The sequence below is a fragment of the Saccoglossus kowalevskii genome, chromosome 2 (genome assembly GCF_978046115.1).
Source record: "Saccoglossus kowalevskii chromosome 2, keSacKowa6.1, whole genome shotgun sequence".
Lineage (NCBI taxonomy): Eukaryota > Metazoa > Hemichordata > Enteropneusta > Harrimaniidae > Saccoglossus > Saccoglossus kowalevskii.
The window spans coordinates 14,868,401-15,156,758 of NC_140642.1; the positions used below are offsets into that span (position 1 = coordinate 14,868,401).

General features: G+C 35.4%; 6 protein-coding genes across 16 annotated transcripts in view; 4 read left to right on the forward strand and 2 right to left on the reverse strand.

The window, feature by feature from the left end:
• LOC100313754 (thyrostimulin beta subunit-like protein 1) overlaps positions 1–7,214 on the forward strand; it is a 10,315-nt gene extending 3,101 nt beyond the window's left edge. The window contains exons 2-3 of the mRNA NM_001168199.1: positions 3,174–3,394; positions 4,918–7,214. Coding sequence (NP_001161671.1) covers positions 3,182–3,394; positions 4,918–5,109 — 405 coding nt within the window. The 5' untranslated portion in view covers positions 3,174–3,181 and the 3' untranslated portion in view covers positions 5,110–7,214. The remainder of the gene's footprint in view (positions 1–3,173; positions 3,395–4,917) is intronic.
• Positions 7,215–22,339: 15,125 nt separating this feature from the next.
• LOC144357813 (thyrostimulin alpha-2 subunit-like) lies at positions 22,340–39,173 on the reverse strand. Of its 3 annotated transcripts, XM_085491957.1 has the most exons (5): positions 38,983–39,173; positions 38,612–38,800; positions 30,269–30,440; positions 29,173–29,351; positions 22,340–23,351 (listed from the first exon to the last, which is right to left on the reverse strand). In XM_085491957.1, the coding sequence occupies exons 3-5, from the start codon at positions 30,381–30,383 to the stop codon at positions 23,256–23,258; spliced, it is 390 nt and encodes a 129-aa protein (XP_085348083.1). In that variant the 5' UTR covers positions 30,384–30,440; positions 38,612–38,800; positions 38,983–39,173; the 3' UTR covers positions 22,340–23,255. The 3 variants fall into 3 exon arrangements, with proteins under 3 accessions (XP_085348083.1, XP_085348090.1, XP_085348087.1); XM_085491964.1 differs by lacking the exons at positions 38,612–38,800; positions 38,983–39,173 and adding an exon at positions 31,005–31,061; XM_085491961.1 differs by lacking the exons at positions 38,612–38,800; positions 38,983–39,173 and adding an exon at positions 30,958–31,026.
• A 1,131-nt stretch (positions 39,174–40,304) lies between these two features.
• Positions 40,305–105,051, forward strand: LOC100370420 (serine/threonine-protein phosphatase 4 regulatory subunit 4). Of its 5 annotated transcripts, XM_078011837.2 has the most exons (26): positions 40,305–40,611; positions 40,708–40,781; positions 71,800–71,902; positions 72,991–73,138; positions 75,743–75,816; positions 84,403–84,509; positions 85,603–85,710; positions 86,039–86,160; positions 88,315–88,437; positions 89,114–89,214; positions 89,779–89,856; positions 90,540–90,659; positions 90,998–91,075; positions 94,003–94,086; positions 95,157–95,198; positions 97,130–97,312; positions 97,442–97,547; positions 97,815–98,107; positions 98,428–98,469; positions 99,005–99,179; positions 99,467–99,574; positions 99,838–99,922; positions 100,151–100,210; positions 100,925–100,986; positions 102,883–102,955; positions 103,125–105,051. In XM_078011837.2, the coding sequence occupies exons 1-26, from the start codon at positions 40,522–40,524 to the stop codon at positions 103,144–103,146; spliced, it is 2,661 nt and encodes an 886-aa protein (XP_077867963.1). In that variant the 5' UTR covers positions 40,305–40,521; the 3' UTR covers positions 103,147–105,051. The 5 variants fall into 5 exon arrangements, with proteins under 5 accessions (XP_077867963.1, XP_085348072.1, XP_085348075.1 ...); XM_085491946.1 differs by lacking the exon at positions 100,151–100,210; XM_085491949.1 differs by lacking the exon at positions 99,467–99,574.
• Positions 105,052–108,464: 3,413 nt separating this feature from the next.
• LOC100370567 (uncharacterized) lies at positions 108,465–130,956 on the reverse strand. Of its 2 annotated transcripts, XM_078011840.2 has the most exons (7): positions 130,652–130,956; positions 122,662–122,846; positions 119,659–119,947; positions 115,807–115,890; positions 114,459–115,300; positions 112,609–112,756; positions 108,465–110,942 (listed from the first exon to the last, which is right to left on the reverse strand). In XM_078011840.2, exons 1-7 carry the CDS (start codon positions 130,713–130,715, stop codon positions 110,380–110,382), a joined length of 2,175 nt encoding a protein of 724 aa, XP_077867966.1. In that variant the 5' UTR covers positions 130,716–130,956; the 3' UTR covers positions 108,465–110,379. The 2 variants fall into 2 exon arrangements, with proteins under 2 accessions (XP_077867966.1, XP_085348101.1); XM_085491975.1 differs by lacking the exon at positions 115,807–115,890 and having other exon boundaries at positions 130,652–130,955.
• A 74-nt stretch (positions 130,957–131,030) lies between these two features.
• LOC100370721 (EH domain-binding protein 1-like) lies at positions 131,031–210,055 on the forward strand. 4 transcript variants are annotated; one of them, XM_085491985.1, is made up of 26 exons: positions 131,031–131,377; positions 138,680–138,731; positions 139,356–139,489; positions 169,133–169,190; positions 169,531–169,626; positions 173,417–173,473; positions 174,879–175,060; positions 177,709–177,914; positions 178,262–178,559; positions 181,734–181,751; positions 182,307–182,484; positions 183,008–183,229; positions 183,435–183,613; positions 183,902–183,950; positions 185,501–186,355; positions 187,596–187,727; positions 188,012–188,159; positions 189,560–189,586; positions 192,553–192,671; positions 193,762–193,846; positions 195,670–195,788; positions 197,589–197,709; positions 204,467–204,560; positions 205,147–205,220; positions 209,224–209,338; positions 209,753–210,055. In XM_085491985.1, exons 3-26 carry the CDS (start codon positions 139,389–139,391, stop codon positions 209,832–209,834), a joined length of 3,615 nt encoding a protein of 1,204 aa, XP_085348111.1. In that variant the 5' UTR covers positions 131,031–131,377; positions 138,680–138,731; positions 139,356–139,388; the 3' UTR covers positions 209,835–210,055. The 4 variants fall into 4 exon arrangements, with proteins under 4 accessions (XP_085348111.1, XP_085348117.1, XP_085348114.1 ...); XM_085491991.1 differs by lacking the exon at positions 189,560–189,586; XM_085491988.1 differs by lacking the exon at positions 181,734–181,751.
• A 26,797-nt stretch (positions 210,056–236,852) lies between these two features.
• On the forward strand, positions 236,853–261,565 carry otx (orthodenticle; the record flags this gene model as incomplete). Its single annotated transcript, NM_001164888.1, is given in 4 exon segments — positions 236,853–236,960; positions 252,253–252,604; positions 255,688–255,839; positions 260,616–261,565. Coding segments are annotated over 3 exon segments (924 nt in total). The 3' UTR covers positions 261,228–261,565.
• Positions 261,566–288,358: the final 26,793 nt, after the last annotated feature.

Below are 288,358 nucleotides of genomic sequence, written 5' to 3' on the forward strand. Positions count from 1 at the left end.
CCCTATATATATCGGCTCTTGGGCACTAGTGCATTATCTAGATGCAATCGTAAAGATAATATCCCCGTGTATGGCTGTTCTCTACCAGCACAGTGAACTAGTTCATGACAGTGATATTTGCACAGTGTACGTCACGACACGTCACGCCAACGTATATACGTCACGGTTTTAAAACCTAGTGACGTCTTCTCTACACAGTGATCAAGTTACACAGTGTTTCACTAACTCAACCAGTTCAAGATCGTAATATTTGCACTGTAGACGTCACAACACGTCACGCCATCGCATACACGTCATGGCGTTAAAACGCGCGCGACGTCTTTTCCGCACAGTGATAAATCCACGCAATGACACACTTATATATACATAATCCGTATATGTGTTATAGTCCCGGGTTGAAGCTGACAGACATGTCTGCTAGATGTCTATTTTATTCACACCTTAGTCGGCTTGCTGCAATCCATCACGATCACACAACATCGAATACTCCCAACAATGCGGCGTCCGTTTGCAGCATAACCTCTTACACACGTAGTTTACCTGTGTTTCAGACGAGCATATCAGAAGAAAACAACGAAATTAAATTCTGGCGTTTTCTTGTTCAAAATTATTCTAAATGCTACAAGCGAAGAGCTTTCTATTCATTGCATCGTATATAATTTTAAATCCAATAATAACAACCATAAATAACCGTAATATAACTAAGTAATCGTCTATTTTAAACTCAACTCCCACTGGTTTATATGGCTTGAAGCAATTTGATTTAAAATTTAAAGTTGCCAATGGTATTGCACATCACACAAGAGATGACTGAAGACAATTCCGTCGAACCACACAATGATTGGATATAACAGTCAGTTTAAAATAATGTCTAGTTTAGTAGAGTGTACAATCATGTAATAAAACTCAGTAAAATAAAAGAGGTCGGTGTAGCATCTGTACAAGATACTATAAAATCACGTAATATAAATGAGATGATTACCCACTGATTTTTAAAATATTTGTTTCCAGAATGTCCTGCTCCTTTCAGCTCCATTTCATACTTAACATAAATAAGCGTTGGCGCCACGAAGAATAACAAAAAAACATAACATCTGGGGGTCGAGTCAGCAAAATAAAAATTGTTTTATTATTATTACATGACTTAATTTTTTGATTAGCGCCACCATTGTAGTATTCAACATGGAATTGTGTTTGTACGATGTGATTTCAGGCTTTTCCTTCTGTCTTTGCCTGGGACATTATAATTATTGTATGTAAATATAAGTACATTTGTGAAATAATTGCTCTTTCCCACTCATCTTTTTTTACGCACGAGTACGTCTTAGTTAATGTAATGAATCGACTATATTTACTTCATATCATTTCTTTCATTATCTTTCGACTTGTAAATAAATGAAATAAAATTAACTTAGCTCTTCAAAACACGTACAACTTGTGGGCATTTACGTGTTTATAATCTTCAAATATATAATTGGTCTAATCTTGCAATAATTTCAGTCAATGAAATGCTAATCTTTTTTTTTCATATTTGCACACATAACATATACAATGTAAGTCAATAATAATAAGCAAAGCTGGATTATGTGCGGTTACAATAATCTTCGTGTCATTGACTGGTTTGCAAGTAATGCAATGCTGCAATGATAGATATGTAAATTAGTTTTGCTTTCGGGCTCTCAGTATCCTTACACCTCGTATGCCGGAAAGCTGATTTCATCCATGATGTGATTTCGTTCTAGTGTCATCGGCTTCTGGGGACGAAAGCAAATCCATCCCAATCCGTTGCGCAACACGCTTCTGCAATTTCATTACAACAAAATGAAATATCTCTGTGATTTACATGAATTCAACTGTATCGAAGCACTGCTTGCCATTCTTTTGTTTAGCGGCACCAATGGCAATGTTAACTACAAAGCAGATTATCGGCACATACTAGTAATTCTATAGCCTCTTTTTTTAATAATATTTATTCACAAACTGAACGCCCACTGTCATTATTGAGACGGGCAAGAAGGCACGCTCCTTATTGTTTGTCGAATAGCCCGACTGAACAGTTATACTCGAGTAAGTCTCCGTGGCGCCTTGTTATCACAGCCGAAATCACGGGGACGGGAAGTCTTATAGGTGCGCGCATCACTGCTTAATACGATGTGCACGACGGATGTTACGGACGTTGGCGTAAGCTAAAAAGCTTTACACAAAATGCATAATGTAATTTTGTTAAGTTTTACGTATGGAATACTTTATGCTGACGTTCATAGCTAAATGCTTTTATCTCTAATGTCATCGTCTAATTTCACATCACGTTATGTTCATGTTATTGATTAGGACTGCAACGTACCCTGTAACGTATTCATCCGTCCTCGTGGGAGAGCTTTTGGTATAACCTTTAAATGTTAGTATTGTTGACCTAGCGTCAGTTTGCGGTTGAAGAATACTTGACTCACGCTTTTCAATTATACGTATTAACGATCCCCTGTTCTGATATATGGTGACGATCCCCGCTCTGCTACGTTTGTACTAACGCGACGTGTGGGTCGCACGTGGTTATGAAGCGACGAACTAAATAAGAAGAAGACCAAACTGTGTCAAAGATACCGTGCAAGAGCACGTGATGACATGTGTATGAAATACGGTTGCTTCATTAACTTGTCACCAAAGGCAGTGTAAAATGTTATACCCAAAAGCGAACGCGTTGTCATGAAATGTCGCAGTTATAGTGACTGAATGACGCAAGTTACCTCGGGTCCTATGGTGAAAGCTAAGGGGAGTGGGCTGAACATGATTGCTACTCTGTGGAGAGGGTAATTATACTGTCGACGGAATATTAACAGGGGAGGATTTTCCAAACACACTAATAAATATAGGGATTGATAGAAGCAACGGAAATTAAATACGCCCAGGGACAATTGTACTAGAGCTTAGAGCGTGTATATACATTAGATGGAATTCAGAAAAAAGAATTTCTCGATATAATAAGGTTACAGTAATGAAATGAGTCTACTTTGAAATATTAGCTTCATCTTATATGTATGTCGCAGTAACTATGGTATTATAGTTGTTGCTTACAGGTTAGGGGACATCCTAGTGTATAATTCTCGCTCATAGTAGCAGGGTATCAGAACGTAAACGAAATAGTATTTTCACGATTCTTTCTACATTTTTTTCAGATTTTAGAATGAGTCAGCAAAAGTCAGCCACGAACCACATGTCTGCAGTTGTACTAGTAGTGGGATTGGCGGTGGTTGTGCAGGCGACGTTGAATGTCAACCCATCCACGACGACCAGGTGTCTTGTTAGAGAGTACAACAAATACATTGCTGTGAAATCAGGTTGTGAGCCCCAACGCATCACGATAGACGCATGCTGGGGGAGATGTCAGACATTTGAGGTACGTAGCACATCGGTTATGTTCTCCCATGCCTTTCACCTCGACTACTCGCTCACACGTGGGCATACGATTTATTAAATGTCATTGGTGTATTACAGACGTCACGGTCCTGTAAACACACCATAAAAAATGCGTAAACAGATTTTTTACTGGCGACAGAAATTAATGGATAGTTTTAATTTGGATCGCAAGTACTACTACATTCAATTTTCTTTTTTGTTTAAAGTTGCTTTTTTTATTTTTAAATTTTCATAGCTCTCTAGAGTTAGATCAATACTACAACATGTGTGTTTGTTTTCCACAAACCGATATGCCAACAATTCCAGAATAGAAATATTGACACGTTTATCAACTCACCAAATAACCTATCATGAAAATCATCACCATTTGTGTAGGTACTATAATTTCATTGACTGAAAATTTAGTATTTTTGGAATGTTTTAATGTTGCACCCAGTTCTAAATAGAATTTCATCGTCTGTAAATATTGTATTTTTTGGAATGTTTTAATTTGCACCCAATTCTATATAGAATTTCATCGACTGGAAATATTGTATTTTTTGGAATGTTTTAATTTGCACCCAGTTCTATATAGAATTTCATTGACTGAAAATATTTCATTTTTTGGAATGTTTTTACGAGCAACAATTGCAACCAGCTTTACATTGAATTTGATTGACGGGAAATATTGTATACTTTGTAATGTTTTAATATGCTACAATATCTATGTTGTCATCCAAAGAAACATGTATCCATAATTCCATCAACAAATTAAATTGCCACGATTCATATTTTATCAACAAACTATTTCGACGACTGCATAGCACAAATCAGTAGACGTTATTGCATTTGATTTTAAATTAGCGCAATCAGACAAATTAGCGAAAATTGGTGAATAATTAAACCTGTTACAACGTACAAATTGACCAACAGACAAATCAATCCGCATTGTACATTTACCACATTGATCTCTATATATCATCCACCCTCACTAAAAAAAAGATGTGTGCCCGAAAAACAAAAATGAAATATAATAGCGATTTAATTTCCGAGAATGCTCACGTGGCGTGTCTTCAGGAAGCTGTACACTATTCTATATCCCCGTATGACGTCACGTCGTGAATTGCAGCTAACAATTAAAACGACTTTTTCGAAACGTGATAGGCCATTTGTTAATGCACGAGAAATTGTACGGATGACTGACATGCAATAAAAATAAATAAAAAAAGAGACCAATAAATTGATGAGTAATACTTTGTAGAAATTCGAAAATTGCAATGTGTCGACTAATGGATCGTGTACAATGATAAAGTTTAGTAGGACGTAAGACATGCGTATATTTTATCCCCTCAGATACGCATGGTTGCTCCTATAATCAAACCAATTTATTATAAGTAAAATTTCCCAATTGAAAGGAAATTACTGTAACGGTTAATGAACTCAATCAGGCTGTCTACAAATTGCGTTTAATGGCGCCCAGTAACACTTGTTAACGTCCATGTTTTGTTGTTCTTTTGTTTACAGGTACCGGATTTGCTGCCACCGTACACAGCAGCCAATCACACCATGTGCCAATATGACGTCACGGAATGGCGTACAGTTGAACTCAGTGATTGTAACCCGGGCGTCAATAGAACGTTTGTGTATTTAAACGCATTAAGTTGTTCCTGTACGAAATGTTCGACCAAACAATCAGATTGTGGATATGGAGGCTAAGTCGGGAACACGTTGCAGACAATTTAATGAGATTTATGTGGAAGATATGATGACATTGCCTCTGAACAATCCAATCCAATACTACACTAGACATCGACTGGTGTTCAAAATTAATATTTTGCCCCATCAATGACATCCCCAAACAATGGTTAATTGAAACATAATACTGAAGTATGGTTTTATCGGCCATCATGTCAAATTGTGCTCAGTATTAAAGCGGAGTGGTCGTAACCTGCGCAAGCGCGGGAATTGAGTCCCAAGCGACGATAACAACACACGCTAAAACGCAAAGGCTTATTGGTAAACGCGTGTTTGTAACAATGATACGCTGTGCCCGTCTGCCGCATGCGCAGGTGATGACTCCCCCGCTTGAAGGGTTTAGTATACAGTCTTTATGGTCATTTGTATGAAATCGTAGATGGTCGTTTTCACAACTAAGCTCAGTCGAATCGACAAGCATTCCCTTTTAACACCTGATGGGTGGCAAAATTAGACTGTCAAACATAACACTCGATTGACCATCTATGTTTGCCACTCGGCTTGTACAAACTATGCTGTATATATCTCAAATTCTGCACATATTATATTTTGAAATTTAGTATTGTGCTTAAACCATCTTGAATTAATCAATGGACGTTCTCGAATTTCCGTGCTCATATGCTGCCTCGACATGGTAGCCTGGTGTACCAGCCTGAGTATTGCAACAATTAATTAAGCTACGCATACACACAGCTTCAATTTGATTGGACAAAATCCCCCAATTTGAAAGGCTGTGGCACAAATTAGTTAAATCATGCTCACTTCATGGTTACGGTATATAAACCACGTTGTTTATATGCAGTAACTGTCACAAGTGACCATGAATTATTTAGTGTATAAGCAGGGGTTCGCCGCCACTGGTGAGCTATTCGTGGACACATTAAGCACATGTATTGTTACACATACGTACTTTCGATTTCGAACACACTGTTATAAACGAGATTAGCTGTCAATATTCATTATAATCCCCTGTGACCGTCCGTCATTGTTTGTAAATATTTAATACACTTTTTGGAAATGATACAATCCCAATTTTAAATGCCTAACTCGTTGATTTTGTCACAGAAATGAATAAAAATCATACCTAATCAAACCAAACGCTGCATGTACAAGGGAACGTCACAGAGATTCTCGTGCATTCCCCGCACCGGTGACGGTGAGCACAACCTTATTTTGAACCAGCAATGGATTTGACCTAACATTTAATGCTTTAATAAGAAATGTCAACTGTTTCATGTACAGTCACCTTGAGCTTTGCTAACTCTCTTCTTCTTACAAATGTATTTATTCAAATGTTATTTTTGTACCTGTATTAATACGTGTTGTTATTTCACTAAAACATTCAAATTCACCAATGTGTTATTGTGGCTGCTTGGTTAAACTATCGATACTCATAATCTAGTTCAGTAGATCAATATATGAGCTAGGGAACACGTTGAAACTAAATGGATTACGTGCTTGCTCTGGGCAAACTTGACCCTGTCATTTGCACTAGTTATTTATTATAGTTTGTGGGACTTTAACCAGTATATTAAATATTGACCTCAAGTTTACTTCGTTATATCCTCGTACAAGGACATAACCTCTCTACAGAGTCTTTCATACTTGCAATTTACCTAGTCATGTGATTTTAGCTTGGCGTTGATTGTGGGATAGGTGTGTAATTTACATTTTCGAAGCAGATCGTGGAATGATTCACGATTCAGCACACATACCTCTATGGCGTGGTTGTTTCGTAGGATAGTTATTCCACTCGCGACACTAACTCACTAAAGCCACGCGTGCACTCAACATGTTTGATGATGAAGGAGGGATATACACTGAAAGCTTCTGAGCTTTTTGATTTAGTGTCACGTGGTGTGAAGTGTAGAGGATTATGGGAGCCAAAACGAACACATTAGCGTAGAGTAGGTACGTGAGGAATACAGCGTAATAATTAGTATGATTTGTGGAGTTATAATAACAATAAGGTCAAGCTCTTTACTTTATGTATAACTACTTGATAGAAATGTGAATGTCGCTAAAAATCCACTATATTGCAATAAAAAGTGTAATATTGTACTTCATATTTGATAGTTGTTTACTGACAGTTTTCATTTGCCCTCATGTAAAACCTATACAAATGGCAACGTGATGTCAGAAGGGATTGGAGTGTTTGATGGATTGCTACTGTTAGGCTATTCAGCCCAGCTCACGATCGATGTGCAAACGAACATCGTCTGATTCTTCGAAGCTGCACTCCGAGAAAGGACAGCTTTCTTAAAGCTTTCTCACCTGCACCTGACATATAAAATACGTGTTACAATGGAGTTGGTGGGGTTTCCGAACCCCGTCGTGGAAAGTGAGCTAACCAACGTGTATTGGTTTCCACTTGGCATTGCTATGAGGGAATCGTGTGTTTTTTTCTATTTTTTTCATGTCAGGTATAGATGAACTGTTAAAAAGGTAGTACACAACACAGCAAGATACGGCATACGTTTTGAGGCTTTGCCACATGTAAATTCCGGATCGGTCACTTTTTGCAGAGTACATTTGAACTGAGCCACTGCTCACATCTCGATGATGATGGCACGTTTTACCCCCGCACTACAGGAAACTAGCAGATGTTATACCTGTCACTTACATGCGTTGTATAGAATATCGATTTCAAATTACCCCAACTAAATCGCGTTATATGAGAAACGTCCGGTTAATTTAAATTTTATAAAACAGGATCGTATTTATTTTTATTAATGTACAGGCCACCTGCCTATGGTTTTAAATCCAAATTGCCGATAAAAACCCACAAGAAGGTTTTTTGCCTTGTCGCTTTATAATAAATCGATAAAGGATTTCTTCATATTTTGGCACGGTGCAAACAGTATGAACATATTTACATTGCCGGAAACCATTTAAATAACCAATATTGTTACCGAAGATGTCTGGATATGATGTTACAAAGTCGGTTCATATTTCCGCGAAAACAGTGACGAGATTACGGTTTTACAACTTCCAAGATATTGATATATTAGAAAAGCCGCAAATCAATCTTTTTCTGTCAGTATAGCCATGTATCACCGCTCTTTCTTGAACACGCATAAATTTAGCTGTCTTTCTGAGAGATAATCACACTCTATACAACAGAAGATTTTGCACATCTGTCTTATAGTATCAGGTCACATAATTACGACAGATTGCAACACCATATAAACTACATAGATGTATATGAAGAGAGAAAGACAATGCGTGATATGGTAACATGACTTAGACATGACAGTCAGTTCATTGCTCACATATTACACATCTGATCATCAATATACTGTCACTATCACTGAATATTGACGCAATCATACATGACAGGGAGATGATTTAAGAATACTTTTCGACTGGGTCCATGAAATGAAAATCTAATGTATCCTGTTTCACTGTCTCATCCAATGAATGTACAGTATTCACGTTCTTCCGCTGTCGTATTTCCATAAAACTGTCGTTTCTATACCAAGATGAAGATGGATTTCTGTTTTTGTTCGCCGCCTTGGAATGTGTTTTCGTCTCATTCCTAAACGCGCGATTTACTTTTGGGGGCTCTAGAAATGTATTAAAGAAAAAAAGGCATGAAGAATAAGTTAATATCATCGAGAGTTACTACTTAGGAGGTATGAAGTGCTTGTATTGAAATAGATAAAAAAAAGCATGACCAATAGTTTTGGTTTTTGCTTTGATTTGTGTTTGTAAAATGAGTAAGGCCCCCCCCCCCAGGAGACAACTTTTTACATACAATAAACCCGTAGTCTCAGTTTACAAGTTCAAGTCACGGCACAAACTGTATAAATACACTGCAGACAATCTATTCCATGTTGAACACCTTTAATACTACACTTCTCCAATATAGATTCGTCAGAGAGCAAATTCTCAGCCAGTGGCGATATGCGTCGATTCCCTACTGACCAACCAGGAGACTAGATTTGCAGACACGTCGCTATTTTATGAACGAAAATTGTCATGTTGATTTTTTTTAATTAAGAGTACCAAGGTTAGAATGATTAATATCTCCTAGCCAGAGTTCAAAGTTAATTGTCATTGTTATGCGTTTTGTATAGGATCTCTCATTATATTATTGTAAGAGCGAATGACAAATCGTTCTGTTTTCGAGTTAATTCACTAGTACAGTGTAAAAATGAGAAGAGGATTCAGTGCGTTCATTCATCGACTGCTCACCGTAAAGTTTCTAACTGATCCGCTATATCACACTAACGTGTTAAAAATTAAAAAGGAAAAGATATCCTACTCACTAGTAATTAATTTAACGCCTACGTAGGAATGAATGGGCGCATATCCATAGAATTGTGATGTCAATATTATTATATCCATGTTACCCGCATTTGGACAGGAAGTGTTCACACTCCGGGGGAGTCGCGCAATATACTTTCTGAATAAAGACATATAAAGACAAATTGCATCTTTTGATGTGAGATATGAATTCTCTTGTCATACATAATACCCCTTTGCGTACCAGTATTTAGGCGTCGATAGCACGTCGTCAATGAATGTCCCATCGTGGAACAGTAAAATAGTCGATCCCCGGCTATTGACGCAAGCAGCATAATTTAAGATGACCCCCGGCCCAGTGGGTATCTAATAATTGGTTCGGAGAGAGAAGTAACACTTGTTCTCCCACCAATTATCATTATCTAATGTACATAATTTTGATTATTATCGTTTCCTAGGATATACTGAAGATTAAATATTCTGGAAATTGTTTTTTGTCTTCCTATCATACTTTATATTTAATTGTCGCGCGAATACAATGACGATTTACATATTACTCTATAATACTCCATAATGCTCTTCATTGTGACGATGTTAAATATAACAAAACAGTGTCATCAGTGCCTACTATTAATAGAACAATCACTTCCATCTGTTTTCCAGTAGTGACAAATCTGTTAGGACAATTTCTAACTCATTGGGACTACAAACGTTAGAATGTACATTTCGCCTATAGAGATCGTTACAAATCAAGTGGGCGTATCCGATGTCCTTGTGAATATCATCCACAAAAATACAAGCACGCTTTCAAATTGTGCTAATTTTCTATAAAAAATCAAAGTAGTTTGAATAGAAAAAAGGAAAGGGTCCAGTGATACACTGTTTTTACGCGTATCACTCTCGGACAATGTACTAATATACCCACACACATCGATGATAGAACCCCCAGTTGTACTATTAGTATGTGGTACAATAAGCCATTCATTTAATAATTATGATTTAGATGATTAGTACGCTCAGTCAAATATGCACAAACTAATATGCACATTAACGCCTCCATGCTGATAATTTAATTAAATCAGCGCAAATTATAGATACAATATTGGAGATCAAATATTAAAAGAAGAGTGGCCTTGATGCAGCGACAAATTAAATGTCCGATTTGCACGCTGGCGGTGGTTAAATCCGGACCAATGCAATCATCAATAGCAATCGGAACACGTACGCTAGTTTAATGTTAAAGTACACTAGTTGTAATGAATACCTCGAACCCGATAACATTGAACTTTAAAGGTAAAAATCCACTATTCACACTGCTTCTACTATTGTCACCGCAATGTGCTTTGAATAGACTGCGAAAGTAGCAAATAACCATTTGTAGCAGACTACAACATCAAGAAAATCCTGGAACTACCGCGTGTTCTCAGATACTACACGTAGGTCAATAATAGGATCTAAACTCACTTTCACTCTTCAAACAATCGCGTCACTACCAACCGTTTGTCTGACCCATTATCCCAGGGATTCCCTGAAGGCAAGAAAACGTACTTAATCGTTTACCCGGAAAGTAGGGAAATGCAATTAGACTTCGTCAAAAATTAATGCTAATGTGTTTTTCTCAGCCAACAAGAGATATACGACAGAGGCATGATATTTCATGAACGAACTTTAAATGTGCGTTTGTGACATTACGTTGTGCTTTGCACATGGGAATAGGTTATTTCCAGTCCACAAGGTGACACGTAATATTCATATCATGTATCGCGAAGTACTGACTTTCGGAGACGCAGAAGGTCATAATTTCTGAAATATGCATAGCGTAGCATGACATAACATAACACATCATGGTGTAGCATAGCAGCCCGGGAGCACATCGCCTTTTATAATTGCATAATTCAACTGTGTACAATTTCATAAATGTCATGAACAATTCATCAATGGTCAGTAATAATACATCAAATAGGTTCACTATCATCATATATGCACGTTAACGACTAAAACTCAAACCTCGACTTGGCGTATACATGTCACATTACATCTTACGACTTTATCAACTGAGTTTACATTGAAATCTACAACGCAAATAACGAAGGGCGATGTATTGCGATTATATTCTCCTCTGCCACACAAAGTGTCGCTGAAACATCGATAAACACAAGTCACGACTAAAAGTATGTTTTACTGAGACAACACATACATTTACATGTCAAATGACTAATACCCCATGGAATTACACTAATACTCAGCACTAGCGCCACTTCACATCGCCGCAAAGAATGTATTACCCCGGATATCAGATATTTAGTTGTTGGGGGTGATATTAACAGTAACCGTTAATGATAATAGTTAAAACTGTCGCATTAGATTGAATGTGCTCTATTATCGAACGTGCAATAATGCTTAATGTAATTTGAATAATTATTTTTATCATTATTAAAAATTACGAACAGCTCACCAATTATTTGCGAGTCGTCGTCGCCGACAAGTAACAGATAAGTGCCAGGCGCGATAGCCATAGTTTCAGTTGACCTAAGATGACTGTTCAAGTCTCCATCGCACCACTCTCTCTTTTTCATTTCGGTTGTACAATCTATTTGAGTGTCGAGTCGTCTTAGTGTTTAGTAATCAATTATTCAGGTTCTGTAGAAAAGCTGAGTAACACGTGCAATATTTGATGTGTGAGAGAGAGAGTGTGTATATTATTGTAGTTTAGTTATAGTAGTGTTTTATATTTAGACGAAGTGTATTAATTTATTTACAAAAAATATTTATTAACAAAAATTGGACTGCCATTTCTCGAATTGTGCTAAACATTTACGTCAAACCAGAGTAGAGCAGAGTAGTGAATACATGTATTATTCGAGAAAAACGAGAAATGGATATCATGTAATCTAGTGTATAACTTCATATGCCCACAAGATACTGCGCTACATGAAGCAGACATGGCGTAATGACATGTTTTTTGTTTGTTTTCAAAATGTATTCATCATTTGCTCTCTTCTTAGAAATATAATCGCAGCAACCTTGACAGTCGTGTTTGCCCGACGGGTGTCAATACTTGTTGCTATGAACATTATATGCCATTTAATCCAATTAATACGGCCGAGTGGTGGCCATTTGCCTTCCTTTCATCTGTTCGTCCTCATTGTTGTAACCGAATCCTTTTAACGCTTTATAAAGATTTTTAACTCACTATGTTTTTCTACATTAATTTCATTTTGTTCACCGGAAACCATTACTTGAATATGTTTGCCATAACTTGTCAAACTTAACTAACCAAACGCGGCGTGCAGATGTAAAACAGATTGTTACAAAAAGACGTGTAGTGTAGTGTAGTTTAGCTAGTTTATAGCAATATATATCCCAAAACTTTCAAATTGTATTTAGTGATAGGGAATGATACTAGTTGTGGAATTGGCATTATATAGTGAGGTTTTAATGGAAGGATGTGCTTACATTAAATTGTAAATTCTTTGAGATACATAATACACAATACCAATGATCTTCTAACTATTTATCGTTTCTGACCAGACCTAATCAAGTTCTTTCAACGCACGGGTTTCCGTACTGAAGGCGACATTTAGAAAACATTTGACTGTGTCTTTGGAGTTGTTTTATTTCTTAAATTACTAATATATAACGTAACTGCAATTTTATAAAGTACTGAAGTCAATGCGTGCGAATCAAAGCAAAGCAAAGTAAAATAACAAGATTGTTTTTAAAAAGAAACCCATACAACAAGTGGGTTTGAAGCAAAGGTTTATTGTTTCACCAATCTGTGTTAATACATTCTTGAATGATCTCGCTGAAACACATGGTGATATTGACAAACCAATCAGGTTTAGCAATAACAAAATCTTAACTGTATTCAATACATGGATGAGTTAGTACTTTTTTAGGAATTCACAATATTACTATCAATAGAATATTTAAACTTCACGATGTCTTAAAATATTTTTTTCAGTTATCATCAGTTTTGGTGTGCAGAGCGTAAATATTGGACCATGAAAAACTAATCTGTTCTATCACTTTATATGTGAGATCAAAGTAACTCCAAACTTTAGTGTGAAATGTGAAATTGATATAACCCAAACGAAGCTCAAAAAAAGCTCAAATTAAATATTTTGACAGATCACACATACCAGAAAAAAAAACATGTATTACAAAGTGCAACAAAATTTAAAAAATACTACACACAATAAAAACAAATATTAATCTACACTTTCAAAAATCATTTACAGTAAGTTAAATTAATATTAAGTAAACACGTGCATATAAACAGTCCTAGAAGGAACAAATAAATATTTGACGAAACGCTCAAAATAGAAATAAAATATACTGGAAACAAACCTAAATTAAATAAAGGACTACAGCAATAGAAGAATTGTTATCAAATTTAAAATAAGTGACTATAATTTGGAGATCGATCTAGAATAAATGAAAAGAAAAGATTTTGTATAAAAATTCAATAAAAAAGTAGTTGGAAATGGACTCTATCTATCTAATTTTCACCGATTATTGTCTGTTTCTCCATTGAAAGATGCCGATAAATATTGTACACATATAATCTTTGCGCGAAGGACAATAACAGTTATATGTCGAATAATACTGCCATTTAAACAATGTCAACAATACGCAGAGTGATTCCATGACAACATACGTGTGTTAGATAATACATAGCCAATAAACAATATATCGATCTAATATTCAGTTCTACCTTGCCTTATATTAAAACATCCGGTTAGATTTAGTAAGATTCTATTTTTTCACTTATATTATTTAAGGGTGCTGAGTGGTTACGCAATTTTAATATATTATCTGACATCATATAACTAATAAAAATGCGCGGTATTCATACATCAAAGTGACTGGCACTGAATATACGCTATTCAATGACGTTTTTGTTACCAAATTGATTCTCGCATTCTTCTTTTAAACAGATTGCAATTACTCAATTTCCAATTTTGACATCTCCGTATTGTTATCATGAACCGTAGACTCGTCTCTTTAGGCAGTTTAACAATGTCGTCTTTAAAACATTTCATATAAAAGAAATGTCATAAATTACGTGGTTAAATACACTATTTTTCTTTGACGTTTCCAGTTCACATAGCAAATCCATAATCTAAGTAGACAGGATGTAACATTATTATTAAATTAATTTGGGTCAAATGTTAACGATATAAATTTATTCCGTGATGTTATAACGCAAATTCGTATACGAAGTGCTTCTGTACAAAGTTGTGTGATTTATTTTGCAGAGCAATAGCTGTGATATTGTGAAGTGAAAAATGTATCTGGGAAACTATTAGAGAGAATAAGAGTAACAATCGAACATCTATAATCCCATTACAAGATTGGGTCATGTACTTTGAAAAACTGTATAACCAGGATTCATGTAACAATAACATACATCGAGAACATCTTACTGAAATTAAAAACTTTCAGTATAATTTTGATCCGCATTCTCCAGAATTTGGTGAAACTGACACGACATTGAATGTGCCAATAACGAATGAAGAAATTATTCAGTCAATACATAAACTTAGAAATAGCAAATCTGCAGGTTCTGACCTTTTAATCGCTGATTTTTTAAAATTTTCATGTGATGTGTCGATAACATTTTTGAATGCCCTTTTAAACTTAATTGTTAATACTGGTATTTTTCTAGAAGGTTGGTCAAAAGGTATTATTATTTCTATCCACAAGAAAAACAGTCGAAATGATCCCGGTAACTATAGAGCTATATCACTCATGAGTATATTTGGAAAACTCTTCACCAGTATCATTGAAGCACGACTATCAAAACGGGCAAGGGTTTTTGATATAATCCCAGAGACACAGGCTGGATTTAGGGAGGGCTATTCAACTATTGATCAAATATTTACATTATATGCCATAATTCAGAAACAGTTAGCCAGGAAAGGGGGGAAATTGTATTGCCTCTATATAGATTTCCAGAAGGCATTCGACTCGGTTAACAGGGCTTTTTTATTGTTTAGACTGGCCAATAATGGTATCAACGGGAAAATGTATGTAATTTTACAAAGTATTTATAAAGATGTTAAATCATGTGTTCGTGGAGGAGGGGTCACTTCGAGATTCTTTGAATTGAAGAATGAGGTTCGACAAGGGTGCATGATCAGCCCTATTTTATTCTCATTTTACATTAATGAGCTACAAAGCATGTTGGGTGACTCTGGGTATAGAAGAGTACAATTGATCCTGAACGACATGTTAGAGTTGTTTTCATTATTGTATGCTGACGACATTGCTTTATTTTCAAATTCTGTTTTGGGCTTGAAAAGACTAATAAGTGTATTGTATGAGTTTACAAACAAGTGGGATCTAAATATCAACTTAAATAAAACTAAAATTGTAGTATACAGAAATGGGGGATATCTCAGTAAATATGAAAAGTGGTACTTCGAGAACAAGCAACTTAGTACTGTTAGTTCATATGAATACTTGGGATTGGTAATGTCATGTAAATGCTCTTTTAATATTACCACAGAAAATTTAGCTATAAAAGGCAAAAAGAAATTGATTGCAATCAAAAGATACTTAGGAAATATGCAATGTTTTAAAGCAGACTTGTATTTTAAGATTGTTGACACCTTAATTCAACCTGTACTTACATATGGGTCTGAAATTTGGGGATATGGTCAATATCAACATTTAGAAAGTGTACATACATCTCATTGTAGGCAATACCTCGGTGTAGGTAAAAATGCTCCAACTTGTACAGTATTAGGGGATTGTGTGAGGCTACACTTATTTTGTTACCATGTTAAAAGATGTGTGAAATATTGGTTAAAAATTACTAGCATGGATGAAAACAGATTACCCTAAAAAGCTTACCGGATGCTACTTTCACTGGACAAAAAAGGACAAAGGTCATGGGCCACAGAAATTAAAGAATTGCTATTTAAATATGGATTTGGTTATGTCTGGTTTAATCAAGGGGTAGGGGACTCAGATATGTTCTTGTACAAATTTTGTGAACGGGTCAAATATCCTGGAATTACAGATTGGTGTATGGACGTTTGTTCTGGCGAAAAAACGCAGTATTATAGGCAATACAAAACAAATTTTGGGATTGAAAACTATGTGTCATTGTCACAATTAAAATTGCGCAGAGCAATAGCAAGATTAAGATGTGCGTGCCATCCCTTAAAAATAGAAAGAGGCAGACGTGATAATATCCCTAGGGAGGGCCGTATTTGTCATTTGTGCCTGCAAGAAATTGACGATGAATATAATTTTTTACTAAAATGTACTGCATGAGACACAATCAGGAAAAAAAGTATCTCCCAGACACAACCCCCAAATTTGAATACTATAGTACAACTATTAAGTTCCTCTAAAAGCCAAATTATTAACACGTTAGCTCTATTTATTTATAAGTGTTTTTTAATCAATGATCAAATGAGAATAACCTAATAAGCTTGTATGTATATATATATATAAATATCCCCATCACATTATTATATAGTGCTTATATTATCTATTGACATCCTCTTCATCTATATTTTCATACATATTTTGTAATATAAATTTATTTCTTGTCAATAATTAATTTGTATGATTGTAATGGGCCGGAGGCCATTATACAATTAATAAAATTATTATTATTATAGCTGTGATATTGTACCATTAAAGAGTGTTATTACAAAACGCCTGAAAAACAACATCAAATTGCAATTAAATATTCTTGATGCATTCTGGGACTCCACCACTTTAGATACATTCTTCCGTAACATTTAGGCTGGAAACAAACCAAGAGCTTGCTTTTTGTTTTATCCAGTTTATTATGTTAACAACACGCAAAGTGTGTGTGTGTGTGTGTGTGAGTGCTTTAGCCAGATTACTGGATTTGCGTGTTGTTTTTAATCCGATTAATTTATTTTTTTCGAGATTATTTTTTTTCCTATTCTTCTTTTGTTTTCTCCCTTTCATAAAAAAGTAGCACTTACTTACGTGAATCGTACATATTGGTATATATAGATATATCGATGGAAGTTGAATGTTCAAATCATAATTACTCAATTATTCATTTTTGACATCACCGTAGTATAAGCATGATGTGCCCGAATACGTTGCCAAGTTTATGTACTTGGTAATACAGGCACTACATTAGATTACAACTACTTTCATCACTTCCAATAAGAAGGAGGCTCGCATTAATATAACAGTAATGATTGACCCGCATTGCCATATTGGACAAAAAGTCAATTCTATGTGAAATAGCACTATCAAGCATATAAATCTCTCTGATTAGTGGGGAGATCATAGTCAGTGGAAGGCAGTGGGATATCCTGTCTAATTTCTCAATTATAACATATCATATCACATGCATATAGCATATCATATCACATAGATAAATATTATATTTGCGTATTTTTAACGCAATGCGGAAATGAATTAACGCGATGTTAAAAATACGATCTCACATGCATATAACATATCACATGCATATAGCATAACATATCACATGAATAAATATCATATTTGCGTATTTTTAACGCAATGCGGAAATGAATTAGCGCGATGTTAAGGATACGATCTGATTTGGACGAAAAAAGGGCCATATACTATTGAAAAACTGGTGATTTGAGTGTGGAGGAAGTATTAAACACCTTCACAGCGTCAAAAATTCATGTCGAAGCAAATTTACCCTTCCACATCCCCATTCATTGTAGTATCAATGAACACTGATTATTCAGTGTGTATGACTAGGTTTATTGACTTGACGGTCACATTATTGGCGTTTCAGAAGCATCCTTCGTCCAATGGATTACTCCAGTATTACAACATTGGGTTCATCGTGAGTGATAACATAACAGAAAGAGTGCCAACCGTGCTGTCCTCGACACAGTCCAAAAAACTACCGTACCAATAACGATATCCATGAAATGAAACGCTTTTTTACACCCATAAACAACGTTCATTATTAGGAGATTAAATCCATTCTCGGTGCAATGTAAAATACCCTTGGCGTATGAACGAAGATTCCCCTGACTTGTTAAATGTCTAAAAATAACCAGGGAAGTACGATACGATTGTTTTAATAAATGGGGAAACAATCACAAACAAAGGTGGATATTCAGGGCAAAACTGAGCTATAAAAGACCCACTTGTTGAATCATGACATTTATGAAACGAAATCAAGCAGTTTCATGCATGCACATACTGCTTTCAAGCTCATGTCATTCTGTAAATCTAGGTATTTAAACATTAGTTAAATAGTCAAATGGATTTTGCAATAGTAATGGTTATGCAACCATGTGGATATGAACAACAATGATGGTTAAATTTGTTAAATAAATTGTTTGACTGCATGCCGAGAATTACTGACTGCAGTTTATATATTGCTGGTTGTTTTAGATTCTATGTTCTTTCTACATATATACAGATTTACCACCATAGAAAGAACTGTTCTTTAGAAAGATGACATGGTTAATGAGCTGGGAAATGTATGCGACTGGAGCTCAGAATGTCGTAGTTTTATTTAGGAAAATTAGTCATAAATAAACTATTTCTGCATTTCTGTCTTGTAGGAAGGTGATCCTTCAAATAAAAATGCCAACTGCAGAAATAGTTTGTCATTCAGCCCTGTAAAGTATGTTGAGATAACTCTATTTATTCGAGGCCAAGCTGCGTTTTCCCCGAACAAATGAATGAATGTTCAGTAATCGTAGGGTTTATACTTTTCAAACTAGTATTTATTCCCTCTATATCAATGCCGTTCATTACTGAATGATGTATGTAATTCGTTTCGCTTGACCTTCTATAACATTTATTTTAGTGCACTCATATGACGGGAGAGATTGTTACGATGTTGCATTTGAATGCCTCTCTTTGTCTGTTATGGAAGTTGATGTTCGGACAGTTAGTATCATTTTACTGTACGTAGGATGTCTTAGTAATATTCAGTGGGATTTGATGTGCTGTGCTGCGGTTTGGAGGTAAATTGATATTGCGGGTGACGTCCCAATCTGTGAGTGATATAGTGGTGTATATCACGCAAACATTGAAAACATTGCTATATCCAGCAAAATGAAAGAAAATGTAAAACATAAACGAACAAACATCATCACACAATAAAAAATCGACCAATGAAGCATAAAATGGACGTGGTGTAGTGTCTGATCTAGTGAGCTTATCTTGCTCGAATACCAGTTATCCATCTGAAAAAAATCTTTATATGGACTAATATCTGAAAAAACAAATTTAATGACACATAATGTGTCAGAAATGACTAAAATACCATCACAAAAACTAAAAAGCTATGAACCCGGAGCTAACGAACAAACACGGTGATGTTTGTCTACAGAAACTTACGGCAAAACAAATCATGGAGATCTTCATTCTAGACGACAATTTAACAACGCACATGCCTCTCAGAATATGGGTACACATACTTATACATGTATTCCAATTATATTATGTTCCACTAAGACCACGTTTAATACATTTTGGTCAATAGTAACAAGCTTTACAAGATCAAATATAGAGCCGTCATAAGCTTCGAGAGTTATAATGGAACACAATTATTCAAAAATAATATATTAATATAATTACATATAAGGAATATCTAATTGTGCATGCTGCTACGTTAAGTGCAATACTTTTACCTAAATGCGCGGCATAAATTGTTTATGAGAATCCCAGCACTTTCCCAGCACATTTCTGTACCCAACATTGCTATATAATTTATCAATGCATTAGTGCATATTATCCGAAAGAATACCCAGCTGTACAGTCTAAGAGAGCAATGAAAGTTGAGTGAATTGGCCTGCTAAAAGATAAATAATTAGTTATGTTTCATGGTTGAATAATATGCAATTAAAATATTTGATGTAAGTTTTTTTTAGATTCTAGATTCTAGAGGCTGGTGGAATTCGTGATTATTTCTTTTCACTCATATTTGATGTAAGAGGTTTTCAAATTAGATTCTAGAAGCTGATGGAATTTGTGAATTTTGAATTTTTTATTTCTTTTCACTCATATATTTTCACCGAAATCTTCTAGCCTCTCAACTCTATTTTGAATGATATACAACTATGTATTCATAATTGAAAAAAATGTAATGGAAACATGACACCATAAATGCAGCTCATGGCTGATATCATGTGATCTTTGCATATGCTGGTAAGTAGTTTTTCTGTTGTCTTTGTGGTTATCGGGGACACATAAATAATTGATCTACTGACGGAACGATGCTTCCATTCAGATAACACGAAGTGTTAATATCTCCATGGAGATTGCATTTTTTTCATTGCGATTGTAAACGTTCACATAAACATAAAGGGGAAATGCATGTTATAATAAATTATGTCTGCCATATAATCTCTGCAATGAGTTTACTGCCCAGCGCTGAATGAACTTTGCTTAAGTGCATTATGTGTTAAATTAAATGAAATAATTGTATATGTCCGTATGATCTCTATTCAAACAATGTGATTTTCCTGTTAATTCTAAAATCAAATTATGATACCCTAATGATATAATAAATATATGAGTTATTATTTAATTACAATCAATTTAACAGTATAACAGATCAATTTCAATACTCTTAATGCATAATGAACGAACAATCTAGTTATACAGTTTTTATTTTGCATACTTTTTTAACATTAATTTCATAAATGATAAATTTCCAAAAAAACGTTTGATGACAACAATTACTAACTTTCACATAAAAATAATTGCCGTTTTCATTTGTTGCCAAATGGTTTTGTTGAATCTCTTCAAACATTTATAACATTCTATAGATTGTAATCACACAACCTATCGATTAACGAAACAGATTTTTTATTAATTAATTCAGATTATGATACTTATTGGTGAAACGATTTCTACAAAGCACGAGTTCGTATTTGCTGTACAGATCGCTCATTGTCTCCTTCAAAAGCCAACCAATCTCTGCTGTTACTATTATCATCTTTGCATCTTTCGCCATTGTTTCTGTTTAACAATTTCCATAATCGTTACTTTAAACAATATATGTTGTTTTTTCTTCAATCACTTTGTGTTTGATATCCTTATTTGGAAAATATTATAAACCGTTACTATATTTTGCTGAAATCTCAAAACATTACTATATCATGGTGAAATGCTGAGCTAATTCGTGTGATATAATTACTACGTAATTGCAAATCATTCCTACGAGGCCACCATTTTCCCTCACACAACTTTGAACTGTTGAATTTGACTTCTAGAGAAATACGTCACGCCGTTGTCGTTAAGTCATAAATAAATAGATGTGAAGTTCAACGACAAAAATAGAACAGGGATAATGGTTCACGAATGCGTAGTTAGTCATTAAATATCTAATGTATATATTAATATGTCAAATTGTCATATAAATCACGAAGTCATTGAATTAATGTTCTGTCAACCGTTATTTAAGAGGACGATATGTTCTAATATTTGAAAATTAGTTGCTGGGATGAATCAGTACAAAAACAAATTTGCAATTGAAATGACAAACACTTGCAAACCGCGTTACTGTATTATGTTCACGCATACACTGTAGGTGAAACATAACACTGCATGTGTCTATTTCCATCCCTTAGTTTTGGGGTATGTTCGTTTCAAACAGTTAATAAAATATTTTCCAAAAACGAAACTCTCTGATAAACTGCAAAATTGATGAAATTCCATCCCAATAGTTTAAAGTAAGACACGTGTAAGCACGTGTTATGTGAACACGTATGTATGAAAGAGAAGTGTAAGGAATAAACAAAAGTAGTGTCGTATCTTTCTTTTTAGTGATTTTTTGCTCTCATGACATTTTCTTTCTTCAAAATGTGCGTATGGGAATTGGTATAATTGTATTATAATAATATTAAAATATCCAACCATTATTAATACATATCTTAACGTGATTAAAAAATCAATATAATATTCAAGTCCCGACAAAAATAAGAGGGCAAGATTACGAGAAAATGTTTTGAATTTTATTACAACAATAATCATATAAACTGGCCATCATTCCAGTATCACAAAACCGAGCATATGAAGAAATAAATTATTCATTGAGCATATGGCGACTCTATGGTCAGGACGAGTAAAAATAAACGGACTCCACTCTGGTTACATTGGAGTTGCAAAAATGTTTCAACATAATTTAATGAGTAAAACAGTACATTGTTCTCTGGGTGTGACACTCATATTGAAAGCTTCGACTAAAAGTATAAATTCTATTAATAGGTATGACGCATGATCGCAGATGTTCTTTAGAAACAGCTCCAACAGCTAATCTGTAAAGACTTGTCTTACGTAAAGAAGCTGAACAATATGGATCCCTAGTGGACTTAATCAATAATAAGAAACGAAACGATAATAAATATCCCAACAGTTGTTTGTGTATTACAATAGTGAAACACATAAGCATATTACATTCTAAAGTTAAACACTTCTTTGAAAATTAATCCATTCATTTGCTTAAAACCTCTTTAAGTAGTAGTAAGACAAAAATATAATGTTTTTTGTGCTTCGCGAGTGCCGTGTCGCTATATTTCTATTTCAACACGTGCTGGCAGTAATGTGGGTTAGCTCTAAATCATTTATCACGTAACTGAGATATTTGTGTCAGCTCAGATTCACGGGTACAGGTTTTGCATAAGTTCTACGTAAACATGTCCATATAAGGTAAAATCTTAACCTTATATGGACATATCAAATGTCTACTACATTGTATTTGTGGGTGTTATGTACACTCATTCCACGCATGTGACTACTAGTATTCAACTATATTCACATTGCACACATATGTAATGCTATGCGCATTATTAAGACCTGGGGCGCGAGTATATACAATGCAGTTAGACAAATTATTATACTAGTGTCTGCTAATCTCGATCACAAATACCGCAAACACAGGATTTTGCAGACTTGAACACGTCTCGGTAAACTTTTCCATTCTGACATTGTAGCGTGACGGCAACCTACAAAAAAAACACAAATAAAATTAATGTTAGTATATCAAATATACATTTTCCCGTCTGGATGACGTGATTTCCTTGAAACTATAGCGACGTGTTTGAGATAAATTGGCTGAACTCCGGCAAACCCGGAGCTGGTAATCTGCTGCGAATGAAACGAATCCGTTTGGAGGTTACTGTGAAAGGCTTAGCATTTCTAGAAGGAAGTTCCAATTTGTTGCCAAACAATTATGGGTTTAGAAATGGAATGAGAGTTCAGTAATTGTTATAAGCTATTTTATATAGATATAGAAAAACATCGGGGGAGGCTTTTTAATAGAAGAAATAAAAGGTCGGCGCTATAAGGCAATATACTGAATTTGTTGCGCATCAGGTGGTGTTTTGATTTTCAATATTATACCCCGAGTTGTTATCGTGACTAGGTAGTCGATGATGGTTTTTCACATTTTGATTATGAACACAATATTGTTATATTTCACGAATATGTATAACATATAAATATATGTATATATTGAATAATTTAATTTTAGTTTTTGATATCTATTAAAATGTGTGAAAACAATCATTATTATCGACATGTAACCCTGTTTCTACCAGAATTGAACAGAACAAACTGTCCCAGAACGAGACTGCTTTCACATGAAGAATCATGACGTAATTTTGGTATACAAAATGACATAGCTCTCTGTTTCAGGACGCGACTGTTTTCATATGTAGAACAATGGCATGGTTCTGACATACAAAACTACACAGCACTGTGTTTCAGAACGAGACTGTTTTCATATGTAGAACAATGGCATGGTTCTGACATACAAAATGACACAGCACTGTGTTTCAGAACGAGACTGTTTTCATATGTAGAACAACGGCATGGTTCTGACATACAAAATGACACAGCACTGTGTTTCAGAACGAGACTGTTTTCACATGTAGAACAATAACATACAAAATAACACAGCATTGTGTTTCAGAACGAGACTGTTTTCACATGTAGAACAATAACATACAAAATGACACAGCATTGTGTTTCAGAATGAAATTGTTTTCATATGTAGAATAATGGCATGGTTCTGACATACAAAATGACACAGCACTGTGTTTCAGAACGAGACTGTTTTCACATGTAGAACAATAACATATAAAATAACACAGCATTGTGTTTCAGAACGAGACTGTTTTCACATGTAGAACAATGACATACAAAATGACACAGCCTTGTGTTTCAGAATGAAACTGTTTTCATATGTAGAATAATGGCATGGTTCTGACATACAAAATGACACAGCACTGTGTTTCAGAACGAGACTGTTTTCATATGTAGAGCAATGATATACAAAATGACACAGCACTGTTTCAGAACGATACTGTTTTCATATGTAGAACAATGACATACAAAATGACACAGCACTGTGTTTCAGAACGAGACTGTTTTCACATGTAGAACAATAACATACAAAATGACACAGCACTGTCTTTCAGAATGAAACTGTTTTCATATGTAGAATAATGGCATGGTTCTGACATACAAAATGACACAGCACTGTGTTTCAGAACGAGACTGTTTTCATATGTAGAGCAATGACATACAAAATGACACAGCACTGTTTCAGAACGACACTGTTTTTATATGTAGAACAATGACATACAAAATGACACAGCACTGTGTTTCAGAACGACACTGTTTTCATATGTAGAACAATGACATACAAAATGACACAGCGCTGTGTTTCAGAACGACACTGTTTTCATATGTAGAACAATGACATACAAAATGAAACAGCACTGTGTTTCAGAACGACACTGTTTTCATATGTAGAACAATGACATACAAAATGACACAGCACTGTGTTTCAGAACGACACTGTTTTCATATGTAGAACAATGACATAAAAAATGACACAGCACTGTGTTTCAGAACGACACTGTTTTTATATGTAGAACAATGACATACAAAATGACACAGCACTGTGTTTCAGAACGACACTGTTTTCATATGTAGAACAATGACATACAAAATGACACAGCGCTGTGTTTCAGAACGACACTGTTTTCATATGTAGAACAATGACATACAAAATGAAACAGCACTGTGTTTCAGAACGACACTGTTTTCATATGTAGAACAATGACATACAAAATGACACAGCACTGTGTTTCAGAACGACACTGTTTTCATATGTAGAACAATGACATACAAAATGACACAGCACTGTTTCAGAACGACACTGTTTTCATATGTAGAACAATGTCATACAAAATGACACAGCACTGTGTTTCAGAACGAGACTGTTTTCATATGTAGTGCAATGACATACAAAATGACACAGCACTGTTTCAGAACGACACTGTTTTCATATGTAGAACAATGACATACACAATGACACAGTACTGTGTTTCAGAACGAGACTTTTTTCATATGTAGAGCAATGACATACACAATGACAGCCTTGTGTTTTAGAACGAGACTGTTTTCATATGTAGAACAATGGCATGGTTCTGGCATACAAAATGACACAGTATTGTGTTTCAGAACGAGACTGTTTTCATATGCAGAACAATGACATACAAAATGACACAGCACTGTGTTTCAGAACGACACTGTTTTCATATGTAGAACAATGACATACAAAATGACACAGCCTTGTGTTTCAGAACGAGACGGTTTCATATGTAGAACATTGGCATGATTCTGACATACAAAATGACACAGCACTGTGTTTCAGAACGAGACTGTTTTCATATGTAGAACAATGGCATGATTCTGACATACAAAATGACACAGAACTGTGTTTCAGAACGAGACTGTTTTCATATGTAGAACAATGGCATGGTTCTGGCATACAAAATGACATAGCACTGTGTTTCAGAACGAGACTGTTTTCATATGTTGAACAATGACATACAAAATGACATAGCCTTGTGTTTCAGAACGAGACCTTTTTATATGTAGAACTTTGAGTATGTGAGCTCCGGAAACCCAGTTTTCTGACATACAAAATGATACAGCACTGTGACAAAAATGACTACAACCAACATGAAGAATAAAATTGAAAGAAAGTCAAAAAATAATAAGTCCATGGCACAACGCACCGGAAATGTTCCGACTTTGTACTGTCTTGGCATGCATGATGCCTCTTTTTGCAATGAGCCATACACAATTTTGACAAGACAAACAACAATGAGGTAAGATTCAGCGCGACCTTACTTTGACATGATATAATACCACCAAGGCAAGAAGAAATAGGATGCCTTGTAATTCGGAATGTCTCTGTCCGTTAATTTGGAATTACATCGGTGTGATATGCAGAACAATGCCATCGTGACACAATTGTGGCTATTATTAGCTATAAAGAATGACACAAGTAGGAAGAAGGAATATGTCATATGACAAGGACTGAATTACACTGATTTAAAAAGAAAGAACAAACCATATTTGTAGGCAGAATGGCATGGACTTGGAATACAGCACGACACTAAATTGAAGGGACATACCATATTTGTAGACAAAATTGCCTGAACAGGCATTCTACTTCCCAGGAGAATGAACAGAATATATTTGTAATACAGAATTAACAGACCATATTTGTAATACAGAATGGACAGACCATATTTGTAATAGAGAATGGCGTGGAATCTGTGTACATTACGACCCTGTTTCCTTGACAAAAAAGGACAGACTATATTTGTAATACAGAATGGACAGACTATATTTATAATACAGAATGGACAGACTATATTGTAATACAGAATGGACAGACTATATTTGTAATACAGAATGGCGTGGAATTGGTGTTCATTATAACACTGTTTCCTTGACATAAAAAGACAGACTATATTTGTAATACAGAATGGCGTGGAATTGGTGTACATTATGACACTGTTTCCTTGGCATAAAAGGACAGACTATATTTATAATACAGAATGGACAGACTATATTTGTAATACAGAATGGCGTGGAATTGGTGTTCATTATGACACTGTTTCCTTGGCATAAAGGACAGACTATATTTGTAATACATAATGGACAGACTATATTTGTAATACAGAATGGACAGACTATATTTGTAATACAGAATGGACAGACTATATTTGTAATACAGAATGGACAGACTATATTTGTAATACAGAATGGCGTGGAATTGGTGTACATTATGACACTGTTTCCTTGGCATAAAAGGACAGACTATATTTGTAATACATAATGGACAGACTATATTTGTAATACAGAATGGACATACTATATTTGTAATACAGAATGGACAGACTATATTTGTAATACAGAATGGCGTGGAATTGGTGTTCATTATGACACTGTTTCCTTGACATAAAAGGACAGACTATATTTATAATACAGAATGGACAGACTATATTTGTAATACAGAATGGCGTGGAATTGGTGTTCATTATGACACTGTTTCCTTGGCATAAAAGGACAGACTATATTTGTAATACATAATGGACAGACTATATTTGTAATACAGAATGGACAGACTATATTTGTAATACAGAATGGAAGACTATATTTGTAATACAGAATGGCGTGGAATTGATGTACATTATGACACTGTTTCCTTGGCATAAAATGGACAGACTATATTTGTAATACATAATGGACAGACTATATTTGTAATACAGAATGGACATACTATATTTGTAATACATAATGGACAGACTATATTTGTAATACAGAATGGACAGACTATATTTGTAATACAGAATGGCGTGGAATTGGTGTTCATTATGACACTGTTTCCTTGACATAAAAGGACAGACTATATTTATAATACAGAATGGACATACTATATTTGTAATACAGAATGGACAGACTATATTTGTAATACAGAATGGACATACTATATTTGTAATACAGAATGGACAGACTATATTTGTAATACATAATGGACAGACTATATTTGTAATACAGAATGGACAGACTATATTTGTAATACAGAATGGACAGACTATATTTGTAATACAGAATGGCGTGGAATTGGTGTTCATTATGACACTGTTTCCTTGACATAAAAGGACAAACTATATTTGTAATACATAATGGACAGACTATATTTGTAATACAGAATGGACAGACTATATTTGTAATACAGAATGGCGTGGAATTGGTGTTCATTATGACACTGTTTCCTTGACATAAAAGGACAAACTATATTTGTAATACATAATGGACAGACTATATTTGTAATACAGAATGGCGTGGAATTGGTGTTCATTATGACACTGTTTCCTTGACATAAAAGGACAGACTATATTTGTAATACATAATGGACAGACTATATTTGTAATACAGAATGGACAGACTATATTTGTAATACAGAATGGCGTGGAATCTGTGTACATTATGACACTGTTTCCTTGGCATAAAAGGACAGACTATATTTGTAATACAGAATGGACAGACTATATTTGTAATACAGAAAGGACAGACTATATTTGTAATACAGAATGGCGTGGAATCTGTGTACATTATGACACTGTTTCCTTGGCATAAAAGGACAGACTATATTTGTAATACAGAATGGACAGACTATATTTGTAATACAGAATGGACAGACTATATTTGTAATACAGAATGGCGTGGAATTGGTGTTCATTATAACACTGTTTCCTTGACATAAAAGAACAGAGTATATTTGTACACAGAGTGGCCGTGGGCATGTTATAAAGAATAACACTGCCTTGACATAAAGGGACAGAGATAATACGCTGATATTAAACTAGAGTAATATTTACTACATACCACAGTACAAGACGGCTAAGCACGTGTTGCTTTCTACAAAGTAACATATAATAACCTCTTCATACTTACGTTATGTGTTTCATCAATAGTACAACATGAGCCTTTGGCTGTGAAAATATGAGTTCCTCCCGATGCTTCTAAGGTAGCTGGAGATGATAGGTATGAGTATGAAGTACAATAACCACGACACGCATTCATCCTTACTTCTTCTTCATGGCAGCCTGGAACTCGAACTGTTTTAACATATCCTATAAAAAACATTGCATAATTAATTAATATTATTAATGCAATTACCCAAACTAATATATCATGGTATATTGCCCTATGAGTATATATTGATAATAATGTGATTATAAATATTACAGTCGAATGGCGGCCTTTAATTCGACCTACAGAACCAATTTGCTAATAACCCTATCAACAATCAATGAAGAGAGCTATACAAAGGGGGATCGTTGTTTTATTCTTCACGTGAGCTCCGGAAAGCCAGTTTTAAGGATTCTCAATGGCTGCTCCAACTATCAATTGATTTTCTGTGATGATTTGCGGTTAGCCTATCATATTTTTGAACTTGCTCTTAATGAAATTTTGCCCAATGACAACGAGATTGAACAAATTAAAATTAAAATCTCCCCTACAAAGAAAGATCCATATAATCCATTTATATCCATATAATGACCGGAAAACCAGCGAGCATTAGGGTGTCTACACTATAGAGTCAATATACTCAACAAAACAAATATGTTCAACCTATGGTTAGTAGACAATATTGTAGCGCAGAAGATTAAGTGCGACTAATTATCATTAGTCCAAGTACATATTTCCACAACTGACAAAGAGAGCGCGGTATTTTCTGACAACGATAAGAGAAACAACGTGAATCGCAAAGGCTATCAATTCCCATGGTTCTGTGGGTACATGAAGATAAAAGATACGGCTTTAGGGAGATTTAAAACGCCGTGGGTCATGATCCCGCACTTTAAATTAAATGTTATTTATGAAGTGCCCCGAGTCACTTTAAAATCCGCGCTTGGTCTCTTGGTATATACATGTATATACAATTCGGGAGGGTGTCACGTGATATGAGTCCTGTCACATGGTGACAGCGCCGAGATTCGTTTAGGGATGATGCGCACTAATAAAATCTGACGCTCACATTACTCACCTACTAAATGGCAGCCTGGCCGCTGCCAATAGGGAACATTGTTAGCTTCTGCACTCCATATCATTACCGATAAAGTTAATATAACCAGTAATCCAATAATATCTTGGACTTTCATCCTAATTGTATCCAACCAATTATTCACGACGCCAAAATGCACCGTATTCCCCTTGACCTGTGATAGATAAATAAGAAGAAGAAAAAACGGTTTTTGAGAGATAAAATATATGTATGTAATGAAGCAATACTTCAAAACACAAAATAGTTGAATGATTATCGCCTGTTTTCTCACTGCTTAAAGTTCCGTCTAGAGATGTTCTGATTGACAGTGATTATGTTTAAAGTACCAATAAAAACAGACGAAGTTATTTGCAGAAAATCCCATAGAAAAGTTGTAATTAGGCAGCCATTCACAAGATATAGTATTGTCCAAGTTACTTTGAGTTTAAATGCCAAAGGTTTGCGTCATTGGTGGCCAACTATTAACGGCTACCCAGACATGACGCATGCATTCTCATCATCGATTAGCCAATCGGCATCACTGTTTCCTGGAAGCGAAAAAAATGCCCACAGTGAAACGGACCATGGTTAATCAGCATTAACGTAATTGGTAGGGTTGCTGACGTCATCAATCACGTGACATGTGGCGAAGGAGATGAATGACTATGACGTAACATAAGTGTGTCGCGTACTGATGAAATACACTAAGATCCCGTGAACACGTCTCTGTTATCCCCACCTCCAGATGAGTAATATTTCCAACTCTAATACTTTCACGATCCTCAGCCGTCCGTAATCACCGCTATATACTTACAAGTGATACCGACAGCCGAAATGTAGTTCGTGATACTGTCGCATTTGCATATGCTTTGGTTATAAATAGAGACGCCTACACACGTTTCAAATTCATCTTTACCGTATATTGGACAAGATACGATATAACATGACGTGAATGGATTAATACGTGATTAGTTGAAACGACATTTTTTTTTATTGAAATGTTGTATAAAAAACTGCTATATTTAGTTATAATAAACTGAGCGGATATGTCAGTTACATTGTAAAATCAACAAAATGAATGTTTGTGGGCATTTGGTAAGTATAGTATTAAAGCAAAGTCAGATTATATTTAAATGGAATTTTCGTTAATAACGGCAATTTGAATCTCGGATTATAGTTAGGTGTTGCGCCAGAGAATTCTAACAGTATTCACAGCACTCGGTATTTACCCATGATTGCAAAATGAAAGCTCTCTAGTTTTAAAAAAAAAAGTTGTAAGAAACTACCAAAAATAAATAAATATAAATAAATATCTGCGGAATAACATGTACATAATGATCAACAACAAAAAACACGTGTTATCAACTTTTATTTCAGAAACCGGAAAAGTGTCCTTCATGCAAACGAGTTCTGAGTGGCCGAAGATTGCTGAATGCTCGTGTATTGAGTAAAGCAATAAATCCATAAATATATGCTACATTCCGATTTGTACATCTCGGTAATTTCGGAATATTTCATTCAGTCGCATAGAACGGGTTAAATTTAAGAAGTGTCACGTTACTTAAAGAAGTCTATCACGGTAGGGGAATTGGGGCTATCTTATAAAACAATATGACCGGACTGTACGTGAAGGTAGATAATCAAACACGAAGGTTGAGCTTCTTATTGTGTAGCTGATCGTATGAACCCCATTTATACAGAAAACGTCAAAAGCTGTAATCATGGTTCACAATACAAGCACTAATCATTGTGGAGATCTGTAATCGAAATAGAGAATGCAAGCAAATCATGGAATCCGATAGTTTAATACCATAGCAAATTTGCGCTTTGGATTATTGCTCGTCATTATAGCATAATTTCTTATGAGTCATTTAGTATTGGAATGGTATGAATGCGTTCATCAAGTTAGTGTACAGCATTGGCAAGAGACTCTTGCAAACCGTGTGTTACACGAATCAATGGCACTTACCGAAACCATGCGCAAAATGTATAATGTACATTTCGAATCGGATGGGAGGGCGAAACACAATGCTAGCACAGGTGATTAAAACTGGCTTACAAATTGTGCTCTATTTTTCTAGAAGCAAAAGGAGGATTTGAAAACCTCTCAGCAGGGGGAAACGCATAATGCTACTATGATGTGATTATATATGGTAATTAAAATTAATTAACCTTCACGGCGGAAATGCTTTCCTGACATAGAGACGCGCCGTCCAAATTAAAGATTTCCTTTCATCAATAATAATTTAACATGCATCAATCAATTTTTCTAAAACCTATTAGGTGGAACAGTTTGGCAAAATAAAGTTTACCTCCATGGGAAAAGGTAACTAGCGCATTTTTGTTTCAAACAATTCTGGGCACTTTTTACGTGTTCACGTCTTTTGCCCAAATCTTCACAAGTTTTGCGACGTATTGTGCATCCATGCAAATATTTGTATAAACCACTGATGAGAAAAATGAAATGATTTGAGTATTGTAATCACATTGTATCGGATGAAGAAGTGTCTTATATATAAGAAGCGTGCGGATTAGTATTCTAGATCATAGCTAGTAAGATTGTATCTACGATTTCAACAGCTACGCTATGATAGATGTTCTCGTTTCAACTGAGTACTTTCACACGTAATTTACAGTATAAACATTCGTCAAGTCACACTTGCTTGACGCACAGTTGTCCGTGTCCTAAATTGGGGGTGGGGTAGGGAGGACACACTGATTGGTGAGTTTGACGCGACGAGTGCCACATGCACGATGAAACAGTGAGGAAATCAAAGTGTTTCCCAGGAAACGCTGTCATCCAAGGACAGTCATTGCCGACCATCTAATTAATGAATGGTTGCTTTGGCGTGGGTTCTATTTCGAACATTTAGACGTTAAATGCGACTTGAATAATGCGTTCCGAATTACCATGAACGACTAACTTTTCATTGCTCTTACAATGTATCCATACGTTATCATTGCCTTTCGGTTATTTTTGCTGTAAACGAAAATAGACTGCATAGATATTCGTCAGGTTGGGGATATTTGATTTTTTACTTTGACTTTCTCGTACACTCAACTCTGGGTATGTCAGCAGATGACATTTGGAAGTACGGTCATAGCTGAAGGGCACTGACTCACGTGGTATTACGTGAGTTTACCTAACATTAAGGAACATATGTAGATGCGTGGATGCATGGTGTAGACTCAAAGATACAACGTGCTCCCAGCATGGTGATTGGCCATTGAAACAAGGATGTACGAGTATATTTTTTGGCCCCAGAACACTATAACTTCAATCTCAGTCGACAATACTGTGCACTAATTACAGTTTGGGTTATTTATGTATACATGAATATATTATGGGTGTGAGGTCAATGCAGATGAATGTTTAATGTGAGATGCAATCGACATGTAATTGTCGCAAGCAGATCGGCACATAGGTTTATGTTACATTTCTTATACTACCTAACACATGTACGCGTCAATGCGTAGTACTATATCTACACGAGTTACAGTCACATTACATTGGTACGGTGATGCCGCTACCAATTATAACGAGACTAGGTGAGAGTTTAGAATTTTAAAATTCAGTAAACACGTGAGGAGTGTCGAGGATAAAGTGCCGACGCCGAAGTCTCCTTCCGAACGCATCGAAGATGAAGATGAACAACAGTTACATATGAGTAGTAATTTGGGAGTTGTAGAGTAACGTTGCGCGCAATAGCTTAACGTATAAAGTATCGGCATATATACATGTTAAATAAGTCACTGAGACATAGAAAGACATAAAGGTGTAGACATTTTGTTTGTCAAATATTGATGAAAAAAGGTCTGCTCTTTAATTGATCGCCTTGTTTGTTGACCAGATCAACGTTGAAATATAGTCTTGTATTTTTAATATTAACATACGGATCTCTTCTCGCATTTAAATTGATTCTATCTGAGCGTGACGAGGAAACCTTAGATCCCACCTATAAAGCTAAAAGGTTAATTTACCTTGCCGGGTAGATTTTAAAGTTAAAGACACGAAAATTGATGCGCACATTATGTATACACACATGTATAGATTGGATGCTATGCCCTGTGGATTCCAGATATTATATCACCTTTTTGTTAATTTATAGACCTCGCTAGCGGCATTAAAATAGAACAAAACACTGAACAAATTATCTTCAGGGTGAAATCAATTTCAATTCTAATAACCCAATTTCTTAAAGGGGATGAGTAAACTTCTACAGCAAAACTCTAGTTGCTAGCAAGAAAGTGATGAAATGTTCAAATATTCTTGACATGAGTCGATTCTAGCAATAAGTCTTCAGTAAGCATTAATTAACCTCTCTAAAAATACAATTTTCCACTGACACTTGCATTTATTTATCGATAGCAATTTCCCAGTGGGATGCGGCGTGGGTAGAAGCACGATTGCGGTTTTATCTCATCTCCGTTGAATTGCTGGTGACAAATATATGAGTTGGCATCTTTGCGAAACTAGAGCGATCACAATACACAGTAATGTACCTGTCATTTTCACTTTGGACGGCACTGGCGATTGACGTGTCCTATGTTTATTCAGCAAGTGCGTAAAGTGGCTCAGACGCGCTCTAATTGTTATATGAAAACCCCTAACCACTGGGGTTATTAATACATTTTAAACCCACAAGTCTTGACTATTTACGAACATAACTGAACCTTTTTTTAGTGTTGCCTTGCGTGCCAACTCGGGGCAAGTCGTGCATAAATATATAATAATTATACAATCACCAACTTGGAATAAATTGGATTTTGTCCTGACCTTTTTTTCTGTTAATTTATTTTCATATTTCAAGATTAATGTTGTTATCAATAAATAATTTCCTACAGTTCACATGAAAAAAAATTGTCCACAAACTTGACAAAGGTTTCCACCTACGCGTGGGCGACCATTTCATCGCAGTCTTGAGCGTTAACTCGGCGTTAACTGTCTCTATTGGAAAACGAAGTAGACGCGCACATAGATAGAAAAAAATGACGTACGGTGACCCACACCTGCAATGACATCACCGAGCACAATTCATATTGCCGGTTATACAAATCATAGTAGTAAGCAACGTGATCTGAGCTCTGCTAAAATTAACTCATAATAAATGAATGGATGCCACTCAGGTGGTAACAACACAGCGGGTTTCCCCAGTGTATTCTCTGCCTAATACAGAATTCATATCCTTTTCCATGGAACATATTACACTCACTTTGTCGACGTATAAGATACGAGAATTGCCCTGGGCAGTACAGGCAGGCAAAACACATTTACCTGTTAACTTCCAACAGTCATCACCGACTTCGCGAGCGCCGCAAACTGTGCCTCTATAATTCATTTATTTTCAATTTTCTAGCTAATTTTCTGCCGTTAAAAAACCCGCACGTGGAATCCTACTATATAAGCTGCACCTTAGACGATTTCTAAACGACGCCGGCCTTAAAATAAACCACACATTGATCTAGTAGATTTTCTATATCTTTTAAATATAGACTAATACGACAAAACTACCGACTGATTACAACAGCTCTAGCAGATTTTAATACGACAGGACGTACAGAAGATTTGTCCCAAATAACAGTCACCATTAAATTATTAATACTCGTCGATGGTAATAACGCACACCATAATGATCACGTCTAATAATAAATCTTTTTTTTCTTTTCGTCGACGGATTTCATATTAAGTCCCCCGAGTATTATATCTATTTCAGTGTCATTAAAAGAAACATTATAGACTCTCAGCAGATTTTAGAACCATCGAGCCAATCTTGCATATGGGACTTTCGTTAATGAGTTTCCCGTTCTCTGTTACGTATACGCGACATTGATTAATTAGCAATCGCTTTGTCACTATGTGTGATAGTCGAATATACCACAATTTATAAACATGCGGTTTAGGAAAAGATTATTTGGTGGCACGTCCACAACACACGCGGGAAAAATATATCTACTAATGCTAGTTGAACAGTTTTAATAATTAATCTACTGGAATGCCGTTATATCTACACAAAAAGTGTCTCGTATCGAAAAGATAACTGTACTGGTTGAATGAAATTCCATTTAAATCACTGAAAGGTCTTTAGAAATGAGAGTAAACGTTTTTTTTTTTGTTTTTTTTTACAGCGCAACAGTGGTCGAAGACGTTACAAGAACAACCACAGTGTCATGTTTGCATCATGCTGGCATTTTAACACCACACTGCGAAAACGGAAGCAGGCGCGAGTAATCCCCGAAATTCCCCTTTGAGCCACATCACAACAGCACCCACAACACCACGCATTAATGTTTTATATACAGCTGACTCGTCATCGGGCATTTATTATTTTGTGTATGTATGTACAGCTTAACAGCTATGAGGAAAAGAATTCTGGTAATAGACTTGATAACGGGGGGGGGGGGTATTTGACACCATCGGCAGTGGTAAGACTAACAATTATGTACGTTATCCACACAAAAATAACACGTCTGGAATTCTGTCACCAAAACTAGGCAGGTCATGCATGATACGAGACAACCAATTGATCAAGGGGAAAATGGGCTTTCATTGTAGTAGTTTAGTGCTAATGTGTGCGTCGATACCGCGAAATTACAAACACATATGTACAGCACTGCTTCTAATATAAAACGCCAACTTGAAATAGAGAAAAATCAAGTGGCTGTATTCGATTATTACAAAAGCTACCGAGCATTTACAGACTCTCGTTCACCCTGTACAAATTACCAGTACTCGTCATAAGCTATTAACTCTGCGTACAGTCATACGCGCAACTGATGAAGAATGGTAAATATGGATGTCTTTATTCATGGTATGTTAATGCATTTTGGTTGAATTAGTGATTATCTCATACTCCGACATTCTTCCATGCAACCCCCTCCCTCCCTTCCTCCCGTAGGTCCACATTTTCTCAATTTCAATTGCATCGTTTATCATAAACGCGTAAACAATGTGACTATAAAAAACGGACTAAACTGTCAATGATGGAGCGAATGTGAGAAGATAATCTATTTTGACCCTATCATCTGTCAGTTGAGTGTTAGTTATTTTGTATGTGACTATTAATCTTAAATGTGTATGTTTTTTACAGACTAGTATTCAAATTTGAGTGACACGTTCGTGTCCGAACTGTGGCATACATGGCACCTTGTAAAGCGATAAATTACTATTGATGATTTAGGAAATAAACAATACTGATGGTTTGGTATTGGAATTCGGAAGCTCTGGCGACAGGGAATGTCAAACATATAAAATCTCGACATCAACTTTGGAAGATAGTTTAAACGCAATAAAAGTCTAGTTTAATGATGATGATGACGGGAATTGACTGCGGAAGACAGACAATAAATAACCTGACATGACTCAAGTTTTGGTCCTCCGTGAGATAAGGCCATGACTGGAAAAACAACTTCGACGATTAGATGGACACATTAAGTCAGTGTTAACACAGTGATTCTTTAAACACGCGTCATAACTCACATGGTATCATCAGTCAACTGTCTAACACTGTGGCACGCCGTGCTTTAGCGTTTATATATTCTGTAGATAATGCATTGCCTACAACTGGATGTAGCGGCAACAGTTTTACAGTTACCGGTGCCATACAACACCAGCGAGTAGCTACTAGTATGTAAACCAAGTGTAAACGTGCCCATCGCATCGAAAACAACTCAATTGTGACACTGGGTAATCAGTCCAATTGCGATGTGTTAGATCGCCCGATGAAATATGGGGGAAATATCTTATTCCAAACGAAGGAATAATAATTCGAAGAAAGTCATTAGAAGGAACGCCTGAAGTACATAAGAAATATTATTGCAATCAGATTCTTATTACCCCTACATGGTTATGGAAATTGCAGATTTGACTCCCTGTTATAGTAAGTATGTTTACAGCATCGTAAAAAAAAATACGACGTTGTCGAAGCCAAACTCACGAGGCTTACGGTGTGTACGTGAGTTGACGACACATGTTTACACACGCACTCTCACATTCATTCAAATACTCTCGAAACATTGATGTATGCCAGACTCCATCAGTTATGTCGAGCTTCTTGTACTAGGATGCTCGAGCTCGAATCGACAGCACGTCGTACACACACAGGTCGCAAGTTGAACAATGATGGAAGTAATATTTTGATTACTGGAGAACTATTTCACGACCACATTACAAGGTGTTACATATGCTGAGATGAGCCCGGTGTCACGGACAAGCTGGCCCCACCTGTGTATTGCGTTTATGCAAGGCTGAACTGAAGCGTATGGGGTTAACATGGCTTATTAAGTGAACTATAATGAATGGACTCGGTTCCCATAAATAATGCAAGCCCAAACAGAATGCAGCCTTACCTGTTTATTGCTCTTACAGTCCGGTTCTGATCAGGTTGTTCGTCGTCGTTGTCTTATAAATAAACTGTGTGTTGGCTATACCTCCCACAGTATACAGGAAGCTTGTTTAGGCCACGGAAACGAACGGCTTTCTTGTGAATGGGGGAAACGAGACCTGCTTGGACGTCATTGAATGATGAATGGCTACCACTGCAAACGTCACAGTCACCACGTTCAGAGCGTGCATAAAGGAAAACATCAAGTAAATAACAGTGTCAAATATTAACTTAAAAGCGTAAGTTATTGAATTATTGAACCACGCCCACATCAACAATTAAACAAACAACGTCAGAGAAAAATAGTTAAATTGTGACTCATTAAAATGAACGTACCTGTTTTTTTTCTGTGTGCTGTTTGATTGTTCCGACGTGTTGTGATAACAAGAAACAAGTGGTGCTGGAAAACGTGAATTTTCAACAGTCAATGAGATATCGATGAGCAATTTTCTATTGCCTTCTTTAATTTCTGTGCCTATATATTATATGTGATTCCAATATTCAAGGTGTCTAATTGTCGTCGGTGGTGGCGCTATCGTGACGCGATATCATCACATGCACTAAAAACTTCGCCGAACTCTGCAACTAATCTTGATTTCGATGACCATGAACAGTAATATTTATATTATTTATTTAACTATTCTATTTTGATTTATTTAGTTATCCAGTTATTTATTTATTTTTTTAGTTAGTTAGTTATTTAGTTTTGACATAGTAATGTTTTAAAACGCTGCTAAATCATCCTATGTGTCTGGACATTTTAGTGTCTGAAGCATTTTTTTTTTTTTTTCAAAATTACGAACCTCAATACAAATGTCTAGTGACTAACTACTTGTGCGACGTCAACATGACGTACATCGATGAAATCATTGTCGTTCAAATTAAACTGTATGTGGTTGTGTATTTGTTCGTCACTTAGAATACAGTAAAACTCTCCAAAACAATATTTTTTTAAAATGACAAACGACTACACATCACCCCTGACGTCATAGATTTGTTTGTCCCTAAAGGGCGAAATATAAGTTGTAGTATTTTGACCGATTTGCATTAGAAATTGTCACCAGAACATAGATCCACGTTAACACTATGGGATTCACAAATTAATTGTTTCCTTGAAAATCAATTTAGGTTAACCAGAATTTGTATATATCAAGTTTGAACAAAATCCATCTGTAAACAGCCGAGAAATGCTTGATTTTTATTATATATTTAATGAAACCTTTCAAATATGTAAACAAGTTTATGCATTTTAAAATATAATATAAAATAGGAAACACGCTCACTATTTTATTAAATAAATACAGTGTAATAACAAAATACGCATCGAATCGGAGTATTGTCGTTCACCTCAATTCTTAAAAAGCGTGAAGCCTTACGTGACTGATGCGGCTGTCAATCTGATGAGTCGATGTTACAGCGGTTCAAAACTATCCTTTAGGCGTAATTTCTAGAAATACTGTAATTACGTTATCTTCTGTATAACTAAAATATATTATGACTACAATGTAGACAACATTTGTTTCTGTTGGTGACCTTTAATTCCGCAACTTTCTTTTTATTTTATGTAAGTGGTACCGGGAGGGGTATGGTCGGTTTAAAAGTTGAACTCTCGTTCGAATCTCGCTGTGAAGTCTCATCGTTTTCTTGATCGCGATGCATGACGGGAGTCCGTGACGTAACTAAATTTAGGAATGGCGGCGTGTTGTTTGTGTATTGCTGTTCGCTGTTAAATCGGAAAATGTAATCGATTGTCTGTGGATCCAGCTTGTTTACCATGACACCGAAATATATTTAGACAAAATAATTATTCCGCTTTTACCTTTTGTACTGATCGACCACATATCACATATGTGGGAGGCTAGAGACTAGTGCACGATGACGATGGACTGGTCAGAAGGGGCTGACCAACTTGCTGAGAATTTTGCAGAACTCAGTTTGGAAAGAACTATTACGAAAGGGTTCAAGGTTTGCAGCCTGTTGTTTTTTTCAGTTTGGCTTTGTATTTCTGTCAGTCTTTATAATGCAAATGTGGTCCTATGACGAGTATCTTTTTATTTACAGTCCGCAGAGGAGATCGATCGACTGACAGTTGACGAAAAACTAAGTGACATCGAACGTGCTGTTTACCTACTCAGGTAAGATGTCGAAAATATAGTACCTCTCGCATTTTCATATAGCGGTAACAAGACATTACTTCATTGTTTTAATCAACCAATCTACATACCAAATACTTGTTTTACGTATTTACCAACCAGCCTCAATGTCACAATACATAATTTAGCAATTTTACGAATAACTGGCAGTAATCCGTTGTTGCTAGTACTGATCGCCATTCGATATGTACTGATTTTGTCACATTAGTGTTTGTGTATGTATATTCACTGCCCCCCCCCCCCCGTCACAGGACACTAATATTATTATCACTCATAGTACAAGTTCTGATTTTATATCCAAGCTTTTACAGGGTTAGTGCATTGTGTGAGTGAAATATTATCTCATTGTCTTTAAACAATTTTCTTTGATTGATAATAATTCACATTGTTAGCAATATACAACCTTTTCATCCCATGTTACCAGGCAAAATTTGTAAATATGTGACTTGTCTTCACCTTAGAAACCAGTGCAAAAACTAAGATGACAACTTCAAAAATGTGTATTTGTCTCTCAGGAAATTGGGGGATATAGGGGACAATGAACTACTACAGCCATTTTTGTTTTTGCTGAGTAAGCAGAAATAAAATTATCTCTCCCTCCTATATTTGTGACCAATCAGGAGAAAAACAAAGTAATATGGTACATTAAAAAATAAATCCATAATATAGGCTGGTACCGTAAATACCACTAGTACAAACAATTTATTTTATGAGAAGAAAAATACATCTCCTAAAAATGCCAATGTCTGAATGGTGCTTGAGATTTACACTAAAGCAGCTGCTGTGATTCTATGCTCTGTTCCAATGTGTAAACTACACCATAAACTTTTTTTTTCTTCACGTTAGAAACTTGATAAACATAATTGATCTGTGATTAATTGGATACTCATTTTACATACAAGTTACACAAAAATATACCTGCCTGAATGTTAAATTGCCTTCTTTAAAAAAGGTGTGTAGTTTTCTCTATTCTATTTGCTCTATCAGAAGTCCATTTCTAACGGAAGCGTACTGTAAAAAATTTTTGCTCAGAATTTATTTTTGCTGAATGGATGTTTTAGTAAAAATAAAATCCAGCAAATGTGCCTTTTTCCTTTTACATTCAACTCATCAAAAAATCAGTGAAAATAAACTCCATACAAAACACCCAAACAATATATTCAGCAAAAATTAATTGCAGCCAATATAAAGTATTTTACAGTATATAAACCAAAAATTGCATTGATTGTATACTGCGTCATTAAAATATAAATTATTTTGACCATATGTAATTTACGTAAATGCATGTTCTGCTAATAGAGCAAATATGGTAGATGATGATAAATGACCTGGGAGAGCTGAAGTGAACTTTTTTGGTTACACAATGCACTTCAAATATAGTAAACATGTACTGTAGAATACTTTATTTTTGCTTGGAATTGATTTTCGCTATTTTCGCTGAAGGAATGATTCAGTGATTAAAATCCAGCGAATATACCATTTTCCTATATTTTACATTCAACTTGTCAAAATTCAAATTCATTTTACAAGAAAAATGCAGCTATTGAATGTTTACTATAAAGTACAAAATAAATATATCGATAGAATTCTTTAACACAATAAAGCTAGTGTGAATTTGTTTTTTGATTTTACATAATTGTTTTTGCTGTAAAAAAACCAGACACGCATATCTAAAGACTTTGTCACTTCTCAATGTACATTATGGTTTTTTTTTATTATTGTAATGTTTGGTTGCTCCTTATATCTTTGAATCCTTCTATATAGGTTTTGATTGTTGTGTATATAGTTTCTCTTTCGTTTGCGTTATAAGGTGCAGTTGGTTGTAAAATGTTGTTTGTCTTTAATTTTTGACAAACTTTAAGTATTTGATGTCATGCTGTTTCAATTTGGCGACCAACCATGAATTTACGAAATATATTGTTGTCATGACCCATTTTTACACCTGCACACTAATGTAGCATGCATACATGTTACTGCATGTGTGTTGTATTTCACCGTTAATCCTGTTTGCCATACAAACTCATTCAGTTTGCATGTGTACCCTGTTCATTTTCAAAAGATATTTATTGAGTGTGTCTTTTTTTTTAGCCTTCGCAGACGAAGTCTGCCGAAGGCTTATAGATTGGGTTCTGTCCGTCCATCCGTTCGTCCGTCTTTTACCTCGTATAACTTTAATATGCTCTGTCCAATTTTTTTCCAAATTGGTGCAAATGTATATCTCAATGCCATACATATGCACGCCAAGTATTTTTTTGATTCGCTAAAGTTTCATTGTGTTTTTCTGTGATTTTCAACATTTTACTAGTACAAATGCCGAAATTTGCCGGAAAAATCCGAGTACTAACGACATCTCGCAAGAGAACTGGCATACTGTATTGCGAATGCACCAGTCCAACCGCTGAGGAAATCGGCGGCGATTTCGTCTGAGGATATTGTGTTTTGGGACTGTATCTTTCTTTGCACAAGGCTTTCGCAGGTCCTCTTTTTTTACTTTGAGAAATTCTGTCAACCAAAGCATAAATATGTGTTTTCTCTGTACATAAAATTTCACACGATTTGTTACCTTGCCCGTACCATCAAAGATGGAAGGGAAAGGTATATTAAGGGACAAATTTTGTCCGGCGTTGTCGTCGTCATCGTCGTCGTCGTTGTCGTCGTCGTTAATAATTGTTATTGTGTGCATAATAACTTTACTAATTCTATTCCAAACTTTATCAAACTTGGTCACCTTATTCATCAGTATAAAGTCTTCCCTGAGTTTGAACAACAGATGTCCTGTATGAAAATATCATGCAAAAATTGAGAAAATCTGATAAAATATTTTGACTGTTTCTACTTGACTGATCACTCGTGATACACATCAAAGGTCACTGATCTCAGTGGAAATATGCATTGTTGTATGTGTTCAATGAAGCAAATGATTCATCTTGTAATAATATCCTTGGTATTAATGTATCTCAGAATTCCATACTGGGTTTCAAAACCAACTCATGGAGAGATTGCACAGTCTGATACACATTTGCAAACCTACCAATAAAATCTTTACAGAAAACAAGATGTCAGAAAATCAATATAAGCACTGCTATGAACTGGGTGCCAAACTTTGATCAAGATCTGAAGCTGATAGAAAATCTGTTTAGTCAAAAGTTATCAAATCAAAAACAATACATAAAAAATACATTAAAAGCAAAACATTTCATCCACATTTTAAAAAGAAAATTATTCTAAATTATATGTATTCTGTATTTGACAAACAGTTCATTCGACAAATGAAAACTCACAGGAATTTGTTTCAGCTATTAGAACAGAATGATAGTTTTTATAATACTAGTTTAAAAACGCACTTCAGTGATTGCAGTGTTTGAAGATGTAGTTTCTCAGGAGGCAACAGTACTGTTGACTTCTCCCTCCACTGGACACCAACTATTTAAGTTGATTTGCATACAAAGCAGAGCTTGCAACAAGATAGCTATTCATAAAGGGTGTTTTTTTACTTTTCATATAATACAGTAGTCACACAATGAGGCAGTTCATATTTGTCTCAGTGAATCATTCATTTTTGACAGACACCTCTACAAAATACTTGAACTAAAGCCAGCTAAATTTTTCTGTTATCTTGCATGTTTTATGAATCTATTCACATCTAAATGCAGCACTTTTTTTTGCAATGAGACATTTGTTTTTATTCTAAAATATCTCAATTACTTTCAATAAAGCTGGAAATTATGTTCCTTAAAATAATTAAACAAATAAGGCACCAATGTTTTTGTAAGATATTTACATCTTTTAAGGACATTCGGTAGACTGATTCCCCACTGTTGGTTCAACCCCAAAACTCGTTTGTATTCAAAATTAATTATGACAATGCATATTTACATTGAAACAAACTATGATAAAGGGAATTATATCATATAACAAAGGGCAAGGTCATCAGAGTTCAACTATGTTTAATATTAATGTATGATAATAAAAACTTGATAATATTCTTCTGGATTTTTGCACTTTATTTGTATCATTGTCGTATGAGAAGTAATCTTGTCCTTATTAGAGATATTGAAACTAATCCAGGGCCACAAACTAGTTTATCCAAACAGACACAACACTGACTCTACATATTTGCAGATCTGATTTGTATACTGCCTTGTCATTTTACCTCTTGTACTGGTTTGGTGCTATCTGGTTTCCTTGCTGAGAATAATGCTGACCTGAATGGAGAGTGCTATAAACTTGAAAATGCCATAGAAATCACGTTTGCCTATTTATGTCCATGCAACTTTAGAATGACAACTAGTGAAGGCAGTGTCATTCATGACTTGTTAATTTGTGAATTTCCAAAAATGTAGTTAAAATTGTATCCTTTTTGTTCATGCTCTAACTTTTCTGCACAACACAAATAGAAATTATTAGTCCCTGTTCGAATGAAGTCCGAAAACAGGGACTTATGTTTTGACCTCTGTGTGTCCGTGCGTCTGTGCGTGCGTCCAGACCTGTATCTTAGAAATGCCAGGACCAATCACAATCAAACTTCACACATACATCATACATGATATCATACATATGCACGTCCATTTGTTTCATGATCTGATTCAAGATGTCCGAATGTCGCCCATTTTTGTACTAAAAATCATCAAAATCAAGCATTTCCCTGGCTGTTTACAGATGGATTTTGTTCAAACCTTGTATATACGTTGGATTTTATCGGACCTTGATGAACATCATTTTGTTTTACGATCTGATTCAAGATGGCCGAATGGCAGCCATTTTTGTGCTAAAAAATCTCAAAAAAATCAAGCATTTCTCAGCTGTTTACAGATGGATTTTGTTCAAACTTGATATATACATTAGACATTATGCGACCTTTATGCAAATAATTTTGTTTTTCAGATAACATTCAAAATGAATGGGCTTCTAGACCCATATTTCCAACTTGTTTTGACTGATTATGTTCAAATTTTAAATATTCATTATACATCATGTCATAGATAGACAGATGTTTTGGTTTGACGATCCTATTCAAAATGGCCGAATGGTTGTCATTTTTGTGCTAAAAAATCATCAAATATCAAGCATTTCTGGCATTTATGGATGGATTTCGTTCAAACTTGGTACATACATTAGACATTACGGGCTCCTGATGCACGTCATTTTATTTTTCAGATCAGACTCAAAATGGCTGTCCGGTGGCCATTTTATTTTAATGAATGGGTTTCCAGACCCATATGTCTGACTTGTTTTGACTGATTATGTTCAAATTTTTAATATTCATTATACATCATGTCACAGATATACGGATATATTGGTTTGACGTTCCTTTTCAAAGTGGCCTAATGGTGGCTATTTTTGTGCTAAAAAATTTGTTTTATTTTTTAGATCGGATTCTGAATGGCTGACTCGTGGTCATTTTGTTTTAATGAATGGGCTTTTAGAGCCATATCTCTGACATGCTTTGACTGACTATGTTCAAATTTCATATATTCATTATACATATATTCATAATGGCTGATTTTGTTTTAATTAAGGTAGAGATGCAGTTTATTTGTGAATTTCAATCAAAAATATCTTTTTTCGTTTTTTATATAGATTTTTATCTAAAGAACATTCTGTGAAAATTTGACCAATGAATTCTTATTAGAACACCGTTAAAATTGCTGGTTATTTTCTGATTAAAAATAAAAAACACTCACACGTGGCAATGTTTATGTCCAATTGCCTAATTTGCATGAGTAATCAAATAACAGGACCTTTGATTGACAATATGCAAATCGAGATTGTACGGGTCATAGTTCATTCAATTCACGCGCATGTGCAATTATTCTCAAATCAGTTATCGCTCGCTAGCAAACCAAACATTATATTTCCTCAGCGTTTTTTCCTAATTTTTATCATTACATTATGCGTGGTGTGAAAAGAAAGAGAGGTAGAAAGAAGATTCAGATGATTTCTATGTCGGAAGAGGCAAAAGCTACACTGAAGGCATCAGCCCGCCGAACGAAAAACAAAATCGATGTGAGCGTCCAAACGTGACTTTCCCTGAAGGCGTGAATCCGAGTTTCTGATTGACTGAGAGATTTTATTTTTAAATAATTGTTCTCAAAAAATAAACTGAGCATGTGAAGAATAATTTAACATTGTTTACAGTGATAACAGCTCATTGTCGAAACGAAGCTTACCCATTCACGCTAGTCATAATAAACATCATACTCTTGAATAGGCGTCATTCATGACTACGGTAAAACTTAGACTCTATTTTAGGCATCAGGAATGATTAAAATGTCCGAAAATGACGCCAAAATACACCTCAAAAGTCCTATTTTATTTTTTTCTAAATCCCATCCCGAATTTACGGCAGAATCTGGTCCCTAAAATAAGGGACACGTGAGCTTTGATTCTAACCGGATATATTGCACTGGGTCGGGAAGATACAAACTTTCCGATCATTCGCAAGTTTTGCTAGGTGGTGCGAGACAGCTTTGTTTGCAACCGGACGAACTCCGTTTAATTCAATGAAGCAAACAACTGACAATGCTAAATTAAATTGCAGAGGTACGCTAAAATTAATTGAAAACAAGCAAATAATTTCAATGAAAAATAAATCACAGAGAGAGGTAACTTGATACATTAACAACTCTTTTGACGCGCTGACCGCTTCTCCGCGTCTGATGTTTTGTTTTCCTTGTCATAATACTTACTGATTGATGATTTTGTTTTGATTTTTGAGTTTTTTAGCCTGCAACTCGGCCACGACCTTTGCTTTTTCCGTGAAAAATGGGGAAGTTTACGTCAATTTGACGGACATTCCATTTTTTTTTAAACTAACGAACACACTGATTAGCACTCCTATTTTTTTCATTTGCTGATTTCTATTCAGAAAAATTCGACCGCTCGAAAATGCACCTTAATTTTGCACTCTTAAAACATGTCAAATTTCCAACACAAATTATTTAAAACTGGTCGAAATTTTAAAACTTTTACGTTAGGAGCTGGAGCTCTCTTCTTGCAGGCGACCGTCGCCGGTAGTACAAAAGCATGTTTTGTACGTACATCCGTGCGCTGATTGTATGCGACTGTCTTAGAAAATCCCTGAATAAGGCGTTACCAAAATGGAAAAAATAAAAAAATTGCCTTCTTAAAAAACGAACAGAATTCAAATATTTCTTTTAACAAATATGTTGCAGTGGGAAAAATGGGATTGGAAACGCTGAACAAAACTTCTGTGCCTCGCGTTTCGATTCTAGGATTACGCGATTATTCATTATTGTGCGTTCGCTTCCTGGAGTTGGTTCTCAATACTACATAAAAATCATCGAGGATAAATAATTTAATATCCCACTTTGTACTCTTCATGGTAAACCACAGGCTCTCGTAGATTTTTTATTGAAAATACATCGAAGAGAAGCCATGATGTTTTGATCGTGATAAAAGGTCACCTTCCTAGGACCGCCCCCTGTTTAATAATTCATGAGATGACGTAATGTTTACTGGGCATTGACACGTGTTTTTACCGACCCCACCAAAACACTGGTATGAATGACGTGTTTCTGATTTATATATTCAAGAGCAGTTGTTCTGGTCCAACGATTTTACATAAAATGTCTATGTCTATACATTAACTTTCAATTTCAATAGTCTAGAAAGTATGACAAAGTATGACAAAGCAGTAATTCCCGGTTTAACGCGCAAATATGCAAATTAGCCTTTTTCTCGTCTTCTATTTTTGGTGAATTCTCGGGTTTTAATTTAAAATAGCTGATAGACGCTTTGGTCAATTGCCTCGAAAATTTCACACATTATTGACAAGGTGTTCCCCCTTCAAAATGCGTCCGGACAGTTTATTACGGCGAGTGGAACAAAAATAACAAGTCCGCAATTAACATGGATATATAAATTATGCAAAAATAGAAAAGAGTGAACTTTGAGGTCATGCTGTGCGACTTTGAAAGCAGTTAGAGAGATGAGTGGACGCATTTGAATTAGTAGTATACCAAGGTATCCAGTGATGTAATTTTACCCACAAACGGACTTGAAGTTTTTAAGCTAATTTTTTTTAAACCACTTTTGTCCAAAAAAGCATATTTTTGACCCAAAATCAAAAACGCATTCTGGATATTTAAAATAAAGACAAGTTTTACAAAGTTTGTATAATAAGCTTTCAGAAAATATATAACATGTTGGATATATAATACCATCTTCATTGTCTAATTACTCAATTAAAAAGCAAGCCAAATAAACTGCATCTCTACCTTAATGCTGTTCCAGAGCAATATCTGTCAATACTCGTTTGACGATCAGATACAAATGTCAATCATTTAAATGTTAAACAATCATCATAATATATTCCTGACATGTTTATATTCCAGCTATATTACTATAAACAAAACTTTATGTCTTAAATTTGATAACTAACAGGGACTGTGCCATGCATGGCTTGTTTATATTAAGGGAATTAAGTAAAGAAAAAATAAAGCGTGCTGCAAAACTAGATGTTTGCATCATATTTATTGAATTAAGCTCACCATCATCTTGCTGTGTACTTCTGGTGATCACAACCCAAGATCATACATGATTGCTATGTTCACAGGGCAACATTCTATCGGAGCCGAACTACTGCTCCTCCCACGGATTAACAGGAGATTATCTCCAATGCGTTCATACGGTCGGGGGCCGAATGAGAGCCGAGATCTGCCAGAGTTTGACTCAGTTCGATCACAGCCGAACTGAACGGTGCCCTCGAATAATTAGTGACTGAAAACGATTTTAGTGTCGTGCTTGTGTTTTTTCTTTACATGGTACGATGCTGTTGAGCTAGGAGAAAAAAGAGCCTGAGCATGGAGGGAGAAAAGACAATGACTGGTATTATGATTTAGGTACTAGTATCTCGAATAAACAGGAAATACGGCAGCTAAAATGCGTTTAATACAGCCTATTCGCTCAAGTTATTGTATTACAAAATTACCATTTTGTAACTATTCAACTGTAGTGATAACTAATCTACTAGGAAGAATCACAGATTCTCTCTATCTATCATAGAGAGATTATCTAAACCTACCAGGAACACGTCACCGTACCACGATCACTTCTACGATTTTTATCTTTAGTTTCTTTAAACGGTTTCCATTCAGTCATTCTTTCAAGTTTTTGTTGCATAATTTCGTACGCCATTTTTTTGTTTCCCGTTGAGCTATCAATCTATCACAATAATTTGTTACTGTATATTAGGACCCATACCTCTTCGTCAAGCCGGAAATTGCGTGAAATTACAAAAGATGTTGTCTCCGCCATTATTGAAATTAGAGGTTACTTGAAGATGATGATTGAGGGCGTGATTTCGATTGGAGCCATGTTGGGACTCAACCCTATCGGAGTTCAACCCCGAGGGTTTAGTGGAGCCGAACTTGGCTCGAGCCGAACGTGTTCACACGGCCATTTTTGCTGGCTCGAGCTGGCTCGAGCCGTTGGGCTCTGATAAAATGCTGTCGTGTGAACGTAGCAATAGTTTCTGAACTTAATCTCATACTCATAACCTAAAGGTAGTATGAAAATAATGCCTTATGTCAATGCATATGGATAATAAAATTTGTTTAGTAAACTTAGATGAAAAGCATCATCAGTATGTCACAAACAACACATCAATATTGCATAATAATGACCAACATTTGCATATTAATTAACCATATCACTTTATTTTCTATTCGTTATTACATTATGAATTTGGATAACTGATTGTTTACATGATTTAACCGTACGGCTTCTTAATCTGTCAAATGTGAGACAGTACAGTGGAAATGTGTAAACAAGTTTGCTACTCAGTCATAATTTCAGTCTTAGCTTTAGAATCATTCAGACCAAAATAGTCCATTTACTTGTATAATAATGTTTAGTTTAGTAACACTAACAGTAATATAAGGGTCGGAATTGTTGTACCCTCCTTAGTTTGTCATTGAGAGAGGCTAGAAGACAGTCCACACCTTTTTAACACAGCTCACTCTATCAATAACATTGCTCAGTAAAGTAAATAGATTGCAAAGTGTGTCATGCAGGGTCATCACTTGAATACTCTGAAATAAAATCTGTGAAGAAAAATAATGAAAATAATTATTGTACACCACAAAGGAAAAAATACTTTGATTTTTTCACGGTTTTGGGTGATAAATAATGCAGCAGACAGATGTCTGCAAATGAACAGGCTCAAGTGTTTTCATTATAATGTCTACTTGAACTTATCATCCTTCCCTGAGCAGTGGAGGTATACACTTAAATTTTATTTTGAACTTTACTACTTTGGCTACTATAGTTGATCCAATCATGCACAGTTACTCATCCATATAATTGTCAATGTGTACATGCTGGTACCACTGTTCTCCTGTCCACATCAAGCAAGATCCATTTATACATGTCCCACAAACAAAAAAAATAGCCATGTCAGGACTTGAACTTCACAGAGGCATCAAATGCTTGATGTCTAATGAGTTTGCCCATCAAAACATACTATATTCCCCAATATTATTCTTTCATGGAAAGGCAGTTTTATAAATTTTGAAATTGGGTGCCCACATAACTTTGAAATTCAAGGTAGATGGAATAGTGACTGTTTTATTTAGGATATACATGTACAACTAATACAACTTTCTTGTTGTCCAGTTAACATACAAGAAATACTATATGCTGCTTGATTTGAAAAGTATGAAATAAATAAGTGCAAGGGATAATGTTTTTATTTTTCCCTCTTTAAAAAAAAGTACATGTACTAGCACTCTAGAGTCACAAAGTGTAATCATAGACCCTGAGGTCTAATATTGTACAATGTATTTTTTGAGGGGAGGTAAGGCATTTTATGGTTTTCAATTTAGTGGCTTTTACGCTATATTTGACAAACACCATGGTGGTCAACAGGGGAGTGTATATGACTTTGGTTGACATGGAGTTTTGCATTTACACATTTGTATGCGTTCTTTTACATATTGCAGCCTGTTGCTAACCCTTGTATGTTTGTACAGATGCTTTCAACTGGGCAACCAAGAATGTGATGAACAATTTCTTATTCAGTCTCCACTGTCATTGTCCTCAGTTAGTTAGCCGCGACATTAAAATATACCAAACCATTTACAGTTGCGCCTTGAAATTATACCCTCCCATACTTATTCGTATCAATTGTGTTGGCAAAGGGCAAAGGTGCCTCTTGCAGAGAGTTAGAGATTTATTTACACCTTTACTGTTTTTATGTAATTCACACAAAGAAAAAAACATAGGCTTGTATAATTTTCAAAATTAATGAAGGCCCACATTGTTTATGAGAATAATTAGGTACATAGAAATGTAGGTAATATAAACAATAGCAATCAAGTCTCACAAGGAGTACAGACACTGCCCTTAATTTTGACACAGTTCTTCGCCAGTATTGAGTGTTTTTATATAATGTCATAATCCAGGTTTGCTTTCTTGGGAGCTTTTTTTTGAATTAAAATTGTGTGCTTGGTGACCAATGTTTAATTGCCTCCACTGTTACTACTGCTGCAGAGGTGAGTCCTATTACCTGATGTATTTACAAGTGCTGTGTTTTGTACCATGGTCACTAGATAATCACCCTTGTCTATGTTGGGTACACCCTGAATTTGTCTTTTGTTTCTTAACCTAAATGTCTATTTATTCTCTATGTAATCGGGGAAATTACATGGATGCTTAATATTGTGCTGGAATATAGAAATACATTTAGTATGCTAGAAACTTTTGTTATGTAAATATGTGAACTGAGAATGTATTTATAGAGCAAAAAAAATGGTTAATAGGTTAAATCATATTGTCCTCTATTGTAACTGGTTCTAAATTCAATTCCTGCTTCGACTACTTTCTGTATGCTGACCTGTACACCTCCATGGTTTTATAAATAACAGTCGCTTAGTGGCACATTGTGGCTCTATTTTTATCCCCTGAATAGCAGGCATGCCACTGATAGTGTAAGAAAAGATATAAAACCTGTTGGAATCTAACCAGATATTTCACAGTTGACTTGCTTGCTATTGTCTCAGTGTCTGCTTTGTGTTGGTCTCTCAAATTAATTTAGCGGTCTAAAATCTACAATGTTCTAAATTAATTGATAACTGTGGGATGTCTTTCTTATCCTATCAAAGATGACAGATTGACAGCCATTTTCTCAGTAATTGTTTGACTAAGATAAAAACAGTTGGTACATGTATGTATGGTACCATGCACATCATTTTGTTATCTGTCTGATTTTATTGTATGTACAGTTCAAAGTCGGCATTGAATTGTACTATTTGTTTCAGTCTTGACACATAAGTTTAAGTTCAAGATCATGGTGATCATTGATGGTCATTTTGAGTTTCTCTACAGAGCCATTCATTGCATGTTTGTCATTTCTGAATAGAATGTTGGTGCGCGAGTCCACATTGTCAATCACTGATCATTTTCAAGATGCTCATCAGGTGAAAACACTGAGGTCATTAAATATGTTACACTAATAGTGCTTGTCAATCAGCTGTCATCTTACTTAGCATACATAGCACATAATAATTATCTTTTCCCTAAAAAACAATGTATGCTTTGTCGCAGCACTCTAACTACTGTAGACATGTTTGGCTATTAAATCTTAAAGTGATTTACATTGCTACAACATTTTAAAATAAAAAATGCATCACTTTTTGAGCTCTGCTGTCGTCTTTAGGTACCTAGGATGGACCACTGTCAAAATGATTTGATTTCTCTATAAGATTGATGAGTTTCTGTTAGAACATAGTCTGATCTCATTCAACACAAAAACACACAAATAAATTGCATCCAGTACGTTGTATCATGTCTGTAAAATTTGTGTTTTGTATCGGTCGCTATCCCACCAGCCAGAACTGTAACACTACTATTGTCACCTACCACCATACTAACCATACTTTCTTCTGCTACTCATTAATCAATCTATTTATTGTGCATGTCTGGTGTTTAGCTCATAAAAGGTCACTTTGAAAAATTATTAACAGAGACTGTGTCATTTTCAATGACTTGTCCATTTACTGTACTCAATCTTCTCATTTCAGTGAATATTATTGTTATTTTGAAAATGGCTAGACTGATTGAGCTACATGTATATGCTGACAGGCTGCTAGTTTTGTTTTCAAAATAAATAACAAAATTTTGTTCATTACTGTGCTAATTAAAATCTGAAACAAATTTTCTGGTAGAAAATATTTAGCAGTGTACAATATCTTGTGTTTAACGCAGACATTAGACCGTGAGCGCAAAACATCGGCTTTTATCGATTTCATTCTCTCATCATCAAAATTAGAACCCCTACGATAATGAGTAATAAATTGAAGTGAAAATTTAACTTTTAATGAACAATTATAACTGTGAACAATAAATATAAATATCCAAAATTCTTTACTGTTACTTGTGGTTTGTTTGTGGAAGTGTTTAACTTCCCAAACATTCAAACAAAACAACACTTTATTTGAATCATTTAATTGCATCAAACGATTTACATCAAACAATCAAATCTTTTGTTAAACATTCCTGCTGCGAATTGGCTGAACTAAATAGCATCAATGTGTACCATATTTGCTCTATTAAAAGTGCTTATAAGCCAAAAATTACTTTTTTGTGTGTTGGATCATATGTGTATAGGCTCATGTTCATACTGATCACACCGATCTTTATTTATGGTAGAGTAACTTTGATAGTTCATGGGCAAAGTCTTCACACAATTTATTATACTAATTGTGCTGTATTATTCATTAGTTTCCTATCGTAAGAACTCTAAAATTTCGCCTAATTATTTGGCATGTTTTGGTAATTAATTGGCTTCTGTTCTAAAATTTGGGACAATCACAAAATTGTGCTGTTTTTAGTTCTCTCAATATGGACAAGTACTCATTTGACGATCAGATACAAGATATATTTTAATGTTAAAAAATCATCATAATCAAGCATCATCTTTTGGATCCATACTTCTGACATGTTTATGTTCCAACTATACTACTATAAACAAAACATTATATCTTGAATTTGATTACTAATGGGGACTGTGCCATGCATGGCTTGTTTAGTTATGGTTTGATAGGTTTTTCTTGGTTTGCTATGAAATATATGTATACCTCAGATTTGTTTTTATCATGAAAGAATGTTACAGAACACTCAGTCATGAGTTGACCTACCAGAGTGCCCTTTGACCTGATAGGTTAAGAATGCCATTAACCAATCAGAATACCACAGGGTATTACCAACAGTTTCTGATACTAGTATCTTCCAAATATTGAAAGCAATCCGGAAGTACAGTAAATTTTGTTATATAAAGGTTGATGTCCTATCAATTTGTTTTTAGGCCATGACACATCACAAGTAATTATGTTTTAACAGGAAGTTTGTTTCCTGACAATAAATGGTACACCAGTTACGCCATCTAATGTTTCTGTAATTGCTAATTTTTATTCTAAGAAGCAGTTCAACTTTTGTTTTTTGAAAACTCTACAGTTTTTTAAACTATAATTATTCAAAAGCTTAGAACATTTTGACCAGAACTTTATAGGAAGCTGTTTACAACACTCAATGGATGTCCATTCATTATAAACCTACATGTTCCTCCAAATATATACGGATATGTAACTAAGAAAGTACTGGAAACATATATGTATATTTTCAGCTCACCTTTCTGTGGTGTTACAAATATTTTACACAGTAAAAAGGTTTGTTTGTTGATTTGATGCCAAAGGTAGCAGAGATCAACAGAGTCAACAAACCTGGGTCTCACCCTAAAGTAAACTATTCAATGATAAGGAGCACATACATGACCCAGATTTTCTTTGAAGGAAGATGGTTGTGGTTGGATGAGGGTTGGCTTTCTGTGAAGTCAGAGGAAAAGTAACTGAAAAAAAACATCCTCTGTTTTAGTTGTCACAATTAAAAAAAAGTTATGTCTATGTTCCAAGTGAAAGTAAAATATATTGCCGCTTAGATTTTACATTTTCTGACTTCTGATTTGTTTTTCTGAACATGCGGGGGAGAGGGGCGATCACCCCTCCCCCCAACATTAGGAAGTATTCTATTGCAGCAATCTTCACATGGACCTTTAATCATGAAATTTCAAGAGACAGTCACCATGCTAAGACATCTTTGTGGAGAGAATACTGGTATTTGGAATCATAATATGCTTCTGACAAACCAGTGGGGACACCCAGGTAACATAACTCAGGAACTCGAGTAGAGGTTACTGTCCTTGAAAACTCACCAACCTTCTTAATATTGGAATTCTGTTACTCTGTAGGCTGTATTAGTAGTGGTCAGAATAAGCAATGCTGTGTTTTCTCTGCAAACGATTTTGTAAAAACTATTTTTAATATCTTAAGTCAGGCTTTACTTATTTGAGCCTTTTTTTTTATTATTTATCTATCACAGTATTTTAAAGCAGGGGAGTCATCACCTGCGCATACGTCAGATGGTCATAGCGTGTCATTGTTTACAAATAAGCGTCTATCCAAGAGTTTTTAGCGTGTGTTGTTATCGTCGTTTGGGACTCAATTCCTGTGTGTGTGCAGGTGACAACCCTCTCGCTTTAATAATCATATCATAAAATTATATTTTCTCTTGTGAACTTGAGTGACTGAAGTTGATTACAAGTTTACCTCGAATTATGAAGGGCACTATATTTTTTGAGCCTTTGTCTGCTTGCGGCATAGGTCGATTGTTCCAATGTCATTGACAATGTGACATTGACATCAATGCTCGGCTAAGGTGTAATTACAACGTATTGGCAATACATGCTAGTTCTAATAAAAGTTCACTTAAGGATGCTGTACACCTTTTTTTGCTTTGAAACCCAAAATTCTACTTTTTTGTATTTTTCAATGCTGGACTACAAGGAGCAAACACTCAGTAAGAAAAAAAGTGAATTGAGTGTTTTTATAGGGTGTAAAAATCAATTTTTGACTCCCATGTGCAAAGCACAAAATGGGAGTCTTTGCGGTTAGTGTGTCTGTGTGTCTGTGTGTGTGTGTATGTGTGTCCGACTGTTCCACTGCTATCTCAAGAACCATACATCAGTTTTTGATGAAACTTGGTGCATAGATGCTCTGGGCCAATGCGCAGATTTGATTAGGTTTTGGTAAAAATCCATGTTCGTTAATTACCTAATTTGCATGATAATTAGCTAATTTTTAGCTGTTCTATGACTGTTCCACTGATATCTAAAGAACCACTCATTGGATTTTGATGAAACTTGGTACATAGATGCTCTGAACATATGCACAGATTTGATTAGTTTTTGGTAAAAATCTGTGCATATTAATTACCTAATTTGCATGATAATTAGCTATTTTTTAGTGGTTCCATGACTGTTCCACTGATATCTAAACAACCACTCATTGGATTTTGATGAAACTTGGTACATAGATGCTCTGAACTAATGCTAGGTTTTGATTAGTTTTTGGTAATAATCCGTGGATACTAATTACCTAATTTGCATAATGATTAGTCAATTTTCGGTTTTTCCACTGATATCTCAAGTACTAATCATCACATCTCAATGAAACTTGGTACATATATGTCATATGACACTGCACAGACCTGATAGTTTTTATGGTAATATCAGTACATATAATTACCTAATTTGCATAATTAATTAATTTTCAGCTTTTGATATAAGTAGTGAGCATTACATTTCAATGAAACTTGGTACTTACATACTCAAGGACTATGCAGAGATTGATTGTTTCGGATAAATATTTGTGTATATTAATCACCTAATTTGCACAATTAGTTAATTTTCAGCTTTTCCACGGGTATCTGAAGTACTAATCATCGCATTTCAATGAAACTTGGTACATAGATCCTTTAGGACTATGCAGAGACCTGATTAGTTTCAGGGTAAATAATTGTGCATATTAATTACCTAATTTGCATAATTAATTTTCAGCTTTTCTACTGATATCTAAAGTACTAATCATCACATTTCAATGAATCTAGAATTATGCAGAGACCCAATTAGTTTTTGGTAAATATTTGTGTATATTAATCACCTAATTTGCATAATTAACCAATTTACAATTTTCACACTGATATCTCGGGTACTAATCATCACATATCAATGAATGTTTATACATGGATGCTGTAGGACAATAGACAGAGTGGATAATTGTGGGTTAAAATCTGTACATATTAATTACCCAATTTGCATAATTAACCAATTTTAAGCTTTCACACTGATATCTAAAGTACTAATTTCCATTTTAATGAAACTTAGTACAAAGATGCTCTAAGACAATGTACAAACCTAATTAGTTTGGGGTAAAACTCTGTTCATATTATTTCCCTAATTAGCATAATAATTCATAATTTGTTGGTTCTAATCACATTTCAATTAAACTTGGTACATAGAGTTTTTGTTACATTGCGCAGACCTCATTAGTTTTACAATCAAATCTGTTCATGTTAATTTTCTGATTTGCATAATTAGTTTTCAGCTAAGTAATTTCAAATTATATTTAATGTGTCTCCAATACTCTCAGCACATGGGAGTTCTTTCTAAGCTTTCTTTGATTGTTAATTAAAAACAAAAGCACATGTCATTGTTTTGAAAGCTATGTTTTAATTAATCAGCCAAAGACATAATATACAGATAATTTGCATAATAGTCACCACCCATAGCAAATATAAACAGTCTCTTGCATTCAGTACAAGCTCAGACTAGTACATTTTTGTATTAGTAGTCCGAGGTACAAGTTACACGCACTCCATTTACGATCGTCCACAAATTTAATTTCGTTGAATTTCTCGCTCTTCAAGCAGTCGACTATGAAACAGTCTTGGGGTCGACTATGACAGTGACGAAAGAAAACGAATGCAAGGAAATTTTGAGAAGAACATCGACAGTATGTAAAGCGATTATTGTGAAAATTTAATCATGGAAGGTACCTTTCACGATTTAATTGATCAGACCATGGAGGTATAAACAGAAGGTAGAAAATTTGAGCACATGGCAGACTTAGTTTTTGTGACCAAATTACGTGTCATGGACTCCGACCACAATGAGTCGGAAGTGAAACACTTTGGCCCGGACTTGGCTACACCATGGCTACACGTAAAGCCCGAGACAAGCAGCTGTAAAAGCGTGTGTGTGAGCATCCTTGTTTTACCTGTTTTATTTTTCTTTATCTTCACATTCTCAATAAATAATTTGACGGATTCAATGAAGTTAGATTTGTTATACATGATATAGAAAGTGAACTGAATGTAAGATACCGGCAGTAGTCCCCGCCAGCAGTTGTTCCGGTACTATGTATTACGCATTGAAGATGGAAAAAGAATCATCACACTAATTTTGTCAACAGTTTTGGGAACTAAAAAAACGGAAAACACGATTTATGGTGAACAGGTTATTTTACAAATCAACAAAATAATAACGGAGCAAACAAACTGAAAATTCACCGCCCGATCGACAGACAACTTTAAACCTAAGCGATCGCATCTCCCGATTCAGTTCAGCACTCGCTGTGACTTCTATCCCCTCTAATTTCTGAATACCGGAAAGAACCAGATCGCATTGTTTTTTCAAGATAGCTAAATTATTATTTCTTCTCCAACTATCATGTCGATATATATCTCAATTAACGCGGAATGGTGGTGAGTGTCGTCTGAAAAACTGTTTTGTTGCCAATGTTCCACTAAATTTGTTTATTCATTGGTTCAATTATTTTTTTACCGAAAATGGCTTTCTGTGTTTACACAGAGATCAGGTGACTATACACGTCCATACACACACTATCTTGTCGATTTCATATCCAGTGTGAAATAAGCTTTCCATCAATATATAGCTTTGTGTGGTTCAGTAAATATTTTAAGTGAAAATATCAGTTTAGAAAATCATTACCAAAAACGTGTACAGCATCCTTAACTTTTTTTTTCTGTTGAGGTTCATTTTCAAGGCTTTGTTTTCTGTTTGGTGCAAAATATTTTGATTATAACAGTCCATAATAGGGTAGAGTACATATTGATGGGTGATCATTCATAGATGTATTTGCTTTTCTCATTGATATGATGCATCTGATTGGCTCTGCATGTGTTTGCACCCCTTTCTCAGACCCATACTTTAACTGTGATCATAATAAATGGAGGCAGCCATGTGTAAAGGACTGTATAAATTGCATGACATACCATGCTAGGTGTATTTCTAGCACGTTGAGACAATTGCTATTGTGGCAACAGTTAAACTTAACGAGTGTCTTCATTCTGACAATAAAATGCAAAATGTTTTTTTTTCTACAACTTTTTTTACCCTAGTTCCCCCTCTCCTCTCCTCTTCCCTCATTCTCAGTTGTGCAACGTGTAACTGTGTAGTGTTTAGGAATTCTGTTGTCACAATAAGTACACACACAATAACACAGGTGACAATAGAAATCCAGTTTGCCATTGTTATTGTCAATTCACCTTGAGCGTTAACACTACTAACCAGTAAAACTTACTAGATTAATTGTGATTTTGAAAAACGCATGAGTCGATAAAATAGGCCAAACCTGTTAGCTTGTCTTTTTGACTATTATGGCTATTAAATAGTGTTGTTTGCTGCTCCTACATTATCCAACTAATCTATGTCCATGAGCGGTGGACTCTTGACAGTGAATTTTAGTTTTAGAATGCGAAAAAAAACAAAACTTGCATACGTTATCGTCCTTGGCAATGGACAGTCTTTCATGTTCTTGTTCTATTTTAAAGTTGTACCTTGAGATCCTATGCTTTATTTGGTTCATTCCACTATTATATGAAGTATGGGAAATGTGTACAAAAATTTTAATTATTTTCAGTGTGTCCAAATGTTGGTAATCATTTTGGCTTATTAATTGATTGTGTGAATATTTCCTGCAATTTGCACCTATCCACACTATCCAATATGTCTCATTAGTACTTAAGAATTCAATTAAGTTTTATGAATGATCTTAGAGTGTAACTTCTATAGAATTTGTTAGTTCTCACTCAAACAAGTTCAACATTTTTAGATCATTAATTGACATCATAATTGAAGTGAACTAATTTCGTTCTTCATACTTGGTTGGTACAAAGTCATGAGATACATGTATACACAATTTTATTTGTAGTAATAATGACAGATATTGAAATCCTGATGGTCAAGCAGTTCTTGTCATTCTTGATAATGTGGATTGTTTCTGTAGTTATTTGACACACATATAACTCAAATTAACTGAACCATTTGTAATTACACCAGTGTATGTCTGAGAAGTTTGTCATGCATGAGGCTGTGTTGTGCAATTACTTGTTTGTAACCTGGTTTATAGTTCTAAAATGTAGTAGTGCTCTCTAAGCATATTTAGTACTGAGCAACTTTACTATTTCCTCCAGGAAAAGGAAAAGTATTAATGTTCATGTATATGACACTAAGCATAACATTTTGCAAATGACAAAGTTTTAACTATTTTGCAGTTAGCTTTACCACATGCACAGTTGAGTTAGTGTTTCCATCGTTTGATATTAGTATAATTGTTTGGAACATTGCTGACATTGTATTACATAGCTGTATGTTATTTATGTGTCTTGGCATTTGTTTCTTTGAATCCCTGCCAAATTAGTTGTGTTTGCACACAGTTCCTTTGCATGGGATAAGAGGTCAAAAACGTTAGCCTGTGCTATATAAATGTGTGCAAACGCTTAGTACAGGCTAATATGTGCTAAATATGACCCGTTTTTATGACCCCGTCTAGTCCCCTAGCACAGACTAACAAATGTTAAGCTCTTGCTAGTTGTCCAAAACATAATTATATATTCAATGTCCATTTGGAGTCTATAACAAGTGATCAAACCTGTACATAAGGGAATGCTGAGATTAATTCGGTTATAAGTGTGGCAATTTTATTGTTTTATACAATAATTCCTCTAGAACAAATTTGTTGAGGCGAATTACATCTGGTCTGTTCTTCCTCGCCCTCTATAGTTGTAACCATGTTTTTTAGTGATAAATATGCTAATGAGTAGCACGAATTGTAAGTGCAACCAATGAGAAAGGCAGTTTTTAGTCTGATCTGTTCTACCATAGAAAGTATACTGTAAAATCTGTATTAGAAACCGCGGCTTCTATTAAAATGGTACAATGCAACAGGTGGGATGCGGCTTTTATTAGAGCATCTACACATATGGAAAATGATGAATTTTTGGTTCTCAATTATTCAAAAAGAATGGGTGCGACTTCTATTAGGGATGCGGCTTATAATACAGATTTTACGGTAGTAGGAAGGACAAGTAGCCCCAGTGATTTTATTGTAACACGGTGGGCTGGAAAAAAGTTTAGCTGTTTTAAACTAACCGCTTACATAAACGATTTCTTGTAAAATTTGATTTCTTGTAAAATGCATGATTCTAGGCGGTGAAAGTCGTGAACTCTCGTGAAATGTGTGATTTCTTTGACAAGAGTCGCCTAAGATAGTGTAGAAGTCTTTGCAAATATATTACAAAATGGCGGTTGTTGTTCACGCGTATGTAGATGATTTGTTTGATGTTTTTTCATGTTTTTGGTGACAGTGGAAATGATAGTGTTGAAGATCGAAACGCAGTAGACACAGTCATTCATGTTAACCTTGTGTGTGATTCAAAGCCCGATCAGCAACCTGGAAAGTAGTAGAGATTTGTGTTTTCTTGATTGTCAACAAACCCTTCGAAACAATTTGAAACAAAATAACATAATAAAGAGAATTGTGCCACATTTAAACACAAGTTTTTGAGTTATTTTGTTCAAATTATTAATGAAAACGGGGTACTCCGGTTGAAAGACTGAACATGTAGTCAAGATGGCGAAAGAAGTGAAAACGGACAACGGACTCAAAGTCTATTTTAAAAAGTGCGAGACAGAGAACAATAAAAAAAACGAGCATAGTCGGTGAAAAATAACATATTAAGGATGTAGTAGACTTAACAGTCACTATTTTATACATTTTTTGTTTATTGTCTATTTTGGTGGCATTTGTCTATCTGCATGTAATGGATTTGTTTCCCACTCAAAATAGTAACCAGTACACCAAAAAAAAAGCATTTTTAACAAAAAAGTTAGGATATGTGTTTATAACAGCAGACCCGCTCACTTTGATTTCAGGATAATTGGCTTTGAATGCAAACAATAAATATTGACCTAATTTGCATAAGTTGGCCTACTTAGCAACGGAAACAGCGCACGCACTGCAATCATTCCAAAAGGGACCAAAAATGAAGAATATGACTCCAATGTCTGAAGAAGCAAAACTTCGTCTAAAAAAAACCATCGATCTTGGTATGAGCCCAGTAAAAGTTTGGACTCCGACAATACTGTTGTGACGGTGCAACATTTATCTACATGTAGCTCAGACATTGAAAAACTAGAAGAAGCGCCAAGAAGTGCATAAGCAAGGAAATTATCGTCACGTGGTGACGATGATGAGATGGCTGACGCAAAAGGATCGCTGAGACTGATCGATGTCTACATTTTAAATAGCAAACTTTTTCAGCGATCGCGGTGCCCAAGCTGCAGCGAAGGGATTTGACATTAGAGGAAGACATACAGCATGGCTGTGGATCCCACTTCCAAATTTAAATGTTCAAACGACAAATTATTTATCACAACTAAATTTTACTATCCAGTAAGAAACTGAGATATAAATACAATTGAATAATCATTACGCCAGACCCGAGTGCCGCTCAACCGAACAGTGAAGCACATGCTCTGTCTGATCGAGCTGTTTCTATCTCTCATCTCCAGCTAGCACGCCTGCATCTACAATGCACATTGTGTAGAAAACGTGCGGCGATTCAAACTTATCACAGTTGGCCTACATTAAAAATTGCAAAGGATTACGTAATTTATCTTTTGTAACTGTACAGCGCTATCTAGGCAAACTAGTCTCGTCAGTGCTTTGGAGTCTGTTTTACGTTGAATATCGACGATACGCTTGATCACTTTGTAATTTGAACCACACAATCTATAAAATAGAAGTATAGCCTTCGCCCGAGTGTAAAATTTTTCTCAAACGACGTCCCAAACTGAAAATATTGGCCAGTTTGTTCAGTAGAAAGGTTATTTGCCATTTCTGCCAAATGAAAACAGACTAATTAGTGAACTACATTATCGAGTACGCTGCGTGCCCTGGGTATCGCATTCGCTTGAATTTTGCACAGGATGTTCTCCAGAAAGTGTCAAACATGCGAGTGAGAGCGTTTTATCTTTAACAATGGCCGTTGGCGAATAATAATGTTTTAAACTCAAAATAAATTAGGTGTAATTCGGTGACTGTGGTCCAACAGTTCAAGCTAGTGTCATGAAAATAACTCTTGTTACCCAATTGGATGGGACACTGTATGGTTAACATTACGATGTTTGTTACTCATCTAACTAGTTTCAGTTTCGCGCAGTACTCATTTTTTTAAATAATATTTTTTGTTTATTTACTTAGTAGTCACGTGACCACCATTGAATTAGTTCGAAAATGTCCCAGAATTTCAGGAAGTGTGAAACAAGGGCTTTAATAAAATATATAGTTTACTATAGTTCAGGACAATTCTTATATGAAAATATCAAGCCTAATTATAACATTCCTGTTAAGTCTACTACATCTTTAAGAAGATTCATGCATCATCAAAACAAAAATATTCAAATATTTTGTCGAAAACGGGCGACAAACTGAATATAACATTTAGCTACAACCAGACTTATTGAACATGTACGGAAACATCACTGCCATTTGAAACTAACTTTCAGTTTTATTCAATTACACAGTACCGGTAACATATATATTAAAAGTAATATTTACTAGTGAACCACAGTCACGAGAACAACTGATAACTATTGTGTGTTTGAAAGATGCGTATTCCAGAATAAAAACAACTTGTTTATGGAGAGATACTTGTAGTTTGATACGAAAGTAGTTACATCGCATCAAAGTAAATATGACGTCATTGTTTACTTGCTCATTAGAATATTCCAGCTCAGCTTGCGTTGGGCATCCAGAGTCTGACTTTGATGTTAGCCTCAGTTGTGCGTGCGTCCTTCCTACTATACTGTCTATGGTTCCACGCATACATGATCTGAAGCATAGAATCTAATGCACGCCTTCTTTTCACCTGATTCCATAATGTCATTGCATATCATGAATAAGCAATAGCAATGGATATGCTGCAGAGTCGACCAGTTGTGGTTGCGTCGGACAACGATCGAAGAAAAACAATTATAAAATTGCCACAGCTAGGCCAGTCTATATTTACATGTACAAAGTCTTTCAAGACGTGCCTTTCCATACATAAAAAAAATTATTTATTCTGTCTGCATTACAAGTGCAACCACATGTGAAACATTTGTTTCTGGCTATTGTCTGAACCTTTATGTCTCAACAATTCCAATAAGAGCAAATATGGTAATGGGAATATAAGCAGGGAACATATATTAAGATGTCAACTCATTAGCATGGTTTGCCTGTTCTCTGTATGCATGTTTCAGCGGGATAAAAACATTATCACAGTTCAGCCATAACAACCAGCTATAAATGTGAATCCATGCTGGTGTTTGTACATGACAAACAGCTTCAATAATCACACTACTTGGCCTTACATCTAATATGTATGTAACTATTGACAGTGTTATTTTTGTTAATTTGCTTTGTGTCAAGGCCAAGGATAGAATGGATAAAATTGTTTGGTTACTATGGAAACAACTTCTCAACTATTGATAGGCGGAAATGGGATTTAATGAATGGACATGGATTTACGAATTTCGCAACTAGACACTAAGTTGCATTTTACAATTGCCATAGCAACTGTAGCTTTCTAAGAGTCTCTGTAAAGTGATCAGGAAAGACATTGATACTGGTGTCCGAATAGAAGCTATGCTCAGGCATGTTGCTAGGGGATTTAGTGCAGTGAACACTGGTTTGAATCACATCAGTGATACCCCATAAAGTATTTTACTTTTTCCCCTGTATTATTAGAATGATATCAGTTTCCGCATGCTCTGTATTATTATTTTTTTTTACATAAGTAGTTTTTAATTATGAATCTCACATCATAATATTTGTCAATGTAATCTAAAGCTGTAACAGTCTGAGGATATTGACCTGGTCAGTATTTGATGTAATATTAAAAGAAATGTGTATATTTTTGGTTTTTGGAGTTTTATTATGGAGAAAATTGTGAAAAAAGTTACTAGGTATGTCTAGTTTTACAATTGCTTTTTTTTATAGTAGTTGGCTGCCATTAATAGAGGATCAGATTTCCTTGACTTGTAATTTACAGTATGATTTTATGCTATTGTTCACTAACCACAAATAATGAAAATATATCACCAAGTCTCAGTCCATTCTTTCGTCTGTCTGTTATGGAGATAAAATTTGTTGTGCAGATAAAATAAAGAACACAGCTCTATTTTAGGATGGAATGATTTTCTTATGTTATTGAATTGTTCTTGTCAATATCTCAGTCATGCTTTCATGCGACTTTTTTCACTCATCTAAGCCTTGTATACTATTGTAATCTATCAAACTATTGATTTTTTTTCTCTCATTTTTATTTTTAATAAAAAATTTCTTACATCATTATTGGTCATTTGTAATGGCCATCACTGAAATATTGACTCTGAAAGCATAGCATATACACTATATACTGATGTAGTACATTAAATCACTTGCAAGGAAGAAAGAGGGCGGCATCTATTAAAATCCAGTTTTGTCAAGTGAACCCTGAGACTTTATGATACAGGATGAAAACTTACCATGGGGAAAATGTCAAATAAGTCTCCAGCTTGAGAGGCTAAATCCCTTCCTGTTGGCTTTTTAATGGTGATTTTATGTGACAATTCCAAGTGTGCTTTATGTGTTATAATTTTCTAGGATTCATAACTCGTGACCGATCTCAAATGGTGACTGCTCGACCATCAGTTTTGACATTGCATTTTATTTCATTTGAAATTAGCATTGTAACATTAGTAATGACTTTGTCAATGTAATTGTGTCGGAAACAATATTTGATCATCATTATGTAGTTACATTTTTAAAAAAAACATGTTCAAAATTGCAGCTATTGCCACTTTAATATCAACCTTAAAACGCCACAGTCTGTGCTTCATGCTGTGTTTAATATAGTTGTCTCTGTCATATATGTACATTTGTTTATTTACGCAAAATTTGCACATGGGATGACTGTGGCTTGCCTTTTACAATTTATACATGTGTATAATATCAAGTATTTTTTTGGTGGTTATTCTTTTACATTCTTAACTGTTAGCCTGGAATCTTATTCCATTTATAACCAGCCCTAAGACGGTCTCTTGTCCAATAATGGCATGCTTGCCACAGCTTTCAACAATGAGTGATAATCCGTGAAACAGATTTGACGAAATATTCTTATTAGTTATATTGTAACAATCTTATATAGTCGAGAACCCCCCAGAGGGTTTAATTATTCCTTTATTTGTGTGACATTAGGAACTCATCCAATTTAGTAATGAAATATTCAATAAGATATCATCTTTTGTCACCTCACATAGGAAAACTTGAGGTACAGTGAAGGATTGATTATGTTTGAAGGATTTGCTTTGATTTAATTTCTATAAAAGGTAGAATGTCAGTTGGGATATAGATGGCGAGTGTAACCTTTAATGACCTACTCCAGAGACACCAAGCTATTCATTATGTTGCCTATATTAGATATTACCAACAATACTATGTGCATTACCAATGTGGCAATTTAATTTTGCTTTTGTTAGTGTGGGTGTCAATCATATTATAGAAATATACACCCCCCCTCAATTGAAATTACTTTTACTTTGATTTTATTTATAAACACCCTATCTCAAAAAGGTTAGAGGGTGGATTTAAATAGATCTTTTTGCAATCACTGTTTGAAAGCTTTTTAACACTGTAGCTTCTTATAGTCACTATATGTTTTCCTGTTCTTTGGGTGCATGAACTAATTGATGATTACAAAGCTGTCTTCATGGGGAGGTGGTGTGTTGTATTCCCATTGGGAAGAAACAAACAAGTCTTAATAATACTATGGTAGTGAGAAAAACATTTTAGAAATACTAGTATATTACCTTTGACTGTGTCCAAATTTATTATAGAGGAAGTATACGTGAAATGGATAAATCATAGCAAGTCATTTTGTTTGAAAACTATAAGACATGTGCATGACTACACTTTGCCGAGGGCAGTGCAGCATTTTGTATGTCTCGTCTCCAATCTGGTAAAAAGAAAAGAAATATAACAATTGAGTACATTACTCTGCTTCAACCAAATTTCATCACTTCATTCACCCTGCCCCTCTCGTTTCATGAAAATTCTTTCATTAACTTACAATACTAGATTTTATATATTAACTCTATTTATACAAGTATGTATTACGTAACACAAAATACTTTAACCCCCTTCCTCAATCCCCTATGTATGTTTCCATTGTTTTGAGATTTGCAAATTACGTACAAAACTGAAAGTGATTTAATAGACGACATGTGTGAGCAATTATGTCATTATTCATTTTGTGTGTAACATATATTTTGCCTGGAGTAATAAAAGAATTAATCTCATATTTCATGGTGTTAAAAGTCTTCACATTCAATTTAGTTTTTGAAGTGAGGATTATTGAGTAGTGGCTTGTCAGGCAAGATTTGCTATTATGTTGTATACGTTTCCTTAGAAGATTAGATAACTCATTGACAGCCCTAGACAACATATGGAGTCAAATTTGTAAGTTAATTTGAGATCTAAAATTGCAGAAAATAGTTTTCAAAATGCTTTGTTTCCGTAAAAACATTCCTTTTGAATAGTTAGAAATTATATTTAACGCATTCAGTGGTAAATTGCAAATGTTGCATCTGTATTTGCAAAAATTAATTTAGAGTCTTTTCTTTCCACAGTATTTGAACTAACTTTGTCTTATGGCCTGATAAAATTTGCAATTTGGAGTTTATTTTCACTCATAGTAGCCCGAACCATGATGTGTGGATATAGTAAGCTGCTGGTGGAGAGGTTGACTCATTTGAATATGTATTCTTGTCTGTACTGAATCATTGCCTAGCATTACGCCAAATGTTCAACCTGTGTGAGGGCACAGACATCAATTCATATCCAGGCTCTATTATTTTTATTACATGTATCAGCATGTACATGTTTGTAGTCCCAAGCATGCAATGTTTTATTGGCAAAATGCAATATGAATGATTAACTGATAAAAAAAGTAAGCTAAGACATGCATGTACCATAATGTGCTACAATAGCACCTCCATTAAAAGTGGCATGTAAGCTAACAAAATTATTTATTTCCATTACAAGTACAGCCCGATGTGAAACAATTCCTTTTTGCTTCTGTTCCGTCCACACCTCTACAATGTCTGTAAAAAATTATGGATATAGCATATTTGATAAGTACAAAAAGGAAATGGACTAAAAAAAGCGCAAATATTATCATATTCATAATATTGACATTAGTGCATGCACTTTTAATAAGAGCAAACACATTAATGGCAGTGTAATCATAGATTATAATACACGTTTTTAGATGCCATCTCATTAGTGGGGTTTAACTGTAGTAGCAGGATATATTTTGGCTTACTCTTAAAATTCACTCTACCACAAAATATCTTGGATGTTTCAATCCTGAACCCATCAGTGTCTTATTCAGGTACCTGTCAACATTTTTTTTTGTGTTTTTTTTTTGACAGGCAACATGTTAGTAATTTTTTTCTGATTTTTTCTTTTTTTTCTTCGACATTTTTGTCAAATATAATTATAATGCCCAAATCATCCTTTAGTATATTGTTGTCAGGTACTTACCCTGGAACTCATTCAAATCAAGAATGAAGTAACAGCTTATTTCTGCAGTCATGTAGAATGTGTTTAATTAGCATATTTTATACCATAATCAAATTAACTGTCTTAGTATATTGTGTTCTCAGATCTCAGCACATGTCAAGTAATCTCATTTGCAATGGTATTAACACGTTGTTCCCTGTTTGGACAAATTCCATAACAAGGACTTATGGATTGGCTTCTGTGTATGTGTTCGTCTTTCCTCACTCAGACATCATGCATTTTGAATACACATTCATGTTCATTTGTTTCACGTGATGATTCAAGTAGGCCAAATGGCACCCATTTTGGTGCTACAAATTTATCAAAATAGTTTTGTCAATTGCATTTTTGACTCCCATGTGCGAAGCACAAAATGGGAGTCTTTGCGGTTAGTGTGTGTGTGTGTGTGTGTGTGTGTGTATGTATGTGTGTGTGTATGTATGTGTGTGTGTATGTGTGTCCGTCTGTTCCACTGATATCTCAAGAACCGTACATCGGTTTTTAATGAAACTTGGTGCATAGATGCTCTGGGCCAATGCGCAGATTTGATTAGGTTTTGGTAAAATTCCATGCATATTAATTACCTAATTTGCATGATAATTAGCTGATTTTTAGCTGTTCCATGACTGTTCCACGGATATCTAAAGAACCACTCATTGGATTTTGATGAAACTTGGTATATAGATGCTCTGAACTTGTGCGCAGATTTGATTAGATTTTGATAAAAATCCATACTTATTAATTGCCTAATTTGCATGATAATTAGCTGATTTTTAGCTGTTTTATGACTGTTCTACTGATATCTAAACAACCACTCATTGGATTTTAATGAAACTTGGTACATAGATGCTCTAAACTAATGCTAGGTTTTGATCAGTTTTTGTAAGAATTGCCTAATTACTAATTACCTAATTTGCATAATGATTACTAGTAGTCAATTTTTGTTTTAACCACTGATATCTCAAGTACTAATCATCACATTTCAATGAAACTTTGTACATGGATGTTGTAGGACAATAGACAGACCTGATAGTTTTTAGGGTAATATCAGTGCATATTAATAACCTAATTTGCATAATTAATTAATTTTCAGCTTTTGATGTTTCAAGTAGTAAGCATTACATTTCAATGAAACTTGGTACATAGATCCTTTAGGACTATCTAGAGACCTGATTAGTTTTAGGGTAAATAATTGTGCATATTAATTACCTAATTTGCATAATTAATTTTCAGCTTTCACACTGATTTCTCAAGTACTAATCATCACATTTCAATGAAACTTTGTACATGGATGCTGTAGGACAATAGACAGACCTGGAAAATTGTGGGTTAAAATCTGTACATATTAATTAATAATTTGCATAATTAACCACTTTTAAGCTATCACACTGATATCTAAAGTACTAATTATTCCATTTCAATGAAACTTAATACAAAGATGCTCTAGGACAATGTACAAACCTGATTAGTTTGGGGTTAAAATCTGTTTATATTAATTCCCTAATTAGCATAATACGTAATTTTTTTTGGTTCCAATCACATTTAATAAAACTTGGTACATAGATGGTCTGTTACATTGCGCAGGCCTCATTAATTTTACATTCAAATCTGTGCATATTTATTTTCTGATTTGCATTATTAGTTTTCAGCTTTTCCATCACTATCTCAAGCACAAGTAATTATTTTTAATGTGTCTCCAATACTCTCAGCACATGGGAGTTCTTTCTAAGCTTTCTTTGATTTTGTCTTGGTCATACATTGACAGTCGTCATTCAAACTTGATTCATACAATGTACATATTGGGATCTTTGTTGGTCATCATTTTGTTTCCTTGTTCAGATTCAAAAAGGTTGACTGACTGACATAACAAATACTGTTTCAGAGCCATGTCTCTGACATTCCTTGGTGGTGGCAAAGAACTGAAAACCTTGTCTTGATTGGCGTTTGATGCTTCACGAAGTTCTTCATTGACATGTTAATCTTGACACATACTGATTTAGACCTGCCTTCTGCTGGGACGGAACTCTCCATGTAGTTATTTTTACCACATGTTGACTTGACCATTCATACACACATTTGGGCTCATGCAGACTTGGTCCTAATGCTCATCACATGTCGAGATCTGTAACATGAATGCATATGTTGAGAGAGTCTACACCTACAAATTTGATTAATTTTTCTGTTCATTGCTCTCCCAGCTCTGGTCAGGAAGTACAGAGAATAAGTGTTATTAAGAGTCTTCCACAACTGCTTACAGATCATAATGCTGAATGTATGAAAAGGGTTGTTCCCAAAGTGAAGGTAAGTGACCAACCTCAAGCGATTAGTTAATTTCACTTTCAAAAAGTTACTGTAAACCACAAATAAAAAAAAAAAAATTGACAGGTGTTTTTTCACATTTGGAAAATCTTTGGGCTTTTTCTTGTGGCTTAATTAATTGCAAAACTGTGTGATTGATGTTCTACCATAGTGATTATTGGATGCAATACAAGACTTGTGTCTAAATATTATGACAGAAGATTTTTGGAGTATTGTTTCGCATAAAAAAATTCTATGTACTGGTAATTAAAAAGTGTACAAATTCTGCATACTAAAAGAATGCTTCTTTACTTTCAAGAAGATATTTAACATGATCAAATGTTATCTGAACCATATTTGTACTTTGATTCCTTTTATATGTTTAGAAAATCTTAGGTAATTGCCATAATTGCCTCACTTGTGCTGAATGGGAATGGAGGGTAGAGATTTTGCCTAGAACCATGTTTGATTTTTGAAATCTAAGTGACAGGTCGCATGGCCTGCAGAGATATATATTGTGTGTGTGTAGATTTTGTAGTGGGAAGCCTAGCATTGTCTTAATATAGTTAAAGATTTCCGGATGACCAGCCATCCTGATAACTTCACTCATGTGGAAACAAGTAATAGAACTAAAGTGTGATATCGGTTGATTGATTTAGGAATTAGGAATAAACGTTTACACAAGTGTCACATCACTTAGCACAACATTCTGTGTTGTTGCATTAAAAGTCGCCATCTGATTTCTTTATGCACTGATATTTTAATATCATGATCATGAGGATTGAGTATTTATTAAATTCATAATTGTGTTATCGATTTACAAAATAATTTGATTCATGCAAACACTTGACAATTTTTTTTGTGGTGTGATTTATTTCTATCTTGCTTAAGATTTAAGTAATGATTTATTTACTATCGTGAATGAAAAATACCGCTCACTGGAACAACTCTTTTTGTTATTTTTTAGTTCTCGTAGTACAGTGTTTTATTGTGCATTTAGTATAAATGTTTGCTTTTGGAGAACTGCTATTTTTTAATTCACCCAACATAAATGTAACTTGGTTCACATGACAACTATCATCTCTTTGTAGGAAGTTCTCCATGTAGCGGGCACTGACGTCCAAATAGCAGCAACGCAATCTTTTCTCATTATCATAGAAAACCAAATAGTATCGTATCAGCAGTTTGCACAGACGTTTCTACAGAGTATGTTACAGAGCATCGACAATCGCGATCCAGGTGTGTAAATAAACAAAAACATTACGTTTGTTCGATTTTTAAATCTGCATTACTGTGCTATTTCATGACTTGGCAGCAAATATTTAATAGTCACTGATATAATTCATGGTGTCATTACAATGCAATTTTTCTTTACAAGTTTGAGGCATATGATTATTCAGCTGTATTAAGTACTGATTTATGGTAAATCATCTGAATAGCATTTGATTTGACTTCATCCAATTGTGCTATCCAAATGAAAAATGTTGCCATACTCTAGATCAACATCATCAATCTATGCTTTTTTTTTTAAATACAAGGTGCCTAATGTTACTCATAAACATAAATAATCCTAGCATTTTAAAGTCACTTTGTTTTCTCTTTAAAATCAATACATAATCTGTTATTCATACTAACCATGGAATATTTTACCTCTGCTTAAATGGCACCTGGAAATAAGGAGTTTTTTGAATGCCCACCTCAATCCAGTAACAGGAAATTACATATCTTAAGTTTACATTAGTAGACATCTCTTTGTGATATATGTTTGTGCATGATTGATGTCTTGCCTGCATTTAGTATTATTTCCTGTCTTGTGCTGCAACAATTTTGTCATCACTAATTATGAATGCCCTGTCTGACGTGAACAATATCTCGCTAAAAGCAAGGAGTGCCCAGACACAATACACTTGTGTATTAAATACTATGCATTATGTTAACAATCACTGTTATGCCATGAAATGGGAGTCTTCCCTAATTAAAATGATTCAAGTTTGTTAAATTAATGATACTAAATTAATAATAATGATAATATATATATTATAATGAATAATAATAAATGGATAATTATTTTCCTGATAATAAACTGATAAGAATTATAAAAATAGTGATAAAAACTATGATAAAATCTGGTGATTGTTGATAATAATTAATATTTAACTGACAGCTATGGTGGTAATTACTAATAAAATAAACCTGATAATGAAGTAAATTAATGAGTGACTGATGCTTTTATATTTGTCATCTAAACTATGTTCACCCCCACCCCAAATATCATAGCTGTATTTCACTTTTTCTAAATTACCAAGCTTGTAGACAGAAAGGAAAAGAAAAGGAAGTAGAAGGTGGGATTTCAAGCAAACATGTTTTGGTAAAAAAAAAAATGTGATTTTCGCCCCTATATTTTTCCATCATTTCATATTGCATGTAAAACCTGTTGTGTGTAAATGTCTTGGGTTGTGTAGTACATAATGTGTTTACTCTGCATGTTACTTGACATTGTGTTTGCATTGCTTCTAACATTGTTTTTTGACTGACTGTGGCAGTGCCACTATTCATCTATAGTTGCCAGAATACTGCTTCACCCTGATGTTTGTGGGGTATGGAAGTTATTTTCATGAGTGGTGTGGTGTATCCTGCGGCCCCATTTGCGTGAGCGAAGCAAGTGCAAATACTGCATAGATACATCACAAGCAGAAATATCTTCCCTATCCCACAAACTTTGCGGCTTGGTTATGGCATTTTGTTATTATTAAATATGTTCCTAGACGAAAATTTCCAGGAGTCGTAAGCACTTCATCCAAAACTTTGGTATGAGTACATTCCAGGGCAGTGACCTTTTCTAAAATCTGTCCAATGATTGGTTAATCTGGCGGCCCATTCTATTCTTATACAAATGTAGCAGACATGCTTAGGTTGCTGAGTTTGCTGCGGAGTTGACAATGCTGACTAAACAACTGAGCTAATTGCTTTTGGTTGGGTATTAAAAAAGTCATGTCAATATCAAGTCTTGTGCATTAATTATTCATCAGCAAATGACAAAGCATATAATACATCTTTTGGATTTATGTAAATTACATACGTTCAGCACTGTCCACTGACAGTGCAACTTATTGCTAAAACCACACTTTCTCATTGTGTTTCCAATACATATTGAACAATGCTCAGGTATGATAAATAATAATAAATTGAGTTACACATGTTACCACTACTAAAGCACAAAAACAAAATCAAGGGTACTGGATTATCATTGACTCATAGTCAATAATGAGTTTTATTGACTGCCACATGACCATGTTAGGGCCAATCAACATGACAATCTTGCACGCGTGGAATAATAATTGTGTTTATCAGTATCAGACCTGTACATATATGTGATAGTTAACTGACGACTATGACTGGCTGTTGCATCCATTTTCAACACTTCTGAACTCTCCTATTGGTTTTGCACACGTGTTTGCTTTCACAGTTTTTGAATATAGTTTGAATAACTTTAGACTGAATTTTCTTTGCCGCACAAACTGATTCCATAAATGGCTTTTTAAATCTTAGATAGCTGAGTTGTGTTTAAATATTTTGCCAAACACAATCTACATTAGAATTAATTTCATCTTGCATACATACATACACAATGTTTGTCACCCATTGACTCAAATGTCACATTAAATTGCACGTGTTGACACTTTAATTTGTTTGAGTAATAAATTGGAGAGTCATATTATCTTCCAGCATTTCAATTAGTCTTCAGCAATCATGCATACTGGAATTGTCTAAAATTATAAGATAGATGACTGTCTTGGCATTTGCAAAGTGTAACATAATATACATGTTTTTTCTCCATTGCAGCCATTGCATATTCTTGGTTGGAGACATTATTACAAGTGATATCTCTTCTTCCAAAGGACATCACCAAAAATGAAGTAAGTCTTGACAAATATTGCGCAACGAAGTTGAAGTTATTGTATCTGAATACAAAAATGTATATTGAAATCATACACAACAAAGTTGTGAACCACACCTTAGATCCTTGAAATAAATAAATAAAATTTACTACCAAACCCTGAACCCTAACCTACGAGCCAGTCTGTTACCCTATTGCTTCCTTGCTAGGTTGAATCAACTAAGCTGGTATAAATAACACTTGATAGCTGCATGAATGGAATACCCTTTCCTCCATTTGTATGCCAAAGTCATTTGCCGTAATCAGTGCAAGTAAATGAACTTGGTTATATGCCATAATTAGAGCAAGTGAACTGGGTTATATCACATATCTCGTATTGCCCGGCCTCGTAACGCTATGGGAAGTGTGCCCTCATATCAGGGCATTAATTTCCCATGTTATGCCCGGCCCACAGTGCCCAACTTTCATCTATCTAAACAAAATGCGTCATTCTAAATTACTTTGTGCGTTTGAAGTCATGCCGTGGTAAAACTGTAATTACATTACAATTAGGTACATGTATATGATAAAACCTTTATGGACTAGATACAGATTTTACTGCCCTTAGTCGTACGGCTTACGCACCCTCGCAAGCTCAGACAATTCCGCCGCACGACTTTGGGCTGCAAAAGCCATATCCAATTCATAAAGATTAATATGTCATATTCAGTGCAAGTGAATGAACTGGGTTATGTCATCAGGACAAGTGAATGAACTGGGTTATATATCATAAGTGCAAGTGAATGAACTGGGTTATGTCATCAGTGCAAGTGAATGAACTGGGTTATGTCATCAGTGCAAGTGAATGAACTGGGTTATATGTTATAGTCAATGCAAGTGAATGAACTGGGTTATATGACATAGTCAGTGCAAGTGAATGAACTGGGTTATATGACATAGTCAGTGCAAGTGAATTAACTGGGTTAAATGTCATAATCAGTGCAAGTGAATGAAATGGGTTATGTCATCAGGCAAGTGAATGAACTGGGTTATATGTCATAATCAGTGCAAGTGAATGAACTGGGTTATGTCATCAGTGCAAGTGAATGAAATGGGTTATATGTTATAGTCATTTGCAAGTGAATGAGCTGGGTTATATGCCATAATCAGTGCAAGTGAATGAACTGGGTTATATGTCATAATCAATGCAAGTGAATGAACTGGGTTATATGTCATAATCAGTGCAAGTGAATGAACTGGGTTATATGTCATAATCAGTGCAAGTGAACGAGCTGGGTTATATGTCATAATCAGTGCAAATGAACGAGCTGGGTTATATGTCATAATCAGTGCAAATGAATGAAATGGGTTATATGTCGTAATCAGTGCAAGTGAATGAACTAATTATATGTCATAATCAATGCAAGTGAATGAACTGGGTTATATGTCATAATCAGTGCAAGTGAATGAAATGGGTTATATGTCATAATCAGTGCAAGTGAATGAACTAATTATATGTCATAATCAATGCAAGTGAATGAACTGGGTTATATGTCATAATCAGTGCAAGTGAATGAACTAATTATATGTCATAATCAATGCAAGTGAATGAGCTGGGTTATATGTCATAATCAATGCAAGTGAATGAAATGGGTTATATGTCATAATCAGTGCAAGTGAATGAACTGGGTTATATGTCATAATCAGTGCAAGTGAATGAACTGGGTTATATGTCATAATCAGTGCAAGTGAATGAACTGGGTTATATGTCATAATCAGTGCAAGTGAATGAACTGATTATATGTCATAATCAGTGCAAGTGAATGAACTAATTATATGTCATAATCAATGCAAGTGAATGAGCTGGGTTATATGCCATAATCAGTGCAAGTGAATGAACTGGGTTATATGTCATAATCAGTGCAAGTGAATGAGCTAATTATATGTCATAATCAATGCAAGTGAATGAACTGGGTTATATGTCATAATCAGTGCAAGTGAATGAACTAATTATGTCATAATCAATGCAAGTGAATGAGCTGGGTTATATGTCATAATCAATGCAAGTGAATGAAATGGGTTATATGTCATAATCAGTGCAAGTGAATGAAATGGGTTATATGTCATAATCAGTGCAAGTGAATGAACTGGGTTATATGTCATAATCAGTGCAAGTGAATGAACTGGGTTATATGTCATAATCAGTGCAAGTGAATGAACTGGGTTATATGTCATAATCAGTGCAAGTGAATGAACTGATTATATGTCATAATCAGTGCAAGTGAATGAACTAATTATATGTCATAATCAATGCAAGTGAATGAGCTGGGTTATATGCCATAATCAGTGCAAGTGAATGAACTGGGTTATATGTCATAATCAGTGCAAGTGAATGAGCTGGGTTATATGTCATAATCAGTGCAAGTGAATGAAATGGGTTATATGTCATAAACAATGCAAGTGAATGAACTGGGTTATATGTCATAATCAGTGCAAGTGAATGAACTGGGTTATATGTCATAATCAGTGCAAGTGAATGAGCTGGGTTATATGTCATAATCAGTGCAAGTGAATGAACTGATTATATGTCATAATCAGTGCAAGTGAATGAACTAATTATATGTCATAATCAATGCAAGTGAATGAGCTGGGTTATATGCCATAATCAGTGCAAGTGAATGAACTGGGTTATATGTCATAATCAGTGCAAGTGAATGAGCTGGGTTATATGTCATAATCAGTGCAAGTGAATGAACTGGGTTATATGTCATAATCAGTGCAAGTGAATGAGCTAATTATATGTCATAATCAATGCAAGTGAATGAACTGGGTTATATGTCATAATCAGTGCAAGTGAATGAACTAATTATGTCATAATCAATGCAAGTGAATGAGCTGGGTTATATGTCATAATCAATGCAAGTGAATGAAATGGGTTATATGTCATAATCAGTGCAAGTGAATGAAATGGGTTATATGTCATAATCAGTGCAAGTGAATGAACTGGGTTATATGTCATAATCAGTGCAAGTGAATGAACTGGGTTATATGTCATAATCAGTGCAAGTGAATGAACTGGGTTATATGTCATAATCAGTGCAAGTGAATGAACTGATTATATGTCATAATCAGTGCAAGTGAATGAACTAATTATATGTCATAATCAATGCAAGTGAATGAGCTGGGTTATATGCCATAATCAGTGCAAGTGAATGAACTGGGTTATATGTCATAATCAGTGCAAGTGAATGAGCTGGGTTATATGTCATAATCAGTGCAAGTGAATGAAATGGGTTATATGTCATAAACAATGCAAGTGAATGAACTGGGTTATATGTCATAATCAGTGCAAGTGAATGAACTGGGTTATATGTCATAATCAGTGCAAGTGAATGAGCTGGGTTATATGTCATAATCAGTGCAAGTGAATGAACTGATTATATGTCATAATCAGTGCAAGTGAATGAACTAATTATATGTCATAATCAATGCAAGTGAATGAGCTGGGTTATATGCCATAATCAGTGCAAGTGAATGAACTGGGTTATATGTCATAATCAGTGCAAGTGAATGAGCTGGGTTATATGTCATAATCAGTGCAAGTGAATGAAATGGGTTATATGTCATAATCAATGCAAGTGAATGAACTGGGTTATATGTCGTAATCAGTGCAAGTGAATGAACTGGGTTATATGTCATAATCAGTGCAAGTGAATGAGCTGGGTTATATGTCATAATCAGTGCAAGTGAATGAGCTGGGTTATATGTCATAATCAGTGCAAGTGAATGAAATGGGTTATATGTCATAATCAGTGCAAGTGAATGAACTGGGTTATATGTCATAATCAGTGCAAGTGAATGAGCTGGGTTATATGTCATAATCAGTGCAAGTGAATGAACTAATTATATGTCATAATCAATGCAAGTGAATGAGCTGGGTTATATGTCATAATCAATGCAAGTGAATGAAATGGGTTATATGTCATAATCAGTCAAGTGAATGAAATGGGTTATATGTCATAATCAGTGCAAGTGAATGAACTGGGTTATATGTCATAATCAGTGCAAGTGAATGAACTTGGTTATATGTCATAATCAGTGCAAGTGAATGAACTGATTATATGTCATAATCAGTGCAAGTGAATGAACTAATTATATGTCATAATCAATGCAAGTGAATGAGCTGGGTTATATGCCATAATCAGTGCAAGTGAATGAACTGGGTTATATGTCATAATCAGTGCAAGTGAATGAACTGATTATATGTCATAATCAGTGCAAGTGAATGAACTGGGTTATATGTCATAATCAGTGCAAGTGAATGAGCTGGGTTATATGTCATAATCAGTGCAAGTGAATGAACTGATTATATGTCATAATCAGTGCAAGTGAATGAACTAATTATATGTCATAATCAGTGCAAGTGAATGAGCTGGGTTATATGTCATAATCAGTGCAAGTGAATGAACTGGGTTATATGTCATAATCAGTGCAAGTGAATGAACTAATTATATGTCATAATCAATGCAAGTGAATGAGCTGGGTTATATGTCATAATCAATGCAAGTGAATGAAATGGGTTATATGTCATAATCAGTCAAGTGAATGAAATGGGTTATATGTCATAATCAGTGCAAGTGAATGAACTGGGTTATATGTCATAATCAGTGCAAGTGAATGAACTTGGTTATATGTCATAATCAGTGCAAGTGAATGAACTGATTATATGTCATAATCAGTGCAAGTGAATGAACTAATTATATGTCATAATCAATGCAAGTGAATGAGCTGGGTTATATGTCATAATCAGTGCAAGTGAATGAACTGGGTTATATGTCATAATCAGTGCAAGTGAATGAACTAATTATATGTCATAATCAATGCAAGTGAATGAGCTGGGTTATATGTCATAATCAATGCAAGTGAATGAACTTGGTTATATGTCATAATCAGTGCAAGTGAATGAACTGATTATATGTCATAATCAGTGCAAGTGAATGAACTAATTATATGTCATAATCAATGCAAGTGAATGAGCTGGGTTATATGCCATAATCAGTGCAAGTGAATGAACTGGGTTATATGTCATAATCAGTGCAAGTGAATGAACTGGGTTATATGTCATAATCAGTGCAAGTGAATGAACTGGGTTATATGTCATAATCAGTGCAAGTGAATGAACTGGGTTATATGTCATAATCAATGCAAATGAATGAACTGGGTTATATGTCATAATCAATGCAAGTGAATGAACTGGGTTATATGTCATAATCAGTGCAAGTGAATGAAATGGGTTATATGTCATAATCAATGCAAGTGAATGAGCTGATTATATGTCATAATCAGTGCAAGTGAATGAAATGGGTTATATGTCATAATCAGTGCAAGTGAATGAACTAATTATATGTCATAATCAATGCAAGTGAATGAACTGGGTTATATGTCATAATCAGTGCAAGTGAATGAACTGATTATATGTCATAATCAGTGCAAGTGAATGAACTGGGTTATATGTCATAATCAGTGCAAGTGAATGAACTAATTATGTCATAATCAGTGCAAGTGAATGAGCTGGGTTATATGTCATAATCAGTGCCAGTGAATGAACTGATTATATGTCATAATCAGTGCAAGTGAATGAACTAATTATATGTCATAATCAGTGCAAGTGAATGAAATGGGTTATATGTCATAATCAGTGCAAGTGAATGAGCTGGGTTATATGTCATAATCAGTGCAAGTGAATGAAATGGGTTATATGTCATAATCAGTGCAAGTGAATGAACTAATTATATGTCATAATCAATGCAAGTGAATGAACTGGGTTATATGTCATAATCAGTGCAAGTGAATGAACTAATTATATGTCATAATCAATGCAAGTGAATGAGCTGGGTTATATGTCATAATCAATGCAAGTGAATGAAATGGGTTATATGTCATAATCAGTGCAAGTGAATGAAATGGGTTATATGTCATAATCAGTGCAAGTGAGTGAATTGGGATATATGTCATAATCAGTGCAAGTGACCGAACTGGGTTATATGTCATAATCAGTGCAAGTGAATGAACTGATTATATGTCATAATCAGTGCAATCAGTGCAAGTGAATGAACTAATTATATGTCATAATCAATGCAAGTGAATGAGCTGGGTTATATGTCATAATCACTGCAAGTGAATGAACTGGGTTATATGTCATAATCAATGCAAGTGAATGAACTAATTATATGTCATAATCAGTGCAAGTGAATGAGCTGGGTTATATGCCATAATCAGTGCAAGTGAATGAACTGGGTTATATGTCATAATCAGTGCAAGTGAATGAACTGATTATATGTCATAATCAGTGCAAGTGAATGAACTGGGTTATATGTCATAATCAGTGCAAGTGAATGAGCTGGGTTATATGTCATAATCAGTGCAAGTGAATGAACTGATTATATGTCATAATCAGTGCAAGTGAATGAACTAATTATATGTCATAATCAGTGCAAGTGAATGAGCTGGGTTATATGTCATAATCAGTGCAAGTGAATGAACTGGGTTATATGTCATAATCAGTGCAAGTGAATGAACTAATTATATGTCATAATCAATGCAAGTGAATGAGCTGGGTTATATGTCATAATCAATGCAAGTGAATGAAATGGGTTATATGTCATAATCAGTCAAGTGAATGAAATGGGTTATATGTCATAATCAGTGCAAGTGAATGAACTGGGTTATATGTCATAATCAGTGCAAGTGAATGAACTTGGTTATATGTCATAATCAGTGCAAGTGAATGAACTGATTATATGTCATAATCAGTGCAAGTGAATGAACTAATTATATGTCATAATCAATGCAAGTGAATGAGCTGGGTTATATGTCATAATCAGTGCAAGTGAATGAACTGGGTTATATGTCATAATCAGTGCAAGTGAATGAACTAATTATATGTCATAATCAATGCAAGTGAATGAGCTGGGTTATATGTCATAATCAATGCAAGTGAATGAACTGGGTTATATGTCATAATCAGTGCAAGTGAATGAACTGGGTTACGTGACAAAATGCAAATGAATGAAATTATTATTATGAGAAGGTGGAGGTAGGAATAGAGAAAGAAGTTAATTTTTGGCACTTCAGAGTAGAAGCAGGTGAGGCTTTTTTGGGAAATCACAAGATGTTTATATTTTTTGAGTGTTTTTTGAATTGCTGTAATTGTGAGCTTTGATTGTGTCTTTATAAGTGTTTGTCAGTGTTGATCACCACTGATGTGTTGGTATACTAGGTATTGATGAATATTGGAATAGACATAGTGTCTCTTCATTTCAGTATTAATTTGCAATGTCTAGACTTGCCAGTGGCTCACCAACATAAATATATAAATAAACTTCTACTTGTTTAATGGTTTCTACAGTGATGCAGTGTTTTTAAAAACCTGTCTGCGCTTCTTGTTATTTATGTCCTGTTTTTTAAACTTTTAAACTACTGATGTTTATTACTACATTGTATCAGAGTAGTTTTGGCTGAAAGAGTACAGTAATCTGTATAGTGTATGCGAAGATTTGGTTTAATGAGAGACTGTCTGTAGTTCACCAAAGAGCAATCACACATACATAGTCTGGGAAACGGTGATCCACATACCGGTACCTACTTATTCCTGGTGTGATTTATGGCAACACACCAAATACATAATTATGGAAGAACAAAGCAGAATACATGTTATGATGTATCTGTCCTGGTCTCAGCGAAGTGTATGCTGCTCCCGTAACTTGTTTTGAATTGGTCGTTAAACCCGATTGAATTAAGTACCTGGGCCTATTTGCAGTGAAAGTTGCAACTGAGGAATGTGAACAACTTGTTTCCTGTGAAGCCAGTCAAATTAAGACTTGATTGATTTGTATACTTATGATATATATATATTAATAATATGTTTTAGCCGTTTATTTTTTTATTCAGCAATAATATGGCAGCCTAGATTGACGTTGATGTGAATTCTGCTTTGGGACTATCATGTGACATAGTTAGTGTGAACTGTATGAAATGTGTCTTGAATGATCAAATATAAATTATTTTCAGTACATTGTTGCAGTTTTGATTTGATTTGTTATACATGTGGATAGATGAATGCTGCAAATTACTGTGTAGTCATTCAGTGCAAGGGTGAATCCTCTAATATATCCTGTAATATGTCTTATAATAATTATAAGAAAAAAATACCTATACACTTAAAAGTACTTGACATCTCAGATTGGAGATGCTTTCTATAATTTAATGCACTATGTTCCGATTTAATGAACTAGATTTGAATTTAGTACTACAACTAATTTGTCATAAGTAACATAGTGGTTGTTGCCTTGGGTCAGTATTAACACACAAAAAGATCAAACTTTGAAATTCAAGAAATACAATTGGTTCATTGATACCATTACTCTAGAAGTCACTCATGAAAAAAAAGATTTTTAGAGATTGACACAGGAATTTGAGTTTGACTATACAGAACCACTTTGATTTCATGCAGAATAACCTAGTTCTTCTAAAATGGGAATTATTGTAAACTGCCAGCAGGAATGATTATTATCGCTACATTTTTCTCATGTTATTGTCTTTCATAGTTATTTGCTTTTGCTTTCAGATCCTTACAGTTGCAATTGCCAAGGGACAGCTTTCACAGTCAGTCCAGTCACGGCTATCTAGTTGTAAAATCCTGGGCAGAATTGCTACCAAATTTGATTCCTTTATGTGAGTCTGAGGTTTTGTTATTCACCTTAAGATGTATCCCTAATAGAGGATTGCCAATTTCCTCTGGCTCTTCTTGCTTCGCAAGATCTGATAACATAATGAGAGTGTAAAAACGTCAGTATACAGAGACAATTTAATTTCAGAATAAAACGCATCCTGTGTTAAATTGCACTTAGCTATAACATGGTTGGAAATGTTAGAACCTAATAAAGCTTTTGGTATTATTAGGGATGCTAACCAGTGATGTGAATTTAATTGGGTAAAGTTACTACCTTCCGGGTTTATTGTTCAATTACCGCATCAACCTTGCTAAAGATCAGAGTCTTCTGACTCTTTCCACCTAATAACATCAACCTACTTTCATGTAAATTAGTATACAATTTTTTTACATCAATATTTGACACAAAAAGCATGTACATGTATTAGTTTATCTGCTAAAATTGTTCCTTCTGATAATTTGTCTTTTAATTATTGCGGGCATTGTTCTACTTTGCTGTAGAAATTCGTCTCTTTGTGGTTGCTGTCTTACTAATGTTTATGTGCATTAGGGATATAACAAATTTATGATGAAAATGAACATTTTACTTTTCAGAACAATTATTTCTTTAGACTTAATTAGCAATGTATTTGCCATGGATAATCATATTTGCTATAAATACTAATTTATAAATACTTGTTTGTTTTTTAAAATGTATAATGACTGAAATTGCATAGAAAGACAAATGAAAATAAAAATGAAAATCTACTTTCAAGCGACAATAACAAATTGACAGATTTTCATCTGGACCTGTTCCAATATTTTTATTGAGCTTGTGAAGAAGAAAAAAAAAAAGGTTTTGCATAAAGACAACTTGTGACAGTGATAAGTGACTATCTACTGTTAGCTTGTATCTCATATAAAGTGGGAGTGTAATCATTGAATGTAACCTCAGTCTGTCAGATTAACCTTACAGATTAATGTGAAAAATGTCTTTTCCATGGACAGTGTGCAGTAAATTATTACCCAATTGGTCAATTTGGCCCGATTCTATTACAGCTACGTGTATCTGTATTCGTTTAATAATTCCATAAGCATTCTTGTTTCTCTGCATAGGATAAAAAAGGAAATCTTACCCCTAGTTACGTCTTTATGTCAAGATGTTGATTATGATGTAAGGGGATGCATGTGTCGGCAGTTAGATGCAGTAGCCAGGGGTTTAGGGTAAGTCATTAACACTATACATATACACATTTCTTTTTTGTGTCACTCACAGCTTGTCAATATTATTTTTTAGATGAATAATCAATCTTTTTTTTTTTTTTTGCTGACTTATAGTAGTAGTCCTAGGTATTATAAGTACATTCATCAATGAACGGAATGCACTACACAGACATAGAATAATAGCCAGTATATCAACAAAATCAACTTGAATGAATACTAATTTTGTTACATAATGCATTTAATTTAGTGAACTTGGGAGCATCAATATATTTATAAAACCCCTGCAGTTGATGCATGTTTATGTTGTTTGTTTATTTTCTAATTGCAGTCTAGAATCTACTAAAAGTGCAATATTACCTGAATTAGTAGAACTTAGTAATGATGAAGAAAGCTTTGTCAGGCAGGTAGCTCTGGAAACTGTGGTCAGTCTGCTTAGTCTTCTAGACGATGGTAAGTGAATATAAGTGTTTCCCACATGCCAGTCAAGAACCAATACAGTAAACCAAATTGTCTTGCATATTCCAGAATAGTAGTGATGCAATCTTTTCATTCACATCTACCCTAATGCGTCTTCTTCCTTTACCTCATCATGATTATAGACGGCTAATGGGAATTCTTTTTTCCCCCAATATTCTGAATGAAAATCACCACTTCATTTATATGCGAAGTTAAAGAGTTCAGCTCACAGTATTTTTTTTTTTACTATAATGACTAATTTTCCAAATGTGTGAGAGGCTGTGTGAAACTCTACCTATGTGGAATGACATGATTGAATTAAGGCAACTATTGTAAACATTATTTCCCATCTCAGACACTGTCTGAATACTATTCATGAGTCTTCAGTAGGTCACTTCAACATAACCTTTTAGACATACAATTTGCTAAAGACACTTTTGAGATTGGAATTCACTGAATTTTTTGTGGTAGGTAATTTCTTCCAAGCATGATTTTTCTGGTAATTTGAAAAAAAAGAGTATCCCGTTAAAATTACCGGTATGTGTTTTGAATTAAAGCACCACAATCTTTGTAACGTCGAAATGTCACATTTGACATAAACGAACTTGGTATGAACCTCACACATGACCGCTACGGCACATTGTGTTGTTTTAAAATTAATGATCAATTTTCTGCTTCTTGTGATATTTTTCATGATTTTTGGTCAATATGGGATTGTGAATACATACAACTTTGTTCACAGTGAATAGATTTTAGTAACTAATTTGCATATTGGTCACATGCTTGGTTGAACAGCATTTTCTTGGAAAAGCTTGGACTTATGTTAGTCAAACTCTATCATACACGATGTAAAGATTTGTGTATGACATCAATATGGTTGGCAGTTTAAGTATGATAAATGAATTTACATACTACTGTAAGTTCTCATGGCATTCTAATGACCCAACCATAGTAAAGTTCAAAGCATGATATTACCATTTTTTGACATGTTAAGGTCTTACTTGGTCAGTCCATCCATTTACTCAAATAGCAACCACATACATCAATAACCCAGAAAATAGGTGTTTCCACAGAATTTCTACATGCTTGATGGTAGTTCAAGTATGAAAAGATCTTTCTGTTGCCTAGAAACCATAACCAAGCCCATAGCAACAAATCCAACGCTCCACTGTTGCTCAACCACTTCACCAACAATCATGAATTTCACATACTAGAACACGTATTCATTTTCATTGAATGCTTTATTGTGGCCATATTCCTACTTAGTAAAAGAAAATAAAGTGAACCCTCGCTAAGTCGCACCTCAGTAAGTCATGGTTTTGGCTATGTCACAGGTGGTTGGACGGCTCCAAAAAATTCTATTGTGTTCTGCTGGCAGTTTTTAAGTTAAAAAGAACAAATGTTTCATCTCATCGTGTATTGCCGTTAAAGGGCTGGAGGAGACATCTTAACACCTACTGGTCGTCAATTACTGAGATGCAAAGGGTGATGCTGCCTGACTCGAGGTGTTGACAGGGGTACCAGATGTACTTCTTGGCTGGTCCCTTTGATAAAGCTTTATAAAACTCTCTGCAATGTGATGAATCTATGCGGACATGGGCGCTGTGATGTTGTCCAATAAAAAAACATACTATAAATAAACCTGTGTTTGTGGATTCTCAGTAAGTTGTGACCCTCGACAAGTCATAGTTTTTACTTGGATCCCAACACCCACGACTTAGCGAGGGGTCACTGTACATGATTCATTGGTATTAGCAGAAGTATTATTACTTACTTCCTATACAGGTGGTCAGGAAAAAATGAGCTCAGGCTCCTTGTGTGGTTTGCGATTGACGAGAACTGCATTATGCATTTACTTGTTATAACTTTACTAATGTCATTGCACTCATTTTAATTCAATATGGTCACATTTTGGAAAACTGACTGACAAAACAAGTTACTGCCAAGAAATCTTGATTGACCAAATCATGACTGATGAAATCTAAGAAATTGCAACTAGCATGAACTTGTAACTCTATTAATTTCCATGGAAACAACCATGGGTGGCTTTTTATTTATATTTGTTGTCCCATTTCACTCTGGTAGTTTGAAGTCTTCAAAGTTGTGTGTAAAGAGAGTTTGAACTAATCCTGTATTACCTATTCACAGACACGTGTGTACACACTATAATCCCACTTATGTGTAGGTTTTGTGAGAGTGCCTTGCAAACAGAAGACCCTACTCTACCCAGTGTTGCTCATCAGTTTGGAAGGCTATGTCACGGTTTATCAGGTAAGATGTAAGAACAGGTTTCTATAAACTGTAAGTTATCTGTTGTCAGAAATGTTCATGCTAGCAGGAACAAAGTTTTGCTTAAAGTTTGATGGGTTGGTGACAAGAGTGGTCACCCCCAGAGGGCGCTATCCTGCTGCTTCAGTGTAAAATATGTGTAAAAGGATCTAGCATTCTGAACACAGTAGTGTTCTTAATTTAGTATCAAGCAGAGCAGAAGACCTGCTTTTAAGGCACTGTTGTATAATGCATGATATCATGCAGTCTAAGCTGCTTGGGTCTGTCACACCCTTCTCATTTTACAGAATCTCTACAGTAATTAATGTTTAAGTAGAAACTAAAGTGAGGCCAATCTTGGAGGCATAAATAAATTATATGTATAGGAGTGTGTCCAGAATAATATCAAAACAAACGATGAATGTTTTTTTAAACCAGTCACTTGTAGCATAATAGTTGTTGCTTTAGACTCATGATCGGTAAACCAGAGTTCAAATTCATCTTAGACTGAATGTCAAAGGGTCGACCCCTACCCTGGGTGAGTGTGTCACAGACTCAATGGGAAGGCCAATTCCACTGGCTGAGATATATTCACTAAAAAAAAAAAAATAATATATCTCAAAAGCTTGAGTTCTCAGGCTTTATCTTGTCAATTTAATTGCTTTGTTGTCTATTTCAGTTAACCTCATTGAGGATCAAAAGATATGGTTTTTAAATTTTTATAGAAAGTTATGTGTAATAGGTTTATCAGATGGTAAATCAAGAAGTTTTGAAAGACAGGTGAGTGCATTTTGAACATTTAATCGCATGAATCTTTGTGTGTGCTTGTCTACCAGTGGTTATATATATCATGCCATAGAACAAACCAGCTTATAATACAGCAGTGTAGCTTTTGGCCATATTTAGTGTGACCGCAATGGGTCAAATTGTAAGGTATGTGCACCTCTCATAAACAGGCAGATTTTAGTTAAAGAAGGCATTGTTAAAGTTGTGCATTGCGAAAGTAATAAAAAAAGGAAATTGCAGTTTTCAAAAAAATTAAATATGATGAGCCTAAAATGATATTTTCTGATTGTGAAAGTTCATCTTGATAAGGGCAGATTTTTTATTCTCCAACCTGTCCTGTAAAGTTGTTTTTTTAAATTTCAATTTTAAGTATGGTATGTTGATGTCAGTGAAACTACTCAGTAAATAAATGGGAATTATGTGGCCTTTTGAAATCTTAGATCTGATTACACTGCTAATTGAGGTGAATTGAATGTGTTTTATTGGATGGTGTTTGCAAAGCAGGAAATGGGATACTTGTAGTTAATGTAATTGGACACTGTTTTGTTTTATCTTCAGACTCCTAATGTACTTAATATCTTTGAGGAAGATGATAGGTATGCCGAATGCAGACAAGATGCTGCCTACAACTTTCCTGTAAGTAACTATGTGTTCATGATGTAAGGAGAAACTTGGAATTTTGATTAGTTAGAAGTAGATTATTATTACAGTTTGGAGGGGAGGGGGCAGGAATGGAAGCCATCCCAACAAAAAATATGCGTTGATCTCTTACATCCCACCTTTGCTCACCTGCTTTTGGTAGCCACCCCAACAAAAATTAATCTCTTTTTATTCAACCTTGATGCACTCTTTCTGAAGTATTAATGTGGTCGTATTGTCTTTACACATGTGCATTTGTTTACTATTCTGCACATGTATGTATCCTAAGGAAGTTAGAGCTATGTTGCACATACTGAGCAAATGACAATGCAGCATGTGATAACAATTCCCATTGACTGTAATGAAAAAATGATGTTGCATTGAACTAAATCAAATCAAAATCAAAACAGTATTATTCATTCCTCCCTCCCACAATAATAATCACAATACATGAATTGATCAGCCCCTGTCCCAATGCAAGGTTTGTAAACATGACATACATAGAAATCAACAAAGATGAGATAAAAATTTATCATTTTATTCTGATTCTTATTTTTTGTGTGTGTGTGTGTGTGTAAATGATGCTTGTTTTGAAGTAAATTTTTCACTTGATGTTGAGTAGTAGGAGTCAGTTGCAGGTTGATTGTTCTTCTAGTACATTACCGTTTTATTACTTTCAGTGTATGGTCTTGTTTGCTGGGCCCCGTAACTTTAAAACTGAACTTTATAGTACGTTTTCCAGTTTGTGTGATGATCCTAGTAAGCTTGTACGTAGAACAATGTCCTGTGGATTTCATGAGGTAAGTTCCTGACGCTTGTAGAAAGGTCGACCTAAAGATATACGAGGCAATTGACCTTTTGTTAATGAATTGTATTTGAGAGTAAGACGTTGTTAACATGGAATCTATGATTGTCCATGGTGTACATTAATGTGTGTGGGCTGATACAAGCTTATGTAGAGGCAATCTAAAAAATTACTTTTGAAAAATTATAACAAAATTATAAAACATTTGTGAGTGTGAGTACTTTAGCAATGTCATTCCCAAATGACACAGAACTTGAAAGTACATGACCTTATATATTCTCACTTTAATGTTTGTTGTTGATTTTTATTTAAATTAACAGTATTATTTTTCAGGTTGCCAAAATGTTAGGTTCTAATGTTGCCGTTATTCAGCAGGAATTAATGTGTTTACTTAAAGATGATTGTACAGAGGTAAGTCATTTATTGTTTAGTCTTTCACTGTTGTTAACGCCAAATTCAACTTATAAAACTTGTTTCTGAGAAATTATTTATTTCTCTTTAAATTAGTTATGTTGATTTATTTTTTCTAATGTAGTGAATAATTAGTACTTATGAAAACTATTTAGATGCCATTTTTCACGTCTGTAGTGAAACTTTGATCACCTGGTATGTTTCTAGCAATAAAGTGAGAATACAGCTCATTGGAAAAAGTAAAATACATGTAATATAAAACCCTACCTACCCAATTTTATTTTAGCCCGTTACTAGAAACATTTAGCCTAATGAAAAAGTATTATATTTCATCCAAGACACCTGTATAAGAGGATCTACTGATACATCAGCTCACTTAGAATTCTATAACTGACTCATAATCAAGACAAATACCTTGATTATTTAACTATAATGGAAATGAATTCTTCAGTGGTTAACATGCTAAGATGCAGCAATTTCCTGCAGTCTACCTACACTGAATATTAACACAATACATTGTGTAACTTGTAGGAAAGACTAGATAAGTGGGTCTAGTCAGGCGAAAGTTTTTTTTTTGTGTCAGTGTTGTAGTATAAATGAGTTTTGCTGTTAGAATTTGAAGATTCTTTATCCGAGGTCACTCTCTGCAACTCTTTGTTAGGTTTAACCAATTCACATTACATCTTACTACTCACAATGCTATGTTAGGCTTACCCCATTCACATTATGTCCTACCCACAATCCTATATTATTAGACTCATTGTCCTACACAAGGTTTTTTATATAGGTCACTTTACATATTTCTCCACATTTCTAGGAACTAATTGTATTCATTTTGTAAGCTAAATATTGAGGCTGTAGGCTCCCCTGGTGTTTTTGTAATATCTCCTCCTATAAATCTCATTGCGTGTTTAATGAATGATTTACTGTCATGCAATATTGGATGAACACCAAATCAGCAATACTTTCTTCTGATTGGCTAACCATTCAGCTGATTATTGGAATGCACAATTTGTGTTGGGGGTCACAACATCCTCAAGTAGAGACGTGCTACATTTAGAAGAACAAAATTATAGATGTAACGGCTGGATCCTCATTGACAAGATGTCACAGCTCGATACTCATTGACAAGATGTCACAGCTCGATACTCATTGACAAGATGTCACAGCTCGATACTCATTGAACAAGATGTCACAGCTCGATACTCATTGAACAAGATGTCACAGCTCGATACTCATTGACAAGATGTCACAGCTCGATACTCATTGAACAAGATGTCACAGCTCGATACTCATTGACAAGATGTCACAGCTCGATACTCATTGAACAAGATGTCACAGCTCGATACTAATTGACAAGATGTCACAGCTCGATACTCATTGAACAAGATGTCACAGCTCGATACTCATTGACAAGATGTCACAGCTCGATACTCATTGACAAGATGTCACAGCTCGATACTCATTGACAAGATGTCACAGCTCGATACTCATTGAACAAGATGTCACAGCTCGATACTCATTGACAAGATGTCACAGCTCGATACTCATTGACAAGATGTCACAGCTCGATACTCATTGACAAGATGTCACAGCTCGATACTCATTGAACAAGATGTCACAGCTCGATACTCATTGACAAGATGTCACAGCTCGATACTCATTGAACAAGATGTCACAGCTCGATACTCATTGACAAGATGTCACAGCTCGATACTCATTGACAAGATGTCACAGCTCGATACTCATTGACAAGATGTCACAGCTCGATACTCATTGAACAAGATGTCACAGCTCGATACTCATTGACAAGATGTCACAGCTCGATACTCATTGAACAAGATGTCACAGCTCGATACTCATTGAACAAGATGTCACAGCTCGATACTCATTGACAAGATGTCACAGCTCGATACTCATTGACAAGATGTCACAGCTCGATACTCATTGAACAAGATGTCACAGCTCGATACTCATTGACAAGATGTCACAGCTCGATACTCATTGACAAGATGTCACAGCTCGATACTCATTGACAAGATGTCACAGCTCGATACTCATTGACAAGATGTCACAGCTCGATACTCATTGACAAGATGTCACAGCTCGATACTCATTGACAAGATGTCACAGCTCGATACTCATTGACAAGATGTCACAGCTCGATACTCATTGACAAGATGTCACAGCTCGATACTCATTGACAAGATGTCACAGCTCGATACTCATTGACAAGATGTCACAGCTCGATACTCATTGACAAGATGTCACAGCTTAATCCTCTGATATTCTGTTGACTGGTTTAGCTGGCAATATTGCTGATTTGGTGTTGCATCCATTATTGCGATGACAGTAAACTGATGATTTTTATAGTAAAGCTGATAAACACATTCATTATCTGCTGTCACTATCCCCCTCCCCATTCATTTCGGTTAGTTATTCTTGGTGGCTTTCAGCATGCTATGTTTCAAATGTGATGGGATGTAGTTGGTGAAAATGAATTGCCCTAATTCCATGACTGAAATATTTTTTGGGATTCTTGTTGACCATAGTTGTGGATGTTTCCATGTTCATTGCACAGTTAGGGCTGAACTATCATTGGGAAGGCTCACAAAATTCAAGAAAATCAGGTGACTGACATTCCTGAAATAACAATTTAACCATGATGAATTACCAAATTGTCACTTCATAATATGCAACATGAAAATATGTTTGTCCAATAAACATAAAAAAAACAAACATTCACACTGCAACAGACCCCAAATTTGTATTTCTTGTGCTAGTAATAATCTTAAGTTTGGACAATTTACAACATTCTAAGACAAAAGTTACTGTTTGCTAGTAAACTTTTTACTTGTGTCAGTATTTTTATAAGTTTAACACTTACACACAGACTCCTAAGATACATGTTTTATCTGTTTTTACAGGTGTTGGAAGGTTTAATACCTCATTTACCAGAAACCTTAGAGATGTTAGCTAAAGGAAGTGGTAATGTAGTTACTGAGTCCAAGGTACAGTAACTTGATATTCTGATGGGTATTAGTTGGCGTTTGTCTTAATTGTACCCATTAGTTCTAACTTCCTATTATTATCTTCTCATCTTCCATAGCCCCTTACTTTGTGAGAGATAAGCTGTCAGAAGGTGACGCTATTAAACCTAATTGTACTGTTTAGGAAAGCAATCACATGTATCTGCTGCACCTGACAGAACTGATCAAACTGTCGCATCGGCAGACTTTTTTTTTCACATGTTTCATCACAATATTGTTTTTTATGCACACCAGCTTAGAAAAAAATTCAGCGATCAATTAATTAATCATATTAAATAACATACATTTAAAATTGCTGCTAAATTTTGAAATGTAGGTCAGTGATTTATTTTATACACTATGGTTGCATATGATATCTATATGAATTTAAATTGCATTATAAAGATGAATATTTGAATATGCATGTTGATAATTAGTTGTATTTCACTAGAAATATGTGTAATAATGTGATGGTCAATTTCGTTGAAGTAAAGATATTTCAATGGCATATTTCTCTGGGAAATCACCTATTGGGGACTTGCCTAATTATTTGGGAAGGAGGGGGCAATTTTTGGGCAAAATTTTTAGCAGTTTAGAATTTTAAAGGTTTTATCAGAATTTGTCTAAATGAACAAAAGAAAGTCTAGTTTTCATTTTTTTTTAAATATTATTAAAATAAAAATCATAATTAAAACAAATTGCACAGAAGGTTTGAACTGATGCATCTCAATCTCAGGAATGTCATGTTTCATGATGTTTACAGTATTAATCTCTGAGATTAACACGGCCTCCATGTATAGCCAATATAGATGGCATCAAACAAGTGAAGTGTTACAAGCTTGAACAAAAGAACTTCAGCTTTAGTAAGGTTGAGGGCGCTGTTGACACAATGAAGTGATGTTGAAGCATGTGACCCTGGCAATGAACGTTGATAATTCAGTGTTCATTTTAGTGCACCCAGTTTTGAAAATAATGGCCATAGTTAGATTATTATTTTTAAAGCAATGTTTACTTTGTTTTTTTTAATCACTTGCAATTATTTTCTGTCTCAGATAAGTGGATTTGGTTTTGACAATCTGATTCTTTGCAAAAGGGTAAGCTTGTATTAGAGTGATCATAGACCACTCTTGTCATATCACAAGATATGGGTATACACACTCATCTTTGCACTTCTCTCATTTACAGCATTTGCATGTAAATGACCTTATTACTTGCACCATGAATGGTGATGTTTGTTATTACTTTGCTTTCAACCATAATTTGCACCATTCACTATTCACTGGGGGGTGGTTGTTCTCTAAAGTTTTTACCAGAGAATGATTATGCTCAAATTTCAAAAAAGTTACTTTAAAGAGAAATCACATGATCCTGGAACAATAAATTAGTTACATGTATGTGTCAGTGGAGTGTTGCCAAAAATATGCTGGTGGATGGCTTTTTTCTGAACACTTTTTCTTGCTGGACTCGGCCCAAAAATATCATCTTAATTTCAGTGAAGGTAAAACAGTTGCTTATGACACGGAACATTAACCAGTTTAACAGCTATCATAACAACTGTGTAGACTATATATTGAAATATCAGTTTAATGTATTTGCTCTATCAGTAGTTTATCCACTAACATAAATAACAGAGGTGAGTCTACTACATGTGTATTAAAGTTATGTTGTATTACAGTAATTCAGTATATTGGAGATGCGCTACTAATAGAGCAAATATGGTATTTATTTGTATCCCGGGCAGGATAAAATAACATGTTCACACTTCAAAGTCATAACAAACACCACAAGTATTAACAGTCCTTGTAATATAACAATTGTGACCTATCCTATACACCTGTTTGCTGCATTGCACATATCTATGCATGATGATCTATCCGCTAATGGCCATAATTACACTGCATAACATTTTTATGATTTATGCGCTTTTTTTAACATCACATCGAGGCTTAAGTGGTCGATGGACAGCTAACACTTAATACAAAAATATGTTTTTGTTTATAAATTCAAATGCGCTCTCCTTCCCCTTCTGTTTTTTTGAAAATAGTTCTTGATCTCTGTATCAAGATGGCCAGTGGGCAGTAGTGATCAGTGGGCAGCTAACATTTTAGTGTGACAGTTTGAAATTTGCTTCATCTAACCCTTTGAGCACCAAAGTAATTTTTTATCTTCTTGCGCAGAAAAAAAAATTTTTTTAAAGATAGGAAATTATGTCTATTTATCTCAAAATTAACATTAGCAATTATAGAAAGTTACAGACAAAAATCTGTCTGGAAAGATTCTAGTGTGTTCAAGGGGTTAATCTCTTCTGACTGCTTATCCTCTAAATGCTTTTACTACTAGACTGTATTACCTCTAACCAATATCTTTAAATCTGTTTGTATAGCAAATTTATAGATACTGTTTCATAGCTACTATGTGAAATATCAGTGAATTTAGAATAGACATGGCTGTCTAGTAAATATGCAGACAATTAAAAGCACTACAAAATGGTAACCATACTTTTGTCATTTTGAATTGAAAAAATCAAAATACATACATTTGATTTTCAAAACTCGTTTCAGGTACCCCAAATTGTTTCCTTAGACTTTTCAGAAAATTCCTGTGTCAAAAATTTGTTTGTCAAGTCTATCCTTGAACTTGTATGACTGTTAGGAGCAGTATCACGTTTAAACATTATTGTACATGACAGCTGAGTGGTTACCATACCCATGTGGCCTAAACACATTGTACTGTTTGTAGGTTTTCTCACTCAGACTGGTGGCAACAGAATCTATTTTTATTTCAGATTTTCTATCACTTGTATGTTATAGATGGTTTGCTTTTATTTAATTGTTGCATTGTTGCAGCCATGAATGTGGTTGAAAAATTCAATGTTTTAGACAGTATTAAATTTAATTTCAAGTCACCATGATAAACATAATATGAATACAATAATAACACATGATATGGTTGTACTCTATGCTCTCACATAAGACCAATGCATTGGCTATGGTTAACATAAATCTCCTGCAATCTGTGTTGACAGTTAACTGGTTTGAATGACCTGGTACCGGCATTAATGGCATCTGAATCATTAGCAGCGTGTTCAAAACAGTGGAGACTACATGCAGATATATTGACTCAGTTTTCCTGTCTTCCAAAGTGCTTGACTAGTGATCAGATCTATTACAAATTTATACCTATGATGTTTAAACACATAACAACAAATGTAAGTACTCATTATTAGAAGCCTGTGTGGAACATTCTCAACTTAGAGAATTGTTAAGTAGATCATAAACTTATAAATGGAATGTTTCAGTCGGCTTTTGAACCCTTTTGCATTCATAATCTCTTTCAGAGAGTACTTCCTGTAAAGTTAGCAGCGAGCAGGACAGTATGTGTCTTTATCCGTCATAATAGGAAGTTAGAACAGAGGCAGGAACTCTGTTGTAGACTTATAGAAGGTAAGACAGTAATTATATTATCTGTGGCCTGGCATAGAAACATGCAGTGTGCCCTTAACCACTGTTAATGTCACTGACATTACATATGATTGTAAGGGGATATGTCGCCAATAAAGATACATATGCTTTTTAACATACAGGTATGTGCCTACCACGCAATGTTATCATTTACTTTCATTGATTTGCATATAACTAACTTAAATCTGTATATTCTGTTGATTTTATTAGAATTTCAATTAGACAAAATACTGTTCTTGTATTTTTCAGAATGTTGTCATGGTCAGAGTTCTTGGAAACGAATCTTGTTTGTAGATATATGTATGGTAATCATGGAACTCTTCTCAAAGGCTTTTTACAAAGAGTACTTCTTTGAATTTGTCATAGAGTTAGCTCAGGATCCTGTAGCCAATGTGCGCCTCAAATTTTGCCATTTGCTACCTGCTTTGAAATCACAGATAAAGCTTCCCGGTGATCGCCTTCTACTACAGCAGTTGGAGCACACTGTTAGAAAACTCTTGGCACATGAGAAAGATAGAGATGTTACTGAAGCAGTTAGAAATGTAAGTATGCTGATATTCAAATCTTGTAATATCTGTGTTGAAATGAGTTTTATGAGCATGCCATAGGCATTGTCATTGTAATTTCACACGTTACTGAATCCTCCCATCTCGTAAGGCAATAGCAATGTCAGTCTTTCTAGTATAGGCAGTAGTGGATTCAAATCACAATATAGCTTGTTTATTTGATTGCTTGGGATCAAACTGATATTGAAATGTCTATGACTTCATATCAAATCAATGTCATGCATGTATATTATTTGACTCTCTACCTAAAGTCAATAAATCATAATTGAATTTTCACATTTTTTTTTTCATGCCAGGCGGTAGTGAAACTTGACAAAATACAAATTGCAATTGAATCAGTAAGTAAATTTTATTTCTATTTATGAGATACTATTTTATAATGCTAGTACAAAATGTGTGAAGTGATAATATGTAATTGTTGATTGTTTACAATAGGGCAACAATGTATAATGTGGTGTGTTGTGTTGTTTTGGGTATAGCATAGCATAGCAAAGCATAATCGAAAATCGTGGACCTATCATTGCACGTAACACACATTAGCTCAACACAGCAAAACTACGACCCCTTTCAAAATCAAAAAGAAACCTCTTGACCATTGAAATGTCAGAAAAAGATTCTTTGCCCATTTTGAAACATACTTTATAGTATGTTCTTATTAGTGCCCCCCATCGGTTATATTCCTAGATGAGTGGCACAGCGCACCATCGATAAATTAAAGTTAAAGTACAGTGTAAATGAATTTAGAAACTTTACATTAAGAATGCTACATGTGAAGCAAGTAATATGGGGAACAGGGCCAAGGAAGCTCATTCAAATCTATGTCTCTATGTATTCCTTCAATCAATTTCTGAAACAAATCAATTTCTTGTGTAGATTACAAACCAAACCTACCTAGAAGAAGATATAATAGATCAGAAAAAGGAAGAAGAAGAGAAACTCCTGATAGAGTTAGAAGAAAAGGAAAAAGAAGAAGCTGAAAAATCGGCAAAGAATCCCACCTCTGCAAAGGGTCGGAAAAAAAATGAAGATGGTAAACTAAGTAAAAAAGGTAGCAACCAAAAGGGTTCAAAGTTAAACTGAGCATTCTGATATCATTTCTCCATGCTTTCTATCGTTGTGATAGCAATCTTTAGTTTATTACCTAGCTAAGTGTAATTTTTCCAAGCTTTAGGGTGTTCTCTTTCCATGTAACTGATCTACATACCATTCCCTGCGATGGACAACGGTCCTCTATATGCTGACTTTTGGCTGGCAAGCTGGCAACTGTGTGATCCTATCCCTTCTTGGTAAACACTAATGTCATCTATTCACTATGTGTGTCTTGCTCACCTGAAGGTTCCAAAACACCCAAGAGTTCTAATGTAAGTGGTAAGAAGGCAAGCCAATCCAATAGTAACTCATCTCTCTTGCCTGGACCGCCACCACATTTATCAAGCAATAAAGGTCAGTATTCTCAGCTCACAGGTTGTCCTGTTTATTTGTGGCGCTAAGCTATATAAGCAGTATAGCTAGGTTTATTGCCTTGTTCTTTTCCATGTCTATTAAAATGAGTTTGTGTTGCTATTGTAAATATCTGCTCATTTCAGGCACTCATAATGTGTGATCATGCAGCAGGTGATGGTGGTTGGGTTAGTAGTGATACAGAGCTTATCGTTTTCATAAGACAACTGCTAATAACGATTTTTCTGCTATTGTTTGACTTGTAGGAAACAAACTGAAGTCCCTCCCATCGGCTAAATCTGCAAGGACTGGTAAGAATTCACCAGTCTTAGACATGCCTTCATCAATGAGGTATGTGCATTTCATTTTTTTTGTTGCTTAACTGTAAAGATAATTAACACAACACCCTGTTTCTGACCACAGGTTTTGCTTGCTGACGAGTTTCACGTTTGAATATATAACATTGCTGTTTGAAGTATCATTCTTGGAGTGGATCTGCTCATAACATGTGATCACACACTATTATGACTGCATGCTATCACCAATTCACCTATTGTGTGTTTCATAACCTTTTTACAGACCTAGATCTCGGGGAGGATCTGATGGCAGCATCATCGGTCTCAAGTCTGCTCCAACAAGGTTTCTCATCATTTCGATATCACTGCCAATGTCACACAAAAATATGGCTTCTTTAGGACACATTTCAAGAACTTGATCATTATATCCCAGCCTTTTCTTTGGTGTCTTGTCTTCCATCGTTCATTTGAAATCCCTGTATTATCACTTCTTGGAGCAAAATAAATATTTTGTGTATGGTCACAGGCTCAAAAATAAATAAAAATCCAAGGCCTACCACCGCTTGTGTTGGCACTGCTGTTTTTGGAACTTAACAAAACTTAACTCATGACTGAAGCCTTACCACCTGGTGATAGTACATGGATAGATTAGATTAAAATACTGTGTGTTTTCTTATTGATTTGATTATCACATTTACAGTGTGTTTATGTTACCACACTAATAATTATTAACCTGAACACTTTCATACTTCATAAGACAACCACAGATGGAATGGAAACTAACCTACTAACTTATTCACAAAAAGCACTAGGTGAATGCAGTAAACTGGGGCATGGTGCTGTTTGCACACAATTCAGTATTTGTCATTCTCTTTAATACTATTGATCATCTTGGATTCTAGGTGCCAGGCTTGTTATGTTTAAAATTCTACTTGGTGGAAAAACGATTTTTATCTTGCACTAACCCTTGCATCACTGACTCATACTAAAATGGCACAAATGGTCCTATCTGATGTGTCTATCATACCAATTCATGTCCCTATTTTTTACATGGTAGTTCATCTCAAGCAGCAGCTCAGAATGTGGTCAAGAGATTGTACAATGAGAACCCATCCTCAGGTAAGTTGTCTCTGAAGCAATTATCATTTGCTTTATTAGAGCACATTGTCTCTGTAACTAAAATTTCTTCATTGAGATAGTAACAGTTTTAATTCCTACTGTAAAATACTTTGGAATAGTCAGCAAGTACAAAATGTATAAAAACTGAGACAGTTAAAATACTAAAATTTGGAATAAAATGTCTAGCTTTTAAAATATTCCCCAAAGACAATCATTTTGTTATTACCGGTAGTCGCCGTTCAGACAAAATCCGAAAACGAGGACTTATAATTTGGTCTCTGTCCGTTCGTCCAGAGTCATATTTCAGAATCATTCAGACCGATTCCGTTCATTCTTTACATGTGTCTAGTACTTTATGTAGGACATATGCGCATGTAGTTGTTTAGCGATTTGATTAAAAATAGCCGACTGGCAGTCATTTTGTTTTTTGAAAATGTCTTATTTTGGACATGCTTTGTCAGTTTTCATTCAAATTTGGTACATAGATAATACATGTTAGGATACATGTCCTTCGACCGTCTGTGTGCCCGTTCGTCCATCCGTGCGTCCATTCGTCTGGAGTCATATTTCAGAAACCTTTGGAACAATTTCGTTCATTCTTTGCATGTGCCTAGTACTTTATGTGGGACATATGCACATGCAGTTTGATTAGCGATTTGATTCAAAATGGCCGACTGGCAGCCATTTTTTTTTTTTTTTAAATGTGGTATCTTGGACATGCTTTGTCATTTTTCATTCAAATTTGGCACATACTTTAGGATACATGTCCATGACAATTTGTTTCAAAATCAGATTGACAGCCATCTGACTTTTTGGCCTTACTACTATATTTCCAAGATTTGTGTACCATTTTCATTCGTATTTGGCACATGCATCATACATGTCAGTGTGTTTCATAATCAGATCAAAGATGGCCGAATAATGGCTGTTTTTATTTTTGGCCATATTACAAAATCTTTGTCACCCATGTATCATTTTCATTGATATTTAGCATGTCATAAATGGACATTTTACACTAATAAACTGACAAACTATTCCACCTACGGAGGGAGTTCTTTTAATTTTATGATGTAGATGGGCAAGTGTAATTCACAGATAGATCACCATTGTTTGACCCCCTTTTTCATGTGAATTTAAATTAGAGGCATCACAAACGTTTTGAACTGATATTTATTAAAACTTTTATTTATTATTCAACACAAGAGGGCGCTTGACTTGTACAAAGGGTCTATTAGCTACTTCAGTCCAGAACTAACAATACAAAGAGTTGCAATTGCTGTATTCCCTATTCCAGAATCTCAAATTTGGTCATTACACATATGTTAACATTGTAAGCCCCATGTAAAGATTTATTGTAGGGCACCATCGCAACAAGCAGTAATGTAATTTTAGTGCCTCATTCCGATCCTCAGACTTGCATTTTCTCAAACATACTTTAAACAGTTTTAGCAAGTGCAAAAACATAGACATGCACCTCAATATGTTTTACTTGTGATCTATGTTTTTTTTTTTTTGCTAGGTCTTAAACCGGAGGGGTCATCACGCAACACGTATTTGAATTTGATGTAAATAAATAACAATTTGTTGTATTTGCCACTTGGGACTAAAGTTTCAAGGACACGCTCGCGACAACCCCTCCGCTTTAATATGACGAGCACAAAGAGAACTTTCAAAAATTTAACAAGGACTGTGTCATTTTCAATGACTTGTTTGTTGGTACACAGTCTTGTTATGCATTTGTTTTAACATAATGATCCAATATGGCTGAATGGTGGCCATTCTATCTTAAAAATATGTCTTGACAATTTCACCATACATCTTAAGCAAATCATGATTGTAAGCCTATTCGTTTATAGGTTCAAAATGTTCTTAACAAACTTTTTGTTTGTTTTATAGGTTCACTTAAAAAAAGTTCTCGAAAAAGTAGCGCCTCGTCCACCTCTTCAACAACGAGTGAGGGCAAACCAAGGTATAATGAGAAAACGAACACTGAGTGTTATGCTGACCCTTGCCTACACACATCTAGAGTTACCTTACTTAATCACTATTTGTGTTTTAAGAGCACATTCAATTTTGATTACCTACAAACATGTGTCATGATTTTAACACAATGCTTGTTGTTGTCTTTTCTCATTCAGGCGGAAGATATCCAAGTCATAGTGAATGCTGTGAGGACACAAAGTTATATTGAATTGATGCACTCATCACCCAGTACTTTTTGGTTGCCTGTCAGTTTCAAATTCATTTCACAAACCTGGCAATGTATTCTGCCATAATGATGATCCATTCGATTCTACTGTAGACTTTCCATGCAGTGACACTAAATAGCGGTGTATCTTCAAGAGATTCAGATCGCCATGTTGGATGATTGACTCTGTAGAAAGGATTGCTTTGTGTTAACTCCCTAAAATATGTGACATCCATGCTGGTGTGATCAAATGGTACATGTTGTTATGTACCAATAACTCTCTGCCTTGTGCCTCATATTGTGAGTTGAGTCTGTGTTCCATACATAGCATGAGACTTGCATCTGAAATTGATTTTCCCTTTTGTTTTGTTAACAAAAAAAACAAAAACATGTCAGACTTTTGGACTGGCCATATAGACGTTCTACACAAGTTTGTTCCTGGCTTAATGCAGTACTTCATGAAGAATTTAGTATGTCATTTAAGTATTGTTTCAACAGCTATGTTAATTTACTGTAACGTCAACTGACACATGTAGCTATACCATTGATGATGTTTAAAAGAGGAATATGTGTGCGATGCCATTTACACACAATATCTAAAGTTGAATATTATATGGCTTATCAAAGACGGCCATCACCAAGTTTGTGTCTTCGCCCACCAAGATCACATTTCCTACCCACCTGTCTTGTTATCCCTCAAGTAAGCACTGCCATTGGTCTATATTATAAGTCCTGCAACCAGATTTTGTCATAATGTGTACCTTTTGATAAGTAATAATTTACCAATCACCAATCAATGCAAAAGTTGTTTTATTTACACAAATTCTTTACAGAATATCTGCAGCCAGTGAATGTGTTACAATGTTGTGATTCTATTAGTTGCACAAACTAAAAGTCAAATTTCTGTAAATTTTAATTACAGTAGTAGTGAAGTAAAAAAAAACAAAAAAAAACTAATTGTGAAAGTTGAACAAAATTTAATAAAATAAAACAGTGTCCCTCCCCTCTCCGATCAGCTGTTTTGAATTGTGTAACATACTTGAATGATTTTTGTTGCTTTGTTTTGATAAATCTAATGAATACTTGAAGATTCAAATCAGTTGTCATTTACATGAAACTACAATGATAGTAAACATTTGTTATTGTCTACCTTACTCTGTGGACACGGGTCCTGTGAATATTGCCAACGTTATTACTCTATTATGGAATACGATTCTATAACATTTCTGTTGAATTTCACTAATTCTTATCAATGTTTCACTGTTGAATGTTATGCTCTCAGTGGAGAACTTTCCTTTCTTGTTGATGTCATGCCTTCCTTCCTAAATCTACTTTCGTAACATACCTCGCCCATATATTTTATGGAATCAAGAGTTACCTCTGTGGGTCACATATTTAAATATTTCACATTGAACATTTGTGATTCTGCTCAGGGGCACCAATGTCAGTGAAGAGAAAAAAGGCTGTGTTCATGACGTTTCCTGTATCAGATGTTTTATACATCTCCCTCCATTTGTAACTTGATTGTTTTTTGTTGACACTTATTTGGCATGCGAACAGCTGCGTTCATAAAAATAGCAGTATCTGTACAGTATGTTTTCAATCTGTAACTTGTAGGCCAAATTTGATTAATATAAATTCAGTACAGTAATACATAGCCAAATGTTGTGTAGAAACTTTGACGGGATTGGCAAATATGATTGAGAATATTTCTTTTTGTAATTGCGTTCAGTTGTATGGTTAATTTTTGTATGTGTCTGAAATGTTGGTTGCCTTTTATGAAAATGATTTGATAATTCATAATTATCAAACCCACACTGTTTTTGTACATAATCTGCATTGGTCTTTATTAAAATCCATGGAATCTTTTTAAATAACTGTTTTGTTCTTTTATTTATGTTGAATTTGTATTAACCCCTCCCCCTCCCGCCGTAAATGACAAAAGTTCCTTGCAGTAAAGTGAAAACATCCATTGCAAACTACATGTATATTATATATGCCACCCCCACCCCCCATTACCTGTGCATGTTTATATATCGCAATAAAATGCATATACTGTAGAGTACTTTATTTTTGCTTGGAATAAATTTTCGCTGAAGGAATGATTCAGTGAAAATAAAATCCAGCGAATATACCTTTTTCCTATGTTTTACATTCAACTTGTCAAAATTCAGTGAAAATAAATTCCATACAAAACACCCAAAATGTCTTTAGCAAAAATTAATTCCAGCTAAAATAAAAGTTTTTAACAGTATTTGATTTTAAGCATCTCTTAAGCACATATCCAAGCTGTGTTGCCGTAGCATTGATATAAAAGTAAATGGAGGAATGTTGAATTACCAAGGTATGATGGTAAGGTAATGGCCGAATCAGTGGACTTTCCTTGAAACATTGCCAGCAGATTATTTGGTGATTGACAACTTTGCACTTTTTCTTACTAGGCCCTTGCAGTATCAGTGTTTATATTATTTTGATGGTAATTAGTTCTCATCTGTCAACAAAGTTTGAAAACGAGACTGTTCTCTTCAACATACTTTCTCAGACGTGCATTGACCAAAGTCGGCACTAGTCGTATGCATGTAAATTATTTTTTGACTGTATACAAAGCATGCAATAGGAGTCTTTACAGTTACCCTGCCTGTGTATGTTTGTATGTATATATATATGTATATATATATATACACATACACATACACCGGTATACATCACCATAATCTCAAGAACCAATCAACCTATGTCGATGAACCTTGGTACATGGGAAGATCTATTAATTAGTAAGTTTTGGCATTTCCACTAAAATCTTAAATGCAAAAAACCTTTGGGTTGCAATCTGTGCATATTACCGTAATAACTAATTTGCATAATAAGGAGTCTATTTTCAGCTTTTCCACAGATTTCAATGAAACATAGGTGCATGGGGAGAATGCACACATCTGATTAGTTTGGCGTTGAAATCTGCATTATCAAACAAATTCTCAGCTTATTCACCAATATCTCTAAAACCAATCATCACAAAATTATTTTAACATATCAATCATTTCTGAAGCATACCTGGAATGATTTCATTCAAACTCATGTAGGTTATTGACACCTTTGAATTTGTTTCACTATCTCATTCAAAATGGTCAACTGGTGGCCATTCAGTCTTCTGCAATTGTTTCACCAGTTTCTTGGGTACACAGATTTTGTTTAAATTTGCCACAAAGACAAGACATAATAGGTTGTATGTTCAATTCAGTTATTTTTAGATTTTTACCTTGCCCATATCAAAGATGAAAGAGAAAGGTATATTGAGGGGGAAATGTCTGTCATTGTTATTACTATGAGGTTATTACGAGGATACCTCAAAGTATGCATTTAGACAGTACAGCTGTATTGACTAACGTGCAGCATACTGTCTGAGTGCATACTTTGAGGTATCCTCGTAATAACCTTATTATTATACATATTTTCCTTCCAAGGATACACCATGGGAATGCTGGAATCCAAAATGTTTAGAACAGAATCAACAAACTTCTTTGTGGTGGCAGCCATGTTTGTTTTTAATTATTAGAGGATGCTTACGCATGTAATCATTCCATATTTGGACTTCGCATTACCTAATATGGTAGGATGAAAAAACCCCTGTAAAATATCGCAAAATTAAGGAACCTATGGCGTTACGGTGACAGATGTACAATAATAGTTAATGTGTGCACAATAACTTTACTAATTTTATTCCAAATTTTATCCAAACTTGGTCACCTAATTCATCAGTATAAAATCTTCCCTTAGTGCGAACGACAGATTTCCAGTGTGAAAATATCATGTAAAAATTTAGAAAGAAGTAGGCAAAATATGATAAAAAAAATTTGACTTGACTGATAACTGGTGATACACATTCAAAGGTCACTTGTCCCAGTCAGAATATGCATAATAGTGTACGTGTTCAATGAAGTAAATCATTTATCTTGTAATCAATATCATTGTACTATGATATTGATTACAAGATAAATGATTTTCTGCTCCCAATATGTGATATGAATTGTACCCTCTCACAGACTATAAATAATTATTCCCTTGTAAAGAGATATTTTGGTGCTATGAATGAATAAAACAATGCATACATCAATCAAGGACTTTTAGTACACTGCTTTCCCACTATTTCAATTTTAAATCTTGTTTATATTCAAAATTAATCAGAACAATGCATATTCATATTGAAACAAACTATGATTAAGGAAAAATTATATAACTATGTTGATCAAATTTAACCGACTAATAGAAATTTTTAGTTCCTGTTCAGACTTGTGGATTGACCTCTGTGCATGCAATGCCTGGACCGATTACATTCAAACTTCACAAATGCATCATGCATAATAATATACATATATGCACATCAATCTGTTTCACAATCAATTCAGAATGGCAGCCATTTTTGTGCTGAAATATCAAAATCAAGCATTTCTGGTATTCCAGAATCGGATCCTGATTGTTATTGGATGGATTTTTTTCAAACTTGGTACATACATTCAACATTATGGGACCTTGATGCACGTCATTTTGTTTTTCAGATCAGATTCAAAATGACCAACCGAATGAATGCGGTTCTAGTGCCATATCTCTGACATGCTTTGATTATGTTCAAATTTTATATATTCATTATACATCATGTTATAGATATACTGATGTATTCAAAATGGCCGACTGGTGGCCATTTTGTTTTAATTAATGCTGTTCCAGAGCAATATCTCTCAATATGGACAAGTATTCGCTTGACGATCAGATCAATCATTTTAATGTTAACAAATCATCATAATCATGCATCCGCTTCTGGATCCATATCTCTGACATGTTTATGTTCCATCTATATTACTATAAACAAAACTATGTACCTCAACTAACAGAGACTGCCCATGCATGGCTTGTTTGTTTCAGGTCAAATCGTGCAGTAAAACACAACAGAAATTGATTTATATCAAGAATTTGCATATGATCAACTCATTCAACAGTGAAGATGATGAATATCTTGATTTTCCCCACAAACCATTATAATTTTACGCCGTAAATATGTAAAATAATATTATGTAAATATGTTTATTCTCCTTAAATGATAAAATAAGAATATTTTGTTCCAAAACACAGATTTGACAACTTGCAGGTTTATCCTGCTTGCACTCTACATGGAGACATAAATGCTTTGCACCCTTTCCTGTGCCCAGTCCGAGGTAATCATAGAGCAATACATCCACATGACCATATTATCGTCAACCATAGACTAAATATACAAGCTGAGAAGAATGCACAGATATATGACTGTAGTTTCGTTATTTTATTCTCAGTATTTTCAGAACAATCTAAGGAAAGAAAAAGTAGTAACAAATACAGATACACTTAAAACAAAATTGTAATTGCTAAATAAGACAAGTCATTGATATAACACAGTCTTTGTTGAGCAATAGTAAACAGTTGCATGTGTGTGTCATGATGTAGTAAGGTATGCATTGAGAAGTTTGATCATGATCGGTATAAAGGCATGTCAGAAATGACTGTGGAACAGCATCTGCTTTAAACAAAATGGTCACCAGTTGGCCATTTTGAATTAAATCAACTGCTTAAAAACAAAAACAATATGCACCATGGTACTTCAATGTATGTCTATTTGCCACCATATCAGGTTCTGAAATGACAGAAATGATGATTAGTTTTTAGTGAACGAACACAGTTTGGCTATCTTGAATTGGATCATGGAACAAATTTATGAACATAGAGATTCGGTTTTTGATTTTAATGAATCCATAGGACTAAAATGGATGCCATTCCGCCATCTTGAATCAAATCACGAAATGAAAACAAGTGTGTATGTGTTAAATGTCCGAGCTGGGAATAATGTTCCATGCCTCATAAATTGTTTTCATTTGTAATAATGAAAAAACAATAGGAGTAATTTCCAAAACAAATTGCTTTACATCCCTTTATATCATGCAGCTTCTTTGCTCTTATGTAAAATCTCTCCTGGGTGGAATATATCACAAATATAAAATATCTTTCTGGAATGCACAACAGTCAAAGTGACAGTCAAACTAAAATGTAAAAGTATAAAATCATATCAAGATAGGGGTATAGCAGGCACTTGTACAATTGTTGCTAAATATTTGATGCTATTGTATATACCAACAAAATTCATATGTACAAAATTATAAGTAATGAAGGAAAAACAGATTGCAAGTTACTACTATAACCCCGCCCCCCAAAAAAGAATGTGATTGAGAACGAGAATTCACTATAAAAGATGACACAGTAGAGTTTGTTGGTAGATTTGTTTCTTTACATATGACGAGTAGTGTTCTGAAGGCTAATTTTTTTTCCAGTTTAAATACTAAATGTGTATACTAACTTGTATTTTGACATATCTTTTTATGTCATAGTGCATATATACGAGTAATGGGGATGTTAGTTATGACAAACTCCAAGAAACTAATAAAAGATATATTCATCGTAGTCAAATCTGATAAATACTCTGTGAAATTGTTCAATGCAGACAAACAAAAATATGCAATTTTTAAATTTCAACTGCCTACTCATTGTATACAGCTTTAACATGATTAGAGAAAGACAAAGTCATATTTGGAGAAGTTGAATGAAAAATATATAATAGCCATCACCTTCACGTATGTACACATAACATTATAGGAATTTTAGAGCAAATGTACAGCTGATTGTCAGAAAATATCAACATCTGATGCTAGTACTAATAAGTTATCAAGTTGCTATTAAAATGCATAAATAAAAGAGTCCTAGTTTTTTATATTAGGTAGCTGTATATGTCTTTAAAAAACGTAATCTGAAGTCACATTGACTATGGTATTTAGATAAATTCGAATCCTTAATAATTTAGATATGAAATATGCAAGATTCAATCATTGTTATTCAGATAAACAAACTGAATTTGTGATATGGAATGGATAAGAGGATTATACAAAAAAAAAAACATTTTGCGACAGACGTTAAGAAATAGTTGATTGGTACACTTGTTTTGTGCATTTCAATTTTTAAAATTATGACAATTAAGTTTAAGTACAGTTTATGTTTTACTAACATTGATGAATCTTTCCCTGACAAAACTTCTTTGATCTCCACTTTGCACAGTGCAAGACCAATAAAGACCCACAGGCAGCAATTATGGCAGTAAACTATTCCACTCTACACAATAGATATTCTTTTAATTAAGTGCACACACTCTCTGCTATCTCTTCATTGTGCTCTTCTATTTTCTGCAAATGACTTCCCATTGTTTCAATCACATGGCCTTCATCTCTTTCTCCTTGCTCATTATCCTCACCAACAACTTCAAGCTCCACAAACTCATCTCCCTGTTCTTTCTCTTCATCATCATTATCTTCTTCCTCCTCTTCTTCATCATAAACAACTACTTCACTTTTGATACTGGTAACAATAGGAAGAGCAGGAACTGTTACAGGCATTGCTACAGGTACACCTTCCATCGTTGTGATTCCTTTGGCTGTCAGTACTTTCCCATGCTTGGATCTCAGGTGACGTTTGTAAGTATTTCTGGTTTTGAATCTTCTTGGGCAATCACAACAAGCAAAAGGTGCCTCTCCAGTATGACGTCTCAAATGTTCTTTAAAATGACTGGGATGTCGGAACTTACGACTGCAGAATTCACATGTGAATCGACTTTGGCTGTTATGTATCATCATGTGATAGTTGAGACTGTGTAGGCGTGTAAACGAAGCCTTGCAAATTTGACACTGGAACGGCTTGATGCCTGCATTGAAAGATTGGAAAATTACAATTTAGAAACATAGTAAAAATTCACAAAACAATAACTTGTTTCTCAGGAACCTATCTACCTTTCATTGATATTTTGATTCTACTGATAAGGTTTCAGTTCAAAAAGTGATAGCCAAACTTGTTTCTGCAGGAAACATATGTATTTTGATGACTCACTAATTTTGAAGGACATATCTGATTCTGTGGAAGAACACCAAAGCACTGATGGGGTATCTAGGCAATGGCTTTCATGGCCTCTGATTTTGAAGTGTATGGAATTTAGTTTTTCTCCACTTCATTATGTTTCAAAATGGCAGTTGCATTAAAGTCTGATGAATGTTTTTTTTTATATCTGTAGAACAAAAAAATTACTAGTTTTTGTAAATTAGATAACTAATATACACTGCTTTCAATGAAGAACTAACCAGGTCAGTTCTATGTTCCTCATAGAATAATACAACTTGAATTGTATAAAAGTTCCTAAAAAATAATAGTTAGTCAATAGCAACGCATCAAAGAGTACATTTAAGCAAAATAAAATACTAGCCAGATTTGAAAAAGTTGGGAAACAAGTGCACTTGTTACTTTTTGGATTTATACATATCAGTGATTTACTACACTGATCTAATTGACAAATTGCTAACATCTAGTTCTCATTATCAGCAGTATAAATGTCTTCATTCAGCCCGCTTATTTCTAATTCTAAAAATGTTTTATTTCAGTCAAATTTTACCCCATATCTTGAAAATTTGAAATTGAAAAAGTCTTTAGTTGACATAGTGATTGATAAGATTACCAATTTTGAAAATGATCAGATAAAAATTGAGTTCTTGTAACCACAAGAAGTAGTGAAATTTAATAAATATTTTGAAAACTATACATGGAACATGTACGATAATCAAACATGGCTGAGATCCCAAACTGGTTAATATAATATCAAAATTTGAAATTTGGATAAAAACTGTTTCATACCACAAAAAAAAGTTTTATGACTGAGTCAACAATGACAACAACAACGCCAGACGTTTTCCCCTCACATACCTTGCCTTTTCATCTATGCTGGATAAGATAAAAACAATTTTTGCCTGGCATCTGGTCAGTATATGTGCAATTAAAAATACTGATACAGTGTATAAGGTATTTATTTTATCTATAAACAGTAGAGTCCCTTCTAACTGTGCCGGAATGGGCTGTCTGATCAACTTGGATTTCGTAATTCAATATCATTTCAAAAATCCAGTAAGTGTCAGTAGTATTGGGCAGCATTCAAACTGACTTGTGACTTGGCTAATAGCTTGAATTTTGACTACCTATTACAATTGGTTTTTCAGACTTGTTGGCACTGACTGGAGGTCATGCCCATTCCACATGAATTCATATTGCAGCAGGAACAAACTTTCACATTGCAGAATTTAAACTAATAATTTACTTAATTCCCAAGCTGTCAGCCAATTGCAAGCTAAATAACCAACTTCAGATATATTCTAGATAAGCATTTTAAACAATTCTTCAAAATGCACATTGTTAATAGTGGCACAGGAATTATTTCGCGAAATACTATTTTTTAAGTTTGCTGAAATTGTAAATACCGGTAGACATCATTTCTCTTGCTGCTGAAAATTTAGGGGTGATGGTGTGAAGACAAACTCATTCAAACTTACCTGCGTGACTTCTGTAATGTGCTGTGAGAGTGGCCCCAGCAGTATATAATTTACCACAAATTTCACACTCAAATTGACCTTTACCATTGCCATCATCTAGCCTAGCTCTTCTTTTTCTCATACTCTTCAATATTTCCAAAGCTTTCAACTGAATAAAAAAAATTCAATAATTTATCATCAGATATGCATGATCGTGAAGTTGTGATTGCCTATATGCCATCACACTGTGACATCATTTGTTTACATTTTTGCCAGCATGCAAATGTTTTGATAACAAACGTAGCTCACTGATCAACACTAGCTTGCAATCTTGTGTAACAACATTGCCTGTGAGTTGTTTTATTATACATGTATATTTAATAAAGACAGCAACAAACAAAGCCGCTATATAATCTTCAGGTGTGAACAAATGGTTCTTGCTAACAAGTCACTGCACACACTGAAGCGTGCAAAATGTAAAGTATGACAAGCTGTAAGAAGGACTTTGGTACCATCACCTGTATAATACACTGGCATAGACTCAAACAAAAACACTAATTATTCTTGGAGTAGTTTTAGTACAAAATGTTACTTTTTCTGTTGAATTTTAAAACTATTAATAAAATATTTTCATTAGCGACCATTTTGTTTGAATGAGCACTGTTTCAGAGCCATATCTCTGATCATGTTTATATATACTTTATATATACATCTTGTCATACATACATGTATGCACGTAAATTTGTTTGATTCATCAAAATCAAGCATTTTTGCCATTCCATATTTGATTCAAAATGGTTGATCACAAATATAGTTCCAGTGTCATATCTCTGACATGCTTTGACAAATCACATTCAAAATTCACACATGCATCATATCACACATAAGCACATGCATTTGTTTCATGATCCAATTCAAGCTAGCCGAATGATGGCTTTTTTTGTGCTTAGAATTCGCTCAAATCAAGCATTTAAGGCATATTGACACTGAATCTTGTTTGTGTATGGACATATTTCATTCAAACTTGTTCATTAACATAATGGGTCTTTGGTGCATGTCATTTGTTTTCCTCAGATTGGATTCAAAGTGACCAATTGGTCACCATTTTGTTTTAACAAATGCTGCTCCAGGATCATATCCCTGACATGCTTTGATTGATCACCTTCAAACTTCACACATACTTCATATCATACATAAGCACGTGCATTTGCTTCATGATTAAACTCAAGATGGTTGAATTGCAGCTAGTTTAGTTCTAAACATTCAGCAAAATCAAAAACATTTCTGCAGTTATGGAACTAAAACTTTTTCGTGCATTGACAATACTGGTATGTACATTGAACATACTGAGACATTGATACTTAACATTCTTTTTTTTCAGGTTAGCTTCCAAGTCTCTGACTGGTGGCCATTTTTGTTTCAATGAATGCTGTTCCAGGGTCATACCTCTGACATGCCTTGACAGACATTCATTCAATATAAATATGTCAGTCATAATAGACAGTAAAGACATAAATTGTTGTATCAGCGATCATACAACCGTAAGAACATAACACTACTAAATAAATCATACTAACCATGCCAACCAAAGCCATTGTTTTCTTTTGTAATTGCATGAAATTATTTTTCTTTAAACAACCCTTTTTTTTAAGATGTCCACTGTTTAGCTCATAAGAGATCACTTTGAAAAATTATCGATGGGGACTGTGTCATTTTGTGAATCTCGAAATGAAACTTAACCACCTGTTGTCAAGTTGTGTGATCAATTAACCTTTTTTTCATCCAACATTCTCAATATATACAAGCACAACATACTTGGCAATACAGTTGGAAAATTTCCAATGAAATATATTTACTATAAGCAGACTTACCCTAACTTGTTTACTTTGTGCATCTTCATCTGATTTTTCAACCTCTGTTTTAGCATTTCTCATCACTTCAGACATTTTAATTCTGGTGGGTTTAGCCCTTGACAAGCTATTCATCTGCATCTGTTGTTGTTGCTGCTGTTGTTCTGGATTCAGTTTAGCGTTACCATCAGCTGCAAGACCACCTTCATAGTAATTTGGAGGGCTATCCATTTCAATGTACTGACTTGATGTTTCAGGTCTGACTGGTTTTCCTTCAGCATCAGTGTTCATAAGTTCCGGTACTTGTGGTTTCTTTTGTACTATTGTATAATTGTGATCATCATGGTATGCAGCTGAGGCAATTTCATCGCTGTAACCTGCTTCCTCGGTTACTATCTGGGCAAATTCAGACAAGGTCAATCTACTTTCAATGCCAGATGTTGACTTTTTAGAAGGACTACTCTGACTTGACCTCCTGCTTCTTCTGAGAATGTTTGGAACATATCTCTGTCTTTGTAGTGAACCTGCAACTGTGTCCTTCTTGATATTAGGCACTTTATCTGCTAAAAGAATACCTTTAGCAAGGGGATTGCTATTGTCAGAACTATCTGCCATGGTAGTCAGGTTAATGAACTGTCCCTTTGGCAATAAAACAACTTCATTTAATCCTTCTGACGATTTTATCACAGTAAAACTAGATCTTTGCATATCAGCTGACTTTGGTAGTTCTATAGTTACTGGTTTTTGTAACACAGGTACCAAATATGTAGAAGCATCTGGATTTGGCTCAAAAGTTCTGTCTTCATAATCTTCACTGCTTGAAGTATTTGAGTCTGGTTGGATGGGTGGGTCAGGGTTTTGTCCTAGATTAGTAACAACAAATAAGTGTATGTAATAATATAATCTAGATATTTCTGTTTATCAGTGCATAGCTATAACATGCAAATGACATTAACATTTTGACACTGTACTCTGCTGAGATTAGAATCAATTTATTGCTATTAGTAGATTTAGTAGTAGAATTATATTTGACAATCCAAATATCACATCCCTAGTAGAAGAATACATAAAAAAAATTGCATTTACTGTATGTATCACTAAATTATGACCATGGTTTTGTCCATAGACACTCCTCTGTCACATAAGCATATGCAACACTATGGTATGTGCAAACTGTGGGATCTATCAGCAAAAGTTGCGTGTTTGGTTTGAAATACATTTAGACAGATGAATATATTCTTATCTATTCTGAGTGCAAATGGTATGGGATTTTTTCAATGAACAAAGTTACCTTTTTTTTATTTGAGGTGGCACATATGTAAAATTAAGTGTGTGGAAATCAGACTGTTTCTAACAAACAGTACCATACCTTTCAGTGTACTCTCTCCTTCTCTAACCATGCCTGAGCCATCCTCAATACTTGTAAATTCCAATTTATTTGCGTTGGCAGGTTCTAGAAAAGCCAAGCATATTATTAATTTGAACAAGTTAAGAGAAAACAGAAAAAATGTTTATTCCATTTCCATTTGTCGAAATACTATAATTACCGGTATAACAACATGTGCAATAATTAGAACCTAAGTGATTGAAGGAATCTTAAAATTAATAAGAGTTATTTCTAAAAATAAATTAACAAGCTTATGTAACTTAAAAAAATGACAACAAATCACCACTTTTGGACTTTAGATGCAAATTAAGGTAGAGATGCAGTTTATTTGTGAATTTCAATCAAAAAAAGTTTTTTTCGTTTTTTATATAGATTTTTATCTAAAGAACATTCTGTGAAAATTTTACCAATGAATTCTTATTGGAACACCGTTAAAATTGCTGTTTATTTTCTGGTTAAAAATAAAAAACACTCACACGTGGCAATGTTTATGTCCAATTGCCTAATTTGCATGAGTAACCAAATAACAGGACCTTTGATTGACAATATGCAAATCGAGATTGTACGGGTCATAGTTCATTCAATTACGTGCATGTGCAACTAATCTCAAATCAGTTCTCGCTCGCTAGCAAACCAAACATTATATTTCCTCAGCGTTTTTTCCTAATTTTTATCATTACATTATGCGTGGTGTAAAAAGAAAGAGAGGTAGAAAGAAGATTCAGATGATTTCTATGTCGGAAGAGGCAAAAGCTACACTGAAGGCATCAGCCCATCGAATGAAAAACAAAATCGATGTGAGCGTCCAAACATGACTTTCCTTGAAGGCATGAATCCGAGTTTCTGATTGACTGAGAGATTTTATTTTTAAATAATTGTTCTCAAAAAATAAACTGAGCATGTGAAGAATAATTTAACATTGTTTACAGTGATAGCTGCTCATTGTCGAAACGAAGCTTACCCATTCACGCTAGTCACAATAAACATCATACTCTTGAATAGGCGTCAATGACTACGGTAAAACTTAGAAAATGACGTCAAAATACACCTTAAAAGTCCCATTATACTTTATTTTTAAATCCCGTCCCGAATTTACGGCAGAATCTGGTCCCTCAAATAAGGGGCACGTGAGCTTTGATTCTAACCGGATATATTGCACTGGGTCGGGGAGATACAAACTTTTGTGTATCTTTTGTCCAATAGGTACCTGTACTTCGATCATTCGCAAGTTTTGCTAGGTGGTGCGAGACAGCTTTGTTTGCAACCGGACGAACTCCGTTTAATTCAATGAAGCAAACAACTGACAATGCTAAAATAAATTGCAGAGGTACGCTAAAATTAATTGAAAACAACCAAATAATTTCAATGAAAAATAAATCACAGAGAGAGGTAACTTGATACATTTCGGTAACAACTCTTTTGACGCGCTGACCGCTTCTCCTCGTCTGATGTTTTGTTTTCCTTGTCATAATACTTACTGATTGATGATTTTGTTTTGATTTTTGAGTTTTTTAGCCTGCAACTCTGCTACGACCTTTGCTTTTTCCGTAAAAAATGGGGAAGTTTACGTCAATTTGACGGACATTCCATTTTCATTTGCCGATTTCTATTCAGAAAAATTTGATCGCTCGAAAATGCACCTTAATTTTGCAATCTTAAAACATGTCAGATTTCCAACACTAATTATTTAAAACCGGTCGAAATTTTAAAACTTGTTTTGTACGTACATCCGTGCGCTGATTGTCCCTGAAAAGGGCGTTGCCAAAATCGGAAAAAAATATATAAATGCCTTCTTAAAAAACGAACAGAATTCAAATATTTCTTTTAACAAATATGTTGCAGTGGGAAAAATGGGATTGGAAACGATGAACAAAACTTCTGTGTCTCGAGTTTCGATTCTAGGATTACGCGATTATTCATTATTGTGCGTTCGCTTCCTGGAGTTGGTTCTCAATACTACATAAAAATCATCAAGGATAAATAATTTAATATCCCACTTTGTACTCTTCACGGTAAACCATAGGCTCTGAAATACTCGTAGACTTTTTATTGAAAATACATCGAAGAGAAGCCATGATGTTTTGATCGTGATAAAAGGTCACCTTCCTAGGACTGCCCCCTGTTTAATAATTCATAAGATGACGTCATATTTACTGGCCATTGCCACGTGTTTTTACCGACCCCATCAAAACACTGGTATGGATGACGTATTTCTGGTTTATATATTCAAGAGCAGTTGTTCTGGTCCAACGATTTTACATAAAATGTCTATGTCTATACGTTAACTTTCATTTTCAATAGTCTAGAAAGTATGACAAAGTATGACAAAGCAGTAATTCCCGGTTTAACACGCAAATATGCAAATTAGCCTTTTTCTCGTCTTCTATTTTTGGTGAATTCTTGAGTTTTAAATTAAAATAGCTAATAGACGCTTTGGCCATTTGGCTCGAAATTTTCACACATTATTGACAAGGTGTTCCCCCTTCAAAATGCGGCCGGACAGTTTATTACGGCGAGTGGAACAAAAATAACAAGTCCGCAATTAACATGGATATATAAATTATGCAAAAACAGAAAAGAGTGAACTTTGAGGTCATGCTGTGCGACTTTGAAAGCCGTTAGAGAGATGAGTGGACGCATTGGAATTAGTAGTATACCAAGGTATCCAGTGATGTAATTTTACCCACAAACGGACTTGAAGTTTTTAAGCTAATTTTTTTAAAACCACTTTTGTCCAAAAAAGCATATTTTTGACCCAAAATCAAAAACGCATTCTGGATATTTAAAATAAAGACAAATTTTACAAAGTTTGTATAATAAGCTTTCAGAAAATATATAACATGTTGGATATATAATACGATCTTCATTGTCTAATTACTCAATTAAAAAGCAAGCCAAATAAACTGCATCTCTACCTTAAATAAGTTGCACTATTTATAAAGTAAGAATGCCAACTGTAATGCATTCCATAATTAAGCCTGTAACATTTTCAAATGATACAGAATTTAGGTGAACAAAACAAAGTTTTCTTTGAGGGCGATAGATGACTTACCATACTCATCCGACACAGCATGTATGTAAATAGGGATCTATGTGGTAGTTGAGCGCGGTAATTGAGCGTCTCAGTTTTCAAAAGTAAGCGTGAAGCCAAACAATGGAAAGCTTGAGTGCGCTCACCTTTAAAAGTAAGCGTGGGAACAAACCATGGAATGCCGGTGATGTAATGAAAGCTACGCTCAGTTTAACATGAAGTTGATACAAGTTTGTTTCAGAGGTCTAACTTAATGTTAAAGAAACCAATGTGAATTCACATGAGCAGGACGTTTGTTAAAAATAACGCAACCATATTTAATTAAATATTCACACAGTTTGAACCCTATGACCTTGTGAGATGGGCGCATCTGATAATAAGGGACTACGCTCACTTTTACGTGGAATAGTAGAGATAGGTCAAGCTAGTTAATAACAAGATAGAATGATTAGTGGTATTGCAGAAAGTATTGATATTAGCGAGTGTAACACAGAAGTGTTTTAGATCAATGTTTAAGTATGTCCTTCTAGCATGGATATTAGTGGAAAAACAGGATAATTTTTACTTTAAACAGGAATTAGTAATTCTTGGAAGATAAGTGAAACATTAATGAACAGAAGTATTTAACACTTTTCATGGTGATAGAAGTCCATTGTTGAAACCATTCACAGTACCAAACACGGTATTCTTGAATAGGCATCAGAGAATAAGAAAACATAAATTTGACTGTAATGTTTGAAAAATAAGTAGTATTTATGGTATGTTTTGATTACAGTGATATAATTAAATTTATTTGTACTCACCTGTAGCACTCAGTGTAAGTAACTCTCCAATATGGGCTAGTAAATGTCTTTTCATATCATGTTTGGCAATTCTATCAACTCCTTTCACAACTTTACAGCAATTATCAGGCAACAACTTGCAGATATACATGTGCTCAGCTGGTATTTTATCAGACTTTTTGTTTACTTTATCAATTCTATGTTCTGCAAACTTTTTCAGAAGAGTAGTATCAGACAGCTTTCTTATTTGGTCTAAGTTCAGTATTCTACCTTTTGGTTTATCTGATGGCCTGCCCTGTTCTTCTTTTATCTAAAAGGTAATGAAATGAATGTTACAGAACTTACTGCTGTTTCAGTCAAGAATGATTGAAACGATTGTAAGAAATAATACAAACACTGACAATGTCATAGTGGAAACTCGTCCTACCAAGTTTGCTTGAAATCAGTTTAGCAAGCTCCAAGAATTGGTGTCAGACAAGTAATCATTAAAAAAAAAAATCAACATTCAACAAATTCATCAGATCAGAAAACAAAGTAAAGTGCATATGAATTTAATGATATATAATGTTTGTTGACCAGGTTTAAATATAGGTAATTGAACAAAAAACAATCTTTAATTGGATTTCAGGGGGGAAATAATGTGCATGTGCAGCCCTTTTAATTTTATTGTAATCAAGTATTAAACTTATTTGTGCATTTTATTCAGTTATAAAAAGAATTTAGCAGAAACAAGCAATTGCATTACATAGTCTATGTGTTATCAAGTTTAAGGAATATATAAAATTTGAACATGAATGGTCAGAGCACTTCTGAGATATGGATCTAAAACTGCATTCATAAACAAAATGGCCACCAGTTGGCCACCAGTCATTATTTTGACCCAAAAAAAGACACTCCTAATAAACTTTCAATGTGTAATTGTGTCTATCCATATATGTAATGTACTGAGTATTATATACCGTATTTATTCGAGTAAGAGCCCATGCCTGGACAAACGCCCACCCCCCACTTTTGACACAATAAAGAAGTTGAGGTCATATCCGGGCACACGCCCAGGGGGTCTTTTTCTACACAAAAAAATAACAAAAAACTATTTTCTATTCGTTGACTGTGGTTGTATTAACAGTTGACTTTCTTGAAGTCTGTCGTGATGCTTATAAAAATTCTTTAAATATAATTGTTAATTGCGTAAAACAAGGGGTGAACGCAAAATAGCTGGGACAGCTTTTTGCCTTCAGGGCAGCGCGTTCACCGCTGATTTTTTTCAGAATCATAACAGTCAGCAAGTCTATAAAAATATATATTAAAGCAGAAATGGTAGTTCTCTTTTTGAAATATGTCGTGGGCCTAAAAAGGGTCGGCCGTTTGGTTTGTGCTTCCTTAGAAACGATTCAAGCAAATCGTATAAGGAGAGCCGCTAAGCAAGTGTCGCACTCGTTCGGCTTTAGCGTCATCGACAATGAAACCAATGTTGCAATATTGTAGCAACCCGTACCTGGGAGAGTGGTTGAAATCACGTTATTTTGGCTTTATAAAATATTTGCTAGCAGCTTGCAAATCCATAACTGGGGCCAGCAATTTTGCAATTTCACGCCGAAGACTGCCAACTTGTTTACCATCTTTCATCACCGCTATTGCATTTCTGTCATGAAAACTATTCTTCTGTCGTTGGATAAAAAAAAACTTCCTATTTCAAGCCCTCCGCGATATCCATATAGTGAGACATTCCAACCGCCGGAACTTGCTGAATGATAACTTTCACCGTGATTGATAATTGTCGAGTCTGATAAGAAAGCAATGTCACGATATGACCTTTATGATGAAATACTAGTAGTGATGTCATTTTAAGCCAATCAGTAAAGCAGATGCATAAAGGTCAAAGATGATTGCCAGACTGTAAACAAAAGCATCGTGTGCCATCGCAGCAGATCGACCCAATTTTTCTTGACTCTTTATTGTGATTAGACACGAATGAAAAGTGCCAAGCTGACAGACTGCAAAATCCGTGGATTAAAAGTACAAATTGTGTGGGACGATATCAACGAACTTTAGGAATAAGTTGTAGGGATTTTATTCGACGGCTACAGTGACACCGACTTGGACTTTGAGGGTTTTGAGTTTGACAAAGATGGCAATGAACGTACAAATAAAGATCTGAGAAGTTTTTTCAAACAGCTATGAATTTTTATAATTTTTACTGTGTAAATTTGTAAATTATTATTGATCTTGTATGACAGTTGATTCGTAATTTGTCGAGACCGGAAATCATTTTACGCAGTTTAACCCATGACATTTTAATTCATTTTGAGTTCACGCGTATTGGGTGTGTTTGTCGGCGGGAAAATTCTAATTCAAATGATTCCTCACTGTCGATTTTTATTATTTCTGGTTTCTTTGTCACATTATAAGCAATACATTAATTTTGTTTTAGTTCTGATGTTGCATATTGTTCATATTGTTTTCATTTGCTGTTCTATTCCCTGCCGCAGTTCGATCTGCGTGTTGTCAATTTTCGGGGTTTTTTGCCGGGGATCTCCTGGCAAACGCACACCCCTATTTTTTGGCTATTTTCCATGTTCAGGACCCTGGGCTTACACCTGGATAAATACGCTATGTGTGAATTGCAGAGAAAATGCAAAAACATCATTTTCACCCTATTTTTGATCAAAAACGACAAATTTTTACCCAAAGAGACCCCTTTGATAAACTTTAATTGTGTAATTGTGTCTATCAACATATGTAATGTAATGTACATTACCTATACATGAGGTTTGAATGAAAATGATCAATGCATTACTGACAACTAGCAAAAACATCATTTTCAGCCTAATTTTTTACAAAAATTACATATTTTGATTCAAAATCCATAGATCAGTGATATACCTCTGTGAAGAACTTGTGTGTTATGACGTGCTATACATTTTTAGCATTTTCCTGTACCTGTTTCTTGGGCACAGTCCTTGCAGAACAAATGGCTCTCAAATTACAATAATACTATTAAATACCAGTCTGTTTCTAGCATACCTTTGCTTTTGCTGCCTTTTCTTTAGCAGCTTTCTTTGATTTCAATTTTGTTTTCAGTTTCATTTTCAGACTCCTTTTAGTCTTCAATGTAGATCGTGTTGGCTTTGTCTTAGTCTGTGATCTTGTGGTAACACTACTCAAGAAACGTGTACGTTTTCGAGGCGTCTCTCCTCCATCTGTTTCATCTGGGGGGAAAAGCAGAACATTTATGTTACTTAAAGCTACATGTACTATATATTTTACATGGCCCAAATCAGTGGTCACAATAGTTATGCCTCTCACGATAAATACTGGTAAGTATGAAAGACTATACAATTTTTAGCTTTTTAATTACTGAGTACAACTTAAGCCGGCATAACTTTTTCTAGTGAGAACACGGTTACGCTTAAAAGACAATTATTGTTAAAAAGACACAATTCCTACAACAATAAGACAATTACTATCATGGCTATCTTGTTACAACTTGCTGATTAGGAACTTCTTCTTGTTGTTAAAATAAATTAAAGGTTTTTCATGTAGCCCCAGATGTTCCCCTGCCCCCTTTACTTGAGTTAAAAGTAGGATAACTTTGAAATTTGTGCATGTCTTGGGTATAATAATGTCAGAGTACATGTTTCATATTACATTGAGGTAGGTAGAGCAGAATTCAAATTTTGCACTACTGAGCAATATACGACTGTGCATATTTGCAATGCATTATGGGAAGGGATTTCCATTGTACATACTGTACTTCCCCGGTCATAAGCTCTTCTCTGAGTATAAGCTCACGCCCTTATGTTTAGATATTTAGTTGGGGGTTTCCCCTTGCATACAGGTGTTTTACACCCTGTATAGATGTATGTCGACAATATGCTTAATCTAAAAAAAGATTTTATTTATGTTAAGTATGCTAGTCCTTGGAGTGCTTTTACAAGAAAAACTCACATAAATTTCATAGCACCAGGCAAACACAGTGGTATGTGTGAGGCTCAAAATCGGTAGTCTGCACCACCGGAATGGTCCATTGCATTTCCCAAAATAAACATTGTGTGCCCCCTAGTCGCACCATCATTCTGTGTTGTATTCTTCAAAATCGGTACTCTGAATCATCAGAATGCACCTGCACATTTTCCAAAATAAGCATTGTGCTCCACCTAGTTGCGCCATCATGCCGTGCCATCTTCCTTGCCCATCATTCTGCGCAATTGAAAAAATTCATACCATTCTGGGTTCAAGTTTTTTTTAAATGTTAAAACATAAACTCCTAGAAAAAGTTGATGAATTAAGTTACAGCAATGATTTTCAAGCCTGTTTATCAACGCAATCAGGATGGTTTCTTCGAAGGTTGAAATTACCATATTTTTACCGTACTTGACCGCGACTGCGCCCAGGGTATTCATAAAATCTGGATTTTTTAGAGGTGGGCGCTTAACCGAGCACCTCCTCGGAAAAAAGTGAAACTGACAATTTTAATTCACCGTGTGATAGATTGAGAGGGAATAAAATTATGAAATTAGGTGCATCGTCATCGACTCTCACACTGAAGAATCAGAAATATGCCATTTTATTACAATATTAAATTAATTACGTACCACCCGAATTTAAGAGATTAAAAATATTTGAGTCTGTTGGAACACAGTCAAAATCTTCATCATTATCGTCACTGACAAATGTGTCGGATCGTACGTAAACTCTCGATAAAAAAGCACTTTCTGCCATGATGTATTTGCATTTGACCTGCATCAACGTCCTTTGACCTAATGGGTCAAGTCTGTTATTATCCAATCAAAATGCTGTGTGGTACTGATGCAATTCTTCGGACATTCTCGAAGACTCTCGGGTAACGCAATGCGGAAGTGATTGATTTCAGCGAATAAAACGACATGGTTTTTTAAAAAAAATGGTAACAAGCAATTTTTATCGGTAAACTGAATACGGCATGAAATATTTACTGCATTTTACTTTTATTAACAGGTCATTGTCGAAGCGTAATTTACGCACGGTTACCGTAGTACTGTATCATGATATAAAAACGATGACCAGTATTCATTAAGCAATGATCAAAGACCAAGTTTTAAATTAGTGGCATTTTGAAAGGGTGGGCGTTTTGCCGAATGTGACCCCGAATATAAAAATTGCGCAAAAGTGGGGGGTGGGCGCTTGACCGGGCATGTGGTCGAGTACGGTATGCTATTTTCAAGAAAGTTAGCATGATTTAGTTTGGCAAATCAATTTATGAAAGTTTTTTTTTTTAAATATCTGAAAATTATTCTATAAGTGCGTCTTTGGGGTCAAACTGGGGTCATATGTTAAGGTAGCGAGAAGGGTTTTTCGAATAAAACATTCTCTGTCTGTTGTCTCGTTCAGAACAGTAATTTAGCTTATATATTTCAAAAGACTAAGTATAGAGGTACAAGTTCGCACAAACTGGACAGTCATTGTTTAAATAATTATCACGTGACATAAAAAATGGTGAACCTTGTAAAAATGACAAAGTCCGCGATTGCGAGAGCACACTGTGAAATTTTCTGGTGAAATTTACGTCATGCATTGTCCGTAATCAAGTCCATTGAAATGTGTCCACGGTAATCAAAAAACCTATTATTCCGATTTCTATGCAGGTTTGTTTTTTTGTCCCCAAATTATTTCATACTTGGCACCTTTAACAGACTATTATTCTGTGACATTTTCTTTAAAAACCCAGACATATTTCACACCATCATTATCTTTTGAACGATAACTGCGAGTATGAATGTCCTAGTCCGAACGAACGCCGGTCCCAATGAGTCGTACTCAATCAAAACTTCAACTCGAGAAAAACGCAAAAAACAGTTGTTATTAACAGTGTTAATAAAACACTGTAGATTTGCTGCAATATTATAAATATATACTAAAAATGGCCAAACATATTAACCACTGATATCATAGAACTCATAAAGAGTGTCAGATAATGAATAATTTCAAGCTCGAGCGTGAAAAATGAAGAAAACTGCTGGCATTTGAGTCCATACTCCAGGAACGTTCGGGTTTCCATTGTTATGCAAACAAACAAGGGATATTCCTCTGACAAACATTACTGTCCCACTGTACACGCTGACAGTTTACTAACAAGCTAATCCTTCAAGTGTCTCTGATAAGAGATCTAATAAAACTGAGCTAGAGTTCTTCGCGGTTCTTGGCGGTGAAACAGCCGCATTGAAGACGATGCAACTTCAACTAGCCATTTCTTACCTTGAAATAAAAAAAAAAAAAATTTGAAGAGCATCCGGGAAAATATTAATAATCATTCTTATCAATCGTTTGCGTTATTTTATTCGAATCCATGAAATTCACATTTGTTGGCAACTTCCGCGCTAAAAAAAGATTGAAAATGTGGGTGTGGTTCTTTTGCGAGGTCCTGTTGATAATACAGACAAATATGGTTCTGTGACCCAGGTCGTGCTTCGATCATGTGACTTTCAGGTAATCAATGATGTTGTAATAAAGCATATTTGACGCTAAGTGAAGGGTCCTCGTACCATCCAACTCCCGGCGTCGATTCACATAGTGTTTTTGTGCTGTGACTGGCTTCAAAATTATTAGCTGAAAAACATCGGTATATTTTGACAAACGAATGGAATTTGACCTCAGTTCAAAAAGAAAATACAAGACTGAGATACATTAGAGTCCACGGCGAATCAGTTTTCTCTGCAAGTTGGGAAATAAGTAAACCAGAGTAGGGTCGATGATTTTCAGCCCTAGGTGACTTCCGTGTGAATCCTGAGTTTCGAATTGTTCATCGACTGGCCACCAAATATTTATGGCTATAACTAAATTTGACACGTTTTTTAAGCTTAATAAATTATTCATACATGTCAAGCTCTGTTTGATTTTTTCAGGGCATGTGGCCATTTTTAGTCGAAAATATTTTTTGTGGGAACACTTTTACGATACATATACGGTATAGACTAAATTCATTCAATGATCGTGACTTATTTTTGAAAATTGAATGTCAAATTTTACCAGACCGACCGATGTGGATTCAGTGGTATCGTTATTTTTGGAATTAATCATTAATATTTTATCGTTTCTCTGATCTGTCAAAATGAGTTACCTATGCTTTTTTCACGTAACTGTCTCATTAAAATAATTTAAAATATTACATCTGGAACAAGCACCCAAAACAGTTGCTTAAATTCACGATACAAGTGTCATACAACTATTAGATTTGAAGTGTCGTTCAGAATTTAATAATAGTTAATACTAGTTGTATATTCACACTTTACTATCAAAACCACCATTTCGACCACTCATGTGCCAGTGATCAGTGTTTGGGCGAGCGGTTGGTGTTTCAATGAGCGAGCCAGCGAAAAAAAAAACGCGATTAAAATGCGGACGGTTTCTGGTCGGACAAGATCGCATGGTCGAAAATTAAGCGATAAGCGATCGATGTAAAAGCGGAAGGTTGGGCGAAATGTGTATTGTATGCCCGAACTGTATGACCATGTTTCTCCGATGAAGTCTCGACTGACAATAATGCTGACAATGGACGTTAGATAAACATGCATTGTTTGCGACGGGAAGCTTATCACCCGTTATATCAGAATCGTCAACAGCAGAGTATACAGATAAGATGTTATCATTTAAACCATTCCAAAGATAAACATTATGCAAATATCCACGAAACGGCAGTTGTAGTCTTTTCTGCTAGCGTTTTAAAACACTAATTTAAGCAACGTTATTTCGCAATTTCGAAATTTGTAAACCTGGGATGATGTATCAAGGTCTAAAGTAACTGTTTTATAAATTTTTGAAAAATCAAGAAAAAAGTGAAAATAATCACCTCATCGCTGCGTATATTATGATTTTTGATTGGCCGAATGCCTTTAGGCAAGAAAAAAAACGTTCTGCAATCATACACATTTAGCACCACAAATCTGACATTCAAACTATTGCGAAATAAAAACGGAATTGTATCAGGGCACCAAATCCTAAATAAGATAAACTGTACCATGAGAGAATGATTGGGTGGGTGTGTATTATTATCCAGACATACAGCGAGAATGAACCGAGATATTGTTTACAAAACATGACAATAAACTCTCTTACTGTGTGATACATGTAATGGCCACTGGCACCTTTTTTTCTCAAAATCGTTTCTTGTTCTTGATTCAACCACTCAAATCATATTCCTGATAATGACCTTTCAAAATATAATTTCCCCCAATTTTGATACAATAAAGAAGTTAAGGTCATATTCGGACATACGCCCAGGGGGTCTTTTCTGGTAGTTTCGTGTTATACCTCGAATGCTTAAAGGTTAAAGATGATTGCTGCACGGTAAACAAAAGCATCGTGCGAGTCATTTGCCGCGATCTCATTTTTCTTGTATCTTTATTCTGATTAGACATGAATTAAAAGTGCTGAGCTGACAGACAGCGAAATCCGTGGATTAAATGTGCTACGTTCAAATTGTGTGGAACGACATCGAGGATCTTCAAGACGAAGCTGTAGGGATTTTGTTTGATCGCGACAGTGACTTGGAAGTTGAGGGTTTTGACTTTTATGAAGATAACAATGAACGTACAAATAGAGATCTGAGATGTGTGTTTTTTTTCAAACAACTATGAACTTTCGTTATTTTACTGTGTAAATTATTATTGATCTTGTATGGCTGTTGATCCGGTATTTGTCAAAACCGGAAATAAATTTACGCAGTTTAACTCATGACATTTTAATTTATTTTGAGTTCAAGCGTATTGGGCATGTTTGTCGGCGGGGAAATTCAATTCAAATGATTCTTCACTGTCGATTTTTATTATTTCTGGTTTATTTGTCACATTCTAAGCAATAAATTATTTCTTGTTTTAATGCTGCATATTGTTCATTTATTTTCGTTGCATGTCTTCATTTGACATTTTTTTTTTTTTTTTTTTTTTTTGCAGGGGCATGTCCGGGCAATCGCCCATCCCTATTTTTTGGCAATTTTTCATGTTCAGGACCCTTGACAGTTAAAGTCAAGAAAACAGCACAAACTCGGCTTTGAGGTAATCCTGAGCAACCAAATTTATACATGTTGCACTGTTCAGGGGAGTCACACCCACTATCCCAAAATACAGTTTTCTGAGAGTTTTCGGCCTTAGTTTTCACCATGATGGTTGTCAGGTGGTGAAAATACCTGGATGTCCACACCCCGGGATAGTGACATTTTTCCTGATCGCGAAGAATTGCTGATGCAATTTTTGGTAGCCTTTCCTCAGTTCCTACTTGCTAAGATTGTCTTTGGTATGTGGCCTAGTACTGAACAAAAACTACAGTTGGTCTAACTATTTTGTAGAGTATCACTTTGGTTACAATGCATATTTGATGCAGGCACCGCTGGTGATTCAATGCGTCCATTCTTCAACGCACAGCACGGAGACCGGCATGGAGCCTACGTCTCAGGCATGAGTTGGTCTGTGCAAAATATTGAAATCATTCCCAGTTTTCGATAGACAAAATGGCTGCTAGTTGACCATCCTAGATAGTGACTATCGTGACACAGATTAACTTTGATGTGCTAGAACACAACTGGCTGTGAACCAAGTTTGAACCTAATTGGCGATTCAAGGGAATTCGCGTCCAATTTTGATAATAAAGTGCAGCAGGTCAAATTGTGCAAGAAAACAACATAGTGGAAAATGCTTTGCATCAAGAGTTTGTGTATGATGGAACACACTTGACAATGACGATAATGATGAAGATTTTGACCTTTACCGTGTTCCAACAGACTGTTTCTTGATTGTAAAAGTATTGTTGAAATCAATGACGACGCAACAAATTTCGTAATTTTATTTTCCCCAAAAAACGAAATATTCTTCTCAATCTGTCACATGGTAAACCAAAATTGACATTTGCACTCTTTTTCGAGGGGGTGCTCGGGTAAACATCCACCCCCCTAAAACACATGAGTTGAAAACGCTGGGCACTAAATAAAAACAAGTATAAATAGAATTACAATTGTGAATTTAATTTAGACCATGCACAGTTAAAAATTACTGTGGCAAGGAGTGTATGAATTATAAGCCCACTATTTTTAAGAACTTTAGTGAAAGTACAATCTGTGATTTTAAATTTTTGACCAAAGTTATTTTGATCAGTGTAGAAGAAAGTGAAGACCTCTATACAAACACAGTAACATTATTGCTATTATGCATTTCATGAAGGCCTGAACTTGTTTTTATGTGTATATCAATGACTGTTGAACAACACAAGACTAATCACCATGTATTTAGGAGGTTACCAGGCTAGCGTTTAGCCCGCATCCAAGTAAATCTGCCAGTAACTGATGGAAACCAACAAAAACTGACCCTAAAAAAAATGGGTAATCAGCCTTACCAAATGGCTTCTATAGTCAATGGAAGATTCTTTTTTGGATTAAATGAAGTGCAAGGATCTTCCAGGGTAATTGTTTCATGAATATTTGATAAATGTCATAAAACAAATTCATGCCTTCATGAAATGCACAGTATGAACTGTTGAGTATATTTCATTAAATTTAAAGCTGTTTATTACAAAAAAAATTACTAAAAGAATGAGACAGACATATGTCACTTAAAATGTGTGTTGTATGGACCTGTATAATTCTCTCACAACTTGACACGAGCCCTCCGCCGCCCATTCAATTTTAACTGTGCAACTTGTTTGATAATAATGGGACCACAATAAACAAATGGCAGACATCGACGTCCCACTTTACATACATATTCGCTACATTGTTTCCAAGCGCTGTTACACTCGAAATAACATAAAATCACGACAGGGAGAACACTGTCAACATTAACGAGTCATTGAGTTGCCTATGTTGCCACTGAAACCACTTTATACTGCTGTCATACGGATATTAACTAGCATTTTCGCCATTTTGGGCGCTGTCAATGACCAAGCAGTCGAAATTTCCCCATATTGATGAATTCAAAACACGACAAATGCGCCGTTTTTTACAATCAAAACTGACCCAAATAGAAGTAATGATAAAACTTAAGAGTACTACCTTGATCACCAATGGTACTAGCAGACCTGCGAGGGGCATTTTGTTTTCTACGTCGCGAGGTCATCTTCAAAAATTCGCCGTTGCGTTGTTTCTTGTTCGTCTGCTGTTACAGACAACAACCTTACCCCATTTCCGACTTCAGTCAATTAAGCAACTTTTTCGAGCAATATAGTAGATTTCCAAAATCGCAAATACGAGTACGATGTAGTGACCTCGACATTGAATGTATTTGTTGTGTATTGGTCACCGACAGCCTTCAAGTACAAACAATTTGGGGTCATTTAATGCCAGTTTTATGTTTACGATCGTACCGTGATTCCTCGCGACAAAAAAACACCGAGAACAAGGTAATCATAAATCTCGCAAACTCTCGCGTGTTCATAGTGGTTTGATAACAATATTTTGCTCACGTTGCTCTTCCGTGAATTTGTGTGATCACGAGTTGCCCAAAACGTCATTTACGTATTGTGTGTTCTTTACGGAAATACAATGTTATTAACCACATGATCCGATTATGTTTAAACAATTTTACTTGCGATTATCGGGCATGTAAAAATCTTATGTATTCAAAATGGCGGCCTTGTAAACACTGGACTTATAGTGGAGTGTCACAATTCTTGTCGGACGGATATGAAACTCGAAAGTCCGGGAAAAAACAGACCGATATACACTACTGGGACTTTAACACTGAAGTGTTGTGCAACGTAATTTCATTTTGAGCGAGAGGTAAGCTATTAAATAATGACTATTTCGAATTTGTGTCGAACAGGAACTTAATTTGGGGGGTTAAAGACTATAAAAAGTAATGCTTTAGATATTTTTTGTTTGTCGGTATAGCAACTGTTATTTATGTCTACATACCTCTACATGTTATCACTGGCATTTTGGTATACACAACTCCACTATGGGAAAAAACAAAACAAACACATCCATCATGAAGTCATGACCGTCTCTGAGATTTAGTTTAGTTGAATACGTGATAATTATCGTAAAAATATAAAAAAAAAAAACACACACACATTAAATCATGTTGGTGGCACCGTAATGTGTCAAATTTAAGTTAGTTGACAATACAATCGTTCACAAAATCAGCAGGCAATGCATTCGGAAAGAGTTCCTTTTGTACCCCCCATCCCTAACCCTACCCCTACCCTCCAGCACTCCCCATTTAATTGTACATGCTCTTCTAAGGACATTTATAGTTATCTAGAGGGCGCATATACAAATGAATTTGGTGACTGGGAGTGAGTGTTAGGGTTAGGAATGGGGGGTACAAAAGAAACTCTTGCCATGCATTCCACTTGTTTTTTTTGAAAACCTTATTTTCTGATATCCAGTCTCACATGACTTTTCAACAGCTTATAACAGTGTTTGTATTTACCTGTCCTCACAATGGACAGGTTACAGCAGTGTTCTCCCCAGGAATAACTAATTTGCATATCATTTGCATAATAATAGAGAATTGAGTGTCATTAGCAATGACTAAAGCACATTTACACCCACGCATACATTTTCAAGAACAAAGTGGCACATATTTATTAACATTAGAAGCATCGCTTCACACAGTGTTGTTATAAACACTTTTCTTTTGGGCACTTTTGTAAATTACCAATTAATCCTGACCCTGCCTGACACGTGGAGGTTAACACCCATTTACAGGAACTGTTTAATCATAGTGGCAGTCGAGTAAAACAATGCTGAGAGACTGAAACAATAGCTACATATTTCGTACTTTATTTTCGTAATACAGTGCACTGGATGAACAATGAAAAAAGCACTGTGTTGGTCTTGCTAATCACCGTGGTGGTGTCAGACCAGTGTGGCCGCAAATCGAAGCACTGTGGTGGGACTGCCACGCTGTTTACATCTAATATCATTTAGAATCTTGAATATGTAGATCATATCACCACATATTCTTCTCGGCTTCAGTGTAGTAAACCCAAAAAACTTTAGTACTTTTGTACTCATATAGCATAGTCCTACATAGTTCAATGAGGGTCGGCAAGGGGTACTTTCATAAGCTGTAATCAATTGTTATTATTTTTGTAATAATGTAATTTAAATAAATAAAAAAACGTAAATTCGTAGACATAGGCAGTGTAATTAAGTAAGTCTGGCGTTTACCCAGGCATGGGCCCTTACCTGGATAACTTACTATGGTATATTTCTAAATGTCAATAGCAGTTAAATCCAAACAGCCAATCAACAATGCACTGTGCATTAACATCCTTTGAAAACGTTCCAATGTGCACTAAGCTTGTTAATTGGCTGGTTGTATTCAACTGCCATTGTGACTTATGAAGATGAAGTGAGCAGGTTTGTTATGACAGAAGTACTGTGTATTTCATAAAGATAAGAATTTTTATAAATTATATAAATGTTTTATAATTCAAATGATGGTTGAAGCCGGGTTGAATGCCACCAAACCAACCACCACAAATTTAGGATGGCCTATAAGCTGTCAATGACTGAAGAAAACCCATAGGATACTGTAAAATACATTTTAGCTGGAATTAATTTTCGCTGAAAATACTTTTTTGGTGTTTTGTATGGAATTTATTTTCACTGATTTTGACGAGTTGAATGTAAAATATAGGAAAAAAAGTATATTCGGTGGATTTTATTTTCACTGAATCATTCCTTCAGCGAAAATAGCGAAAATTAGTTCCAAGCGAAAATAAAGTATTTTACAGTAATAGGCTTTACCAAATACCCTCTATAGTCAATGAGAGCATCTTTTTTGAATTTGATTGAATCACAAAAATTTTCCAGGATAAATATTTCATAAATGTCCATTAAATAAATTCATACCTTCATGAAATGCACATTAGTAACTTGTAACTCTCGTATAATATAATTACAATCTTTATTTTATTGAAATACCTGTACTTAAAGTAATGCATGTGTTTTATAAATGTCCATAAAACAAATTCATACTTTCATGAAATGTACAGAAGTAATATAATTATATTAGAAATTGTCTTGTATCTTTATTTTATTAAAATGCTTAAAATATCTCTGAGGGAATTAAAATGGTTATATCGATCATGAAGACTAAGTAATAGATGAAAGCCACAATTTTCAAGGTGGTACAAAAATAAAATGCATGTAGTTAATTTGAGAAGCCAACAGGGTCAACTTTACATTGTCAGCTTATTCTTAAATACCGTCAGCCATATAAGTTTCAGCTATAGAAATGCACGAGAAATGCATAAATTTAGTCTCAAATTATCACCAGTCAGTGCTAAAAAACAAATATCAGTGTTTTTATTTATTTCCATTGCCCTTTGACCTTCCGTGTATTCACATAGGCGGCAAGTAACAGTCATGTGCACTATGAATAACCTTGAATTTCACAGAACCCAGAAAATACTAAATTAATCCATACCCCCCCCCCCCCAAATATTGTTACATTGTTACAAACTGCTATTTAAAATTACACTTACTGTAAAATCTGTATTAGAAACCGCGGCTTCTATCAAAATGGTACAATGCAATAGAGGGGATGCGGCTTCTATTAAAGCATCTACACATATGAGAAATGATGATTTTTTGGTTCTCAATTATTCAAAAAGAATGGGTGCGACTTCTATTATGGATGCGGCTTCTAATACAGATTTTACGGTACAATGTATATATGTGAATTATAGGTATTTCAATTTTATGTGAACCGTACTCTGTCTTCACACTCGTGATGAACAGGAAGTTCATTCTGGGCTAGTATCATTGTCAAATTTTGGAGAGTTGACAACTATTTTTACAGGAGACGTTCCAATATAGAATTATTGATGTCAAAACTACAGTTTCTCGCCCAATCTCGACAAAGTCCAGGAGGGGGCTTGTAGTTTTGCATTCGTCAGTCCATCCAGAGTGATTTCTTAGAGATGGCTGGACCAATTTTTTTTAAACTTAGTACAAAGACATAACGGTAAACCATACATGTGCACGTCAATTTATTTTCCGATTCGATCAAATAATGCCAAAATTCAGTCAAATTCGGTGCTTGTGTGTCCATTGTCATTTCTCGGAGATGGCTTGACCGATTTTGTTGAGACTAGTTACAATGACAAAGGGACCATCCATACAGATGCACATTGTTTTACTTTTTGGCTCAACGGATCATAGGTCCACTGAGCCTATGGGATAGGTTTCTGTCTGTCGTCTGTCTATCTGTCTGTGCACGACTTCTTCTCAAAAAACGCCGAACCGTTTGACTCAATTTTTGGTGTGTGGATGCCTTGATGAGTGTAGATGGTAATTTGTTCATGAGAAGTCGATCTGTCAAAAATTATGCAAATTAGCTTCCCAAAACTGTGGTGGCCTATAAGTGAGAGCGCCAACTATAGTATGGTGTTGGAATAACTTTGTTTATGAATAAGTCTGTGCGGTCAGTCGAATTGTTTTCGTCTGTGTGGGCAGGTCGATTCTCCTGTTAAATCAACTGAATTCCTTCCAAAGACTGAACTAAAGTGGTTATGGATGTTGTGGAACACTTGGGACAGACGAAATCGTATTTGCGTTGAATTTAGTGACTGGCAGAAGTCTTTTCCGAAAATTGTGGTTGTGTGGATCGACCGCAGAGGTTGCAGTCTGCTGTTGCCATTGTGTTGAACGAAACCGTGGTTGAACCAAGTATCCAGGTTCCTGTGAGTACAATCGTTGACATTTTGAGTTCTGTACGCTAGTATTAACTGTTTCCAGTCGACTCAACCAATTATGTTGTCCCATCGAGATTTCAACTAAAGTAAAGACTGTTCTTCGTTGTGAAAAAGTCTCGCCATTCGTATCACGTGACTTTCTGTTGTCGACATCCAGTCAGACTGACTTGTTTACCATCTCAGATATCTACCAAACTTTGATTCGTGTGACATTCAGCATCAAGTAGAAAGTGCATAAATTGATTGTGACATTTTACTGTTGTGCATTTCCCGGATCTACATTGTGATCAAACTTATTATTTTCTATAACGTTAGTCTGCATTTAGTGCATTCGCCTGCACTGGCATTGCGTAACCTTATCAAGTCAGTGTGTAGTTTGCATTTTGCATGATATTTCCTTACCGATAATAATTTTGTGTCAAATACATTTATTTAGTCCAGAGTACTTTACCTGGATTGTGTATTTTACTATACATACATATTGTGACTACCATTCTGGTGAGTGATATTACTGAATACTTACCTTAAATTGTGTCATTTTGGTATTCACTTAAACCAAACTATTTCTGAGGTATCCTATTGTTGTTATAGTTGATACTTGTAGTGTTACATGCATAATTTGGAACTTTGGCCTGCTTTGCATGTTTAAAACATTTTGTATTTTGGATGTCTTTAGTATTCAGTAGTTGAACTCAAGCGTTATTTTATTATTGAATACTTAACTATTTTCTGTTGATATAAACCTGTGAATATACTATTTCAGTAATCGTGTAGAAATTATTTGTACTTCCCTACTGTTACAGCATTGTAGATGACTGTATTGGTTGTGTATTATTTGAGCACACAAGTTGCATTACGATAGTCTTAGTATTTTACAGTTAAACTAATGTATACTGTTGTATTTAGTACCCCTTTGTTACCGTAAGACTAGATAAGTAATCTTTTCAATTATAGTAACTTTAAAGTATTTTCCTTTTATTTTACCAAGTACCTGTATTTAATATCTGAGTGCTAATCTCTGTTGTTACTAGTATATACTATGTATCTAGTCAATACTCAGGCATTCACAGCCTTCAGTACCAAATTTTGGTTCCCCTGGCACCTCTATACAATTTTGTATGATTTTTTTCCTAAAAGATTTGACTGAACAAAACCTTGATAAGGTGCCATTTTGAAGAAGCAACACCATATTTTTCAACATGGTGGATACTGGTACTTCTCAACATACACATTGAGAAGTGTTCACAAAATAGTATCACTTTTTCAAATGGCAGGTTTTGTAATTATAATCTGGTTATATCTTTCAATGTTCATAATGGACACGGTCACTAAAAACTGAATAGGTACTATGTCAGACAATGTACAGAATGAATGATTTACTTCTGTTTTTACTACTTATAATTCACATTTCCACTAAACATCACCGATATCTTATCTTTTAGACAGCATTTAAGTTTTGTAAAATGATTTCCATGGAAGCCGTTTTGACTCCTCTGTCTTAATAAAATGATTCTCGGCAGTGAAATGCTACATATTGTGCGTCTTTTAAAGACTTGCAATAGTCCTGCACATAAAAACATTCTACAGTACTTCACACTGCATTATGGGTATTCATTCATCCTGGGTAATTTATTCATAACTTTGACCCAAGTCCCATCTGTTATTTAATACATTATTATCCCAGATACTGTAAACTACACTACATGTACTTAAGGCAACAACAGGGGGAATTGATCTGTGTTTCAGACATTACCATTTTGTAGGTTGAAGTTTTTGTAAGATTCTGGCTCCACATTCATTTCCAAGTGTTATTTTTTGTGAGCAGTTTTTCATGACAATGTTCAAGAAATATACAATTGATTTTCTGTAGTATATCTGTATTTATTTGAATGTAGCTAGAAAACAAAGCCAGATAAAAAAAAAAAAACGAGACACATCCCAGGCAATTAGTAGTGTTCACACACAGCTCCTTGCCATGGGCTAAGAAGTCAAATACCTTAGCCGTGCTAATAAAACGTACGTGAACGCTTAGCACGGGCTAATAAACCTGATTTTGAGACCCGATCCAGTTTCTTAGCAGTGGCTAACGAAGTGTGTGTGTGTGTGTGTGTGTGAATGCTTAGCTCGAAAGATTTACTATTATACTCGTAATTACTAGTATTCAATTTAGCATGCCATTTTTGACATGACAATCAACACATCTAGGGACATTGTTCTTAACTGACGATGAGACTATGTGCTACCGGTACTTCCTGTTATTCTACAATCTACACTTTCTGAATTTGCTTTGATATTGTTTTAGAAGCATAGAACTAACATGTATACCTTCCTACAGTAGTTACTGTATATTCTCAATAGCAAAATTGGCCGTCTGGTAATCTGTCAGACAAACATTGGGATGGCATATGCTCTACCATATTCACCGACATCTAATTTTTCAGGTGATTTATATTATCGTAGCTTGCTTAGAGAATGACTGAATCACAGACTAATTATTAACTAGTTCTTCTTTGGTTGCTACCTACCAGTAATACCATTGTATATAATCTATATGAATTGTTATGTATGAAAAGCGATACATTCTCATCTTCAATGACCTGCCTCGTTATTAAATGGGTGTTTGTCAGATGATTATTCAGTATTGACAGTTATTGATCCATCTTTGCTTGTTTTCTCAGAATTACAACCTTCCTAATTATTATTCTCCTAGTCCTATTACTTTCTTTTTTACTGCTTCTCTAATTACCCATTTCTTTCCTCTGGGAAAAGAGTTATAAAGATTATATCCATTAAATGAGAGGAGTGATGTATGTTCCACTGTTTAATTTACAATCAAAGCATAGTTGAGTGCTAGTAATAGCCATCCTGATTTTGTTAACTATAAATACCTTGTTTGTGTAAGCTTGTATCTTTAACTATTTAAGTATTTTCAAAATACTCGCTGTTGTGGTCATAAACTGTATGTGTTAGTATGCAGGTAGCTTGTGTGAGCATTATGGTGGGGCTCACAAACAGCTACTTCTCTGTGTGTTTTTGCATGTAATGATATTCAGTATTGATTCATTTTATAGCCTCGTTGACCCAAAGTGAATTATTGTGTCTGTTGCCTGAAGTGAACTCTCACTTGTATACCTGTATATAACAGGCTGTACTACTGTGGTCACCCACAGAGTAATTCTCTCCATGTGATTTGTTACATCAACATTCATAAGTTGTCAATCCTGCTGTGAAAAATGTCATGGTCACATTTCCTGAGTTTCAGTTTCCAGTAATCACTTTCAATGCAAATTATGTGAGTCTGGACTTGTGATAACAGCAAAGTTTTCCTGCTCTGTAGTTCTTTAAATAATCTTGTCTTCTTTGATTTCAGATCAGATTGTATATATATATATATAAACGAGTGTACAGTATGCATACAGCAGGTAGGAAAGTGATATCATTTTATTTTATGTAGTATCACAGCTGTAACTTTGTGATTGTTCTTGTCTGAATGACAATATATTATAGGGATGAATACAATCATCAGATCGTGGCAGTTGTTTTTGCTCTCATGATACATACATGCAGCTGCTGCAGTATAAATGACCGGACACGATTTCATCACAGGGTAGATATGATGGTATATGATGTTGTCATGATGGGGATTTATATTGCAGCTTATCACATACAAGTCTTGTCTTTTAAAATGCCTGGTAAGCTAGAAATGGCTCTCCTGTAGTAAGGCAAGTTGATTAGGCAAGCTGTTCTATTAAAATCTCTTCAAATGGAGAGTGATAATGGCTTTCATGGGTCTTGATCTGCAAGAGTGATTACTCTTCTCAAATTGCATACCCTGCACATACCTGTAGACTACTTATCTTGTGTGTATATTGTTATATCTCTTACATTACTCAGTCATATAACTAGTGTGATTCAACCAAAATGAAATTCCGCAGACAAAATTCTTTCATTGTGCTGTAACTGCATGAGTAGAGTTGCAATTAATCCAGAATTCAGCTATTCATTTCTGCATATGTATTACTATCATTGTCACTCTCATTTCACAGATGACTTATAGTTGAAACAATCACTGGTTTAGCATGAGTTTATGGAAAAAGCTACAAAGAGTTGGCAAGAAGGCTTCCAAGTTTCAGTTTACTGCATCTTTTCATGAGTTGGTGATTGAATGTACCAACAAATGGTGAGTGTATCATCTGTTGTTGACCTGCCATACATACATACATATAACAGGTTTTTGTTTTCAGTTATAACATACATGTATGACCATGTGTTTAAATGTTATTTCATCATACTCATACACGTTCTAAGTTACGGTATTCTGTATAAAACATGTTTAGTTTAATGGAAAGTTTTATCCAATGCATCATTCAAAAATTTAAATAATATTGTTGTGTATCATTTAAGGTTTGTGGCAGGACAGGAATCTTTTAAAAGCTGTCTGAGCAGCAGACAGGTTTACTTGATCTGCCATGAGTATAAGTCATTTGTGGTATGCTTCCACTTATATATTGTTTCCTAAATCTGTAACCTTGTATATTGGTGTTATGTTACATGTTAGTTTAAAAGCAATATTTCAAAAATACTTTGTTGACATGGGGAAAAATCAATACATAATTGCTCAAGATAAATGCATTTGATTTTATGTTGAATCAATTCTCATTGTAAATGTAACTTATACCTCAATAAACTGAAATGTGTGATTTGCAATCTTCATATCAAAACTAATGTGCCATTTCCAATCTCCATATCAAAACAAATGTGGCTGTTCATAATCTTCATATGAAAGAAGTGTGCACTTCACAATCTTCATATGAATACAAGTGTCCACTTTACAATCTCCATATTAATACAAATGTGCAATTTACAATCCATATGGATAAAAGTCTGGCTGTTTATAATCTCCATATAAATACATGAGATTTGCGATCTATGTGAATACCAGTGTGGTTGATTGGAATGTCCATCTGAATATAAGTTTTTAATATTCATATGAATACAAGTGGCTGTTTACAACCTCTATATGAATACAAATGGGAGATTTGCAATCTTCATACATTGTGTGAATGCAAGTGTGACTGTTTACTATCTCCATATGAATACAAATGGGAGATTTGCAATCTTCATACATTGTGTGAATGCAAGTGTGACTGTTTACTATCTCCATATGAATACAAATGGGAGATTTGCAATCTTCATACATTGTGTGAATGCAAGTGTGACTGTTTACTATCTCCATATGAATACAAATAGGGGATTTGCAATCTTCATACATTGTGTGAATGCAAGTGTGACTGTTTACTATCTCCATATGAATACAAATGGGAGATTTGCAATCTTCATACATTGTGTGAATGCAAGTGTGACTGTTTACTATCTCCATATGAATACAAATAGGGGATTTGCAATCTCTATATGAATGCAAGTTTGATTGTTTATAATCTTAATATAAATACAAATACAAATTTGCAAATCTCCACTCCTACTATCTATGTGAATACAAATGTGAGATTTGCAATCTCCATCTGAGTTCAAGTGTGACTGTTTACTATCTATGTGAATACAAATGTGAGATTTGCAATCTCCATATGAATACTAGTGTGGCTGTTGATAATCTCCATATGAATGCAAGTTTGATTGTTTATAATCTTAATATAAATACAAATACAAATTTGCAAATCTCCACTCCTACTATCTATGTGAATACAAATGTGAGATTTGCAATCTCTATCTGAGTTCAAGTGTGACTGTTTACTTTCTATGTGAATACAAATGTGAGATTTGCAATCTCCATATGAATACTAGTGTGGCTGTTGATAATCTCCATATGAATGCAAGTTTGATTGTTTATAATCTTAATATAAATACAAATGTAAGATTTGCAATCTCCATCTGAGTTCAAGTGTGACTGTTTACTATCTCCATATGAATACGAATGTGAGATTTGCAATCTCCATATGAATACTAGTGTGGCTCTTTATAATCTCCATATCAATACAAATGTAAGATTTGCAATCTTCATATGAATACTAGTGTGGCTGTTGATAATCTCCGTATGAATGCATTTTATTGCAAGTTTGATTGTTTATAATCTTAATATAAATACAAATGTAAGATTTGCAATCTCCATATGAATACTTGTGTGGCTGTTGATAATCTCCATATGAATGCAAGTTTGATTGTTTATAATCTTAATATAAATACAAATGTAAGATTTGCAATTTCCATCTGAGTTCAAGTGTGACTGTTTACTATCTCCATATGAATACAAATGTAAGATTTGCAATCTCCATATGAATACTAGTGTGGCTGTTGATAATCTCCATATGAATGCAAGTTTGATTGTTTATAATCTTAATATAAATACAAATGTAAGATTTGCAGTCTCCATATGAATACTAGTGTGGCTGTTGATAATCTCCATATGAATGCAAGTTTGATTGTTTATAATCTTAATATAAATACAAATGTAAGATTTGCAATCTCCATATGAATACTAGTGTGGCTGTTGATAATCTCCATATGAATGCAAGTTTGATTGTTTATAATCTTAATATAAATACAAATGTAAGATTTGCAATTTCCATCTGAGTTCAAGTGTGACTGTTTACTATCTCCATATGAATACGAATGTGAGATTTGCAATCTCCATATGAATACTAGTATGGCTGTTGATAATCTCCATATGAATACTAGTGTGGCTGTTGATAATCTCCATATGAATGCAAGTTTGATTGTTTATAATCTTAATATAAATACAAATGTAAGATTTGCAATTTCCATCTGAGTTCAAGTGTGACTGTTTACTATCTCCATATGAATACGAATGTGAGATTTGCAATCTCCATATGAATACTAGTATGGCTGTTGATAATCTCCATATGAATACTAGTGTTGCTGTTGATAATCTCCATATGAATGCAAGTTTGATTGTTTATAATCTTAATATAAATACAAATGTAAGATTTGCAATTTCCATCTGAGTTCAAGTGTGACTGTTTACTATCTCCATATGAATACGAATGTGAGATTTGCAATCTCCATATGAATACTAGTGTGGCTGTTGATAATCTCCATATGAATACTAGTGTGGCTGTTGATAATCTCCATATGAATACTAGTGTGGCTGTTGATAATCTCCATAAGAATGCAAGTCAATAGACTGGTATATTAAATACACTATCAATTGTTCTCACCTCAAAGTTTTGAACATGCCTGGATTGATCAAAAGTCAAATTTTACACACACATCGTTCGTCTTGGGTACACATGTATGTCCAGTCATTACATATTATGATTCAAGATAGCCGAATCACATCTACTTTTGTGCTAAAATTCATCAAAATCAGTATTTCTTCCATGCTCAGATCCAGATCTCAGTTGTTTATGGGTAGATTCAAACAAACACATTGGACACAATAGTACCTTGATGCACAGCATTTTGTTTTATATTTCTGATTAAAAATGGCCAACTAGTGGCCATTTACTTTTAATGAATGTGGTTCCAAGACCATAATTCTGACATACCTTGACCGACCATTTTCAAACATTTTTCCAGATCGCTTCAAAATGTCTGATTGACGAATATTTTATTTTAATGAATGCTGTTTCAGAGCCATATATCACTGACTTGCCTTGACTGATTGCAATCAAACTTTACATTATGTGCACTTGTTTCACTTTTCTGATTCAAAATGTCTAACCCATTTCAGTAGTGTTCACTTAACATCTAGGTCTGTCAAGAAATAACTTGTTATACATGTACATGTAACTATAGCTACATATAACTTGGCTGACTTAGGCTGCTTTATGTGTCTTGTGGCCTACATAAAATTATAATCATTTTACCTTTGTACCTTTGTAATTTATTTACTCTGCTATGTGATTGTCTGTCTTTGCCTGTCTGATGGTCATTCATCAACAATTCTATTTTCTTCTGGAAAACTACCAGCTCAACTGCTTTGATTTCGACTGCAATTTCACTATTTCACTATTGACATTTTAATCTTGTGAGTGCATTTGCTTTAAATCCCTAAAGTACTGGATATCTCATTCTATGTATAAAATAATAATGAAAATGCATTTAAGTTTTATCAATTTTAATATTGTAATATTGTATCGACCGAAGATGGTCATGTGGGTAGGTGCATTTTATATGTAGGTGGTCACTAACACAGATTTAACTGTACCATAATAATAGACAAGGCCATTTGCATTTGATTTATATGTAACCTCAACACGAATCTGTATAATTTGGACAGTTTTGGTGAACAGGAGATAGGATTGTCAAGTCAAGCTTCATGTACTTTGCAGTTAAAATTGTCAAAACTTACATGTGTACCGTAAATACATAATGTGCATATATGTCAAAATGTCCAGTTTACTACAATCTATCAACAATTTTGGATGACGTAATTGCATAGTGCGTAAAGGCCACATGCATAAAAAACGCTCTTTTCAGATATTTCATTTCATAATTTTTACTAAATTTCCCAAGTTGAGAAAAAAATGCTACACAGCCTTGATTATTTCACTGGGTATCACTGTGATCTTAGTCTTTTTGAACATCTTTCACTCGCCAAAGTCTGTTTATTCGGCCATTTTTTGACTACTATACCTTGGCAGATTCTGTTCAGCCAGTGTTTTAAAGTGGGCCCTCTTTGGCAAGTTTACATACCACCATTACCATGCAGTTTTTAGCTTGCAAAATTAAGTATTAATTTATGTAAGTATAGTCACTGATCCAGTGAAAATTCTCTGTTCCACTTTGAAAAAGTAGTCCCTTCAATTGAAAATATTTAAGAAGTTCACATGAATTTGAAGAAACTGACCACTTTTTCTACTTCGGTGTGCGAAGCACACAATGGGAGTCTTTCCAGTTAACCTATCTGTATTTATGTGTGTTTGTGTCCGCCCGTCCGTCTGTTCTACTGATATCTCAAGAACCATATGTTGGTTTTTGCTGAATCTTGATGCATAGATGCTCTGGGCTAATGCGCAAATTTGATTAGGTTTTGGTTAAAATCCGCTCTTATTAAATACCTAATTTGCATGATTTTTAGCTGTTCCATGTCTGTTCCAGTGATAACATTTCAACTTGGTACATATGGTCATTATTTCATTAATTATTTATAATTGTTAAACCATAGCTACTTGGAACTTCCCAGATCATTGTTTGCAGTTATATTTTACAGCAAGTCTCGGAAGTATTGGGGCAGCCAATTTGCAAACTCACTAGCGAATTGGTTAAATGCTAGGGTTTTGACTAAATCGTTGGCTTTCGAATCTCGCTGGCGCCGTCTTGTGGTCTTGTCCACTTCAGACGAATCTATACAACAGTAGGGGATGGTCATCGTACTTTAGGAGCTAATCAGCGACGATATTACAGTTGGATAGCGATTTCGCTTTTAAATATATCAGTGAAAGTGTTTTATTTTCTTCGTTTCTATGTACAAATGACAAAATGACTTTTTTAGCGGTCGGCTCAACTTTACCCCAACAGATCGTTTGGATGTGAAAGTTTGTTATTTTCTCTCTGATTTGTAGGAAAATGTTTCTCAACTTGACTATTTATATTTAGTAGTTTCAAGCAGTGTTCAAGGTGGCTACCCCCATATAATAAATATCGGTGGAATAATCTAATTTTTCAGGCTCAAGTCACTCAGGGGAATCCAGACATGTACCAGGCTGCGTAAAAAGTATTCTTTGTCCCCTAATGCAAAATAAACTCGCCTAGAGTGGACGCGATCACAAGGCGACACCAGCGAGATTCGAAAGCCAACGGTTTAGTCAAAACCCAGGCCTTCAAAACGAGTCGTTGTGTCAGAGAGTGATATCCATCCGCACAAATGCAGTACCGGTATGTGCTGCGCCCACAGTAAATACATTGTTTTACTTCAGGAGGTTCTGAGGAGCTGTGTTTTTACTTGGAAACGAGCAACCTACTTTTTTTTTCAACTTGCTTTCTGCTCGATTGCTGGCTGAAAATAGATTAATCACTCGCTTGCTGAAAATACGAATGTTTCTGCTCTGAGTTTTAATGGCAAAGTTTCAAGATAGAACATGTATTTTTTCTCCTCTGTAATTCTGGTCCACTTCTGAAAAATAAGATGCCTTTGTATTGTATCGTTTGGGTATGGTTGACACAAGTTGTGTGACCTATATCTGTACTCTTGTTGTGTTATTCACTTCTGTACTTGTTGGCGATTACAAAAGGCTGAGTGAATTTACAATATTCGATCAACAACAGTGTACTACATCATTTTGACAAACATGTTATTTTTGTGAATTTAGCTGCTCTGTAATTTCACTATATCAGCATCTAACCAATTGAGCAAAAGCTTCAGAAATGCAATTTATTTTATTTACAGTAAACTGTATTTCAAATCAACTACCTAAACTATAAATTGCTGTTTGTTTTATGTCACTGTGGTTGTTGTAAATGACGGCCATGTCTGTAGAACTACGTAATAACTTTTAATAATTCAATAATCCGTGTTGGATGAAGTACTATACACATGTATGTATGAACATCATTTTGTTTTCCCATTCTAATCTAATATGGTTTCCTCTGTTCTCACTGGGGAGATTTTATTGACAATTTCAGGTGATAGAAATTTCATAAACTTAGGTGAAGATGGTTGTTTCAGCCCTGCAATGACAAATTTTAAGTAAAGTCTAAGTTAAAACAATATATTATTAAAACAACTGGCCAGCTAATTCAGTTTTGTGATCAGATTGATTAATGTTGACTGGTAGCCATTTTTGTCATAGAATTTGCAATTGATAAATATGACAAACATCACCATTTCTCGCTTGATTAGTTGCCCATTATTCAGTTTCAACAATTCAATGCAAAATTTGTTTGTTAGTTATTTTCTTATTATTTTTCAAGATCAAACAAAAATATGGTTTATTTGAATACATGTACATGTAGTATGTGTTACGCCCTCTATGTCATAGAATGGCATTTTGTTTAAGCTAGAATGATAAAATAGAATTGTCAACTGTTAATCCTTTTGTGGGAAAACATATGGTGTTCAACGAGCTAGTAGCGTATGTCCTGTGGTCCTTTTTTTAAATTACATGCGAAACTAACTAATTTGAGGCCATGCATCATCCAAATTGCATGGTTTCATACTCTCCATAAATTTGTGTGTGATTCTACCAAGAGGTCACAGATTTGATTTTGTTAAAATACATATAGATCTGATTGGGTGTGCCTGTAAGAGACCTCAGTAAGAGTTTGTTTACTTTAAATGGCGATGGAAATTAAACAAAATGGTGGTATGTAAACTTGCCAAAGAGGGCGCACTTTAAAACACTGGCTGAACAGAATCTGCCAAGGTATAGTAGTGAAAAAATGACCGAATAAACAGACTTCAGCGAGTGAAAGATGTTCAAAATGACGAAGATCACAGTGATACCCAGTGAAATAATCAAGGCTGTTTAGCATTTTTTTCTCAACTTGGGAAATTTAGTAAAAATTATGAAATGAAAGATCTGAAAAGAGCGTTTTTTATGCAGTGCCCTGACTGTTCCCCTACACTGTAGTGCATGAATAGGACAGTCTACAGAATAGGGCAATGAACCAGACACAAAAAATGATGTCACCATGTTACACATTCATAAACTGAAGATGGCGTGCTTTAGTAGACCATTAAATTTGAGTCATGTAATTTGTAAATAAGGTGAGGGCGCTGTAACAGCACATTATAGGATAGCATCGTTATTACAAGCTGTCAGTAAAATGGATGTGGAAGTGATTTGTTTTTAATAATCAGGGATTTTGCCGACTGCTGTGAATATTTTGCAATCCAGAGCACTGAGTAAAAACAGTGATAGCAATTATTTTACTGTTCAAAGTGATGACTGTCACTCACTGATTATTTCACTACTTTTTCCATTGAAGTAATCACCTTGTTAAATTAGTTATGTTAATCTCTTCTCGCTGCCTCAAAACAAATCCTTTCCGTGCTGTCAGCCGCTCTGTAACTGCAGTGTGAAATTGCTTGCTGCGAGACAAAAGCCTCGAAACTAAATTGGTAAAAAATGAATTACAACTTGTTTTGTGTTTAGACAACAAACGAGTCTAAGCTATGAAAACAAGTGACCCTTTTAGAAAACCTTGCCAAAAAACACCAATAAGGGGTAAATTTGAGAACATCGCTAAAAACAACATGGCATAACAAACACGAAAAATGCATTTAAACTTAGAGTAGATGGCTGTTGAAGTATTGTGTGAGTGCATTATCAGGCTTTTATTTTTGGGAGTTTCTTCTCTCAGCAAAGGATTTTCAAAGAGCTGTAGGGTTACAATACACCAACAGCTAATTGAATCTCAAATAGCAGTAATTGCTCTTCTTTTGTTATGCTAAATTTACTTAGCATATAACTCAGCTCTAATAATATCCTACTCCAATCCACTGAAGATTGCTTCGTGAAAGCTTAAACTTACAAGTATGTTCCCTCCACCCACACCATGTCCAGACAACATATACACATGACTTGTCATTGTCTCCCAGATTGTACCACAAGAATCAGAACACTTCATCAGTGTTGTCAAACCACTTCTACGATTGTACTGAAAATAAGTGTGTTGCCTATCATTTACAATATTAGGCAGGACAATTCCCCGGTTGATAGTTATAAGTTTATAAATGACTGCACTGCTAGAATGACCAGTGTTTGTCCTGCTAACAGCCAATAGTTCAACTCAAACACATCTAATGTTACACTCTGAGTCAGTTCCCTTTATGCTTTTAGTTGTTTTGCTGGAGATGGTATCACAGAAAGAGCCCTTTCCACAGCTTGTTGTACACATAGCAAAATGAAAACAGTGCGCAACCTGAGATGGTGTGGGAATCCATTGATCATTTGTCCCTTAGATTTGTGGACTAACTCGTATTCCCGCTAAGCTTCTACCTTTTATCTTGTGGAATGTACTTTGGATGCTGGCAATTCATCTGATTGTTGTTTTTGTCTAAGAATCAATACAGGAAATAACTTTACTGCAAGTTTAGTTTTCTCTTTTTATTCATTGTTACTTCATTGCCCCCAACCCTAAATCACTGTTCTGAGCATTATTATTGAATTACCCTAGCATGTAAGTGTCAAGTAGATGATACCAAATACTAAAATAACTTGTCTCTGGTATGTTACAGTATTGTTTGATTTAAAAATAATGATGTTCTTCCTTGGACCTTAACATGTCAATGATTGTGCTAACCACTGCAAGTCCCAGTGATACAATCCAATCTCTGTATGTATCTCCAAATCAATGCATGTCACTATATATGTAGTGAGTTCCAAAGCTTTTTAAAATGTCCTAAATTTTTTCAGTCATTTCAGACAAAGGGCCCAAGTCTAAATAAATTTAATATATTTCACACCCCAAATGTGGAAAATTATTAGAAAAGTGACATGACACTGGTTGCCATTTGGAAAAAATATTCTAAGCTAATTTTGAGACAAATGAGTCTCTGTAAATGCCATGTAAACAACTCCACTTTATATAAAAACATGATCTTTGTTTGAATCAGCATTAATGTGACTCCTGTACAAAGTTTGCTTTTTTGCATTCCAGAGAAAGAACACAATGTATGTTGTATGGGATTACTGTATTGACTTTGACTTCTGAATCCCAACTCAACAGGTGGTAATTTGGAGGAAAAAAACTTTTAAGTCATTGTATCTTAACTTTTAAATCCTTGGCGTGTGCTGAAAAAAATACTCAATTGTGTAGATAAACCCAGTATGTGATGTAAATAAAAGGACAAAGAAAATGACAAACACCAACATTCATCTTTTGTCACTGTGTTACTTAACTTTGCTTTGAGCTAGAATTTTATATTCAGGAACTGAAGACTTGCCACATATCACATGCTAAGCACTGTTGTTGTTTTGTATCATGTTTACTGTAATCTTTGGCGAAGTACACACACAACAAAGTGAATAGTTAACTTTTTGATGTCCCACTGAGACACAGCAGGTGCATCTGCCTTCCACATTTTATATATTGATACTCTGTCTCTTTCCATCTCTATTTAGGAAGATTTATTTTAACCCTTGAATCTACAGAAAAAATCACCTATAGAAAACATGATTATCACTAATGCGCATAGTACTTATGTTGCGTAAGTTACCAGCTATACCGTGAAGGTTGTTAAAAAACAATCACGTCAGAGCTGGTAGAAAATCTGTGATTGGCAAGGCTGATAAAAGGTTTTAATTCGCTCTTGTAAGAAAGCAGTGTAAAGGTTCATCGAAGAATTGTTCCAGCAACTTTATTGTACGTTTCTTTAATTCATAGCTAATTAGTTGGGAAGCAGTCGGAGCGTGAGTTGATTGAAATAGCTGAGCTGCCATTAACATTTCTATACGTTTTCTTCAGTTTTAAAATAAGTGAATTGTACTAATCTCATATAGGCAATAATACAAAATCTTTGCATCCGAATGAGGATGGCCAGGCTTAAGCATGCTAATAGGACCTTTTCTCAATGTCCTTTGTTATTGATTACTATGATTATGTGATTGTTACAGCTGTGTAAGTTTTCCCATTTACTCTTCTTTAGTTGGTAGTCCATTCAGATCGGTAAGACACAATAACATCAAAGTGCATCTAACAATGTGTGTGTCAACAGCTTGTAAACAAATTGTTCATCAGACTCAAGAGGGAAATTCGCATCCTATTCTGTCTGTGTTCATGTCGTTAAATTAAGCAATAGCCCTGGAATACTGTTAGACATTGTACAACAGGTACTGTATACGCATCTAGTTACTCAGTATGAATCCAACTAACATCTATAGTCATTTACCATCCACTATGCATTTCATTGTACACATATTTATTCTGTTTGTGTAGCTGCTTTCTTTCCAGTTAATTTGAAATAAGCATTGATAACCACATCACACTAAATCTACATTTAATATGAAAAAACAAAAATAAACAGAGATTATGTTCCATGTGTCAGTCTGTGTGTGATTGCATGCAGCTATGCATTTCTGTGATTGTCATTTGTTAGCAGTTCTGGAACGCTGCGCCCGTTCCACCTCAATATGTACATGCAGCATCTGTATAATTTAAGATTATAAACCGCTTTTGATGATCATCAAACTTATTGATGCACATTGCAAGTATTTATACCTACTAACATTTTTATTCTCTGTGTGGGACTAAAATAATTGTTTTTTTCACCCAGCTTCACTCTGTCAACTTTGCAGTAGTATGTATTATTTAATGCATTTCTTTCGATCTTCAATAGCCAAGTTTTTTACAATACAGTAACAAAATGTATGGGGTTAATTAAGTTGTGTTATGTGGTGTAACACTTGATTATAAGGTAGTTTGTTTTCAAGTAGGTAATAAGCAATCTAGGTGTGTTACTCGTACCTCTTTCAAAGTGCATGAAAGAAACTAGTTAGTTTCTCATCGATAGTAAATTTATTTCATTGAAAAAGACTAGCATTTTGATGTATTGCTGGCTTGGCTGTATTGTTTCATGTAATCCCCCATTCACATTGCACTATCAGCTTCCATCTTGGTCTTTTTATTCACCATCTTCTAATTATCATTGCTCTTTAACAGTTAAAGGAGCACTATGAAGTGATTCATTTGCACTCATCATTTACTGAATGAGTGTCAAATAAAATGTACTTTCTTCCATGTACATGTAGCTCATCATAAATGACTGAAAACATTTTGAATGAACTCAATCTAAATCCTGGCGCACATGAGCTATCAGCTCAGGCGAAATCCGTTTGTGGCTGTTTTGCTGGAGAGTTGAAATACTTTATTCAATGGCAATGCAATTTGCAATTACATTGATTGCTCTACTGATATTCAATTGAAATATCTTTGAGCATGGTGGTGTGGGATGGGTCAGGGGTGTCAATGTTGCCTGGAAGTGATTTTCCTTAGTGCATGTTTCAGTCTATGGGTAATGTAGTGTTTTCAGTGTATGACTTTTTTTGTGAGCTGCTTTTCAAAGTTTTCTGGTTCGTTGACAACTATCGTATCGTATAGAATACAGTATCTATATTACTGACTATAAGAAATAAATCTGAGCGCCTGTTAAAGCACAATTGCTAATTATTTCCTATCACATAATATTACTAACATTGTATGTACTTTATTAATCATTTGTATTAATTCTTTGTATTAATCTTATACGAGAGAGAAGTGCACCTAATAGAGACAGCTTTTATTTTTCATTCTGAGGAATCCATTTCAAAGGACGCTAAAAATAATTATTATTCAGGAAATAGGTAGAATAAAGCAATTAGTAGTGGATTTGCCAGATTGCTTCTTATTATTTGGACTGTATTATCAGTAATATTAAACGAGACTGGTGATGTTTCTGGTCAAATTAGACTCCAGTTTCCTGATTAATTCTGATGAAATGAGAATATTTGGTATAATCCTGTCAAGCCAATGATCATATTGCACAACTCGTGTATTGTTCCCTATTATGGAGATGCATTCATAAAATATGTTGATAAATCTTTTGTCCTAATTGAAAGACACAGCTGCTAGTAATTGCCTTGATTATTTATGTAATGAGTGATCATCAAATTGACTCCTCCCTCCTGATTCCCTAATTTGTTTCAAGCTGTTGCCAAGTCTTTATGGCCCTCTTCTCCTCTTGTCATTGTGTGCCTTTTTACAATCACGGCTGGCAGTCAGAAAAAAATAGGAACCGACTAACATAAAATTATAATAATGGATATTTTGACGGTTTCCTTCATATAATTTTAGGATTTCCATTATAAAATTTGAGTAGATATATATATATTTTTTATCTAAGTAATGTAATATAATGTAACATTGATGGATTCTGGATTCTGATAAAACCATGATTAATAACATAGCACCCTGTGTTATTGCCTCCGGCAATAAAAGTCCATGATACCCAGTGATACGCAGTGTTTAAATTATGCTAGCCAGATAGCAAAATGCTACAGAAACAAGGTTGTATTCACTCAAAAGTATTTTGCTTTACTTCTCTTTGAGATTTGGTTTAAATTCATCATTGATCTCTCTGTAATAATATAGGGAATGGGTACATTAGCTGGAAAGAAACCCTGCGAGTAGCCAAAAGTTATTTTTCTTCTTCTCCATTTTCAAAAATAAGTAGTAGGAGTATGTGTCTGCATTCATTTTAATAACAGTTCCTGCCCCTTGCAATTTGTTTACAAACAGCTTCTATCGTGATTGAAAACTATTTTGTTATTAAGAAAGAATAAACAACTTAAATTGTGGTATACTGTAGGTGGTTTCACATTGGAAAATAGGGCAGGCTTACCCAGTTTTCAGGTTAACCTAAATATCTAGGCGAGCCTAAATAGGTCATGCCTGGGAAGGGGTGCCAGGCCCTAATTGTAACCTCCAAGTTAGGCCAACCTAACTACTGTAGCTAACCAAATCAGGACCCAAATCGAGACTTACTTGTAACCCACTCAGTTTGTATCGATATTGCACTGGTTGACCCGTTATTTGAATCAAACATGGCAAACGATACGCATATGTGTCTGATGCTGTTTGCTGATAGTTATAATGTTATGTGTGTATAATCATTGTTCATGCAAGTAGAAACCGGTTGCTACAGCATATAAATCTTTCAGCACATGTTGAATTGACCCTGACTCTTGTCACGTGCCAAGATCTGCAACATGAATGCCGGTTAGAAGAAATTGAAATAAATGTTGCAAATTACGTCTTTGTCAAGATTTGCTTTGAAAATTGAGGTGAAGTGGACACTACATATGACGCTGTAAGGAGAAGGTCCACCCCAACCTTTTCTCCTTGTTTTCACGGCTTTCGTTCACTGACGTCGCACCTTCGAATCGATTGGAAACGTGTGAATACTTACACTATGACTATACGTATTACTGCAACTGCCCACAACACCACGTTTAACCATCATAAATGTTTGTTGTGAAAACAACTTTTAAAAACTCTCTCTCAAAAAAAAATAGAATAGACAAAAAAAAATAAGAAACTCAGACTGAAAAATGTATATCTTTTAAAAGTATGTTGAATGACACAGTGTCATAAAAGTACAGCTCAGGGGTATGGCTTCCTCTCATATTTTGGCATTTGGTGGTGCACTTTCGGCGCGAGTCGGAAATCCGGAAACTGTCAACTGTGGGCATGGCAACAGCATGAGAAATATTTCAAATTTACTTGGATACGAGTAATCATTTTCAGCAAAAACAATCAATAACTGCCCATTTCAGTGGGACACAGATGTAAAATGGAAAACGTGTTTGTGGGCATTGCACAGGCACTTATAGTAACAAGAATTCGAGAAGTCACATAAGAAACTCTTCTCTAGAAGCTACTAGTAGAGTTCAAACCTCCAAGAGGATTTCCTAAAATGTTCATTGTATAGGGCAGTTGTTATTATTATTGATAATATTATCTAATTACTATTTTTATGTTTATTGCAATGCCAAATAAGAAATAAGCACTTGTACTTTATAAGTATATGTATCTATATCTATGTATATTGAACCACTTGGGGTATGGTTCGCAGTAATCCATGCTTGCATCTTTCTACAACAGATCATGACACCTGCCACATATGGCATGACGTTATTATCTTCCAGTATATTCTTGTTGATGAGTATTCTACTGTCACCATGTGTGTTGCTGTGTGGGCTGTAAGGTGATACAGCACATGGAGTCACCAGTATCAACACACCTAGATGCAGATGGGTGGTTAGGGGGTAACCTTTTAAGACCAACTATCTTTGTTTGGTTGGTTGAAAACAATTGAAGTAATGTATTAATTTTTTCTGACAACTTTGCTGCTCAAAGATACTTTGAATTACCTGGTGAATTCTACTGCTTTTCGTTAAATTGTTAAATGCAGACAGCCAAACTAAATATTTCTTTTATGAGTGATCATGGAGTAGACACTTAACCCCAACTATTAAACACAGTCAACATCTGGCTGATGATATTAGATACCTTTTGTAGTTATAAGACCTGCTATTACATGGTATATGAGATCAGACACCACACCACAAACCAATAATTTTGTGAATACACATGTATGTAAATGGTCTCTAGATGGTAGTTGAGCGCGGTGACTGAGCGTCTCAGTTTTCACGAAGATACGAGTTGAGCGTACGCTCACTTTCAAAAGTAAGCGTGGAACCAAACAATGGAATGCTCGAGTGCGCTCATTTTCAAAAGTAAGCGTGGGGACAAACCATGGAATGCTGATAATGTAATGAAAGCATGGACGTCCATGATGAAAGCTACGCTCAGTTTAACATGAATTCGATACAAGTTCGTTTCAGAGGTCCAACTTAAGTTAAAAAATCCAATCTGGATATATCACATATTCACGTGAGGGAACGTTTGTTAAAACAGACGCAACCATATTTAATTAAATATTCACGCAGTTTGAACCCTATGACCTTGTAAGATGGACGCGGCTGGTAATGAGAGACTACGCTCACTTTTACAAGTAATGGTAGGCCTGGAAACAACAATGGAATGAGGAGTGCGTGTGTCTGATTTCAAGTAACCACAGTAGAAGGACTGTGAAGTAACCATATATTTAATAGTAATAAAGATGCAACTCTGACGTTTGTTTTGTCTTGAGTGTGTAAGCGTGGAACCAAGCAATGGAATAGAGTGCGCTCACTTTTAAAAGTAAGCGTGGGAACAAACCATGGAATGCTGGTAATGTGATGAGAGCTACGCTCAGTTTATTATGAAGTTCACACAAGTTCACATATTCACTTGAAAGAATGTTTGTTAAAACAAAGCAACCACGTTTAATTAAATATTCAAGCAGTTTAAACCCTGTGACTTTGTAAGAAGGACTTTTTAAAAAAGTATTCCTCCCCGTATCAGCTTTCTGAAGATACGAGTTGAGCGTACGCTCACTTTCAAAATTGGGCAAGGAACCAAACAATTGAATGCTGGAAATACTAGTAGTTTACTTGTAAATTGAAGTCTTGCAATCCAATTAATACCTCGACCGAGGTGTGACCACCTTTTCATATTGTTTATGTCTGTTTCTGTCATTTGTAGACAACTATCCAGTAGAGTCCCAACAAGTATGGGTGGGATGAGGAGGATTATATATATTAATAAATCTGTTTCAATGCCTGTTAGATAAATACGGCCAAGCAAATATCTAGTTTTCATTAAAATATCAGGGTTCAAGTGACTGTGCGTAAGCTCCGATGTTTTGCCGCACGTCAAATTATCGGCTTATTTGTTGTTACAGCCAAAACAAAGTCAGCTTGGACATTTAGTTGCGAGACAGAACAGAACAAACGCAGCCAGTGATACATTTCGAAAATAAAAATACAAAATAAACTCAATCAAAGACGCCGGCCACGCATGTTGGAAATAAATAGAACATCATCATCCATCACTCACGCCACGGTTTTTAGTAACCGTACTCGCGCAATATAATTACTAGTATTCACTGTGAGACTGCTTTTATGTTGTGTTTAAACTCGTATTACTTGTCTGAGGTTTAAACTTGCTCCTCCCGGTATTTTTTCTTTGCCAACGTATTCAATATACAGAAATAGCGCTCGAGTGCTGAGTGAAAGAGGCAGGTGTTACTTCTTGTCGCAATGAGTTCTGCTTATTTCCAACGCACGTGGTTGGCGCCTTTGATTGCGTCTATTGTGGAAATGTATCGTCTGCAGTACAGTACCTTTTCAACAAATAGATTGATAATTGCCATTGCCATTTTGCTGTGGTTTTAGGAAGTGTTAATAAATATTGTTTCATCACATTTATTTTGTTATTGCACGTCATATTTAATTAAGGTAAGTATACTTGACTGATGAAAATGCAAATACATGTTATCAAAAGTAAAATCGAGAAGGGGGTCTAATTATGCGAAGTACTGTATGCATGGCATCCAACTCGAGATCATAGAAAGAGAGCGTACGCCCGCTTGTGAAAGTAAGCGTGGGAAAACAATGGAATTACACAGATTGGGGAGTACATGCGTGACTCATTTCAAGAAACCAGAATTATTTTACGCTCACTTTTGTCGCCATTGTGTGCATGGAGTTTTTGACTGTCGGGGTCGACTACCGAATAGAATATAGTAATTTAGATGCAACGCTGACGTCAGTGTTGTCCCAAATGATTCGTAACTGTACGATCACGGAATGATTCACGCACTTCAAACGTATTGGCTTAAATGTCATGACGTGTAACTTCGTACTGCCATTGCCGTATTGTAAATCTAGAGCACTGGAAGTATATTCTAGGATGTCCGACACTGATGCAGTTGACTATGATCGGGTGAAGGTGTCGCTGTTGACAAGATACGATTTCACAGAGGATGGGTACAGGAAGCGATTCCGTGAAATTAAACCTGCAAGTTCTGAGAGTCCTGACCAGTTAATTGTGCGGCTTAAGAATTATTTTGCTAAATGGGTTGAGTTGTCAGACACTGCAGCAACATATGATGGTGTTACCGACTTGATGGTGAAGGAGCAGTTTATTGGTGCCTGTACAAGAGATCTTGCAGTTTATCTTAAAGAAAGAGCACCCAAAGATTTAGATGAGTTGGCAGTAATAGCAAAGCAGTACCTAGTGGCACATGATCGACAGTTATCCACGAAGGACCAGGTGAGGCGTAATGATAAGACTGCCATTAGAAATACTGATGTGGGACAGGGTAGTAGTATCCGGTTTTTATTGAATGGTGCATGTATGGAACGGAGTGGCGTTGTGGAGGACAGGACTTTGCCTGTGGGTCAAGGGAAGGTTGGTGACACAGTTGTGACCATGTTGAGAGACACTGGGTGTAATGGCATTATAGTCAAGAAGAGCTTGGTACCAGATAACCAGTATACAAAAAAGATGGGTCATATATTGATGGTTGATCGTACTGTAAGAAGGGTTCCAGTCGCCATGGTGGAAATTGATACGCCATATTTGAGAGGCACGGTTGAAGCATTATGTGTGCAGGACCCAATCTATGAGTTAATTGTTGGGAATGTGCCTGGAGCAAGACCACCAGATGACCTGGATCCAGTGTGGAATGTGTGTGGAGCAGTAACAACCAGAGCGCAAGCGAAGAAATCTGGTAAGGTGAAGCCGCTCAAAGTGTGTAATGTAAAGACTGGAGCACATGTAACAAAAGACAATTTAATCGAGATGCAGCAAGCAGACACATCGTTGAAGAAGTATTATAGTAAGAGAAAACCTGAAGTGAGAGGGCACCATACAACTGAGTTCCAGGTATATGGAGGTTTGCTATATCGTGTGTATCGGGATCGTTCAGTTCCAGGAGGCAAGACGGTACGTCAAGTGGTTGTGCCGAAACTGTTGAGGACTCGTGTTATGGAGATTGCCCATGATTCAATATTTGGTGGACACATGGGGATAAAGAAGACAGAAGACCGGATTGTGACTAGCTTTTATTGGCCTGGGCTACATCAAGATGTTACCAGTTTTTGTAGGTCGTGTGATGTGTGCCAGAAGACTGTTTCAAAGGGATCAGTTGTGAAGGCCCCATTAGGTAAGATGCCTTTAATTGATATGCCATTCAAGCGTGTGGCTATAGATTTGGTTGGACCAATTACACCAGCCAGTGACGGGGGTCATCGATACATCTTAACTATGGTGGACTATGCTACACGGTATCCAGAGGCCGTTCCACTTAAAAATATAGATACGGAGACTGTAGCCGAGGCGTTGATTGACTTTTATAGCCGATTGGGGGTTCCAGAAGAAGTACTAAGTGACATGGGGACTCAGTTTGTGTCAGAATGCATGCAAGAAGTATCAAGATTGCTCAGCATTAAGAGACTGACGTCTACGCCCTATCACCCCATTTGTAATGGACTGGTGGAAAAGTTTAATGGTACTTTGAAGAAGATGTTAAAGCGGTTGTGCCATGAACACCCAAGGCAATGGCATCAGTATATTAGTGCTTTACTCTTCGCATATAGAGAGGTACCACAGGAGTCAACTGGTTTTTCCCCATTTGAGCTGTTATATGGTCGAATGATTAGAGACCCAATGAAGATCCTTAAAGAGTTATGGACCAAAGAAAGCGATACTCCTGAGATAGTTAATAGTTACCAATATGTGTTTGAGTTGAGAGATCGGTTAGAACAGACTTTAGAGATTGCTCGAGAGGAATTACAAAAGGCACAGAACCGATACAAGTGTTACTATGATCATAAAACGAAGAAGCGAGTGCTTAAGAAGGAGATAAGGTGTTAATTTTGCTGCCAACTGACAACAACAAGCTATTGATGCAGTGGAAGGGTCCTTATGTGGTGGAGCAGGTAATAGGCGAAAACGATTATCGAGTGAGGGTAGGTGACAAAGTGAAGACGTATCATGTAAATATGTTAAAGTTGTATGTTGAGCGGGAGACGTCACCTCAATCAGATGGAAGTGAGACAAGTTACTCACCAAATACGGCCATAGACTTGATGAATGCTGTGCGTGCAGCTACAGCGGGGTGCAACGAGTCAGATGAAGAGAATGCTGTAGACGAAGATGATCTTCTAGAGTTAGGAACTTGTATTTGTAAACCCAAGGAGTCAGGTAAAGATGTTCAAATTGGTACAGACCTGACAGAACACCAGAGGAAAGAACTGGTGGGTTTAGTCAATGCTTATGATAAGGTGTTTACTGACTTGCCAGGAAAGACCAAGATAATCAGTCATAAGATTGACCTGACAAATGATACACCCATACGATCTAAGCTGTACTCACTACCATTTGCAATAAGGGAAAACCTTAGGCAAGATATTGAAGATATGTTAAAAATGGGAGTAATCAGGAAGTCTACATCACCCTATGCGTCACCGGTGGTGATTGTAAAGAAGAAAGATGGATTGAATCGCATATGTGTAGACTATAGGAAATTAAATAAGGTCACTGTAACCGACCCTGAGCCAATGGTAACAACAGGGGACATATTTCCTGTCAAAAATTGATTTAAGTAAGGGTTATTGGCAGATACCAGTAGCTGAAGAAGATATACCAAAGACAGCATTTGTTACTCCCGATGGAACTTGTGAGTATTTAAGGATGCCATTTGGAATGAAGAATTCGGGAACTACTCTGGTGCGGGGAATCAGGAAATTATTGTCAGGTATGGAGGGGGTTGGAAGGTATATAGATGACCTGATAGTTTATTCAAGCTGCTGGGATGAGCATGTTCAAGTATTATCTGAGTTGTTACGAAGACTAAGGGCAGCAGACATAACAGCTAGACCATCCAAGTGTGTTCTGGGTGCAACATCAGTAGAATTCCTGGGTCATGAAATTGGACACAATTGGGTGAGTCCGAGTCATGACAACATGTAAAAAATTCGAGAAGCGCAAAGACCAGCGACCAAGAAAGGTGTCCAATCATTCTTTGGGCTGGTCAATTACTACAGAGACCACATCCCCTTATTCGCAACTATTGCAGCACCCCTGAGTGATCTACTAAGGAAGGGACAACCCAACAAAGTTGTATGGGGAGAGGCCCAGGAGAAAGCATATAACACTTTGCGGGAATACTTATTAGGCAAACCAATTTTGAAGTTGCCAGACCCACAGAAACCATTTGTGTTGCGGACGGATGCGTCTCAGGTAGGAATTGGAGCAGTACTCATGCAGAATCATGGTGAGAAGCTTCATCCAGTTGCGTATGCAAGTAAGAAGTTATCCGATGCAGAAAAGAAATATTCAACTGTAGAAAGAGAATGTTTAGCCATTGTATGGGGCGTGAATAAATTTCGCCTAAATTTAGCCGGTGTGGAGTTCATTTTGCAGACGGATCATAAACCATTGTCTTACCTGGATAAAGCCAAGTTTGCAAATGACCGAGTGATGAGATGGGCGATGACTCTGCAAGGATATAATTATCGTGTTGAGGATATTCCTGGACGGGACAATGTGGTAGCGGACTACCTGAGTAGATTGATGGACTGAGGAACTTTTGAACAGTATAGTAGAATGTTATTCGTTTATGATTATATTTCATATTTTATTATATTCTACTGTATGTGATTTTCAAATTTATGTACTCAGAGCTTTATTCAGTTCGATTTGATATATTGTATTGTTGTTTTATTTGAAATTGTTATCATATTCGTATTATTGACGTCGTTGCTAGTCATGTAATATTATATGTTATAATATTCTTGAGAGGGGAGGCATGTCGCATACGACTTATTTACCACTTCCGTGTCACTGAGAATGTTCTAGAACCGTACTGTGTCTGCGTGGAATATTCTAGATTTTTTTTAGAAACTGGTTGAATAGGTAATAGAACACTGTAGGAGGCAATAGAAGGTAATGGAACATTCTAGAAATTTGTAGTAAGTGCCAAACTCATTATGTATGCTGATGTAATGTTCTATTTATAGACAGTGGAGATGTATATAGGGGAGTTGTTCAGCACTGAGTTCAGATCGGAGATCTCGTTGAATTATATTGGAGTTTAAGTATCTAGTCATTGGAGTAGTGGAGTTTTACCGCGTTATTGTACTTGATGTTTGCAGAGTATAATAATACCAGTACCAGTTGAAACCTCATCTGTTGGCTCCGTGTTCGTATTTTATCATCGCCGCCAGGGAAGTCTTTCTGTTACTGTTGCCATTTTGGTATTTGAACCATCACACCTGTACTATACCAATTACGATAATATTACGTTGTGTGTGACACTGTACGATCACGGAATGATTCACGCACTTCAAACGTATTGGCATAAATGTCACGACGTGTAACTTCGCACTGCCATTGCAGTATTGTGAATCTATGAATGTTGATTCGGACATATGAGCAAAATGGGAATGTACATTTCATTAATAAAACGTCTTTCTTGTATGCGTTTAAACTTTCACTTCATGTAAGTGTGCGCAACAACTCGTTGTCACTGAGTGTTGTTTACAGATGCGACAAATGAAAACACTCAAGACAAAACAAACTTTAGAGCTGCATCTTTATTACTATTACAATGTAAATATAATTGTGGCCGAACCCGGCATTTATCTTACGTAAATCAAAAACTTCAGGTATATTCTGGCGACTTATGGTTACTTGAAATCAGACACACACACTCCTCGTTCCATTGTTGTTCCCAGGCCTACTATTACTTGTAAAAGTAAGCATAGTCTCTGTTACCAGATGCGTCATAGGGTCATAGGGTCATAGGGTTCAAACTGCGTGAATATTTAATTAAATATGGTTGCGTCTGTTTTAACAAACGTCCCCTCACGTAAATATGTGATATATCCAGATTGGATTTTTAACTTAAGTTGGACCTTTGAAACGAACTTGTATCGACTTCATGTTAAACTGAGCGTAGCTTTCATTACATTATCAGCATTCGATGGTTTGTCCCCACGCATACGTTTGAAAATGAGCGCACTCGAGTATTCCATTGTTTGGTTCCACGCTTACTTTTGAAAGTGAGCGTACGCTCAACTCGTAGCTTTGTGAAAACTGAGACGCTTAGTTACCGCGCTCAACTACCATCTAGAGACTCATTTACATACCTCGAATACAGCATACTCTGGCACCACACCACACAACCAATAATTTTGTGAATACAGCACACTTTGGCACTACACCACACAACCAATAATTTTGTGAATACAGCACACTCTGGCACCACACCACACAACCAATAATTTTGTGAATACAGCACACTTTGGCACTACACCACACAACCAATAATTTTGTGAATACAGCACACTCTGGCAATACACCACACAACCTATAATTTTGTGAATACAGCACACTCTGGCAATACACCGCACAACCAATAATTTTGTGAATACAGCACACTCTGGCACTACACCACACAACCAATAATTTTGTGAATACAGCACACTTTGGCACTACACCACACAACCAATAATTTTGTGAATACAGCACACTCTGGCACTACACCACACAACCAATAATTTTGTGAATACAGCACACTCTGGCACTACACCACACAACCAATAATTTTGTGAATACAGCACACTTTGGCACTACACCACACAACCTATAATTTTGTGAATACAGCACACTCTGGCAATACACCACACAACCAATAATTTTGTGATTACAGCACACCCTGGCACTACACCACACAACCAATAATTTTGTGAATACAGCACACCCTGGCACTACACCACACAACCAATAATTTTGTGAATACAGCACACTCTGGCACTACACCACACAACAAATAATTTTGTGAATACAGCACACTCTGGCACTACACCACACAACCAATAATTTTGTGAATACAGCACACCCTGGCACTACACCACACAACCAATAATTTTGTGAATACAGCACACTCTGGCACTACACCACACAACCAATAATTTTGTGAATACAGCACACTCTGGCACTACATCACACAATCAATAATTTTGTGAATACAGCACACTCTGGCACTACACCACACAACCTATAATTTTGTGAATACAGCACACTCTGGCACTACACCACACAACCAATAATTTTGTGAATACAGCACACTCTGGCACTACACCACACAACCAATAATTTTGTGAATACAGCACACTCTGGCACTACATCACACAACCAATAATTTTGTGAATACCGTACAGCACACCCTGGCACTACACCACACAACCAATAATTTTGTGAATACAGCACACTCTGGCACTACACCACACAACCAATAATTTTGTGAATACAGCACACTTTGGCACTACATCACACAATCAATAATTTTGTGAATACAGCACACTCTGGCACTACACCACACAACCTATAATTTTGTGAATACAGCACACTCTGGCAATACACCACACAACCAATAATTTTGTGATTACAGCACACTCTGGCACTACACCACACAACCAATAATTTTGTGAATACAGCACACCCTGGCACTACACCACACAACCAATAATTTTGTGAATACAGCACACTCTGGCACTACACCACACAACAAATAATTTTGTGAATACAGCACACTCTGGCACTACACCACACAACCAATAATTTTGTGAATACAGCACACCCTGGCACTACACCACACAACCAATAATTTTGTGAATACAGCACACTCTGGCACTACACCACACAACCAATAATTTTGTGAATACAGCACACTCTGGCACTACATCACACAATCAATAATTTTGTGAATACAGCACACTCTGGCACTACACCACACAACCTATAATTTTGTGAATACAGCACACTCTGGCACTACACCACACAACCAATAATTTTGTGAATACAGCACACTCTGGCACTACACCACACAACCAATAATTTTGTGAATACAGCACACTCTGGCACTACACCACACAACCAATAATTTTGTGAATACAGCACACTCTGGCACTACATCACACAACCAATAATTTTGTGAATACCGTACAGCACACCCTGGCACTACACCACACAACCAATAATTTTGTGAATACAGCACACTCTGGCACTACACCACACAACCAATAATTTTGTGAATACAGCACACTCTGGCACTACACCACACAAGCAATAATTTTGTGAATACAGCACACTTTGGCACTACACCACACAACCTATAATTTTGTGAATACAGCACACTCTGACACCATACCACACAACCAATAGTTTTCTGAATTTCTAACAAAATTTGAATCAAAATCTCTTACAAGAAAGAACCAAGCACTTCAATGTGTTATGGTTGGTATAGATTTTAGGCCAAAAAAAAACACACACATGCACACAGCAAACATGTTTGCCATGTTCGCTGCGGCTGTACACATGTACGTACACACGATGACAAACCCGAAAGTGAGAATACTGACAGCGCTAAAACAACATGCAAAAGCTGTCATTTTGTTGGTGATGTAAGCAGATGAAAGTTTTAATATAAAATGTCATGTTTTGTAAATTCAATAACATTTTGTGCATTTCATGTATTAAAAATTATATTTACTACAACAAACGTATTGTTTTTGACTTAAAATAATGTTTTTATTTTATTAAGAAAATACTTGGTGCGGCGATATTTAATATTGTGCACCAACTGTCCGTCGAATCGCAAATGTCAAAATGGCCTGAAATCCAGTTTCTTTCAATGTTTCTCTGCATGAAGCCATGTTAAAATTACAAATTATCAAAATAAGGTCAGTCGATGAGGCCTTGTTTCGATTGTATTTGGATAATATTGTAGCTGAAGAAGAAACATAACATAGTCGTGGCATCAGGGAAAGCAAAGAAAGAGGATTACTGTTATCTTAACAGTTAAAAGGCAATACATAATTCATACTGATGCTTGGTAATTTGTCTGATAAATCCAAGTTTAACCTTAACTTGTGACCTCAGATAGTGACAATACCCTCTCTCGGCAAGATCTTATACACCTGTATAAACCCACTGGGATTCAAAATCTAGTTGACTTACCGGTAAAAGTCATTCACACATATGATATCATCCCTGAAATTCAGAATTACAAACAGATCATGAGTAAATCTCTAGAAACCTGTACAGAGATATTCTTTTCACATAAATTGTCTCTAATTGATCTACAATTTGCAATTTGTTGTAAGTTTGTCAATAAAGAAGGAATTGTAATTGTAATTAAACAGTATTACAGGGGTTTAAGCGTCTGTTGTTGCCAATATTGATTAGTTTATGATTTTGTTCGTACAAATCTATGATGCATGACAACCTTTTGTTGATTTTTTGTGTCATTCAACATGTTCATTAGAAATTGATGGTATACCAAAAATATCTCTTCTCTAAAATAGCTCTTCTAGTTTGTATTTAATGATGATGGTGGTCAAACCATGTGACTAATCATAATCTTAATTACATATTTAATACAATACACCAAGACCACCATAAGTATGAGAAGTTTTGAGGGCTTGATGTCTTGTGAAACCTAAAAGATATAACACACATTTCTGAGCAATTGATTGAGTAGTTCCAGTGAAATTGATTTTTGAGCCATTTCTCATTAATCTAATATGGCAGCTAAATCATGTGAATAATTGAATAATTTCTTTTTTTAATATACCCATATCATATCAGATATTATAGACTTCTGCAATTAAAAATTCAAGAGTTAACAAATTTTGTATTTTTGTTTGGTAAATTAAAAAAGTCACTTGATGTTAATACACATACCATGTCATTTACAAAAAATTCAAATTGTTGAGGCCCTCCAATGTATCTAGGTTCTTTGAATCCAAGTTAGTTATCAAACTATGTGACCAATGTTGGTGGGTTTAGAAGAGTCTTCATGATGTATCGACTACTGAAACTTGGCAGCTGTGGGTTGGACTAGTCTATATTCTGGACCAGTAATTAACAGAATGTTTTATCTATGTTGTGTACCACCAGCCTGTCGTATGTTAAGTTTAACATGACAGCATTCTATCACAGCCAAACTACAGCTCTCCCAATTAACCAGAGATTATCTCCAATGTGTTTACATGGTCGAGGCCGAACGAGAGCCAAAATCCACTCAAGTCCAATCCAGTTCGCTTAGAGCCGAACGGAACAGCTTGGTATGAAAACAACATAGCTGAAACCTTTCATTCATCCACAGTTGTTCGCACAGTGTAGCAACATACCCATATTAGTCATTGGTGGGATTTTGTCCCTTATCACTGGGCCCTGATGCATTTACACTGTCGGAGCCATGTCGGGGCCCAATCCTATCAGAGCTCAACCCTGAGAGTTTACAAGAGCCGAACTTGGTTTGAGCAGAACGTGTATACACAGCAAATTAAATGCTGTTGTGTAATTGCAGCAATCATTGTTTTAGTTATTTTTTATCAAACAGTCATGCTTCTCAAATAGAGAATTTCATGACAATAATCGCTAAACCAAACAAACGTGGGGACAAAGGTTTTTGCATACTTGCGTTACATTTGGTGGTTTGCCCTTCAGAGCTTTCTTACAAATATGCGATTAACATTGTATTGATAGCTCCATGGAAATATAATTTCTATTTCTGAAACAAATAGTGTTTCAGAAATATAATTTCTATTTCTGAAACAAATGTTGTTTCAGTGTTAATAGAAAAGAGCCATCTACTCATAGGTGTAACATTCAATAGGAAAACAAATTTAGATATAGATGGAAAGATGCTCTAGTACGATCAGAGCATTTTATTTGTAAATAACATCATATACAACTACTGGGGATTGAAATAAGGAAAATTATGTTTCTAACTATCTTCTGAACATAGATGGTTTGTGACCACAGACAAACAATTGCTATGTCATTCAACAAGACGTCTTTCCATCCTCCAGAAGTGGTTGTACTTGTTGTACACTAAACTACAGTCTAAGGGACTGTGACCGAACATTTAATTAAATCATTATAACGTAAGTGCAAAGTAAACAACATGCTGGCTGACCAGTTGTTGGCTGATTCTATTGACATGTACGTGTTACTTGTGTTAACATTATTTATCTTCTCACCTTGGAATGATTGGCAGACACAGCACTATGATCATGTTTTCCCAGTCTTTCCACAAGCGGCTCGCTAGGCACCTTAATCACAGTAGCACAACAGCAAGAGACATTTCGATTATAATCATATAGTTAGAGTACTTTTGCGTTTTCAAAACTGTCATCAAACCACAGGACTAATCGGCACAATCATATTAATTTAACAAATACAAGAGCCATATATGATACAAATTTACTTACAGAACAATCAAATGAGTGGTTCTTGAAAGGATGCTATTTTTTAGAGAAAAAGCCCCAAAAGCTTTATGTGATTATATAATGTACTTTTTATTCGTTATATAATTTTTCGGTAGTACATATGCCAATGATGTCACAACAAAAATTTCAGATTGCCCAAGGAAGTATGTTAAATAGACCACTTTTATTTGTGCTTCAAATCATCATAGCTGCTGAACCACATGGTCAATCAATATTTTGAAAGTCAGATGCACTAGCTCATTTTATCTACTGTCATCATAGAAAAAACAAGCTAACAAAATAAACAGCTGAAGAAGAAGAAGAAGAAAAATAATCAGTACAATAATAAAAGAGCTCCCAGCCCCTATGGACATGAATTGCTAACTTCATTCTGTTGCTTTATCATGCTCACAAGTTTAATAAATGACGATGTCTTTAAAACTTGTCTTTTCCTCATTATATTTTGAAGCAACTCAAGATGTCTTTGTTTCTGTATGTAGCTTGTCTATTTTGTATTGTATATGCTCACAATAAAATATCTTTTACCAAACATGAAGTAATAATCCTATGTTGCTAGTAAGAATTGAATATAGTGAAATAATTATGACTATTATTTAATAAGAGAAAATCCCCACTTTTTTTTTCCACAGCCAAAGATAGTAGACTCTTTACTGTACCCATGGGATAACTATCTGGTCACAAGTAAATCTCATCTGACATCAATAACAGCACAAAGGATTGGTGTAATTGTCATTTCCAGTTATTACACTTTGAAGTGTGTTCACTACAACATGTTTTAGTGATTCCCATCTTTGTCTGACAAGTACTGTAACATGTATTCCATTGACAGGTGGCATATTGGTTCTTTGCTGACATCTCTATAGCTCCTCATATGCTGCTAATTAGACTATTATGCAATGTGCACCAAGTGGGATTATTGATATAAAGTGTTAAAGTTTGATCTTATTACACCTATAGAGAGGGGAATTGTTTGATGTCAGCTAATTACCTTAATGCTGTGGTTGATATCATAGGGGGGTTACCAATGAGAAATATGGGAAGTGTGAATCTCAGCATCCAACCTGTAATCAAGAGATTAATCATGGTTAAGGTTCACTGTCTATGCCCTAGAACAATAGGAGTGATGGGAAGTTCACACGCAAGTCATAGAAAAATATAACTAATCTCTTATATTAATGTGTTAATTGTCTTTCGTGTGAATTCGCATCTGAGGCAGTTACATGGAAATTTTGTGTTCACTGAGTTCAATAGTGCAAAGCAGATTTAGTTAGGCTTCTCACTCCACTTCAGTTCTTTTGAGTGTGGGATTTCAGCTGATTATTCTTATTGTGAGATAACTTTAAATAACATGTCGTGACAACATTTAAAAACTGTTTACAAACATGATTTATTGTTTTCCTGATTCACATGATTTAATTGTGTCTTTATTCTCACCAAGAAGATATGTCAATAAAGGTGCTTTATACTGGCAAATATTCAGTGAGAGTGGTGTGTCAGTTTTTGGTTATTCATGTCGGTAGCAACCTGTTGCAAACTAGATATACATTGTTCACTGAACAGTACCAACACCACACACTGCACAGTACTCTGTAAATAAAACTATCTAGTAAATTGGAACGATTTATTGTTGTTTTTCCATTCACTGCACTTTTCTTTTGATTGTCAGCAAAGGCTTGTTTTTTACTCACTCTGTAACAAAAGTAAAACCATGTGATCAATAACATTATTGTGTTATTTATAGACAATGTACTTTTATTCTTATTCTCTCAGTGGATGGGGAAAAAATTCACCCTGTGTAAAACTGTACATTTTTTTTTTACCCATGACCTTAGCTTTAATTCAGCTCAGATCTTCTTTATTCTGCATACTGATGTGAATAATTAATGATTTGTGAGCAAACACACATTGCCTTTACCCCATGATATAAACTTTCTATTTTTGCCTCCAGATTGGCTTTAACTATATATTATTCAGTAAACTGTTGTAATTTTTTTTTTGATTAGCAGGAACTCATCACAGCTCTAAATATTTGTGGCAGCTAAAGTACGCTGGTAATCTTGCATCTCCGCCTCCACATATAAACATAAGTCCAGACAAAATTTATACTATTCAATCAAATGTTAATTTATTAAAATAAAATAAATTATTCTGTTTTTGTTTGTTTTTTGTAGGCAACCTAATAAATTGAGAGTAGTATGGACAAGAAGAGGTCGGCGACAAACTACAGAGGTATATAAACGTATTCATTGACCTGAATTTATTCATTGATGTGCCAATATACCCTAGTAATACTTTAACCCAGTGGCGGATATTGTGTGATTTATGTAGCTATTTAGGATTTCTGAACTGATTTCTGAATACATATCACATTAGGTATTAATGCATCTTGTCATGTTATTGTAATACAATATTTTAGGTTTTTTATTTTTGCTAAATTTCTATCCCTTAGTGAGTTTCTTAATATGATATCTGCACACACATCTGTGCGCAGAGAACCTGGATGGTGCAACTGTTACACAAAAGTGAATCAAAAGGAATTAATTAAAATCCTCTTACCATTTCAATGTAGCTTTATGCTTGGGTGCCGGGTATCCAGGATCCGTATAGAGGAAGTGTGGTATGGAGTGTACCAGAAAATGTAGTGGTAAATGTAACATTGTTCAAGGTAAGATTCATATAAAATTGAATGTACTTGACAAAAATCATTAAAAAATATAAAAAATACTCTGTAGTCGGATACACATGCACATAAGTGTAGTACAAGTAAACATGGCCACCTCACATCAGGAAAGTTGTGAGTTTGATCCCCTCAGATTGCCAGACACAAAAAACTAATAAATAAATAGGTAAATAAAGCAAGAAATAAAGAAATCAATCAATCAATAAACATTTTGTTTTTGAAAATTCATAATTTTACAAGTACTTTTTAGCTCCGCTGTCGACTTTGTCGAGCGGAGCTTATCATATGAGTGATTGTCCTCCGTCGTCCGTGACAATGTTTTACTTTTTCGACTTCTTCTTGAAAACTACAAGCCTGAATGCTTTGATACTTGTTGTATATGTACCTTGGGTAGACCTCTCTCAGATTTGTTCATTTCATGATCATATCTTCAATTCTCTAATTTTAATGAATATTTTCGTAATTTTTGGTAAAAAGTGATATTTTCGACTTTTTGTTAAAAACCGCAAGTCCAATTGCTTTGATATTACATACATGTATATAGGTACTACATGTGGATCTCTCTCAGATTTGTTCATTTTGTAATGATATCTTTAGTTCTCTAATTTTGGTGAATATTTTTGTCATTTTTGGTAAAAAGTGATACATGTATTTTCAACTTCTTGTTAAAAACCACAAGTCCAATTGCTTTGATATTACATATATAGGTACTACATGTGGACCACAGTCAAATTTGTTCATTTTGTAATGATATCGTCAATTCTCTAATTTTGGTGAATATTTTTGTCATTTTTGGTAAAAAGTGATATTTTCGACTTCTTGTTAAAAACCGCAAGTCCAATTGCTTTGATATTACATATATACTTACTACATGTGGACCTCTCTCAGATTTATTCATTTTGTAATGATATCTTTAATTCTCTAATTTTGGTGAATATTTTTGTCATTTTTGGTAAAAAGTGATATTTTCTTCTTGTTAAAAACCACAATCATTTATGGTGAAAAATGATATTTTTGAATTCTTGTTGAAAACAGCAAGTCCCATTGCATTGATACTATGCATATTGTTCATTTTCTAATGATATCTTCAGTTCTTTAATTGAAATGTGCATTGCTAACAGCGGAGCTATCTCAGCCGAGAGGCTGCTTGTTTTTGTTTCTTTTGTTCACAAAATGAGTTTATTCAATGTAGTGAAAGGCATATTTATAAGTCAATTTGTTATGTCATTGTGTTGTGTTCCTTGTTTGATTGTTTATGTAGTGAGTGAACAGTTTTTGCCTTATTTATATTTACTTAACTTAATGGCAGCTCAATTTGTCAATTTATCAAAAGTTACTGCTAATTTCCAACCCTTCAAAAATTAGGGCACACTTTACTGACCAAAACACAACAGATGTGCATTTCAAAACAACTGGTTTGTGATAACTATTATTAATAAGCCTTGTATGTCAGAAATTTTTTTGGGATTGGATAATATGCTGTTAGACTTTCCCACTAATGTAAAATAATTCCCTTCAAATGTGGATTGCAAATTCAGAATAGTCATTTGATAAATCTAGACTAGGCTATTATTCACTCTCAATTCATTCAGAAACAATTTACCTGGTCACATGACCAGTAATTTGAATATCTAATTCGATTACATAACATAGGTAGACCAAGGGCGGTAGGCAAAAGTGCTTGGGTTAATACAATACTAGAAATAATACATGAATTCTTGGATAAAATAAGTTATTAGTAACATTCTAGAAATGGAAAAAAACTACTACGAGCATTGCCGTGCTGACATGTTTTGATCGAACTCGTACATGTAGTGGTTTTGCATCTTGCTCAGACTAGCGCATACAAGACATGGCCGCACGCTTTTTTGAAAACGTTCAAATGTAGGATGCTTTCACCCCGCTCTTCATGATAAATAGACAGGGTATGACACGACTCAAGCTGACCAATAGGTGATCACCATTTAGAACACGTGACCTGCAATTGTTCGTCCAATGCTCGTACCATTGCATACGTGTACCATGCTCTTCTTTGCATTATTATGCATGTATGTCTTTTATAAAAAAAAAAAGGTACACACCATGTTCAATCATTAAAAACATAATTCACTAATCTGGGCTCAATATTGAATGTTTGCTGTGAAATGCAGAAACTTTAATAATTGCTGTTGTGCGGTAACTCATGATGCATCGCTGTCACTAGATGCGTAGCTGTTCTGTGCATATTTAAAGTTAGTACGATGACAAGCGAAATAAGCTTACCGGAAATAAAACAACGATATACCCTCACACTACCGCAGCTACTGATGCGTTGTTATAAACCAACTTCCGAAGTACTCTGATTTTGATCAATATTTGTATAGCCGGCGTCAGAGTGCGATAACTCAAAAACTAGGCTCGATCAAGCATAATTTTCAATATGTTCATGAAAAATTTGGTTGATTTCTGTATTCGTAAACATTTTTCAAAACCATCACATAAAAATTACGTACTAGTTTACACTAAAATAATAATGATGTGGTTATTTGGCACTCGTCAATTACGAACACCGTAAATAATGTTCGTGAACGAGAAGTCTGGTACGCGGTGTGTTCGAAAATCGAACACACTGTGTCATACCCCATCTATATTATAGTGTCGCTAAATTTTTCTCCTTTATGACGAAAACCAAGGAAACGAGGAATGTGCATGCGAACGTGAAGCCGAAAAGAAATCGTTTCTTTTGGATATTTGCCAAAACAGAAAATGGACGGTGGTGGCGCTGTTCAATTTTTCTTATGTCGCTAATTCGGCTCGAAGGATACAATGCATTTCAAATCAAATGTGGAATTAAATAATATAAGCGAATGATACAGTCAGAATTGTGTACATCTATAAGGTACATTTAGACATAGTTATTCAAAGTAAATGTATTTTATTGTCATTATTTAAATAAATTGTCAACATTTACAAATTTTCATCAATCCTGGCATATCTTACACTTATGCCTACCTCCCTTGGGTAGACTTAGCAAAACGCATACAAACTCTTGTTGCCAAGCATTTTCCACCATCATGTTTACCAGAGAAATATTGTCATGTGATTGTATTGGATCATTGCTATGTAAACTTGTGTAAACAAATATAAAATAATAACTTTATGACACTACTATGCTATCAGAAGGTGCAGTATGGTAAATAAAATAAAATTCAAATCATAAAAAATACAGTAGCTAAATAAACTAGACAATGATAAGATAAAGATAAAATTAAGAGATGTTAAACGCTTAATAGGAAAAAGTCAATGGTGACGCAACAAATTTTGTAATTTTCATAAAATTTCCGTAATATTCCTCTAAATTTTTGATTTACATTCTTTTCCAAGGAGGGTGCTCGGGTTAGCGCCCACCCCTAAAAAATAGTGATTTTCTGAGTTGAGGACACTGGGCGCTAACGCGTCCCAGTATGGTACACATGTATATATATTTATAATATGGGACTATGATACTTGTCGCTTTGTTTTGCAGTTCAGAACACAGTTATTTCATTTGGGTTACAGTATTTTTAAGGTTGTTTTAGTAATACATCACTTACGGTACTTCTCTTATAGTGTACTAGAAATCATGGGCAAGTTGCTCTACTGTTTAACTATGTTATTACCATATTAGAGAAAAGATCAGTTTGTTTGTGAAAATATCTTCTTCTTTTTTCTATATAACAAATGATTGTTACTCCTTTCAGATCACATTCATGGGTATATCAAATCAATGACAATCATTATATTTTGCATTTCTTAGGATGGCCGCCCTGATGCTGAATATGAAGACAAAGAATGGACATTTGTAGTGGAAAATGTTAGTACTTATTTATGTACATTTATGATAGGGATTGTTGATAAATTTCAAATTTCAAAGAGGATTTCCACTAAATCTCTAGCACAAGTCCCCGGGTCATGTTTAATGGTTAAAATATTGTATTATTAACTGGACAACTTCTCAACAGAAGCATACTTGTTCTCTTTTTGCACCAGGCTGTTGCTTGGCAGTAACTTGGTGACAGATTTCCAAGTGTGTTGGTCAAGTAATATTACATTAGATGAATGGGAATCTACCTGATAAATAACACTATAATCATTCTCCTATGAATCATACCATGTCATCAATCATCTACATGTTTGTATGGTAAACAAAAAAATGTAATAAAAAATTTTTAAACTGATGAAGTGGGTACTCTTCTCATTTTAGAAATGTTTTAAAAATTTAACTGACTCATTATTGTTATTTATTTTTATTTTTTTTATTTTGCAATAATGGAGTATGAATATATTGTTAAATATTACATTTATAATGTATATTTTTGTCAGTAGTAGCATCAGCAGAGCTGACTAATCTGGCAGTACCTGTATAGGTGCATTGTGTGGGTGGGTTACACCCATAATGTGTGCTATTCATATCTTTCACTATTATCCCCCTCCCACCATGTTTCTGAATTTCTGTGGCTAACACAACATTTTATTTTATTCACTAATTTGTTTTAGCTGGCAAAATTGTGCACCACCCTCCAAAAAAATACATTCTTATTTAGGGTTAAAATAAAAATAAAAAAGTGTGCATATAAAATGCACCAGACAATAGGGACTACACAGATGTAATTTACAATTGCTTATGAAAAAATATCTGTGAGAAAACCTTAAGTATTTGAGGGATCATTTGGGTTTTATTTATTTAATGTTTGAGATATAAATGATATAGTCATTGGCATTTGTCTTGAATGAGTGTTTCATTGATTAATATGATTAACTACCAATATGTTATGGTATTCAGTGTGAGGACTCATCAATTATTAGGAACATTTTTATGCTCAATCAATCAAAAATACAATCCACACTGTATTCTTCAGCTTCTTTGCTTTGTCAAAACCTTAATGCAATAAAGCCGGGTTAAAATAAATGATTTAAATTTATGTTGATTTCAGTCAGTACTGCTTACATTTTCATGATCCAGGATTAAAAAAATCACTAAACATGAGAGAACTGTTAAAAAGATATGTTCGTAACTCGCATGAATGATTTCTTGAGTTGAATACAGTCTAGCACACAAGGTATACAATTTCAGTGCATTTCTGTTCTAATACACATGACTCTAGATCTACTGAGCCCTTTTATCGCTGTTTCAAGCACTTCTAACATGAAACCAAAGTTTATGATTTCACATTAAGATATCATGTTTTCTTAGTTTTTTTTTTTTTACTAATTGACAGGTATCTAAAAATGGCAAGAGAAAGAAAATAGCTGAGAAGAATATAAATATGAAAAAATTTGCAGTATTACTGCCAGCACAGTCAGATATCAAAATACCACTCAAAATGTTGAGCAAAAAATGCATTGCTGGTTCACTAAGTTGCACCATTTCTTGTGTGTTACTTAAAGAAGGCTTGGCTACGTAAGTTCGTTCATTTCGTTTAAGCATTGGCTTTTGCGAAAAATGTCATATTCTGGTATTAGTGCTAATACTGAGTGCACTAATACATTTTATAACATACAATTGTCCATTTTTGGACATTGTGTTACATCATTAGACATTATATTCCTTTGGCCCTGAACCTGCATAAAATTTTGATGCTGCATTTGGTGATAACAAATACATATTTCCAGTGTAAAAGAAAAAACATTATAATATAAATAAAGCATTTCACACAGTCCTGCCATTGTCAGTCTACAGTGATAACTATTGTACCATACAATATCATGGTATTGCCAGGACTCACAGTCCTGTCATTGCCAGTCTAGAGTGATAACTATTGTACCATACAACACCATGGTAAAGCCAGGACTCACAGTCCTGTCATTGCCAGTCTAGAGTGATAACTATTGTACCATACAACACCATGGTATAGCCAGGACTCACAGTCCTGTCATTGCCAGTCTAGAGTGATAACTATTGTACCATACAACACCATGGTATAGCCAGGACTCACAGTCCTGTCATTGCCAGTCCAGAGTGATAACTATTGTACCATACAACACCATTGTATAGCCAGCACTCACAATTCTGTCATTGCCAGTCTAGCTAGAGTGGTAACTATTGTATCATACAACACCATGGTATAGCCAGCACTCACAGTCCTGTTATTGCCAGTCCAGAGTAATAACTATTGTACCATATAACACCATGTTAAAGCCAGGACGCACAGTCCTGTCATTGCCAGTCTAGCTAGAGTGATAACTATTGTACCATACAACACCATGGTAAAGCCAGGACTCACAGTCCTGTCATTGCCAGTCTAGAGTGATAACTATTGTACCATACAACACCATGGTATAGCCAGGACTCACAGTCCTGTCATTGCCAGTCCAGAGTGATAACTATTGTACCATACAACACCATTGTATAGCCAGCACTCACAATTCTGTCATTGCCAGTCTAGCTAGAGTGGTAACTATTGTATCATACAACACCATGGTATAGCCAGCACTCACAGTCCTGTTATTGCCAGTCCAGAGTAATAACTATTGTACCATATAACACCATGTTAAAGCCAGGACGCACAGTCCTGTCATTGCCAGTCTAGCTAGAGTGATAACTATTGTACCATACAACACCATGGTAAAGCCAGGACTCACAGTCCTGTCATTGCCAGTCCAGAGTGATAACTATTGTACCATACAACACCATGGTATAGCCAGCACTCTCAGTCCTGTCATTGCCAGTCCAGAGTAATAACTATTGTACCATACAACACCATGGTAAAGCCAGGACTCACAGTCCTGTCATTGCCAGTCCAGAGTGATAACTATTGTACCATACAACACCATTGTATAGCCAGCACTCACAATTCTGTCATTGCCAGTCTAGCTAGAGTGGTAACTATTGTACCATACAACACCATGGTAAAGCCAGCACTCACAGTCCTGTTATTGCCAGTCCAGAGTAATAACTATTGTACCATATAACACCATGTTAAAGCCAGGACTCACAGTCCTGTCATTGCCAGTCTAGCTAGAGTGATAACTATTGTACCATACAACACCATGGTAAAGCCAGGACTCACAGTCCTGTCATTGCCAGTCCAGAGTAATAACTATTGTACCATACAACACCATTGTAAAGCCAGGACTCACAGTCCTGTCATTGCCAGTCCAGAGTGATAACTATTGTACCATACAACACCATGGTATAGCCAGGACTCACAGTCCTGTCATTGCCAGTCTAGCTAGAGTGATAACTATTGTACCATACAACACTATGGTATAGCCAGCACCCACAGTCCTGTCATTGCCAGTCCAGAGTGATAACTATTGTACCATACAACACCATTGTAAAGCCAGGACTCACAGTCCTGTCATTGCCAGTCCAGAGTGATAACTATTGTACCATACAACACCATGGTATAGCCAGGACTCACAGTCCTGTCATTGCCAGTCTAGCTAGAGTGATAACTATTGTACCATACAACACTATGGTATAGCCAGCACCCACAGTCCTGTCATTGCCAGTCCAGAGTGATAACTATTGTACCATACAACACCATGGTATAGCCAGGACTCACAGTCCTGTCATTGCCAGTCTAGCTAGAGTGATAACTATTGTACCATACAACACTATGGTATAGCCAGCACCCACAGTCCTGTCATTGCCAGTCCAGAGTAATAACCACTGATACCGTAATGAATATTTAGAAAAAAATCTAGCCCTCAGTTTCTCAGCATAAGGTAGTTAGTTTATTGAAAATATTCTAGGATTTAATTGATTCTTCTTTTCTTTGCCAAATGGTTTCAGAACAGGCAGGCTGAAGTCACTTTCCTCACTACCAGTTATAAAATCTCATATATAAAATTAGATGCATCATCATGATTTTTACGTAAAAGTAATCAACACTTCAAAAAACAATTCCTTCTTACTGTTGACAGTTTATTGCTGCTCAAATATTGCTAGCCAGTATGTTTCTGTGCTAAACAAACAAATAAGCTAATTGTCAGAGGCTCAAATATTCTGGCAAAACATCTGAGGCTGAAGCTGATGATTAACATGTGCCTCCGTCCAGTTAATTGAAAAACATATTAATTACCATATTGACGTTTGACCAACAGGGATGATGATATGCAGAGTTTAGCCAGTATTTTAAGTTACCAGCAAGACGTTGGGAATATTGAAGATTTTGATGATGATGATGATGAAGATTATGACTTTGATGATAAAGGAACATCTGCTAAAATATCTGAACTGGCTAATCAGTACAACCTATTTGGTACAGATGATAGCCATGACTCTGACATTAATAGGGAGAATAATTCAAGTAAGTATGGTCTGTATGAATATATAGTTTTTTCATATCTGTTTTTTGTTTGCCATCAAGGGAGAGTATATATATTGAGTCAGACATATATCCATAATCAAGTTCTTTTGCATACAGCTGTATATGTTGTGGTCATAATGTTGTTTGTAACATCAAAAAACTTATTGATTTATCTTTCTGAAAATGTGATCACTACTTTTGAACTGTATTTTGTTCAGTTTATCTCCATTTTATCATCTCTATTGAAAATACATTCTAAATAAATCGTGTAGCTGGGTCAATCAGCACTCAGTAATCACCTTGTTATGTAACTGATTTTTTTTTGCATTTAAATTTTCTTTGCACAGGTGATTTATTTGTAAAGTGCAATATAAAGAAAGAAGTTGTGAAACCAGTGACAGGTGGACAATCAAAGCGATTAAATCCCTTTGATGATGATAGTGATGCAACTGCCGAAGAAGAAGTCACATCTCTGTCACTCAACCCATTCGATGAGAGTGTATCATCCACCAACCCCTTTGAAGAAATAGAACCTCCTTCAACAGGTATTAATCAGTTTGAAGAGGATAGTAAAAATTCAGCAGCTGCTCAAACTGTGACTTCTTTAAATCCATTTGAAGATGAGGCTCAGGATGAAATGGATGAGTAAGTGCTATTGTTTACTTTCATTGTTAGTGGTATATATGTTTAAGTTAGTGCAGACAACAGATGTGACAGTCTCACTGATAAAAATAAAAGCCAAGGTTAGAAACGATCACCATTTGTGTATTTTGTTTTTTAGCACAATTACCGTAACTTTGAATCTTGATAATGCCTTAAAATCACTTAATTCTTGTTCACTACTCTTCATTGTGTGTGTGTGTGTGTGTGTGTGGGGGGGGGGGGGGGGGGGGTTATGTCTTGTTTGAAATGTCCTGTTTCACTTGTCATCTAATATCCTGTATATATATAGATCTCCTAAAGTGAAACCTTTCAATTGAAAGTTAAGTTCTTAGTTTGAGCATGAAGGTATACTGTTTATACCTCCATGGTTTGAGCATTAGGAAATTACACTCACATCCTGTGTACATGTATTCTTTAAACAAAGACTCCCTTATTTTCTCACTCAGAATGGTCTAACATTGGTATTTATTGCTTGTGACACTTAAATTTCACTCAATACTCAGTGTGCATTGATGGCATTAGCTCATAATTACTAGTATTTCTATTCCTATGGTAGAATTTTGTTGTCTTTGATTCAACTTATTAACACATCACCTGCTTCAAGCCTCCTCGGATAGTTGAAATGACTGGTATATAACAACGTCTACAGGTGATGTGTTAACATATAGCTTACTGGGCTTTTCACAAGCTAATGTATAGCTCTAAATTTACCAGTACATGTATAATTGAATAAAAGGTTTTTCTCATATTTATAGGTACTACATGTGGACCTCTCTCAGATTTGTTCATTTTTCGATGATATCTTCGATTATCTAATTTTAACGAATATTTTTGTAATTTTTGTTAAAAAGTGATATTTTTGAATTCTTGTTGAAAACAGCAAGTCCAATTGCTTTGATACTATACATATTTTTCATTTTCTAATGATATCTTCAGTTCTTTAAAGTGCCTGTGCAATGCCCACCCTCACGTTTCCCATTTTAGATCTGTATCCCACTGAAATGGGCAGTTATTGATTTTTTTGCTGAAAATGATTACTCGTATCCAAGTAAATTTGGGATATTTCTTGTGTTGTAGCCACGCCCATCTATCCTGAAACGGTCGACTGTTTCCGGATTTCCGACTCTCGCTGAAAGTGCACCACCAAATGCCAAAATGTGAGAGGAAGTCATACCCCTGAGCCGTAATAACACTGGTCATTCAATATACTTTCAAACGATATACATTTTCAGTCGGCGTTTTTTTTTCTTTCTTTTTTTGTCTATTTTCTTTTTCTTTTTTTTTTGAGAGAGAGAGTTTTTAGATGTTGTGTTGTGGGCAGTTGCAGTGCAACGTATAGTCATAGTGTAAGTATTCACACGTTTCTAATCGATCCGAAGGAAAAACTGTCCTCGTCCATGAAAAAAAAAAAACTAGGTTTAAAGAGAAACGCCGACAACATAAACCCGGTGCAACACTTTTGAAAGAAATAGATTCAGGACCATGATCACCGAGTCGGATTTCAGAAGAGAGTGAGACGTCCGGCAAGTGTTTCAAATGAGTTGACTTTTTTGCGATCCTGATTATCGTTTTATAGAGACCATTTAGTCCCTGTTAAGTAAAAGGTAGCAATAATAATGACAGTGACACGAAAACGAAGCGTCGGACAAACAGGAAATTACACAGCCCTTACACACTGCTAATTGTTTTCATTTTCGAAGGCTAAAAGTTTCTGAATTGTTTGGTGGTTTGTGTTGAATGTCAAATTCACACCTCTGTTCTTTTTTTACCTCCATGCTTGCAGCTTGATCTGCGTAATAATTTATGAAATAAGAATCCGGGCTTGGTCAATGTGTTTCCACCAAATAAAGTTTTAATATGATGTTATAATTATGACAATCACGCCATGGATCACGCTAACTCGAATCCACTCCGAATTTATCTGTATGTGTGTTGATCTCAGTTATTTTTGTTACCCAATTAAACGCCGCTTTTAACGCACTTGCCCTCGTCGTGACCCAATGCGTTCACCTATTTCAACAAAATTTCAATTTATTTCCACGTGGCTGTCATTTATTTAGTAACTGTGATTTGTCGTTTTTTTAAATTATTTTATAGTGATCACTATGGTCTAATGTTTAGAATGTCAAAATATGTTCTCTTTTATTTTAATTTTCAAAATTTTACTCAGACGATTGATGAAATAAAACAGTGTAGTGACGTGTCCGGTAACCTGCTAAATAACGAGATAATTCCGACGTCAAATTCTATTTTGTCCAGCGACAGTGTACAAACGTGTGCCGCTGACGATCACGGTGACCAGCTACACCAGAACGAACATATTTCGCAACTAACTCAACCCCATGCAACAAAAATTGATACTATGTGTTCATTATGGTCTATTCCTCCTCGACGAACAAGTACATAAGTGAAAATTTAGTCAAAGACGAGAAAACTGCAGAAGAAATTTGCCTTATTTACGCGTATCGGCAATGCAAGCTGCCATGCGACTTCCCCTTCTGACGTCACAAGAGGAATTTCTGTATGCAAATAAGAAGCTAATGAGGAGCCTCGTTTTAAAATACACAAAAAATAAAGTTGCCGTAGATTGAGTTTAAAACACATTTTGTTCACTTAAAAAAATAATTCATGCTTAGAAACATAAAAAAATAATAATATTTATGTATCAATGGATAATTTTAGGCGTGAAAATAGCAGCCATTTCACAGGCACTTTAATTGAAATGTGCCTTGTTAACAGTGGAGCTATCTCAGCTGACAGACTGCTTGTACAAATATTTCATCAGTTTTCAAAAGCGGTATATATATCTTTACATTAAACTGCATGATGTCCAATGATATAGCAAACACCCCTTCACGGATAAAGTCAATGATATCGTAGCATGGTGTGCATACCAAATACTGAACTGATTTCCACTTCTTACTACTTCATACTCATTTCTCACTAACCCCTCCCCCATCAAGCAAATACACACTGAAGCAGTCACAATGTTATATTGAAATTGTACTTTTTGTGTGACTACAGTCAATAAAGTCACATGTAGAATTTTGAGAACTGCAAAAATAGCAATACAGAAATATAGAAATTATGATAAAACCCTCAGATGTTAATTTGTCATGTGTTTTAATATAGTTTTTCCTACTGTTTACTTTTTAGTAAAAACTTCAAATCAAGGTATATACTGAAGTATTTTAATGCATGTAGTTTTATGGTAGAATCCCATGCTATGGGCTCTATAGAGCTGACTCATATGCATGTATGCATGCCAATTTTAAAAGTTTACTTTTGTACATGTTACTTTATGGTGTTTGTACCTCTCTCTGAGCAGGTGTTTTAAGTATTTTGTAGAGTAGATATATGGGTAACTTTCACCTTGACAAGTCCCTTAAGGTTCTGTATCACCTTACGCACTGACTAAATGCTTGATAGTTTTAAGATATTGAATTACCACCCAACTGATGAAGGATAGCCAGGGTCAGTTTGGGATTGACTTTGATTGTTTAGTGTGTCAATGCCAATGTGGTATTAACAAGTAAGTAAGTAAAACAGAGGGTCTCAATGAGGTTATTAGGATCTGGTTTTCAAAATATTGATGTTGAGCATTTAATGTTGTGTATAAGAATAACTTGTGTATAAGATAACCAATTATATAAATATAGTAAATCAGGCACATTTTCTACGCTTCGTTTTTCATTGTAAATATATCATTGTATTCTGAATCTATTTTAGACTAAATCCATTCTATGAACCTCAAGTTAGCCAGAAAGTAAAAAGAAAAGCACCCCAGCCACCAGTTCAAAAAGCTGAACCCTCTCTAGTTATATCTCCTGCTGGAGCCAAAGATGATCAGGCGAGTGAACAAAAAGCTGTTAGTTGCAGAACAAAGCCTACACAGGTTATCCAGAAGGTAGGCTCTTTTCATTGGTTTTGCTATGGATTTATGAAATCGCTGTAAGGCATTGTTGGTGATCAGTTCCTAGGAACTCATGAGATTATAGCCATGTTTATCTGCTCATCCGTTGTGCTAGAAGCTGGCTTATATAATCTCTTCTAAAACATCATTATACAATACAACGGAAAGGCAATGATTACATCTAGATTTTTAAAATTTAACATATCTAGATAATACTGGATTTAACCCAGAAAGAAATCCTGCATTTGGTTTACCTCTGAAATCGATCCATCCCATGTAATGAGGAGATGACTGATTTGCTCTTATTTGACCCTCTTATAAGAAAACATGTTAATATCTCAGGCAAATCCTATTTCAACTAAACTGTTTATGCCAAGGAAGGTGCTAGAAAGCTACAATGATCATTTTAGTCTCTTCACATTGCCAATCAGTATTATACCATGTAATCTCACTTAATATATTGTCAAATTCATGAAAAATTAACAATCTTGCTTGTTATACCTGTCTGTCTTGTTAGACAACTCCACAGTCTGCTGTCACACCTCCACCTAAACCACCTCGGATAAAGGCGCAGAGTACTGCAGTTGTTCCATATTCTCCTCCAGTATTAACAAGACTAACATCTTCTATTCCTACTACTGTTAGTACTACTACTGTACCAGAATGTACTGTAGTTGTACCATCTCAACCGGTTACCAGTACCTCTCCAGTCACTCTCACCCCTGAACCATCACCTGGGGTACGTTTCTCAGTTTTCTTAAAACCTTGTTTTCCCCTCCTCCTTCTTTTTCTTCTTCTTTTAATGTCATTTTAAAGCATCACATTTTTTTTTAATTTTCAATGTTATCATAATTTGTTTACTAACTAATGGTGTAGTTGTTAATTGTATACACCTCCCAATTCTTCCATTAAAATTGACAGCACTGTCTTTTTTCCTACTTTAGCCTAGTCCTGGAAATAGCCCTAAATCTGGGAAAAAAATTACACCTGCGCAAGAGTTATTGGAATGGTGTAAGGAAGTTACTAAAGGATATCGAGGGGTCAGGGTGACCAATTTAACAACATCTTGGAGAAATGGCTTGGCTTTTTGTGCTGTTGTTCACCATTATAGACCTGATCTAATGTAAGTATAGCTATTACTAATATAGATACTTTTATATTTACTTTACTATTTCCATATTATAAAATTTTTTAATAGATTCCCTAGTCAAATGTTAAATTATTTGTTGATTTCTCTAAATTTGATTTGTTTTTGTTTCATTTAAAATTAAGTAGCATTGTTGGATGTTTACTGTTTTTTTTGTATCTTGTATTATGTCTTGTGCCCTTTGATTCGTCTTTCAGTCTTGCCTACACCTTTATGTAGCATCTAACTGTTATTACAACTAGACTTTGTTTATTTCTGATTTAGTGATTTTGCATCATTATCTCCCCATGACATCAAAGGCAACAACAAAAAGGTATTGTGCACGTCCTTTGTATTAGTTTCAACTACTAGTATCTCTTCATTGTATTTAACAAGTATGGACCTATTGTGGTCTGTCAAATCAAACATGAACTTATCTAGAAAATGAATAAAAGTAAACAAACTGAAGGTTGATCAAATATTGATTACTGTAGAGTACTTTATTTTATTTACATGCAATATAGTTTTGTGAACCATTCAAAATAAAATTTAGAAACCGTACTTTTCAATCTGATTAACATCTGATTGTAGGTATAGACTCTATCATGTGTTTTGTTTGTGTGTTTATATTACCATTTTCAATCTTTTCCTGTTTTTATTTTGGAAAGTTGCAAATTAAACAAAAGCAAAAATAAAACAAAAATCAAATTTTAATCACATCATATTTTTAAGCTCAACTGAAGATAATTTGGGGATGAATTCTTCTAATACAAAATACTGAACTGATTTTGACAGGAATTTGTTTATGAATTTGATATCCCTCATATTATGCAAATTAGATAGAATACCAAAAATATCATATAATTAGTTAATATTTGTTGATAATTTTGGTCAAAAACTTGTTGCCTGTTCTCTGTGCTACGCTACTGAAAAATAGACTTCAGAACATTTGTTATATTATTCCTGTTCCGCCCACTATAAATTTGCATATCTCGACCTTTAGTTTTTGAACATGATGTCAGTATCAAAGGTCACCCACTTGAATAATTAATAAATTACATGCCCATATTTGTCAACTGCGAGGTGATGCAACACCAACAAATTATGTAGGTGTTTGCTCTTGATGTTTCATTTTCGAAGTCTTAGAAAATCAGTGGACAATTAATATAGTTGTGTTGAGATTGTTGTGTTGGTAAAATAGATAAAATCACTTTGAAACCCCAGCTTTTTGTTGTTTATATTGAACAGTGATTGAGTAAAATATTATTCACTGGCACTTCTATTGGCAACAGAAGGTTTTCTTGTACCAGAACGAATTTTGCATTATAAGTCTGACTTGATCGCGGCTGAACTACACACTCCAAAATGGTGACTCTCGAAAAATGTACTTCTTTATCATAATGAATTCCCTGAAATGGTGTGACGCATTTGTCAACTGTTGTGCATATTCCAACTCAAAAAGTCAAACGAGGTGGACTGAAGTCGCTGGCTCAGTCAACTTCCACCAATTTCTGGAAACAGACTTTCAAAACGAAAACAAATTTTCTACCCTTCCAATATTAAAACTTTCCACTCATTGTGTTGTATATTATATTTAAGAAAAATATAATATGGAGAATTAATCAAAAGATTTGATTTTATGCAGGCCAAAACTCTCCGATTTGTGAGACGTTTTGTTTACTTAAACAAATAAGGGCATAAACATTACGTGAATGAATAGTTTACTCATTAAAAATGAGACCAATCAACACACCACCATGTCCACTCTAGAGTCTATGTTTGGTAGTGAGGCAGAGAAATCAGATGAAGGCAGCTGGGGTAGTAATAAATATGATGATAACAAACAGTTATTCTAACACATTTTTTTTCTTTGAACCTTTGTAGGCCTTTAATAGTGCTGCTAAACTTGGAGTTCCCAAGCTGATCGATCCTTCCAGTATGGTGCTATTGAGTGTGCCAGATAAGCTTTCAGTCATGACATACTTGTTCCAATTAAGAACTCATTTTCTTGGTGAGGCAATGGAGGTTCATACTATTGGAGACCCACAAAAACAAAGCACTTATGTCGTTGGCAATTATGTGTCAGATAGGAGCAGTGCTGTTTCCGGGGAAACCTTTGCAGCAGAAACAAAATCTGCCAAAATTGTTGAATCTTCAAAAGTTTCAGAGGTTTCCTCAGATAGTGATGCAGCTAACAATGACTGTTTGAAGCAAGAGGAAGTGAAATGTAGCAGTAGTGAGGATAGAACAGTTGCCAATGGATTGGTAACATCCGAACATAAAATTGGGGTTGATACCAAATCTGAAAAAGGAAAAAAAAAAAATAAGGATGATAAAGAGACACAAAAGAAGCATAAATACAAAAAGAATCATTCGCATAGTAAAGATGGAAGTGGGGAAAACAGAACTAAATTTATTAAAAACCGAAAAAAGCATGATGAAAATATTGACGATACTGCTCCTCTGTCGAGTGATCTTGCCAAAGCTGAACAGCTTGTGGAAAAAAACCAAAGCACTGAAGATGATTCGCATACTGTGCAAATGACTTCATGGGATCGTGTTGCAGTTACAAGCCAGGTCCCCGGAACAACAGACAGACCAACTCAACTAACAACTCGAAAATACAAACCTTTTAATATTGTTAGTATAAATACCACCTCATTCATGAAACTCCCACCAACTCCCTCGCCAGAAGTGGAGACTGTGACACCAAACGATGATGCCACATCAGCTGATAAGGTACTGACAGTTTGATGATTTTTATCATGTCTCTATGTGGACAAAGGTCAAAGTATATGAGGCAAAAATGTGTTTGGTTTTTCTCGTTGTCTATGACTATTGTAAAACTGTTTCTTGTGGTTACATTTCTTTCAAACTTGGATGTTATATTAACCAGTTTTGGATCTCAGCCAAGTTTGATTTTGATTGGTGTTCTATTTATATTTTTCAAGATAATGGTTTGATGTCACTTAATATTGTCTTCTTGTTGTTTAAATAACTAGAACAATATTTATCTGATCATCTCCAAATTTATAAATCACAATGACATGTCAACTATAAAGTTAAATTATGGTGTAACTAAAATTGTTTCAAGATGTGCAGTAAATTTTTACAATTTACAAAATTTGTCAATTAGATAAGTGTAATAAACTGATATGTTGTTTCTGTTATTACAAATCAAAAAAGTGTAGTTCTCCCATTTTTTTCAAATCTGGCTAATATTTTATTTTGTTTATATATATTGCTGCTCTATTATTTTGGAACTTTTATACAATTCATGTTTTATTATTCTATAAACGATGTTGAGATTAATACAGTACATGTACTATTAATTGAAGAACATGTTTGCTAGTGATTCTCTTGCTAAATTTTGCTTAGATATGTTGCTGTACTATTATTTTTCAGAAAATATTATACAATCTGTGTTATATTATTCTATATGAGACAATGAGATTAATACAGTAAATTACAAAATTGAGGAACCTGTTTTTTCTTGTCAAATTTTGTTCAGATTGTTGCTGTTGTACTATTTTTAGAAATGTTTGTACAATTAATGTTATATTATTCTATAAGGGACATTGATTAATACAGTACATGTAGTATTATTTGAGGAACATAAATATTAATATTTTTTTTTTATTATGATGACTTCAATGTCTTAGTCAATTTTGGTCAGAGTTGTTTACATCTGAATTTTAGACACAAAATATTTAGATATTATTGCATTGTTTCTGAAAAAATCATGCATCATTAGTTTGTGTCAATCCATCTATTTGTTATTAATTAATCTAGATTCTCAATAGGCAAAGTTGTAATAGCTACGCTATGTTTTGTTTTCTTCATGTCATCTTCATTATGGAACTTGAAAATCATAATTTGTTTTTACTAGAAATATTGAATATCAAAATAATTGCTCATGGTATTAACACTGAGCCTTTTAACAAACTAAGCAGTCATGGGTTAATGATCTTTTTTATAGACACCTTTAACAAGAGAACAAGAATTGAAAATTCGAGCAAGAAAGTTACTGCAACAAGCTCGTAAAGATGCTGCCGCTAAAAGCAGTGTAAAGAAATCTTTGCCAACAACAAAGCCTGAAAATGTTACCAAGGTATACTATCATCATTTTCCCTGAACAAAAGTCGAGAGTTTATGATATGAATGACTTGTAACCCCCTTGGCTGTCTCATACATTACAATCTTTATAATTGGTCAGTTGCTATAAGAGGATCAGCCAAGAGATTCCTGCCGAATCCAACTATGCACCTGCTTCATAATCTCAGGCAATCACTGAAAATGCTTTTGTATCAGTTATTGTAATTACTGCAATTGAAATGTGCCAATTATTAGAGGATTTCACTCAAATACTACACAGTTCTCATATTTTTCTGGCAGGAGGAGGAAAAAAAGAAAAAGGAACTGAGAGAAAGGGCAAAGAAGCTGATTGAGCAGGCTAGAATTGGAATTAATAAACCATCCCCAGAAGGACTAGATACTATACTTACTACAAATTATCAGCTACCAAGGTCTCAAAGTCATGAAGGTAAATAGTGCCTAATACTTAACTGTATATGCATGCTATCCAGTAATTGGATGGTACAGTGAAAACACATTTCTCACCAGCACTGAACACAGTTAAGAAGCTTATCTTTTGACGGCTGATTTTTTTTTTTTGTGTGCTAATTCTTGTATATATATTTTTAGCAAATTGGACCGTAAGTTGGTAGAAATTTCCTTTCAGCAGTCAAAAGTTGTGCCAATAACAAAAAGTTAAAATGTGGGTAGAATTCAATCATGTCGGTTTCAAAGTGATGACAGTTATCTTGCTGAGCCATTAAACATTACATTTATGAAGTTTAAATTGGTTTAATTCATTAGCAGTTTGATGACATAACCTTTCTACTTGACACTTTGCTCTTATAACATGTGAATTGGTCAAAAAAATTAAAAATAAGAAAAGAAAGAAAACCGGACCAAATATGATTAAACATCTCTTTGTTTTTGTGTTGCATAGCAGTTGAAGAAATAAATGCAATTTGGATTCTTACTGCATTTCTGATTGGTTTACTTTGACTGTTAAAGCTCATGAAACTTCCTTATATTGGGATTGAATAAAACAGTTACCCCGGTAACTATAAAGCAACAAGTTTGATGGATGAAATCTCAATCAATTTGCTGTTTTAATGTGTTACTTTGTTTAAAATTTGGTTTATCACTTATAACCTATAAATACATTTCTGCCATAACTATAACTTGTACATATTGTGCAACTGATTCCTGGCCTTAAAAAAAGCTGCCATTAAAATTCAGCATTCTGTTTCACTTTCCCTATACGAAATAGGTAATTCTAACACATTAGGTTTTCTACCTTCTGGCAGTGTTGTCATAGATATGTTGTTGTTCTATTATAAATATGACATTATATGTTTTCAACCTTGCGGCCATTAATGGATACTCTGCAGAACGTGCCGCATAGGTGCCACATGCAGGAAGACAGTCCTTTCTTCCTGTGGGGCAGATTGGTGTTTTCTCTTGAATGACTCTTCCAGTTACTGAGTAAAAACAATACTCCATTGGAGAAAGAAAATGACAAGAGATTAGTGCATTAAGAATCTTCCGTGCCGTCACTGGCATTTACAGTATATAGAGGAAATGTTCATCCTTCTAGCCTTGACTCATTTTAATCCTTCTGTATTTCCCTGACATCTTGCTTCCATTCTCCATGTTTAATAATTCTCAATTAGACTTCTAAATATAGAAACCTTGGAACAACTATGAACTTCAAAGATGAACACATTTCCATTTACTAACTTTCACCAATTTCTCTCTTTGCCATAATTGTAGTTTCACCTTTTCAATAAAACAATTAAATACTTATTCATAGCCTTATTCTGTTTATTTCTTTGCTCGGTAATTTTTCTCTCATGCTATCGTCATGATCAGCTGTTGGAGTCCAGTTCTACCAATTTGGTAAGAACATGGTGTTATTTACACATGACATCACAGGGCTTGCGCTCTAACAATACTTCTGTTTGTACTCTGAATTAACACCATTATTACACTGATTCAAAACAAAAGTATTTTAATTAGACCATGGCTTGTGCTTGCAAACTATATCAATGCATGTATTCAAAGGTGTGTGCTTTGTGTGGGCATGAGGGGGAGGAGTCGCTGCACAATATTCTCTCCCTGTTTTCAGATTAAAAACAGAAGTACAGACATGTATAATATATGCTTGGTTATTTTTATTCAGTGTTCTGTATTTTATTTATGCTGATGTGTTAATTGCATTTTTTTTACTCTTTCTGCTGTTATTAATTAACTATCTATGAAACTATGTAAAAATTGTATCATCTTTTGTATAACAAACCAATCCCACCCAAGATATTATGATGTCTCCTCTGAGGCTGGCTTCAAACTGTCATATTTTCTACAATTACTCAAATATTATCCCTGATAGTATGTTTTTTTTATTTAGAATTTGTCTGGTTAGAACCTTTGTTGTCTGTCAAATAAAGACAGCAATATTGGTTGTCTATAAATATTTGAACAACGTAAAACCCTTATCATCTGTTGATTTCATGGCACATTAAATGCCACCATATTTTTCTATTTTTTTATCGACTGTCAAACACATCTGGTGCAGTGCTGTTTCTAGTTTTGTGCCAAATTTTGGACTGTGGGAAATCATTCCTGCTAAAATTTACAAGGTATACCAAGTCATTCTCGCTCTTTGAAAACATGTAAACTACATATTTCAAAGTGAAACAACTGTGTCAAATCAATTTTTTTCTGGCTTTAATTCTTTGAGCATGTTCAATGCTTGTTGCGCAATATTGTCTATTTAGATATAAAATATTCATCATTCATGTGTAGTATTATATTGGAATATAAAAATTTGAGAATAGTGAGCATTTAGGAAACCATACAACTGCACTGTATCCTACTGGAGCAAACTATTTATTTTATAACATTACTGAAATAATGAGGTTTATCGAGATTTTATAGGATGAGGGCATGCAGCATGTGTGATATGTGATGGAGAATCCAAACTTGAAATCATACAAATGACCAGATAATCACAAAATTGCATTACAAACGTAGAAATACCGTACTACTGTAAATGAGTCTGTTCGGGTTAGAGTTTGCCTCAGGCTGTGTTGCTAATGTCCTTGCTTATTCGTAAAGCATGCATTACGTGTATTTTTTCAAAAATGCTTGGTTTTATTCATGTAATGCTAAATTATAGCTACTATTAAAAATTAAATCAACCAAAATACTTTGGACTGAAGTCAGCCGAGGCTTGAAGTCAGCGTTGCAGGGACCTCCTACTATTTCAACTTATGTTAGCATAAATAAGGTGACCATTGTCTATTTACCAAGTGCTTAACATTTGTCATGTTATGTTTGTATGTATGTTCCTGGTATACAGTTGTTGCTATGTGTAATGTTGTATACTGTCATGTGTTTAAAGCTGCTGGCCACATAAGGTGTGTTCAAACTATGTTCTAGTATGGACTAACATTAAAGCTAATCCCATATGTTTTCAACCAACAGTACAGGCTAGACTAAATTTATTAAACATATACAAATCTCCAGTCTTTTTGACTTTTGATTTTTCAGTATAGTAATCAGGGAAGTATACATTTTTAATAGTTACATAATTATAAAATAATAACAATGCAAATGCAGAAAGTGCAAGTTGCAGGATAACAGGGTGTAGTAGACTCTGTACAAAGTCTCATCGTCAGTCCGTTTTATTTTTTATTGAGAACAAAGTCTCCACTTACATTCATGCAGACAATGAATACATATGGCATTTTATTGTCATTGGTCATCTCAGATGACACTTATTCCTAGCTAACCATTCCAAAACACTTTGTTATCATATACTAAGAGTCCAGACAATGTCTTGAAAATGGGTCAGATTTAGCTCATACTAGGTGTTTCTTAGCAAGTTTTAAGTGTTTCCACATTTTTTCTCAGTATGGGCTACAATTTTGGGCCCCTTAGCCCGTGCTAAGTAGCTGTGCACAAATATAACTATTGTTAAATGGAACAGGTAATCATCAACCACAATTGCAGTGTTAACACGACAGCATATTCTTGAAACCAACTTGAGCCAGCAAAAATGGCCATGTATACGTGTTCGGCTTGAGCTCTGATAGGATTGGAACCTGACATGGCTATGATGAGTATAACGCACATGTTGTCAACTGTACATGTATGGTAGCACCCATGATTGCAATAATGAGAGCTGTACAACGGCAACGTTGGGCAATAATCATTCGCTGCATCTTTGCTTGTCGTATTTAGGCATACCGTACCTGTTTCTCAAAGAGAGTATATTCTGCATTGAACTTCTCTGTCGATCTGACATGCATTATGCCATGCAAAAAAACAAAGCACGACACCAAAATCGTTTTCACCACTAAGTAATTGAGAGCACTGTTCCGTTCGTCTCTGAATGAACTGGATTGAGCAAGTTTTGGCTCTCGTTCGGCCCCGACTGTGTAAATGCATTTGAGATAATCTTCTGTTAATCGGTAGGAGGAGCAGTAGTTCGGCTTCGTTAGAATGCTGTCGTGTGAACATAGCAAATGAGAAAGAGTGAGTTTTGCTCTATTTGTGTCTATCCAAGAACCTCTATGAACTGAATTGAATTTGTGCTTATTTCGACTCTTGGTTACATTTCTCACTTATATCAAATAAAAGTTCATATCATCTTGCTACATTATATTATGTTGATCCAAATATTCTTCCTAGTTTACTGATTCATAGACTGCCAAAAGCAAAAGCAATGTTGTTCGGAACTCTTGCTCTGGTGTACCACAACTATTATCCATTTGTCTTTGTTGTGATGATAGATTAGTTGTTTTTCCTCCATTTCTTAATTTAAACTGTTAAAATTGTGGGTTGTTTTTTTCTATTTACAGGGAGTCGGTCTGAAGGCAGCACCCCAAACATTACACCAACAAGTCCAGAAGTTAAAAGTTTGAAACTCAACTTAGTTAAGACAACTATGGTATCACCCACCCAACCTCCACCACCAAGTGTAAGTTTGATGGTCTTGACATTAATTAGCACAGGACTTTGAAGTTATAATTTTAACTTAGTTGCAACAACCTTGGTGTTACCTACTCAACCTCCACCACCAAGTGTATAATTTTGAGGTGGTGACGTTAAATAGAATTGCACATACACAACTCAAGTACCAGCTCCTCAACCTCGCCCATTCTCTATAAACACTATTTCATTTCCTGTATCCAGATCTGTGGCACCACTCCATTATTCCTTAGGGCCCAAATAGTTACACTTGTCCTTGCCTCAAAATACCACTTCAGCTTTAAAAAAAATATTGTTTGTACTGTTATTTTTTGAAATCTGTATCATGTTAGGTTGTACGCAGATGCCCAAACTTCTATAGTTGCTTGGAAGTAAAATAATTTGAACTATATACTTTATCACATGATCATGGTTCATATCATTCACTTTTGTGACATATAATGTCAAATATTATGGCTAATAAACTTTCTCATTAGACTTATACTTATACTTATAGTTCAAAATAAGGTTCTAGGTTTCATATGTGTGTCTAACATCATTTTTTGGACATACCTAGATTTGGTATTTATATGATTGTCAACTTGTTTTTCATCTTGAATGACTATGGTAGTAGCCATTTTATCCCTATTAAACTATGTCTCAGACATGCCTTTGACAGATTTGTTAGAAGATGTTACAAAGAGTTGATAATATTTAGCCTATGACAAAAATAGTTAAAACTAATGGACAAATTATATCAGGTAATCAGGTCATACAAAATGTTTTCGACTCTCCCAACTGTATTGAGCACATGTCTGAAATCAATTCTATACAATCATTAGGGTGATTGTAAGTAATAAACTGGCTCTGGTATTAAGGGGATGTATGTGTACTGATTTACGTGATGTGTCTTAAAGCCACACATTATCACTTGACACTATGCCAAATACTACCACATGTTTCATAGTAACTGATAGTATTTCTATTTCAGTCAAAGTCTGCATGTTATTACATCTTAGGATTGTCATGGTTGTAATCATTGTGTTTGAGACACCAAAATGTATAGATGATTCCTTGATGAAAATGCATTTCCATTACAGAGTGGTGCTTCTACAAGAGCCAGACGAACACAACTACAGTCATTTAGTGACTTTATCAAACCACCACCTCCTATGTTTGTCACAGGTATGATTTATAAAGCTTCATTTATAGATTCAGTTTCAAATTGTCTGTATGTTCAGTCTCATTACTGAAACTTATAGGGAACGATAATTGTTACTAAGATGCTCTGTAGTTATGACTTGTAAAAGGTCAAGCATTTGAAATCATGAGGTGTGGCTGGAAGATTTGTTTAAAAAAAAAAGATTGCAAGCTAGTCACTGAAAGATGAAAAAAAAATTGCATGCAGGGTGTTGCAAAAATAATTGTTGGCAAAATTCAAGACACTGCAAAAAAAATGGCACTGCTCACTCTCTTCCATCCATCAAGTGACCTAAACTAATTTTTTAGACAATTGGCTGACCCACCAATTTGTTTGTGAAAATATTTTATTAGGCATATCTTTGATATTTAAGACAGGGACATTATGACATTTGTATATATGCACATTTGTGGAATGTTAACACTACTATTATGGTACTTTTGATTAGATTGTGTCCGCAGAATAATGAAATTCAATGACACTTTAATAGTATTATGAAGCATTATGCAGATCTTTTCAGTTACTGTAACCACTTTGTTAATGTGTTATGGCTGCAGTCATCCAATATGATTGGTTCCTGAAGGCAAATTGACCTTTGACATAAGTTGATTATCTTCTGTGTAAACTTCTAATCAAAATAACATTATGCTTGAATCTTGTTTTAAGGCCTGCACTGTTCATCTGATTAATCTGGAGGCACATACTTGCTAGATAAATGAAAAATAATATATAATTATATACAGTATTTGCTACATTGAAAAGTATGTACACATTGTCTATCTGTGAAATATGACATATAAATAAATAAATAAATAAATAAATAAATAAATATAATTGTTGGTTTATGTGTACTTCTATTGGTGATGTATAATAATGAAACAAATACTGTATAAAACTTGGGGATTAAATATTATCCTATGATGGCTTTTAATTTATTTAAAATCAAAATTATATCAATTATTTAAGCTAAGTAGTTTTCCTCTGACTCGCAGTTTCTAATTGTGCCAACATTCATATGTGTAGCATGTTTGAATCCATGCATTGTTGTTTTTTTTAGCTCCGCTGTCGACTTTGTCGAGCGGAGCTTATCATATGAGTGATTGTCCGGCGTCGTCCGTGTCAATGTTTTACTTTTTCGGCTTCTTCTTGAAAACTACAAGCCTGAATGCTTTGATACTTGGTGTATATGTACCTTGGGTAGACCTCTCTTAGATTTGCTCATTTCATGTTGATATCTTCAATTCTCTAATTTTGGTGAATATTTTTGTAATTTTTGGTAAAAAGTGATATTTTCGACTTCTTGTTAAAAACTGCAAGTGCAATTGCTTTGATATTACATATATAAGTACTACATGTGGACCTCTCTCAGATTTGTTCATTTTGTGATGATATCTTCAATTCTCTAATTTTGGTGAATATTTTTGTCATTTTTGGTAGAAAGTGATATTTTCGACTTCTTGTTAAAAACTGTAAGTCCAATTGCTTTGATACTATACATATTGTTCATTTTCTAATGATGTCTTCAGTTCTTTAATTGAAATGTGCATTGCTAACAGCGGAGCTATCTCAGCCGATAGGCTGCTTGTTTAAATTTAATTTGAATGTTAAATACTATCAAGTACAAACCTTGGAATGAATTACTAACGGTAGTATTAATTCATGTAATGTCACAAAATTTAAAACATTGATTTATCACAGGTTACTGTGGCAAAAACACAGCACCAATTTATCTTTTAAAATGTGTGAGGGTGTAGCTATGTTGTTTCAGCATGTAGTGATTGATATGTTATCTTCTGTACTTCTCAAGAGATTGAAAAAGATGATGAGAAACAAGATAGGACAGAAAGTAATGAAGAATCAGATGAATCAGATGCTCTCTCTGAATCGGATTCTCAGTGTAGTGCTGAGAATGTAGAGGAAGAAGAAGTAAGTATATGTCACTCCATCAGTGAATGAAAAATGCCATCCAAAGACCCTGAGCCCTACTGTGTTTGATTACAAATAGCCTGGATTCCATAAGATTCCAAGCCTGTCTTAGATTGCCATATTTAATAACTTGGGCAATGTCCTTTCTTCCTGAATCCTTCCTTCTGTGTGTTAAAAACATGCAGTAGATATCAATTAAACCTTGTATGGTGTTCGTGCATCTTCAATATGAACAGTCCAACCCAGAGTACATTTTAATCCACTGTTGAAAAAAGGCATATTAACAGATTAACCTGGGGTCGACTAGTTTAGATCAGAATCAAAGTGATGGTCTTTCCCTGAGCTCCTTGCTAAATCTTGTGACATCATACGTGACGATTTAAAACAACATAATTTTAATACAGCTCATATTCAGGCAATATTCAGCTGTTTGATTTAACTTTGCAGGAACTGAGCATTTTATGTTTTACCATGTTCATTTGACAATAACAAAATAAGACTAGATCTTTATTAAACCATTCATTTCATACAATTCTTAATTCATATTAATCCAGTAAATAGATGCAGTGTCAAAACCATTTGGAGTTTTTGGAATACAAATATGAAAAGAAAGATAACAAGAACATCAGTAGCATGAAGCTCTGGTCTCCCTGTATCGTATTTTATTAATACAACACTAAAAATTAAAATTTGAACCACTGCCATGTATGGACAAAACTCTAATTTTATTTATAAGCAACTGTACATTTTTGTAGAACTTCAACAAAGTTTCACCTCCATGCATTTGTCCATGCATTAGACTGTCTTCACTTAAATCTCAGACATGCCTGGACCAATCATGTTCAAACTTCACACACACTTGTCCATTTGTTTTATGATCCAATTCAAGTTTGCCAAATAATGACCATTTTTAAACTTGATATGCATCAAAATCAAGCCATTTCTGCCATTCTGGAACTGGGTCTCAATTTTGTAGAGACAGATTTTTGTTCAACTTGGATTTTACTTTTTCAGATCAAAGTGAAAATGGCCAACTGGCAACCATTTTGTTTCCGGAACTATATCTGACATACATGCATCTTGCCTGATTGCAATCAAAATTTCACATCATGTCACACATATATCATGTTCGCTTATACATGACAGGGATGTCATGTTAATGACTTGTTGTTAGTATATTGAGTATAAAATGGATGTGTTCTATTCCCTAGCAAACCACACCAAATTGCAACCAGTTCAAAAGCATCTTCTTAACCAAATGTAGTTTATACTTGGAATACGTTTTATTAACAACTGCATTGTGTCCCTCGCAATCAGAATCATGTTCACAGAAGGCTTGCATAAAACAGCAGTTTACTGTGTATGTATGTAGTATGAGTTACATTGTATGTTGTGACATTAAACCTAATCTACTATCTATGATCTGAGACTATATATGTTGGCATATAAATGGTTGTAATTCCTCACTTTGTCAAGGTGAATTCAAACACGTGTTAATTTTTATTTTTTCATCAGTCATGTAAAATTCTGATTCACACCACTATCGTAAAAATGTACATACTATGAACACTAACTTTTTACTGGAAACATGTGCAGCATGTGTAAAAATTTGCTGTTTGTTCACTGGTATCCAGTCCATGTTAGAAAAATGCATTAGCGATGGTGATTTTATTTGTGTTAATAACTTCAAACGTGTGATAGGTATTATCTTCATTAATACCAAATCTCCTCAAGAAGAATGATGACAAGTATTGAAGATAAGCTTTTAGTAGTATAAATTGATAAATATTTGTATTGCAGGAATTGAGGGATACTAGCGAGTATGTTTTGGGAGAATTAGCAGCTTTGGAGCGAGAACAGATTCAGATTGATGAGAGAGCTGGACAAGTGGAAAAAACCCTCAGAAAATGTATGAATGAGGGTAAGTAAGTTTTTTTTTTACAAATAAACCATTAAAAGCTCCATCAATTTGACTGCTTGATTAGTTTGACCACAACTATTTTTTAAAGAATTTTTTTTTAATTTCCTGTGTGCGAAGTACTCAATGGGAGTCTTTGCTGTTACCGAGTCTTTGTGTATGTATGTATCTATTGGAATGTCTGTTTCACTGATATCTCTCATTGGATTACAATGAAACTTGGTACATAGATGCTCATTGATATTGCACAGACTTGATTAGTGTTAGGTTTAAAACTGTGCATAATAATTACCCAATTTGCATAATAATTGGCCTATTATCATATTTGGGACACACAGACAATGGAGAACAGGGGTGTATGTGTTTCCAAATATTACAGTGGGCATGATAATAACACCTAATTGGCTGAGCAGAATATGGTTTCCATTGCTCCTCAGTATCCTGGTAGACCATCTTCTAGTTACTGTCAGTTCCAACTTTGTTAACAAAATTGCATGGTAATAAACACCAATAAAGTCATTCAATTATTAGTCCCCGTTCAGACCAGTCCGAAAAAGGGGACTAATGGATTGACCTCTGTCCGTGTGTCCATGCAGTAGTGTGTGCATCCATGAGTGCGTGCATGCATCCAGACCTGTATATTAGACATGCCTTGACCGATTACATTCAAACTTCACTCATACATCATATTATATATATGCACATTGATTTGCTTCACAATCTGATTCAAGATGGTCGAATCATGGCCATTTTTTTACTGAAAAATCATCGAAATCGAGCATTTCTGGCATTCCGGAACCTGATCTTGGCCATTTACAGATGGATTTTGTTTAAACTTGGTACATACATTTGACATTATTGGTCCTGGTGCACATCATTTTGTTTTTCAGATTTGATTCATAATGGCTGACTGGCGACCATTTTGTTTTATATTTAATGCGGTTCTAGATCCATATCTCATGACATGCTTTCACTGATTATGTTCCAATTTTATATATTCATTATACATCATGTCATAGATATACAGATGTACATGTATTCAAAATGGCTGAGCGGTGGCCATTTTGTTTTAATTTATGCTGTTTCAGAACAAAATCTCTCAATTTGAACATGTACTCGATGACTGAATGTCAATCATTTTAATGTTAAAAAATCATCATATTCAAGCATCAGCTTCTGGATCCATATCTCTGACGTGTTTATGTTCTATATTACTATAAACAAAACTATACATCTTAAATTTGATAACTAACAGGGACTGTCTTTGCATGGCTTGTTAGTCCCCGTTCGGACGCAGTCCGAAAACGGGGACTTATGTTTTGCCCTGTGTGCGTCCATCCGTCCGTGCGTCCGTGATCACCTGTATCTCGAACATGCATGGACCGATTAAGTTCAAACTTCACTCATACATCACACATTATATGGGACATATGCACATGCATTTTTTTCATGATCCGATTAACGATAGCCGAATAGCGGCCATTTTAAGGCCGAAAATGCATCAAAATCGCACATTTTCACCATTCCGGACCCGGATCTCAGTTATGCATGGACGGATTTTGTTCAAATTTGGTACATACATTAAACATAATAGGACCTTGATGCACGTCATTTTTTTTTTTGGATCGGGTTCGAAATGGCCGACTGGCGGCCATTTTGTTTTAAAGAATTCAGTTCTGGATCCGTATCTGAGACATGTCTGGATTGATCAAGTTCAAACTTCACACACACACAAGGTACATCATGTCACAAATATGTATGTGCATTTGTTTCATGATCTCATTAACGATAGCCAAATGGGGGCCGCTTTAAGGCCGAAAATGCATTGAAATCGCACATTTTCACCATTCCGGACCCAGATCTCAGTTATGCATGGACGGATTTCATTCAAATTTGGTACATACATTAAACATAATAGGACCTTGATGCATGTCATTTTTTTTTTCGCATCAAGTTCGAAATAGCCGACTGGCGGCCATTTTGTTTTAAAGAATTCAGTTCTGGATCCGTATCCGAGACATGTCTGGATTGATCAAGTTCAAACTTCACACACACAAGGTACATCATGTCACAAATATGTATGTGCATTTGTTTCATGATCTCATTAACGATAGCCAAATGGGGGCCGCTTTAAGGCCGAAAATGCATTGAAATCGCACATTTTCACCATTCCGGACCCGTATCTCAGTTATGCATGGATGGATTTTGTTCAAATTTGGTACATACATTAAACATAATAGGACCTTGATGCACGTCTTTTTTTTTCGGATCAAGTTCGAAATGGCCGACTGGCGGCCATTTTGTTAAAGAATTCAGTTCTGGATCCGTATCCAAGACATGTCTGGATTGATCAAGTTCAAATTTCACACACACATGGTACATCATGTCACAAATAGATATGTGCATTTGTTTCATGATCTGCTTAACAATAGCGGAATGATGGCCATTTTAAGGCCGAAAATGCATCAAAATCACGTATTTTCACTATTCCAGAACCGGATCTCAGTCATGCATGGATGGATTTTGTTCAAATTTGGTACATACATTAAACATAATAGGACCTTGATGCACGTCTTTTTTTTTCGGATCAAGTTCGAAATGGCCGACTGGCGGCCATTTTGTTAAAGAATTCAGTTCTGGATCCGTATCCAAGACATGTCTGGATTGATCAAGTTCAAATTTCACACACACATGGTACATCATGTCACAAATAGATATGTGCATTTGTTTCATGATCTGCTTAACAATAGCGGAATGATGGCCATTTTAAGGCCGAAAATGCATCAAAATCACGTATTTTCACAATTCCAGAACCGGATCTCAGTCATGCATGGATGGATTTTGTTCAGATTTAGCACAATGTGTTGTACATATGCAGGTGCATTTCGGTCATGATCTGCTTTGAATGTATATGTCACTCAAATATGAACGGAACGGGGACGTGTCATTGACAATGACTTGTTCCACTTTGCCCTGAGTGACTGTGGTTGTTTTATATTAGTGCTGAATCATTAGCCCATGAAGAAAGAGCTGAGATGGAGTACCAAAAAAACATGGTTCTATAATCAGTCCAATCAGTCAAATTAAAACCAACAAATTATTTGGAGGGTAGGGTATGGTAATTGATGGAAGATTACATACGGTAGACTGCATTCTATGTTGGTTGATATATGATCCAAATCAATTATACTGTTTTTGTTTTTTCTTACTTCCTACATTTGATAGTGAAAGTAATATGTTAGTCCCTTAGGTGGCATAGATCTTATGGACTTACCGTGTAAACTCTAAATGTCAATAAAAAGTATATTTAACCATGTTATTTTTAAGACAACGTTGTTAATTGTATTTAGATATCCAGGATTTAGAAATGCAATTATGAAATAATATCAGTTTAAGCAGAGTAACCAAACCTACATTGTCTTTCCATACTGAGAAAAACTTAAACGAATAAGTTATTGAATTTTAGCTAAAACAGTATTGTCTAATTTTGTTTTTATTGTATTGAAAGTGCATTTCCCCACAAAATATTTCGAAATAGTTCGAAATGGGGACATATGTTATAAGTTCTGTTCGTTACACATCAACTCTCGGACACCCCTTGACCAATTTTGTTCTAAAGACAAGTTTGATACATATTCATGTCAATTTATGTTTTAATTTGTTTTTGTTTTGATGAAATTTAACCCATTGGTGGTCATTATTGTCATAAACTATAACATCATGGAATGTCAACAAACTGTTTCTTAGACATTCAAGGGAATGAGTTTGTTAATTCCCTGTGGTGCTTTAGTTCGAAGGTGAAATATAGGCTGTAGCATTGTGACGCCATTGTTAACATTTTTGCCAACCAGCATGCGAAAACACTGATCGAAACTAGCTCACCAAAGTTGCTGATAAGTTGTTTTAATAATTGAGACATGTCCATATATATTGAATAACAACAAACAAATGCCGTTATTAGCTCCGCTGTCGACTTTGTCGAGCGGAGCTTATCATATGAGTGATTGTCCTCCGTCGTCGTCGTCCGTGTCAATGTTTTACTTTTTCGACTTCTTCTTGAAAACTACAAGCCTGAATGCTTTGATACTTGGTGTATATGTACCTTGGGTAGACCTCTCTTAGGTTTGTTCATTTCATGTTGATATCTTCAATTCTCTAATTTTGGTGAATATTTTTGTAATTTTTGGTAAAAAGTGATATTTTCGACTTCTTGTTAAAAACCGCAAGTGCAATTGCTTTGATATTACATATATAGGTACTACATGTGGACCTCTCTCAGATTTGTTCATTTTGTAATGATATCTTTAATTCTCTAATTTTGGTGAATATTTTTTGTCATTTTTGGTAAAAAGTGATATTTTCGACTTCTTGTTAAAAACCGCAAGTCCAATTGCTTTGATACTACATATATAGGTACTACATGTGGATCTCTCTCAGATTTGTTCATTTCGTGATGATATCTTCAATTCTCTAATTTTGGTGAATATTTTTGTAATTTTTGGTAAAAAGTGATATTTTCGACTTCTTGTTAAAAACCAAAAGTTCAATTGCTTTGATATTACATATATAGATACTACATGTAGACCTTTCTCAGATTTGTTCATTTTGTGATGATATCTTCAGTTCTCTAATTTTGGTGAATATTTTTGTCATTTTTGGTAAAAAGTGATATTTTCGACTTCTTGTTGAAAACTGTAAGTCCGATTGCTTTGATATTACATATATAGGTACTACATGTGGACCTCTCTCAGATTTGTTTGTTTTGTGATGATATCTTCAATTCTCTATTTATTTTGGTGAATATTTTTGTAATTTTTGGTAAAAAGTGATATTTTCGACTTCTTGTTAAAAACTGCAAGTCCGATTGCTTTGATACTATTCATATTGTTCATTTTCTAATGATGTCTTCAGTTCTTTAATTGAAATGTGCATTGCTAACAGCGGAGCTATCTCAGCCGATAGGCTGCTTGTTTTATTTCTGGGTGGGAATGACCACTTCTTGCCAACCCAAGGCTAACTAGCCATTGCGAACACACACAATCATGCAAAACATAAACAAGTGCCTATAGTTTAATTGACAAAATATCAGTAATCAACTGTGATGTTCCATTGAAATCAGACTTATCATTTCCCACATCATGAAAACATAGTAGCATTCCAAATTATTCCTGTTTCTCAAGAAAAAAAATTGTTTTTAAGATTTGTTTATGTTTTGTTATAATGTGGTGATCTACTAATTACGACATGATTAATCAAACTGACGGTTTTGACAAATAGGAAATGGGCATGTACTATTTAATAATGCTGTTGCTTTCAATTTTACACAGCAGAGCTAAAATAGTTTGTCTTCCATAGTACAAGTAAAACATTATTCTCCATTGCTGATAAATATATGGATGTGATCAGATATCTTGCCAGTGCCTTGAGAACTTGTATTTTATGTAGTGGATATTTTTTAGCCATCACTATATTTATGGTTTCATAGATGCTTTGGTAACATTAAATTTTGTAGTCAATTTAAACCATGGCCTTTACATAACAATTGCCAGTTTACATGGAGAAAGCAAAAATTACATTATATTATTTGAAAAATGGCAAATTGGCTTTACCATTTAAGTTTTAACAGACCTTTGAATCTACCAGACATATTCAAATTAATATAATTCTTAATAGTATTTCAAGAAATATTTTGTAAAACCACCAACATCTTGAGATATTAGCGCATTTGCTGATACTAAACCATGATGTCAAATGTTCAATCTTCTTGCATGGACAATCAGATTGCTGGGATTTTTATTACACATGTAGATAATTATTACACTGCTTTAGACTATACTATTGCTATATCATATATATTATTAGGATTCATTTAGGACGTCGTTTTTAAACTAGATATAAGGACTGTACTTTGTATGTAGAGCTGTTTTTGTTTTTACCGTACTCACATTTACAGGCATCTTGTCTAAACCTTTAGTGTTCAGTAAATGTTGTCTCTATTCCAAGAAGTACTTCATGCCTTTTCTCCCCTCTAGGCAACATTATAAAGCCATATCTGTGAAATTTAATTCTAAAATATATTGTTTTCTAATAAGAATGACCATTTATTTGAAATGATATCTGACTTTCGAGAGGTCACACGTGATATGAAGTGAACAGATGTGGGCATTTGTGGTTTTAATTTCAGTAATAGAGAATAGTTTCTTTTCATGATCTGTTCATTGATTCCAATTAATATTAATGATATTTTCTTGAATTTCTGTTGTTCCCATTGTCTGATGGAATTACTGTTCAGTTTCCGATATAATCTTCTGTAAATTAAATAAGACTATTTATACTTGATTTGTTACTCTGAATAATTAGACCAGCTTCAGTTGTCCCTGGATTACCTTCAAGTTAGCAAATTTACCCAACTATGAATAAAAGACTACTCTCGGGCTTATGGGTACCAGAACGGAAGGATTAAAGTGGACATGTGACCCTGAGAAGAATATTGAAAAATGGATTATTATTTTAATATATCACATGTCAGGTATATGTAACACCTGAAGGGAGGGGGGGGGACAGAATGTAATATTGGATGCTGTGTGAGACCAACAAATATTACGGTACCACTACCAAGAGATTAGCTACAATTAAAGTTTTATTAAATTAAATGTAATGCACATGATAGGCAGAGATTGGCATGATCATATTTCATAACTTATGTATCATACTTAGGGAGTTGATCTGATGTACAGTTGATCTGTGTTTTGCCTTCTAGGCACAAAACAAGAAGCTGAACTGATGCGGGAATGGTTCACCCTGGTGAACAAAAAAAATGCTCTCATTCGTCGCCAAGAACAACTGAGTATACTGTAAGTTATTAGCATTTATTTGTTTGTATTGTCACCTTCAGTGCCTCTATTAAAAGCTTTAATGCTGCATAAACCAGTTTTATAGAACATGATTCATACATCTCCTATTATTTAATTTTATTCTGGTAAGTGTTTGTGTTTGAATTCTGTTTCAACATGCATTGTATATATCCCCAGGGAACACAACATGACAACTGTGAAATCTCAATTTTCTATTCGAGGAAATTATTAATTATCATTCACCCAAATCAAGACTTAAAATACTTTATTCTCACTTTCTTATTCCATACCATTTTGAATATATCTTAATAGCATAGCGCTTCTAATCAACTGTGTGTTTCTGTGTTCTGGAGAATGAAGGTTTTAGCTCCTTGGTCATTTTCAAAAGGCTAGACCTGATTTCCCTCACCTAACATTTTAACACATATTTATTTGTGATTGATTCAGTTGTCCCTATATCAGATAGAATCTAATGGGAGTATAGGACTGAAAATAAAATGTTGATAAAGGTTTCAAATTAAAGAGATATTGAGGAGATCATTTGTCAATACCTAGAGTAATGTGGATCTTTTCTAATTCTCTACAGAGAACAAGAGCAGGACTTGGAGAGAAGATTTGAGTTGTTAAATAGAGAACTGAGGAAAATTATGTCCATCGAGGGTGAGTTTCATGTTAAATCAGATCATGAATTATTCATCCTTCATTGTCTCTGTTGTCATTGTTTCTGTTTTCTATGCATGTGTTGTTGTAGTGGTCATCAGATCAGATTAGATTGCATATTGTAATACTGCAACATAAGGAAGTGGTTAGAAGATCAGCTTAGATTACATATTGTAATAGAAAATATTACTGCAACATAGGAAAGTGGTTATCAGATCAGCTTAGATTACATATTGTAATAGAAAGTATCACTGCAACATAGGGAAGTGGTCATCAGATCAGCTTAGATTACATATTGTAATAGAAAGTATTACTGCAACATAGGAAAGTGGTTATCAGATCAGCTTAGATTACATATTGTAATAGAAAGTATCACTGCAACATAGGGAAGTGGTCATCAGATCAGCTTAGATTACATATTGTAATAGAAAATATTACTGCAACATAGGGAAGTGGTCATCAGATCAGCTTAGATTGCATATTGTAATAGAAAGTATTACTGCAACATAGGGAAGTGGTCATCAGATCAGCTTAGATTACATATTGTAATAGAAAATATTACTGCAACATAGGGAAGTGGTCATCAGATCAGCTTAGATTACATATTGTAATAGAAAATATTACTGCAACATAGGGAAGTGGTCATCAGATCAGCTTAGATTGCATATTGTAATAGAAAGTATTACTGCAACATAGGGAAGTGGTCATCAGATCAGCTTAGATTACATATTGTAATAGAAAATATTACTGCAACATAGGAAAGTGGTTATCAGATCAGCTTAGATTACATATTGTAATAGAAAGTATCACTGCAACATAGGGAAGTGGTCATCAGATCAGCTTAGATTACATATTGTAATAGAAAATATTACTGCAACATAGGGAAGTGGTCATCAGATCAGCTTAGATTACATATTGTAATAGAAAGTATCACTGCAACATAGGGAAGTGGTCATCAGATCAGCTTAGATTACATATTGTAATAGAAAGTATTTCTGCAACATAGGGAAGTGGTCATCAGATCAGCTTAGATTACATATTGTAATAGAAAGTATTTCTGCAACATAGGGAAGTGGTCATCAGATCAGCTTAGATTACATATTGTAATAGAAAGTTTTTCTGCAACATAGGGAAGTGGTCATCAGATCAGCTTAGATTACATATCGTAATAGAAAATATTACTGCAACATAGGGAAGTGGTCATCAGATCAGCTTAGATTGCATATTGTAATAGAAAGTATTTCTGCAACATAGGGAAGTGGTCATCAGATCAGCTTAGATTACATATTGGAATAGAAAGTATTACTGCAACATAGGGAAGTGGTCATCAGATCAGCTTAGATTGCATATTGTAATAGAAAGTATTACTGCAACATAGGGAAGTGGTCATCAGATCAGCTTAGATTGCATATTGTAATAGAAAGTATTACTGCAACATAGGGAAGTGGTCATCAGATCAGCTTAGATTACATATTGGAATAGAAAGTATTACTGCAACATAGGGAAGTGGTCATCAGATCAGCTTAGATTGCATATTGTAATAGAAAGTATTACTGCAACATAGGGAAGTGGTCATCAGATCAGCTTAGATTGCATATTGTAATAGAAAGTATTACTGCAACATAGGGAAGTGGTCATCAGATCAGCTTAGATTACATATTGTAATAGAAAATATTACTGCAACATAGGGAAGTGGTCATCAGATCAGCTTAGATTACATATTGTAATAGAAAGTATTACTGCAACATAGGGAAGTGGTCATCAGATCAGCTTAGATTACATATTGTAATAGAAAGTATTACTGCAACATAGGGAAGTGGTCATCAGATCAGCTTAGATTACATATTGTAATAGAAAGTATTACTGCAACATAGGGAAGTGTTCATCAGATCAGCTTAGATTGCATATTGTAATAGAAAATATTACTGCAACATAGGGAAGTGGTCATCAGATCAGCTTAGATTACATATTGTAATAGAAAATATTACTGCAACATAGGGAAGTGGTTATCAGATCAGCTTAGATTACATATTGTAATAGAAAATATTACTGCAACATAGGGAAGTGGTCATCAGATCAGCTTAGATTACATATTGTAATAGAAAATATTACTGCAACATAGGGAAGTGGTCATCAGATCAGCTTAGATTACATATTGTAATAGAAAATATTACTGCAACATAGGAAAGTGGTTATCAGATCAGCTTAGATTACATATTGTAATAGAAAGTATCACTGCAACATAGGGAAGTGGTCATCAGATCAGCTTAGATTACATATTGGAATAGAAAGTATCACTGCAACATAGGGAAGTGGTCATCAGATCAGCTTAGATTACATATTGTAATAGAAAATATTACTGCAACATAGGGAAGTGGTCATCAGATCAGCTTAGATTACATATTGTAATAGAAAATATTACTGCAACATAGGGAAGTGGTCATCAGATCAGCTTAGATTACATATTGTAATAGAAAATATTACTGCAACATAGGGAAGTGGTCATCAGATAAGCTTAGATTGCATATTGGAATAGAAAATATTACTGCAACATAATAGATTGTTTGATTGTTGATTGGTAAGTACGTCAGTCTGACTCCCTGTGTGATTTCAAATAAATTTTGTAGCAGTGAGCATACGGATGAGTCACAGAGACTTTTGCGAAATTTTGTCTTTGAATGTTGTCACTTTTTGAAATACGTCATGTTGATAAAATTAAGTTTACAGTACTAGTAGTCATTTTTACATTGTATTGCTAATTTATTGGACATTTTATGTTGGTACAAAGACAAGACATAACTTTTAAAATTTGGACATCAAAATATTACACCTGAAGGACTTCATCTTGTATTTATTATTTATGATCTTGTATTTATATTTGTGATTGTGACATGATTAACTCAAAACTGTGCCAAGACCCATTTTTATGTTGAGCGTGTCAACAACCGATTATTAAACATGATAATAGACATACTTTTTCTTGTTATGTCAGCTTAGTGCAATTTCACCCAACACACTAGTGGGAATATGTAATTGACAATGACTGCTTTTCACTATTTTGCCAGTAAGTTAAATCAGTGAAATAAAATTCACTGCTAATGAATTTAGATTTATTAGCGCACAATACACAAAAATGTTGATTTCTGTAAAAATAAGTTGTAATTAAATTAAAGCATTAAATATAATTATTTCTTTTCTATGGTATTGTTCAAGATAATTACAAAATGTTGTATTCAATTGTTTTTATCTACATTTGTTAATTGAGTGGTAAATTTTACATGTCAGATCACATGATATGGGTTGTTCACTTTTGGTGTCAGCTTTCGTGCACAGATGTCACAGCTATTGTGTTCATTGACCATTGCAGTTTGTGTGTATAATTCCAGACAGAGACAGTTACACACTCATCTAATTTTTTTAATAAAATTATAAATATAATACTTTATTTATTACTTGAGAATAACAATGGGTGTAATATTCACAAGAGCAAATTTGTTTTATTTATTCTGGATTTCATTCCACTTGTGTGGCCGATTTTGCAATTGTGTAAATTAAATATCGATAATACTGTCTGTGCTTGTGCTGAAAGTTCAACATTTGCCGTTGTTGCTAGGTGCATATAAAGAGATGCTATATGTTACAAACTGGATGTTTGAAATGGAGATTCAACTATGAAGCCTCATCGCACGTGTACCTATGTTGTTGTTTTTTCTTTGCAACTGAGTCTGTGCACGTCAATGTAAATCAGTGAATATTACTAAATTTAGAAGACAATACAAATGATTGTAAAATTCAATAGGATATGATATGATAGCAGAGGATGTTTCTTATTTAATTAATCACCATACAAACACATGTTACAGTGTTGATTCATTTCTTTGTATGATACATGACCCTCAAAATGTTGTTATAATGAATGCTTCACCTTGGATGACTCAGTCACAGTTGCACAGACAGACAGATTGGGTAAAATACCATATTCCTTTCTTGCTTGTATCACTAGACTGGCAAAAGACAGAAGCTGAAAGGAAAAGGGAACAGCTGTTATTGGAAGAGCTTGTTATTTTGGTAAATAAACGAGATGAACTGGTTCAGACATTAGACGAGCAGGAAAGAGCGTAAGTCTGAGCATGGTGTTCAATAAAAAGCAAGCATGTACCCAACAGCCAACCCTCTCTGTGTTGGTTTGAAAGGACGAGCACACCACCCCTCCATTCTGAAGGAATTATATCCATATGTCATTTAACCGAATAAAAAAAAACCATAACTGTTTAAATAACGGTTGCAAATTAGATATGCTTCCATAATTTTGTGGTGTGCTGAACAGTGAATATAATAACCTCATGGGGGAAGATAATTGAAGTTAAGAAATATTTGCTTTCTTATTACTGACCATCATTTAATTTCAAGTTAAACATATGGAGTCTTCCGTTATAATAAAATTATATACAGATTACACAATACAAGAATCTACTGTTGCTTGCATGGCATACATTTATTTCAACTGCTGCTTTTGTTCTTCCATATTGCAGTGCCGAGGAAGAATACGAACATCTGGAAAGTGCTGTGAGCAAAGGTGTGAGAGTCAAACAAGAAAAGTGTGTTGTACAATAGGGCTGTGCCTTACTGACATTTCAATATGTTACTGACATGGTGAATGCAACTTGTGCCATATATTACCATTCAAATGGAGATCACACCAAACTAACCACAACAGATGTAGTCTACTCCGCTACTCTGCACTCTTGTCATCAAAAATATTGTTCACTCATGATTAATTTCCACTGATGGATTGCTAAAACAAAGAGTAAAGAAAGAAATGTTTTTCACAGTAATATTGATTTGGTTTCATTCCATGGTGTTTTCAATGCCAGAGAGAGGTGGGGGCAAAAATCATATAAATAGCAGCGTTTGTTTTTGATCATGAATGTTCAGTGGTGTCCCAATTTTAAACTGTGTAATTTCATTCACAGTTGTGTAACTGCTTTGGTGCCCCATTGGTTCACCTCAAATATTTATAATTGACTATGTGTGCATATACTATAAACTTGCATCCCTTATTGTACTGCATACAATGCTAACAATAGTTTGATGTGCAGTAGATGCTTGCAATGAATGGGGGAGTGTATGCAAGCCATAATACACAGTGGACACACCAGCATATTGCCTCTGGCTGTCCAAGCCATCCAAGATTAGCATTGCACACCCCATTCACTTCTGTTGTTTCTAGTAGCTTCTTCTAGTATTTCTGTCAACAAATGCATATGTGACTTGTACACTGTGTTTATGTTGTCTGTGAGTAAGCTGCATGAATGATGCCAGCTTCAGCACTTGACCAGTACATTGTTTATCTCTCCAAAATATCTCATCCATGCAGAAGGTAGTAAGCTGTAAAGCCCTAACCCACTCCAGATTAACACATGATTCACTTTTAAAATATATGTATATCTTTTCTCTCCCCTGTATTTTTAGCTTCGCTGTCGACTTTGTCGAGCGGAGCTTATCATATGAGTGATTGTCCGTCGTCGTCGTCCGTGTCAATGTTTTACTTTTTCGACTTCTTCTTGAAAACTACAAGCCTGAATGCTTTGATACTTGGTGTATATGTACCTTGGGTAGACCTCTCTTAGGTTTGTTCATTTCATGTTGATATCTTCAATTCTCTAATTTTGGTGAATATTTTTGTCATTTTTGGTAAAAAGTGATATTTTCGACTTCTTGTTAAAAACCGCAAGTGCAATTACTTTGATATTACATATATAGGTACAACATGTAGACCTCTCTCAGATTTGTTCATTTCGTGATGATATCTTCAATTCTCTAATTTTGGTGAATATTTTTGTCATTTTTGGTAAAAAGTGATATTTTTGACTTCTTGTTAAAAACCGCAAGTCCGATTGCTTTGATATTACATATATAGATACTACATGTGGACCTTTCTCAGATTTGTTCATTTTGTGATGATATCTTCAATTCTCTAATTTTGGTGAATATTTTTGTAATTTTTGGTAAAAAGTGATATTTTCGACTTCTTGTTAAAAATCAATAGTTCAATTGCTTTGATATTACATATATAGATACTACATGTAGACCTTTCTCAGATTTGTTCATTTTGTGATGATATCTTCAGTTCTCTAATTTTGGTGAATATTTTTGCCATTTTTGGTAAAAAGTGGTATTTTCGACTTCTTGTTGAAAACTGTAAGTCCGATTGCTTTGATATTACATATATAGGTACTACATGTGGAACTCTCTCAGATTTGTTCATTTTGTGATGATATCTTCAATTCTCTAATTAATTTATTTTGGTGAATATTTTTGTAATTTTTGGTAAAAAGTGATATTTTCGACTTCTTGTTAAAAACTGTAAGTCCGATTGCTTTGATACTATTCATATTGTTCATTTTCTAATGATGTCTTCAGTTCTTTAATTGAAATGTGCATTGCTAACAGCGGAGCTATCTCAGCCGATAGGCTGCTTGTTGAAATTTGTTATTTTGAAGATTTGATAGCTATAACCTATGTATTTTAATACTCATTCAGTTTCTGGCTTGTTATTTTGTTTTGTTTTTTTTTTCCCGTTTTTTTTTTTTTTTTTTATACATTGATGCCAGTATTGTTAAACAGTTACCGTAGATACTATGACAGTGTGGCATATTTATTTTTAATGCAAGATATATCCTGGCTTACAGGTTAATACTTTTCTCTACCTATTTACGGAAATAATACATAGTTATGATATATACTGGCATCTGTTATTTCTATATTTTCTGTTTACCTTGAGAAACAAAATTAGTGCTCTGTAAAAAAAACTCTAATTGGAGGGATTGACTATTAAAGCAGACCATATCATGCTCTACTGCCCACAAAAATCCTGTGATTTCAACCTGCCCAATATTTTGGTGATACCTTATAATCCTACATACTATATATGCACAGCAGTGAAATACGGATGGGTACTGTAGACTACTTTAATTTACCTGACAATTTTCACAAATTTCACAAGTCAGTGAAACAGCAAAAAATTACCAGGTAGTAACAGTGAGCAATTCACTGGGGGTCCTAAACATATGTTTGCAGTCATGAAATTATTGAAAGCAAAACATTTTTTATAGTATTAACCTTTTCACCACCAGATTTTCTCGCCCAAATTTGTTCTGCACTTTTTTCTAGTATTCATCAATATTTCTGTAGAGGAACCTTAACAGAATTGGTTATTTTTGTCTAAATTTTCTGAAGGAAAATGCACACTATGACAGAACTATTTAGTGAAAAGAGGGAACTGGTGGTGAAAAGGTTAAGCTAAGATGGTTTCTTGGTGTTGAAAAAAGTGATCAAATTCTATAGGGTGGTTTTCCACGTACTAATATAACAAATTTTATGTAAGACCATTAAATATTGTAGGTAGAGGTGCACTGTCATTTTTGGTATAGTTTAGTATATAAGTAATCTCTGTATACCCGGTAGTTTGTGTAAAAGAAACATGGTGTGCAGAACAAGATATGCAAGTACAGTTCTGACAAGCTAGTAAAGTGCTGGAGTATCTTTACATTTTTCTACCTGAAAATAAAGTGGTAAGTTGTATATCACACATGCCTTTATGTGCAAATTAGGAGTTAAATATTTGACCTGGCGAAAGCAAATTCAATTTTAGTTGCCATGATTAACTGGTCTACATCCTACTTTGGAAGTGAGTATACATGACAAGCAGATCCAAACAACACCTTTTTAGGTACTGTGGTTTACCTTATTAGTCCCTGTTTTGGATGAAGGCCAAAATCAAAGACTTTATTGATTTGGGTTTTGTCCATGCATTCAAATCCATTTATTGGGCATGCTTTGACCAATCCCATTTAAAGTTGATACAAAGATGTATGCACGTTGATTTTTATTACCATTTCATCAAACATGGTGGACTGAAGGCCATTTCTGAACGTGTCCTGAACTATTTCTCGAAAATGAAATGACATTTCATCAAAAGTTTGTACCAATATCATGCATATTTGGGTTACATCATTTTTTTTTTTGAGATTCAAACTAAAATGGGTGATTGGTGGCCACTTTTTTTATTTATGTCTATTTAAATTCCTAACTAATCTTTCAACTCATTCAGTTTGCACACTAAAGTACTACACTCATAGCTAGTACTATAGGATATGTTATTTTGCGATTTGATCAAAATTGACTACTATTTTGTTAAAAACTATAAAATTAAGGTTATGCATATTGGGTTATTTGATCCCAAGTTGCTAAACATACAATACATTGAGAGATGCAAGTGCACTGAAAAATATGCTTTGCACACTGATCCTATTACAACGGTTTATCTGAGATGGCTAGCATGGTTTCCTACAATGATTCTACCCACTGGATTTTGGTTGCACATTATATTTTTTGGTGACTAAACCACATATAAGCCCTTTGCAGAACATTATCAATAATAACTGATCGCATTACAGCACTATTTAGCCAAAAGTACACCCACACTCCTGGGTCGCTGCTAGTGATAGATTTTTTAAATACAGAACAGGAACTGTGCAATGTCGATGCTTGTTTTAAATTGGGTTGATTTTATTTTCCCAATTTGGCATATTTTATATGATATGATACTAAAATTTATTTTTACTGAAATTTAAGTTCCCAGGGATTGACTTGCATGTGTGTGTGTGTGCGGGATTTCGTCAGTTCTGAACCTGTATGTCAGATGTGTCTCAGCTGATCACATTAACACTTCACAAACGTGTATATTTTTTGGTACATATGTATGTCCTTTCACTTCATAATTTGGTTCAAGATGGCTGAATTGCAGCCATTTTAATGTTAATATTACATCAAAATCAAGGATTCTACCGTTCTGTTTTTTACTGTTACAATTTTACTATTAAACACATTTTCAGTGTGTCAACCACCATCTTTCAGTTTATCACAGTTACATCTCATTCAATTAGGAACCTGATAGTTCTAGTGTACTGGTAGCTTTGTTTTATGGTAATGTACGTATAGAAGACGCATATTTAAATCACAGAGTCAAAGATGACAGTTTTCCTGAACCTAATATAGATGGAACCTATTATTATATTTTGTGGCAGGTGAAACTCCAAACCATCCCTCTGTCATTTTGCAATTTGCTTGCATCTTTCAACAATTATAAACAAATACTGAACCATGTCTGTTTGAATTTGAAAATTTACTTCAAGCAAAACATTCTGGTGATTAAAATATACTAGATTTTAGTGTAAATATTGTAAAATAGTGACTTTTCTGAAACTATATTCATAATATGCAAGCAGTAATAATACCTGATCACAAGCTGTGAGGTGAGCTTTTGTGTGGTAAGCAGACTAAAAAGAAATGCATATAGTGTTGTGAATTATGTATTGTGTTGATGCAAAATGCGAGTTTATTCAGGTCAACTTGTATTTATGCAAACTTTCGGTGTACTGCCATGGACATCATTTACACTGTATGCAAATTAGCTCATTAATATTCAGAGACATGTTATCGTGCATCTGGGTCTTTGCTATTTCAAATTTTATGCTAGAAATGTTATTTCCACTGCTTGAATTAGATCTCTTTGTAATTCTACATTAATCAAAATGTAAATTTTAATTGTGGTAAATTTCAGTCAGTTTACATGAGAAGTTTGTTTTTGTTATTATTTTTCAAAATGTCTTTTCAGCTGCCGTATTAGTGAATGTCACAACAAGCTCAACTCTCTATGAAAATACAGATGTGCATTCTATCACGCGTGTTTTGTGGAGAAGTGAATCCTACTCAACATGATAAATGTGTGTCTATTTTTCCCCCTTGACAAAACAAGGTGCCTTTTTTTCTGCAATACTCATTATATTAATTTCTTGTTTCATTGGTAGTATACTTTTTTTTCTTTCTTAAAATAATTTATAGATTGAATATATGTTTAATAATGTATTAATATTTAGGTTTGCATTCCATTATATAATCATGTTAATAAAATACATAAAAAAACAGATTCTTTCACCAATCTCGGTGAGTAAAGATGGCCATGCATAGCTGATGTATTGTCTTACTCAATATTCAACAAGAGTTTGGCTCATTCTTTAAAACTAATCTCACATGCCCTTGATTGCAAGGTTGTGTCTAGGTATTTTCTATATTTTCTGAATTATTTTTTCGTTTGGTGTTTTTATCATTTTCCAAATTATAAACTTTAATGTGTTCTGATATAATCATTTCCAAGGCAGTGGGATTTTATATTGTTGTAGGAGTACATCAGCATGCTTTTAAACTTCGGTGAATATTTTGGATATTTTTAGTTAAAAATGATTCCTAACCGGATTGATTTTGTATCAGAATCAACATATCTATACAGTTAACATGTTGCTTGCTTTTTAAACCCAATTTTTAGCATATACATATATACACCAACTTTCTGAAATTGTGAAATACTAGTACCCCTCCACTTAAAAATTATTTGATTATTGATCCCCATCTTGATTTTAAACAAACTGGTAATATTGTCTAGAGATGCCCGACAATGGGACTTGTGTGAATGTTTCAAACTTGCGCCATGGCAATCTTATTTCTTTTTCCGTTTCAAAATCATTTAAATGTTTTGTACTTAACCTATAATTTCATAAATAATTTGATTTGAATTGCCGGTTAGAAGAAGAATTTAATATTTTTTTCTGTACAGCCATGGAAATGTTCATAAATGGTAGCGTATAGCGACTTGGATGGGAATCTTGTGAAGGAATCGTAAAGGAAGGCGACGTAACAAAAACGGTCCCACTGACATATATTTTATATTGCGCACTCTTTGTAGTACACAATTGCAAGAAATATTGAGGAATAGTGCGGGTTTCTTTTCATTTTAACAAAATTGAATCATGTAGATATCTGTGTATGAGAAACAGTGGCTTTGTTGGGACGTGTACCTCATTACAATATGAAAAGCGCTGCGTATCGTTGGCCTTGTTACCATATGCGACTCGTAATACGAACAATGATAGCACAAATATAATCTAAACATTGATGACTATCAAGTGTAGTCCACCACTGTTTGCCGTATAATCAATGTTTCCGCCTCCCAAAATACGTTCAAATACTTTCAACACGGCTTGATTAAGTACACCTGATGCAATCTTTGATGAAAGCACCTGTGTAACTGTCGGAGTGCCTTCAAAGTTGACGGTTATACGCAATACGTCATGGTAAAAGCTAAAGGGTTTACTTCGTAAAACTTTATATTGTTTCACAGAACACAATTTTCTTGTACTTTCCTTGACGTGGATAGTATTGGCGTCTTTGTGCATGAGGACAAGTCGTTTATCAATCAACTTAAATGTATATTCAGTTTCTCTTATTCTCTATTTATGGTTCTCTCGAATTATTATTTTTTCCGCTACATGGCATTAAATGCTGTGAATGCTTTGTTGTTGCTAGTAATTGAATGTTAAGTGTGTATTAAGTATCTAATGTAGCGACAGGAGAGCAAAGCTTACCATGGCTCCTCTTGGTCTGACCTCTAAAGCTTATGCATCTGACCTTTATGTTTTCCTCATGCCAATATGACAAATTGCTCCTAATCCTCTTCCTCCGCACCTTCATCCAATTGTTGTCATAGCAATGAGATGCGCACATCACGCACGTTCACATTCGAACCCAGCATTAAAGGTCTATTTGTTTACTGTCATATTTTTTTTTTTTTGTCTTTGGACCACGGTCACTAAGTATTGGCGAAGTGTTTACTATTAAAAACAATATTATCCGTATTTTAATTCAAGGTAGGCGGGGACATTTGTGCGGGGGGGGGGCAAGAATAGAGAATGAACACCAAGTGATTTATTTAATTTGTGCAAGTACATCAAATGGACAGAGGATATTGGAATTAAACGGGTGCTGGCATTGAGTTTATATATCCCGTACAAATAAATGAGGCGGATTTACGGTACACAGAGACATCGCAATCCGCGAGTCCATATGATTATCCCCGGAAATCAAATTGCCAACAACATGCCCGGGATCGATAGTAAATTACTTAGATGGCTGGGTAGACAGATATATAAAATAACAAGATGATGAGTACAATGGTAATCATCATAAAGATGATGATGATGGTCACGGCAATGAACAATAACGAGGGGGTATAATGATGTTATAAGGCTGTGAATGAGTGACAGTAGCATCAAAGCGTTCAATAAAGTTTTAACATGCTCAGCTTACCCAATATATCATTCACTGCATATTAGAAGAGGGACCTCAACACCTGAAATCTTCTGACCTTAAGTATCGCATGCTGTCATCTGGTGGCTTTATTTGACACGTATCTCTTAGTATAGTCTGTACGAGTGATAACGTTTCGTTACAACTATTTTCCCTATAATGCAACACAAGGTTAGTTGGAAGTCCAGTGGACAAGGGGTCGAACTCCTCCAACGCTATACCCGAAACTGATGTTATCTTGTCTCACTCTACCATTTGCGATTGGCGCTATGCATGTATTTGCTGTCACCGTGGTGATTAGCTTTTACGCGTATGCCGTAACCGTCAGTATGGTTGAAATAAAGTTCCACGTCGTTTGTTGGGTAAACACTGAACGAGATTTTAATGTTCCCTCGAGGAGCCGTCGGTACACAATGCTACACTTGAATGGTTGAGTGGCTTCTAGTCTTTTTATGCGTGATAACATGGGGATATGTTTGGGTTGAGTCAAGTTTCATCTTTTGTTAGCAATGCCTCAGATATGAACGATACTATATGATTATATTAAACATCTTATGTGAACATTATACTATTTTGTATTTGACTTAATCTCAATCTCCACATTGTAGCTACACAGTTCTACACGGTATGATCGATGCAACCCATCGACTGTGAAAATACGACGGTCGTAATATGTCCATTCTAAAAAATATAGGGTACATCAAAGTCGTGTCATCCATCCGTTTATGTTGAAACGTAAAAATGTTCATATTCCACAAAACCAAAGTATTTCATCTAAATGACGCACGGAAAATGAAATAGCATACCACTAATCCCGTTGGCTTTCGGTTGGACTGGCAATCAAACTCGCGAAACTTCATTTATTTATTTCATAAATAAACCCTGTGTTATTAAAAAAAAAAAACTTTAATAGAGGTAATATTCTCCTCTGACGTCTCCATTAACCATGCATAGAAATATATACCTCGCTTACAGCTCAGCGCATTGATTTTTAGATCTCGCAACAACTGCCATAAGACGCGTCGCTAAGCTGGAGGAAAACCGAGCCGCTTTATCAAATTGTCAAGATAGCAATCCAACAATAAATTCTTTATCTGTTTATGATAAGATCATATCTTCGGTGTAACTAACAATTGTTCAATCCTATTTTTTATCGAATCGAAAAAGTGGATCAGGCGACAAAATCATCAGCGCCTTAGTACGAATGAAATAACTCTCTAAAGTTGCCGAGCAGCACGTCAGGGGGAAATCTCCTGTTTGAATAAAATTATACTCTCTTCTCAATTGTATAAAAAAAATGACAGATCTTACAATCCTATAAGTGACTAAGATTTAATTCGATGTGTAATATATCTATGTAAAACCGACAAGTTTACCTTGTCTCTAGTCAAAGATCGTGCTACTTCTGTGAATATAGAGAGAAAGCCATATTTTTAAAACAAAATGTGAGCACGCACCGTCGATCGAAGCGCTTTGACAATCGATTCTAAGACTGTATTGACAATTACAAGATAATTTCCCCGGATATTGTGACATGTCCTTTCCGGGAAACATGTTAACCAAAATAGTTTCTCGTTGATAGAAAAAAATGACACGCAAGACATACAGCGGTGTGCAACTAATGCAAATAATCTTGGCGTCATTGAATAAAAGTTTTGGCGGGGAAAAAGCAGGCTCAAATTCGAAAATGTGAAATGAAAACCTGACACGAGCCAATCCTCCCCCGAGGTAAGAGAATGGATCATGTAAAACTGTATTTCTTGTCACAGCTTTTAGCCGTCTTTATTACAGTTCTGGGCAAACTGCAAAAATTGGAACATATTGTGAAACAGCCTCGCATTTTAAAAATTCATACCTAATCCCTAAAACAGAATTTTTAATTCACTGTTTGGGACGCGACTTTGGAAGCGGTGAATATATCAGCTTTGGTGAATGCCAATCACCTGAAATGGATCCTACTGCCAAGATTTAAAACACAGGGCATCGGATTTCAACGAAATCAACACTTCTATGACACGTGACATGTTGTGGAAATAATAAAAACTTTTCAATCGTATTTTTTATTTATCCCTGCCTTCTGTATCAAATGTTTGCGACAACGGCGCCGGGAATCTTATAGCCGGCAGACAAGAGGGAAGCGATCGGATTGGCGAGGCATGTGTTTCTTTCGTTCTCCGTCTCACTGAGATGGCACAGGGCTGAATTGAACAGGCAATTGCGAAAAAATAGTTGCAAATTCACTTTTCCTTTGACCAGCTTATTATGGATGGTTTTATAGGGTGGACTACAGACATGATGTGCACTGAGAAAGAATCGTCTAATCCATCATTATTTCCTAATCCCCTCATCACCTACCGAGTTCTTGCCTTACTTATGAAATTAAATTTTTAAATTAAACAGATGCTACCCTACATACGTTTAGAAGAAAACCACCAACGAACGGTCGACGACGCATGCAGTAAAGGAAGAAAAAAATCAACATATATATATATATATAACATGTATGTGCATTTGTGTCGATGTAGCAATACGTATCCTATATGCGTCTTGGTCTCCTCGGAAAATTAGTTTTGGTACATCTAATATAAAACACCGACATGGGATGCAGTGAAGGAGAAAACTATTAAACTATCTTTTTCTGAAGACTTGAAACGCTTGATTATACACCTCGAAATGAAAGTAAATCAAGCAAAGAAAGATTCAGAGAATAATATAAAATTAAAAGGAAAATAGAGAAAAAAATAGCAAACGGTCACCGATTTAATCTTATTGCAAATCTCCTTTATGCTCCAAAAAATATTACAGTGGCTGAGAGCGAAGCAAGTGAAGTGTATTGTGGCTACGTGCTCGTTAAAACTATGACTGCATGCCGTGAACACAGGACATAACGTCCTGTACTAAAACACCGACAAGCAGGCAGAGAAACGCCAGAAGGCGAATCCCACTGGCTTAGAGTTCGACAAGATGATGATTTGGTTTTCCTATTGGTTAATAGAATTGAAGTCGTTACTTAAATGGGGTGGGTGCAACGACGGGGTTGGGTTTACAGGCCAATATTGCTGATTGCTTTAAGTCTAATTCATTCACTTATAGTTTCTGGTATCACGGTAGTTTATGACATACTCGTCTCGATATTTTCTTTATTTTATTTTTTCATTTCCTATTTATAAATCGAAAACACTGATATTTTTAAACTGCACTAAGGCGACAGGTCACACACCTTAGGTTCTTCGCCCATCCTACTCTATGGTTTGTGACTGATCATTTGCCAAGATGTCACAGTGTATGTATAACTCGCCAAATTTAATTATTTAATTGCAAGATAACAATTTTCTTCGCCTTATTCAAGTAAGACAGAATGCCGCAAGAAACGTGTCTTATCTCGGCTATCATGGGACGCCTAAGCGGCGTTGGTTCTGTTATATACTGTGTTACACCCAGGGCCACGTTTTCTCTATCTTACCTTTTCGTGTTTCAGTGATTCGCACTCTCAGCAGACCTTTCTTTACTCGATCCCCGAATAATCGCATGAACACTTATTTCCGTTGAATGTGTTGACGCCGTATTCGCCATCATTACTTGAACATTTGCAAAGACAAGTTTTATGGGACAATCTCTCTAATATTGCACTTGATTAAATGTTATGCGTTTCATGTCCATCTCTTAGTTAAGTTGTTTAGTACAATGTGCCGTTGATTTGTAAGATGAATCAAATGAACATATTGGATTATTGGTCCCCGTGTAATCAGTGTTAACTGGGTCTAGTAATCCATGTAGTTCGCAGGCCGAATCGAGTCCACGTATACTTTCTTATCACAATGAGTCTGACATATAACATCCATCAGCCAAAGTATCGTGTCAAGTCCGAGAAAGAATAGATCACGGAATTCTCAGTGTGAGATTAGCACACGTATTGCAAAGAAACGTATTTTCAAACTTTTTAAAGATAGACGTGTCTACGATTTCGCTAGTCATCCTATTCACCGCACACTGTCGTATATTGGGAAATATCGAACAATAAATGGCGCATTATTTTCCAAGTTCAGAGATATCACTAATTTCAATTCACAGTGACCACCGGTTCGGTGATCTAATATTGTTTTGATTATTTTCGAATCTACTTAACAGCACATCAAGGGATGAGTGTCAACATTAGTACATTAATAATTGTTGTTTACTGTCAAAATATGTTCACATGAGTTACGAGAGAGGTACTAGTAGTTTCTTTAGGTAATAGTGCTTGTATAATAGATAAGACGTAGGCTTAATTTAATAAAACATTTTCGGCACGTTTTCTGCAAAAAAATAACTCCATTTTTGTATAAGTGGTCACTGCCGCACTAAAACACGTGAAACCAAAATTATGTAATTAAAAGATGGAATGTTTTATCTGGCAAGGTTTGAAACCGACTATTAAACTTTCAGACAAGTTGGAAGATATTCAAGATATTATATATATTTCTCAATAAAAATTCAATCTAATATGCTGCGAAAACGTGAGTACTCTCAGATTACGGGGTTGCCATGCCAACTGGAATACACACGCGTGGAATACATAATGACGTAGACAGCTAGATTGAACGTCGTCGGAACTGTCAAAGTCAGACAGAAAACTATTTTGTTATAAGGTACCGATATTACATTGGATTTTAATCCTCGTATGAAGTGTATTGGAAAAGAGTTGGGGGAAGAAAATGACCTTTTTTCATAATGGAATTGCGACAAGAATTGAGAATTAATTGGAAAGTGGCTTTTGAAATGCCATCAACAGAGTCGAAAGGATTTAGTGGGAAAATTTAATTGCCCAACTGAACTGTTGGCGTCCAATAGGGCACGGGAGCGTGGATCTTCCAATAGTAGCATTAGGAAAATAACTTCACATAATAATGATGAAATTGAAGAGCCAAAATCCTGTGTAGACAATTATTCGGGTTTACCATCGTTGAAATGATTCGGGTTTACCATCGTTGAAATGATTCGGGTGGTTATCTATAAATTTGTATGTATGCAATGACTTGACAGAAGAAAATCACATACTAGTATTCTAAACAAAAATATATTGATGACAACATAATTGCATTCATTGTTCTTAAAGACGCGAAAACGACAAATTTGTGGGAAATTGTAAAAAAAAAAGGCAAGACGATGAAAATCATTCGAATCGATATCGCGGGTATACACAGAGAGAACGTGATTGCCGTAAACATTACCATAAGAATGTAAGACAGAACGGAGACAGATACGAGGGCAGTACAACTACTCTAAATGGATTTTAAAAATCTATCGATCTGTCGTTTTTTTTTATTCTGATATACATTTGTATTTTGTCAATAAAACTAAAACCCATTCATGGATTATGTATTTTGATAGTTTCCTTTGCCCTGTAGATCATGTCACATTTCCATTTTTTTCCAAGTTTAACTTCAAATGTATACATTTGTCTCACTTTTTTCATTTCAGCTTGTCAGTATTTACAAAAAAACTCGAAACTTTTAAAATTATAAAATGCGCATTGACATTATTTTTGATGCGTTAAATAACACATGTCAGATATAATAATATTTTTTGAAGTTCTAATAACGTTAGCTTACTTATGATAAAAATGAAAATAAATATTGCCGGTCATTAAAAGTATGTGGCTCCATCGAGGCTACATGGGCTGCACAATACACTTAGTTTAGCATTTAATTCACTGATAAAGTTGGCAAGATTCCCAACAGACTGGTTGCCACTAATTGAATGTATTTCTCTTTTAAGGTTCTACGGTTGCTGATATTCGGTATTTGTACTGAAATGTGACAGTACTTTTATAAGCATCTTATTCTGTCACCCGGGCCGTGTATGAGTTGGTGTGACAATCGACACAAGCTTCGAAAGAAGAATAATTTAAATATACAATTATTACAGTATGTGTTACATATTTTGTCAAAATGTATTATTTATTTAATCACAAATTAACTAAATGCAAATTCAATGTAACGGTATTCCCGCCGCTCTGTATTGAAATAGTGAACACAAATAGAATTATTCCGTGAACAGGCTTCGATGGAACTTGGTTGAAGCAAAGTACTACTCATTATATTACAAATGCACGTTGGTGCCCTGCTTTCTGACTATATATCGACTTCGTATTTCAGGACGTATTTGTAATTCGATCAACGGCAAGTGTATCAAGACTTAGACAGAAAAAAATATCTTCACCCACAATTCGTTTTTTTTTATTCTAAAATAATCACTCAGAACGCCATGAGTCTGTGCATTGTGGAATTGATTAAAATGAAATTTGAGGGGTGGGATGAGATTTTCAGGGATTAGTTCCTGTCCTTCACACTGTAACGAATTCAATTTGTGAAGAGAGCTGTATTGTAATGCGTAGTTTTTAATTGTTAGCACGCAGTGCCTCAGAATGGAAACGAGGAAATCTTTTGACCGAGTGGAAGAGTGTGCTCAGGTGCGTTGTTAGGAAGTCTTCACAAAATATTATGATAAGCCGCGACGGATTGGCATGAGTTGGTTGAATTTCCACAAAAAAAGCTTTACAGGTTGAATTAAGAGAGCGAAATAAATAAGAGATACACGAAGGAGGTACGGTCACGGCCATCTTTTGCGTGATTAAAACATACACGTACAGTGCGGGATTAAAATATATCCAGTCGACCATGTTTGATTTCATACTGGCGTTTTAATAATCAACGCTTATGGAAGAATAACTGTGTGAATGTGTGAAAATTACCAGGCATGGATTTGTTACACTTATAAAACACGCATCTTCGCAGAGATAAAAAAAAAGATGTCTGTGCATTACGTGATGCGTCATGTCGACTTCATTTCATTAATGTAACGATCAGTAATAACACTAAAGCTGTGACGCGGCAGTGATGTCATTGTTGGGATAGTAATTAAAATATTTCACTCTACAGAAATGATTAGTGATTTATTGTATATAGAGAGGGGCAATTACCGCTGTTTTGGTGTACATCATGATCATAAAAAAACTTATTAATTATCTGACCGTGACCGATTTTATTAGTTCACCAACCTGCTGTGAAATCTGATTAATTTATCACAGATTTTGGTTTCTGTGGCGACTGGACATTTTAGTATAATATTTCCTGCCTCCATCTTGCGCAAAATTCTCATGTTTCTCGGTAACATAGAATAGAATATAAAGTTACTTTTAGCCATTGCATGTCAATAAATATACTTTTACGCGCCGGTATCTCCAACATTACCAATTTTCAGTATAGTTTGTACTATTAGCTGTTTGCCGTGTAGACTCCCATGAGACCGTATAAGCACGCTCCGCAGTCCCCGTACGATGTGCCCAGTCCATTGTGTGGGTTGGCGAGTGACGGTGGAAGGCGTGTCCAATCTCGTCCTGTTCTCCGAGTTTTCAATGGTCACAGTTCGACAACTGTTACTCAGAAATAATTTTCTCAACACTGGGTCTAATTTAATTTGGAGCAAGAGAGGGTGTATTGAATACCTCTGTGTATATATATAAGGCAAATAATTATTGCTATACGCATTGAACCAATTAGGTGTTTGTTAGAGCTACTCTTACTCGGTCTTACTATTGAACGCCAAGCATTGTACAGGGCGCCACATGAGCACCACTTACAGCGAGTGACACAACATTCAAGTCAGGTAACACTAAATTCATTGCTTTTCTCACTTCTATTTCAAGTAGCGCTTGATTTGCTCGTTTAAATCGTGTTTTTTGTGAGATGACACAGCTCAGTCTGACTTACAGCCGGGTGGTTATCCACTGCCCACTGATGAAGTTGTCAAAGATGACAGCTACTGTTTGTCACTCACAGTGCTTTATTTGATGACACTTAATGGACGATTAAATCGCACTTTTATTAGATTTGAAGATGAAAATGAACGCAATTGTCGCCTTGTATCCGCATTTTAATGTGATCACAAGAGTCAAATCAGTCTGTATCGTAAATGGATATGTTTCCCAAGTTTGTTAAAGGGGACAGTGTCAACATGCATGCCCGATATCACAATTCCTAGGGCGTGTTTACCCACGGTTGTGTGGTTTGTTGGTCAGAGCGCAGTTCGAGTCATAACTTTCAATATTAACGGACACATACTTCAATGATTATAATTTAAGTCGCGTCGAAAAATCAACATGTTTCGTATATATAATTATTTAAGAATCGTATTTTTCACTTCTCACTTCAGTACTTTGCGTACTATCCAGATGCCACTTTCATTGAACATTCTATTAATTATTATGCAATTAAGTTAATTACATGGATCGATAGTAACACACAAGAGTAGATTTGTCTGACCGCGAGCGGCTGTCACTATAAGCACAGCCCTGCCGAATTTCGTTTATTCATTCCATAATGATTTCCAATTTAAAAGTGTCGACACTGAATATAAGTCTGCTATTATTTGCATCCCCTTTTTCCAATTTCCCACTTTGAAGTCGTATATAAGTGTTTGGGTTTTGTATTGCTAAATTCCCAGTAGCCGTTTCGCATTTTGTTGCATGTCACCCGGGGTTCCATGTACGTTTCTCGTGAGACTGGAGTTCATAACATGGCTGGTAATGGTTGACATTTATGACTCATGGATTACAAATGTGATTTGTGTTATTTGTTGTTACAACAATCTCACATTTATGGAATGATTTTAACGTAAATGACTTTGTTTACCGTCAAGGCACTTTAAATAGGAAAACATGGCATTGTGTTGTGTGGATAAGAAATAGAAACAGCAACCCTGAGTTCGCAGGTCGACAAGAAACGTGTACGCGCCATCTTGTAATTCTCGGCGGTGAACATAACCCAACGTTGACGCGATATTTCCCAGTTTAACGAAAAGTTGACAACCAGTGTAGGTTTGTTCGCTTTCATGACGAATATTTTCGCTGTCATAGCCAGGTGCTGCAAGGAGTCTTGCTAGGAACATGTATCGAGCCTTCAGGTGTTATTCCAGACTCCGGTTCGTGTTACAAAATGAAACAGTAGAGTAACGCCAATGACAACACAAGTGTACTTGAATATAACAGGAATGGTGTACATTTTTCTGACACTACAGATATTCTGCGGGCTGCCTGTAGTTTTTCACTGCAATAAAAACCTATTTATTTCTCATTTCCTACCCAGAATAAATTACTCTACAACCAAATATGATGTACGTGCACAGCGCCTTGGGCTGTCGTCCAGAGCCGCCAATTTATGTATGGTTCTGTCAGTGACTTTTTCCCGCGATGTACTTATGTCACTTACACATGGCTCTGTTTCACAAATTAATGTGTGAGTAAACGTTGCAGCATGATCGATATTGCCGTTGTGCAGTTCATAGTATTCACTCAAAAGGGGAGGATAATTTAACAGATACATGTAAACAAACAACGCATGTAATACTGAACCTGTTCTGTTCTCTATATTCGGGTTAACACGCCATTTGTTTTTCATATTTGTCACTGAATGATAATAACGGCAGCACATATTTGCTAACAATCTGGCAATAAACACCACTCAATTAAATGCATTTCGATGTGTTAAATAGAATGAAAGTAAAACTATAACTAAAATTCCCAGCTCGGTGCATGCTGTATTGTATACAATAGTTTACATATTATATGTTCATTAAATCAAATTTAAAATTTGTATACTCGGGGTAACCTAAAATTACATGCCGTACACCTGGTAGAAAAACAGAGAACAATGTATGGCACAATTATATCACGGCTTCTATATAATTAGTGTGACTGGAAGGACATGAGACATATGCAGTATGTCTGACATCGCTGATGGGGACGTTCCGTCTATATGTTGCCTACGGTCTTTTTTTCAGACAACACCCTTCCATATGGCTGCTTATTTGTAGGGACATCAACGAGAGATTGGTCTGCTATAAAACAGGCCCGTCGCCTGTTTTGAGACCGTCACAACTTCTCGAGTATCCCGCCAAGTTAAGAGCAACACAGCCCCCGAGCTAGATAACTCCTGAAAGCCAAATAGAGAGACTGGCCTTATCAAATTATGTTGGGGGAAATAGTGTTAGTTTATTAAATTCGAGGGTAAGCGCGTGTCGCCGCGTGTAGCCTCTACACCAATCACTTAGCGGAACAAAGAATGCCAACTTTGTATCGTAGAGTCTGCTTCCACAACTTTGTGTTGCTTTTTTTCTCAGGACCAAGCTTAGTTTCATGTTTTGCTCTAACAATATCACTAAACACTGTGCTTACCATTATTTTAAAATACAAGTTTCCATATAGTGTATTATACGATTACAAACTACTGGAACTAAGCACTCTGTTAGGGTAATGTTTCGCAAAACAATTACATAATTAACAATTAATGTAATATTTGTTGGTAAGTTTGTATTTTTAATTTTGTTCTGGTGAAACATCAAAAAGAACGCAGCTAGTGTCCATTTCTCATAGTGCATATTCGTGAAGTTGAAGAGATGGCAATAACTACGTAGCAAACAGATGCGACCGCCACGTGCCAACCGTCGGTCACATGTCTTACCACTGCCCGTGTACTAGGATCTCGACGATCATCCATTCACAATTTCCTGATTTGATTTGATTTCTAAACATTCATAAATTGGCATTAATTCTGTACATCAAAACAAGACACACACCACCACAAAATACGCTTAAATTCTGATCGCGTTTCATGTAGATACGCGTACGTATACGCACCAAACAGACATCTAGTATAATTTCGCAATCTATCTTATTTGGTAAGAGCACTTAATTTGTGTTGTTATAATGGGAAAATGAACAGGATACCAAAGCTAATTGAGCGGCCAAATCAGCACAATGCATTTCATGTTCAATCAAGTGATTCAATCACAACTCGTATATCAATGTTAGTCCTAAATATCTATACGCAATTGCTAATTTCATCTTGTGCTAAAAAATGACGGAAATCATGTTGAGAAAATGATAAATTACTAGTACAACAAATAGAGAGACAGACGGCACGCGAAGCAGTAAGCCATCTCTGTGTTGTAGACCTGGGGCCATTGTCAGAAAGAGCTATACGTTCACATCAACGCGTAAATGATTAAACAACTTTGATTTTTCCAATATGTCGTTTTATACTGTCTCTTGGAGTGACATTTCATAGTATTATTATCATTCACAGCTAATGTTGTCTATAAATATTGAAATTAATGCATTTCCAAGTTTCATTCAAAACGTGGTATTAGATGCAATGGGGCTTTGAGGGTTTTCATTGTAGCAGGCTCCCATGTGAGAAGACGATAACAAGGCCAGGTACACAGAATCCCCAAAGTGTAACCCTTTTTTTCTATTCACGTCTTTCATTGAGTCTGTTATTGCAGAGTAGTCTGGCAGTTGATTTGGAGCAATGAAGGGCCGGTATACAGCTGCTTTTACGTGGTTCTCATTCTTTAGCGCAGTGAAATTAGATTTTCCAGTTCCTTTTATTGGTGACATAAATAGTAGTATTGTTGGGGTGAATGATGTATGTTCGTTGCTTTGCCCCGTGAGATTCACCCAAAGATCCGGTTACTTTTTGTTTATGTGCTTCTTCTTCTCAACTCCTAGTTGCATTATAGTGTGTGTGTTTTTTTCACAAGAACTGATTAAATTTCACTCATTCTTATTTCGCGTCATTTTGATTTCAGACTACGTCTGATAAACCGGTCCATTACAAACGTCGGTTTCGTGTTTTCCGCTTTGCAAATTGAGAAATATTCAAGAGTTGTATACAAAATGCATGTACGTCGTATATCCTTAACAAAGGGTAAGGCGACGCTCTAGAATGAGTAACGGGAACAAACAAAAGTGCGCGCATTTCGCTATAATTGAAAAATTACGTGCAATATACACTGTAAGCGATGAAAAATAAATTGAATTCCCATGTGCACTAAGAGCAAAGGGCTCGATGATAATGTAGCACTGTTACGGAGATCGTTCAATGCAAACTTTATATCAATACTATAAATAATGGAGCGATCTATTGTAAAAAATAATTGCATTTGTTATGACCCATATGGAGATATATAATTTGTCGGGTTTACCCGTAGCGTTGTGTTCCATCTACACCAAGACGTGTTGTGGCACGGGGGAAAAAACCTTTAGTCCTGGGTTATTAGTCAGGAGATAACATTACATGCATTTCATCATAGAAGTTCTTGTAAGATGCGCGCTATGCCCAAAGGTAGCGATGACAGCTCCCTTCTAAACCGGATTTATTGGGTCAACAGGGACCTTTCAGGTACATGAATCAGTTGCCATGTTTGGTATAAAGAGATTTATTGAGCTAATAATATAGAAAAAACTACATAAGCCTAGTTAAGCACTCTTTAATAGGCCAACTCTTACTTTGTAACGCCATACGATGGAGATTTGATTATCATATAATCGTATGGGAGCATAGAGCAACATATAGTCTACTTACTTAAGTGTTGACTGGCTAAATAGTATATAAGTCTGTATTGTTATAATGTGAGCCCAATCAATAAACGACGTTTCGTAATCTTATAACTAGCATCAGTTCCTTTACTATACGTTTATATATTATTTTGTGTATTGTTATTGGTGATGAAAAAGGCGAGGTAAAGTTTGTTGGTTTGGCTTTTGGTTTCTTTTTTTTTTTGTGTGAACAAATCTGCTTTGATGGCATTTACTTAATGTAATATACAAAGCATGTTCTTCAACCTTCAACAACTTAAATGGGGCGATAGCGTGATACAATTCTGGATTCTATATGCATAAATCATAACGCAAATACAGCCGGAAGGAAAAATTCTCATTTCCTACGCATATGAAAAATTCATGTATCTCTTAAATGAAATAAAATGTAGCAAGCAAGTAAGTAAGTAAGCAAGTAAGTGTATAGGGCATGGGGAAAAAATCAACACAATACAACAAAGTTTAACGTTAACGGCGCGATTTTAAGAGATAATATGGATCGTTGTTTATATTTATTTGTGTGTTTAATTGCTGCTGAAAAGATGGCAAATCCAAATAGATGTGTGTGTTGTTTTTCTATGCACTCATTTTTGTCATTTTATTTTATTTTATAGACTAAATAATGTCAAACTTTTGGTAGTAAATTAGGAAAATGATTAAAAAACATATCTTCCTATTATGTTATATAATGGTTCGTTTGTTGATCGAATAACTGTTTATCCCTTCAAATGTAATATAATTTGTAGGTTCCATCTATAAAATACAAAGGTCATCGATGTTCCTTCAATAGTTGAAATGTTACACTTTTCACATCAATGATAACAACACGGCATATGCCGCCTTATTGATTTGTTTTTTTCACTCCGGTTTCCTCTTTCAGACTCGTCAAAAAACATGTTCAATATAATATACAATAAACAGGAGGTGGAATTTCAATGACACACCTTATAGTCAAAGACTAGGAAGTGATTTCAATTTCTTGAAACGGACAAAATTGAGCATAGAAATCGGTGCATTAGTATGGAATAGACAACAGGTCCCTGTATAGCCGCACATTAATTTCATTGTGCGCTTCAAATTAATCCCAGTTTCATATTTCAACGGGTATAAATATTATATTTCCTACATTGACGACGAGCAAACCCTTTTACCTCGCCAATACAGATATACTCGAGGGTGTTGCAATCACGTAAAATATTCATCGGTTATAATATAGTTCTACTCTTTCCATATGCTACGACCATTTTGTACAGTATCGTCTTTCATTGTCGTTTACAACGGTGGCCATTAAAGCTAACGTAAATGGTGTAAAGTACCAATTAGTGCGTTATCCGTGATGTCCGCTAAATTGTTAAAATCAATATTATTATGCTGTCCACCAATAAACACACTTGAACAAAACACCACATTTATATTGGCGCGGGTACAATTTTAATTCCAATTACATACATTATATGCCACATCACATCTAACAATTCTGGCTGGATTTTGATATCATTCCAGCTGCAATTAATTGCAATTGGTTACAAATATTATGTATATGAGCGAGTGAATCTGACTTGTGGAAGTCCACAGTCAATAGTCATGTTTACCAAAGCGTTCAAATACGTGATAAACATCTATTTATTTTAGTATGTGATTTGCAAGTATACACTTAATTTTAATTTTTCAATGCATTAAAATGCATTACTAAGCAAAATGAAATATTAAACAACATTGAAGATGGGAGCGCTGCTTGGTTGTGGACGAGCCTTGACCACACAACTTAGATCCTTTGCACATCGTTTGCACAGCTAGGCTTTACAGTGACTTCGTCATTTAGTCCCCGCTTAAGGTTATAGGGAGAAAGGAAGCGCATGGCTTATTTACCGAATTCAGGAATTCCTTTTAGAAAATACTATTAGACCGCTGGAAAGTCTACACAGTCCGTACACAAAGTTCACAATGCAGTCTTCGCTCGATGTACACAAACTTCGTAATTGAGTTCCTGGCTTCAACAAAAGACGCTGCAAAAAGCGTATGTATTGCTGTCAGCCAATGTTTGTTCGCGTTTTCATCGGCTTCTCGTTAGCATGTATAGAGCATTGTTGGGCGTAGTTTTATTGCAAAACGCGTGTTATTGATCCCTGCAACTACACAATATATTGGAAGGTCAAAATAAGTAGTGAGTTGAAAATGTATCTCTGCATCTGTCTCTCATTTACATTCCACTCTGGTAACTCGTCTGTTTAGTTATACGCTATCTGAACACTCATCGTAATTTACAATCGTTATATACAGTAGCTATGATGAATTTGAACGACTATCGAGGATCATTCTATTGTTATCCCCCTATTTGGCCACCCCTATTCGATTAATTTATCTGCTTCTCTATGGTATCTCTATTTGTCCGATAAAGAACAATAATTTCTAGAATCTTTTTAGGCGATTGCTGGCACTTCAATAATAAATGCTATACATGTTTGTAACAATTGAAGCCTCCCCACGTCTACAATTAATGGATTCATCATTTTGGTTTGATATTTGAAAAGCTTTGATCCAATTTAAAGGGTGTGTTTTCTTTGTGACCATCGAATAGTGTTATACAAACCAGGATAGCTTGGGACAAAAGTCGGAATCTTGGTGTGGGAAATGATGCGTAGCCTCGCTCTGGAATGTCGGTTATTCTCCCAGTCACCACATCGATATATCGATAATGGCGGGCTGTATACATTTTAGGGCTGACTTCAAATGTCAGCATCCCATAACGAGAGTCAGAAAGCATAACGGTAATTAAAAGATATACCTACAAATTTAACAGCTATGAGACGAACTTACAGATTTGTGTGTTGTGACAACACGTTAGCGCTGCATTACAAAGACCTGCGGAAACCCCCAAACATAGAGTTAAAATAGTGAAAACACTTAACAGACTTTCCGTTCTCTGAGGTGAACAAAAGACAGAACGAAATCGCAGAGCTTTAACAACTTTTAAGGCCGAAACCCGATATTAAAATTGGTAATGATAAGTAGGCATCTGTACTAGATGGCGATGATAAGCTTGCAAACCGCGAACCTTTTTCTACACTGAATCAGCTCGGAATTCGCAAACTGACAAGAGTAAGTTGGCCAGACAGTCATCTCACATATCAACGGACGGATTGTGGCACCGACCATGAGAGTCTAAATCCCGGAGAATGTTAAGTTTCACCCGTAAATAATCAATTTAACGCATTAAACCATAGAACAGAGCAAAACACGACTCAATGCCGCGTTTTATTCTCGCAATGGATTGAGCTAGACAGCACACGGATCAATACACAGGGTACTCAGTTAATCGAAGTCTTGTTTTAACTGTTCCTTCCGTATACGTCGTTGATGCCTGGTGTCTTTTCCACGTCAATGCATCGAAATTCCACCCAAATAGGTTTCCCCCGCACCGCCGGTCGCTAGTTAGTAAGCAGTTTTCTCGGTAATAAACAAATTAGTACTTTCTTATCATTACATTGTTAGTTTTTAACAGTGTACACAGGGGTAATATTAAAACCACTGAGCTATGTCGCCTATACAACCAGCGGTATGCAAACTCGTCTAGCGAGCACCAGCAGTACGTGAGCTCTGTATGGAAGTCCTACATCGCTGGGTTTTTTGTTTGCGTCCACTGACTGACTGAAGAAGAAAAAAGACTAGTTATCCGGGCAATGATTTGAATGGTAACACATGGTATAATGCACGTGATCAGTGGCGACAAATAACGCAATGCCGATTGTTTGCCGCATCTTTTAGTGTCCTACGCAAACTTATATACATTAATTAATGACAAGGGAAGACTACTTATGAAGCCCAACCTCTCTAATAAAACCTTGTAGGCATACACAAAACTAATGCACACGCTGAAAAGCTATGTGGATTATCAACTCTTTATTTTCAAATTAAGCCTATTACATGTACACTGTGTGCAGAATGGTCGAGCTTCCTGACAACTCTGACCTAACCCACTACTCGGTTTCGATAAATTTCAATTGCCAACATATTCCCATGATAAATGCAACTTTGCATCACAGGTCGGTGAATTGGGGAATTCATCTGTGTACTAGAAGTTGTCGTGTTTTGCCTGTACATGTAACAGTACGCATAACGCCCCATCGGGATCCAAACTCTGAAGCAGGAGTTTGCCTAGTCAATTTACAAAAAGCTTTTGCTTTACAAAACAAGTCCATAACAATGGCGGTAGTGTGTACATTTCTGCCGTTTACAGGATATTCGTAGCTTTCTTAGCGAAGCCCTAGCTGTTAGGGACCTTGAGCCCTTGTAAAAACATATCTCTTCCAACATGCTCTTTCAGGAAACTATTGAAAATCTCGCGTTACTTTTCGACTTTTCCCCGACTTGATCCCCTCATTTTCTTTTAAATGTACAACCATCGTGAATATGCATTGGGAAAAAAAGACGGCTGCATTGAGTTGGAAGTTCGTAATAACAAGGTCTTTGTGCCTCACTGCAGCTTTATGTTTCAATCCATTCAAACGACCGTAGCTTTGTTTCTCGCTTTATTACATGTACAACACCACCATGTTTGCACATTAGTAAGAGTACTAGTAGCAGTTCCCCGCGTATTATCCACTGGTCCGAATGTCCAATGGGCGATTACAATAAACAATTATCATCACACCTAAACCCTGAGGAACTTGGAGCGGGAATTTTAAATAATGACACCGGGAATATTTCCAGTCGACCACGCGGAAAGTTTGTGAAGTATCACTATCTAAATCATGGGTCAGCTCACTTAGACAGGTCATTCAAGTGCCTTCCAAATCACCCTTGGTAGATATAGCATTTGGTTACCGGCATTTCCCCCCAGCAAGTAAGCGCATAAGAGTAAATGTGGTTACATGCACTGAGTATTAAAATGTAAAGACATTTGACAGCTAAGAAACCATAATTAGTTTAGTAATTCTCACGTCAGTGACAAGAGTTTGGGGCTATTTTTTTCTGTGGTATGTCGATATTGTTTAAACCAAGCTGCTACGCTTGTCATATTTTTGAGAAGTCCCACTCCTGCCAATAGAGTGCCTTTTTCTTCTTGTGGCCACTTTAACTCTGTTTTCTCTGTCGCTGCGAGGGCAGCACTGTAGAATTGTTTTGCCAATGCCCCTTTTAACTCAACATAGACCCTTACAAAGGCAGTAAGTTTGGTTATTCAGTACTGCATCCGTTGAAGCCTTTGACGACTCCTTGCCGCTCTCTTTATTTTCTTTCATGCTGTGCTATAGGCACGTTACTTGTCGTTTTCTACTGGTTTTGTTCTTCAAATTGTCCAGGGGAGTTTTTTGGCCTATCACATGACACAAAACACATAGGCATATAAACACCAAGTCTTTGGCGAGGTTACTTCTACTGTTTAATTATTAATGAGGAGCTAATGGGTTTGAACTAATACTTAACTAGATTACTAACGGGGGACTTCTTCCAGTCTGTGTAACGGGGAGCCTCCGGCAGTCTGCTAGCAACCTCCATGTATGAAGAATAGTTCGTCTTTTACCTCTCAATAGTTCCGAAAGTTCTAAGGATACTCTCGACTCCTTCTAAGACACACCACTGTTTAAGATATGCAATGAATCATAAACAAACGGATCCACTCTCCCTTTATTTGTGGAAATGGAATGAGTGAGTTGAATGGATTCCGCTGCTCACCCGCCCTTCCACCGGCATTGCTCAAGACAACACACATAACTTGCCGGCATCCCTCTGATCATAGCCTTACCATTATTCTGTCTGGGGTGGCGGACGCGACCTCTCGGTGAACACAAGAATAGTTTAGATTTCGATCACGGTAGAAGTGTAAACACACCGTCCTATTCTCATGTTAATGCGGAAAACGAGTGGAAATCATTTGTCATAATAAAAACCTCATTTGTGGACTGTGTTGCTGTGAAAGACTACGCTATGCCGTATTAGAACGTGCCTTGCCTGATGACCCATCACTAACCACTTATCACCAAGCCGTGATGCGACACTTGAGTACTTTATCAAGCATGGCTTTTAACGACAGTGGTTTATTTCCAGCTTACATCGTTCTCTCACTATCACCATTTAATATCTACTACTACCCCCTCCACCCTCCTACTCTATAAATCGTCGCTTTACTCACGCCCACAGCATGTACGCGTGTACAAAATCCAACAGGTAGTTGTTAAGATGTACATAATCTCAATTATACAGTATTGACAATACATTACAGAATTAGTCGATGTGACTTATAATCATACTAACAGTAAACACTGCTAACGAGAAGGGGTGGTCGGATTTGTATTTTCAATGAAGGATTGAAGTCAAAAGGTGAATAATAAAGTATTGCATTGTTCCACGTTCTGTAGCGGTTGAAAACTAAATCTGTGTCCCATTCAACTGGTTGGTTAAATCTGCCTGAAAATGTTCACGCCGGTGGCTGATATTTCAATATACGACGAGTAAAAATGTAAACAAATTATGGGAAATCTAGTCCCATAATCAATGCCTCATGATGAAAGTATACAGATGTCGAGTACAGCGTGCGGATCGATACAATGCTTTTCATTTGTGATGACGTAGTGGGATAGGGCGCGCTCTGATTGGTCACCGCTAGCACCTCTGTTTCATGAGAGGGGCTTACTGTAAATCTAATACTATTATATACGTCGTCCAGTCTGAGAGCGAGCACGAGCGTGTGAAGGTGATCAATCACAATCAGTTTCGCATTTACACGACGTAAGCTTGCCTTTAACAAGGTTAAGCCTTGTTTTAGCTTCAGCTTACCTTCTCAATTAACCATTCAGCTGTGTCGTAGCGTTGTAGTGGAGTTTAGTCCGAGTTAGTACTCGGTTAGAGTCTACACGCGGGGTCGGTCTCTACTGCGGGTATATATATATATATATATATATGTATATGCTATAATACCGGCAGTTGCACTGTACTCCGTTTTCCATGTATGTTGGCAGACCCTCTGGTCGATTATGTATACTAACTTTGGTCATTTCCTTGTAATGACAGATTGGAAGTAGTAGCAGTACTCTATTACTTTGGAACGATTGGTACGCAATCACAGCCAGTACAACAGATTACTAACCAGAGACATAGAGCACCACACCTGTGAGCAAACGGTGAGTACGTTACAAATATTCCACGCTATCAAAACGTTGAAACGTTATATGCAGTCAGTGAGTTGTATGTTTACTTCGACATCGACCTGTGTTAGAGTCGAACATGTATCCCCAATAAGCAGAGCACGCATGCCGAGGAATAATGCAAACGAGAAAACATATTCACCATTATTTAGGTAGTGACCGCGCTGCATTAGTGGTCTTCATACCTAGGGAGTGTGTCGTTAATTCCCGTATAGCGAGGGAATGTCACGACTTACGGGCATTTGACGGAATGGTGTGTCGTAAAAATTAATCATGTTTATTGTGTTTAAAATGTTGTTTTAAATAAGGTGCGAAAACGCATTAACGTTTTCGAATCTTCCAACTCTTACAATCGGCCGGGCTTTTCAAGAGATATGCTATATTCACCACCATATAATCGAAGCCACGAATCGGTCGTTTTTGACGCGGTTCCCGACTGAACGAAAAAATATTTTTAATGGCAGTATAAGGATAGTAATTATCTTGGAATCAAGGAAAGGATCCAATAATCAGCATTTGTTTCTCCCATTGTTTTGTGATGAGTTTCGGACTCGCTAGTTAATGCAAAACAATTCACACCTTGATGACAACACACCAGTCGACCAATAAACAAGCCTTGTTTATTATACAGCAAATTACGAAGGCGGAGACCGTCACTCAAGTAGGGTGCCCACCCGTCAAATTTAGTCCTCGAAAGCCGACAATGGTGCGAATAAAGACCCTGCATCTTCGTGTCAAAATGCATGGCTGGGGTAACATAGGTTACCGCGCCACGAATTTTTAGAATGATTAAATCAGCTTGACCCGCTTTGTCATATTGGATAGGGCCGGCCTGTAATCTGGTGCTTGTGCCGAGCAAGTGCTAGTGTACTAAATAAGGGTTTACTCTTAGTTGACTCCGGCAATATGCATGCACTCGCTAGTTTCATGTCTCCTGATTAGATTCTTCTTCGGAAAATGCGATACAGCAGAGGCATGAGATAGAAAACAGGTAGCATTGGACACACCCACTTTTATGATGACTTTTAAAACATATTGGTGGTGTTTGCACATAGTTCCACCTCAAAGTAGTTTACATTATCACAAGGTCACCCAACTAGTGAAATATCATTAGATGGAAAGACCAGGAAGTTTGAAGAGTAATTTGCCACCCTCCCTGTGCTGTGTTTTTACCTTCTAAATGCAATTACCCTAACTTACAATCTAATCAGACGTCACTCAATGGTGCCGTTTGGTCTATGCCTTTCTTCTTTAGTACTTGATATAGCACCGGTCTTTATTCCAGTACATCGTGTGTTATTGTCTTTACTGCTACAGACAATCATTCATTCACAGCAGTAAAGAAAAAGGATTATCGTAACCGCCTTGTATTACAAAATAACGCCGATACGATTGACTTTCATTGCAAAGAGAAAGAAAAAGACAAACACAAATGAACGATCAGAAATTTTGTTAGTCAGACAAGTAGCTGTCGTAAAACGGAGAGAAAAAAAACAAAACAGTAAAGAGTTTACGTAACGCGGATTCTGTCAAAAAAGTCAACGAACTTGATAAAACGCTTAGAAACCATCCGTTGCTAAGTTTCACTAAGTCGATTTATAAGCGCGATACGTTTGTAAGGTTTCCTCACCACCAGTCACGTGTTGTTTTGTACTAATACTTTACCGTGCTAAGTTGAAAACTAACCGACACGATATGGGTTGCTTTTCAAGGTGTTTCCATATATACAACATAATACGTACCCCAGCTCGAATTGAGTGAAATGTCTTTGTCCGTATTTCAAGAATAGAAAAATTCGCTGCGTTTGGGCGGGATAAAACACTGCCTATTAGACACACTATTGTTGTGCATATTGTATTGTGACCACACATGAAAAGTGCATGTATGGGCATAGTGTACACCATACAGTATCATCGGCAATTCACTACCTTGTACTAAACTTAAAAACAAATCGCATAAATGACACTAGTCATTATGATTGGTCGACGACTAAAGTAAAAACAGCTCACCATTAACACATTTCAACGAATTTTTTAAATTACCTTCTTGAATTCGTTAATTTGACAATCCCGTAGGTGTTTGATTATCATGGCATGTAAACACATAGTAAGTTCGTAACGAATAACAGGTGAAAGAAACACCACTATCGGCGAAATGTATCAGGTATAGCTCACGGTTTCCAGTGCTCTCTATGAGTTGCACGCCCAAGATGTTCAACGGTCATACGAATTAAGACTAAAAACATATAATAATATAACAATAAAATAACTAATTCCGCCTTGAAACTGCAACGGTCAATCGATATAGCAAGAATAAGCCATACTATCATCGAGTCTGCAACCTGGCATTTCTTCCAAGATGGCGGCTGTCTTGGACGCCACATAGGAGTCAAGTTTTCACAACCTCGACGCTACAACAGAACCTTTTGCGACTTGTCCTTTCAATTGCAACTACTCTTTTAAACTAGGGTTGTAAATACATTTACACAGGGTTATTAATGCCAGTATATTCTCGATAAGGATGGATCGACCATGACATTTAATAGTAATTCCAAGCTTAAGCACAACTGTTTACGTTGTCATGATCGGCCGACTGAACTGGTCATTTGAAAATATCATCTTGACTAACACTGACAATTTCAAGTTCTCTCACTTTTAAAATAGTTTCATGATAAAAACAAGATAACTATTCTATGTCGACGAATACTTTCACATTGAGTGAATGAACATTGAGATATTTATCTCAAGTTAATTCCAAAAATGTATGGTTATTGTTGTTAATTATTCACTGTAATCGACACACCGACCGTCCATATTGAAATGTGCATATTTAATGTTCGATTGGTATCTCCTTTGCGATGTGCCCCTAAGAAATGGTCGCTATGATAGGCAATCATTGGTTTTGAGACCAAGATTTGTCAGCGTACCGTGAGAAGAGTGAATTAGAAGGTTGGTGACTGTAAAAGACGACCGCTGTGATTAATTTGTGCAAATCATTAAACATTCAATGTGGATTCTGGCAAAAAAGAAATTGAGTAAAATTAATGAGTGATGAGTGCACATGCGGGGGCAAATGTTGAGTCAACAAATACACGAAGAAACAGTGTTATAATTATTTGTTTAGAAAATACTGGATTTATGGCGGCCGTTAACTATTCCATGGAGCGTAAGGTGTAGTACGGCCACTTCTTAAGATGTGCAGTATAGTTAAAGCATGGCGAAACAAAAAACTCATTAGCTGAAGAGCATTGTTCATTTTGCTGATCGCCTCCAGCCCCTTAGACGTGGAAAATTAAAATGTCTACGTTCCTATTTTGGCTTCAAGTTGTCCAGCCATGCCGAACTGCTGCTGCGTGTCAGCTTTATTTATCAGTACGGCGAATCGAAATCGTGACGAAAACATACTGAATCACACTGATATGCGGTTGAGTATATTGGATATCGATTTGGAAAGACATTACTTTGCTGTATTTATGTTCCCGTGTTTCTGTCGTCAGTTCCGAGCAACTACTTTGAATTTCGTAGATGTACTCGGCGATGTATTGTTTTGATTTGGATAAACCTACCCGAACAACTGAATGTCCGCCATAACAAACTAAACACTCCGGTGGAACGAAAGGGCAAATTCCACGTACAGTATGTACGAATTGTAGAAGCCCCTACTATAATATTATCCCGCCTCCTATTCCTCCACAGTCCCAAGCGGAAACGAGCGTTATCCACATAATGTAATTATTGATTAACGTATCTTATAATTATCAACTGAAAAAAATAATAAATCACAGCTTTTCGTGGCGTAACACAGCTATCGGGAGTCCGACGTAGTGATTTTCGACCTGCTTTTAATATTCGAGTCCGCTACGCGATAAACGAGCCTTCCCCGCAATATGTTTTTACATAGACTCCAAGAAACAAACAACTGACTGCTATGAATTTTGTAGTCTATTTTGTCTGTCGCATGCACAGTGTAGCAATTGATGTCACGATTTACCCAACGCAAATTTAGGGTAAAGAACATGTATGACTGAAATAGACGAGACGGGAATATGGATATGTTTGTGTACACCACGGCATACTAGTACCCAGTTCCACTCACCCCCAAGCCACCAATAAATACGGTATCGTTTTCAACAAAGCGTCAGGAAACCTCAATATTTTGATCAATTAAATCAGTTCGAAATTCCCAACTAGCCAATTATCTAATTTTTCGGGCGTAGTACATCAGTGTTTTTCTTTCTTCCCGGCCACTGCCGCTCTGCTAGGCGGATTTGTATCTCCCTTGTTAGCGGTTAGCGATGCAAATCCCAATAGATTCAGGTCACTGTTCCAAATAATAATTTTGTAAATTTAATTATCTAAATGTTTGTAGATATAATTTTATGAAAATTGGTATAAATCGTAAACCATAGGGTCTAAATTGATTATTGAATTGATTATTAAGGTACACATTAATATAATAAAAATAGACATCAGCGGAGACTGGATACATTTCCGGTTACCTGTTTAATGTCACCTCCCCCAAATTTCCGGTGTTTTGATATATTTTCAAAACTCTACATTGGCCAGGATTTATCTTGCTAAAATGTATTATTCGCCAAAGTAATTTATTTTAGGACTGGGCACATGCATGTTAATGAGTTTGTTGTATAGTTACTGATTACCGCGTACACGCTGCTCCATTGTTGATTGTGACGGGAGCAGGGCAAATCAAAGACTGAGAAAATACTGGCAAATGAACACCAAGTAAATTAAAAATATAGAACAAATTAAGTGGTGTGCCACTCCATTCTCATGTAATAAATTACATTGATATGAGCAAGCGATGCAATGAAAGGGGCGAGGGAACACATTGAATACTGCTGTGTCGATTTAAGCCTACCTAGTTTGCGACCGTTTTAATTCCCTTGGGTTTCAAACCAGCATCTGTCGCCCCCCAACTTTCAATCACCCACTAAATAATTTAAAAAAAACTTCTTTCCACAAGTAAATCAGAACCATATTTCGCTGAGATTCTTCTTTCTGAACTTCTTGATAATTTTTATCGGTACTTGATCGGAAATACTATTACTATGCCGTGCACTCATCCGATCTCTTGTCACACACATACATACACGCACACGCACGTCGGGTTGCAAAAATATGTATACCACATGAAGAAGATTGAGACATAATTTGGCAAATGCACTGCAGTGTAAAAAAGATTAGCACGACCATTCCGCTTTAAAATCATGTTGGTAATAGCGATATTTGAAAATTAAAGCCATTTCAATCAGCTGAAGTGCACTTAATAACATTCCAATTTGCCCCTTTATTAGATCACACTAGATGGTTTCTCTCATCCACTGTTCTAACCTCCTTACTCTGTGTTTTACCGCGGGCAAAGGAAACACTATTCCATAATGTTATTTGCAACCATTTTCCACCATTCTCCCCCAATGATAATGGTGTCTATATGATGTCTTCAAGGTTGAACTATGTGTGTAGATCACCGCATGCTGGCCTAGGTCGCGTAATGTTCCTCTTATTAATTAGCCTAAATTCATCCTATCTTTAAAAGTTACCTACAGAATCGATTAGGTGATTGATTTTCAGATCAATTATGTTATTATTAGATGTAGCGGTGATCGCAGATTAGTCATTTTTTTTCGACTGTCCGCCTCGCATTAAACATGTCAACGAAACTCGAGTCTGACTGGGCATTCATTGGACTCCTATGACGGTATACACTATACCTTTCAGGCCTAGACACAATGTTCGCCTTATCAAATTGCGTTTTGCCAACATACCGTAAACTTGTAGCGCCCAACTTTACGCTTAAAAGAGCGAGGTACGGAGAGGTCTTTTATTTACTTCTTGTCAAGTAGCCAATAAAACTCGCATCAATCATGATCACTTGTAAGTGAGTTGCTACCGTGGAGGACGGGACCCGTGTCATATGTTTATATGCTTAACACTTGTGTTATTTTACTAGATACTGTATTAATATACACGAAGCGTATTGAAAGCATGATCAATTTCAATGTCATACTTTACACATACACAAAAAAAAAACTTTAATTTAAATATGTCAAACAAATTGCTTTGTCAAGTATGCATTTTCTGTAATACGTACGCTTTGTGCGTATGTTTTTCTTTCTTCCACTCTCGCCGCGGGCGTGCTATAAAGCGTATACGCTGTACTTCGAGTCCGATGGGTTGGCGGTTATTTATTGTTTAGCTAAATATTTTGACCAAACCCCACTGTTCGTCGCCTGTCTTCAATATGTGCAGTGTATCGCGCCGCAAACGATGTCATCGACAACATATTGTGAATTAAAACGCTGTGAAATATAATGAAACTACAAAATGCAATAAAAATGAAATAACACATTTTGAAATTAGTGATGAGAGGGTGGGAGTGAGATTTATGATTAATTTGTTAATGTCCCAATTAAGTATTTGATTAATTACTTCACATAAATGATCACTGAGTATTTGTTTCTCTGGGGATAAACCCATCACACACCAATTACCACGTGCTGATAGTTAAAGCTATTCACTGTTACAGTAAAAGAATTTTTATTAGCAAATGATTCTGAGGTAATTACTGACAGTTTTCGTATAGCAAGAGGAGGTTTGCGTGAAATCCGTAGTGCCTTTGCCCGGATTAAGCATCGCGATGTTTAATACAGCTGGGGTCACAATGTATTACCATACCTAAGTATATAGAGTTGATTTTTGTTGTACACTTCATTCATGTTAATTTGACAGACAACAAGCTTAGATTTGTGTAATAACGATACCAGCCTAATGGGACACGGTGTTCTCTGACGATGGATCGATTGTACCAAGTCATGTGTGTCTCATGGGCTAAAAGTGGGCATCCTGTTTCCATGGATATTTAAATTAACTGGCAAGTGTAATGAAGCCCAGTGTACTCATGAGTTGTGTATACCGTGGGTACCGTATTTTCATATTACTGTCCGTTGTTCTGACTTTACTATTCCACGCCACTACAGACCTGCAAGTGCTATATCATATTAGGTATAAACACTGCCACAGCTGCTCTAGCCCTCTTTTATTTCCATCCTGTCCGAAAATAGCGACTATTGCCACAAAAGTGTGTTTCAAATCCAGGTTATGATTTAACTCGGTAAGCCCGTTTTTTTAATTAATAATTAATATGAACGTTCAATATGTGGAGTGAATAATAATTTCTGATCGTGAGAAATATCGCAAAACATTTTTTGTTGGAAGGCGTCATCAGTCATGTTTGATTCGACTACACACAGTTATTTGCTTTGGAAATGTACTCATTGTCCCTGATTGTATTTACGGACGGATCATGGTTGATCCGTGTGCGTAATATTCCTCGCTCGTGCGACCTGTTTGTTGTTGAGCAGCTTGAATTTGTAATGATACTCAGGCGCTTTCCCAGGTTGCACCAGTGACAACAGCATCCCTGTTTACTGAATACATGTTTATATGAGACAGGGGCTGTCCACCCCACTCCTTTGAACCCCAATATTTGTGAGTAGGTGCCGTTTTAATTTTTCTCAACCAGATTTCAGAGGCTAACAAATGCTGGACATTGTCCTCAACTTTAGACTGTACCTACTTATTCAAAACCACGGTAGGTAGTCTTTTTAATACCGGTGGAGGTTCATTATACCCTGTCTTATTGTCCCCTATCAATCTGAAAGGTGCACCCTATTTGTCGTTAGATTCTATGTAGTGATTGACGAATGGAGTGAATGGCAAATTGGACTCTATGCAAACCCATGTATAGAGCTCTACGTGAGTAATTACGAGACATTCCCTAGTTAACCGGCCAAACGACATTATTGTCAATGGAACTGCTATCTCGAGACCTGAAAACATATACCTGTTACTTTGAAATCATGCCTGCGTTTCCCTGCTAAACCAAATCCCTGTCAATAAGCAAAAAAATGATGGAAGATGTTTTTCTACTCTGGGGATCTGTTGGTTATTTTTATCCTGGGAATGGATTAATATGCAGTGTTAAACTATACCCGTCTCTTTAACAACAAGCTGGATTTCTCATAATCTCCAACCTGGTCGAAAATAATTGAGAATAGTATTGGAAAACAAAAATACTGGTATCATAGTGTTACAAAAAGAAAACAATGGCGGACGGCGAAGTTAAACTTACATCCTCGAGCATTTTTTATGTAAACGAAAAGATCATAGATGAATGAAATACTACACAGGTGTTGCCCGACGTGTCTTGTCAATTCTTGGTTACAATCGATCATCTTCTGCCCTCACAATCTTTAAGTTATTCCACGCACGTGACTATTTTTTCTCTCTCTTGATTAAATAACAATGTAAAATTGTCGTTTCTTTAGAAATTTACAATAAAGACAATTCCTTGAAAAAAATAAACACGTTGGCTTTATTAATTAACTATCCTGGTAGCCAGGATAAAACTCTATGTATTGTCTTTTCAATAGACATTGTTGTGATCAACAAACAGTCCGCCAGTTTCATATAACAGCGGGCCCCGCGAACACGTATCGATATCACAAGACAATTCAAGACAGCACTAGTTGGTTTCTAATGAATATACAGAGGCACCCGCATCCATTTCAAAAACGTGTTTCTTTAACGAATCTCAAGTGAAAAAAAAAACAGTTTAATAGAAATAATAAAAATCACGCCCGTAGTGTTTGTGTCACAGAAGGTATATGGTCAAAAACAGCAATTTTAACTTTTCGTGATTCGTGACAGTTACTCATACTCCTAAGGCAGATATCGCGTGCGGTTTGATAACCATACAGTTGCGGCATACTCCAAAATCCGGGAATGAGTTGGTAGCCGGTGTCGGCGAATATCGTGAAATTACACAATACATTGAATTATCTGTCTTTTATTTATGGGGACGCGCACTTCCACAAAATGCATGACTGAGCGTTGGTCGGACCGCACGGTGCTACTTAAATTGTGCGGTTCCGGATGGAAGGGTGTTTGTTTTCAATCACAAACACACACACATACTAATATAAAAGCTCTTTTTCTTATTTATACAATAACTCAACTTAATATTTTATATATTGAGGCAAAAGAAACATATGTTGACCTGTGGTTTACTGTATCTAAATCTTGTCAAATGAAACTTTCAATAAACGAGCGTAGTTGGGTTCGTGAAGAAAAGTAACGGATATTTTAGACTTTTTAATTTCTTGATCATACGATTAAAGAATTTAGTTTGTGGTGTTTCTCTGCTAAAATAAATTATGTCAACTGTCACGTGATCAACCCAATAAACAAGGAGATGTGATGTTCATACTATTCCATACACACTGGGGCGATTTTGCTTTAAAAATATATTTAGGAAAGTAGTTTCGTTGCCGCTCTTCAGATATGTTAATAATCTCCATTATTTTAATAATAAATTAGGCCGTTGTCTTATCATGCCCCTGGTTTAAATTTTGTTTATCACACATAAATTGTAGAATGATCAGTTTAAATTTTTCCTACGATTTTTGTAACATTTTTTTTGTGTGGTCATCGTCGGTAATATATATTTATACAGAAAGTTGCATGATTGTAGGCTAAATTTAAATATTGTATTCATGTCGTGTGACCTGTGACCCCGGGTGACGTTTTGGAGAGGCACGCCGCTCATAGTGACCGTATTTACAAAATCCATGTTGTGCAAGTGTGCGATGTTTATTTCTGGGTAGTGAAGAACAATTGTTGTATCTGTGTATATGTTAATTATACGATAATAAATATTGTTGGCATCGATGTGAATATTGTAAGCGACGGTCTTGATCTCGGTTGAAGTGTGGTGCATATTTTATATAAATATGCTATGTTTCAGCCCTTTTCACCTGGTGGCCAATACCTCGTAGTATTGTCGTGTGACTATATCGGCGAATACATAAAAAATCCTTGTTGATTTCCAAGGGTTCAAATTTCTTGGCAAGATTAGTCAAATTGGAACAATCCGTGTTCTGAGTATTGTATCGGGTCACGAATTGGCCGTGACTCTTGGATCAGAATGCATCGGTCTGAAGCCTAATGCTTTGTTTATGTAATTATGTAAAAGAAAATATTGATATGGATTGTTGTTAACGGTGTTTGGGATAAATACGTCAGTTCTGCGATTTCTCCCACACTGTAAGTCATCTATACTGCCCCATTGCGCCGATCATGTGCTGGTTATATCGCAACAAAAACATGAAACGAAGTATCCACTGCTAAATTGAACAGCGGGTTTTCCTAATTCAATACAATTTACTACGGTATTTTGCAATAAGTATGATTTTCAATAGCCAGATGGGTGTTGATGAAAGCCTCTATTATAATGGTGTCAGACGTGAAATACACACACATCCGGTGTAAGGCGACAGTGACAAGGGAAACGGTATGATTCAGGGTATGGGGATAAGCTTCGTGATCCGTTGTGGCCATTTACAGTACCGTACATGTTATGTTTTATCGTGTCCCAACGATCGGTGATTTGGAATATATCTCTCTCAGCTAGCCTGCTATATCGCTATATTATTGCAATTTTGCATGTTAATGTTTGTATATCGGCATATAATGAAATGTACTTTCATATAAATATTTAATCAATCGAGTTAGATCACGGCAATTAGAAACCCTATTTCGGCAAACTTAAGTCCCTGTGTAGAAGCATTTAATACAACTCTCCTGCCTGTAGATCCAAGATTCTGCTAATACCGGCATATTTAAATCGTACACCTTAGGAGTTTAAGGTCTATGTTTGAATCAATAAAAAGGGTTGGAGACGAGCTTGATGCGTACACTTAATTGACACATATGTGTGTACAAAAACATAACATTTTTTTCTACCGATATTGTTCTCTTTGTAGCAGACGGAGGGGCATTTCTAATAAACTGGCTACTGCTCGTGCAAACAGCTGTTTTCGATTTGGGTTCATTGTTAGGCGGCCATTCAATAAACAACCACACATGTATAGTAGAAATAATTGTCTTCGATCCAATCTGTTGTGTAAAAACAAATGAAAAAAATCATACTGCCCTGAAAATGGCAACGAGGAAATTAAAAAATTTAAAGAATTTGTTATTTATGCTATCGATACAAAAGTGTGATATAAGTTTGACTGAAAAGTAAAATGTACATAATCCAGTAAAGTGAGATTACACCTTTACACCGCCAACTGGATGTCGACTTTCGGCCCAACTCTATTGTGAACGTTAACGATCAAGGAAAAGCCGCGGATCGGAAAACTATACCACAATATCCATGGAACAATGTTATCATGGCTATCTGAAAAATGTGACCTTTATCGTTATAAGAGTTAGACCAGTGTTTGAAAGTACCCGGCACAAATCGTATCCCCATCCCACTCCTCTGAACCCCGCCGCACTACTTGAAATAGTAGGGTGACATCGGATATGTACAAATCGGACCATTTTGTTAAAAAAAAGGGGATCGTGAGTGGGAACAAATTGGAATAACTCAAAGGCAACTGGAACTAATGGTTGGTTGTGCCATCGCGGTGCATCCAACGTTATATTATGAGGATGGTAATTTTGGGTAAAATTGACACAGTAGGTTATAACACATGCCTTGTGTTATACGTAACATTTATAACCGGTAAGTACACCTTGTATAGTAGAGAGATTCACTCCGGTATATGTAGTAGTCAGTAGTCAAGAAAGATCGAAGTTTTGACATCAATTATACGCATAGATCATAGTTAAAAGGACGGAGCTTATAGTGGGGATTTACGTCTAAACCGTATTGAACGAAATATCGAAGAACGACCGCGTTATAGTTGTAATTTCAAAATGTCAACTGAATAAGTTTATGAGCACATGATTGAGGTATCCCACTATGATGCCCCGGGTGGATATTCGGGAACACTAACTTACAATTAATATGGGGGTAGAACAAACTGTCATGTGACTTTATGTGCCTGTAAAAGTCCTTCCCCTTAATTCTCCAGACCGGAATTTTTATTTTTGAAATACTTCATTATATTCTAACGTTTGAATACATTATTTAGATGATATTGTTGTGAAAGTGGGTTCTCGTTTAAAGGGTCGACCATTATAATTTGGAAAAGGGGGGATATAATTTACACAGCCACCCGCAACACATGATGTATGTTCTTAAAAAGAACAATGTAATTTCAACGAAATCTCTTCTAAAAAAAATAACAAAAAACAAAAAATACCAGCAAGTATCAATGTGCGGTGTTTGTCCTGGAGGGATTTGACCATAGGTCCATTTATGTTAAAATCGGTCCCAAGTGCGTTACCCTTTGCGATTACTATAATCAAATTGACTGGAAAATATGTTATTCTGCTCCATGAGGAAACAACTCCCTCCGCATCTTGGCTAGGGTCTAGGTTTCAGAGCACATTTTGCCCCGTGTGGATTTTCGGCTTCTTAAAGTAAATCTTACAATATTTGCGACGTCTTCATTCGTCGGTTGCCATGGCGGGTGTCATGATGTGGAAAGGTCGGTCTCGAGGAGAAGTGATTCTTTGTAATGCTTGTAATTGGTTGTATGACATCAGGTGATAATTTGCATGAAATTACAGTCTGTGTCTAACATCATGCATAATTCGATCGATCCAATCTAACAAGAATCTGTAACTTTTACTGTGGACGTAACATGTGTACGGTACATGGGAGGGGGCAGATACCGAGAACAATCGACTCGACATTCGACAATCTGAGTCATAGAACCACTACGAAAGGGACACAGGACTGCAGAACCACATTTCAATTTACAAAATTAAGTCATAGGCACTTTATTTTTCGCACCTTTGAATCCAGTGTAAGTGGTCGAAAGCGATCTGCCGTGTGAGTGTCCAACGCTTTCTCTTGAAGAATGTTTTAACCCAGCAAAACACGGGAAGGCTTTTAAGAGACGCAACAGTCAAAGAGCCCGTCTCCTTTCACACGCAAAAATGCTAGTCAAATACGACTCGATCTAATGCCTTTCTTTGTGCTCGGTGTTCTTTTTAAGTGAAATTTGGCTCATTGAGCTGCATGGGTCGGTCGCCATTGTTGGCGCATCGGTAGCATGGGGGTCAGTACTCCGCCATAGAAACAACGCAAACACACTATTTACTTTTAATTTGCCGATATCATTTATACATGTATACAGATTACAGCATGTAGCGCGGATGAGAATTGTCTCATCGGCGGAAAACGCACATAAAAGAATTTTTTAAATGCGTCAAATTATTACATTAAGTATTATCGTAACTATGTGATCGTACCAATAACAATATTGATTGAATGCGCACGATGGAAGTGCCATTCCCATCAAATTACATAGATACTAAGAAGAAAGAAAGAAAAATAAAAAATGTTGAATCAAGAAATGAACATCAACGGCGCGGTATGAAATTGAACAAATCACATGCAAGTCCCCGGCGGATTGGTTTTCTTAAGAAAAACACACTTTCATTATTGATATGGTTTGGTAATTAATTTGAAGAATAATGAGAACTAATGAAATTCACTATGATTCAGCCAGGCGATGTGATTTCATAGTTAGAACGAGAATGCACAGCACACTGAAATAAACGAGCGTGAAAGGGGAGCAAATGTCCTCATTGCCATAGGGAAATCACGATTTGCGTAGAAAAGCGTTATGTTTTAGCAAATTAAAAATGGTAAAGTGCACTGTATTGTTTACATGTCATTTATGACGTCAGATCGCAAAACTAATCCTTATTTACATTTTGATGACCTGTAGTTGTCAGGGAAGTAAAGCATGGTGTAAAAATACTATTACCTTTTTTTCTGGATTTCCATTCACACTTCCTGGGTGTAAAGTATTTCGGGATGCATCTGTACGGATGCCGTGCGACCGGAAGAGAAGCACATATACACTATGCAAAAAGGATGAGGCAAAAGAGCGCACAAATTGTCAGTTTCCGGTGTATACGCTTGTCACTCCGGCTTTGGGCCACCCAAAATTGACGCGTCAAATAATTGTTAATGTGTGTAATTAATACAACATAACACTCGTAATAATGTGTCTAAAATTTCCTGTAAACAATCAGGGGGTTGCTATCAGTCAATAGTATACCCTAGGAAGGACAACATTTAGTAATTCGAACCTAGCGCCATGAAAAGACACTGGTAATGCATACTTTGAAAAATGAACAACTTCCTTTAGTGTACTGGTACGGCTAGCGTGTCACTTTCCTACATGTTGTGATGGTATTAAAAGTCACCAACTTTAGTCGTCTTGAAATTCAAACATACAGAACACTTATTGGTATCGGTTCCGCCTCTACTCCACCCGCCCCAATCGTTAACGTGCCGTATATCTCACTGATAGGCGCACAATAACGCGTGTCCAGTAGAATACATTTATGCATTTTCTGCCAATTGTGATTTGTAGGCGTGCATAATATTCATGGTTGCTTTCCAAAGCAAGGTCACACCACCACGTCACATGTGTGTGTTTTCGTTTACATTTCCTTGCTGCTAGTCGCTGACTATATACGGAGAAAATAAACATTTTCGGAGCAGAAAAAATAATCGGTAACTAATAATTCGTTACAAAATTTTGTTTATAGCCATTTTATTTATTAATTTTTAAAACACTTAGGTGAAAAACAGTATATGCCCATTTCTACAACCCGCCTTCTTACTTATGAAGCTCGTTTTAAACGACTTATGATTGTCATGAACTCGCTCGTGTTGGGGTGGTTACTGTTCGAAAAGAGGTGACACAAAGTCCCCAAAGTCATATTGAAAGAAGATAACACAAAACGAAAGTGTAATTGTCTGATGAATATCTTTGGTCGCAATCCACTTGCTTGCCCGTGCACGGGAAATAATGCGTACAGAGAACATTGAGAGGGCTTGACACAATAGTGCGCATTGTCCAGTATGCTGACCACTGATTGGCTGCGAACTTTGACATGTGATGTAAAGTGACAGTTTCATGTGCGTGGTGTAGTTCGTTTGGGCTCTCATAATCATACCGGCTGCAACCACTGTAGTGAAGCACTACGCCGCAGGTGGCTCTATACTCCGTCTGATACCATTTCTCTTCGTCATCAGCTACCACTACATATGTGTTAGGCATTCACGGCGTCTCACACGCTACGCGATCAGTTGCTATCCACCATTATACTGGCACTTGTTTAATTCTTGCTGGATATCGCTACAATAAGGTACAATATTTATCCTAACGCTTTATTCATATTTACCGACAGTGGGGAGCGTGGCTGTGATTGATCGGTTAGCAACAATCCCAACAGTTTCTCACCTTCCGGTTTCCTTTTTCTTTCAGATAGTAACACGTTAAGTGTGCGCAGCATCCCGACCATATATCTCATTTGCTTCTGTTACTTGCTTCACTCAAGACGTGTGCTTTCATTGTCTCCGGAGTCGTTTCCAGTATTTCTGTATATCCTAAGTGGATCGATCGTCCACCCATTCACATCAAATCCTCGTATTGTATAGCGATAGTAACGGTATCGTCATGATGTCCTATCCGCTGCCCCACATGAAGCCTGGTGCGCCATACAGCGTCAACGGGATCAGCTTAGCGTCGCCGAACGCCGTGGAGCTCAATCAGCACCCAGCCATGTACCCAGGTACCATCATTCACGGTAGAGCACCACTTCCTTTGCATTATTTCTGTATGTACAACCGTTCAACTGATTCTCTGCGCGTCTGATATAGTGTATACACGAGAGAGATTCGAAAACAGACCATTTCGGTGATGCTATTAGATCATTACATTATAAATTCTATGTCCTCTAAAATTGTCACTGCATGTGTATATTTCGTAACAGCCTATTATACTATACACTACCGTAAACCGGCAGTCAATGACGCGCAGAGAAGATGCTATCTGATTCGGCATAACTCTTAATCCGTCACGATTTTACTCTCATCATGATTATCTACCAGATTAAAACTCCTCCTTTTAGCCATTTATTTCAACTCGAAAACTAAAACAGTCGCATGCCGCAAGTTTGTGCTCACTCTAAGCCGATTGATTGGTTATTATTTCGAGGGTTTAAAGGGTGAGATTGATGAGATGGCTTCTCGTCCGAAAACTACCGCTCTTTAGTAACCAAAAAAAAAGGGCATTTCAAAAACAATAGTATTGTAGTTGTTACAAACGTTTCTGGGATGTCCCAAATTACGCGTTATTGTTGAGATATAAGCCTAGCAACGCCTTCTCTATTGCCTCTGTATTTCATGAACGAATGCTTTCGAACAAAACGACATTGCCGATTATTTGGGCTTCTTTCCAACTCTCTCATGGGCAAATGGTTTCACCGCGCGATAAAACAGTCCCTTTTTGTACAATCAACTAGTTTACCCGTGGCGATAACATTAGGAAATCATTGCCTCTATCAGGCTGACAATTCTACAAAAAGGCACCCACTGAACTCCTATTCGTGCTATTCAACCTCTTTTACAAACTCATTGAAATTGTCACTAAATGGAAATAGTCGCCTATGGCATTGGCCAACATACATGGTAACTCCTACGTTTCAAACCATTTGAAGGTAAAAAGAAATGGCACTGGATGCCGATGGTGGTTTAGTCAACGAATCCTTGTTCAATTTTGTTGTGTAAAAGCTGAAGGGTGTAAGTGTAAGCAGCTTTAATTTATGTTTGGCATGTTGGATCATAGTATGGCGAAGCAGGCATGACAGATTAGCTTGTTTTAATTGACTGAGTATGGTCAAAATTTCGAAAATGTGTATGTTACTAACACTTTGGCAATGCACTAGGACGAAAGACGTACGGAAGTGATGCAGTTGATATGGAGGGGTTTACATAGCGCGGACGCAATTGTGAGAAGGGCAGCATATTTTACCTTGTTTCCTTTACATGTGGCGTCCCAAACAGTTGTGTGGTTTCCGTGTTCGTCGTCCCACGTGGCTTGCCACCAAGCGGAAGCGTAAATCAACGGGTAAAATTGCGTGGCACACAATGGAAAGTTAAATCACTAAAAAAGTACTGAACAATGGATGTAAACAAACCTTGTCAATTACATTTCTTTCATACAAGACGCCGTTGCGCTCGATCCTCCATGTACGCCGTATTACTCAACCTGCTTTTCACAACTTTTTAGTGAGTGGATTTGTAAATCGCCATCTAATCTAATAAGTATCCAAATAGTATACTTTGCTTAGTTAGCTGCCTGGCAGGCCAACCAACTAGAAAAAAGCTGAAGCTCACCGATGAAAGTCTCTATCTGTTTGACTTAAGCCTATTTGGTGGGATAAGCGTGCTTTAAACTTTTTAAGAAGCATGGACACCTATATGCCGTTTCCCCAGCAAGCTGAGATTATATGATTGTATCGCACACTCACTATATCTCTCCCCTCGCTATTCTCCCTGCAAGCTGTTTATTATATTAATAATAACAGTTTACTATAAATAATCGTTACATACAAGAGTAAGCGTAGCTAATTCTCACAAGACGAACACTTACGATGATCAAGCCTACTTTCCGAACAGGCTTAGTTTAAACGTGTTCCTATGACAACGGACTCGTTCCCTGTTCACATTAAAACAAATACTCGCATTCTTTCAATTTTTTACTGTATCTTGCAAAACAAATTTAAGAGCGGAAATGCCCACAATCGAGATTAACTCGGACTATATAAAATCTCGAATTGGCCACTTTAATTGGTGTAACTTACCGTCGTCTTGCAAGCCTTTAATCTGACCACCGCGATAACTGGTCTCCATGGTTGGCCCTTACCGTAATAGCAACGACTCAAAATCAGCGTTGTGCCCGGGGCAAAATAAGTTCTACTAGGAAAGCATGACTGAATATCGAATATCGTTTGAAAGCTAAAAAAACTTAGCTAGCACAAATTTAGAATAGGCATAAATCTCTTTATTTGTTTAATATTGCAAAAAAATCAAATAGCATGTTATCGTGGCGCAATAATGTCTTGATCGCAAGTGAATTACGGGGTGACCCTTATGACCCGACGTTACTTTAACTCGTTCAATAACTGATGTTACAAAGCAATTTCATTGGAGTAGTTAGGTTACACGCAGTCGATTTCTACGTGGGACACTAAAAGTAACGTCCCGCGGGAAATAATGAAAATGTGTTCGCCTATTTGCAATCAGTGCACTCCCCGGAGAGGGCCTTTCCACTTTTCACCTAGTATCATTATCGTTATTTATTTATTTTGTCATAAAATGACCACTTAAAGTGAAATTTGTGTTTTACCCTTGATTATATTACATTGATATGGGCGAGCAACAGGTTTCCTGCTGTAGTGCAACCAAGTGGTGTGGTCTCATAAAGATGGGGTACAACACGCCCACTGAAATTTAGTGTTCGTTGTATACACAGTGCCTAGAATATTTTACCACAAAAAATAAATACCAGCTTTGTTCGAGATGTTTGGATTAAAACAAGCTGCTTTGTTGTTTTAAAATTAGACATTTGCAACCAGTCATTTTAACGTCAGAGTGTATAATAATAACTTGATTTTCTAATCCACCATGGATTGATGTCATTTTGACAGCAAGATTTCAATAATTCACTACACTTTTCTCTGTATCTCCCTGCTTGGGGGTATTAATAGAATCAGTGACTCTGAAAAGGGTGGTTTAATATTGAAAATTGAATTTCTGTACAGCGAAAAAATGAAAGTAAATCTCAAAATATGGCAATACCATATAACTAGCTGTACTAAACATTTTGGTCTATATCTATCTTTTTTTTGGCTTACAGGCAACCCAAGAAAACAACGGCGTGAACGAACAACATTCACTAGAGCTCAGTTAGATATTTTAGAATCGTTGTTTGGCAAAACACGCTATCCGGACATATTTATGAGAGAAGAAGTCGCATTGAAAATTAATTTACCCGAGTCTCGAGTTCAGGTGAGTGTTCATGCGATTATATGTTCAGCTTCTATGTGGTCCATTCATCATTTTATTTTATTTATTCTGACTGACTTGCTGTCTGCTTTATTTTGTGCCTAATCTGTTTTGATCTCTGCCATACGCCATCATTCCCGCACGTGAGAATTCGGCTTCACTCGTGCTACAACTGTTTGCACGTGCGGGTTGGTGTCGGGGGAAAAATAACATTTCGCGAAATATGAAAGTTTTATTTTAATATTCATATTGGAGCGTAATATTGTTGCTACGATGCGTGTCAACAGAGGATTGTGTGGTTGCACATTGGCGTCAGCTGCACCAATGTTGCTGATGGATGTTGAATACAATTTGAATGCTAACTAGAATGCTGGGGTCAATATCGAGACATGACAATTGATCAAAACGGGGAATTTTTTACTGTTTTTAACTATTTATTTTAATTTAAAATCTGTTGAGAGAATTTTCCATAAGTCAGAAAGCAATACGTGAGAGGATTTGTAGTGCTTTTTCTATTCTTCAATTAAAAAGATTAGGGGATTTCATGTGCTGCATTGGTGACACGTTGTGGCATCTGGGTTTTAATCCCCACAAACCGTTGCACGGGCTGAATGGACACGGATTCTAATCCCATGTTTTCGTGCGAGTATAGTTGCTAAAGGTTGCTGTGTATATTCTTTTGCGTATGGATATCACATTTATCAAAATAGGGCCACAATGAAACAACACAATATTTTCCTTTTATCGAAATAATTAATTGAGTTTTTTTTGCTCAAATATAAACCTCGATGGTGCCCATACGGCCTGCAGATTTTCCTCCCGACTTTGGTGGGAAGACAATTAGAATTACTGATTTCTTTCGACAGATTGTGATTTCTAAACAGCTGCGGCTATTTTTATTCTTTTTCAATAGTTTGAGGCAACGAATATATATGAGACACGACAAAGTTGACTGTTAATTTCGTTGGCGATAATTATTCCCTAACATGTTTCTTTCCATAGAACGCTTGCCTAAATTATTCGTTAGTTAACAAAAATGAAACAGTCTAAAAATCTGAAAAATACTCCTTATAATAGCTCAATTGTGTATAGATTAGTGATTTTTTTAGAATAAAACTAATTTTGCAACAATTTAAAATTAGCAGCGTTTGATATACATTTATGTTATAAGCATGTTTCTGCGTACCGAGATTCGTGGGTTTACCGTGTTTAACGAGAGTATTATTTGTATTATACTCCCCTCCAGGGTCCGTATTAACACTATATAACACATAATTCACATAAAGCTAAGATTTAAGTTGGTTTTTCTACTACTTTATTATTTTGATCCAATTTTTCGGATAATAAACGGAATCCCTTTCTAAGCATTGTTTGAGAAGATATCTCGCCTCGCTGCACTAAGATGTGACAACCCAAACACTCAATTGTTGTTTACAAATCGTGTTGTATTTTAATACTGTTATAGTCACATCTGCCTTTACATGTATTTGGATTTTCTTTATCACTGCCACAGCGTGATATTCAAGTCTCCATCATGGGATCAAATACTCCTAGTTTTTGTTTAAACTAAAATTAAACTTTTAAATTTTTTTTTTTCAATCATGTTCACAGTTCGGACAGACAGTTTCTGTCTCAATTTGCACACTTAATTGTAACGTTACATATTTATAAATGCCCACAACAGGGTGGTTTCATATTCCAGAAAATCGTTTTGTTCATAGTTATGTTTTCATTATAATAGTAATTTTAATTGTTAATAACGTGATTGAGGCGAGTGGTGGACATTAGACGGGGTGCTGCGGACGAAGCGACAAACATGAGTTCCGAGTAAAAACGAACAATGATACACATGTTACCAGCACAGTTGTGAATGGGTTACCTGGGAAACGGGTGTGTTCTTTGCTCGAATCTGAGCATCCGTGCAGTATGCACACAGAGCATGACAAACAGTTATCGCAAGACGTGAACATGAAGTTTGATTTATTAAAATCAACTTCATTTTGCGAAGCAGCCGCGAGCTGTCAATCCATTTTCTATCTCAATACATTTACATGTTGAGCGATGATCTTGAAAAGATTTTGTGCTATTTCAAGAACACAGTGCGTAGGGCTAGTCGTAACATGTTTTAGAAGAAATAAAAATGCAGCTTGCAAGCTACAGGGCTTAGTAATTTCGGCTTATATCATTTTACATACCTGTAGGATTCAATCAGAGAGGAGATTTTGAAAAGAAACGTTGAGCATTCCCACGCCACAGTAGCATTTCCAGGTACAACGTGGCTAACATGAATGTGTTCAATGTACTGACAATTTCTCGCTGATTTCAGAATAATGCATAACGTTAAAAAATACAAAAACTGATAATTCATCATTTTTTCTTGCCTTATTCACAATTAACCTGTGCCCATGTGCAATCAAGGCCTAGATTACGCCCACATCCATGACGACTATAGTTAAACTAATACGCAACAACGAATTAGACATTAATTGTGGTCGAAGGTAGTAATTTCATGACGAATGAAAACGAGAGATTTGTGTGAAGATTTGCTTCTAGTACCATATATAGTGGTTAATCCCACCAATATGCTCTGAGGATAAAACACGGTTCTAGTAACCATTGATGAAAGAAAGTAACCAATTATACATTTTACCGGGTGCCAAGTTTTGCCTTTTTGGCAAAAAACATATTGTCATACCATCCGCAAGTAATTGATGAATCATATAATTCGTGTTACTATATCATTATGGTATCGTTTTTATTTTATAATGACGAGGGACTCCCATAATCCTAGCACCCTCGTTTAACACTATTGCAATTATTGGGTTTATTGAAAGTGTCTGTTGATTGTAAAGAGTGAGTATACATGGATTCTATTCAGATCACCCAAAATCAAAGACAGCGGGCACTCAAAATATTGCAAGACACTTTCATTTACAAAACAAGTCGGCAATGTTTGTGATAAAACGTATAAAGAGCAATTGTTGCGCGATCTTCAAATGCCCACGGCCTAGTACCGTAGTTCACAACACTACAATCATTCATTTGAATGCCAGTTATCTGCATGCATGTCTGGACATACACTGTCTTCTCTTTCCTTTGAACACGCTCCTTCTAAGTACTCCAAACAATTTTAAGTTTATCGCTTAGTATTTATATTCAAGTTTCTTGGCCTCCGCGGACGTGAATTGTTTATAAATCAATTTATTAACATTGTGATACAGTCATATTCATTCACCAAATCGTACGGGTCAAAAACAATCATAGACCACTATTGGATTTATAAACTTGGCATGGTCATTTCTGTCCTCAAAAAGTTTACAAGTAATTTCAAGAAAATACATTCTTTTAGGGAAGGCGTGATTCCGTATGGTAGTTTATCTAGTCTTTTCCTAATCTGCATCTCATTGAAATTCGACATTATTTATAATTATTTAAGCAAACAGAGATTAATTTGATATAAATGCCATCCTTTATCACTCGATAAGGTGTGGTAAAAGAGTGACTGTGAGCCTTTTGTCCTGAACCTGTAATTCAGCACGATATTTACTTTAACATAAACATGCGCGAGGTGTTAATTAGTTGGGTAATTAGACTTATTTTTCTTTACTTGCTGCTGTCTAGAAACACATCATTAAAACAAATAACGAAAACACAGAAAACTGCATTACAAATTAGTGTTCGATCAAAACCTTTTGATATTCCCAGCTTTTTAAACTTCTATTGACAACCAAAACGTTTACCGAAAAGACCCGAGGCGTTCAGAGGGAGGTCCAAATCGTTGTTTAAATCCTCTACCGGGAAAACAAAAGAGTTTTCCACAGAATACAATTACCAGGGAATGTGGCTTCCCGACGGCTTGCAGCAAACACGTTGACACAATATATCAGACAGTTTTATTTGCGTATACAAGCATGTAGAGGATTCGTTGAGTCTCTTCCATGCGCTGATGATAACTGGTAATAATATGACAAACCGTCAACAGAGCCGAGATTATGTGGAAACCGTATCTAATTACATCGGCTGTAAATTTGTGAATTTCTGATGTGATGATTGATGTTGTTGATAGCGGGAATGGCTTTGTAATTTAGGTTAGGATTACGACGTATAAGAACTCTAAAAAATCTAATTCTGTAGTTCAGTGCCGTAAACCTCGGTGGAGGCTCTGCTTTTTACCGCCATAGCCGGAGGCAGTGGACACCTGTGGCCGTGCCAACTGTCTACATTGTAATCCATTTCATTTAATGACTATTTTCTGAGTTGTTTATGGTTTAGTACTTTTTCACGACTGCTAAGTCATTTATGACACTAAAGTGGTGTTAAACATTGTAATATCATTATTAAATAGTGAGTCTGTATTTTTTGAACATGTTACGTTATGGTGAATGGTAGTAGGAGCTTTGCCAACTTGACACAGCGTCGCTAGGATGAGGGTTAAGCCGCGTGTTTGTCTTGCTCTCATATTTAGAACACGTGCAAAGTGATAGTTTTACCACTGTTGTTGTTATGTAAAATGTAGATTAACATCGAAAGATAAGATATCACAAGCTTACTAACACAATGAATATACGTGTTAATGTTCCAGCAAATGTTTTCTTTTCTTGTAAAATGACAAGGTGTAGTAGGGTTACAGACTGAGGTGTGAAAGCTAAATGGTATTTACATAATCACGATGTTTCTTTATTCATAATGCGTTTCTGTGTCCCTTTCTACGTGGCATTGACTTGGTAATTGACTGACACAATGTGACTAACGTGGTGTTTGTTTCATTTTATTTCACAGGTGTGGTTTAAAAACAGGAGAGCAAAATGTCGCCAACAGGAGCAACAGAAACAGAACGGTGGCCAAAATGTCAACAAAAGCAGACCAACACACAAGAAAGGCTCCCCACCTCCCAGGGATACCCCACCCACTACCACTACTAGCATGTCTGCAATGAGTACTATGAGTTCAATGACAGCGCCGTACAAATCACCGGTGGTATCAAACGGCAACGGTATTTGGAGCCCGGCATCAATCCCGCCCCCAGTCAACGACCATTTGTCGTCCAGCAGCAGCTGTATGCAACGTTCAACGTACCCCATGACCAACGCACAGTCGCCGGGCTATTCGCAGAATTACCAACCGTCATCCTATTTCGGCAATATCGATTGCTCATCATACTTGCCACCAATGCAGTTACCCGGCACAACACTAAATCAAATGAGCTCCAGCAGTATGGCTGGTTCACATATGAGTTCAGCACCGTCACAATTACAACCTTCCCACCATATGAACCCGGCGACACCAACGGGTAGCATGGGCTCCAGCATGGGCATGCACAGTTCACTCTCCGCCGATAGCTGCTTAGAAAGCAAAGATCATGGCTCGTCGTGGAAATTTCAAGTATTGTAGCCGAATAGCAGAGCATGTTATCGGACTAATTTTTTTTAAAAAAAAGACATTTCATCATAAATTTGCACTTGGCAATCAACCACTTGTAGCTGACTGATTTGTCTAAGATGGATCACGTTGAACCCTTTTTATGAATGACCAGGTGTTGCATGCAATATCATTAACTCAGTTGCTTGTATTAAATACTTTGTACATCTGCCGAGGCATCCACCTTTTCCTTTCAGTTTCCTCTTTTGTATAAATGAACGAGATACACATGTTACAGAACAACCTGATTTAATAGATGACATTTCAATGTGATAAGATTCTGGTGAATAATTTCTATTAATGTAGAAACATTTTTTTCTAAAACGAAATGTTATTTTGACTGATTTCCGTGGTCATAACTTATGTTTCCCAAATACACACACTTGTGTTCCCCTTCTTTCCGGTGTCTCGTAACTGTGGCTGCAATATTAACATATTTATGTAGAGAAACACGTTTGCAAAAAAAATATTTTGTATGAATTACTTAGTTAGTTTTCTTTCGCTCGCTCGCTGTTATAAATTTAGTTGTTATGGTAACGGTATTCATAATGACTTTAGCATTATGGGTAAAAGTGTGCGACTATTGCATCTTCGTTTGACATTTTTTGTGGAGCAAGCACACCACAATTCCGATGCTGTTTGAGTTATTTTGACCGCTGTACAACATTTTGCGATATAATTTGACGAAATTTTCGGGGAAATGTCCAATGTATTTCCAATCACATGGAATTGACATTCACAGTACTATTTTATGTACACCCTCCACAGTTCGTTCAATTCAGCTATTGTACAAAATTTATATTCTAAACGCTAAATAACTATTACAATTTCGCCTCTGCGTGTGGTGCCTCTTCACGGTGGACACGCACGTGACTAACATTTGGCTCCGCTGCAATGACGCTGTAGCGCATCATTTAGCTCATGTAAATACGACAACACGTAGACTTGGATACAGCATGTTACAAGACTGCTTTAAATTACGGATATTATGAGAGGGGCATTGGTGTCGATACTTCACATATTACTGAGTCATCTGACTTTTTACCTAGAGAAGAGAATTGTGAGTTTACTGATTATAGTGACAATAGGTAACTTTCAGGCGCCCATCATTTGAACATTGTCAGTATTGATCCCAGTAAAATGATGTAAAGCGTGGTGGCAGGTTAATATTTTCTCACTGACTGGCCATGTTTTATTAATGTTGTATACATGTAGTATTTAACCATTGACTTTTACCATATTTGTTTGAATCCATGCGCTTTTTAATCTTCGATTTTATTTTCGTTCCCATCGATTCTCCTTCTTTTTAAGAAAAAAAAAAAACAATTTAGAAATCTTTTAAAGCTCAAGAAAATTTTGTGAACCATGGACGAAATAACGGATTAAAATATATTTAAAGTAAACAATGTATTGGATGGTGATGATGTGTGTTTAAATGTATGAGTATGTGTGATGTGTGCTTTTAGATAAGGGGACCCGTAGTACTGGGTCTGAGGCACTGTTCCACACATACAATGCAACGTGTTTGAAGAAAGTTGACATTTCTCATACGGATAACATTTCAGATACCTTTTCAAGTAGTGTACCCTAGTGATGCAAATAACAGATGAAAACATGTCGAAAACTGAAGTTTTGAATTAGCCATTAGCTACTATTTTGTTCCTTTGCGATATTCACCTCTAGTAATTTTTTTCACATTCCCCTTTTCTATTTATTTCGACCTTCCATATCTAGCACTACAAAGGCGTTCGAGCATTAACAAACTTCAGACTCCTAACCCGCAGCACCCAATTCATAAAAAGTCCCACGCGTAGAACAGATATTTACCAACTAAAACTTTACCCCGGGGCAGATAAAATGCCGTAACTATAATGTGTACTAACATCATACTTTGACCTTTAACCCCGATCCCCATATGTATGTACATATATATATATATATATATATATATATATATATATATATATATATATATATATATATATATATACACTGTCCAAAATCAACCCAGACCAGCTTACATAAAGTCTGCTTTAAATCCGCAAGCAAATAAAAGAGAATTTTCCACTGCTCTGGCGAAATCCAATTTTTTCTGTCTCTTATTTAATCCCCTATCTTCCATCAGATGTTACATATTTGGCGCGCTGTATTGTAAAAAAAAACTATAAAAGGCAGGTTTTAATCTGCTACCCCGCTGACGTGATAAGAATTTTAACAAAAAAAAAATACCTGACCAAAAGAATTGTACAACGGCGGCGTGACAGCTCATCATGTGTCGCATTGCAAAAATCACTCCCTTTGTACAAAATGAAAAATGACGTTTGTCTTGTCACAGATTGAACCAATAAAGTCCTTTTCGCCCTTTTAGTTGACACAGATAAAAAACACACAGCATGGTTCACATTTTACGTCAACATGTACTACTATATAATACACCACATGAATTCTATTTTTGAACTTTTCCAAGACATTCGATATGCTACGTCCCAAGAGTTTTTATTTAATAAATCATCACACTTTATTGCATTACGGAATGCATATGGCACTGGACTGGATAGTTTGTTTATGATTGTTTACAATGAGTACATTTTCGTGGTTGTTATTCAGACTGGAGTGTTTAGGTCCTCTCCTATTTAATATTTGTATTAATGACTTACCAGCATGTTTCAATTCTCCTTCTGTGTTGGTTGCTGGCGAAACCAGAATATGCCATACTTTGTTTAGTGACGACGGCAGTTTGATCGCAATACTGTGTCTCAATGATGTCACGTCAATCGTATGCCGCTGAACACTTTTAAAAGCGATAGGGTTTTCATATTCTGTTCTTCTTTCTGTTGACGAGATTAAATATCCTGGCGTTATGCTTAATACCCGCGAGAATGTAGTTGAGGTATTTCATTGCTCCTCGGTTCATGTGTCATCGTGTATACGTTAGAGAACTTCCATGCGTACTTTGAATCAACATATTTGATCACTACTCGATAGATGGGCAACAAGTCTTAAGCTTAATATTTTATCTAGGTAACACATTGTGTTTTTATTGTGTATTGTTATCTTTTCTCAGCATGACTGTGTTTTCTATATTTGTTGTTGTTCCCCGTGTAATTGAATGATATTATAGCAATATTACGAATGCATTAGTTTATACGTAGTATTTGAACACATCATTTGCACTGTGACACGAATGGTAAACAGTGCCAGCCTGTATGGTTGCGAACACATACATATATAGTTCATTTTTTTTAAATGTCGAATTTAGGTCATATTAGACACAAACATACGTATTGAGGTGATGTTTTGGGAAAAAAAACAAAAAACAAAAACCTATGTGCACGTCATATTTGCAAACACGGATTACTCAGTGTATCTTATAAAAGCGCAAGGGGCTGTGCATTATTAACAAACTAAATCTTGACATTAGAACTGCATGATGTATATGGGAATAATTACACACATCTTAGGCTTACGAGTCACCAAGCCTCCTTGCTTCACCGATTCTCTGAATGTCGGTTCCGGCTCGACTAACCCGACCTTATGTATTCCGTTCGCACAAATTTAAATGAACCCAGTACATGTTATGAAGCTGAACGGTAATAACCAAAATAAGTTACCCGCTCATCAGTTATAATATATTGTGTGTTTGTCTCCGCTGCGTCTGTAATACTGTTGGACAGTCGCTGATTCAAAAAAATGGAACGTATTCAGAATATGAAAGAAGATTTATTCTGTATATTCATTATTAACTGCTAGAGAAATTATGCGTTATATCCGTTATGTGGACCTAATGAGACATTAAGTTATAATACGATGCAAAAACTTCTCATTGAGATTTTTCTATGATATTATCCAATAAACTAATATTTTAAATTTAACAATTTGTGAAATCCACTTATATGTGTGTATAAGATAATATAGCAGTGTAGATACCCGACAAAGGTCACTAAATCTCCTGTTTGCTATGGTAACGCCGGATGACGGGGCCACAGCTGTTGTCCCGATGCACTCACGGCAGCCGGCACCACTAACGCTTTTGTCATCATTTAAAAAGCAGAAATTTCGCTGAAAACATCTCCAATAGGCAAACCAATAATTGTATTTATTGAAAAAGGAGATGTTTTTTACTCCCACGATGTCTTCATTGTCGTTTAGCGGAATTTAGGATGAAAGTAAACTAGATGTCGAAAATCGTCCAGCCCACTGTATCGACTGTAATGCGCCATCTACGATAAATATCCCACTACCCATCATGGTGAACTGCGTATTATGCGCGGACGTCTCAAATTTTGAATGACACATTCTAACTGGGTTATTTTTATTTTGTAATAATTAACTCGAGACCTGAATACGGCAGTAGTTTCAGTCCAAAAGAGCGGACGAAATGTAGCTTCGCTGTACTACAGTGACAACAGCGCCCTCACCGCCCTGATTTGTGAGTGGCACTGCTGTGCACGAGTGTCACATATGATGTGAGTATTTGGTTGCCTTTGAAAAAACAAATTATAAAAACTGGTGGCTCATTAGCCATAGCTACACGGCACGGGTAATCCCAGTGGTTTCTCCATGACAACATATTAAGACATGAAATTGGTAAAATATGAAGCCAGCACAGCTGCAATTAATTTAAATCATATTAAAATAAGATGGGACGTGTCAAAATAAAATGGTGTCTAATTGAAACGAAAACTGCAAACTGAGCTGCCAACTTCGAGAGGGCGTGTTCCATTTGCACTTGGCATTTCGAAAAGTATTGTGTTTGTTTTCACAATAAATATAACCAGCTATTCCTACTATACCCAACAATACACATACTTTCCCAGTGGATTAAAACCGGTGAATTTATCGAGAATTTTCAAAATCACTATCTCGTTAAGAATGAAGCAAAATAATCTCGAACTTTGACCAAATGACTTTAAATGCCATATTAAATATTTAATTCATGAACTTGTTCATTTATATGTCACATATGCTCTCTTTGCCGACTAAAACCCGCCTGAAGCTGTTATCTAGAGTAAACATAAATACTGCATGGTTAATTCACATGTGGGCCGAGACGAACACCTCTCGGAGAACGATAATTCAGTACATCCAAAGAGAAAAAGCGTACATTTGCACAACCTTTCAACTAGAGTAATCACGAAAAACGGCTTCTTTACATTAATTGTGATATCATATTATTTATTTATTGTGAACATGAGTTGTCATGGTTACAGTTTAGTTATTTCTCGGTTAAATTCCAGTGACCACATGGCACTTGCATTTCTAAACAGAAATCTAGCTGAGACGTGAATTCTTTTTTACATTTATTGTAGAATGAAATACGTCGAATGGAATGACAGAGAAACAATTGATTGCAATGTAGGACTAAATCAAAACGTAATATTATGTAGGAATATTAAGGACTTAAGTAGATTAATGGCGTACTAATACCAATGATACTACTTATAATGATTAATATATTGACATAACTATCATTATAATACACCTAATAGTGTAAGCTATGGCTTTTATCGTACAACACTTTTCTCTATTTGACCTGCGACCCAGGAGTTATTATGCGCCATGTTACCACAAGCGGCGCCCTTCTTCACGATGACGTCGATTCTGCGTCAGCGAAAACGGTTGGTGTAAAAACAAAAAAAAACAATTCATTCGTTCATCTTCTCTGGCTGATGCATATTCAAATTCAAAATTATTTCCACTGTTCCATTATGTTGAATAAGTAACATGTGCTTAAATGGGTAAATTGTAAGATCAGATTCCTATCATACAAACTGTAGGGTGGGAGAAATCAAAAAGAACATTAATTGGTAACATGGTAAGATCAGATTACTATCATACAAACTGTAGGGTGGGGGAAATCAAAAACAACATAAATTGGTTACATGGTAAGATCAGATTCCTACCATACAAACTGTAGGGTGGGGGAAATCAAAAACAACATTAATTGGTTACATGGAAAGATCAGAATACTATCATACAAACTGTAGGGTGGGGGAAATCAAAAAGAACATTAATTGGTTACATGGTAAGATCAGATTACTATCATACAAACTGTAGGGTGGGGGAAATCAAAAAGAACATTAATTGGTTACATGGTAAGATCAGATTACTATCATACAAACTGTAGGGTGGGGGAAATAAAAAAGAATATTAATTGGTTACATGGTAAGATCAGATTACTATCATACAAACAGTAGGGTGGGGGAAATAAAAAAGAACATTAATTGGTTACATGGTAAGATCAGGTTCCTATCATACAAACTGTAGGGGGAAGAAATCAAAAAGAACATTAATTGGTTACATGGTAAGATCAGATTACTGTCATACAAACTGTAGGGTGAGGGAAATAAAAAAGAACATTAATTGGTTACATGGTAAGATCAGATTACTATCATACAAACTGTAGGGTGGGGGAAATCAAAAAGAAAATTAATTGGTTACATGGTAAGATCAGGTTCCTATCATACAAACTGTAGGGTGGGGGAAATAAAAAAGAACATTAATTGGTTACATGGTAAGATCAGATTACTGTCATACAAACTGTAGGGTGAGGGAAATAAAAAAGAACATTAATTGGTTACATGGTAAGATCAGGTTCCTATCATACAAACTGTAGGGTGGGGAAATCAAAAAGAACATTAATTGGTTACATGGTAAGATCAGATTACTGTCATACAAACTGTAGGGTGGGGGAAATCAAAAAGAACATTAATTGGTTACATGGTAAGATCAGATTACTATCATACAAACTGTAGGGTGGGAAAATCACAAAGAACATTAATTGGTTACATGGTAAGATCAGATTACTATCATACAAACTGTAGGTGGGGGAAATAAAAAAGAACATTAATTGGTTACATGGTAAGATCAGATTACTATCATACAAACTGTAGGGTGGGAAAATCACAAAGAACATTAATTGGTTACATGGTAAGATCAGATTACTATCATACAAACTGTAGGTGGGGGAAATAAAAAAGAACATTAATTGGTTACATGGTAAGATCAGATTACTATCATACAAACTATAGGGTGGGGAAAGTAAAAAAGAACATCAATTGGTTACATGGTAAGATCAGATTACTATCATACAAACTGTAGGGTGGGGGAAATCAAAAAGAACATTAATTGGTTACATGGTAATATCAGATTACTATCATACAAACTGTAGGGTGGGGGAAATAAAAAAGAACATTAATTGGTTACATGGTAAGATCAGATTACTATCATACAAACTGTAGGGTGGGGAAATCAAAAAGAACATTAATTGGTTACATGGTAAGATCAGATTCCTACCATACAAACTGTAGGGTGGGGGAAATCAAAAACAACATTAATTGGTTACATGGAAAGATCAGAATACTATCATACAAACTGTAGGGTGGGGGAAATCAAAAAGAACATTAATTGGTTACATGGTAAGATCAGATTACTATCATACAAACTGTAGGGTGGGGGAAATCAAAAAGAACATTAATTGGTTACATGGTAAGATCAGATTACTATCATACAAACTGTAGGGTGGGGGAAATAAAAAAGAATATTAATTGGTTACATGGTAAGATCAGATTACTATCATACAAACAGTAGGGTGGGGGAAATAAAAAGGAACATTAATTGGTTACATGGTAAGATCAGATTATTATCATACAAACTATAGGGTGGGGGAAATAAAAAAGAACATCAATTGGTTACATGGTAAGATCAGATTACTATCATACAAACTGTAGGGTGGGGGAAATCAAAAAGAACATTAATTGGTTACATGGTAAGATCAGATTACTATCATACAAACTGTAGGGTGGGAAAATCACAAAGAACATTAATTGGTTACATGGTAAGATCAGATTACTGTCATACAAACTGTAGGGTGGGGGAAATCAAAAAGAACATTAATTGGTTACATGGTAAGATCAGATTACTATCATACAAACTGTAGGGTGGGAAAATCACAAAGAACATTAATTGGTTACATGGTAAGATCAGATTACTATCATACAAACTGTAGGTGGGGGAAATAAAAAAGAACATTAATTGGTTACATGGTAAGATCAGATTACTATCATACAAACTATAGGGTGGGGAAAGTAAAAAAGAACATCAATTGGTTACATGGTAAGATCAGATTACTATCATACAAACTGTAGGGTGGGGGAAATCAAAAAGAACATTAATTGGTTACATGGTAATATCAGATTACTATCATACAAACTGTAGGGTGGGGGAAATAAAAAAGAACATTAATTGGTTACATGGTAAGATCAGATTACTATCATACAAACTGTAGGGTGGGGAAATCAAAAAGAACATTAATTGGTTACATGGTAAGATCAGATTCCTACCATACAAACTGTAGGGTGGGGGAAATCAAAAACAACATTAATTGGTTACATGGAAAGATCAGAATACTATCATACAAACTGTAGGGTGGGGGAAATCAAAAAGAACATTAATTGGTTACATGGTAAGATCAGATTACTATCATACAAACTGTAGGGTGGGGGAAATCAAAAAGAACATTAATTGGTTACATGGTAAGATCAGATTACTATCATACAAACTGTAGGGTGGGGGAAATAAAAAAGAATATTAATTGGTTACATGGTAAGATCAGATTACTATCATACAAACAGTAGGGTGGGGGAAATAAAAAGGAACATTAATTGGTTACATGGTAAGATCAGATTATTATCATACAAACTATAGGGTGGGGGAAATAAAAAAGAACATCAATTGGTTACATGGTAAGATCAGATTACTATCATACAAACTGTAGGGTGGGGGAAATCAAAAAGAACATTAATTGGTTACATGGTAAGATCAGGTTCCTATCATACAAACTGTAGGGTGGGGAAATCAAAAAGAACATTAATTGGTTACATGGTAAGATCAGATTACTGTCATACAAACAGTAGGGTGGGGGAAATAAAAAAGAACATTAATTGGTTACATGGTAAGATCAGATTACTATCATACAAACTGTAGGGTGGGGAAAATAAAAAAGAACATTAATTGGTTACATGGTAAGATCAGGTTCCTATCATACAAACTGTAGGGTGGGAAAATCACAAAGAACATTAATTGGTAACATGGTAAGATCAGATTACTGTCATACAAACTATGGGGTGGGGGAAATAAAAAAGAACATTAATTGGTTACATGGTAAGATCAGATTACTATCATACAAACTGTAGGGTGGGGCAAATCAAAAAGAACATTAATTGGTTACATGGTAAGATCAGATTACTATCATACAAACTGTAGGGTGGGGGAAATAAAAAAGAACATTAATTGGTTACATGGTAAGATCAGATTACTATCATACAAACAGTAGGATGGGGGAAATCAAAAAGAACATTAATTGGTTACATGGTAAGATCAGATTACTATCATACAAACTGTAGGGTGGGGGAAATCAAAAAGAACATTAATTGGTTACATGGTAAGATCAGATTACTATCATACAAACTGTAGGGTGGGGGAAATCAAAAAGAACATTAATTGGTTACATGGTAAGATCAGATTACTATCATACAAAAGGTAGGGTGGGGGAAATCAAAAAGAACATCAATTGGTTACATGGTAAGATCAGATTACTATCATACAAACTGTAGGGTGGGGGAAATCAAAAAGAACATTAATTGGTTACATGGTAAGATCAGATTACTGTCATACAAACTGTAGGGTGGGGGAAATCAAAAAGAACATTAATTGGTTACATGGTAAGATCAGATTACTATCATACAAACTGTAGGGTGGGGGAAATCAAAAAGAACATTAATTGGTTACATGGTAAGATCAGATTACTATCATACAAACTGTAGGGTGGGGGAAATCAAAAAGAACATTAATTGGTTACATGGTAAGATCAGATTCCTATCATACAAACTGTAGGGTGGGGAAATCAAAAAGAACATTAATTGGTTACATGGTAAGATCAGATTACTGTCATACAAACAGTAGGGTGGGGGAAATAAAAAAGAACATTAATTGGTTACATGGTAAGATCAGATTACTATCATACAAACTGTAGGGTGGGGAAAATAAAAAAAGAACATTAATTGGTTACATGGTAAGATCAGGTTCCTATCATACAAACTATAGGGTGGGGGAAATAAAAAAGAACATCAATTGGTTACATGGTAAGATCAGATTACTATCATACAAACTGTAGGGTGGGGGAAATCAAAAAGAACATTAATTGGTTACATGGTAAGATCAGATTACTATCATACAAACTGTAGGGTGGGGGAAATCAAAAAGAACATTAATTGGTTACATGGTAAGATCAGGTTCCTATCATACAAACTGTAGGGTGGGGAAATCAAAAAGAACATTAATTGGTTACATGGTAAGATCAGATTACTGCCATACAAACAGTAGGGTGGGGGAAATAAAAAAGAACATTAATTGGTTACATGGTAAGATCAGATTACTATCATACAAACTGTAGGGTGGGGAAAATAAAAAAGAACATTAATTGGTTACATGGTAAGATCAGGTTCCTATCATACAAACTGTAGGGTGGGAAAATCACAAAGAACATTAATTGGTAACATGGTAAGATCAGATTACTGTCATACAAACTATGGGGTGGGGGAAATAAAAAAGAACATTAATTGGTTACATGGTAAGATCAGATTACTATCATACAAACTGTAGGGTGGGGGAAATCAAAAAGAACATTAATTGGTTACATGGTAAGATCAGATTACTATCATACAAACTGTAGGGTGGGGGAAATAAAAAAGAACATTAATTGGTTACATGGTAAGATCAGATTACTATCATACAAACAGTAGGATGGGGGAAATCAAAAAGAACATTAATTGGTTACATGGTAAGATCAGATTACTATCATACAAACTGTAGGGTGGGGGAAATCAAAAAGAACATTAATTGGTTACATGGTAAGATCAGATTACTATCATACAAACTGTAGGGTGGGGGAAATCAAAAAGAACATTAATTGGTTACATGGTAAGATCAGATTACTATCATACAAAAGGTAGGGTGGGGGAAATCAAAAAGAACATCAATTGGTTACATGGTAAGATCAGATTACTATCATACAAACTGTAGGGTGGGGGAAATCAAAAAGAACATTAATTGGTTACATGGTAAGATCAGATTACTGTCATACAAACTGTAGGGTGGGGGAAATCAAAAAGAACATTAATTGGTTACATGGTAAGATCGGATTACTATCATACAAACTGTAGGGTGGGGGAAATCAAAAAGAACATTAATTGGTTACATGGTAAGATCAGATTACTATCATACAAACTGTAGGGTGGGGGAAATCAAAAAGAACATTAATTGGTTACATGGTAAGATCAGATTCCTATCATACAAACTGTAGGGTGGGGAAATCAAAAAGAACATTAATTGGTTACATGGTAAGATCAGATTACTGTCATACAAACAGTAGGGTGGGGGAAATAAAAAAGAACATTAATTGGTTACATAGTAAGATCAGATTACTATCATACAAACTGTAGGGTGGGGAAAATAAAAAAAGAACATTAATTGGTTACATGGTAAGATCAGGTTCCTATCATACAAACTGTAGGGTGGGAAAATCAAAAAGAACATTAATTGGTAACATGGTAAGATCAGATTACTGTCATACAAACTATAGGGTGGGGGAAATAAAAAAGAACATTAATTGGTTACATGGTAAGATCAGATTACTATCATACAAACTGTAGGGTGGGGGAAATCAAAAAGAACATTAATTGGTTACATGGTAAGATCAGATTACTATCATACAAACTGTAGGGTGGGGAAATCAAAAAGAACATTAATTGGTTACATGGTAAGATCAGATTACTGTCATACAAACAGTAGGGTGGGGGAAATAAAAAAGAACATTAATTGGTTACATGGTAAGATCAGATTACTATCATACAAACTGTAGGGTGGGGAAAATAAAAAAGAACATTAATTGGTTACATGGTAAGATCAGGTTCCTATCATACAAACTGTAGGGTGGGAAAATCACAAAGAACATTAATTGGTAACATGGTAAGATCAGATTACTGTCATACAAACTATGGGGTGGGGGAAATAAAAAAGAACATTAATTGGTTACATGGTAAGATCAGATTACTATCATACAAACTGTAGGGTGGGGGAAATCAAAAAGAACATTAATTGGTTACATGGTAAGATCAGATTACTATCATACAAACTGTAGGGTGAGGGAAATAAAAAAGAACATTAATTGGTTACATGGTAAGATCAGATTACTATCATACAAACAGTAGGATGGGGGAAATCAAAAAGAACATTAATTGGTTACATGGTAAGATCAGATTACTATCATACAAACTGTATGGTGGGGGAAATCAAAAAGAACATTAATTGGTTACATGGTAAGATCAGATTACTATCATACAAACTGTAGGGTGGGGAAAATCAAAAAGAACATTAATTGGTTACATGGTAAGATCAGATTACTATCATACAAAAGGTAGGGTGGGGGAAATCAAAAAGAACATCAATTGGTTACATGGTAAGATCAGATTACTATCATACAAACTGTAGGGTGGGGGAAATCAAAAAGAACATTAATTGGTTACATGGTAAGATCAGATTACTGTCATACAAACTGTAGGGTGGGGGAAATCAAAAAGAACATTAATTGGTTACATGGTAAGATCGGATTACTATCATACAAACTGTAGGGTGGGGGAAATCAAAAAGAACATTAATTGGTTACATGGTAAGATCAGATTACTATCATACAAACTGTAGGGTGGGGGAAATCAAAAAGAACATTAATTGGTTACATGGTAAGATCAGATTCCTATCATACAAACTGTAGGGTGGGGAAATCAAAAAGAACATTAATTGGTTACATGGTAAGATCAGATTACTGTCATACAAACAGTAGGGTGGGGGAAATAAAAAAGAACATTAATTGGTTACATGGTAAGATCAGATTACTATCATACAAACTGTAGGGTGGGGAAAATAAAAAAAGAACATTAATTGGTTACATGGTAAGATCAGGTTCCTATCATACAAACTGTAGGGTGGGAAAATCAAAAAGAACATTAATTGGTAACATGGTAAGATCAGATTACTGTCATACAAACTATAGGGTGGGGGAAATAAAAAAGAACATTAATTGGTTACATGGTAAGATCAGATTACTATCATACAAACTGTAGGGTGGGGGAAATCAAAAAGAACATTAATTGGTTACATGGTAAGATCAGATTACTATCATACAAACTGTAGGGTGGGGGAAATAAAAAAAACATTAATTGGTTACATGGTAAGATCAGATTACTATCATACAAAAGGTAGGGTGGGGAAATCAAAAAGAACATAAATTGGTTACATGGTAAGATCAGATTCCTACCATACAAACTGTAGGGTGGGGGAAATCAAAAAGAACATTAATTGGTTACATGGTAAGATCAGATTACTATCATACAAACTGAAGGGTGGGGGAAATCAAAAAGAACATTAATTGGTTACATGGTAAGATCAGATTACTATCATACAAACTGTAGGGTGGGGGAAATCAAACAGAACATTAATTGGTTACATGGTAAGATCAGATTACTATCATACAAACTGTAGGGTGGGGGAAATCAAAAAGAACATTAATTGGTTACATGGTAAGATCAGATTACTATCATACAAACTGTAGGGTGGGGGAAATCAAAAAGAACATTAATTGGTTACATGGTAAGATCAGATTACTATCATACAAACTGTAGGGTGGGGAAATCAAAAAGAACATTAATTGGTTACATGGTAAGATCAGATTACTGTCATACAAACAGTAGGGTGGGGGAAATAAAAAAGAACATTAATTGGTTACATGGTAAGATCAGATTACTATCATACAAACTGTAGGGTGGGGAAAATAAAAAAGAACATTAATTGGTTACATGGTAAGATCAGGTTCCTATCATACAAACTGTAGGGTGGGAAAATCACAAAGAACATTAATTGGTAACATGGTAAGATCAGATTACTGTCATACAAACTATGGGGTGGGGGAAATAAAAAAGAACATTAATTGGTTACATGGTAAGATCAGATTACTATCATACAAACTGTAGGGTGGGGGAAATCAAAAAGAACATTAATTGGTTACATGGTAAGATCAGATTACTATCATACAAACTGTAGGGTGGGGGAAATAAAAAAGAACATTAATTGGTTACATGGTAAGATCAGATTACTATCATACAAACAGTAGGATGGGGGAAATCAAAAAGAACATTAATTGGTTACATGGTAAGATCAGATTACTATCATACAAACTGTAGGGTGGGGGAAATCAAAAAGAACATTAATTGGTTACATGGTAAGATCAGATTACTATCATACAAACTGTAGGGTGGGGGAAATCAAAAAGAACATTAATTGGTTACATGGTAAGATCAGATTACTATCATACAAAAGGTAGGGTGGGGGAAATCAAAAAGAACATCAATTGGTTACATGGTAAGATCAGATTACTATCATACAAACTGTAGGGTGGGGGAAATCAAAAAGAACATTAATTGGTTACATGGTAAGATCAGATTACTGTCATACAAACTGTAGGGTGGGGGAAATCAAAAAGAACATTAATTGGTTACATGGTAAGATCGGATTACTATCATACAAACTGTAGGGTGGGGGAAATCAAAAAGAACATTAATTGGTTACATGGTAAGATCAGATTACTATCATACAAACTGTAGGGTGGGGGAAATCAAAAAGAACATTAATTGGTTACATGGTAAGATCAGATTCCTATCATACAAACTGTAGGGTGGGGAAATCAAAAAGAACATTAATTGGTTACATGGTAAGATCAGATTACTGTCATACAAACAGTAGGGTGGGGGAAATAAAAAAGAACATTAATTGGTTACATGGTAAGATCAGATTACTATCATACAAACTGTAGGGTGGGGAAAATAAAAAAAGAACATTAATTGGTTACATGGTAAGATCAGGTTCCTATCATACAAACTGTAGGGTGGGAAAATCAAAAAGAACATTAATTGGTAACATGGTAAGATCAGATTACTGTCATACAAACTATAGGGTGGGGGAAATAAAAAAGAACATTAATTGGTTACATGGTAAGATCAGATTACTATCATACAAACTGTAGGGTGGGGGAAATCAAAAAGAACATTAATTGGTTACATGGTAAGATCAGATTACTATCATACAAACTGTAGGGTGGGGGAAATAAAAAAAACATTAATTGGTTACATGGTAAGATCAGATTACTATCATACAAAAGGTAGGGTGGGGAAATCAAAAAGAACATAAATTGGTTACATGGTAAGATCAGATTCCTACCATACAAACTGTAGGGTGGGGGAAATCAAAAAGAACATTAATTGGTTACATGGTAAGATCAGATTACTATCATACAAACTGAAGGGTGGGGGAAATCAAAAAGAACATTAATTGGTTACATGGTAAGATCAGATTACTATCATACAAACTGTAGGGTGGGGGAAATCAAACAGAACATTAATTGGTTACATGGTAAGATCAGATTACTATCATACAAACTGTAGGGTGGGGGAAATCAAAAAGAACATTAATTGGTTACATGGTAAGATCAGATTACTATCATACAAACTGTAGGTGGGGGAAATAAAAAAGAACATTAATTGGTTACATGGTAAGATCAGGTTCCTATCATACAAACTGTAGGGTGGGGTAAATCAAAAAGAACATTAATTGGTTACATGGTAAGATCAGATTACTATCATACAAACTGTAGGGTGGGGTAAATCAAAAAGAACATTAATTGGTTACATGGTAAGATCAGATTCCTACCGTACAAACTGTAGGGTGGGGGGAATCAAAAAGAACATAAATTGGTTACATGGTAAGATCAGATTCCTACCATACAAACTGTAGGATGGGGAAAATCAAAAAGAACATAAATTGGTCACATGGTAAAATTAGATTCCTATCATACAAACTGTAGGGTGAGGGAAATCAAAAAGAACATAAATTGGTTACATGGAAATCAAAAAAGAAAATACATTTCCCGTAACCTAGAAAAAGTGAAAATAACAAAATATAAATAAACAAAAAAAGAAATGAATGAATATAATTTGCATAGTATTTGTATATATTGATTTAACAAAAAGGCTTTCTAAGCCGACTTAATGCATAAACACATTATTACACCTTGATTGATTCACTATAATTTCTTTAATTTCATATCACAATTTTGACCCATAGTAGGATATGTTGTTTTGTTGAGCTAGTTTTGAATTACTTTATCTCTAGTATCGTGTGTGTGACACTGAAAATGTTTGGTAAATATACCGTTGAATTCAGTGGGGGGGGGGGAAATTATTTGCATTAGTATATTTTGTTAAGTGTAAGCATGGTGTAAGTAAGTACTTGTTCGGTATGGACTTATTCTAATAATACGCAGAGCTTTGAGCAGTTTAATGTGAACATGGTATACTCAGATAAAAGTGTTTCACGCTGTTAATAACTCCAATAATTTTAGAACACACATTAACATTATGTTTCATATGGCGTTTCCACGTCATGTTTTCGTCTATATGAATGCGACGAAATTGAAGATGGCGCTGTTCACTAGATGCAATTGGGCAAAATACAGCCATATGTTCAAAACCAATCACAGACTGGGACTGAGTTAAGCGGTTTCCATTAACATGTAATTAGTGTTTTCACAATCGCCAGCATATCAAACAAAGGGTACACAAGGATATAATATACCATAAATGAAAGACTTACAATTCCGAGTCACTAACACTACGAAAATACGGCACACGGCAGATCGTGCCGGCAAAATTGTACGAAAGCCGAGAGGGGACTTCCTAGTTCTAACTTCACAGTTCCCACTTCTGAGTTCCCACTTCCAACTTCACAGTTCCCACTTCTGAGTTCCCACTTCCAACTTCACAGTTCCCACTTCCTACTTCTGAGTTCCGACTTCAAACTTCACAGTTCCAACTTCCTACTTCTAAATTCCGACTTCCAACTTCTTACTTCCAAGTTGCAACTCCATAACGTTGCAGTATGGGATTGAGCTCATGCGCATGCGTGGCAAACATCATGGCCGTCAATAGCCAGACGACAGAGTTGCGGCGGGTAAGTTCGATATTCACGATTTTTATTATAATGTAAACAGTTATGAATCTTGAGTGTTACACAAACATAACAGTGTTTTAGGGTGAATATGTTGAAAATTGATAAGTTATACCAAGAGGTACGCTGACATGTGTGTTTTTTTTATTTGAGAAATTGATGAACTAATTCAGGAAGCCATGATAGAAAGACTATGTTTTCATATTTTATCGGGATTTACTGTTCCATAAGTACATCTCGCTATGTTTTTCACGGGGATGGGGTGACTTTTTTCTCAGGGATATTCAACGGCTATATAACAAGGGTGGAGGTACAGTAGTTGTCTGGTTTGGTGGCACCAATGTGGTTAATATTAACTGATGCATAATGACATAAACAATTAATCAATTTTTTTGGCTAATAGAAAGGCATGTACATTGATATAAGGTCATTCACAAAAAGTCGGAATTTATGTCCAAGTGCATTTTTTTATTTTGATCTGTCTGTTCTAACACAAACATTTTTAATGAATATTTGGTACATTCAATTTAACGAAAGTTGACTCCCAAACAACACATGGCTACCGGATTCATGAAATTATGGTCCACTTAGCTACCAAAATTAAATGTTTATTTCAAGCACTGGGATGAGCCCTGGCAACATGTTGATAACCAAAAATGGGCGTAAACTGATGACAGGTCTGTAGCAATCTTTGACGTCAAATGTTGCTATATACAGGAATGCCAATGTTGTTTAAATCCCCACTATGGGACTCCATTGGCCAATTTACCCTGTTGACCCACACTCTCCTCTTCCCCCTGGTGGAAAGCATTTTTAAGTGAATTATCTGTGGGAAAGGTAATATTTCTTATTTATTCTTACTACTCTATATATAACCCAATTCAAATGTAGGGAAGTGATTATAAAATTACCTTTAAAACTAAAATGAAATAAGTGCACATTCATCTAGGGGAAATATTTCAGTTCTATTGACAATGAAACAAAAAAATATTGAAAAATGTCTGAAAAACTGTCTGACTTATGTAACTGGATACTTGAACGGTATTTTTCATTTATCCCTACAAAATTCTTAACTTAATATTTTTTTTTAGGTTTTGTCTGAGCTCTTTTCAGATGACAGGGCGAATTTCATATACGAAATATTTCTAAAAGAGGAAGTAAGTCAATTATATTATAAATTATATCCACTTTGCCTAAGCCTGCATGTTGTAATGGCATGTTTGTCAGAGGGTTTATAGATATACTGTAAAACATGTTGAGAAAGCGGCATGCAATTTTAGCGAAAAATGACGTAATAGCATAATGTTGATTTCTTTGTTTGGCAGCCAATTTGAATTCATAATTAAGTCATTAGCGACATCTTGAAATAGCGAATCAGTTCTCTCGCTAAATTCGTGAAAAAGTCATGTTCGCGAAAAAGACATGTTTTACAGTAGTTTCATGCATTTATGTTCTGTGGATTATCAATTATGTATTGGACCTGACATCATGAATCAAAGTCATTCAAACTTGGCTCACCTACTTAGTGTACATTATATAAAGGGCTTGAAATTTATGTTTTTGCTTTTTCTGAAGTATGAATTTAGTGAAATATTGTACATATGTACTAATTCATTATGCTGAGTTCATAATAAATAGGTGTGTTATAGGTTGATTTACCATATTTTGGCCAAGAACGGTCTGTAAGCATTACAAACGGATTGTTCTGAAAATACAAACACTAAATCGATTATGCATATGGAACTGTGTTCATGATAACATTAAGGGGTAGTTTTGGGCAACTGATGTGAAATGTTATCTATAATTGTAACAAAGTTAGACAATAAGTCTGTTTGTTCATTTAGATATGAAGATACGGGATTTTTGTCATTGGCTTGATAAATTGTTCTCAGTGATGTGTGCATATTAGTCAGGTTAGTTTCCATATGCTATCTCAGGAACCAATATAACAATCAGTAACAGTCACATCAAGGAAGAACAAACTAAAATGAAGTATTTGAGAAATATTTTTTGGCATCACATAAATTGTGCTTCATGGCAATGTATTTTGTTAATTTAGTAATACACTGGGTCAGTAATGTGAGTTAAATTTGTGTGGAGCAACAATTCTGCCATTGTTATTTCTAGAGATAGAACAATCTGATTAAAATGAAATCCTAGTCTCAGCTTTTTTTTGTATATTTATTTTATTTTATTTTGATCTAGTAATTATTTTTTGAAGTTTTGGTAATTGTATGTAGGGCGGAATTAAAAAAAATCACAAAATCAAAATCAAAGTAAAATAAAAAGGCATTAATAAGATAAGTAATAAAAATTAAAATAAGTTTATAGCCAAAATAATTAAAGCCTGTACACTACATCAGATTTTAATCAGATTGTGTATTTTAATTACTATGCCTTAAGTTTCAAATGTATTTCTTAAGGAACTAACAGAAATGTAAATCGTCAGATGGTATGTATCATTTAAAATATGTTTGTAGTTTATTTATTACTTGCTTGAGAGTATGTTAATTACAATAATTTGATGTATTTTAAACTATTTCACAGATAGTGGATAATGATACTGTTTCTCTGTTGTCAATTGAAACACTTAAGAACTTGGGATTAAAAGTTGGAGAAATAGCTAAATTACAAGATGAATTAAAGAAAGGTATGCTTCTGTTGTATATAATTGATCTTAGCACCATTAGTAATTCACCTCAGTTTGTTTCAATGTCTAGACTAGTTAACTAGCTACTACCAGTATGATCAGACTTGTTACTATCACCATCATATTACAGTATCACTGACAGTTGTTTCTAAAAGAAAAATGCACAGTATGAATCCTAACAGTTCCTGAACTGAAAACTGGGATTAGTGTGTACACACCTTAATTAAGCATTATGGGAAGTTTAGGCACATTTAATTTTTAATTGACTCCCATGTGCGAAGCACACAACGGGAGTCTTTGCAGTTAGTGTGTGTGTATGTGTGTCCGTCTGTTCCACTGCTATCTCAAGAACCATACATCGGTTTTTTGATTTCCTTTGATCTCAGCAACCATTGAGCTGATTTTCTTTATATTTGGGAGGATTACACCTTGACGCGAGTAGATGTGCTTCTGACAGTAATGACCACGCCCTCCCAAAAATATGCAAATTATATCAATGTATTTATTTGTTGCTATCTCTACCACCACCGTGTAAATTTTATTCATATTTGGTATCATTACACCTTGGCATGAGTAGATGTGCTTTTGGCAATAATGACCACACCCTCCCAAAAATTCAAATTAAAACAATGCAGTTATTAGTCCCCGTTCGAACGAAGTCCAAAAACGGGGACTTATAATTCGATCCCCGTCCGTGCGTCCGTCCGGAGTCATATCTCAGAATTCCTTGAACCGATTCCGTTCATTCTTTGCATGTGCCTAGTACTTTATGTGGGACATATGCATATGTAGTGGTTTAGCAATTCGATTCAAAGTGGCCGACTGGCAGCCATCTTGTTTTTTGAAAATGTTGTATTTTGGACATGCTTTGTCAGTTGTCATTCAAACTTGGTACATAGATCATACATCTTAGGATACATGTCCATGACGATTTATTTCGCAATTGGATCAAATATGGTCGACTGGCAGGCATCTTATTTTTTTTTTATGCGGTATCTTGGACGTGCTCTGTCAGTTTTCATTCAAATTTGGCACATACATGTACTTTATACATGTTAGGATGCATGTCCATGACAATTTGTTTCAAAATCTGGTCAAGGATGGCCGATTGACAGCCATCTGACTTTTTGGCCTTACTACTATATTTCCACAATTTATGTACCATTTTCATTCGTATTTAGCACATACATGCTGTTTTTATTTTTGGCCATATTACTACTACACGGAACACGTGTTTTGATGTAAATAAACAATCTGTTGTATACGCCACTTGGAACTCAAGTTTCAAGGACACGCTCGCGACAACCCCTCTGCTTTAATACGATGAGCACAAAGAGAACTTTCAAAAATTTAACGGGCACTGTGTCATTTGATCTTTGATTTGACCCAGGTCCTGGTAATATACTAAAACCTTAATTAAAGCGAACCTAAATGCGGCCTTAATTTATAGTTGTGTATATTCTAAACTGTATTTGAAATAATATTGCAGTGGTTTAATTTTGTTTTAATTATAACTGTAGCTTGGATAGGCATTTGAAGTGCTTGCCATGGAGGCCATTCATGGAGGGGAATAATTAACGAACGAACACATTTAACATCCGGGTACTTTTCAAAGCTATGACGTTTTAGTATCTGATCGCATTCGTATACGCCATTGTACATAGCCGTTCATGCTGCCAAGCATTGTGTACTATTAGTATAAACTCAACTTTTATATGCACAATGTGCTTTTTAAAACTTGTGTTAGAGCCTTATACGTTTGAACCACAGTATTCTGAGAGTGAAAGCCCAATTGCGTTAAAGTACCGTACTTCCCCGATCGTAAGCCCCTCCCGAGTATGAAGCCCATCCCTATGTTTTTACTTGGTATTTATCGAGTTGAGGGCATTCACGATTATAAGCCCAGAGTGTTTTTACTGGGCGTCGACGATATTCTTTAAAATATGCGTGTAAAGGTGTGTTTCATTTCATAATAATCGTTAGTTTGGTTCATGCTTTTAGTTTTATGAGAAAACTCGCATTAATTTCAAGTTCAGAGTGCATGGCGAACGTACACAACGTGATTCGCATCGTTTCTATTCTGTCATTTACTCAGGATGAACATCGATGTTGCAATTCTGGATTAATCCATATTTCGTTGAGTAGTAGCCTTCGAAAAGCCAAAAATGTGATCGTCAAGGCGTGTACCTGGTTATTGGGCATGGTTTACTTTGAGACTATCATGAAAGGCCTAGGGTTTGAACGATGAGACATGTTGGCGACCGAGAAAGGTGTTTAAATTCTTCCTCCACACTCAGTTTACCCACGGTTACTATTAACCGTCGTTTATATTTAGGGAAAAAAAATCATCGGTTTTTCGTTGCAATCAGTGCTACAGATCGCATTTTAACATTGCGGTAATTCACTTCCGCATTGCGCTAAAAAATCATCGTCAATAATCGGAAAATTTCATCATTACGACACATCATTTTGATTGGTTAATGAAAGACATGACCTGTTATGTCAAAGGAAGTTGTTCCAGGTCAAATCGTGCTGAAAAACCTCATGGTGGAAAATTGTTTTGCATCGAGAGTTTGCGTACGATCGAAAACATACCAAAACGAAGATAATGATAAATGCCTTCGTCCACTGTTTCCTCACAGACCCTACCCATTATTTCAACGTAAATTCAGACGGTATGTAAATCGTATTGTAATAAAATGTGTGTGTTTTTTATGAACATGTTTGTTTCTTCATTATAAGTATCGTTCAAATCAATGACGCATTTTTTTCAAAAATAAGTATTATTTTCCCGAGCCCGGCGTGGTGAACGAATATTTTTTTTGGATAATATTTCGTTGTTTGCAAGATGGTTACAGTGTTTAACCCCAAAACAAAATCATTTTTTCTGAGTTGGTCCTCGAGTACAAGCTCATCCCTTACTTTTCCTTTACGTGTTCATGCCTCCGGGCTTATGATCAGGGAAGTACGGTATACTATGACGATTCAGATCAGTCCAGAGTATATCGTCGACGATGCCCCTTGTTCGGATGAAAGTTATATTTCAAATTACACGGAAGTCTGTGAACAATCTGCTTGGTGTTCCTGTGACACTTGTCCCATGATTTGCCAGTGCAGCCCTGTGAATACATGGACGAAAATGTTTCCATCACCACCCTACGAACTCAAGATTGCATACTCCAGCATCCATACTTTGAATAATTTGCACGCCGCACAGTGCAGTACTGGAAACAGCATTTATTAAACAGTTAGACAAAAAAACAAAACAAAATGCCTGTCTCGATCAATCGCACATCCATAATGTTTGTATGTTGCTATGCTTGTAAATAATATTAACGTAAAAGTCGAAACAATCTAGCGAGAAGTCAATTCACCAGTCCAGCCAAATATGGCTCCCTAAGTTGCTTATATTTAATCAGATACTATTTCGTCATCATACTTTGTTACCTTACCTGTTTATACCTCATGAGGGCGTTTTTTATGGCAAGATGGCGCAAACGGAAGTCCTTTATGGGTTTATGGTTTCTCATATTTAAATCATCATAACTCTGAAGATAATCATTTTTTTTAATTTTTTTTTTCAAATTTATAATCAATATACATAACTTGATAAATACAAACACCAAAATAGGCTCTATTTAGTTCCCCTTTAACAAAGAGACATGTACATCACTCAGATTTATGAATGCAGTTTCTTGAGCAAGTATACATGTACATGGTAACAAATAGTTTTGTTGCACTTGTGTACTCTAAGATTCTGAACATGGGTCAGTGGAAGTTCTTAGTTGTCATAACAAAACTAGATTATGGGAAATCACTTTATGATGAGTTGTACCCACATAGAGTACATATTCATTCACCTGTTTGCAGATGTTCCTTGTACTACTTTGTAATCAAATAACGGGGACTGTAACATTCATGTCTTGTTTTTCAGGAGTTTGATTCCAGTCATATATCTTTGACATGCTTGCAGCAATTCTTTGTCAATACATGTATGATAGATATTTTCGTAATACTGTACTGTTCCAGCAAACAATATTTACGTAAGAAATGTTATGTGTCATGCATGGCTTGCTGTATTGTGTCATGTTATATATTTTGATATCTCAATAGCTATTGGCTTCAATTATTGAGACAATGATGACATGGGGATGATATTATAAATTCATTATTGACAGATTATGTCAAACATTTATATGGCTTATATGCTTACATACATACAGGTATATATCTGATTATTTATTAAAAAATCATGTCAAAAAAGTGCAAATAATTGACATTGAACATGTTATGGTATGTAAAGGCTGATGATATGGTTTTAGCTATGGATAAGTATTTTTGTTACATGTATATAATAATTCTTTGGATTAGCATAAAAATGAATAAAGTCCTTTCACATCATCATTCTTTTCTGAGATGACATAGTCTAGAGATGCAACCATATATTGTTTAAACTTAAAAAACTCATCATTTCAGCATTGAAGAAGTCTCGTATTAGTGATCTGGTAAAGCATATAAGAAAAGAAAGGAAAATAATTGGCAAAGAGAAGAAAGGCCATGTGCCAAGTTCTACTAAGTCAAGTTCACATGTTTGTATGTGTGTGTTTATGCATGTGTCAATAAAATTGAGGGCCTTAAATTAATATTACCTCCTACCGCTGTAATATAAAGTGTTTGGGTGCATGACCAGATTTCAGTCACTAAGACAGTTCACAAATAAATTGAATGTATATCTGCGTGTGGTAAGCTTTGACTGATTTGTTGCAAAAAATTAAAGGAACACAACAATGTAGTATCTAATGTGGTACATGTTCAAAGATTTTATAATTGGATCAAATATGGCTTACTGGCGACCATTTTGTTTGTGAAAATTCAGCTATATTTTGCACATGTGTGGAGCAATTCACTTCAACCTTTATAAATGGATAGTACATCATAGCATACATATGTATGCATTAATTTTCACATCTGGTCAAAGATGTTTTCAAACTTGGTGCATAGGTTATGTATTGAAGGTTACATATGCATGTCAAATATTTTTCTGATACATTACATTAAAGGAGTATTTAGTTTAATTTTCAAGAATGCTCCATAATAGTAAATCATAATAGTAAATCATAACTTCATGTTCTACCCTGGTTGTGAGAAGTAGTTTATGTGTTCATCTTTATAATTACCGGTAGCACTTATACTGATTCTTTTTGCTAACAGGCATCAGTCTCACGAAAACCTAAGAAGAAGCTTCACATTGGTTGGCTGCATTCTGAAGATGGTCAACCTTACAAGCAGGTGAAAATGATTGATGGTGGTGGAACAAGGATTGTAGAGTACAGTGCAGAAGACACCATTTCAGTACAGACAGTGATATACATGGGGAAAAAACTGTTCAAGAAGAACATTGACAAGTATGGCGGAATAAGTGAGATGTATATAGCATTAGGAAATTTTTCTAGAGAAAAGATAACTACTTTTACTAATGTTGATGGCGAGGAATGTAATTATGATGAATACCTAAAATCACATAGGTTATTTCCCAGTAAATGCAGATTGTATTTAACGACATCTACTGTGAGTTTTTCAAGTGCAGCCACTGCTGACAATTCTCCATATATGGAAGAAAATGGTGGGACATCATCAAATGCTCGTATTAGTACAGATGTCATAGAACATACAACTGAAAGACAATCACCACTTCTCCCTGCAGGTGCAGATGATATCAGAAAAACAGAAATGACTGAAAGTGACATTCCATCTGGCTCAAATGTTATCATGCCAAGGACTGATTGTCCTGAACAGTCAAATGAGAGGAAACCAAGTGTAGTATTTGCAGTACCAAGAATTGGTCTTGGGGGAGAATCACAAAAACAAGAGATCAGTGCTACAAACCGTGATTATGGTAAACCTCAATTTGTGCCTGAACAGGACAACTCATTAGCAGATTCTAATGTTGATACGATTCTACATATTTCCTCCAATGCAGTTGGTAAAACAAATAAAGTCAGTAAAGAATCGGGTATAGAAGTGGGTGCTGAAAGGAAACGTTCATCATTGTCAATGGAGCCAACAGAGGGTTAACAGAGCTCAACATTTCATACTCAAAAGAAGGTGCATCATGCAATTCTAACGTTGTATTTACAATATCAGCTTCATCTAGAGCTCAGTGTAAAGAAATATGTCTCTGGTCTGATCCAGATATTGAATCTTCACAAGATTTTGATCCTATACGCAATGGATTTAAAGTGAGAGCGATATGCAAGAAGGACGTGCTATTTTTAGATTACAAATGCATGGATGGAAATGATTTAAAGTATGTCTTTCCAATGGCAAATGGGTTTGAAAATTCTAAAATAATATTGCATGAGCCAGCTGAAATCTGGGGTTATGAAGACAAACTGTTAGTACTTGGTGTGATCGCTTCCTGTCATGGACAACCAGGTGTCATCTATACATGGAAAAAGGATGATGTTATTATATCCGAAGACTCTGATCATTGCTGTCTTTGGATAACTGATGCCGGCTTGTACAAAGTAATTGTAACATTTGATGGAATGTTTGAAGAATCTGCAAATGTAAGTATTGTTGAAGTATGTACAATGACAGGGAGTGGGCGAGAAGAAGGAAAACTTGTAAAACAGATGCCAAGTTTGTCACAGAAACTACAGCCTGATTCCAGGAAGAAAGCAAGATCCATTCAAGAAGTTGTTCCATCATCCTCATAAAGTGCAGCAAATGCTTATGTACCCCAAATCAAGGTAAAGGATGTACAGTACAGAAGAGCTGATGAAATTGGCAGAGGTGCATTTGGCATAGTGTATAGAGGTAAATGGCTTGGCACAGATGTGGCTATCAAAGAAATAAAGGGAAGAAATGTAAAACTTCTGCAAGGAAGTATTAAAAGGGAGGTTCAAATACATAGTAGGATCAGACATCCAAATATCGTGCAGCTTATGGCAACTGCTGTTGAAAAGAATACAATGATCATTGTCTCTGAATATATTGATGGGCCAAACATGGATGATCTTCTTTTTAGTGGTGAGCACATAGAGTTTAATATTCCAAATGACCGAAAGCCATATATCACCAAGCAACTGTGCCAAGCAATATCATACATGCATGAGAATAATATCATTCATCAGGACATAAAACCTGCTAACATTTTAATCGCAAAGAATACCATGGTTACAAAAATTTGTGACATGGGTGTTAGCAAACTTATAAAGCGTCATACAACACTTCATGCAGGCAGCAGTGCTATAGCTGGAACACCATCGTACATGGCTCCCGAATGTCTAATTCAACAAACTAAAGCAAGTACGATGTCTGATATGTGGTCCCTTGGAAT

What these genes read in the sequence shown, in the direction of transcription:
- LOC100370420 (XM_078011837.2), top strand. Translation starts at nt 40,522, where the DNA reads ATGACGATGGACTGGTCAGAAGGGGCTGACCAACTTGCTGAGAATTTT. An exon ending in GCAGTAGCCAGGGGTTTAGG is followed by an intron (nt 85,711 to 86,038) that starts GTAAGTCATTAA and finishes TTCTAATTGCAG; the next exon opens with TCTAGAATCTACTAAAAGTG. An exon ending in CAAGAAGTTTTGAAAGACAG is followed by an intron (nt 89,215 to 89,778) that starts GTGAGTGCATTT and finishes TTTTATCTTCAG; the next exon opens with ACTCCTAATGTACTTAATAT.
- LOC100370567 (XM_078011840.2), bottom strand. Translation starts at nt 130,715, where the DNA reads ATGACCTCGCGACGTAGAAAACAAAATGCCCCTCGCAGGTCTGCTAGT. An exon ending in CACAAAGTAAACAAGTTAGG is followed by an intron (nt 112,757 to 114,458) that starts GTAAGTCTGCTT and finishes TTTTTTATTCAG; the next exon opens with TTGAAAGCTTTGGAAATATT. An exon ending in ACATTACAGAAGTCACGCAG is followed by an intron (nt 110,943 to 112,608) that starts GTAAGTTTGAAT and finishes CTTTCAATGCAG; the next exon opens with GCATCAAGCCGTTCCAGTGT.
- LOC100370721 (XM_085491985.1), top strand. Translation starts at nt 139,389, where the DNA reads ATGAGTTTATGGAAAAAGCTACAAAGAGTTGGCAAGAAGGCTTCCAAG. An exon ending in AGTCCAGTTCTACCAATTTG is followed by an intron (nt 189,587 to 192,552) that starts GTAAGAACATGG and finishes TTCTATTTACAG; the next exon opens with GGAGTCGGTCTGAAGGCAGC. An exon ending in GAAAATTATGTCCATCGAGG is followed by an intron (nt 205,221 to 209,223) that starts GTGAGTTTCATG and finishes TTGTATCACTAG; the next exon opens with ACTGGCAAAAGACAGAAGCT.
- LOC144357813 (XM_085491957.1), bottom strand. Translation starts at nt 30,383, where the DNA reads ATGAAAGTCCAAGATATTATTGGATTACTGGTTATATTAACTTTATCG. An exon ending in GCCAGGCTGCCATTTAGTAG is followed by an intron (nt 29,352 to 30,268) that starts GTGAGTAATGTG and finishes TGTTTTTTATAG; the next exon opens with GATATGTTAAAACAGTTCGA. An exon ending in CTATTGATGAAACACATAAC is followed by an intron (nt 23,352 to 29,172) that starts GTAAGTATGAAG and finishes TTTTTTTTGTAG; the next exon opens with GTTGCCGTCACGCTACAATG.